Here is a 288,358-nt window from a genome sequence, read left to right as displayed (position 1 = left end):
ACAAAGATAAATATCAATTTACCATACAATCCATCAATCACATTCGTAGGTATTCACCCAAGTAAGTTGAAAACTTATATCCATGCAAAAACCTGTACTCAAAATTTTATAGCAGCTTTACTCATATTTTCCAAAAACTGGATGCAACTGAGATGTCTTTCAATAATTGAATGGATAAAATCTAAGATTCCTACATACATTAGTGTATTATTGAGCCATGAAAAGAAATAAGCTAACAAGCTATGAAATTACATAAAGGAAATCTGTATTCATTTACAAGTTGCCAGAATTCAATGTACTAGAACTGAAACAGCTTTTGAAAGGGGGAATTTAATAAGTTACAAGTTTACAGTTCTAAGGAAATGAAAGGGTCCAAATTAAGGCACTAGCTAGAGTTTATCTTTCCTCAAGAAAGGCCGATTGGTCAGGAACACCTCTGTCAGCTAGGAAGTAATGTGGCTGGCATCTGCTGGTTCCTTGCTCCTTGGCCCTGTTGCTTTCAGCCTCTGTCCCTGTGGAGGTTCCTCACTTTGCTTCTCCAGAGCCTGCTTTCATTTCTTGGCTTCCTTTGACTGTCTCCAGGTTCTGGCTTGCTTAGCATCTCATGGCGACATATGCTGGGCTCTAAGCATCTCCAAACATCCCTGTCTCTTTTCTCCAAGTGCGAGCATCTGTGTCACCTCTGCTCTAAAGTTTCTATCAGCTCTCTCTCTATTGGCTCTGTTGCTTCTGAGGTTTCTCCAAAGTGTTTCCCCTTTTAAAGACTTCAGTAACCTAATCAAGATCCACCTAGAATGGGTGGAGTCACATTTTCATCTGATCAAAAGGTTATACCCGTAACTAGGTGTATCATGTCTCCACGGAGATAATCTAATAAAAATTTTCCACTTCGCAGTATTGAATTAGGATTAGAAGAAATGTCTGCCTCCACAAGATTGAAACAGGATGAAAACATGGCTTTTCTAGGGTATGTAATATTTCCTAACTAGCACAATGTATATTGTTAAGTTTGAAAGAAGCCATTCTGAAAAGAGCTACACACAATATGATTCTAAGTATGTGACATTCTGGGAAATACAAAAATATATTGAGTAAAAAAGATCAGTGGTTGTCAGGAGAAGTAGAACTGAATAGGTGGAGCACAGATTATTTTTAGGGCACTGAAACTATTCTATATAATAGTATAATGGTGGATACATGACATTACTTATTTGTCAAAACCAATAGAACTGAACAATACAAAGAATGAGTCCTCATGTAAACTATGAATTTAATTAATAATATATTAATATTTAAGTATCAGTTGTAACAAATGATCTACAGTAATGTAAGATGTATGTAGCCGTGGAGTGGAGAGAGACGAGGCATATGGGAACTCTGTATTTTCTGCACAATTTTTCCAAACATTTAAAACTGTTAAAAAATAAAATCTATTAAAATAAATTAAAAAGAAAAATTTGATTGGTTTCTTTGTCTATTTGTTTTTATTGAAATTCAAAGTCTACAACTCAATGCTAAAGATCGTCCCCACTTATTTTCCTTGAATCCAATTGTATTAGTTAGGGTTCTCTAGAGAAACAGAATCAACAGGGAACACTTGCAAATATAAAATTTATGAAAGTGTCTCACGTGATCGTAGGAATGCAGAGTCCAAAATCCACAGGGCAGGCTGCGAAGCTGATGACTCCAATGGATGGCCTGGATGAACTCCACAGGAGAGGCTCACCAGCCAAAGCAGGAATGCAACCTGTATCCTCTGAGTCCTCCTTAAAAGGCTTCCCATGATTGCATTTAGCATCACTAATTGCAGAAGACACTCCCCTTTGGCTGATTACAAATGGAATCAGCTATGGATGTAGCTGACGTGATCATGACCTAATCCTATGAAATGTCCTCATTGCAACAGACAGGCCAGCGCTTGCCCAATCAGATGAACAGGTACCACAACTTGGCCAAGTTGACACCTGTCCCTAACCATGACACCAATTAATTGCCTAAAAAATTCTTTCTGTAATCAACAACCTCTGTGCCCTATTTATCCCCACAGGATTCAGTTTATGGTTTGCATTTTGAACTCTGGCTTCTTCTTGACCTCTTCATTTATATGAAACTCTGGCTTTAGAAATTCAAAGTAACAGCTTGATGGGGTATGAGGAAGCACAGCTAATCTGTTAGGTTAATTTAGCCTGCATCCCTACTACAAAGTTAAGCAAAAGTCTTATGAGGGGAGTTGTGTTAAACCTGAAAAACTCCATCTTCTTTCATATCATGATTATGACTTGCCTTTTAGTAAAATTAGCTTATTTCCCAGAAGTTGTCTCCTCTAACCCTGCCAGTTCCAATTTAGCTGGATTAAAACCATTGTGGATTTCAGGAACTGAGAAGAAATGGCCTCTTCTTGTTTTATCTTCTTATACTTTCTGAAACATATTTTCTTTAGCCTGATCTTCCAGGAAAAAGGAAAAGAGAAGTGAAATCAAGGAAGACACACCACTTCTCCAACTTCCCCCACTATTTTATGTGAACTCTATTTCATTCTTATATCAGAATCTTTCAAAATCCAAAGTCTTCCTAAAATCAACTTACAGAAAATTATTTTTATATATGTAGTTGTTTTATTTTAATTTATATTTATTATATTATGAGTATTTCCTTAAAGTCTGTATTTAATCCATCACTGTTTTTAATGGTTTGATGACAAGGAGAAAATATGCTTTTTTTAGAAAGCGTATTTTAATACTAAGCTACCAAAAATATGGGGTCTGGAATATGTTCTGGAGTGTTCTTTTATTTCATTCTCAACTTGCTTATCATTAGACGGTCTTCTGTCTCTCTCTTCCACTGCCTTACAATTTTGTAGGTCTTTTACTCCTCTCCTTTCTTCTGTTGCTTGGGGAAGCTGCAAAATTTTGAGTTCATATTTTTTCAATTTATCATAGCCTCAAACCAAAACTCTAAGACAAACAATTTTTATATTTGAAAATACTCTCTCTTACAGCATACATCCTCTGTGATATTATGTTTATGGATCTTTATCTCATTTGATATACCAAGACTCTTTTGATTACTTGTTTATATTTTTCTGGCTTTTGGGAATGTCATTGCAATAGATTAGGTTCTACATAATTGTTGCTTTTTTAGTGTTTTAGTGACAGTATAGATGGAAATGAGTTCAAAGAATTAAGACATTTAAATGATGGAACTAGTTAACAAAGCAGATAGGTGAGAGGAATAAAGAAATTATTAGCTTATTCTTAGAAAATGGCAGTTTGTGCAATTTACACGTAGACATACATGCAGGCACGTACACAAGGATCTGTTCCCTCATTCCAACTCTTACTTTGAACAAATGCGAGTTTAATTATTATAGCTTTGAGTAATTTTTATATCCACTAATTTTATTCTACAATATCACTCTAATTTATTATCTTCAAATTTATTAAAACTTGATCATTATTGTAAATGTTTCTTAGAAATGACATTATTAAATTTGAAAAAATCATATTCAGATATTTTCAGAGATGATATTAAATGTTTAATTTAATATCTATAAGCAAGATTATATAATTATCTTCTCTAATATTTAAAAAGATTTTTTAAAATTTCAATATTTAAAAAATCTGCATAAGGTATGTATATTATTTATTGCTTTTTTTTGCAATTGATTTCCCAAAATATTTTTTAAAGTTCACTATTGCTCTGATAACAAAAGATGCTGCTTTATATGCTTATAATTGTATAAGTTTGGTGTACCTTTGTTTCTTCCTCTCCAATAGATCTTCCTCTATTTGGATAATCACTTATTTGACTTTCCATAAGTTCTATAAATATTATTAATTGATAAAAAGAGCAGTGTCAGGCATTGTAACCTCTATGTTTAATGTTGAATGAGAATATTTCAAGTCTTTCTCAGTTATACGTTTGAAAGAGTAAAACTATTAATTTATTATTAAAAGAATTTTCCTTTTAAAAACACTTTTGTAACAGATTGTATTTTCCAAATCTGTGGCTGCAAAGTGTCTCCTGTAACACTTCTATTTTTACAATGTGACCTTGACCCTTTCAATCAAAGAGTCCTAAGTCTACATCTCATGAATCTGGGTGGCTCCTGGGGCTGCTTTAACTACTGTGCAGCAGAATTAATGTTTTGTGATTTTATGAGGCTTGGTTATGAGAAGCTGTTGCTTTTGTTTTGGTCTTTTGGAATGTTTGCTCTTGCGCCATTCTTCTTTTAATCTAACCAACAGTGTAGAAGGCTCAATCCATACAGAGAAAACAAGAATAAGTGCTAAGGACCATGGATGACTCCAGCTGAGCTCCTAGCTGACAGCAAGCATCAACCACCAGTTATTTGAGTTTGCTATGTAGGATATCCAGCCCAGTGTAACTTCAGATGGCTGCAACTACATTTGCTTGCAATCACAGGAAAGAAACTGAGAATTGCCCAGATGAGCTCAGCAGCCTAAAATGGGGGAGAAAATAATACATTTCAATTTTAAGCAGGCTGTTGTGTTGAGTTTTTGTGCAACAATTTTACAAAATAACTTAGTGTTTCATGGATTTTTATAAAATACTGCCACAAAATCCTTAGAGAACATTAGCATATTTCTTTACTGAACTTAACAGTGGTTTATTGTGTCAGAAATTCAGAAAATTAAATTATGCTTACAGTTATGAAATCAAAGATATTTGACAATGATGGGAGATACTCTTAATGTATGCTCTTGTAGCTGGATTTCTCTTGTGAATTTATGTTAATTTCTTAACAAAAACCAAACATTATTTTTAAGGAATTTCTTTGACAAGATTTGAGTGTACTACTTTATTTTTGTCAGGCCCAATTGCCATTAACAGATGCTTTACACAAACTATTTATTCATTTTTTTTTAAGTCAAGCATAATTTATATTTTATCCTACCTTTCAGAGAATTTTTAACCCAGTCATTTTTAAAAAACAGCATTTTATTTTCTGATTATTGAAGTAATATATGCTTATTGTAGACAACGTGGTAAATGCAGAAAGTCCTGAGGAAGGAAATAAAATTAAATCATAATTCTGCCATTGTTAATGTTTGGTAAATATCCCCTAGTAGTATTTTTTTCCTAACTTCCACACACTGCGTAGATTTTTTATTTTCAATCTACTCAATTTATTTTGCCCCTTGTCCTCCCTATTATTTATTTATTTTTTTATTCCCCCCCCCCCTTTTTTTACTTATCTGTCCATACCCTGGATAAAAGCAGCATCAGACACAAGGGTTTCACAATCACACAGTCACACTGTAAAAGTCATATCATCATACAATCATCCTCAAGAATCAAGTCAATTGGAACACAGTCCAACAGTTTCAGGAACTTCCCTCCAGCCATCCTAATATACCATAAACTAAAAGGGGATGTCTGTATAATGTGTAAGAATAACATCCAGGATAACCTCAAAACTCTGGTCGAAATCTCTCAGCCCCTGAAACTTTATTTTGTCTCATTTTTCTCTTCCTCCTTTTGGTCAAGAAGGCTTTCTCAATCCCATGATGCTGGGAACTGACTCATCCTGGGAGCTGTGCCCCATATTGCCAGGGAGATCTACATCCCTGGAAAGCAGGTCCCATGTGGTGGGGAAGGGCAGTGAGTTTGCCTGTAGAGTTGGACTTGGAGAGAGCAGCCACATCTGAGCAACGAAAGAGGTTCCTGTGGGTGACACTTAGGTCCAGTTTTAAGTAGGCTTAGCCTATCCTTTGCAGGAATAAGTTTCATAAAGGTGAACCCCAAGATTTATGGCTTGGACCATTGATTTGGTTGGCCCACTACTTGCGAGAATATGAGGAATTCCCCAAATGAGGAAGTTGAATATTTCCTCCTTTCTCCACAGTCCACCTAGGATATTTTGGAAATACTTCTATATTTACTGGCCAAATTACTCTGGTATATATCAGGGCATCACACTAACCTAGACAATCCAACAAGATACCACGCCCTATTCAAGATCCCATGTACTTATGGTATCCAACTAAACTGACTATACAAGTTAAATTTGGTAATGAACTACCCATATATAAATTTTGTTTCAAATAAACATCTTTCCCTTTGGTCTCATGCAGAAGTTGAAGTGTTCTTTTTCTTTTTTTTTTTCAAAAACAACAAGTTTAATACCAATGCTTTAAAATATTATGTATTAAACAAAGCCAACTCTCATGCTGCAAGTTGGTCGATGTTCTCTTTATTTCTTTTTGCCAGATGATCTTCAATTATTTCTGCAAACAGATTCCTCTTCAACAGATTATATGCAAGAAGCAAAAGCTGGACAGCAACTTTATGCAAATAATGTGAACCATAGCCAAAGAGGTCCATTTCTAACTCCAGTCCCATACCATAATCACCTTCATCATTAGCAAACTGTACAAAAGCCATTATTTCCTGAAAGTGAGAAAAAGCTTTCAATTTCTCCCCATCTACTGAAGGCTCAACAATTGTTTTGCAAATTCTCTTCAGGTCAGCATCTGTCTGAGAGAGCTCTCTGTACCCAACGTCATTTTTGTCTACTGGGACAACCAAGCCTGCACCATGAAAGGTCTTTGTCACCACTTTCTTATGTCTCTGTTTCATCTTCACAATTCATTGTTCCAGTGAGTACCCCAGCTCTCAGGCTGCTTCTGTGAGTCTTTCATCTGTGTTTTTCAAGAGACTAGTTTTATTTTCATCTGTTCCTTCTTCAAGTTTTTTCATCAAAAATAATTTGACTGCAGCAAACGCGTTATCTCCACTTTGCAAATTGTGCAATTTTTCTTAACTTCCTTTGCACCAACAAAAACAGGAGGTTCATCAGGAGAAACTCTGAAATTACCCACATGGTACTGAGTTTTATTATTTCCGATAATAATGGTCTGGAACTCAGAAAAATCATAGTAAAACCTCCAGTGAAGGTTAAAATTCAGGTCTGAAGAATTTTTCCTCATTTTATGTTTTCCCGCAAGGATATCATAAGGACCCACTAATTGAAGTTCAAGGCTTGTGGAAAGTGAATCAGCTAGTTTTTCATGACCAAGTTGGTCACAGAACTTCCAGAAGTGATAGAAATCTTCAGGCAGAGACAATTTATAATGATTTTCTACTTCTTTTTGAAGGTCAGCAGAGTCATCAGCTTCACAGGACTTACTTTTCTTCACATCAACTGTTTAGTCACACTACTGCCCCGCCCCATGGGGCCTGCCCCTCCCACTGCTGTGGCCTGAAGTTTTAAAATATGGACTATATCACCCTTTACACTGTATTCCGATCTACCTTAGTCCTATCCAGATCAGCTTCGTTCATGTCTCTAGTTGAAGTTAGATCACTTTTTCAACTTTTTAAACAGTTCCTGTATGGGGTAGTGCTGACTTTTGTAGCTTCAGAGCTCTAACGCTGAGTCTCAGGTGTCAAATAAATATCCAAAGTTTTTGGGAACAACCAGGTTATATTTAAGCAGCTCAGTATCTCAGAATTTAAAAACAACAGTTTCAACTACTGAATATATGTGACTGCTATAAGAGCTTACAATCTAGGACCCTTTACAACAGGGCCCAACTTGATAACCCATGCTCTCAACTTCAATTCACTGAGTTTTTATATTATAGTTAGTTCATATGAGTGAAGCATGATAATATTTGTCTTTTTGTGTCTGACATTTCATTCAACATGCAGTCCTTAAGGTTCATTCACCTAGTTGCATACCTCATAACCTCATTCCTCCTGTGGTTGCCCAGTAGTCCATTCTGTGTATACACCACAGTTCCCTCTTCTTTCCCTCAGTTGTTGTACGCTTAGGCTACCTCCATCCATTATGAGTCACAAACACTGTCACCATAAAAACCAGCGTGCAAATGTCCATTCGTGTCCCCACACTCATTCCTCCAGATATATATATATATATATATATATACTGAGCAATGGGGTTGCAGGATTATATGGCAACTCTACCCCTAGCCTCACGTGGAACCACCACACTGCTCTCTCTGCACCTCTCAGTTTCCCTACGGGCAGTGAATACGTACATCTCTTTCCTCATACTTTCTCTAGAATTTGTTTCTTTCTGTTCATTTATGAACAGTTTATTCACACATTATATAATCCGACCTAAGTAAATAGATATGCCTTCACCATCGTAATTTAAATAATGACATTTCCTTTTATTTCACAAAGAATCCATACCCCTCCCCCATGCTCCCCACTTGTTAACATTTAGTTTTGGCACCATGCCTTTATTACATTCAGTGGAATCATATCACAAGGTTACTGTTGGCTATAGACCCTAGCTTGTATTGATTGTACTTTTTCCCAGTATATTATCCATTTTCAACACTATGCAATGTTGACATTCATTTGTTTTCCCTCATGCAAAAATGTTCTTTATATTTGTACATTTAAACACCATCATTGTCCACTCTAGGCATTCCCAAGTTAAACACTCTCAGTCTTTATCCTCTATCTTTCATTCTGTTTTCGTATGTGTCCCCAGCCTTTCTCTCTCAATCATACTAACATTCAGCTACATTCACTGTACTTATATAGTTGTGCTACAATCGGGTAGTAATATGCTATTAATTCCTGAATTTTTACAATCAGTCCCATTGCATAATCTGTATTCCCTGAACACCAAATGCCCCATCACTACCTTGTTTCTATCTCCTGATAACCTGTATTCTTAACTTCAAATCTCAATATTCGCTCATTAATATTAGTTCATGCTAGTGATACCATATCATTTTTGCCCTTTTGTTTCTGGATACTGTACTTAGCATAGTGTCCTTAAGGTTCATCCACATTGTTACATGCTTCATGACTTTATTATGTCTTACAGCTGTGTAATATTCCATTGTATGTATATACCACAGCTTGTTTAGCCACTCGTCCATTGATGGACGTTTGGGCTGTTTCCTTCTCTTGGCAATCACAATTAATGCTGCTACAAATATTGGTGTGCAAATGTCTGTTTGTTTCATTGCCTTCAGTTCCTCTGAATTATAATGAGATTGTAGATTATATGGCAATTCTATACTTAGCTTCCTGAGGAACCACCAAACTGCCTTCCAGGGTAGTTGTACCATCTTACATTCCCACCAAGAGTAGATAAATGTGCTTCTTTCTCCATATCCAGTCCCACAACTGTTTTCTGTTTTTTTGACAATGACCATTCTAATGGATGTCAAATAATATTGCATTGTGATTTTGATTTGCATTCCTCTACTAGCCAGTGAAGTTGAGCATCTTTTCATGTGCCTTTTAGCCATTTGTATTTCCTCTTCTGAGGAGTATCTGTTCATGTCTTTTGCCCATTTTTCAATTGGGTTGTTTATCTTTTTGTTGTTGAGTTGAAGAATCTCCTTATATAATCTGAATACTGAATCTTTATCTGATATCCAGTTTCCAAATATTGTCTTCTATTGCATAGGCTGTCTTTTTCCTTTCCTGTCAAAGTTCTTTGATGCAAAAAAAAGTACTTAATTTTGAGAAGATCCCATTTATCTATTTCTTTTTTCCATATTTGTGCTTTGGATGTAAGGTCTAGGATTCCACTTTCTATTACAAGATTTATAAGATATTTCCTTGCATTTCCTTCTAAAAATTTTATGGTCTTAGCCCTAATGTCAATGTCTTCGATTCATTTTGAGTTAAATTTTTTGTGGGGTGTGAGATATGGGTCCTCTTTCATTCTTTTGCATATGGATATTCAGTTCTCCAAACACCATTTATTGAAGAGGGTGCTCTGTCACAGGTGGGTTGGCTTCACCGCCTTATCAAATATCTATTGTCTATAGATGAGAGATTACATTTCTGAACATTAAGTTCAATTCCATTGGTCAGTGTATCCATCTTTGTGCCAGTAACATGCTGTTTTAAACACTGTAGTTTGGTAATATGTTTTAAAGTCAGGACATGTGAGACATTCCACTTCATTTTTCTTTCTCAAGATATTTTTAGCTATTTGGGGCACTCTGCTCTTCCAAATAAATTTGGTTATTGGTTTTTCTATTTCTCCAAAGTAAGTTTTGAGATTTTAATTGATATTGCATTGAATCTATAAATCAATTTGGGCCGAACTGATGTCTTAACTGTATTTATTCTGTCCATCCATGAACATGGTTTTCCCTTCTATTTATTTAGGTCTTTCATGATTTCTGTTAGCAATTTCTTGTAGTTTTCTGTATATTGGTCTTCTGTACCTTTAAATTTATTCCTAAATATTTGATTCCTTTGGTTGTTCCCATAAATGGAATTTTTTTCTTGATTTCATTCTCAGATTGCTCATCACTATTGTATAGAAACACTACAGATTTGGGGGTATTGATGTACCCTACCATTTTGCTGTACTCATTTATTAGCTCTAGTAAATTCGCTATAGATATTTCAAGATTTTTGACAAATAGTATCATGTTATCTGCAAACAGTGAGAGTTTTATCTCTTCCTTTCCAATTTAGATATCTTTTCCTTTTTCTCGTATGATAGTTCTGGCTAGAACTTCCTGAACAATGTTGAATAATAACAGTGACAGCCAGCATCCTTATTGTGTTCCTGATCTTAGAGGGAAAGCTTTCAGTCTTTCCCCATTGAGGATGATGTTAGCTTTGGACTTTTCATATATTCCTTTTATTATGTTGAGGAAATTCCCTTCTATTCCTATTCTTTGAAGTATTTTCATCAAGAAAGGATGTTGAATTTTTTCAAATGTCTTTTCTCCATCAATCAAGATGATCATGTGGTTTTCCACTTTGATTTGTTGATATGATGTATTACATTAATTGATCTTATGTTGAACCAGCCTTGAAATACCTGGGATAGATCCTACCATGGAATATAATTGTTTTAATGTGCTACTGGACCCAATTTTCAAGTATTTTGTTGAAGATTTTTGCATCCATATTCATTAAAGAGATTGGTCTGTAATTTTCTTTTCTTAAAGTATCTTTGTCTGGCTTTGGTATTAAGGCTATAATGGCCTTGTAGAATGAGTTAAGTAGCTTTCTTTGCTCTTCAAATTTTTTGAAGAGTTGGAGTAGGACTGGTAGTAATTTTTTTTGAATACTTGGTAGAATTCACATGTGAAGCCATCTGGCCCTAGACTTTTCTTTTTTGGGAACTTCTTCAGGACTGATTCAATCTCTTTACTTGTGATTGGCCCATTGAGGTCATCTATTTCTTCTTAAGTCAATTTTGGTTTTACATACCTTTGTAGGAAGTTGTCTATTTCATCTGTGTTGTCTAGTTTTTTAGCATATAGTTCCTCATAGTATCCTCTCATTACTTCCTTTATTTCTATAAAGTTAGTGGTTATGTCTCCTCTTCCATTTCTGATTTTGTTTATTTGCATCCTCTCTCTTATTTTTTTTGTCCACCTCACTAAGGGTCCATTGATTTTATTGATTTTTTTCAAAGAAACAATTTCTGGTTTTGTTGATTTTCTTGATTGTTTTCATATTTTCTATTTCATGTATTTTTGTCTAATGTTTATTTCTTTCCTTTTGTTTGCTTTGGGGTTAGTTGACTGTTCTGTAAGTAAACAGTACATTCCCTGATTTTTACTCTTCCTTCTTTTTTAATATAAGTATTTAAGGCAATATATTTCCTTCTCAACATTGCCTTGAGGCATCTCATTAATTTTAATGTGCTGTTTTTTCATTTTGCCTTGAGATATTTACTGATTTTTCTTGTAATTCTTCTTTGACCCATTTACTGTTTAAGACTGTGTTGTGTAGCCTCCATATTCGTGAATTTTATGGCCCTCTGCCTCATTGATTTCCAACTTTATTCCATTATGATTCGAGAAAATATTTTGTGTGATTTCAATCTTTTTAAATTTTTTGAGATCTGCTTTGTGACCCAACATGTGGACTATCCTTGAGAATGATCCATGAGCACTTGGGAAAAATATGTATTCTGCTGTTGTAGGGTTTAGTGTTTCCTAAATGTATGTTAAGTCTAGTTCATTTATTGTATTATTCAAAATTTCTGTTTCCTTGTTGATTCTCCATCTAGATGTTCTATCCATTGGTGAGAGTGGTGAATTGAAGTCTCCAACTATTAGGCTAGAGATGTCTACTTCTTCTTTCAATGTTGTCAGTGTTTGCCTCATGAATTTTGGAGCATTCTAGCTAGGTGCAAACTATGCATAATTGTTAAGTTATCTTAGTGAATTGTTCCTTTTATTAATACATAGTGTCCTTCTTTATCTTTTTTCATTGTTTTACCTTTACTGATAGTCTTCATTTCTACACTCTTCTCCAGATCTCTTTCTCCTGCCTTTCCTTATCTGTCTGTAGCACTCCCTTTAGTATTTCTTGCAAACCTGGTCTCTTAATCACAAATTCTCTCAGTGATTGTCTTTCTGAAAATATTTTAATATCCCCTTCATTTTTGAAGGTCAGTTTTACTTGGTATAGAATTCTCAGTGGGTAGTTTTTCTGTTTTAGAATCTTAAATATATCATACCACTGCCTTCTTGCCTACATGGTTTCTGCAGAGAAATCCACAGTCTTATTGAGTGTCCCTTGTATGTGATGGATTGCTTTTCTCTTGCTGCTTTCAAAATTCCCTCATTGTCTTTGACATTTCATAATCCAATTAGTAAGTGTCTTGGAGTATATCTGTTTGGATCTTTTCTGTTTGGGGTAGACTGTACTTTTTGGATCTGTAATTTTATGTCTTTCATAAGAGATGGAAAATTTTCTGTGATCATTTCTTTCACTAATATGTCTCCCCCTTTACCCTTCTCTTCTCCTTCTGCGACACCCACAATGCATATATTCACATGCATCATGTTGTCATTCATGCTCATATTTTCCACTCTTTTCCCTGTATTTTCTTTTGAGTGTTGAATTAAAGATATCTAATCCTCTATTTCACTAATTCTTTCTTCTGCCTCTTCAAATCTTTTGTTGTAGGCTTGCATCGCATTTTTCATCTCCTCTATTGTGCCTTTCATTCCCATAAGTTCTGTGATTTATTTTTACAAACTTTCAAGTTCTTTTTTTTTGTCCATTCAATATTGTCTTTATATCCTCTCTCAACTCACTGATTTTATTTTTTTATGAGTTTTTTTTTATGTCTGTTCAAACATCCTGAATTAGTTGTTTTGGTTCCTGTATCTCATTTGAAGGGCTGGTTTGTTCCTTTGACTTGGCCATATCTTCCATTTTCCTAGTATGACTCTTTTTTTTTTTTTTTCTGATGTCTAAGCATTTGATTTCCTTACTTATTTCATTTTGGAGAGAGTTTTCACTTTTTTACCTAAAATTTTCTTGCTGGATAGCTTGTTCCCTATCTGTTCTTTGACATGCAGTTCAACTTATTCTAGGTCTCTAGCATAGGTTCTATTTAACTGATCTGAATATTTTCAGTTCTTGTTTTGCTGTGTCTTGCCCTAAATATATGGAGGTATTTTTTCCTGAGAGGAGCTTCTTAAGATATTACAGACCCCAGACAGATTTTCCCAGACCAGATAGGCCCATGTCTCAGGAGGAAATAGTAGCCAGCATCAGTTTTCCCTGAGTCTGAAACCTAGCAGGCTGAACTTTTCCTATCCTGCTCAGCAAATGGCCCTTGTATATCACCACTTCTGACCAACTTAAAGAAATGTGGTACCTTTAATTTCAGCAGACTGTCCCTGTCGAGCACATGGTTGAGACAGAGGTGAGGTAGTAGGATTGCTGTGATTACTTCTGTTTTTCAGTCCCTGGTCCTGAATTCCTTGAATGAAGGATTCCATTTGAGCTGGGCCCTGCTACTCTATTTTTGGGGGATGTACACTCTTTAGGGAATTAACCCCTTTCACCTGACTAGTTCTTTGTCTCTCAGACAAGCTTTAGCTCTGTCCTTCCTTTTGAAAGTGCTGGAGTCTGAGAGTGCCTCCAGCTCTATCTAATTAGCCATTAAGTAGTAAAAGAAAAAATAAAAGCAAAAAAGTCTTTCAGAGCTGGACCCCCATTCCTCAGGTTTGTCAATCATGAGCTTGAGTTATTGTGTGCCTCTATGTATCTCCAAGCTCTATGTGCCCCCTTTGGGGGGTTTAGACCTTTTCCAGTCTTTCGTGCTGTTCAACTGAAAAAGCCTTTGTGTGTGTGTGTTTCTTTTTTCCCATCAGCCCCACCCCCTCTCTGCTGGGGCAGAAACTCCTAGTTCCTGTTTTGCTTATTCCAGGTTTATCTATGCTGGGGACCTGTTTACAGTAGTCAGAACTTGTTAATTAATTCCACAATTGGAGCTTGGTTGAGGTAAGCATTTGCTACTAAAGTAAAGTCTATTTACTTTCCCCTCAGGGAATCAGCTTCTATGTCCTTGGGAGAGGGGTTCTGGCCTCTGCAGCTTAGGGGACTTGGAGTTCTGTTTGGGATCTCAGCTGTTTCACTGGTTCAGACTGGTTTGCACTGTATGTCTGGTCACCGATGTTCCCTTAGCAGTTGTTTTGTACTATTCCTGATTATTTACTAGCTGCTCTGGAGGATGAACGAACTTCCACACCTCACTATGGGGGCCACCATCTTGCCCCACCTCTATTTCTTCACTCTTAGGAGGATTAGGGAAAAAAAAAATTAACAAAGATATTTTTTTAAACACATTAACACTGGTAAATGATACATATATTCAGATTTTAATCAAACTGATTTATTCAGCGTTCACTGGTTAGATTTGTACTTTGTGTTTCAAAAACCCAAAGAATAGCATTTTCAGTTAGGAGACAGATGTTCATTCATGATCAAGTTCTACATCTATTATCTCCATGAAATTCTTTCTCTTCTGCTGCAAAGTCATCTGATTCATTTTGTTAGAGCCAAGATAATCAATATTAAAGATTCCCTTGAATTTCACAATTATGAATTTTAAAAGATACAGATTAGCATGATATTTAGTGCACCATATCTAATCCCTCAGCATGGGCACATATTAGGTAAACGTAAACAAGACTATTATGAAAGCAAAGTGAGAGAGGAATTTAAAAGTTGAAAATATATGCAAAAAATGCTTCATAATGATTGACCATATTTTTAAACCAGGTAAAGAAGAAAGTATGAGGGTTTGAAAAATAGTAAAATAGCAATAGAATCAATGAAAATAAATCCAGGTGGGAAGTCAAATGTATTGGGATTTGATAATATGAAGAGTAAACTAGAAAGACAGTATTTAATGGTCTGAAAGTCAAATTGGGATTTCACATGACTTGTGATCATTGGTAATGAGATATAGAAGGATATGATCATGAATGCAGGTAGTTAAGGTATAAGAGGAAAGGTCTTTGAAGGATACAAATACATTTATTAAAATTTGATTTGCTTATTCTTACTTTTCAAGAAAATAAAGTGGTGGATCTTCAAGTGTCTGTAAAGTACTTTATGTCAGTTGCGAAAATGGCTCTTTGGTGTTTATTTTTGAATAAAATATATTGTTTAGGAATCAGAATGTTTTTGCATTGAAATGTTCTCCTACTTTAAAGATGCTTAATCTGTCTCATCCAGACTAGGGTGGTAAAACATTTTATGCTTAGTTATTAAAAAGAAGAAGCACACTGGGGACTGGGGGAGTCTCAAGAAGAAAATTTCCTGTATAAAATGGATAACCTTAGTATGGGAAACAATCTAGGTGCTTTCTAAAAATTCAAGCTTTGTTTTCCAATGTGGAATATATATATATCAGCATTTTTAAAATAGGGAAGAGTTGTGATGTGGAATAAGTGACATAACAAAACATTCAAGTTTCTAATTTCATAAGGTGGGAGATGCCTGATAAATAAACGGCATGATGGTGCCAAATCTTAAGCACCTGAATCTGAGGATATACTGATGTATTTTGCAAGAGGGAAAGGAGAAAGGAGTATGCCAATCTCCACACTGATATGTCTACATGAACCAACACATATACAAATAAAAATGTACTCAATTAAATATTGATAAACTCTAAGAGTGTGGTCAAGTATTTTAACTTCAGAATCTGTTTATAAAATCTTGTGTGAAGGAGCTGCATAGTTACAGGTAATGAACATAACACTGCTCAGACTGATGCGTGGGTGAGGACTTAGAACCACTCCCCTTTCTCTAACCCTCCTTCATAATGGCTCTTAGGTTCACTTTGCATGAACCATGGGGCTCTCCAAAGCAAACAATACTATTTAGAATAGTATGATTCAAGTGAATTTAACTTCATTCATATGCAGGTATCTGAAATGATCCAAGTGATAATTTGCAAGAATAGTTCCAAGTGTTGTCAAATCTCAGCATCCAAGTATAATTTGGCCAATGTTTCCAAAGCATTTCACACAAAAAATCCCGTATCTGATGATTCCAGAACCGGAGAGTCATTTTAGAGGTCCAGACCATTCTGGGCCTTACGGATCTTTATGAATCCTGGCTTGAAATGAACGTAAGTAATAAAGGAGGAAGAAAGGAGACAATATAAACCACCCAAATGTGTTATTTTAGGTGGTGGAAAGAAATATGTTTACAAACTGACATGTGTTTTGAGATGTGTTAAAATAACATAGCTTGGCTGAGAGGGTTGAAAGAATAGCAAGAAGACAAAGGGGAATATTATGAGATCCCAGAAAGCTAGTGGTTGCTCATTTACAAAATCCAGTGACCTAAAACAAATAATACAGAATCTGAGAAACAATAATAGTGATGTTTTTGAAAAAAGATGAGAAATATTTAGTGAATTTGATGCACAAGAATATACATTTCAACTTTAAAAAACTGATCAGAAAACATTGAACTCAGTCATGAATAGTCCTTATGAAGGATTTGGTTTTTAACTGTAAAGGAACCAGATGAATAAAGGGGAGAATCCTGTGCTTAAAACATTATTTTTGTTAAAAAATTACATGATTAGTGCTTCATTTTAGATGTTTCTATGGGAATTTCAAAAAAGAGCTGAGGAACCACTTTTATCATTAATTTAATAGATTTGAAGATAGCCTTATTTTTACAAAACTAAGCAAAGGTCACTTTTTGTTTATATATAATAAAGATCCTGCATTCATTATCAGAGAACAAGATGTTTAAGAATAAATAGGCAACTTGTTCAAAGTGACAGAACAATAGTGTCATCTCCAAGGTCATAGAACAAGATGTACAGATAAGAGAAGATACCTTGAAAGTTTTCTGAAATTTGAAAGAGAGTGAAAAGAAACAAGGCCCCATTGAGTATGATAAAATTTTAATTGAGATAGGAAACTAGATGCAAACAACAACAACAACCAAAAAAACTATTTAGAATGACTGCACAGATAAAATTGCCTTCAAATTAATTTAAATAATTTATATGTTCCTTTCAGTGGTGAATTTATGTTCTGTGGGAGCTTAAACTTATATGAATTGTGGGACAACTTTGTTTAAGAAATTTACAACATTATGAAAAAATACATATTGTAAGGGATATTTGGTTAGAAGAAGCAGATCACAAAAATCTCAACTATCAAAAAAGTAAGGCATACTACAAACATAGTAAAATCCAGAAAAATAACACTCAGTAATAATTAATTATGACAAACTATATGATACTTTTTTACATTTTTTGCCCCCATATTCTCTGATCATTTTTTATATAACAGTATTTTATAATATTAGTTTTCATTGAGAAAATAGAAAGCCTATTCAGTCTGCCCTCCATTTGGTTAATCAAAATTTGTTTATTTATTATTAATATAGTTTTTAAAAATTCATTCGTTTTCACAGTGTATTATTATTATTATTGTACAAACTTCCACTTTTGGTCATGATGAAGTAATAGATTTACTCTCCCACCTTAACAACTGAAAAAAAATAATAGAATACAAAAAAAGCGTTTTCAGACACTGATAAACAAGTAGTACAGAACAACAATTCACAACAGAAGGAAAGCTAATGAGATTGGCCTTGTAGTAAACCCAGCATGTTTCCTGGATAGAATGGATAGTAAAGGAAGTCTCCTGAGTTGTGGCGACAGAGTTCAGAGTTTGGAAAGATCAATGTGATAAGAATTCACAAGGCAGAGTACTGAAGAGAAAATATCTACACAGTGCATTCAGCTTGAGTCTTTTACTGAGCAGTGAACACTTGAAGTAGCTACTAAAGAGCAAGGAAAGCACTCCCACAAACAGCAGGGAAAATATAACCAGAGCTAACCAGAGCCGGGAATAGCCAGAGCAGACAAACTTACTAACATACTACAAAGAAGTATGTTGTCTCAGGCACCGTGCTCAATTTAAACCTAGAATAAAGCTGTACTTGTCCCTAGGACTTTAAACATAGCAAAGCTTAAAAGCACACCTTGAGTGGTTCAGTGGTAGAATGCTCCTCTTCCATACTGGACACCTGGCCTCAATTCCCAGACCATGCACACACACATACACACACACACACAAAAGCACACTGAGGGTATCAAACTGTCTTTTTTAGTAAAGTAATTCATTACAGAAAATGCTAAAAAAAAAAAAAACAGAAAAGAAAAGAACGAAAGAAAAAACTCTCCTCCTCACAAAAACCGAATGGCCAACTACGTGAAGTTCAAAATGCATGGTATCCAATTTTGAAACATGCAAAGATGCAGAAAGATATCCATAATCTCATTATGAAAAAACAAATTGGCAAATAGAGCTAGACCTAAAAATGACACAGACGATGAAATTATACAAAGATTACAATATTAAAAAGACTCAAATATCTAAGAATGCAGAAGAAAACATGAGCATGATAAGGAAACACCTGGAAGATCTGAACAGAGATGTGTGCAAATTTAGAGAGGTAAAATTTAGAGTTAGAGAATAAAAAAGTTGAAAAATAAAAACATAACACTGAATGCTCTTAAAATCAATTTGGTTATTATACAGAAATTGAAATGATCCAAAATCAAATAAACAAAGAACTATGGTATAATATTAAGTTCCCTATTATGTGTGTAATTAAAGTCCAAAAACTGAAGTTCAGTAAGTGGAGGAGACTGAAAAAAATAGATTAAAAAATGACAATCAATCATTTTCAAAGTTTGATGAAAACTCAAACCCACAAGGCCAACAATAAACACCAGGCATAAGAAACATAAAATAAACTCCACAAAAACACAGTATAATCACACAGCTTAACACTGATGAGGAAGAGGTCTTAAAAGTAGCTAGAGAAGAAAGAGCGATCATGTCCAGAAGAACAAAGAATGATGATAGAGTGCCTTTTGGAAACGAGGTGAGCCATAATGGAGCGTGCAACATATTACCGATACTGGAAGAAAAACTGCCAACCTAGAATTCTATACCCAGTAAAATATTTCGAAAATAAAAAGCTGAACAAGGTCATGAGCAGCAGGCTGGGACTCTAAAAAACATTCCAGAAAGTTATGTGATTAGGAGGAAAATGCTACCAGAGGAAGATCTAATGCTACTAAAAGAATGAAAATCACTGAAAATGATGAATACCTGGGTAAATTTGAAAGACATGTTTCTAAGTTTTCAGAATCTCTTTAAAAGATAATTTCATGTCTTATGCAAAATTATGTTAAAATGTATTGAAGAGCTTCCCGGTGCCTGCCCATGCAAAAAAAAAGGAAAAATACTGATGAGTTTATAGCATTATGAAATAAAATGTATGACAATAATGAGATAATGATATGAAAACAAGGTGTAAGTATACTGTTGCAAGTTGTAAGGTGACACTGAAATGTAATAGTAAAATATTATAGTATAAACCATAAAATCATTAGTAAAAAACCAAAATGGAGTACTATATGCAAGAAGCCAAACCAGGAAATAAAATGGAATAATGTCAATACACAATCAAAACTACGTAAATAAAATAATGAAATAGAAAGCAACACAAAAATAAATAGAAAATAAATGCCAAAATGATAGATTTAAATGCAAATAAATAAAAAATCACATGAATTGTAAGTAATCTAACTTAACAATTAAAAGGCAGAGAATAATAGTTTGGATTTTTTTAAATAGCTGTATACTGCTTAGAAGAAACAATTTGTCCATATAAATACCCAAACTGTTTAAAAGTAAAAGAATGGAAAAATTATATTTCCTAAAACTAATTGGCTATTTTAACATGCAGCACAATTTCTAGACAAAGAAATAAAGAGGTCAGGGATAAAGAGGTTCATTTCATAATGACTTATAGGTCAATTCATCAAGAGAACAAAACATTAAAACAAAGCAAAACAAAAATCTCTGCAAATACCTGTGCTGGCAAAGATGTAAAACAATTGAAATTCTCATATACTATCAATGGGAAAGCAAACTGACAAATTCACTTTGGAAAATATTTTGGCAGCTTCTTATCAAGTTAAATATAAATTATTTTCAGGTCTAGAAATCCCACAGCTATTTACCCAAGGGTATTGAAAGCTATACAGTAACCGAAAAACAAGTATATGGATATTTATAGCATCTTTATATATAAATGCCATGTCCCAAATATCCTTCATAGCAAATGGTTAAGCCACACGTTACATGCAGACAATGAAATATTACTCGGCAATAAATACAAAATCCGGAAACATACAATGACATGGATTAATTGTAAATGTATTATGCATAGTAACAGATGAAAGGCTATTTTCTGTATGAGTATATAGGTGTGTTTCTGTGTACAATTTTTGAAAAGGCAAAACTATAGGAACCAGAGAGAAATCAATCGCCATGGATTAAGACTGAGGAAAGAATGGACTACAATGTGACATCAGGGAGTTTTTCATTTGATGAAAATGTTCTGCATCTTTATTTTAGTAGTGTATGTATCATTGTGTCTTCTTCTGAAAACTCATAGAACTGTACATTTCCATAGGTTAATTTAAAATGTGTAAATTAATAAGTGAATTAAAGTTATTTTTAAAAATTAAATTTGCAAGTCTCAGGCTAGGAGAAAATATTTTCCAAATTTACTTATATTCCCCAAAGCTCTGTAGTAAAATATATGTTAATATTGCTACACAACTCAATACTTAATGTAAATAGCACAATTACAAAAAGGCATATAATTTAAATGGGCACATCACCTAAAAGAAGACATACAGCTGGCAATAGCTACATGAAAACATGGTCAGCATTATTCAATAGGGAAATGTAAAACAAAAGAAAACCATGTTTATATGCTACTACACATTCACTAGAATGCTAAAATTAGAAACAACATCAGATACAATACCGAGCATTGACCATGCCTGGTTTTGATGAGATTACAGCTTTCATAAACTCCTGAATAGAATGTAAAACAGTTTAGTAACTTTGTAAATTAATTTGTCAGTTTCTTGAGAATTACACATAGGCCTACAATATCACTCACACAGGTCATTCCCTTACAACAGAAATGCAGCATATATCCATAGAGAGATAATGCATTAAAATATTCAAAGAAACCATTTGCTGCAGCCAGAAACTGGAAACAATGTAAAGGTCCATCATCAGGTGAATAGATAATTACATTATATTACACATATGCAATAGAATATTATTTAACAATAGAATGAATTAAACATTAGACCATAGCTGGAATGCATGAATCTCAAGACAATTATGCTGAATAAAATAATTAAATAATTAGAATATATAATGTATGATTCCATAGAAAATGTAAGGTAATTCAAAATTACAAAAACGGTAGAAAAGAAATTAGTGGTTACCTGGGATGGGTGAGGCACAGGAGAAAATGTAAAGAGATGATGAATATGCTCATAATTTCATAGTTTATATTTTATTTCAAAGAAAACACATTTTCAGATTCATGAAATTGTGAATTTAAACATATAGCTTATTGCATATCACTCATATATCAATGCAGTGTAGATTATTTTATTAATGTCAAGTAAAGAAAAAAGTGCAATTTGGAACTGATGGAATGAATAAAAAGCAGATAATAAGATTGCAGATATAAAACCAATTACATAAATAATTATATTGTAATGACAATAAATACTCCTAGAAAAATAAAATATTTTCCAAATAGATGAAAAAAATTCTGAACATACATTGCTTGAAAGAGACTTAATGTAAGGATTAAATCACAGAAAGGTTGAGAATAAAGTGTTTGGAAAAATATATACTCAATACTCAATGTAAATAGCACAATTACAAAAGGGCATATGATTTAAATGGGCATATCACCTAAAATGTTGCAGTCATATTCAGATGAGATAATGTAGGCATTAAAGTAAAAAGCTACATCAGATAAAAATGAGGGTATTTTTCCTAAACATAAAAGTTTTAAGTAACAGGAAAATATCACCACCCTGTATTACTGTACAAAAAGGACTGCAATGGAAACTTAAATAGATCAAGCCAAAATCATAGTTTGAAAATTTAATATATGAATATCAATATCTAACGGAAGAAGCAAATAAAATAAGTAAGTCAGGATATTAAAGATGTGAAGAACACACGAACCAAATCTGATATCTTTTAACATGTTGAGAAACGGCAAAATTCACATTAATTAAAAGGGTACTAAACTTTTATTAAAATCAGCTATATGCTACCTACAAAGTAGGACTCAACTAATGTAAAATATTTGAATCATGCAGGATTTGCACTCTCATTATAAAAAAATAATCAGTAATCAATTACAAAAAGGTAATAAAATTGTCGAATGCAGTTTAATTAAATAAATAATATCTAAATGATCCTGGGCTTCACTAAAAAGCAAATACACATATGACACTTTGAACTGAATGATAATGTGGATATGGCATGTCAAAACATGTACAACTTAACGATAGTAGGGTTTAGAGGGAAATTTGCAGCCTAAAGGGCATATATTAGAAGGAAAAAACTGTAGTCTAAAGCAGCCAGAAATAAGCAAGTACAACAGGTGTAAAGAAAATATAACAAAATGTTATAAAAATAAAAGCAGAACTACTTGAAATATAAAAACAATGCATATTAGAAAAAAAATTTTAAAAACTTCGATCTTCGCAAAGATTACTAAAATGTTATAGGTTAATTTTGCAAAAAATCAAATTACTAAAGGAGACAGAAAAATTAATAGAAAATCAGAATGTTCTGATATCTATTAAAAAATGCAAAGCCAAAGTATAACAAAAAAATCACCCACACTCTGATGTGATGTCAAATTTGTCAAAACATTTAATCAATAACGAAGAATAACATCTTAAGTAAATTCTAATGGAAAAATATAAAAGAGAACGTGATTATTTTCAAATATTTTGAAGAAGCCATCATAACATTGATTATAGACACTTACAAGAACAGTACTAGAATAGAAAATTACAGTATGCCATATATCATGATTTGAAAAGCAAAAATCCTGAGTAAAATCTCAACAAATTCAATACAACAATCTATTAAAATGATGGCACATCATTATCAAAAAGTGGTTTATTTCGGTTGAGCAAGTTTGTTTAATATTTTAAATTATCAATGTAACTGGCATTTTAATAGAAAATAAGGAAAAGAACCAAATGCTCTCAAAACTTACAGAAAAAAAGCACTCACAATATTCAATTAATTAGCAATTAGGTACATGAGAAATATCTGCAAAACATGAAAAAGAAGTCTGATATTAACTGCTGAAATAGAAAATATTCCCCATTATTGAAAACTGGAAAAGGATTCCTGTTATCATCCTACGATTTAACAATGTATTGAATGTCATAGCACACATAAATTGATAAGAAAACTAATAAAATCTACGCAGATTGCCAAAAAATGAAAAAGAAAAAAATAGTTATAATTTAAAGACAGCATACCTCTGTACAAGCTTATCTAAAATAATCCACACATAAAGTGTTAGAGACAATAGTGAATTTAGTACATTCACTATACTCAAGATTAGTATTAAAAGCACAATTGAATTTCTATAAAATGGCCAAAAACACAGAGAGCAAAGATACCATTTTCAATGTCACTAAAAAACAAAACAAACTTCAAATATCTATGGAATAAATGTAAGAAAAATAAATATATATATACAAGATTTCATCACAAATACTGATGAAGAAAATTAGAAAGAAAAAGTGGATGGATATGTCATGCTTATGGTTTGCACCAGTAATATAAACCTGTCAATTGTCATCAATTTAATCTATTTAACACATCTTAAAAAAATTCCTACAGGTTTGTGTTTCTTTTGTTGAAATTGACAAGGCACTTCTAAAATTCATATGGAAATACCAAGGGACAAGAACAGCTGAGTTGATTTTAAAGAAAGAAGAAAATTGGAGGAATTACATTACCAGGTATCAAGTCTAGAGCTGTAATAATATATTCATAAGAATATAACGGAATAGTCAGAAAACAAATATACACATTTAATATCATCTGATTCATGAAAAAAACAACACGTAAAAGCAGTTGAAAGAAGGGAGTCTTTTTCCTTTTTCAAAGAATCTTTTTAATTCCAGATTACATCAGAATAAATTTGCATACAGGGCAATTTTGAATGAAAAAATAATAGTAAAGAAGCAGCCTGAGAGTTATGTAGGCTAAGGTGGAATAGTATAACTCATTCAGGTTGAGGACACTGGGAGGTCTAGGAAGTAATTTAGTGTCTTGCAAAACTCCTTTTGATGTGTTTTGTGCTTCAAGATTCTCTCTGGCTTAACAGACTGGTTCTAGCAGGGTGAAGCCTCCTCAAAACCTAGAAAATCTAACTGAGCACACTGTTTCCAGTGTCTGGCAAATTCAAGAAAGGTCTTTTTTTTTTTTTTTAACTTTTTAAATGGTATAATATAACAAATATGCAAAGCAGAGAAGGGGAAAAAAGGCAATAGTTTTCAAAGCACTCTTCAACAAGTAATCACAGGACAGATTCCAAAGTTTGTCCTGGGCTACCATACTATCATCTCAGATTTTTCCTTCTATCTACTCCAGAATATAGGAGGCTAGAAGGAATGGATATTTTTTTAATCACCACAATCGACTTTTTCTTCTTTTTTGTGAAAAATAACATATATACAAGAAAGCAATAAATTTCAAAGCACAGCACAACAATTAGTTGTAGAACAGATTTCAGAGTTTGGTATAGGTTACAATTCCACAATTTCCAGTTTTCACTTCTAGTTGCTCTAAGATACTGGAGACTAAAAGAAATATCATTTTAATGGTTCAACAACCATATTCATTTATTAAACCCTACCTTCTCTGTATAATTCCACCATCACCTTTGACCTTTCTCCCAGTCATTAAGGATGTCTAGGTTATGCCCATTCTAACTTTTTTTATGTTGGAAGGGTCTGTCAGTGATATGGTGTAGGGAGATGGAACTAGCTGATGTTCTGGAAAGGCTGGCCTTCTAGATTGCAGGACTTACCTGGTCTGGTAACCCATCTGAAGGTTGTAGGTTTCTGAAAAGTTACCCTGGTGCACGGAACCTTTGTAGAATCTTATATATTGATCCTGGATATTATGTCCCACATGGGGGGGTGGGGAGGACAATGATTTCACTTACAGAATTGGGCTTAGAGAGAGTGAGGCCATATCTGTGCAACAAAAGAGTTCCTCCAGAAGTAACTCTTAGGCATACCTATAGGTAATAGCTAAGCTTCTCAGCTACCTACATAAGCTTCACAAGAGTAAGCCTCAAGATCAAGAGCTTGGCCTATTGATTTGGGTGTCCCTAATGCTTGACACAGTATCAGGGGATTCCCTGATGGTAAAGTTTAATAGCTGTATATTTAAGAAAGGTTTTTTATAAGGATCTGGGTCAATTGGATAAACTGATAGGATAAAAATGAATCTTGAGCTCTCTACTATTCACCCTAGATACCATTTTTACTCTATAAAAAGAAACATATTTTAAAAATAATCTAAAAGTGAATCTTGGCTTATATTATTCACATTATTTTTACTCAAAGTTCATGAAAAATACATGCTAGATAAAGGTCAGATCTAAATATAAAATGTAAAATAATACAACATTGACAAAGAAACCAAGGACTCTTTCTTCATGACCTTGAAGAATGGTGGATGTCTTACAAAGGATGTAAACAGAGCTAAGCATAATGAATGCATTGAAGTAAATTAACATTAAAAATCTTTGTTGCTCACATAATAGCTCTGAGAGTGAAATGTAAGTCCCAGTGTGAAAGAAGATATTTTTATAATATATCCAATATAAGATCAGTATCCATAATATGCTTTTAAAACTACCTCAAATCTATAAATCAGAAAGAAATTTCAATAGAAAAATGGGCAAAAATGTTGTATTTAAAAAGCTTTTCACAAAAGAAGATATCAACATGGCCAAATGATATGAAAAGATGATCAGTTTTATATAGTAATCAAAAATGCCAATGAAAATGCAATGGTGATACCACTACACACCCATCAGGATGGCTTAAGTGGAAAAATTAAATTCCAGATATTGCTGATGAAATAAGACAACCCAAATTCTCGTTGACTAATGGTGGAAGTATAAATATTTTAGATGATTGTTGGTCAGTTTCTATGAAAGTTGAACACAGGCATGCTCTTACTTAGAAATTCCACCCCAGGTGTATGCAGAATGGAAGTATCAACATAAAAATAGAATCTTGTAAAATATCAAAACCATCATAGCAGCACTACCTGCAACAATCAAAATGGCTATCAAGAACAGAACAGAAAATTAAATTGTGCCATATTCACAAAACAGAATATATAGAACAAATGGAATGAAAGATTCACTCACTATGTGCAGCAATATAGTTGAGTCTATGAACATAATTCAGAGTGAAAGAAGACAGTCAAATAGTATATATTATTCCATTTGAACGAAGAGCAAAAGTCAGGCAAAACTAGTCTATACTGTTAGAAGTCAGCATGGTGATCATTCTTGTTTATTTTAGTGGTGAATGGAGGCTTCCAGAAAGTCGGGCTTCTTGAGTGATAGTAATGTACTGTTTCTTAATGCATAGGCTGATTACATGGGTGTGTAAGCTGTGCTGTGCGAATTCATCTCTTTTTCCTTCTCCTAAAATACAATGTGTGCACTAAAGAAGAAAATTTAAAAAATTTAGATTTTTATAGAGCTTTTGGTTCTGAGGTATATCTAGCATTAATTAGTTGTATTGGGGTTGGACTATTTGCCAATGCCTTGAGATATCAGCTCTGATTGTCTTCTGATGTAATTCAGTTCTTTCTTGGGATCACTACTTTGATTAGTGGCTTGACATTCACAGTTGAATATCAGGGACAGATTTAAAGCTCTCAGTCAATTATGAAAATTCTTCAAATATCTAAAAATAAATTTCCTTCTCCCTTAAAAGAGTTGCTTCCAGAAAATACATCGAAATATAGTTGCATCATAAACAAAACAAAATTAAAACAGTCTATGTATGTGGATATGAAGTACTGCACTTGGGATTGACCACTTACCAGTCAGTTATGTCATCATTATATGTGAAATTATTACATTTTTGAACAAACTATCATCCTATGTAATTAAAAAAGCAATTACATATATACAGATAAGAAAGGTTAAAGAAAGGACTATAGCATATATCACATGAAAAGACCTTCTATTTCATACTAGTTTATGCAGTATATGCAGGGAAAAACACATTCCAGTGTCATCCTTTATTATTTTCTGAAGTGCTCCTAGAAATTGATCAGTTTGGGGCATCCAATGAATTTTATAAATAAATAAATAATTGAGAGACATAACTGCTGTAATAAGGAAACTTCCTATCTACAGATCTATTAACTTGAGTTATGGAGTAATGGACTTTATTTAGGTTCAAAGACAATCAATGTCATGCAGAATAGGGTAATAAAATTGCACCCCATGAAACTCTCCTTGAATATCAGCCCAATCATGGATTATTTGGCAGATTTCCTGAAGTTTTCTTGGATAATTTAATTTTAGAATTAATTACTAAAATTCTTATAAGCACATTTAATGTACATGTTGCCAATAAACTAGGAAACTGTAATAACTTTTTATTATCCTGATATTCGGAAGCCAGTTGCTACATGCTCCAGTAGCTCAACATTTTAAGCAGAAATGAGTTGAATTTCTTAGAAACCTAAATTATTCACATCAAGAAGATTTACGCATCACTTATATTAATATTGTATAGTATAATATAGAGAGAATCAGAATCTCTGGATTAGGAAGTAAAATGGGGAGTAAAATATACTGAAAAGAGTCAATGTTTGGGGCTGGAAAATTTCTGAATATTTCACCTGGGAGAAAGTCCAGTGTAGTTTTAATGGTATGGTCTGAGAAGTTTGAGTCAGATATGGTGTTACTAAAGGCAGTGAGTGGTCTGAAACTGTGAGGCATGATTTGTGGAAAGCTGAATGGGTTGAAGTTGTTAATCTAAAGCAGATGATTAAACTGAAATGAAATCTCAGATTGTGCGAGGAGTATATTTATAGCTTGAATCTAATTCCAAAATATAGGGGACAGGAAAATGCACATTCATTAAGAAATATCAAATAGCAGTAGATAAAGGACATCATGCAAAACTTTAAAGAATTTTGGAGAGGCCTAGAACAGATATTTCTTCACTATAATTGAGTTTTTTTACTCTTAAGCCTTTGATAAGAAATTTAATATCAGAAATATATACTGCTTATTTTTACTATGTTTAGTAAATTATCTTATATCTCAACAAACCAGTCGTATAAGATCAGCAACAATCACCAAAAAAATTTTGTCTTCATGAAATGCTAAAGATAAGTTTTCTGATGGAAGGCACCAACCTCATTATAGGGATGGTTCCAATGTCCAGAGCTAACACACAGCCAAGCAACATAGCCTTCGGCTCTGTAAGAACAGTGCTTACAAAATTTACAATACAGGATATCTAAAGCATTACTATAACTACCCTAGAAAATGTTATATAGGTGAACAATAGATGAAATATTTTTCAGTTTCTCCTGGTGGAAAAGCATCTCATTTTTCACAAACTATCAGTTTCTTTTGAGGGAAAATATATTACTTTTAATGAAATGATGTGGAAATTCTTCAGCAAAGAGGATGCAAAGGTGTATCAATATGGAAGCTCGAGAAATAGATTAAGCTTCTTTAGAAAAGTCTTAATTATTCCTGTAACTCTAAAATTATAACCCACTTTTGCCATAAAAATGGGCAGAGATGGAACACTCTTAAGAGTTCAAAAGGAAATGCATGCTTGGAAAGGAAGAATAAGAAAGTCTGCTTTTGACCCTTACAGGAGTTGTTGAACTCTGGAAAACAGGCTCAGTGATGAACAAGATAATATTGCCAGTGGCTGAACTCAATACAAATTCCAGTTATGAGCAGTACCAAAAAAAGAAAAAAAAGAAAACTTCAATAATTGGTTAATGTCTTTTCCACAGTTAACCTTAAAGAAGAAGGAGACAGGGGTTGGGATTAGGCTAGAACCTCCTAGAAGAGTCAGATAAATTTCAAAAAGAAGAATGAGAAAAATACTTACAAGAGGATTATCTGACTCCAAATTCTTCTTCTAAATCAAATATATAGGGTAGCTTTTCAAATCCTTCTAAGCATCTGGATGCTGAGAAGGAAACATGGAATTATAGTATTAAAATTGAAGGGAAAATGAGACCAAGAGAATTACGGAACAGGGAAGATACTTGCCACAAGGGTATTTGTTCTAGATGGTGGGGTGGGGGTGGGGAAAATTGATCTTCTTTTCAATGGCTACCAAAAGCTAATTGGAGATGTATTCAAATTCCAAAGTGTGTTAGGACCTATCCTCACAATACACTGGAGACACAAAGAACTACACTCTTAGGATAAATTGAAAGTGGAACAAAGCAACTTGAAATTTAATCCAAGCTATAACTGCTAGACATCCAAGAGGACTTAAAGCTTTGAACAAAATTTAAAGTGGTTCTGGATTTGGCTTTCATTAACCATAATGAATTTAATTACTTGATAAATATCTCTGAATATAACTAATCTGTCATTGTTACCAGAGCACAGTCAACACTGGCTGGCACGGGGACCAAGCTCTGTTCCAGGTCCGGTCTCTTGTCATTTAAGAGAATTTAAAGAAGACAAAATCAGATAGTAACAAACAGAAAAGTTTCTTGAAAACAAAGGACACGGTGAAAGGGCACACTGCTGGCATCCTCTGAGATGAGGAGGAGTGCCCCGTGAATTTAGGGCTGGGTTTATATATGTGAATTGCTATTATCCTGGTAGACTTAACGCTATGTGTAGGAAGTTCCATGATAGCAGTGGAAATTTCCAATTCCCCCTCCTGGGTAAGACCCCGCCTCTCTGTGTTTTCTTTACTGTTTCTGAGAACCAGGGCAGAAAAATATTTTCATACCTTCTGCGCTGGCCTTGCAGTTAAGTAGTTTCCTACAGAACTTGTTTTACTTGCAGTCTGCAGTTCAGAATTTGACTTAATGCTGTGCTCCCTTGCAGGGTCAACAGACACCTTTGGCCTGGACTGAGCTGCTCGAGCCTGCCTTACCATCACTGATATCTCTTCAATTCCTGTGTAGATATCTGTTCAGAACACCATACATTGCTATCCTGTACTGCGGCCACTGTCCCACACTATGACCACTTCCTCTAACATAAAACCCCATAGAGGTTTGTACACTCTGCTGTACAAACCTGAGACTACTGTACACACTTAGACTACCTCTTCACCCTGCTAAGACTCAAACACACCATCCTAGGCAATTTCCTTACATAGATACCCTGCCTCAGGCCATGGTGGACACTCCTTAATTTGGAATAGTTTAATAAATCAAAATATATAAAACTATTATATCTGCATATACTTAGCACAGCTTCAAAAGATACTATAGCAAAATCAGGAGAATTTAAGAGGGATATAAAATTATCCAAGTGAAATGGGAGAATTCCACACATCTTTAAATAAATTATGAAAAAGTAAAAAATCCTTAAGTGACTGTGTGTGTGTGTCTCTATCTAGAAGGACATCATAACAATTTTTGTAGCATGAGTCAGTTTGCTGGTGAAGAGTCAGTTGCAGCTTTTATGTATCTGTAAAAATATGTAACTTTACTTCATTTTAAAAAGGCATGTTTTTCTGGGTGCCTTAGCTTTATTAGGTTGCTATCACAAATACTATCAGTTTTTCAACAAACTACTTTCTTAGCTCATTCATGAGAAGAAACTCCTCAGCTGTTCAAGTTTGATCATGGGATTACAGCAATTCGGTCACATCTTCAGGCTCCACTTCTAATTCTAGTTGTCTTGCCATTTCCACATCTGCATCCACCAAAGTTTTGAATGCTCAATGTCATCCATGAGGACTGGAATCAGCATCTTGCAAACCCCTGTTAGTGAAGATATTTTGACCTCTTTCCATGAATCACAATGTTCTTCATGGCATTTAGAATATTTTGTACTTTCTAGAATGTTTTCAATTTACTTTACCCAAATCCATTAGCGGAATCCATGGTGGGCTACAGCCTTGCTAAATGTATTTCTTAAATAAGTCTTGAAAGTGGAAATTATTCCATGATCCATGGGCTGCTGAAAAGATGTTGTATTAGCAGACATGAACACAATATTAATCTCATACATTTCCATGAACACAATGTTAATCTCACACATTTCCATCTGTGCTTTGTGGTGATCAGGTACATTTTCAGTAAGCATTAATATTTTGAAAGGAATCATTTATTTTTCTCAGCAGTAAGCCTCAACTATAGGCTTAAAATACTCAGTAAGCCATGCTGCAAACAGATGTGCTATCACTGAAGCTTTTTTGTTCCATTTATAGAACCCAGGCAAAGTAGATTTAGCATAATTCTTGAGGACCTTAGGAATTGTGAAATGATTAATGAGCATTGGCTTCAACTTAGCCACCAGCTTCATTAGCCCCTAACAAAAGAGTCAGCCTGTGCTTTGAAGCTTTGAAACCAAACACTGACTTCTCCTCTTTGAGATGACATCACCTTCTAATAGAAATCTATTTTGTCTATGCTGAAAATCTGTTGTTTAGCATAACTAGTTTCTTCAATAATGTCAGCTAGATCTTCTGGATAATTTCTACAACAGCATCTTCTGCATCTTCTACAGCAGCACTTGCTTTCCCACCTTGCACTTTTATTTCCGGAGATGGCTTCTTTCCTTAAACCTCAAGTACCAATCTCTGCTAGCTTCAAACTTTTCTTCTTCACCTCTTTAAGCCTTCATAGAATTGAAGAGAGTTAAGCCTTGCTCAGGATTAGGTTTTGGCTTAAGGGAAGGCTGTGGCTTGTTTGATGTTCTATCTAAATCATTAAAACTTTCTCTATATCAACAATAAGTCTTTTAGCTTTCTCATCAACCTTCTGTTCACTGAAATAGCACTCTTAATTTCTTTTGATAACTTTTTTTTTGCAGTCACAATTTAGCTAACTGTTTGACTCTATCTTTCAGTCCGTCTTGGCTTTCGACCTGTCTTCATCACTAAGTTTAATCATGTCTAACATTTGATTTAAGGTGAGAGATGTGTGACTTCCTTCTACCTGAGCACTTGAAGGCCATTTTAGGGTTATTAATAGGCCAAATTTAAATATTGCTGTGTATCAGGGAATAGGGAAACCCAAAGAGAAAGAGAAAGACAGGGAAATGGCCGGTCGGAGAGCAGTCAGGACACAGCAACTTTCATCAATTATGTTCCTCATCTTATGCAGATGTGGTTTGTGCTGTTCCGAACAATTTCAATAGTAATTCAAAGATCACAGATCACAGACCACCATAACAAAAATAATAATAATGAAAAAGTATGAATTATTGCAATAATTATCAAAATGTGACACAAAGACAGCATGAAAACATGCTGTTGGAAAAATGGTGCTGTTAGACTTGTTTGATGAGGGTTGCCAGAAACTTTCAACTTCTAAAAATCAAACTGTGAAGCACAATAAAGCAAAGTGCATCAAAACATGTATTGTTTTTTGGTATTTGAATAAGAGAATTCAATGGCTATATTTTGTGTACCTTTATTGCCATATTATGTAAAGGACTAGCACTAGAAATAGTGCCTGTAAATACAATCAAGCTAGAGAACCAATTCCAGAAATATGGAACCAATTCAGAAAAATCTTTAGCACTCTGTTCTTGTAAAGCAAATTTCAGTACCAAAATCTGTGTCAGTCAGAGCTCCACCAAAGAAACAGAATCAATAACAGATAAACATTAAGAGATTCATTTCAAGTAATGGAGTTCTGCCATTGTTGGTGTTGCCTAAGAAAGTCTGCAATTCATAGGACAAGCCATGAGGATAAGTAGGATAGAAGTTTTCAGCAGGAGCTGAGCTGCTATTAATAGGCAAGGCTGTTTTTCAAGAAATCTGATCTCTATCTCCATAGTTTTGCCTTTTTCAAAATGCTATATCAAGGGAATAATGCAGTATATAGCCTTTTCAGTCTGGATCTTTCACTCAGTTAACACATGTTTTTGTATGCCTTCATAGTTCATTTCTTTTAATTAGGAATAGCATTTTTCCAATTCATTTTTTTATTGAAGGATATCTTTATTGCTTTCAGTTTTGGGTAATTATGAATAAAGCTGGTATAAGCATTCATGTGCAGGTTTTTGTGTGGCCATAATTTTTCAAAAGAGTAGGAGTACAATTGCTGGATCATATTATAGAACAATGTTTAGCTTTGTAAAATCTGCTAATTTGTCTTCCAAAGTGGCTATAATATCTGGCATTCCTATCAGCAATAAATGAGAGTTTGTGTTGCTCTGCATCCTTGCCAGTAATTGATATTACAGCTTTTTGGATTTTAGCCATTCTAATAGGTATGTAGCCAAATTACTTTTGAGCACAGTAACTTTACTATATACCCTCCCCCCAAGGATAAAAACAAGCTATAATTAGATAATTTGCTTTTCACACTGATGTTTGAGCAACTACAGAAACTACTTTTTCTTCATTTTATAATTGATTGAATTGTGGATAATTGTGGATATATTGTGGATAATTGGACATATTCCCAGTGTTGGAATAGGAAGTTACACATACAGAAGAAAGAAAGACTAGAATGCACCTGGTTGGTTTGTAATATACAATTGGAAGTATATCCAAATTTATTGGTAGATATATAAATATATGCATATACATATATGTAAATATGTAGACACATTCAGAAATAAAAATTTTTAGTTTTGTCCATTCAGAGACAAGGAGTAGTAGCACCCTGGTAACAATAAGCACAACTGGTGGCCAGATCTTGTTTTCTAATATCATTCTGCACTGAAATGAACCAAGACTACAAATGGCTGATACCATGACTGGGGAAAGGAAAAAAGAAGAAAATCCTGGAACATCTTGTTATAGTAAAATGTAAGGCAATGACCAACGAATGGTGTGAACCTGAAAAGGACACAGGTGCCAGTTTGAAAGGATATCTATATCATATTCACTAGATATATCTATATATCCAGATTATCTAAATATCTATATATGTCGAGATATACAGGTAAATGTTAACATTTGGAAACTCTGCATAATGGGCCTATGGAAATTTTTGCACTAATTTTAGTATATTTCTTCTAAATTTATTTTTTTAAAAACTTAATATGATAAGTTCAAAATGTTTATTGAAGTATTTGGGGGGAAAAACTACATTTTTATCAGTTTCCAAAATATATACATTTATATACAAGACTTTAGAGCTCAATAATTTTGAATATATTTTAGATAGGATAGACATTATTTTATTTTTGTATTTTTAATTTCACTAAATTAATTTCAAATGACATTCAATGTGTTTACAATTTCTGATAGGGATTAAATGCTATACAATCTTTCTTTACTAAACAATTCTAAGAATACAAATAGGAAAAATGCATAGACATTTCTGGTTGTATTGTATATGTATGTTTATATGTTTACCTTAAAAGGCAGAAAATAATAAAAGAAATAAATAAAATCTTTTTGTACTAATTTCCTGTAAAATTAATTTTGAAAGCAGAAATATATACCCCCCATTCTTCTTTCTGTTTCTTTATATGTCGCAACTGAGAGTATATAAATATTTTATTCACTTGCTATTTTATATTGCATTAATATTTATCCCAAGCAAACTCGAGTTTCATATAAGTTTTTATTTGATTCCCAGGAATTTTTTTGTTTTGCATGTATTTTATATCTTGCTTTTTTCAAATAGCTCAGTAGAGAGCCAATAAAATAAATCCAAATAAATGTTGGTGACAAATGTTCAGAACTACAAAGGGAGTTCATAGTGTAATGAATTTAAATGCAACTAATTTGCTTATACACAATAATACCAGAATTAAATAAGCAGACCTGAAAGTTGTCAAGATTTATCAACAGTGCCATAAGTTAAGGACATTCTGACACAATGAATTTAAGTGATAACAAGAGGAAGTTTTCCTAACACTTGTATCAGTACAATGGGTTCAGTCTATATAAGAGATAAAAAGAGATGCTGTGGAATTGAACCATGTAAAGATATTAAGAGGAATATTTTGAGTTATTGATAGTGAGGGAACTTCACAGATTCCTACTAAGAAATCTTGGACTCAAGATATATATTACCATAGATAATTGAAAACACAAACACAAAATGTAGAGACCTTCACTGAGCATTCTAATTTTAAGCAATAGATGAAAATGAAACATTTATCTTTGTCATTTTGTAATAATACCAGCTAATGAAATTCTTCAATTTCATTCTGTGTTATATAATTTTTAAAGAGCAACAAACAAGCCTTACTCACTTTGAAATCATGGCATAGCATAACATTTAACATCACTATTTTCCAATAAATGAGGACTTGAAATGAATTGAACATCTATTACCAAGCACACATTAAAAAAATATTTTAGCAGCTTTCTTTTGTTTGTTTATAAATGTAATAGGGCAGTGGATAAGAACTTGTAATCAGGATCCATACTGCCTACCTGTATAATCCCTATCTGTATTATCTTGAACAAATAAACCTCTCTGTGTCTCGATTTGCTCAAATGTAAAATGGAAAGGATTAAGTAAATTAATGTATAAAAAACACATAGAACTTGATCTTACATGTGTTAACTGCTCTATAAGTATTTTATAGTTTATAAGTATAAACTCATGCTCAGAAGTAACTTTGAGCCTGGCAAGTCACTCTGAGTGCCTCACATGTTTTTATTTCATCTAATCCTCACAACAGGGGTATGACAGTTTAACAGTCATCTCCTTTTTTATAGGCAGATCAGTTGAGATAGGTAGATACTAAGAAACTTTCTCATCGCAGATTCTAAATGATAGAGCCAGGCATGCAACTTCAAAATGGTCACATTTATACACCATGATATTCATTTTACAGGTCTAAACCATGAATGTGGGATACAGAAACGGAATTTATTTTATTCTACTGGTAAACAACTTAGAAGATAAAGAAAATTGCAAAGAAGAGAATAAAAATCACTCTTAATTCCACCATTGTTAATATCTTAATAATACATTTTCTTCCAGATTTGGCATCAGTGTAGACGGTACATTGGTGTTTGATTGGGTAGGACTCTGTTAAGCTGATGGGTGATGTTTATCAAAACAAACCCCCTTTTAGAATGCATTCATTTGTCAGGAAGGCCAGACTACTCACTGCCACAGAACATTTAGAGACTTCTTTACTACTGAAGAAGAATCAGTTCAGACCTTAGTTTCTCTTTCATAGGATCCATGGGTTATATGTTTGAGAGCATGTGGCTTTTCCTTAAAAATGGAGTTGACACATGTACCAATCTGTCTGATGCTCTGGAATTCCCCCCCTAAAGTCCTATACAAAAGAAGAGAGAAAAGGGAAACTTAACAAGGAATTGAGAAGACTACAACCAGCTAATTAGCAGGGCCTGAGTGCCAGAAAGAGCAGTGATTCTGTTAAAGAGAACGACTGGATCTTTTCTCAGCCCAGCTTCCATACTCTTTCCTGAAGGATCTGAGTTCCCAGGAAGTTAAGGGTTGTACAAATAAGATGAGTGAATAATCATTAGGAGGTCAGTAGTATTTCTTTTTTTGTGAGGCCTCTTGCAAGAGTTGGTAAATGTTGTAAAATCAGCTTTCCGGGAACCAGATAGGGAAAGAACCAGCACTTTTATTTGGTACTTTTTTAGCTGCAGAGCCACAGGCACAGTCTATGGTCACCAGGTGACGGGAGCCAGAGAGTGCAAGAAGGGCTAAGAAGGAGAGCGTGGCATCCCATGGCAGAAAATCTACAGAGTGCCGACAGGATCGGGAACTATGCCTGGAGCTTCTGTCCTGGGGGCTCCTAGAGAGAATATATTGGGGAAAGTTCACCTGGAATAATGCCCTCCTTGCTAAACAAGCCAGTGGGGATTAAGTTTATTTGGATTTCACAATGCTACAGTAAATATGTCACATTTGTACTCGGGCTAGTGGAAATGCGAAACACAGATATATAAGACTTACGTATATCTAAAAGTGTGTTGTAATATAAAATCCTGTTTCAGTGCCTTAAGGTAATATTTCTAAAGATAGGAGTGTTTTCTCATATCATTAAATAGTCTTCAAAATATGTTTTCTGTAATTATAAAATATTTCATGATAGCACTAATTTAATCCATTTCATTGTAATGTAGTCGGTGTAGTCAGTGACAGTGTTGTTAGGAGGAACTAGATCAAATTGAATCAATAACTAATTTTGAGATCATATATAAACTAAATCAAACTATTAAAGAGATTCTCACAGCAATTCTTTCTTAGAGAGCAGAAACTATTTTTTTTTCAGTAGTATTCACTTGTTTTGTTGTCAGCCAATAAATATAAAATAACAGAACAAATGGATGATTTTGTGGGTTGAGGTACAGAAATAAAAGTATATATGTTTTTTTTATTTAAAACTAGCTATTAAAACAAACTAGATTTTTGTGTTTTTAAATTAATTCCGCTAACTTTTTCCCTTAAAAATAAAATAAATATAATTGAAAAATATAAACCTTAAGAAATATAGCTGAACAAGAAGAGAAGTACTGCAAAAAGGGGATTCTTAACAATAAATGTTTGTCCCCTTATTCTTGGCCACTTAGGAACAAGTTATGAGCTAGTTTCACACTTGAAACATCTAAGATAATTTTGTTGACTCAGTAGTGGGGAATAATTAAGTTGGATTGAGCACTGCTACAGCCCTGCCCCCAAATCTTAAAAGCAATAACCAGGAGGGTGCTGGTTTGAATCTGTTATGTGCCCAGGAAAGTCTCTGTTCTTTTAATCCATTTTTGTGGGTGCAGACCTGTTATGGGTGAGACCTTTTGCTTAGGTTGTTTCCATGGAGATGGGACCCAAAACATTCAAGGTGAGTCTTAATCCCCTTGCTGAAGTATTTTATGAGAGAGACATTTTGGGGAGGGAAGAGAGAAAGAGAATGCCCCAGGAGAAGCAGGAAGGACCCACAGGAGCTGAGAGCCATTTTGAAATCAGAATCCAAGAAAGAAAAGCAAACATCACCAAGTACCTTCCCATGTGATAAAGGAACCCCAGATTCCAGCAGCCTTTCCTCAGAGAAGTTATCTCCCTCTTGAAGCCTTAATTCACACATTTTCATGGCCTTGGAACTGTAAATTTGTAACCTAATAGCTCCCCTTTGTAAAAGCCAATCCATTTCTAGTATATTGCATTCTAGCAGCTTTAGCAAACCAAAACAAGGAGGATTAAATTGTTTACAAGTAACTTAACTGCATCCTAGAACTAAGCTCAAGAATATATTTAGGAATATAAAATATCCAGCATGTTACACTGTGAAATTTGCTGTAATAAAAATACTATAATTAAAAATATGGAAAAAGCAGTAAAATACAATCTATAGTGAAATGAATCAATCAATTGAAACAGATCCAGAACTGACATAGATGTTTTTAGCAGACGAGCACATTGAAAAGGTTATTTATATGCCTTCCACATGTTCAAAAGTTAGAGATTGGCAAGGAAGATATAAAAAAAAATTCTAGAAATGAAGACTAATGTGTGCAATGGAAAGCACAATGGATGGGATCAGATTTTGAAAGAAAAGATTAGTGAACTTTACTACGAAGCATAGAAACTATCTGAAAAAACACAGAGAGAAAAGAGAGGTGAGTGGAGAATAGGGCATTGCTGAGTTGTGAAATATTTCAAGCAGGTTCATATTCATGTATTAGAGAAAGGAGGCAATTACAAAAACTATATTGAATAGAGATAGTACCTAAGTATTTTTCAAAACTAAAGAAAATTATTAACTCACAGATCCAGGAATCCTAATGAATCCCAAGCACAGAAACCCCCCAAGTCAGAAAGAAAATATCCATTTTACAGAAAATAGCAAAGATAAATATATAAACAGAATTCTTGCAGGAAACAATGCAAGAGCAAAAACAATAGGTCTGATTATATAAATCATTTTAAGGAGAGAAAAAAAAAAAAACACTGCCAATTAAGAAGCCTAGTCTCAGCAGAAATACTTGTCAGAAAGGAAAAACAAAAAATATAAATTACTTTTTCAGACATACAAAAGTTGAAATAATTAATCACCATCTGAGTTGTACTATAATAAATGTTAATGGAAGTTCTTCAGGTAGAAATAAAACGTCAAATAGAAATATGCATCGTTGGGTCTGGTGTGCCAGCAGCTAACTGCTGGCTTAGAGGTTTCCTCCAATTCTAGATTCGTGTCAGCCATACAGCCAGCTCTGTCTCTCTTACCCTAAGTCTCATACTCATGGTTCCAACATGCAGGTAGATATCTTTGATGCCCAGCACCGCAAAATTAGTAACGTACATTAATTTGCTTGGTGGATTCTACAGCAACAATCTAAACATTCAACAAAATGTAGACTCAGGGTTATCTCTAGCAACTATTCTCCATTATCTTCATATTATTCTATTTCTGCTCATTTGGATTTAAGGTTTCCACCATCATTCAAATCTGTGTGTGTTGTCTTATACTCATATCTTATTTTTTTATACATCTTTCAGTTATTTGTAGGGATTTGGGCCAAGAGGAAGAGGCTATAGCTATATTTGTTACACTGATGCAATCTTCACCTTTTGTTTCTCTCTGTAGAAGTACAGCATACCCCATACTTCATTACCACCTGTTATGGCTAGGTTCTGATGTCAACTTGTCCAGGTGATGATGCCCAGTTGTTTGGTTAGGCTAACACTCCCCTAACTGTTGCTCAAGAATATTTCATGGCTTGTTAATGAATCAGAAGACTGGTTTATTAAATCATCAGTCACTTAATTGCAACTGTGGCTGATTACATCTATAATCAAATAAGGGAGGTTCTCCCGCATATGAGATAATCCAATCAGTTGATTTGATCTGATCAGTTGATGACTTTTAAGGGAGAAGAGAATTTTTCACTGCTTCTTCAGCCAGCAAACCTCCTCCCTTCATCATTGCTGCCAGCTTCACAGCCTGCTCTGTGGATTTTGGACTCTTGCATTCCCACAGTTGCATGAGACACCTTTATAAATCTCATATTCACAGATCTCTCCTGTTGTTTCTAGTTCTCTAGAGAACCCTGACTAATACACAGTCCCCTCCTTCAATATCCCAGCTATCTTATTCTTCTCTGAAAACAAAACAAAATAAAAACTGTGGTTTTCCTTTGAAGAGATGAGGCTTCTCTTTTCCAACACTTGATGGTAGGTACCTAGTCACTCATTGTAAAACATTATTTTTTTCATGATAGCGTTCAACATATTGTCTACTCTTAGCACATTTACTCTTTTAGATAGGTCTGCTTTATTTTGAAATAAGGCTTTTAGTGATATGGTAAGATAAAGTCATTTCCAGATGACATTTAAAATTGTAGTAAAGATTAATATTATTATTTGAATTAAATTGATATGCTTCTGAGTGTTCAAGGAGGTAGTCATTTTTATAAGGAAATGCATTTAGTTAAGTAAATATAATTAATTGAATTCCTTACTGTTTCAGATTAATTATTACTTAAATTATCTGTGTATTAACAGCCACAAATGCCACTAAAATAAATGCATTTAAACTGTTTCGGAAAGACAGAGAATGTACCACATTTAGTTATTTTTTAGTTGTTTCTCTCTATTCTTTCTGTGCTTGTTCATCTTTAGAATTCCAGAACAGCTTTCATATCTAGTATTGTGTTCCCACAGCAGGTGGAAGTTCAACCAACTCATAGATTGTATTTGTAAAGCATTTAAATCTCAGTTGGTATAATTTATAGTGCTCTACCTTGTAGTTTCTCTCTTTATCTATAGCATAGAAGAGAGTTACCAAACAAACTTAATAATCACATGATTTTTAAAAGCATGAGCAGCTAGTAATGGTATTACAAATTATATAATTAAACTGTGCCAGTTTGAAACTATTATGGGCCCCAGAAAAGCCATGTTTTTAACATTCAATCTTGTGGGAGCAGCCGTTTCTTTTAATCCGGATTCAATCTCAAAGGGTAGAAACTTTTGATTAGATTATATCCAGGGAGATGTGCATGCCCAATTGTGGATCTTTTGATTACATGGAGATGTGTCTCCACCCATTAATTAGTAAACCAACTAATTTTGCTGGAGACCTTTAAAAGAGGAAACATTTTGGAGACAGCAGAGAGCTGACACAGATGTAGATGCTTGGAGAACAGCGACTTCAGAGCTGACAGATGTTTGGAGATACTTGGAGTTCCCACAGAGAGAGCAGATGCCTAAATATAGGCAGAGCCCAGCAGACATCAACGTGTGCCTTTTTGTGAGATGCTAAGCCAGCCAAAACCCAGAGTTGTGTCCCAGAGTAGCTGAGTAAGGCTCACAGAGGCCAAGTGAGGAACCCCCACAAGAAACAGAAGCTGAGAGCAACAGAGTCCAGGAACAAGGGACCTGCAGATGCCAGCTATGTGCCTTTCTAACTGACAGAGGCGTTCCAGATGGCATCAGCCTTTATTGAGTGAAGGTAACCACTTAATGGTGACTTAATTTGGACATTTTCAGGGCCTTAAATCTGTAAACTTGCAATGTAATAAATTCTTTTTTTGGCTTGTGCATGCACTGTGAAATGAACCCAGGTCTCTGGCATGGTAGGTGAGAGGTGAGAACTCTACCTGCTGAGCCACCATGGCCTGCCTATAAATTCTTTTTTTTAAAAGCCATCCCATTTCTGGTATATTGCATTCTGGCAGCTTTAGCACACTAATACACATACACTAATCCATTTCTGTCAAATTATCAAACACCATAAATAAATAAATAACAAGTATATTGCACGATTACTAACAGAATTACTACTTCATGGATGACCTTAAATACATGATCACAACCTAAATATGTAACTATAATTTTTTTATTAAGACCATTAAAATCTTGGATAAAGTATTAATCGTTTGCCTTGCTGAAGATACTAGTTGAGTCAGCGTATGCACATTTTGGGAAGTGTCTTCTCCAAATCCCATGGGTAAAATAATTAGAATTTTAATGAATTAGAATTTTTATTCATTTCTCAAATCATGGGAGATTTCCAAGCAGAACATCCTCTGGGGTTTGTCCTGGTAGCTTATTTACTCATTATGACAGTTACTGAAGCATAGAAGTTTTGCTCTTCCATGAAGAAAATTGTTACTGGTATTTGATTTTTGTATAGGATTAAGTATGTCCAACTATCCTGGAACAGATGCATAGTTCTGCTATAAAAAGCACGTGGCAATCATAAGTGGCTTTTAATTGTTGTCTAACATTTTATTATTTAGGCCTTTAGAAAATCAATTATGTTTATAAATAAAAATAAGATTCAAAGGCAGTGATTTTGAGAGCTTATTGACACCAAATCCCCACGTGCCCCGTTGAAACAACCAAGCTATTATTTAGCTCAAGTACGGTTGAATAAGCTCAGCAGGGTGCTTGCTTGCACACTGAAATAACACTGTGTTTTCCATGCTGCTCTAGGAGAAGAGGACGCTTACAACATTTTAAAACTGAATCTGCAGATAAAGTGAATTTGAACACCAGCTTACATTCGTTAAGTATATACCTCTATCAAAATAAGTGAATTTGACTATGATAAAATTAAAAATTAAAACCACTCATTAAATTTTGCCTTTGTCATTTCAAATACATAATCAATATAAAATGTTAATAATATAATCAAATTGCTGTTTTAATTATGTCGGGACACAGCTAGTTTGAATAGCTTCCTTTGATTTTCTTCTTAAATTAACTATGTGTTTTTCAAAAAAGACAAGTTAACAGGAAACAGCACATTGACTTAAAGAGAAATATACTTTTTTCACAGAAAAGTTGAATGAAGGATAGGTTCCAAGGACATCACAAAACTGGAGAAAAATAAAATTTTGGGAAGCTTATTGGGAAAAAATACCAAGTCATATAAGTGAGTACTGCTGAAATATCACGAGAATACAAACAATTCATTTTGCTTGAAAAATATCTTAGAGTGGTAGTTGAAAATGTCTAAGACTCTAAGTCCTTCTGTGTATTTATTCATTTTGGTAAAAACATGTTATTCCCATAGAAACTAGTAGCAGTTCAAATACTTTTAGGAGAGAAAGAACTATCTGTTACCTTCTCAGCATGCTCTTGGAACTTTTTTGGTTGTTTTTTTTTTAAGCTAGTCAAGCATAGTTGTGGGGGAGACAATGCTAAACAGTTTAACAATAATCCACAACCCTCGGACCAACCTGCTCTCAGAACTTTTATCAAAGAGATGAAAAACATAATAATCTAACACCATTTAGATGAACTAAAATGTATTTCTTTGTTACTGGTTAAAGGAAGATAGAAAATAATAGCTGGGGAGAAATAGAATCCTTAACAGCTTTTTTGAAATGCTTGTCAACACTTCAGAATGAACTCTTCACAATAAACCATCTGCTTATAATTTACTTAAATGATATAACCAGGACTTATACCAAACTGGTGCAATAAGTGAAAGGATTTATGTGATCTGCTAGCTGAGATATTGTACCTAATTCATTAGACAAGTCACCTTTTAATAGTTCTACAGTTTATGTAATTGCAACTTTTTATTCAGAAAATAAATAGCACAACTGTATAAAGTCAAAACTTGCCAAATTATTGTGCATTGTTTTCCTCTTTTTACCATATGCTACCAAACACATCTGAGTTTTGGTCAGCTGGCCCATTCTGAATCAAGATGACAATCCAATGGTTAAATTATTATATTCAAATGTAACGGATTACTGGGTAATAAATTACCTTATCAGTTGATACTGATTTTGAAAAACAAAATACTATTTTGGTAACATGTTTTTAGCTTCTGACAGCAATGGAAATTTATTCCCTTTATCTTCTTGAGTCCATTATTTATACCATACAAATTGAGCACATGGAGAACTGACAGCCGCTATATAAAATTATTTAACTTTGTTAGTCTTGGATGATTAAGGATGGGATGGGTATTGCAGATGAGGCTAAGGAAGCAGAATTTAATTCAGTGCTAAGGCCCTAAAAAGATGCATGGTGGTCAGTTTAGACACAAATTCACACTCCATCACACACAAGCAGAAGTAGAACCTTTGAATGAAGCGTTTGAGACCTATTAGCCGAAGGGTCCCAGGTATGTTTATAACAACATCTGAAGAGGATTTTCTTTTTCTGTTTATTTTGTGTTTGTTTTATGTATTTATGAGGAGGGATCCTGGCATCCCACCCATAAACATCAGAGATTCCTGATCAGTATATAAATGTCAGGTTCTGAAAACCTATATTTTAAACTCGCCTCAGGTATTGTGACTATCTAGGTTTGGAACCAAAGTATTAGGCCCGCTGTTAACCAGTTAGGATATCTAGACGTTTTGGTTCATTTTATATAAGGATTCAATATTTAGATTATTTTAGGTTTCTTTTCTCATTTAACAAAAATTATCCTGTAGCATGAGTAGATCAATATCATTATAGTATGAAAGAGGAAGATGACTTATTAAAAAAAAAAAAGCATGTAAAGAAACACACACATGTGTATGGTTCCATTAAATCAGTGTGTACTTTCAAAGGCTCAGATGTGTTTGATTTGAAATTTGTGACTGAATAAAGGAATACAGAAAAATTTGGACTGTCTTGAATTGCTCATTACATTGGTAGATGTTAACTCTCACTTTTCCTATTAATTCGTGTTTGATTGATTGAGTTAACAAAAACTTTATATATTCACTGTTTACCAAACTCTTTTGGAGGCACTTTGCAAATAATAACTAAGTTAATCTTCAAAATAACCCTATAATTCTATAATTTAAGTACTATGTTTAGTCCTATTTTACAGATGAGGAAACTCAGAAACAAAGATATGTTAAGTGTATTTCTTTGATTATACAGCTTATAAATATTAAATCCAGGCAGTGAATATTAATTTATTTAATCTCTTGAAGGTCAAGAGATATTATATGCTTGTAAAACAAAAAGAAGGTACTCTAGGCCTATATTAGATGTAGACATGGGAAGTCCTATGAACCCAGGCCAGTAGTCTCCAGCTTCCTGCATGATGACAGAAAAGAGAAAATGTTTAAGAGATTGATAATGAACAGGATAATTAATATTTAACTTATATAGTATTCAACTAATGATTTTCTGCTGCTGCTTCTGTTATGCTGCATGCAAGCTTCCGTATTCCTGATTCTATCCACTCTTGAACTGCTGTATATGACATGCCATTGGCACAACACAACTCCCTGAAGGGGAAAGAGAAGCATTAACAACCTGGCCTCTTGATATTTCACTATATTTTAGGCAGGGATCAGTAAGTGGTTTGTGCCTTTCTTACAGAATTAGAATTTAATTCTTTTGTCTTTACAACAAAAGCTTTCATATATTTGTCAGGTAGACATCTGCAAGAACTGACACCAGCATGATATTTGCTTGTCATGTGCATATCTTCTCTCTAATCAAAATTATTGAATAATAAAAGATCAAGAAACGAGAGAGACATTGAGGAAATAAAAAAACGTGAAGGACATAATATAAGAAATAAAAGCATATATATATATATATATATACACACACATACCTTGCCTCTCAGAGTATGTCTTTCTTCTTTGATTTTGCTGTTCTTTTTCAGGATGAGACTACATGACTTTCTGGAGTAAATATTAAATTTCCTAACCCTAAATTTATGGACAATTTTTCTTCCTGTCCTCTAAGTTAGAATCTAAATGCTATTCTCTATAAATATTTGTGCATATGTTTTGGTATGTGAGGATGTCAAATATTTAATATTATTTTTCTTAGCATTCACTGTGGAAAACTGTCAACCCTAGGAAAAAGGATGAAGAGGGGTCTGCTGGCATCCCTAACCCAAAGTCTGGATAAGTAGAGTTTGTGGATCTCTTCAATTGTACTTTATCTGCTATTTCTGTGAACTCATACTGAGCACTTCTAGAAATTTAATATATTGGTAATGATAGCTACATTATTTGGGTAATAGAGAACAGTGGAGTCCTACTCACTCTAAAAGCTCTGGGATATATATATCAAACAGTAGGATGACCCTGGGTCAAAATTATATTATTACATCTTGTTTCAGACTTCTGGAGATAGAGTGTAGACTTCCAAATGGATAATCAATCCAAGGCAACTTGACATATAGGGATAAGCAGTTGAGCATGCTACTCCAAATTCAATTTCCTTCATGAAAGGAAACTAATTGAAGAGAAAGTGGCTTGCCCTCACCAAACTCACAAGCCACCTTTTCCCCACTGCTAATTCCTATCCAAATCCTTTCTTATCAAGGTCTCTGTAGTGGATGTTTCTGAAATGCAAGTGGGAGTCTATTATTTCTCTGCTAAACTTCCTTTACTTCTCCTCACAGCCTATTGATAAAGTCCCCATTCTTTGGCATATATTACTTTACTGGATTGGAGATGATTTTTTTAAAGAGCACTGTCATTGTGTTCTTCCCTTCAGCTGGTCCAAACAACTGCAAAGTTTCTGAAAGCTTAAAGTTATCTTTCTTTCCCATTTTTTTTGCACATGCTGATTTCTCTGACTTGACTAAACTGTCCTCACCACTGTCATTCCTCCTACCCAGTATAAACTGTTTAGTGGAGTAACAGCAATTTAAACTGAGAAAGAATATGGTAAGCCATTGTGGACTGGGCTTAGAAAATAGAATGCTGTAAAATATATTTTACATGATTCCTTTTAAGAAAGGAATCACATAGTTACAATTTATTTGAGTTTTCTGGCATCTGAAAGAGTTAATGAGGTTTTACTATTTTGGGAAGATTTCGTCAAAATTTGAGATAATTCCTACAAGTTGGACAAATTTACTAAAACAATAAAAAGTTAATTTTCATTTTGATAGATTTCTATTGCTTATTTTTTCCTTGCAATTATGTACTGTACACAATCATTAAATTATTATTAATTGGAACCATGGTTACTAGGAATAGGTGTGTATTTTATTAAGGCCAAGATAAAACATATTTATCTAATCTTATAAAGAAAAAGCATATATCTAAGCACAAAACAGAATATATTTGAAACACTTGTGTGTTCCCTAATGTGACTATATACAATAATATAGTAATTAAAAGTAATCTTAATTTTCATCAAGGTATGCCCAATAGGCCCTCTGACAGGCCTTACTTGGTTAGTGCTTAATCTGTAAAAAGAAAAATGTTGTTAAACATGCTATTAAAAGAAAAGTAACTTTATTTTCCTTAAATAATGACTAATTCATCATCCTCATGAATTGAAATGGACCTTCCTTTTTAGAGATGAAAAAAAATATTGTTTTCATATCACAATGATATGCTAAGGCACTGGGGGAAAGAGGAAATTGACCCATAAATGTTCAGGTATATTGTGCTGTTGAATATATAGACAGTTTCTGGGCACCATATATATTTGGGACTTAAAAAATTTTCAAAAAATTAGTCTCTCATGTACTGTCATAAGGAATAGATAGCCTATCTTGTCAGAAACCAACCCAGGAGAGAAAGATTATCACAAAAGTCAGTATTAAAAATTAAGAAGTGTGCAGTGAACTGTCCTGAGAACATGCATGGTCAAAACACTTTCATTTAGCATGCCCATTTATTTTGATCATAGCTTTGCTTTAATTATGTTGCAAGATAATATTGTACTTGACACACTCATTTAAAATGATGGTTTATGTCATGTTTTTAATAGAATGTTTTAATACTTGTATTTATGAAAGTTAATAACAAAAGATGCAAAATGATGAACAGTCTAAGAAAACATAAAGAAATAAATAGGAAAATAAAATGAGCTGGTGGACCCACAGTTCAACAATATAAATGGTGATTGCTTCTAATTACAATATCAACGTTTGTAGTATTAGTCAGTACCTATGATTGTGATGTTCTCGCTTTCTATAGAAGATTCTCATTTTTAGTCATGTTGTTATGTATGTTTGTTGAGTGTCAGTGATAATCACCATGAGAAGAGTGTCTGTCATTGTTTACATTTGTTGTGGTTAATTTAGTGAAAAAGAGCTCACCCCTTAGGGTGTGTCATGAATTATAACTATTAGCTATTTTCCAATGTTTGAAAAAATATGCAAGCAAAAATAATTTATAAATTGACAAATAGTGCCCAGATATATTCTCTGTAATAGTTTACTTTCTTATTTCTCTATGCTGTAAATTTTCATTTTTCCCTAGAACAGAAATTTCTAGATTTTTCCCTTGGGAAAAAAATAGAGCACTTTTTGAGATAATATACGCACTGACTATTAAAAATACAACAATTATTAATTAGGGACTTTTATTTTGTGTTCTAGCATCACATAATCAAAGGAAAAATAGAAAACAATACACTCTTAATCAACACAGGATTTAGAATGGTCAGAAAACACTAAGACTGAGGTTCCTGGAATTCTCCATTTTAGAGACAATTCTCCACAGCCTCATCCTGCTAGACCACGGCAAGTATATTCTATAATGAGGCACAAAGACCTTGAAAGGTCTTGCTTTCTGCCATGACAAACTTGAACTCCAGCGGCCCTTCAACGCAGCCAAAGAATCTTTGGGCTAATTAAAAATGAAAGAGTTTTATCTATGTTGAGGTAATAGAGGAAGTAGAGAGAAAAACCGGGGATTTCAGGAGGAAAACTGCAAGAAAATGTATCTTCTTGCTTTTCAGTTCATCTGAGTTCAATGAATCAATTAGTTATTCTGGGAGGAGCACTTGGTCACTTTGGAATATTGACTGGAAAGTGAGAAACAGACTGGAGGAATGTGCCATGAAAATCTATCTCATAGCAGTACAGTGCAAGCTATTAGCTACTTTATAACAATTGAAGAGGGAATATAAAGTAGACAATCCTTCGGGAGAAATAATTTGGAGTCAGAGATGTGGAGTTAAATGAGAGATGAGAGAAAATGCTCCTACATATGTGTCTATTAAAATTAGATAAAAATGTTTTTATAAACTAGAAGAACAAAAAAGTCATGATGGCTACATTAACTTCTAGGGAATATAACTTCTATTAGGTCCCAAACCTGAATTTGCCACTAACTAGGAGGGATATGATGACATTTATTTTCCTTAATTGCAATGCAGGACTATTGCAAATGTTAAACGACAAAAATAATGTAGAAACATTAGTCCCACCTTGACACATGGTAGGTATATAGATATCTGTTGAATCCAAATGTGCAAAACAAAGTTGTGGTGATGGTGGTGGGGTATGTAATTATCCAGGTGATTGTATCCAAAACAAAAAATTAACAGTGCTTGCATCAATTAAGGTATCTGCAAATGTCAGTTGAAAGCTATATTGCTGCTAAATTATTTAGCTAAGAATCAGAATGCCACACTTCCTTTTGTATACATTTTCATCATTAGGCTTATGCTCTGTGTGATTTATGAAAGATGAAGAAATTCAATATCACAAATTCATTGAACAATTGTTTAAACTGTGTAGAATGTGTCACTTTCTTACCTTTCACACACCAAGCCATACCTCCAATCATTTCTTTGCAATAATCCTTTCAGGACCTGACACCAAAGTAATATTAATAATATTGCTTTAGGAGACTATAAATAGAATGCAGCTTTATGTGTAGGAAAAAAGAGGACATTTTTGCAAAAAAAAATAATAAAGGATATTACGAGTAAACCAAATATGAATGAAATTGACTACTAACAAAATGGTGGGTGAGAATAGGGTGAATGGGCAATGAAAGGTATAAAGTTTCTCTGAGGATATGTTTTTATATTTCATTCCTTCTGAATTTTGTTAATTTATTTTACATTTAGAAAAGAAAATTAAGACATAAGGATGGAAAAAGCCCTAACATTGAATATACAAAGAAAGATAAAAATAAAAAAAACATATAATTGATAACCATATGGAGGGGAAAATTAATCCATGTATCTTTTAAATATGACACTGGAGAACTTCAGTCAGATATATTATAAGGACAATAAGAACTGAAAGAAAATATTGAGACTTATTTATTAGTTCTGCCTTTGGCATTAAAATTGGAGTAATACAAACAAAACTATTTTTTATTATACAATTGAGCAAATAGGTTAATAAATTTGCCTTTGAGAAAATACAATTTCTAGTTATTGGAAAAACAATAGCATATACTTTTGATGTGGTACAATAAAACAAAGCATCGTCTATGTAATATCCCTGTTAAAAACGTTTTAATCTAAATGTAATAATGACAAAACAATAATATTAGTCCTAATTGAGATTCATCTGCAAAGTAGCCAGCCTTGACTTTTCAAACATGTTAATGTTATGAAAGTATAATAACCGAGGAACTACCTGGAATAAATAAAGTAGACAAAAAAGACAGGGCTAATGCAATGCATGATCTTTGTTTGGATTTTGGTTTAATTTCTAGAAATTTGAATCTAAATAATATATTAAGTACTAATATTAGAACATGATAAAATTTCCAGAGTTATAACATACTGTGGTTTTGAGAATGTCTTTCTTTAGAGATAAACATGGAGGCATTTAAGGGGTGTGTTCTAGTGACTATTACTAATTGTCACATAGTTCGGCTTGAATGTATTGTGTGTGTTGTCTGTATGTGTGACAGAGAGAGAAGGTAATGTAAATAATTAGTGAATTAAGGCAAATGGTACATATATAATCACTATAAACACAAAATTGTGGTAATATTATTCTTTAGACTTGCATTGAATAAGTTTTTTCCCCCTAGCTTCATCAAAGAAGGAGCACTTAATTCTAAACAAAATTTACACAAAAATTTGAAATACCTCTTAAACATTCTAATGTGAATCATTGTATTAGTTAGGGTTCTCTAGAGAAACAGAATCAACAGGGGACACTTGCAAATATAAAATTTATAAAAGTGTCTCACGTGACCGCAGGAACGGTAGAGTCCAAAATCCACAGGGCAGGCTCTGAAGCCCACAACTGCGATGGATGAACTCCACAGGAGAGCCTCACCAGCTGAAGCAGGAATGGAAACTGTCTCCTCTGAATCCACCTTAAAAGGCTTCCCGTGATTAGATTTAGCATCACTAATTATAGAAGACACTCCCTGTTGGCTGATAACAAATGGAATCAGCTGTGCATGCAGCTGACATGATCATGGGCTAATAATCCTATGAAATGTCCTCATTGCAACAGACAGGCCAGCACTTGTCCAATCAGATAAATGGGTACCACAACTTGGCCAAGTTGACACATGTCCCTAACCATGACAATCATATAGGAAAGCTATTGAAACAGAGAGGTCTCTCTTGTCTTAGAATTGTCATAAAACTGTAAAAAAAAATAATTCCTCTGAAATATCTGTGACAGCATAAATGAACAACTGAAACATCATCTGAGAAATAGGTAAAAGAGAAGTTTAAAACCTTACTTTATGAAGAAAAAGATATGCAATTTTGTTTTTAATATTCAAGGGAAAAGATACAAAGAATATTCTGGAATTGTGCATTTCCAAAATTATATATGTTTTTGTCTCTAAATGGTCATGAAGGGGAGATTCAAGAACATCTTGAGGTGAAAATCCTATTTTTCTTGCGAGACAGAAATACACAAATAAGTCTGCTTTTTCTTTCTCTTATTCCCATGAATTTCTACTTCATTTTCCGGGCATTTTATAGTCATTTACTATTCCCGCAAGTGACAAAGAAAAACATAAAAGCAGAATCCGTTATAGTGCAATTTACATTTTGTAACAGATCAACCTTAACAGCTACAATAGCGATTGAAATGAGTAGATTCGAAAGTAGATGGAAATGACAGACAAAGGAAATTGATTTGTCATTTGGAAGAGAGGTGCTTCTTCACAATCCTTCACAAAATTCTTCATAAAATTGTTTCATAGCTTCTGGATGGAATCTAGAAAATCTGGTATAGACATTTTATCTCTTTAATTTATTATAGATAGCCTTCAGGAACGTAGCTCTGTGCGTCTTTCAGAAAGATATGGTACACAGGAAAACCCTTCTGCTAGATAGAGTGAGGCTTATGAGTTCTTACGCTGGGGAATATTACAAAAACATCACAACATATTAATATTATCAAAATAAGTAAACTCTGTTCTGAATAAAGGTGTGAAAACATCTTCATGAGATTTCTTAGCTGTTTTTGGGTGTGTATTTGAACCTAACCTTTATACATGCTTTATTTCAGCTCAGTTTCACGAAGTGAAAGGAGAGGTCTAACTCAAATAATAGAATATACAGTAAACATAAATATGTACTATGTGATTTCCTCAATCAATCCTCTTTAATGAAGATGAACGCAAACACCTAAAAAAGTGAATTAAATGTGTGCATCTACTAACGGATCTTTTTTCCTATAACAGCTTAATGGATGCTCACTATTCACTGAATATTCTGAGCTAATAGTGTGAACCTACCTCCAGGTGTGCCTGACACTGTCACACTTTATACCTGCTCCCAGTGTCCTATCCAATTAACATTCCTTTTCATTCTCAAAATTGTACAAGTTTGAACCATGGCTTTTAAGATCACCCTTATAGGGCAGGCAATGGTGGCTCAGCAGGGAGAGATCTCGCCTGCCATACTGGAGACCTGGGTTCGATTCCTGGTGCCTGCCCAGGCAAAAAAGTAAAAAATAAATAAAAATTAAAAATAAAAGATCACCCTTCTAATAGGTTACTCTCTTATATTCCCATGCATTTAGTAATATTTGGTTCATGCCCAACTCTATGCTAGTTACGCCTATTATAATCATGTATTTTAATTAAGGAATATATAAACTGACAAATGTGAGTACAAAATAAGGTTATTATTTCAATAAAAAGTAGGATGAATGATTTATTAGATTTTTTTAGAATAGTAACTTGCTAAAAAATACTATTTAATTAAGCATAGGTGAGAAAACTTTAAAATTTATTCTAAATTGAAAAAGTTGAAAAGGTATCTATATCTAATGAGATGGCTTTCCTGAGTGTTTATATTTTACATTCAAAATATTTAAGACATAGATATATATTAGTTGCTTCTTAAAGCAGAATTTTTAAGTTAGCTAACTGGTTTCTCACCAGAGGCAATTACTCTTTTCAGAATTTCTAACATGTTTAGCAAACTTTGAAATCTTTACATATGAACACTGGTTATATTAATACAAATGACATGGTATATTCTGGTCCCCTGTATTTCAGTTCCCATTCTTTGATAACAATATAATATTTCTGTTTTTCCCTCTTTTTCTAACAAAAGTGATTTTTAACACCTTTCTGCTTTATAAATCTGTAAGTATTGAAAGCCCCTGTATCTGTTGCACCCTTTCGTCTGCTAAGGATTTATTTCGGAGTCTTTTGATAGCATAACATTTTTATTCTGCACAGATGTGCTCTGTTCTTGCTAGCTATCCAGTGTCAATTTCTCAGCATGGGAGAAAAATTGGCTCCTAGTACCGCACATTTTGGCTTATAGGAGAAGAAAAAATACTGCCAGTCACACTTTATTTGCACCTCTTGTCATTTTTCAATGAGAAATGCTCTACTCCTAAGGTGAAAAAAATCTTTCCCCATTAAATATTTCTAATTAAGGGATAAATGGTTCACTTATAAAGTGAAGCCTATAATGGGCAGATTGCTGACACAAATTGTTTCTAGTGCAATTAAAATACCAAACTTTATTTTCCTGTATGAACTGTAAAATGTCTCAGAAAACAAACTGCTGTGTAGAAGAAAGTGAATCAGTGATTTCCCTACAATTGTGCAAATTGCACAAAATAGTTAAAAAGAACACATAAATAATGAAAGCTATACATAATTGTATCATGAAGCCATCAGGAAGGTACTTATTTGCAAGTAATAGAAAACCCAACCTTTATGACTTAAGTATATAGGATTTTATTTACTTCACTAACAAGGAGCTAGAGGAGGCAGTTGCTGGTTTTAGATCACTGTTCATGAAACTGTTAGAGACCAAGGCTCTTTACTGTCTTTAGTTGTTTCTGAAGACTGCTGTGACCTCATGCTCACAAAGTGTTCTTGTAGTTCCATTCCTTATATACCATTTCAAGGAAAGAAAAATGGAGAGTAAAAATGATAACCTCAGCTGCAGCTGTATGTTTTTGTTCGGAAATAAAACTTTCCTCAGAATTTTTCACAGATTTTCATTTATATATCTTTGGTCAAAAAGTGTGTCACATGTCCAAACTCAGATAAAAAGGGAAGCTGAGAAACAATATGCTTAACCTACCAGCTTCTACATAGATAAAAAATAACAAACAAACAAAACAACAAACCTAAGGAGAGAAAGGAGTTTGAAATTGGTGTTTTGTAAGCAAATCTGTAGTATATGACACCCAAGGGCTTGGCCTCCAAGTGGGAAGGATAAAAATAATAATCTATTCCAAACCATGAACATAGAATTCCCTGTCTCAGTGACACTCTTTAAAGGGCAGCACGGAAATGCTGTGACTAAGCTTGAAAGAATTCACATTGCAAATAAAGGGTCATACTTTATTGTTGTAACTACAAATGCCAACCGAACTGGCACAGAGCAGGCAACCAGTACATCTTTGATAAGTGAATGAATAAATATCCCTGGAAAAAAAGTCTACTAGAATGCAACTATTACAGAATACAGATGTTAACAGAGGATTCTTTCTTAACTGTAGAAATATTAACTACAGTTAATATTAATATAATATGTAGTAAAGAAATATTTCTTCACTTTTATTTATTCATTAATTCAGAAAAAATTATGGTAGCTAATATGTAAAAATAACTTTGGTAGAGTTTGCGAAAAAGGAACAAAAATATATTGAAACTAGTTTCAGCCCCAAAGTCATATTTTTCAAGGGCATTAAAAATAAAAGGACATATAAAATCTAAATCTTATTCAAATGATTTAAACAGAATCAAACTTTAAAACATGGACACAAGTTTATTCCCAACAAAAAGAAAAATGAGGATATGGGAAGTTGGGGAGAGATATTACTCATGAGGTAGGTGATCAGGAAAATCTGTATGGAAATGGTGACCCCAGATTGTTTCACAGCAGCTAACAGAGGGGTGCATCCTTTACTCTGTGATCAGGGGAAATTGTCAACTCTGTTCATTCTTAACAGTAGATACCATGATTGTGATTTTATATTGTTCTAGTTTCCAAAGACATGAAAGGAGGCTAAGGCAATCAGAATTTATGGAGTGAGATTGTAGAGAGCAAAAATGTGTCTGTTCACTTAAATGAATTGCCTCTCTCAAAGGAGCGTCCACCGCTAACAGTTTTAAGCATGAAAGAGTAAACACAATACATGGTTGTAAAGATGAAAAGCTATATGTAGTGATAATGGACTGCTAATTAGAACATAGAAGATAAGAGGTGAGATTTAGTACTTAGTACAGAATTATCAAAACTTTAGGACCTGTTTCAGGAGACTATTCTCCTAGCTTCAGTAGGCATGCCCTCCACACTGAGACAGAATGAGAAATTGAACTAGATCTGTATGAAAATGGATGCCAGAGGAAGTAAATCGCTGTTAAAATGAGAAATTTTCTGGTTTTCTAATATGGAGATTGGCCTTAGTTTTCTCTTTAAGCTCTAAAATCAATGATTCCATTTTTGTTCTTTCTAATGTGTTTTATCTTCATTGCACATCTTTCTTTAGTCCAATTGTTCCCAACCTTCTTTTTCTTTTATTCAATCACCAAATAGTTATTCAGCATCTGTTATGGGTAAGGCACAGTTTTAAGCATTGACTTCATGATTCTTTACCATCCTGTACATTTTATTTCTAATCAGTGACTATTTAGGATGATTCTGTAATGGCATACACAAAAGGTAGTAAAAGACATAAGTGTCAACTGTGGAAATGGAGAGAGTACAGAGAAAGATGCAAAGAGAATTTGGTATTTAATAAGACAGCAGGCTGAAGGAAAGTAGTTAGATGGAGGGACTAAAGACCCTTTTAATGTGGAGAGGTATATATTGGAATATTTATCTAGTTTATCTTTGTATTTCCCTATCCCTTTTTTTTCTACCACTTGCATACCATAGATTATTCTTTCCTCTAGCCTATACCACAGCAGAAAATGAATTATTCAAGAAACTATTTCATTATTGAAACATACTGCTCTTATACAAAACTGGCATCATTCAACTGTATATAAACTTCTTTTACTAATGGAGCCAAACATTAACTTTTTTTTTTCCTGCATATAAGAAAATGTGGAATAAAAAAGGAGTGAGATTGATTTAGAACAGCCATTTGATCTAAATGAAAAGTAATGCTTCACAGAGTGATAAGTAATTTAACCTTCTACAACTGCACATGGTAAATAGGTTTCTTAAAATAATAATGCTGAGGGTGATATCTTTAAAAAAGATTTGGGAGATCTGGTTCTCCTGAATAAATGATACCACCTATGTCTACAGAGAAATGGTAAACATCAATAAATGAAAACCATATGTTCATCATCAAACTTTTTGTATGTTTTTGAAATTAGTATTTAAATTCGCTTTAAATATGATTTTACTGCTTTTGAGGTAATTTCTGCAGAAAGGGATAATTGGAAAAGAGAAGTGTCTCAAAAAAAGCTAACTAAATTAACATTAGATTTACTGTACATAAAACATTACAAAAATCATTGTAGCAAGAACAATCAGGCAACTCTCAGTCTACTTCCTGCACATATTTCACATAAACCTAACCTCTAATTTACCATGTTTCTTACTGTCCATGTCAGCTGGCTGCATGGACAATTCAGTAGGCTCTCTGCGGCATGGCACAAGTGACTGGTAAACCAAGGGTCCAAAAGTAATAGCACCACCACGTAAGATTGGAAGCAATTAGCTCTCTCTAGATGTTTGGGTCAAAGAGAATTTACTCATGTGCTCAACATGCTGGGTGTTAAAAAGTAATTTTCAATATCCTATGCTTGAAGAGAATCAGAGAAAAAGAGACAGCAGATTGCTGGCCATATTACAGATTTGACCACATCGAACTTTTTAGTGCCTAGAACAGACTATGGCAGAGGAGATTAATTCAATGCATATATGAATAATGTTACTTAACAAAATCTTAAAAAAATGCTAAATTTGATGAGAAGTTGGAAGTTAACCTCTCTTAAAGAACTACAAAACGTGAAAAGACACTGTAAAACACTATTCAGACACTCATTATTACTATATTATAAAGCTCCAGCATATTAATTTAAGATCGCAGATCATATCTCATATGGGAATTTAAAATCTGATACTAATTTTTATCTTTAATTATTAGTTTTTTTTATTTTTAACTTTTTAAATTTGGACTCTAAGTCTGAATATGATCCTCAGAAGACACAATGCAAGATTGAAACTCTGGTAAATATAAATGTGCCTCCAACCCTTTACTTTTCAACATATTCATTGGTGCATGCTGTGTTTCTACTTTTTACAAGTACAATCAATCTTATGCTTTTCAATGTGTCTATTTCCCACGTTACTGACTCTGTAGCAGTAAACTCACACTTTATATCGATATAAAATTCACTTACACTGTAAACAAGGGGCTGTTGAGAAGAAAATCATACAAGCAGGTATCTGGCCTCTCAGCACAGATGGTGTTTGCATTTCATTGAATCAGCTCTTGTCATGCAACAGTTGCATTTTTAGTTATGGCATGGGAGGAATATGCTCATTTCATTAGAATGAAATAGGATTTTCCTTATTCTTTAATTAAATGAATAACACTGCACTTCAAAAGCCTAACTGCAACAAGCCACAAACATAGACTCTATCAACGTTAATGCACTGATATATTCCTATGGATAGAGGGCATATAGTGAAACTATTCATATACTGTTAATCAATAACAATTCTAGACTAAACATATTATTTTTGGTACAAATTCAGTAATTGTGAACACACTTTGAAGCTGTGTCCATCTTAGTTCTTCATCATTCATCAATAGACCCCTTCTCCTTATATTTTTTAGACCAATCATCTACAAGCTCAAATTTTATTAAATATTTTTAATAGGGGGACTGAAACAGCTGGGCGCACTCTACTTAAAGTAAGTGAATCCCTTACTTAAGAAGAGCTTTGTAAAAATGTCTAATTCTCACAGCAAATTGTGAGGCAGATCCTAATATGAGTTTTATTTCACAAAATTGGAATCTAGAAATCTCTCACAGTCCTGCAAGCATCTACTTATTCAATAATTCACTGGAAGGACTCAGAGGTGTCAGTATAAAATTATACTCACACCTAAAAGTTATTACAGCAAAGGATATAGTGCCTGAGAGTTAGGGTAGAGATACACATATGTAAAGCCTAGAGAGCTGAAAAGCAAGCTTTCTTGTCCTCCCTCTGTAGGGAAAACATGGACACTTCTTTCTGTCCAGCTGCAAAGCTGCAGGGACATGTGTGAAATGCTCTTGCCCAAGAAATTTAGCTTGAGTCATCCACGGTGCAAACACCAAACCAGTTCAAATAATGAACTTTCATGTTTTATTTTTTAAATGCTGACAGTAGCTCATATCAACTCACTGCTGTGAGTGTGCACAAAAACATCATTATGAAGCAACTATGTGAATATTCCAGTAGTTTAGTTTCCAGAGTGTGACAGTAGTCCATCACCATGGCTACTAAGATAAGCAAGAACTCAGTAAAACAGACCTACCATGTACACTGTTTCCTCTCAAGGGCACAAAGTGGCTGGGCAACTCACTTAAGGTCATACAGCAAGTAAAAGTCAGAGCCATGTTTCACATTCAAATAGCATGACTCCAAACTCATAATTATCAATAATGGCTCCTCTCTAATACCACATAGCAATAAATTAGGAAGCATAATTTCACAGGTAATTCAGATGCTCACTGATGCCATCAAATACAAAAATGCATTTTCCATTTTTCTATCCTGGCACATTCAGTGTGCCAGATTTACTTTTGTCATGTTCACAAGAAGATTGTAGCTGCCACAATATCAGGTCCTAACTCAATAACACCAAAAGCAGTAAGGGAAGGGCTGTACCTTTCTGAGAATTTGTCCCTCTTATTATCACTTTTTTTTTTTTTTAAGTTTTCCAATAAACTCACTGAGGTCACTTTAATAATGTAACATCCCTCCGCCCCCAGGGGAAAAAAATCTTAATCTTAATCTCATTCCTGTGAGTATGAACTCATTGTAAAAAGGACCTTGTGAAGATGTTATTTTTAATTAGCATGTGGCCAACAGAATTAAGATGGGTCTTAATTCCTTTTCTGGAGGCCTTATAGAAAAGAGCCACAGGAAGAAGCCAGAAGCTAGAAATCAGTAAAACCCAGCAGAGAACATCACCATGTGAGGAAGCAGCCTTCTAGCCTCCAAAACCATGAACCCAAAAATGCTTGTTATTAAGCCAACCCATTTGTAGCATTTGTCGGAAAAGTCAGATAACTAAGACCTCCACCAACGTATATTCCCCTACATTTCACTTTCAAAACTAGGGAAAAAATTTACAAATTCAGACAGCAAAGTTCTTAAATTCTAAATGTTAAACAGTAACTTAAATAGCATTTGATCAGCTGTCAGAACTGTTAATGTTCTCAAAATATCGAGTAGAAAGTTCTTATAAACATCTTCATTGCTATAGTAATGACCTGTGTTACTAAACACTTTCCTGATTTCAGGAAACTATGAAGACATTAGCCCTAACTTTAAATTGGTTTATGAAATTTACTGCACAAACACAGGTTTTACAATGATTATATGGATTCTTTACTTAAATGTGCCTATAGTTACACTGAGATTTCCATTTTTGGTGGCTCTAAATGTATTACTTGTTTTTTTTTAATAAAAATATTTTAAATATTAAAAAAACTAGATCACTTTAATCACTGGAAACGGAGTGGGGCGGGGAGAAGAATCCAATGATCAGTTTGGAGGAAACACAATTCACCTGTGTCTGGGTTAACTTTAATGAACATGCTTCACATCTGAGCTAAATCACAATTCTGAAAATGAAGTTAGTAGCAGAATGGGGGAATTGGAAAGGAAATGACTCTTGACTGAGGCCCTATTGTGGCTACATAAAACTCTTACCTGATTATCTTCGCAAAATCATATTTAGAATTTAGGATATTCAACAACTTAAATAAATTGAACTTAATGCCAGGAATTGAATCAAGTCACATGCAAAGGATTTTTACGTGGCCTCGTTGGAGATTACCAAATACATTTTCCACTGCTTTCTTCCTTAAATTCACATCTCAATGACCATGTCATTTTCCATGGCCATGTCTTTGCATAACTATTTTGTCTTTCTTGGGGAAATGTGAAAGTTAAGTGTCAACAATATATACATTGGAAAATTCCAGTGAATAATCCCTCCTTTGTTAACCCATATAACTGTTTATCCTTCAAAATGCCATCTAAATGTCTTTCCCATTACACTATAGACAGATAGACAGACAGACAGACAGACAGACAGACAGATAGATAGAAAGATAGATAGATAGATAGGTTCATTTTAATCATGCATAGTTATGTTACAATTCTTTGTTTTATTTCCAATACTATAGGTATCTTTTTGGTGAGGTCTTGACTAAAATGAACTTTTCCCAAGTGCCCAGGAAAATTACAATATTTCATGGCGTGGTATTAGGTAGTTTCAATAACATGTTTCCAACATTATAAACACTAAGGGCTGCTTTTATTAATCTTTCCCTTCAAACTATTAAGTGAAATCCATGTTTTGAAAATGTTTGAAGCCTATTAATTCGGCTTTATTTACATATATTAGAATTAGTCACAAACCAAGTATTTTCATACAAGTAAATGTATACTGCTAAATATGTTAACCCACATTTAACATACACTGAGGATAGTTAATGGAACAAAGTTCTCAAGTTTGGAAGCATTCTTTGCTTCTTTAGGCTCTTTTTTACTTATTACATGTATGGCATTGGGAACGTCACTATATCTGTGTACATCTTGATTGCCTTGTATATAAAATGTGAATAAAAATACATTCCTGTACTGAAAGCTGGAGATAAAACAGAATGATTTTTTTATGATGACTGAGGACTTATTAAACTCAAATATAATTTTCAAATCTTATTTAATTTATATATTGGTTTGATCACATTCATTCCACTTGAATCTTCTTTTTGAGTTTTTCAATGGACATCTTTTACAAAAATGTCCTGGCATCTCTTTTGACACTCTCTCTCTATACCCATATACACTCATACATTATTTCAATTCATCCATCTATATATTTTAAAAACAATTCAATAGTTTTCAAATTTATATCTTCAGAGTCTAAACCTTTCTTCTGAACTCAGGAATTAAATATTTAACTATCTTCTTGAGCTCCATGATCACATGTCTAATAAGCATCTCAAACTTATGCTCAAAATAATACTTATAATCTTCTCCCATAAACAGGTTTTCAGGATTTCCCTCTCTCAATGAACGGAACAAACTACTGTTAGTTTAATAAATCAAAGTGCTAACAGTTCCCCTTAACATTTCTACTACAATCATCAGAAATATTCAAAAACTTATTTAGTGCAGAGAGACCAAACATAGGAAGAATTATCTAAAGATTATGAGGCTCTAATAATGAATGCTTCAGTTAGTGAAGTCTCCCTTAAATTTGAAAATAAATTTGTACCTGGGATCTTAAATACATAAAACAGCCTTTTATCGCTAAAAAGCAGGGTTTTCAAGGTTCCATACTCTTTTCTGTTGCCATATTTAAAACTAAATTTGAGGCTCATCACTCCCTATTCTTGGCCTTCTCATTAAATTGGAAGGTTAAGTTAATTAGGTTTCTCAAATTTATTCAAGACCAATAATCTGTTTATCTCAACTCATCTATATCATGTATAACTGAAATTAAAAGAAGTGTTATCCCCGTTACCTTCTTTTTTTGGCATAATGTTTTTATTCTTCAATAAAAGACAACCTATAAACTGAACTGAGTGCTAACATTTTTATACTTTTTTCAGATAAACCATTAGCTTAGAAATACATATTCTTAAAAGCAATATCAATCAATTGTTAGTAACGAAGAGATTTTGAATTATTCTAGGAAAAAGTTTTAATTTTCACAGCACAGTCTTCATTACTTAACTTTGCGATGTTACCAAAAATAACCATCTTATCTAAAGTAACTTCCCACTTACTATCTTTTGTTTGTACATATATCTATATATATATCATTATGATATTCTTATAGTGTCTTGGGAAAATGCAAAAGTTAGATGTCAACAATTTATACAATTGGCCAATTATAGTGAATCCCATTATGTAATATGTTTAATTATTTAATCGTCTAATTCTTATGTTAACAAGGAAGAGTTTTTAATGAATTTTGAGGTGTCATAATTTTGAAATACTCATAATTCCATTGCAATTAATAACTGGTGTGATTAAAGGAAATATAAAACCAACCATTTTCTTAGTAAAGAAACAGGTCTATAAAGCAGAAGAAATAATTGGGCTTCTACATGTCACCAAACCAAATCTCTGAGGACTTCAAATGTCTGACTTCTATTTGATTTCTTCAATTACTTTTTTCCTTAAGGATCTTAAATAAAGTCTTTTGTAAACATTGCTATTTAAGGGTCATTCAGTTCATATTTCTAAACAGAGACAGAATAAAGAAATTCTTAGAAAATGTTGAAAACAGAGAAAAAAGAAGAAGCAAAAATAGAGGAAAATATTTTCATATCATATTCCACATATGAAATAAGACAATAAGTTCCAGATGATTAAAATAAAATATAGAAGTAGGGCAGAATGTTAAAAAAATGTTCTTAATCCCATTCCTATAGGGATGAAACATTTTAATTAGGATCTTTTAAGGATGTTATTTTTAGAGTATGGCCAACTGAGTCAGGAGGGTCTTAATCCTATTACTGGATGATTTATAAAGAGTAAACCAAAGGGAGGAGTAAGAAGCTGCATATCAGTGGAACCCAGATGAGTGAGGAGAGGACATCTCTGTACGAAGGGAAAGCCAAAGAGTATAAGGATTGCCCAAAATCCAGAAGCCACTGACCATGGAAGAAAATCAGCCTTCAAGCCAATGCCTTCATTTGAACTTCTGGCCTCTGAAGACATGAACCAACAGATTCCTATTGTATAAGCCAACTAATTGTCTTTGTCATAGCAGCCAGGAAACTAAGTGAGAGTCCTTAAAAAAAATAAGATAAGATGAAAAAATTGAATTCATTATATTATTTTTTATATTAAATCATTGCCTACTGTCATGGTTAGGGACAGGTGTCAACTTGGCCAAGTTGTGGTACCTGTTCATCTGATTGGGCAAGCGCTGGCCTGTCTGTTGCAATGAGGACATTTCATAGGATTAGGTCATGATCACGTCAGCTACATCCATAGCTGATTCCATTTGTAATCAGCCAAGGGGGAGTGTCTTCTGCAATTAGTGATGCTAAATGCAATCATGGGAAGCCTTTTAAGGAGGACTCAGAGGAGACAGATTCCATTCCTGCTTTGGCTGGTGAGCCTCTCCTGTGGAGTTCATTCAGGCCATCCATCGGAGTCGTCGGCTTCGCAGCCTGCCCTGTGGATTTTGGACTCTGCGTTCCTGCGGTCACGTGAGACGCTTTTATAAATTTTATATTTGCAAGTGTTCCCTGTTGATTCTGTTTCTCTAGAGAACCCTAACTAATACACCTATCATAATATTAGCCATTTGAAGCAACTGTCTTAGAAAAAACAATGGACAACACATCTGAACTTAAAATTATGAACCAATGGCTTATCTTATATTTGGCCACATACTGGAAAGAACAGAAATGTAATATTAGATGAGAATCATTTGCTAATTTCAGGAGTTTACAAAATTCCTTAAAAATAAAAGCAAGAGTTTGGAACCATCTTTGACAAGGGACAGTAAAGGTATTGTTGACCCTCAGCTACACCTATCAAATCCCTTAAGCAACAAGAACTGGCAAATCTATCAATATCTATCTGTGAGGTGATTCTTATTGTTTTTTTCTCTTCAATTCATTTCAAAGGGATTTTTAATTCCAATTGCCAATGTATGTATTTTATCTAATTACTTGGGTATCATTTAAACCCAAGTTTTAGGCTTATCTATATTGTTTTCTGTTTTGCTATTCATATAGGCTTTTATAATTTACTAAATGCCAAATAGTTCTACATGTTGCACTTACAGAAAGCATAGCAGTTCCTAGTTTTAAGTCCAAGCCTAATGGATGAGAAGGGGAAGCAGACTAATGATGGTGATATGATGCTTAAGTGCTAAACTGAAAAAACAGCCTCGGAGAAAGTATAGATTATTCCTGCCAGAGGCATTTAACAAAGGTTTCACTTAAACTGAATCTAAGTCAGAAACAAGAACACAGGTTGTCAGAGGCTGGGGAGGGGTACAGAATAGAGAGTTAATAATAAGTACGGAGTTTCTGTTTGGGGTAATAGAAAAGTTTTGGTAATGGATGATGGTGATGATAGCACCACATGGTAAGTGTGATGAACAGTGCTGAATTATTTCTTTTAATTCAATTAAGAGGGAAAGTTGTATATATATTATTAGAATAAAAATTTTTCTAAGAAAGCAAAAACTGTACTACACAAACAGTGAGCCCTAATGTAATCTATGGGGTATATTTAATAGTATAATTATAATAATTTTGCTTCATCAATTGTAATGAATTCACCACACTAGGGCAAAGTATTAATACTAGGTAGTACTGGGGAGAAGGGGAATATATGGAAACTCTGTATTTTTCTGCATGGTGTTTCTGTAAACCTGCAAGTTGTATAATAAAAAAAAATAAATCAATTTTAAAAGAAGAATTGAGATTTCACATCAGAGGAGAGTACGCTTGTGTGAGGGCAGTATGTGTGGGGGGTGGGTCATTGGTAGGGCTGGGAATTAAGGGGCAGGTCAGAGAAATAGAAAAATATTCCTGAAAGAGAGAATAATACTCTTACCTGGCATGTCTGGGGAGCAAAAATTTGTTTGGCCTGGATGGAAAGCAGGACACCTGTTTGATAGCTTGAGGTTAAGGCTGGAAGGAAGAGAGGAGACAAGTCTTTATGGACCTTGGGAGTTTTTTGGCTACAAATCTTGGCATTACCCAATTGCGAAAGAACACAGAAAGAGATTAAACCATGATGTTTCCACATCAAAGCTTATTTTGTTTCTTTAAGATTCTTACAGGATTAAAGAACACATGAATCAAGGGAAGAGTAAAAATATTTTTTCTCAAAGTTTCCCAATTTATTTCTGGTATATTTTAAGAATTTAATTAATGTATTGATTGCAACTGCCATTCTGTTCCTACATTTTTGTTCTTTAACAAACACCATTTCATCAAAACTACAGATTCTAGATGTTTGTAAATTAAAGACTTAAATGCAAAACAAAATAGTTATAAAACCAGTTTTAAACACCAAACTAAAACTTACATCATGGAATTTTCTTTTACTCAAATATTATTGTTCCTGTTGATCTGGAATTTCCTAGTCAATTGGGTTTCCTTCTAGATCTCCAAATACCTAATACCAATACATTTGTTAGAACATGTGCGAAGTCTGTTTGACGTAGATATTATAATTGTCTGTAGTTCCGAAAAATGTCTCCCAAAAGTTCTATATTAAGTAGTAAGAATTCATTCAACAAACTTTTGTTGAACGAATTTCATGTTACCAGGCGCTAAGAACACAAAAACTAGGAGTGCTGCCTTCTAGCGGCAGTGTGGAGTCCGCTGGGTAAGATGGACACACACACTGTTATTTTAGTATAATCAAGTAAGTCCATAAAGAACCTGTTCAATCATATTATTTTATGAATCATAAATATTACTTTATTTCTATCTTGTACCTTTTCTTCTGCTGTCATGACCTCTACGTTTGCATTCTTGTTTACTTTTGTTCGTCCAGTAAAACAGATCTGGGAAGTTATGCAGCATATTTAAAAACTGGGAGAGTGTCATCTCCGTATAATGAAAAAGCACACTGGAAAAGGAAGATTACAGCAAATAATTCCTTAAGTCTGAAATACATGTTACAGACCTGGAGGGGAATCATCCTTAGCTACTACACATGCGCTTTTTATTTGGTCCCACCTTTTTCTCAGTGACCATCACCTGTATTACTAGGAAACAAACAAAAAAAGGCACAGTAATATATTAATACAGTAAAAAAGCACATATATTGGAAAAGGTGGCCATTTAATTGAAAACTTTGTACAAAGATATTGACAAAGTAATTCAATATCTATTCTAGATAGTTCCATAAGGAAGCAATCCTCATGACATATCGTATATAATTTATAAACTGACCAAACATCAGCAGCCAAGTATATGGACACATAATGCATTAACATACATGGAAGCTTAAAGTACCATTGTTCCATGCTCTTTCAATTCTAAACCTAGACACACACCTAGGTTTCTTTCTATATTTGCTAACATAACTACCTCATTCATTTTATTAGCTTCATAGTGTTCCAGTTTGTGACTGTAATAACAAGTTTTAACTAACACCCTTTTGATGGGCAGCTAGAACATTTTAGTCATTTAATATTGCTACATGAAACTTGAGTGCCCGATTCTCAACTGGCAAATATACATAAAGAACTCACAAATCACCTTTTCTATAAAGCCAATTTCGTTCTTAAATTAATCGATGCTCTTCATACTCCTATATCTCAAAGAACCTGCCTAGAAATTGTCATAAAACCAAAATATAAGCATACAATGCTTTCAGATAAATAATCTTCGTTGTACAAACAACTTTTTTTGGTTAAATTAAAAGCAAATTAGCTCCATTTTCTGTACAAGGTAACCAACAATTATCTGGTTAAATTACATTCTGAAGCTCAAAAATCTATTAGCGCAGAATGAGGCAGGAATAAAGATTACTTGATTCAAAACCATTGTTCTTTCTGTTAGGTAACATTTATCTTACTGAAAGAATATAGAAAGATTACTGTATTAATGGGTGGTAGGTCATTCAAAGTCCTTGCAACATGGGACAGCTCTCTTGGCACTAGAAATGAACATGCTGAGTCCTTACAGGGACAGATGGGTTTGATGACAGCAATACTGCATAAAGGCTTTTATTAATAGCCCTTATTTTTAGCCCAGCATATGGTATTCTTGTATAAATGTTTAATTGTTTCGGAAATTTACTAAGTATTTTATCTCTTATAATATCCTGTTGGAAAAAATTCCAGTTTAATTATATATTGCTCTATGAAAGATCACAATGGTATAGTGATCTGTGTATGTCACAGATGAAAGAAGAATGGTAGTTTCTATGTCAGTCTTAGTTTTCCTAATCCTATTATAGAAATCATAGCTTATAATATTTCAGGAGGCAGTGGAAAGAAAATTAAATATCTAAATTTATCAAAACTTAAAGTTTGTTTATATGTTATCAATATGAACATAAAATATGTACTTTCAATACTAGGTACTTCATTTTATTTCAGTAAGCCCAATAAATTGTTAAAGTTACCTAAACTTTAGATATTATTTATCATCATGATTTTTATGAAATCTTAACAGGATATCCCTAACTGTTTTAAATTATCATTGCAGCTCATGAAGTAGAAACAAGACAAAACAATAACAACAAAAAAAACACAACAAATAAAAACTCCAGATCATGAAGAATATAATAATTATTAAATCTAAATTAAAATGAGATTTAAGCAATTACAGATAATCAACCAATCATTAGGAACTTTGTCTCTTGTTTCAACTTTTATTTATCCTCCATGGAATGACTTTTTATCCTCCATGGAATGATCCTCCAGCAAATTCACATACAGAATGACCCAGATGTTATTTTTAAATACATCAAAAGAGAATATTATACAGTGAGCTGGTTTCTAATTCTAGTTCTTCCACTAATTAGCTCTAAAATTTTTTATAAGTCCTTTTTGCTATTTTTTATATAACTTGGGATTTGAAATAAATGATTCTAGGGCTTTCCATCTTCACAATTTTCAAATACATGAATCTAAATGCAATTGCATCTATTAATATCCAGAAATAAAAGCTTTACATTTCAAACAGTTTACATTTAAAATGATGTTTAGCAACATTATTTACAAATGTCAAAATTCATACAAACCAAAGTTTTCATTATATAAATCACAAATCATCCCAAAACTCTTTTTAGTAAACTTCTGTTGAAGATTAACATGTATGCATAAAATGCACAAATCTTTATTGTATGACTTGCTGGATTTTTATAAATGTTTTAAGAATATCCCCTATTAACAATCACCCAGAAAAAACAACAGGACATTACCAGCATGAGATAATCCTTCCTTGCACTGACTTAGAGTAACTAATCTCCAGGGATACCCTGTAATAAGTTGAAAACAAATTTCCATTAAATATATTTAAAAATTCAAAGGGAGGAATGAAAACATGAAACCCCTTTCTACTAAGATACTATGTATCAGAATAGATTAACAATACATTTAAGAAGATGGAAAGTCATGATGTCAAATGTTTTAGATATGCATGGTTTATGTTAATTTAAAGTTATAAAATGAACTCAGCAACTGATATTAGGATTCTTTATATTTAAAATACATTAAAATAAAAACAAGAGTTAACAAAGACAAAAAATATTGGAAGCATAACTAAAAATACAAAAATAAATAAAAAATTAAAAACTTGTTGCAGTAATGAGGAGTTGACCAAAAGGTGGCTATGCTTTGTGATCTTGGATGCAAAAGAAAAAAAATGATTGTGCATTGAAAATTAAAAATAAGGAAATGTGGGGCAGACAATGGTGGCTGAGCAGGCAGAGTTCTTGCCTGCCATTCTGGAGACCTGGGTTCAATTCCCGGTGCCTGCCCATGCCAAAAAAATAACAGAAATATGCCTTACAGAATTTAAATAATTTCTAAGCTAAGGTTATACCTACCTGAAGAATTTAAAAATGCACAATTGTATGTTTGGGGTCAGGGAGGGAGAGCTTGCATGTAAATGTTTATAAAGTTGCATTTAATTTGTCTTTCATATAATTATAATAATGTAAGTCAAAGTAAACCAAGCAAAACTCTGATCTAGTTTCACATATATCCCATGTGAATATCTATATGTCCATAAAGCAAAAAGATGTTGGGCTAGTCAGTGGCCCAGTCTACCTGATTATATTTCTCACTATAAATTAACATTTTTTTTCTGGAATTTTATACATATTTAAGGAAGCTTGCACTCCTCACCATCAACAACTTCAGGACAATTAAAAATGGTTTGTAACCCCCGGCCCACATTGCTATCACAATGTAAATGCCATCTTTTTGGACAATTCTGTCTTCCTATCCAGTTTTTCAAAATCCTCTGTAAAGTGCCTCAAATGTGCATTCAAATCTCTGATTCTATAAATTGGAGCATCCAGAGGAAGAAAAATAAAGACTTTAAAAGCAAGGAATCATTACAAAGGGCTTTTTAAAAACAAAGACATATATCAAATACCATGTTGATACTTTTGGTATGAATGATATTTTAAATTAAAATGAGGGTTAAGTTAAAAAAAAAGGGTAAGGAAAAAAGTCATAAGGAAATGAATGTCTCATCTGGGGCACAATATTTAAATTGAGAAATCAATCTAAGATTAAGATGCTGGTACACTATGATAGTGAAAGTAAAAATAATTTAATTGGACATGAAAGAAAGAAGAAAACTAGTTAAGGAACTGAAAAAAGGTTGTTGTGTTATATTGGAAAATTTACTATTCTTAATCATCAATCCTTTAAGCTAATTATTTAGTGTAGTAACTGTTAATAAAAATCTTCTGAGTTTTTGAAATAACCAATACCTGGAAAAGTGGAATATAAAGCAAAGAGATCTGTTTTTACCTTAAATCAGTAAGTTTGTTTTTTTGCCTCTACACCACCCTTCCTTCTAAGTTCTGAGATCTTTGCCTTATTCCTCTACATCTTCAATCCTTAAAGAATATGTATTAATAACTTTATAGTTGCAGAGTATTTATTTATAGAATAAATCAGAAATAGCTTATTAGCGCTTTTATTGTGGTATACATTTGAGCTCAGCTGTTTAAAGGAAGTTTTAGTTAATTATGAAAATAATCAATAATTCCTTTCAACGAACAAGAATTGAGAGCTTGCTATTAATTACAAAATATTAAACTAGTAACAGTGGTGAGGTGAGGTGTTGAAGGAGTAGCTTCTTCAAAAATAAAAATACTGCATTTAAGGAGTTACAATCTATGAGATTGTGACATGTAAACACATACACACACACACACAAGCACCCATACTTCATATAAATAATCATAATATAATTAATTTAAAAGAATCATATAATGCAATGCGCTATAACTATATGGAATCAAATATCACATGAAGAAAATTACCTTTTTTTATAGCTTCATATTTAGTGCATTTAACTTGATTTGCAGGAATTCTGATAAAATGATTATCTTATACAATTATCTTGTTCTATTCCATGGGTTTTCCTTTACACCTTCTGATTACATTTAAATTTTTGAAGTAAATTCTAAAAATTGGATCTTTTAGTTAATTTATCTGATTAAGTAGATATTCAACTGTCATACACATCTATAGAAAATACAGATTTGAAATGTCACTTTAAACAATCATTGGCTTAAAAATGTAAAATTGTGGAATTGTAACCCATACCAAACTAAAATCTGTTCTACAACTAATTGATGCAATATGCTTTGAAATGTATTGCTCTTTTTTATAAATGTTATTTTCACAAAAAATTTTAAAAAGTTAATTATGATGATAAATGCACAGCTATATGATGAAAAAAATTAATGTAATCATCCACTGCACTGAAGAATAAAAAGTTTAAAATCTTTTTTAAAAATGAGCTACTGATACACAGAAACATGGACAAATCTCCAAAATATTACACTGAGCAAAAGAAACCAGATAAAAGAAGACACACTGTATTTCACTCAGTTGAACACCTCACCTCACCGCTGTTACTGGTTTAATATTTTGTATGTAATAGCAAGCTCTCAATTCTTGTTTGTTGAAAGGAATTACTGATTATTTTCATTATTAACTAAAGCTTCCTTTAAACAACTGAGCTCAAATGTATGCCAAAATAAAAGCGCTAATAAGCTATTTCTGATTTATTCTAAAAAATTACAGCACCCACTACTCTCTTTAAAAACTGTTTTTAATGACAGAAAACAGAATGGTGGTTACCTGGAATGTATGGATATCCCATTGGAAGGACCGTGAGGGAACTTTTCTTGGAAAATGCTCTACAGCTTGATCTGGGTAGGGGTTACATATGTAAACAGGTGATATTTGCATATATAAAAATGTAATGAAGTGTGTATTTGAGATATGTGTGATTTACACATATAAATAGTGTATACACTATATAATTTATATCTCAATAAAATATGAAAAAAGCAAAAAAAAAATCATTGGCTTTATAGAGCTACGCTGTGTATTGGATATCACTATTCATGTTAACAAAAGTTCATTTAAGAGAAGTAATAGTGATATTATTTTACATTTTTGTGTGAATTGTATGTAGGAGATTTATTTCTTTATTAGACAAAATTGAACTACCTGAATTATTGATAACTAAGAAAAATAAACACAATAAGTAGAATATTTCAGTAATTACTAAATACAATATATAAAGAAATCATACATACATTTATATATATGTTTATAAATTACATATACACATTTATATACATATATAAATTCCAATGTATTCCTGAAGCTAGTTGAATATATTCATTGTGCTATTAATTTAATTCCAATGTGGTCAGAGAACACATTTACTGTGATCTGAATCTCCAAACTCTCTGAGATTTGTTTTATGGCTCAGAATATGGTCTTTCATAGTAAATGTTCCATGTGCACTTGAAACTATTATGTATTCTAGGGGTGCAAGGGTAGTTCACTGGCAGAATTATCACCTGCCATGTGGGAAACCTGGGTTCGATTCCTGGCCCATGCACTTCCCCCAAAACAAACAAACTTGCAAAATGAAACAAACAAATAAAAATTCAAGAAATGGTGCTGCAATAATGGGATACTTACATGGAAAAATAATGAAATGTAACCTCACCTTACAGCATACAAAAAAAATTCACTGGACAGTAGGCTGTTGTCTTAGTTAGGGTTCTTAAGAGAAACAGAATCAACAGGAAATATTCATAAATGTAAAATTTATAAAAGTGTCTCACATAAGCATGGCAATGTAGAGTCCAAAATCTGTAGGGCAGGCTGTGAAGCTGATGACTCTGATGGCGGGTCTGGACAAACTCGAAAGGAGAGGCTCACCAGCTGAAGCAGGAAGAGAACATGTCTCTTCTGAATCCTCACAAAAGGCTTCCAGTGATTAGATTAAGCATCACTTATTAAAGAAGACACTTCCCTTGGCTGGTTACAAATGGAATCAGCTGTGGATGTAGCTGGCATGATCATGATTTAACTCTATGAAATGTCCTCATAGCAAAAAACAGATCAGCACTTGCCCAACCAGACGAACAGGTACCACTACCTGGCCAGGTTGTCACATGAAAGTGAGCATGACAGTCCACCCCTTGTCAACTTGGCAGCTATATTCATCACCTTAAACCATACCTAATTTCTAAATAGAAAACAATAAAAAACACATTTTTTTACACCTAACAATACTTAACTGTCCTGCATATTACCGGAAATGCATTAAATCTCTCCAAAATAGGGTACAAGACCTTGGGTAATATTCATTTTTAAACTTGATATCTTACAATTTAAATAGTATAACATGGACAAAACAGCATTATAGTCCTCGTTTCTGCGACTGATCACGTGATCATAGTAAATATTTATCACTACCTTCTTCCACTACCGATTTCATATTCCCTTTACCCTCAGCAAGCACTTCAGCTGGCTGTGTTTTTTTCCCTGGTGGGGTGACCCAAACCTTCATTCTTGAAGTTTCAGAGCCATTGGTAGTCCTGCCTGGATTAGGTTGCTGCAGTTTTCCATTGATTTTAATCACAGGGCATGGTAGTACTAAAAGATGCCCTAGGAGCTCTCCTATAGTTCAGTAAAACTCTTCTTTACCTCCACTGTATAGTTGCAGTCTTATTTTTGCTGATAGTCAGGGTCAGTCACCCCAGCCAGTAGTATAATCCCCTCCTTGGCTTGTTGATCCAGGGGCATGAGCAGCCCAAAGTGACCAAGTGGCAGTCTTAGATTTCAGTTCAATGGAATCATTGTTGTTTCTCCTGGTGGAAGCACTCTCCGTTTGGGAACTAAAACCTACAGATGAGCAGAGCTCAGAGTTGAAGGACAGGAAGCAAAAACTTTCCCAGTGGATCACTAGGAGCAATAGTGAGTGGTACCACTCCCATTTCCACCCCTTGGTTCCTGGACCCATGGACCCTGGCTATGGGAGAAACAGCGCCATACAGCGGATGCTGATTCAGAGCATACACAGGTTCCTAGAGAACATCACTCCAGCCCTTCAAGGTATTGCCACATAGTTGGCACTGTAATTGAGTTTTCAAAAGGCTATTCCACCATTCTATCAATCCAGCTGCTTCCGGATGATGGAGAATATAGTAAGACCAGAGAATTCCATGAGCATGTGTCCATTCCCACACTTCATTTGCTGTGAAGTATGTTTTCCCTGATCAGAAACAGTGCTGTGTGGAATACCATGATGATGATGGATAAGGCATTCTGTAAGCCCACAGATGGCAGTTTTGGCAGAAGCATTGTGTGCAAGGAAAGCAAACCCATATCCAGAGTAAGTGTCTATTCTAGTTAGAACAAATAGTTGCCCCTTCCATGAAGAGAGTGGTCCAGTGTAATCAACCTGTCACCATGTAGCCAGCTGGTCACCTTGGAGAATGGTGCCATATCAGGGGCTGAGTGTGGGTCTTTGCTGCTCGCAGACAGGGCACTGAGTAGTGACTATAGCCAGGTCAGCCTTGGTGAGTGGAAGTCCATGTGGCTGAGCCCATGCATAACCTCCATCCCTACTACCATGACCACTTTGTTCATGAACCCATTGGGCAATGACAGGAGTTGCTGGGGAAAGAGGCTGACTGGTATCCACAGAACTGGTCATCTTATCCACTTGATTATAAAAACTTTCCTCTGCTGAAGTTACCCTCTTGTGTGCATTTATACGGGACACAAATATCTTAAAGTTTTTAGTCCACTCAGAAAGGTCTGTCCATATACCTCTTCTCCAGACCTCTTTGTCACAATTTTTTCCAATTATGTTCTTCCCAAGTCCCTGACCATCCAGCCAAACCATTAGCAATGGCCCATGAGTTAGTATACAAACACACCTCTGGCCAGTCCTCCTTCCAAGGAAAATGAACAACCAGGTACACTGCTTGAAGTTCTGCCCACTGGTAGGATTTACCCTCACAACTGTCCTTTAAGGACACCCCAGAAAGGGGTTGTAGTGCTGCAGCTGTCCACTTTTGGGTGGTATCTGCATATCGTGCTGAAGCATCTGTAAACCAGGCCTGAGTTTTCTCTTCCTCAGTCAACTCACTGTAAAGAACTCCTGAAGAGGCCACAGCTCTGGTCTGGGAAAGAGAAGGTAATGTGGCAGGAGTGGAGACCATGGGCATTTGGGCCACTTCCTCATGTAACTTATTTAAATGCCTTCAGGAACTTCTTTGGCCCTATCTTGTATATACCATTTCCATTTTATGATGGATGCTGCTACATATGCCCAACTTTATGGCTTGGTGGGTCAGACAACACACAGCTCATGATAGGCAACTCAGGTCTCATGGTAACTTGGTGGCCCAAGGTTAAGCATTCAGTCTCTACTAAGGCCCAATAACAGGCCAAAAGCTGCTTCTCAAAAGGAGAGTAGTTATCTGCAGCGGAGGTAAGACTTTGCTCCATAATCTAAGGATCTGCACTGTGATTCTCCTATAGGGGCCTGCCAAAGGCTCCAAACAGCGTCTCTATTTGCCACTGACACTTCCAGCACCATTGGATCTGTTGGATCACATGGTCCAAGTGGCAGAGCAGCTTGTACAGCAACCTGGACCTGTCTCAGAGCCTCCTCTTGTTCAGGTCCCCACTCAAAATTAGCAGTTTTTTTTTGTCACTCAATAAATATACTGAAGTAGCACACCCAAATGAGCACTATGTTATTGCCAAAATCCAAAGAGACCAACTAGGCATTGTGCCTCTTTTTTGGTTATAGGAGGGTCCAGATGCAGCAACTTATCATTCACATTCAAAGGGATATCTAGACATGCCCAACACCACTGGACACCTAGAAATTTCACTGAGGTGGAAGGCTCCTGTTTTTTTGTTGGACTTATCTCCCATCCTCTGACTCACAAATGTCTTACCAGTAAGTCTAGAGTAGTGGCTACTTCTTGCTCACTAGGTTCAATCAATATGATATTATCAATATAATGGACCAGTATGATGTCTTGTGGGAGGGAAAGATGATCAAGTTCCCCGTGGACAAGATTATGACATAGGGCTGGACAGTTGATATATCCCTGAGGTAGGACAGTGAAAGTATAATGCTGACCTTGCCAACTGAAAGCAAACTGTTTTGGTGGTCCTTACTAACAGCTTTTGAGAACAAAAGCATTTGGAAGATCAATAGCTCCATACCAGGCACCAGGGGATGTACTGATTTGCTCAAGCAATGATATCACATCTGGAACAGCAGCTGCAATTGGAATTACCACCTTGTTGAGCTTACAATAATCCACTGTCATCCTCCAAGACTCATCTATTTTCTGCACGGGTCAAATAGGATAGATGAATGTGGATGTGGTGGGAATTACCACCCCTGCATCCTTCAAGTCCTTAAGAGTGGCAGTAATCTCTGCAATCCCTCCAGGAATCTGGTATTGCTTCTGATTTACAATTTTGCTAGGTAGGGTCAGTTCTAGTGGCTTCCACTTGGCCTTTCCCACCATAATAGCTCTCACTACACAAGTTAGAGAGCCAATGTGGGGATTCTGCCAGTTGTTCCATATGTCTATACCAATTATACATTCTGGACCTGTGGAAATGACTACAGAGTGGGTCCATACACCCCCACTCTGACTGGTGGACCAGAATGATGTTTTGGGTAGCCTGGAATTAATGTCACTTCTGAACCAGTGTCTAATAATCTCTGAAATATCTGATCATTTCCTTTTCCCCAATGCACAGTTACCCTGATAAAAGGCCATTGGTCTCCTTGGGGAAGGCTTAGAGGAAGATTAACAGTATAGATTTGTGGCAGTATAACAGGGTTCTCTTCCAAAGGGACCTGGCCTTCCCTTTATTCAAGGGGCATGGGTCTGTAAACTGCCTCAAGTCTGGAAATTGATTAAGGGGCCATGACTCTGTTTTTGTAATTCAGGTTAGACTTCTGTTCACTTGACTTAGAATTCCTTTGTTTATAACAGCTCAAACAAGAATTTAATAGACTGCCCATCTATTGTATTTCTAGGTACCCCATGATTTACTAACTAATGCCACAAATCTCTGTGAGTCAGATTATTTTGACTCCTACTTTGAGTTTGCTCTCTATTATAATAGCCTGTCTTTGGTGATTAAGTGCTGCCACCTGGCTTCTGCCAACTCAGTATCTGGTTATCCCCATTGTATTTAAGGATTCCAACTCAGCTCAAAAATCCATTGCCACACATATTCTCCTGATTTTTGTCTATATAAATTAAAAACTCACACAGTTCTTTTGGAGTATGATGTACTTCCTCATGTGTGATACTTTGTACCTCACCTTTAGGGGCCTGTTGGGACTTTAGTATTGTTATAGGTCTGGAAGAAATGAGGGGTGGTGGGGTGGGTCATGAAAAGAATTAGAGATGTCTTCCAAACCATTTGCTTCAGGGCATCCATTTGCATTTCATCTGGTGAAACAGGATTAATCACTCTAGGGCTAATCCCTTCAGATGGAGGTTGGGTGGCCAATTCCTCAAGGCAGACTGAAGGTGGGGCAGCTATGTCCTCAGGGCAGACTATTACAGGGTTATCTAGAGAAGACTCAGCATGACCTAAGGTTTCAACCTCTCCACCAAAATCATTATCAATCCATATGTCACCATCCCATTTTTCAGGGTCCCACTCCTCCCCAATCAATGCTCTCACTTTAATGGCAGACACCATGCAAGAGTGAGATTTCAGCTTATGTTGCAAAGTTGCTACACTAACAACAAGATTCTGAGTCTGATTTTCAGAGATCTCAATTCTACAGCTACAGGAAATAAGATTTTCCTTCAAGACACTCATAGAAATGTCTACATCTGTCAGACAGTGCTTAAGCTTCTCATTTGAAGCCTTAAGCCCATCCTTTCCACTCATTAATGTATACAGTGTATCTAACAACAATCAGTCAATGTCTCTATTACTATCTCCACAAAACTCTGTAAAAAGGTCAAAAACATTATCCTCTAGAGCCTGGCTTCATACAAATGAAGCATTGGAAGAATCGAATGGTGATATTTTGACTATCCTTTTTGCCAGCTCACTCCATTCATTGGCAATGTCATTCTGATTATGAGACTCAGAGTTCTTAGTGACTTTGTGTCCAGTCAGAGTAGAAAACCATTCATAAAAATCCATTTTTTAGATTTTGCTTCTTAAGAACCACTCCTGGTACCAAGTTGTATTGTGCAGGGTTCTATAGAGAAACAGACTCAATAGGAAATATTCATAAATATAAAATTTATAAAAGTGTCTCACATAACCATGGGAATGTAGAATAAAAATCTGTATGGCAGGCTATGAAGTTGACTATTCCAGTGGAGGGTCTGGACGAACTCCACCGGCAAGGCTTGCTGGCCGAAGCAGGAAGAGCGCATGTCTCCTCTGAATCCTCCTTAAAAGGCTTCCAGTGATTAGATTGAGCATCACTCATTGCAGAAGACACGCCCCTTGGCTGATGACAAATGGAATCAGCTGTGGATGTAACCTGCGTGCTCATGATTTAATTCTATGAAATATCCTCATAGCAAAAGACAGGCCAGCACTTGCCCAACCAGACAAACAGGTACCACCACCTGGCCAAGTTGACACATGAACCTGACCATGACAGCTGTAATAATTTAAAGATATATGCTATAAACCTTTAAGCAACAAATTGATGTGGGAAAACTTTTGGAGATAGGATGGCTTCAAAGGTATTTATATATATATATATAAATGTATCAGTTGTACAGCTTAATTATGTTCAGTTTATTACATGTTGTAATACTTTAGTAAAGTTATTTTTTTAAGTGTCTACTTCCTAGAGGCTTTTTATAGGAATATTTCTTATTGTTATAAAGTTGGTTTAGCCAGAGATTCCACTTCTACTCTTTGGAATGAAGAAATTGTCTGACTTGAAGACGTGTCGACTGAGTAGATTATAGATATTTTCTCTTCAAATAAGATAATTTTCTATACTGCATCCCAAAGGCCTTTAGAAAGTCTTTCATTGCTGTGACTGCATTCTGAATTTACAAACTATCAAGCATTAAACTAAAAGAAAATGGAGTGCCAAAAGTTTATTTTACTTTCCGAAGTAAAATCATCAGAAAAATAAATTTGAAAGTTTGTTCTGCAGAATCTCCTTTAGAAAGTGAGATTTACTTGCCAGGAGAATTATTTACATTATTTCTTCAAAGAGAAATATGTCAATTAGTTACTACCACCAAATCACTATACAATCACACGTCACCCAATCAATAAACGTATATACTTAGATATGCATAAATACTTATATTTAATTTATGCATGTAATGTGAATATGTAGATATGTATTTGTGTGTGAATATATTTTGTTTACATTCTTATCCATCTACATATGTATCTATTTAGTAGATTAAAGAGATGAGTCCTGAGAGGAAAATTCTAGACCTATCCCATTTCTTCTCTCAATAGACTAAGATGGAATGGGCTCCAAAGCCATAATGGCTGCTGTGATGCTCTAAAAGTTTCCAATTCAGAAATGAGACACTTATTCCTCCTTTACCAGAGTATTACCATCCACAGATGCCTTATAGCTGATGGCCTTCCTAAGAATTACTCTCAGCCTAAGAAACCACTTTGCCCAAGGTTAAATCACCTGGGAAGCTCTTATCAGATGACCTGGTAAGGTGACAATACTGGACACCTTCACTCAATTAGGAGTTCCTTAGGGAGGCATCTCAGCTTCAGACTGTATATATATATATGTATATATATATACATATATATATATATATACATATATATATTTCTCTAGAGAAATATATATATGTCAGGGTTCTCTAGAGAAACAGAACCAACAAGAGATATCTGTAAATATGAGATTTATAAAAGTGTTTCACATGACCATGGAATGCAAGAGTCCAAAATCCATAGGACAGGCTGTGAAGCTGGCAACTTCAATGAAGGGTCTTGATGATTTCCACAGCATAGGCTGGCTGAACAAATGAAAATTCTCTCTTCTCCCTTAAAATTCTTCAACCGATCGGATCAAATTCATCTGGACAATCTTGTTTGCCCTTAGTTGGCTGTAGGTGTAATCAACCACAACTGCAATCAACTGACTGATGATTTAATAACAAGTCTTCTGGTTTATCAACCAGCCATGAAATATCTTTGTAGTAATGGATAAGCCAGTGCTTGCCTGACCAGACAACTTGGCACCATCACCTGGCCAAGTTCTCACTTGAACCTAGCCATCACACCTTATTATGGGATCCTGTAAATCTGCTATTGCAATTATATTGCAGCTCAACCTCTTCATCTAGTCCATGGTGCTTCCCTCCCCTCACCTGAACAGGTATTGATTGATCTGAGATTATTCCACTGTAATCCTCCTGCACATGAATCTCCACTCACAGTATGAAAAATGCTCTGATTCATTTTCATCAGTTGTGTCTAGTATGCTTTAAATGAATATGCTTTAAACTTACCATTAGTCATTTAATATCAATTTTAATTAATAAAATATATTTTTAATCTACCTTATTATTTCTCATCATTACTTATTTTTTCCTAAATTTTCAATTTCCACTTGTATTTGACAACATTTAGATTTCTGGGACATGCAAGAATTCAAAATTATACCAAGAATCAGATGGGGGCCAGACTGCAAAGTTTCACTCTTTTACCTTTTCTTTTTATTCTCCCTGAAAGTAAGCAAATCCTGTAAGAGAGATTTTTTTTTTCCTCTTAATCTATCACTTCAATGTGATTTGGGCTGTTTTACTGTTTCTGGTTTTGTATGGTTGTCTCAGTCACCACACTCCAAATAGTGATTTTGCAGGACCTTGTACTGGCTGTTTAAAATAGGCTTCTATGTGCCTGTTTCCTGATGCGTCAAGTAAACCTGTGGTTCCAAGACTCCGTGACACGCTGCATAATATCTTTCTATCTACTGACTCCATCCCCACCCTCCAGGTTTCCTTACTTTTTTGGGACCACAGCTAAGCATGTAAAATTAATGATTACCACATTGTATTCAGTTTCTTTACAGTGTTTGCCACAAAAGAGTTCTGAGATATTGCAATAAAGCCAAAATCTTTAACAAAGAGCAACCATTTTTTAAGATGAAAATGACAAAAGATGTTTAATGGCCACAGTGTTAAAGAGATTGATAACAACACATTTTTACTCATGAATGTACATTTACAAGAACAATATTACTTGAATAAAATATGTGTCCTTCAGTAAATATAGTGTATTCACAAATTTTCTTATTTTGATGTTTTCTTGCTACTTTTCAAAGATAATTATGCCGGTTGTTTTTTTCACTTTCAAATTTTTAATAATAGCTTCTAATAACTACTAAGTTGTATTTATCTGTTTCAGTTGTTTTGTTATCTTTCATTCACTGTTTCAGATTTATTGTTAGAATTGTCATTACTTAGTCAAGGCGTAGGAACTGGAAAGACATGCTGGAATAACCAGTGTTGGTAGCTGTGGTTTTGGAACAGTGACTGACCTGAATTTGAATCCAAGCTTCGTCAACAGCTGTGTGGACTTAGACTTTACTATTCTTCAGCTTGATAATTTATAAAATCTAAATATTAACAGAATCTATGTAACAGAATTGTTGTAGAAATTATTTGATATAATTTAAGTAAATATTTAGTAGGGTTATATTTTATCATTATTTTTTCAATTGGTTCTCTTCATGAATTGAAGCAGGATTGGTAGTGGTGAGCTTTTAATATAATTTTATAGTGACCATTTTTAAGACGTGCATTTTTGGGTGGGCCAAAGTGGCTCAGCAAGTAAAGTTCTCACCTGCCATGCTGGAGACCCGGGTTCAATTCCTGGTTCCTGCCCCTGCACAAAAAAAAAAAAAAAAAGATGTGCATTTTCAAACTTGTTTAGAGGAACTTAATTAGTTATTTCCGTGTACACCAATAAATTATTTCCCCGGAATTCTGCCATGAATTTTAAAGATTTCAATTTTACCTTTTATCGATTTTGAGTTATACTTGAATACTTTATCTATTCTCCTTTGTGTTATGGATGTCACTTTTAATCAACTTTATTTTCTTTTATTAAATCTGCATTCATCAATTTTAAAGAAGAATAGCAAATACATAGAATATTTGAAGTAGTAGCATTCAATCACTTTCTGATAATCATCCTAGAAAATCAGATTTTTAATTCCAATAGGATGCAGTGATTTGAAAACTTTCCCTAATCCAGCAGCCAGAAATACAGACTTTGTTAAATCTTTTACCAAGTCACAGACTGTCCTCAGAATAATCAAGTCTCGTTGATTCCTTGAAAATATTCGAGTTGTTTGCCACTTCATGCATTTATAAGACAGATTTATTATCTTAATTTTTCTTGTTGAAAAAAATTAGGCTGCATATATAAAAAATAAAACAACTCCATTTAATAATGCCAAGAGGGTTATGCATATGAAACAGTGGCAGAGGTTCATAGGAAGATTTTTGAGTGATGGGGGCAGTATGTTACTAATTATACCAGTGGCACAGGGGAAATAAATTAGCTAGGGTTAGCCAAAGGAGCTGATTAACAGATATGAATTAATAGACACGAATAATGCCTTTGATACCTGAGAGGTTTAAAGGATGTCATTATATAAATGACTGACGTGATATCTACCATAAGCATTAATGGTCTCCAACTGGTGAGTAAAGTTCAAAAAGCACCATTTAGTTTGATTTATTTTATTAATCAAAAGGATTTGTGTAAAGGAGACCTTTACACAAGGTCTCCCCATCTGATATTATTCTTGTGAAATTTGATACAAATATAATACACATGGAAATTAACAGCCTTTCTGTATGCTTCTTCCACAGGAAACAGGTCTAATTTTTTACCTTAAGATCCCCTAAAAATTCTGAAATTAAACAAAATGATAAATCACAACACTGTGGCAAAAGACCTACTAAAGAAAGATTCATAATTTGAGAGTAGATGTCCATTTTCTCCAGCATCCAAGAATTTTCCAAATACAGATGAAATGTTATGTTTGGAAGTTTTTATTAGCTTTGTGATGATTGGGTTCATGTGTCAACCTGCCCAAGTGGTGGTGTCAACTTGTTTGGTTAAACAAGCACTGACCAGATTGTTGCTGTAAGGACATATCATGAACTGTGCATCTATGGCTGATTACCTCTACAATCAATTAAGGAGACTATCTTCAACAATGAGATGAATCTCATCCAATCAGTTGAAGCTTTAAATGGAGAAGTGATGATTTCAGGATTAGAAGAGAGAGTTTCCATCTCTACTTCATCAGTCCAGTTTCTCCCAGGGAAACTTCCATCAGAGTTCACAGCTTGAAGTCTGCCCTATGGAATTTGAACTTCTGCATTCACATAGAGGTATGAGACATTTTTAAGAAAAAAATCAGATTATTTACAGATATCTCCTACTGGTTCTGTTTCCTAGAGACCCTTAATCTGCAGTCTACATAGCTAGCAATCTATGTAACTAAAAAATGCTGCAGAAGCAAACATTGCACAGATGCAATTATGTAGGAGACAAATTTATTAGTAGAGAAATCTCTGATCATCAGGGAGTTCTCTCATTATTTACAGAAGTACATTCCAAGAAACTATGCTTTTAACAAATAGCCGACAGTTATCATGGGATGACCTTTCAAGATACAGGAAGTATACAGTACAATTACCATGTGCTGATAACAGAAAAAGAAAGTTTTCAGAGAAAGGACTAGAAGCAGAAACTCAGAGCAGAGCAAAAGTGAAACCTATTCCTGGTGGTTCTTTAACTACAGAACTTCATGAAGACAATCTGCATTCCAGATTCTATGAATATCTGCACATACAAGAAAGTCTTTACCAGCTTCTTCTCTCCTTTCCTTCAATCCACTTTTCCTCCCTGTTCTAGTTTACTAGCTGCTAGAAAGAAATATACTGGGCATGGAATGGCTTTTTAAAAGCGGAATTTAATAAGTTGCTAGTTTACAGTTCTAAGGCTGAGAAAATTTCCCAATTAAAACAATCTATAGATATGTCCAATCAAAGACATCCTGGGAAAGATGCCTTGGTTCAAGAAGGCCGATGACATTCAGGGTTTCTCTCTCAAGTGAGAAGGCACATGGTGAACACAGGGTTTCTCTCTCGACTGGAAGGGCACATGGCAAAAAAGGCATCATCTGCTAGCTTTCTCTCTTGGCTTTCTGTTTCAAGAAGCTCCCTGGGAGGTATTTTCCTTCTTCATCTCCAAAGGTCTCTGGCTGATGGACTCTCTGTGTCTTTTGGCTATGTTGTTCTTCTCTGCTCTCCCCGAATCTCTCTTTTATAGGACTCCAGTAAAGTAATCAAGACCCATCTGAAATGGGTGGACACATGTCTCTGCCTAACACAGTTTACCAACCACTCCTCATTGAATCACATCTCCAGTGAGATGATCTAATTAAAGTTTCAAACATACAGTACTGAATAGGGATTAGAAGAAACAGCTGCCTTTACAAAATTGGATTAGGATTAAAACATAGCTTTTCTTGGGTACATACATCCTTTCCAACCAGCATACTCCTTTCCTTCCTCTTTTCATTAAATTAACTTGAGTTGGTTACAACTTGAAATAAAATAACCTTTGATTAAAACCATGTTTTATACAAATATTATATGTATCTTGCATTTTCACATATCAATAATTTACAAATATAGAACAGATTAATTTATATATAAATAGTAACTGGAGATGTATATTTCTATGTTTTGATTGGAATGCTATGTTATATACTGCACGTGGATTCTCGATGAATTGCAGCAACTTGAGAATTTTAGAGTAAAGTAATAAGCAAGAATAGTAATAAAACATTCCAAAATATGAAAGGTAGTGGGAATCTATTGTGTACTAAATAATTGCTATATGCCAGACACTACTCTAGGCACTTTAATTTTTTAAAAGTTCTTATTAGCATTATTTGTAAATATCATTCTCTGCATTTCTAAAAGGATTAATGTGGTTAAGTACATTAAGATAGGAACTTACATTCATTAATAGACACCTCACATAAATTGAAAAGATAAGACTCAAATTTTGAGAAGATATTTTAAAATATATTGAGATAAACTCAAGGAAAACTCTTGCATGTGTGCATAAAGAAGCATCTACAGCTTAACAATACATTTTTATATTTGCTACTGCATGTCATAAAACAATGTATTAAAGACAAAGCAAATGCATGATCAATATAAAATACAGAATAGTTTGGTCGATAGAGTCAGTTGGAGAGATGGAGAGGGAGCCACAGCACAGAGGTAAACGTAAGTTTCTAATGAGATTGCTATTTTTGTTTTTGGTGTTGAATTTCTTGGCATTTATTGTCTAGTTAAGAAAAATGATGGATTGGGTGAATGAATGAGAAATGAAAACATGCAAAGAAATAGAAATATATAGCAATAAAGACCCCACCCACATATAAAAGGAGAAATTTACCTATTCTTTTCATTGCACACTCTTTTCAAGACAGAAATAAGTGAAGATGAATAAAATAGTATACTTTTTAGCAGTAAATGAAGTCATTTCATACGATTGCAAGTAGAATTCTAGATAGTACATATAAGAACTAAGGTTTTATTTCCAGAGACAGTAGAGATGCACTGTGTCTTAGCAGTGGCCATGACCCTTTTTTGAGTTGCTGGACTAATGCTCCATATTATGATTTTTTGTTTAATCGTTCTCCCTTACAATGTTTTGGTAGTATTATATTCCTCTCATTATTTAAGAGAGATGAATGTCCATTGAGCATATCTGCTTAAAATGGGGCAAAACAGCTTGTATTTCAGGTTATTCAAAGTCAAAATCCTTACACTATTTATTTATGTTCAATAAACTTCCCTAAGATGGGGCAAAACAGCTTGTGTTTCAGGCTATTCAAGGTCAAAATCCTTATGCAATTTATTTATGTTTAATAAACTTCCACTGTAAAATGAGGCTATAAAATATATTTTGTAGAGTCTCTGAGGCAAAAGTGCTCACAAACCTGTCATGGAAATAGACATGTAACTCCAAAATATAACTGGTCATTGAAAATATTTTAAAAATCATTGTTTAAACACATGTAGCCTAGTGCTTTGTTTAATGAAATCTGAGGTATAAAAAAAAAGCAAAAGCAGAATAATAAGGACCAGAAAAAATGATAAAGTAGTTATAAAAGAAGGCATAAATATAAACATCCAGTCAACGTATGTGGTGCATTATCATCCCATTAAATGTAAAAACATTTTAAAGTTGCAAAATTGTTATGATTTTTTTTTCGGTTTAACTCACTTAAGCAATGTGCAATCTGAAGAGGGTGTAAAGAAAACGATTCCATTTACAATATCAATAATAATAATATAATATCAAGGAATATGTTTAAGTAAGGATGTAAAAGATTTGCACATGTAAAACTACAAATCCTTGCTGAAATAAAGGAAAGAATGCTTAAATAAATGGAATGATATTCCATACTCAAGAATGCCAATACTACCAAAAACCTTTTAGAGATTCAGTGTGATCCTCATCAAAATCCCACTGGCCTTCTTTTGCATGAATGAAAGAGCTAATCATCAAATTCATATAGAAGGGCAAAAAGGCCACAGGTAACCAAAGCAATTTTGAAAAAGGAGAGCAAAATTTAGTACTCACACTTTTAGATTTTAAAACTTATCACAAATCTACAGCAATCAAAACAGCATCATACCGAAAATGGCAGCACAGAAAGGTGGTGAATTTAGTTTGTCCTCCAGTACATCTAGTAAATAGCCAGAAACTGTCTGGAACAAATGTTTGGGTACTTCTGCGACCAGACATACATTGTATACCAGTCTGGAATGGGTGGAAGGGCTGAGATCATGGCACAGAACTCTAAGTAAAGCTGATATTTGCTAGGTCTCAACCACAGAGAAACTTGATACTGAATGCACCACCTTCCTGAGACACGTGCCTGCTCTGTCTGGGAAAATCTGATTTGGGTCGCTCATATCTGGGGAGACCCTTCTCAAAATAAGACACCTTATAGGCAGGGCAAGAACCAGAAAAATAAGAACTGAATAATGCAGAATACTTTGGCCATATCGTCCCTCAACTCGTCGATTTTATTTTTGAATTGATTTAGCATGCTTGTTTGAACATCTTCAATTAGTTGCAGGCAGCCCCTTGAAGCTGGAAACGATTGAAAAAAAAACAAAACAGATTTGCCCTTAGAGCCTATGGAAGGCTTACAGTTCTTCCAAGACATTGATGTTTAGCCCAGGCTTTTCAGTTTCAAACTATAAAATAATATATTTGCATTGTTTTTATCTGCCAGTATATGGTAATTTTTTATAACAGTAATAGGAAACTAATACACAGCTCTTAGAAGCTCTTTTTCCCCTTTTTCATTCTTTTTCTGATTCCTTTTCAGTGAATTGGATTGCCACAATCTTTCTTCTAGTCTCCATCTCTCTGCTTAATTCTACATGTAATAATTCATTTTGTCCATCTTTTCTGCTACGACCTTGCCCTTTATTAATTATAGTTATTTCAAATTTTCTGCATGGTTATTTCAACAATCAGTTCTTCTGTTTTGTCTGGTCAATGTATTGGCTTGTCCCTTAACACTTTTTCCCTCATTTTTAAAAATTTAATGCCAGAAATTGTGTGTACAGTAGGAAAGAACTGAGGTAATAATATTTGTTAAATAATATTTATGCCTGGAAATGGCACATCTCCTCTTCTGTGAGATTACACGTAAAGTGCACTCAATCTGGTCATAAGTTGAGATTGTTTTGTTTTTGTTGTTGTGATAATAGCTTTTGGTTTACCACTTGCTTCAAATTGCTCTTAAATTACCTTTTGCCTCGGTGGGGATTTTTTAGTGATCCTGATCCTCATTACCACAGCAGTTAAACTCTGCTTTGTGTGTTTGATGTCTATAGTTTGAGAGAATTTTCTGCTTTTCTCTCAATGGTAGGAAACCTTTAATGGTTGTGTGATCCTGGGGCTAAGACATTTTCTTGTTTAGTCACTCAATGTAAAATATATATATATTTAATTTTCTTCTACCCTTTGTTGGGAAGTCAAGGACAACTCAGCAGCCATCTCCAAGCCCATGCCTACATCTGTCCAGGTATTTGTTATGTTTCCATTCTTGTTTGTTTGCCTACAGATATGTGTTGTGCTTCTATTTTGCAAAAGACTGCAAGCAGCCAGGGGAGACATTAAATCTTAACTGCTCTACCTGCTTGACAGGGCATGGAGTTTGCTCATTGCAGAGTTCCCTCTCTTGGAATATATAAAAGCTCAGCATTCAGTGCAGGTAACCCTCATCTCTGACTTGAAAAGAGGCATATTTAGAGCTGTGGAGTTGTTGGCTTCCCTGGGGGACCCAGCCAAAGCACAATCTTTTCCCATTTTTTGGGGGGACTCTTTGCACTGTGCAAACAATAAAGCAGTTAGGCGCTGGAAGCCTCTGTTGTATCTGAGCCTGGGTGTCCCAGTACACACTATGTAACACCCTTCTCCAATATGCAATGATTCTTGATCACTTTCTTGGGGCATTGTTGTTTGTAATCATTCTCTCGGTGTCTTGATACTGTTGTATCTTAGGGGTGAACCATGATTAGCAGTTTCTAATTCTGGATGGAAAACTGTTAAGATTTTTAGCTCTACAGTTGTAGACCTCTATTTAATTGTCCATTAGGTATTCAAAACTTGTTGAATGTTTATTCAAAATGCTTTTCTTTTCCTTTCCTTCATGACTGATAAAGGTTTATAACTTTCAATATAAAAAACAGTATGCTATTTATTAAGGATCGTTTCCATGTTTGATTATAACATAAATAAAATTAAATTGAGCATTTCCTTATGCTTAATTTTAACATAAATTATGTATATTTAAAAGAGTCACTTAAATTAACACATTTAAATGGATTATCTTCAAATACAGTATCTGTGCTAGTTTGCAAGTGCCAGTATGCAATATACCAGAACTGCAATGCCTTTTATAAAGGGGAATTTAATAAGCTATAAGTTTACAGTTATATGGATGTGAAAGTGTTCACATTAAGGCACCAGTAAGATGTTACTTCCACTCAAGAAAGGTCGATGGGTCGGGAACATCTCTGACAGCTGGGTAGTCACATGCTGGCATCTGCTGATTGCTTGCTCCTGGATTCCGTTGTTTTCAGCCTCTGTTCCTGTCGGGGTTCCTAACTTTATTTCTTCAGGGCTGGCTTTCATCTCTTGACTTTCCTTAGCTTTCTCCAGGTACTGGTTTGTTTTACATCTGATGTCAACATTTGTGGGACTTAAATAACTGTATCTTTGTTCTTCATGGGTCTGCATCTATGTCAGCTCTGCTGTGAAGTTTCTGTCAGCTCTGAGACTTCTGTAGTTTCTCTAGGTTCTGTCATTTCTGAAGGTTCTCCAAAATGTTCCCTCTTCTACAAGATTCCAGTAAACTAATCAAGACCCACCTGGAATGGGTGGTGTCACATCTCCATCTAATCAAAAGTTAACACCCACAATTGGGAGTGTCACATTTCCATGGAGATAATCTAATTAAAAGATTTCAACCTATATTATTAAATTAGGATTAAAAGAAATGGCTGCCTCCACAAGATCGAATCAGGATTAAAACATGGATTTTCTGGGGTATATAGCACTTTCAAACCAGCACAGTGTCAGAAAACAATTGAGAAAGTTCTGCAATGGACTGAGAAGTTAGGATATAATTCAGTATTCTTTATTAAGAATTTTTTATAGATTTATTTTATGTAAATATTTTAATCTTATAATTTGTTAGTATTGATAAAAACAATGCTAGTTAGTAAACATATTTGTGCAAAAAGCCATAAAGGAATGAATATAGAAATGAGCAAATAAAAAAGTTGCCACTTGAAGTATCTTGTACATATGTGTCAATGTGAAGACACCTACTAGTAAAATGTAAAACAGTATAAGCTCTAACCATGAACACAATCCTCTTAATGTATCTTTAATACATTAATCTACAGGAACCCTAAAATGTAGCAGCTTCTCATTACCACTCTCCTGATAGAGTGACTATGTTAGTAGATTCAGTGATTTGCCAAATTTGCCCATTTCATTTATGCTAATAGTATCTTTGGACACTCAAATATTACTACCTACCTCTGAAATTTCCTAAAATACACCAATAAAAATTAAATTTTAGTTAGTAATCTAGAACACAATCTTATAAACTGAAAATTTATTCTTGTAGGATAGTTGTTTATATTTTTTCCTTTCTGACATGCATTTATCTGAGATTTGAAACTTAGGGATGTAGCAGCTGACCCTCAAAACTCTCAAGCAGATCATTTGACAGAGACAGAGACTGTGTGTGTGTGTGTGTGTGTGTGTGTGTGTGTGTTTATTTTCGTTGAGCATCAGAGAGAAGAAGACTGAAACAAAGTTTTGCATATGCTCTAAGGTTGGATGAAGTTTTCTTTGGTTAAATCAAAATGAAATAGAAATTCATGTAAAGGCTAAGTTCCCTGCTCTCTGACTTTTAAAAAGGGAAATTTAATAAGTTGCTAATTTATAGTTCTAAGGTTGAGAAAATGCCCCAGTTAAAACAAGTCTATAGAAATGCCCAGTCTAAGGCATCTAGGGAAACATACTTTGGTTCAAGAAGGCTAATGATGCTCAAGGTTTCTCTCTCAGCTGGAAGGGCATGTGGTGAAGTCTCCTAGCTTTCTCTTCCAGTTTCTTGTTTCATGAAGCTCCCTGGGAGGCATTTTCCCTCTTCATCTCCAAAGGTCTCTGGCTGTGTGGGTTCTTCTTGTGGCTTTTGTCATTCTGTCATCCTTCTCTGCTCTCTCAGAATCTCTAAAGGTCACTGACTGGTGGACTCTGTGGTTTTCTCAGCCTCATGGCTCTGCTCAGCTCTGCTGTGGCTTTTTCATCATTCTCAAAAGATATTCACTGCAAAAACGTCTCCTCTGTTATAGAATCCCGGTAAACTAGTCAAGACTCACGTAGAATGAGTAGAGACACATCTCCATCTGATCAAGTTAAATACCTACAACTGATCCAGTTGCATCTCTGTGGAGATAACCTAATCAAGTTTCCAACTTATAGTACTGAATAGGGATTAGAAAAAGCCATTGCTCCCACAAGATTGATTAAGATTAACACATGGCTTTTCTAGGGTACATAAATCCTTTTAAACTGGCACACATCCTAAAAGTTAAATTAATTGAGTAATAGGCTAAGCCAATAGTGTTTTCTGTAGCTTTTCTTCCTGACTTTTCTGAGCAAGTTTGTGCTAAATTAAATGAATTACACTGAGAAGAATTTTATTGCTATATTTTCATGATTTGTAAGATCTGAAGGAATTTTCAAAAGAAACTAATATGAAATTCTAAATATATCATTGGTATGAAGGCTCCTAAATTTAATTACTTTGCTAGCTGCCAGAATGCAATACACCAGAAACAGAATGGCTTTCAAAAGGGGGAATTTATTAAGTTGCAAGTCCACAGTTCTAAGGATCTGAAAATGCCCCAACTAAAGAAAAGCTATAGAAATGTCCAATCTAAAGTATCCACGGAAAGATACCCTGGTTCAAGAAGGCAGCTAGCAAACTACAACAGATTTTGGTACCGAAGAAGTGGGGTGCTGCTGGGTTTGCAAATATCAAAAATGTTGGAACAACTTTTTAAATGGATAAGGGAAAGATTTTTGAGGAGTTTGATAAAAATTGCCTAGAATTCTTTGAAGAGACTATTGGTAGAAATATGGACTCTAAAGATACCTCTGAAGAGGCTCTAGACAGAATGAGGTATGTTACTGCAAACTGGCAGGAAGGCAATCCTTGTTTTAAAATGGCAGATAATCTGGGAAAATTGACTAGTGACTTTTGCTGAAAGGCAAATTTTAAAAGCCGTGAGCTTGGATATTTAGTAGAAGAGATTTCCAAATTAAATGTGGAAAGTTCAGCCTGGTTCTCCTTGTGGTTTATAGTGAAATGCGACAGGAAAGAGATAAACTGAGAACTGAATTCCTGGGTACAAAGAAATAGGACATTGATGTTCTGAAAATTCTGGGCTTCCAGAAAGGGACACCCCAGAGAATCGTGCCCTCCATGAGAATTTAACCAAAAGTGGGTCTGGTCAGCCATTTCAGACAAAGCCAGGATTGGATATGGAGTTATCCAGGAAGGATTTGTGGAAACCCTTCTGTCTGATGGGCACGACCCTTGCTTAACACATAGAAAGCCAACAGGAGTTCTGTGGGACCTGTTTAAATGGAACTGGTGCCAGTCTTAACTGGGGGGCTCAGAAAAGGGAAAGAAAAGTGAAGATAAAATGTTTTCAGAGGCAGAACCATGGAGGCTAGGGTCTAAAGTCAAGAAGCCTCTGGCCAGGAGAGCAGTCCCACCTAAGCACATGGAGAGGGTGAATTTACCCCAAAGGCAGAGGATGGGACATCCACCTTATTGCAGTGGAAGAGTTGTACTGCCTCAGGCCTTGGAGAGGATGGAACACATTCCTTGGGGATTAGGGAGAGCCTGGCTGCCACCATATGGGGGAGTTGAGCTTGTGCCCTGGAGATGGCAGAGAGCCCAGGTGCAGCCCCGATGTTTGGAGAGGGTGGAGCTGAGAAAAAGGTGGTCTTCTCAATGTCCCCCAAGGTTGCATTCAGAGAGAGGTGAGCCAATGCATAGGCCCTTGGAAAGGGTGGGACTGCTGGTTTCTAACTCTCTGAAGAAGAATGATTCGCCAACTTTGAAATCTAATGGAGGTTTCCCTGCAGGTTTTTGAGGCTGCTCAGGTTCCTTCCAATTTCTCCCTATGGAAATGGGGGTTTTTATGCTATGACTGCCCCTCTTTGTATGTTGGCAGCAAATAACCTGTTCTGAGTTTTGCAGGTCTAGAACCAGAGGAGAATTGTGGCTTAGACAGACCATGTTTGTAGCTGCCTTTGGTGAGACTTTGTATTGGTTTTAACCTTGTATTATATTTGTAATGTCAATGAAATGGTTTAAGCCTTTCTGATATTGTCATGTAAGGGATTATTGTGTATATGGAAAAAAATGTCTTTTTTTAGGTCCATAGGGTGGAATGTGCCAGTTTAAAAGCATTATGTGCCCTAGAAAAGTCATTATTTAATCCTGATCCATCTCATGCAGGCAGCCATTTCTTTTAATCCTTATTCACTACTATAGATTGGTGGCATGATTAGATTATCTCCAGGGATATGTGACACCCAATTGTGGGTATTAGCCTTTGACTAGAAGGAGATGTGACTCTACCCATTCCATGTGGGCTATGATTAGTTGACTGGAAACCTTTAATAAATGAAACATTGTGGAGTGAGACAGCCATGAGAACCATGAGAGCTCATGCAACTAGAGACTTTTAGAGAGGAAGAAGGAAAACTTTCCTCTTCCGGGAAGCTTCATGAAGCAAGAAGCCAGGAGAGAAAGCTAGCAGACTTTGCCACGTTTACTACATGTCTTTCCAGTTGAGAAAGAAACCCTGAATATCATCGGCCTTTCTTGAGTGAAGGTAATCCCTTATTACTGCTAATTTGGACATTTATATGGACTTGCTTTAATTGGGACATTTTCATGGCCTGAGAACTGTAAACTTGCAACTTAATAAATCTCCCCTTTTTAAAAGCCATTCTGTTTCTGGTATATTGTATTCCAGAAGCTTGTAAGCAAGAATACGGCATAATAAAAAATTCATGAAAATATCAAGAATTTTAAAAGAAAATATTTCACTTAAACTGTTATGTAATTCTCATTGACTTCTCTGATCTCTTTGGAACACTAGAAATTGACTGTAAAGGTCAATGCATTTTATGCATTATGCATTACATAGGCAGTACTTTTTAAAATAATTGATATTCCAGCACCTTTGTATTATATGTCAAATGACAACTTATTTTTCCAACAATTCTATATGGACTCAAATTATATTTCTTAATTGATACATGCTTTGAAGTATGCAGGTTACTTTAAAACATTTTAGCATAGGTAGTATGATAAAATATACTTGTTAAATTTATACCCTTGAATTATTCAGTTTCTCTAATCAGAAATGCATATCTAAGAAGTGATTAGCTAGCATTCTAATGAGATTTCTTATACTCCTAAAGTGCTTCATTTATCTTTATATCTGATCAACATCAAAGAATTTTTATCAGAATAAAATAGCTGTTAGAATTTTGTTTGCTTTCTTTGTTAAATAGGGATTTCGAGGAGGTAGATTTTCTAATATACCTTTGAGACAGTGCTTGCCTTTGTAAAAATAGAGTATAACATCTTAAACCATATAGCTTGTACTCTTAGACTTAGCACACCAAGCTTGTATCTTAAAAGGTCCTGAGTTATCTTTAATGGAAGATTCTGGTTGCCTGAAGCCAAGGATAAGGTTAACTAAACCTGTCTCCAACATATAGTCTTTTTTATTTCACTTAAATTATTCATGAAAAAATGTGGTCAGAACTGTTAAACAGGCAGTTAGAACACCATTCAACTTACAGAACAATTTGAATAATTGATTTTTATGATAATCAATGTTTAGACATCTGTTAAATTTAATATAATTAGGCCTGCTTTTATTTCAACCTGGTAGCTAGATTTTTGGGTGACGGCTGACCTTTGCTAAAAATTGAAAATTAACTTATCTACCCCAAATTATTTACTAGTTGTTCAAGAAAAATCAATATAGGTCACTTTGCAACAATATGAATTGTTGTATGTAATATTTGAAATATCAGATTGGTCATTTTTGGGTCCCCTGTATTTCTGTGGTATATTTTGCTCTGAAAGATGCTTAATCATATTTTAAGTTATATTTTTATTGCTTAAAATATGCTATGTAGTCAATGATATTTTCTCTCTCATAGGAAACAAACAAATTTAAAATATTGTGATTAGGCGAGCCACCAAGTTATACAAGCCTTTTCCTAGACATTATTGCAACAAATACAATTAATAAAATGTATTATTCCTATGAGAAATCTGACCCAAAATTGTACCACACTGCTCTATTTTTCATTAAAAATGATCCATCCATTGTACCCTGCTCAAATGATTTAATAACATTATGAAGACATGAATCTAATTGCAAGATAGTTAGTCATTTCTTTAAGAAAAGATATGACAAAAGGGACATATACCCCCCACAGCTCAATTTCAAGAAGGTCTGAGACTTTACCACATATACCTAAATAAAATTTTGAATATTTGAAGAAGCAATATGGAAAATATTTCAAGGCTGATAATTTTATGACTAGAGAAGAGAGAGATTTTTTAAAAATGCCAATATTTCTTGTTATTCTGAAATGTATATTACATTATTTTAAGGAAACAAAAGTTAGCCTGCCTTAAGAGGGTCATTCTTGTTTTTATCAAATGCCCAAGAGTATATTTTATCTAACTATTTTTAAGTGCATGCTATATTAGTAATTCATTATAAAAAGTCCAGAGAATATATATGGTGGTGCGGGGGGGTGCTACTTAGTGTATTTCACATTTCCAAAGTTTCCAAAAGACAAATTAGTGCATTTCAACATTGAAGACAGATGAGGTTTAGGATGACTCTACAAGGTTTGTTGTTTTGTACAATTAAAATCTTAAAATGAAAAGATAACAGAAGTACTCATACATTACAGAACACTACTGATAATGTACTTTGAAAGTACAAGAACTTGGTGTGAAAAGGTAATACAATCTGAATTGCTATAATCCTGTTACTTTTAACCCTAGTAGCAAATGATGAGAGAAATTCACTTTAATTGGCTAGACTCATCTCGCACTATGTGTAATTCATCTTTCTTTCAGTAGGAATGTGGTTGGTCAAGGCAAGGTTTTGGGCCACCAGTATCCCCTATATATAATATATAATCACACACATATATGTGTATATGTGTCTATATATATAATGCAGATGTATATATATAATGCTAATATATATATTAAATAATATCTAAATTTATGTATTATATAATATAAATAAATGTAATGCCCATATGCTAAATAATATTTAATATTATTGTTAAATATCCATGATACTATTCTAATATCTTAAACTAGGACAAATACTGAAGAACACCAGAGGAGAATGGACAAACAATTGTATTGTAATCATATGTTGAAATATCAGTATTCAATGATAAAGAATAAACCACTGTTAAACAATTAGGATAAATGGTGAAAATCTATTGTTGAGAAAAAAATCTATATTTTAAAGGGTACATATAAAATGATTCCATTTATATTGAGTTTGGAGTATAAGCATGATATCTAGGGGTCAGGAGAGAACTTTTTATATTCATGGAACTATTCTATAGCTTGATAAAGGTGCTGTTACATGTTTCTCAATTGTTGAATTGTATATTCTGTGCATTTTACATATATAAATTTATGTCAATTCAAATTAGTGATTACTTGAAAGCTTACCCTCCAAATATCTGAAGTGTGGAAGAGTTTACTGATTCTAATATTTCATTCAACATAGCTATTTTCCAAGGATGCTCCAGCCATACATTCATCCTTTCAGCTTACATGTGGAATATCAATGGTGCTATGACTGATCTAGGACTCATGAAGATAGTTGTCACAGAGTTTGCTCCAATTGGAGATGAGTGACTGATCCCTCACTTGGAACCCTGACTAGAAAGTACAGTCATTTCAGAAAGAGATAAAGGGAGACTTGCTCAGGAAAAGCATTATTGCTTTACTTAAATGGCTCATCTTTCTGATTCAAAGGCAGGAGTTGACTGAAAGCAAGTATCCTGGACCACCTATTATCTTGCTCCCTCTCATCCCTCTGCTCCTAGGTTGTCTCCTAGAAGAGCTGAGTCCTTTCGTAGATGACTGTGATATTGCTGTTGCATGAAAGCAATAACCTGGCTGAACTTGAGTGTATATTTCAAGAACATACTCACTGTAACAGAACAGGTAGAGTGATTTTTCTTTACATATGAATTCATAGAAGACTTTTAGAATTTCTGGGACTTTAAGAATGTTAGATATAGTTTTTTTTGTAATGTTGATATGGGATTAATTTTTGAAGGTAATTCACAATGGGATATAATTTATCTTCAAAAGCTAAGTATCTCTGCAATTTTTTTTAAAATTTTGAGGTATCCTAATATTTTCATTGCTCAATTGCTGAGGATGAAATATTCATTGAAAACAGAATCAAGTGTAAGCCTTTAACCTATGGACTTTTGGGGGCAAAGTCAACACTGTTCACCAATAGTCTATGGAGGTTCCACATAGAAGTGGTGGTTGGTATTAATGTGTAGTCCCAAGAAGGAAGAGCATAGATTTGATATTTATTTGAAATTTTAAGAGTTCAATGAACACATATCCAAAGGGAATTTTTTACTCCCCCATTTTCTTGCTTTCTCAAAGAAAGACATTTCCATTAATACTTGTGGTATCCTGTCCCTTTGTTCTTATGTCCTCTACTGGAAATAGATGAGTTACCTAACTGGGTGACAGTCTGCAGTGGAGTGTCCTAAAGACAAGTAGTTATCTATTGTTTTAGTTTTCCCAGGCTGCTTGAAGCATATACCATGAAATGGGTTTGTTTTAAACAATGAGAATGTATTAACTTAGAGTTTGAGGATTTGAGATTGTTCAGATCAAGACATCATCAAGGCAATACTTTCTTTTCAAAGACTGGCTGCTGTTGATCATTGGTCTCTCAGCCACATGACAAGGCACATAGTGGCTTCTGTTGCTCTCTCTCTTCTCTTCAAGGTTTCATTGCTTTCAGCTTCTTACTCCCATGAATTCCTCTTTCTCTCAATATATTCATTCTATTTATAAAGGATTCCAATAAGTGGATTAAGACCTATCCAGAATGAGGTGGGTCACGTCTTAACTGAAGCAGGTTCACCAAAAGATCTCACTTACAATGGGTTCTTACCAACAGGAATGGATTAGCTTTAAGAGCAGGATTTTCTGGAGTACATACAATTCCAAACTACCACATCTATCTTGGCATTTTTCTACCTTGTACTGGAATGAAGCATTAGTCTAGGTAAGAGTGTTGCTATGGAGACTCAAACTTTCCCCCAAGGATGGGGCTTATCAGATTCATTTGCTACATTAAATCAGGTTTCCAATGCCAGCATTATCAGAAATAACATTGAGGGTTTTATTTCCATTTGCTTATGGTTCTTACATTGGAAAGGGTCAAGCAGATTTTTCTCATTTGTTCTGTCAGGCTATACAGACAAAAAATATTAGCATTAAATATCTATCTTAAATGAAGGTTTAGACTCTGTGTTTACTTTTTCAGAGCTACAATATTACATCTAATTCATTTTCTGTTCTTCTCCAATCAGTCGTTTGAAGTTCTCTCTTCTAGTAAACTCAGTTTTTCGAAGAAAGAGTTAAATATTGGTCTTGTCTACTATGTCCTTTTCAACTGGCACAAGACTATGTATGTATCATAAAAAGCCACTAAATATTTGAATGGACTTGTATATCATTTCATCTGAATTGAGTTGCTCAATTTTAGTAATAAGAGAGATGATAATTTCTTGGTATTTTATTTGGTAGATTTTTTATTCAAACTAAATAATTTGATAGTGTCCTTTTGGTCATGAATTGTTTGTTTTACTTTAAGTATAAAACTATTTAAAATTCTTGAAAAATGGGCTATAAGCAGGATGCAAATGGTTATATTCAATTTTAAAAAAAAAAAAACTTTCTAAGGCACATTGTGTTGAATAAGGCCAGAGAAACACCACTTTAATTTTTTTTTCCCTATCAGTCTGTTCGCATGTGAGAGGGATCTGAGGAGAATATTATTTTTTGTTTATGTACTTGTTTTTCTATTTGTATTTTCTCAATAACCTGATATTCCTGTAATAACTGAGATACATTTTTTTCTCTCTTCCTGTAGGAAAATCGGGTGGAAGATATTTGAGTTTGTAGAGCACAGTCCATAGTATTTCTGAGGTTTTCTTTCTTATTTTGTTTCAGCTACTCTTAGCAATGCTTCCATAACTTTCCAAGGCTCAGAAGTTAAGGGAAATGTTTAGTCTGTTCTTTTCCAAAGGAATGATTTTTGAACAGAGAGACAAAAATATCTCTCGCTTATCCCCTTCTCCAAGTAATATCTATTTGCAAAACAAGAAGTTTTATGAATATCCATCAACCAATTAAAATGGATAGCATTCTGAATTCCAAATAAAACCTTTTAGGTAAATTCCAAGTACATAGATCCTGCTTTCAATAAGATAAAACAATACAGTTTCTGTTTTGTGTATTTTGTATTCTTCTTGATAACTACAGCTTGTGAGTTTGCACTTCAAATAACAAACAGACTGAAAAGTGCAACTGTGCTCTTTTCTGCTTACTTCCAATGTGAGATGAATAGTAATATTTCACTCCCTTCAAACAGCGTGAAAAATTGGTCATTGAAAACTAAGTACATTGGTGTTGCACTTGCTGGGTCCAATGCTTCATTCATCCTTCCTTTGCTTTAAATTGAATTTCAACTCACAGGGGAAAAAATGGGAAAAAAGATCCAAGGAAAAGCAATAAAAAGTGTACAGAACATAAATATAAATCTGCCTTCTTTCATTCTGACACAAGATATCAGAAATCAGCTTGTTTTTTTTGAAGTTAAATATTTGTGGGTAAGTTCAAAAATAAAACTGTGCTGTTTGTTTACAACCTAGAATGTCTTGTCAATTAAAATATATGTAAGTAAATTTGGGTTTAATGTCTCAGAATTGTTTTTAAGCAATTTTCAAAATACTGAGAAAATAAAATATACTAAGTGATTAAAAGTTTATTTTCTTCAAGTATGTGCATGAAAATTTGGATGTTATATGATTATATGACCTCTTAGCTGCACATTTTTCACAATTCATACATTCCAAAGCACTTTATTCATGTGGTTTCCATACAGCTATACTCTCTAGGGTTTTTTTTACACTTCACTGGCTTCTAATTTTTTGTGAACCTTACCTATTGCATGTCCTTGGCCTAAAAAATAGATGGTGATATTACCTGGTTTCTACCCTATGTCTTCAAAGAGTCTTACACTTTATACTTTTGAGGCATCTCAAACAGTTCACCGGCTTTACTTTCCACCTGTGTCCAAGGACTCCCACATTGAGTAGGCCTGTCTCCATAAATATAAAGGCTATTGGACATTTCCTCTTGAATGTCTCAGATCAAATTTATCCAAACTTAAATGCATCAATTTCCTTCTGTGCGCCTTCTCAGTGAATGTACTAGGTACCCACTCAAAAGTCCTAGATACAATCTTTTAATTTCTCCCTCTTCATTGTCCTTAATCAAAACACAGATCCTGCTGATTCTATTTCCTTGGTCTGTTGTTCTCAAGCCTCTTTTCTCTTCATAATTCTCACCCTAATTATCACTATCAATTTTATGACAGATCTCTCCACCTCCACTTTGCCTATGGTATTCATCCACTGTCCACTCTATAAAGTGGTATTTCTAAAGTACAAAGGTGGTTATGTAACTCCTCTTCTTAATATTCTAAGGTGGTTATGTAACTCCTCTTCTTAATATTCTAGTCTTCCCATTGCTACTGGCCAAAATTTCACACACCCACATGATCCCTGTTACCTCTCCAGTCTCTTTTCTCAATCCTCTTATAGCACAAACTGTACTCTGACTACACTCAATGTACCTGCTTCTTTTTCTTGAAAATTCATCTTAACATGATATTACCATCAGTATTCAAACATTTCCTATCCATCCTTCATATCTCAAATTAGGCACTAACATCTCCAAAATGCTCCTCATGATCTCTCCCTCTAGAGTAGACTTATTATCTCTCCTGTGTGCTCTCAGGCTACGTTTCTATGGCATCATTTACCACATAATAATTGACTGTCTTCCTTACATAATTAGAATTTTCATTGCATAAGGAGCTAGTTTATCTTGTTTACTGTTGTGTCTATATTAAGTGAATGAATAGAATTTTTTTCCAAAATGTAATATGTCAGAGGAGGGCAACTATTTTATTTGGTAGCATGAGCATGAAAGAGATGAGCACACATTCCCCTGAACTTACTAGTAAGGTTCAGAAGGCACTGGGAATCTTCATCTTCCTCCTAAGAGGCATAGTAAGAAGAAGCAAAAGCCTGGATGAAGTAGGCTTCAGCCTTATTGAAGAATACTATATCTTAAGCATGATAAGAATAGTCCAGAGCTGTCAAATACAATGTACCATGCAGCCTGGGAAAAAGAGTTTTGCTGATATACACCAGGGGATGATAAATGAGTGTGTCCCCAATGTTTGGATATTAGTTAAACTCCAAATGACTGAGGGTGTTATTAGGGGGCAGGGAGGAACTGAGTTGAAATCTAGAGACTTTTGATTCAAAGCTGCTAAATATCTACAAAAAGAAAACCCTCTTCCTCTAAGCATACTATTTATTCAAGAATATTTGTGAATGTCTGATGTGTGCCAGGTAACACCAGATGCTGAAGATCTAAAGATAAATAATATGTATTCATTCCTTAAAGAACCTATAATGTGGCAGAGCAGACAAGCATATGAACAAGTAATAATATAATCTAATATATCACAACCTAATTACAATAATATCAGTATATACAATATACAAAGTATGGCAATAGAATAAGAAAAACCCTGAGGCATTAGAGGGAGATTTGTAAAGAGGAAACTGGTTTTGGATTTTAAATGAGAAGATCGCAAAATGTGAACGATGAGAATGGGTCTTATAAGCAAAAGGAACAGACGTACAGTTTTAAAACAGAATGATGACTTCAGGGAGTGGTAAAGCACTTGTATTGCCTATTTTCCCTGACTTAAAAACAAGAGTGTTTTTTGAGTAAGCATTCACATGGCTGTTTGTAGTTTAAGGATTAGGGAAAAAAATCTCTGTTTTCTCCCTAGTACAACTGTAGAACTTTGTGACTATTTCTGACAAGCCACTATTCACACTCTTACAGAATATTAGAGGAGTTTTATTCCAGTGACACAATATTCCTCCATATTTTCCAATTAATGACTGTGCTGGTTTGAAAGGAACAGGATTAAAGCCACGTTTTAATCCTAATCTATTTGTGAAGGCAAATCGATTTTTTCCTTTAATCCCTGTTCAATACCATATGTTGGAAACTTGATTAGGTTACTGCCACAGAGATGTGACTAACCCAATTGTGGGTATTAACCTTTCATTAGAGGGAGATGTGACTCCACCCATTCCAAGTGGGTCTTGATTAGTTTAATGGAATCCTTTAAAAGAGGAAACATTTTGGAGATAGTCCCTTTAGAATGATGAGATTCCAAGAGAGCACAACATGGTGACAAGAATGATGAGAGTCAGAGAGCCCATGCTGCCAGAGACCTCTGGAGATGAAGCAGGAAAACACCCCCAGGGAGCTTCATGAAATAAGAAGCCAGGAGAGAAAACCAGCAGACACTGCCATGTTTGAAATGTTCTTTCCAGTTGAGAGAGAAACCCTGCATGTCATCAGCCTTCTTGAATCAAGATATCTTTCCCTGGATACCTTAGATTGGGCATGTCCTAGCCGTGCTTTAGTGGGGACATTTTCAAAGCCTTAAAACTGTGGACTTACAACTGAATAAATTCCCCCTTTTAAAATCATTCTGCTTCTGTTTATTGCATTCTGGCACCTAGCAAACTAGAACAATGACTGTAAAGTAATAGCATATTAGATCTAGAAGAAATTATAGGTCATTAAATTATAGAAAAAATTAAATTTCCTTTCATTTACTAAGTCTATTTATTGACTTCCTAGAGCCATGGGTTTTTGTGGCCAAGATACTGTCCAGTCTCAGAGGAAATCAATTATAAATCATGCAACCTCTCATTTAACAATATATTAGGTTTTAGCTTTTATGGTAGTTGCTTACCTGGATGTTATGATACATCCATTAGGTGTGGGGATGTAGGCAAAAATCTGTCATTTTGAAGTTATTTTAGTGGAAATAATTGCATAAAAGATACCAAACAAAATCATTTTGTGACTTCATCTACATAAAATTCTAGAAAACACAAACCAATATAGAGTGTTGAATAACATGTCACTGGTTGTGTGACTAAAATGGATAAACATTGACTTAAATGTGCACATCAGCTCCATGGGAACTGTCATGGTCAGGCTCATGTGTCAACTTGGTCAGGTGTTGGTGCCCAGTTGTCTGGTTGGGCAAGTGCTGTCCTGTCTGTTGCTATGAGGACACTTCATGGACTTAAGTCATGATCGCATTGGCTGCATCCACAGCTGATTGCATTTCTAATCAGCTAAAGAAAGCATCTTCTGCAATGAGTGATGCTTAATCTAATCACTAGAAGGCTTCTAAGGAGGATTCAGAAGAGACAGTCACTCATCCTGCTTCAACCACCCAACCTCTTCTTAGAGTTCAATAAGGACATTCATCAGAGCCAGCTTGAACACTGCCCTACATATCTTGGATCCTTATATCCTCATAGTTGCCCAGCCAGCCTCTTCTGAGAGTTCATTGAGGAATTTCATCAGAGCTGCCAGCTTGTGGCCTGCCCTACAGACTCTATATCCCCATGGTTACATGAAACACTTTTATAAATTTTATATTTATGGATATCTCCAACTGTTCTCTGTTTTTCTAGAGAACCCTAGCTAATGCAGTAACCTAACAAGAATCAGGCTGCTCTTTGAAGATTTGAGGCCAAGAATTGACTTCTCTCGGGCTATGAAAGGCCTAGGTGGAAGCGTCTTCAAAAGGAAGTTTGTTTCATCTACATTGAAAATCTATTGTTTAGTATAACCACCTTTAATTATAATCTTAGCTAGATCTTCTGGATAACTTACTGTATCATCTCCATGGGCACTTGCTGCTTCACCTTGCACTCTTATGTGATAGAGATGGCATCTTTCCTTAAACCTCATGAACCAACCTCTGCTATCTTCAAACTTTTCTTTGGCTTCCTCCCTCTCTCTCAGCCTTCATAGAATTGACGGGAGTTAGGGTTTTCTTCTGAGTTATCTTTTGGCTTAAGGGAATGTTATGACTGCTTTGATCTTCTATTCAGACCTATAAAACTTTCTCCACATCAGCAAGAAGAGTGTTGTGCTTTATCATTTTTGTGTTCACTGGAGTAACAATTTTAATTTCCTTCTAGAATATTTCCTTTGCATTCACAATTTGGCCCATTATTTGGTGAAAGATACCCAGAAATCTAGCTTTTGGTCTTTCTTGGCTTTCAACATGTCTTCTTCACTAAACTTAATCATTTCTAGTTTTTGATTTTAATGTGAGAGACCTGTTGCTCTTTCACTTGAACAGTTAGAGGCCATTGTACAGTTATTGAATGACCTAATTTCAATATCATTGTGTCTCAGGGAAGAAAAGAAGGAAAAAGATGGGGGAATAGCTGGTCAGTGAAGCAGTCAGGCCATTTGTGTTTGCAAACTGCAAGAATGTGATATACCAGAAATGGAGCAGCTTTTATAAAGGAGAATTTAATAAGTTATAAATTTACAGTTTTATGCCTATGGAAACGTCCAAATCAAGGCACCAACAGTGAAAAACTGATGGGTCTGGAACAGCTTTGTCAGCTGGGTTGTCACGTGGCTGGCATCTGCTAGTCCCTTGCTCCTGGGCTCCATTGCTTTCAGCTTCTCTTCCTGTGGTGGTTCCTCACCTCACTTCTCAAGGGCTGGCTTTTATCTCCTGGTTTCCCTTGATGCTCTCTACGTTCTGGCTTGCTTAACATCTCATGGCAACGTCTACTGGGCTCTAAGCATTTCCAAATATCCTTGTCTCTGTTCTCCATGTGTCCATATTTGCGTCAGCTCTGCTGTGAAGTTTTTGTCAGCTCTGTACAACTGAACACGGACATCAATAATTTCCTTTGGAAATAGATATTACCAAGATTGTTGACTCCATTACAGTTAGAAAACCTAAACAGACTGTCTTAGTTTGGTTTCCCCAGAGAAATGAAACCAGCAGGAGATATGTATATTTTTATTAAAAGAAGTGGCTTCTGTGATATGGGGACTGAGAAGTCTAGACTCTTTAGGGCAGATCACAAGCTGGAAACTGATAAAATGAAGCTAAAACCCTTAGTCAAATTTTTCAATGAAAGTTGACCGTCTTAAATTCTGGCAAGAACCAGTGCTGAAGATGAGTCTGAATTCCTTTTCTGACCTTAAAATTCTCAATTCTAGACTTAAGACATCCAATTGACTGGATAAGGTAATTAAACACATTGCTGAGGACAAAGTCTTTGGTTAGGCACTGACAGACTCAATTGATTATAGATACAAATCTCATTTCAAATTACCTTCATGCTAATAAGCAGGCCAGGGCTCAACCAAACAACTGAACAACATATCTGTTCTAGTTTGCTAGCTGCCAGAATGCAATATACCAGAAATGGAATGTTTTTTTAAAAGGGGAATGTAATGAGTTGCTACTTTACAGTTCTAAGGCTGAGAAAAATGACCCAATTAAAACAAGTCTATAGAAATGTCCAATCTAAGGCATCTAGGGAAACATACCTTGATTCAAGAAGGCCAAAGAAGTTCAGAGTCTCTCTCTCTCAAGTGAGAAGGCACATAGGAAACATAGTCAGGGCTTCTCTTTCAGCTGGAAGGGCACATGGTGAGCATGGCATCATATGCTAACTTTTTCTCCTGACTTCTGGTTTTATGAAGCTCCCTGAGAGACATTTTCCTTCTTCATCTCCAAAGGTCACTGGATTGTGGACTCTACTTCATGGTGCTACAGCATTCTCTGCTCTCTCTGAATCCCTTTCATTCTCCAAAATGTTTCCTCTTTGTGTTAGATTCAGTTGTCAACTTGGCCAAGTGAAGGCACCTAGTTCTGTTGCTGCGGACACAAGCCAATGGTACCTGAATCTCATCTGTTGCTAATTACATCTGCAGTCGGCTAGGAGGCGTGTCTGCTGCAATGAGTGACATTTGACTTAATTGGCTGGTGCTTAAATGAGAGAACGCAATGTAGCACAGCCTAGCAGCTTGGCGTTCCTCATCTCAGCACTCGCAGCTCAGCCCAGGCCTTTGGAGATGCAGAAAGAAGTCACCCTGGGGAAAGTTGTTGGAACCCAGGGGCCTGGAGAGAAGAGCAGCAGAGACCATCCTGTGCCTTCCACGTAAGAAAGAACCTCAGTGGAAAGTTAGCTGCTTCTCCTCTGAAGAACCAACAAAATAAATCCCCTTTTATTAAAAGCCAATCTGTCTCTGGTGTGTTGCATTCTGGAAGCTGGCAAACTAGAACACTCTTTTATAGAACTCCGGAAACTTATCAAGACCCAACCAAATGGGTGGAGACATGTTGTCAGCTAATCCATCTTAACAACCACACTTGATTGAATCACATCTCCAGGGTGATGATCTGATTACAGTTTAAAACATATAGTATTGAATAGGGATTATTCTGCCTTTATGAAATGGAATTTAGATTAAAACATGGATTTTCTAGGGGACATATATCCTTTCAAACTAGCACAATAACCCAGTTCACACATGAAATTAACTATCACACATATGAATTCTATTGAAGAAATGTAGAAATTTATTAAGGAATTATCCCATGCTAAAAAGCATCAGGCCTAGATGGTGTTACACAGGACCACACTACAAAATTTTCTATGACCAGACAGTCCAAATTTTTAATAAATTATTCAAGACAATACATAGAAAAATACTAATGAATGTAGCCTGTAAAATGCTAAACAATATTTTAGTTCCCTAATACCATATAAGAAAATAATACATCATGAACAAGTGGGGTTTATTACAGGAATGCAAAGTTGGTTCAATATTAGAAAATAAATCAATCATAATAAATCTAAGGAAAAATACACAGCTCTCTCCATAGTTGCTGAAATCCTCTGACAAAATTCATCTATTCATGAAAAAAAAAAGATATGAATTGAAGGATATCTTCATACAATGAATCCCAAAGTCAATCTCTCAGTTAATGGGGAAACACTAACTATATTCCAACTAAGATTTGGAACAAGGTAAAGATGCTGTTTATTAAATTGACATACGAAATCAATACACACAAACAAAATAGAAGACATTAAGTTAGATGAAAACCTCACAGTACCAAAAAGGAAGATCAAATTTTTGTGAATGCAATGGAAGCACTAAATTATATATTTACATGCAGTTAAAAGGAGAAAATCTTAGATTTTATGTTAGTAGAATAAAAACAGAAACATAGGACAATAGCTAATTTATGAATTCTAACAAATGTACCTCACTAATTCAAGATGTCAATAAAAAGGCTGTATAAGCCTCTTCCAACATGAAAAAGTTAGAATGGGCATAGCCTAATACCCCTTAAGAGTGGGATAGAAAGATCAAGGGTGATGGTGGAGTTGTACAGAGAAGGTAGGTGTGCTGACTTGAAAGGATGTGTGTCCCCTAGAAAAAACATGTTTTAATCTAAATCCCACTTCAGAAAGGCAGAATAATCCCTATTCAATACTGCACATTTGAAACTGTAACCAGATCACCTCCCTGGAGATGTGATTTAATCAAGAGTGGTACTTAAGCTGGATTAGGTGACTACATGTTTCCACCCATTTGGGTGGATCTTGATAACTTTCTGAAGTCCTATAAAATAGGAAACATTTTAGAAAATGAAAGAGGTTCAGAGAGAGCAGAATGACATAGCCATAGGAAGCAGAGTCTACCAGCCAGTGTCCTTTGGAGATGAAGAAAGCAAATGCCTCCCAGAGTGTTTCATAAAACAGGAAACCAGGAGAAGAAGCTAGCAGATGATGCCATGCTCACCATGTGCCCTTCCAGATGAGAGAGAAACTGTGACTGTATTCACTCTGTGCCCTTCTACTTGAGAGAAAAACCCTGAACTTCATTGGCCTTCTTGAACCAAGGTATCGTTCCCTGGATGCCTTAGACTGGACATTTCTATAGAATTGTTGTAATTGGGACATTTTCTCAGCCTTAGAACTGTAAACTAGCAACTTATTAAATTCCCTTTTGTATTAGTTAGGGTTATCTAGAGAAACAGAATCAACAGGGAACACTCGCAAATGTAAAATTTATAAAAGTGTCTCACGTGACCGCAGGAACACATAGTCCAAAATCTGCAGGGCAGACTGAAGCTGAAGATTCTGATGGAAGGTCTGGAGGAACTCCACAGGAAAGGCTCACCAGCGGAAGCAGGAAGAAGGGCTGTCTCTTCTGAACCCTTCTTAAAAGGCTTCCCATGATTAGACTAAGCATCACTCATTGCAGAAGACACTCCCCTTTGACTGATTACAAATGGAATCAGCTGTGGATGTGGCTGACATGATCGTGATCTAATTCTATGAAATGACCTCATTGCAACAGACAGGCCAGCACTTGCCCAACCAGACAAACAGGTAACTTGTTTGGCCAAGTTGACACATGAACCTGACCATGACAGTCCACCCTTTGTCAACTTGGCAGCTATATATACATCATCTTAAACCATTCCCAATTTCCAAATAAAAAACAATAAAACACACATTTTTTCTTTTAACTAACAATGCTCAACTGTCCTGCATCTAACTGGAAACACATTAAATCTCTCCAGAATAGGGTGCAAATCCTTGTGCAACATTCATTCTTAAACTTGATATCTTACAACTTAAATAGCATAACATGAACAAAACAGTATTATAGTCTTCATTTCTGTAGCTGATCATGGAGCTGCACTTCATTTATCACTACCTTCTTCCATTACCCATTCCATGCTCCCTTTACCCTCAGTAAGCACTTTAGCTGGCCGTGGTCCTTTGCCTGGTGGAGTGACCCAAATCTTCATTCCTGAACTTTCAGAGCCATTGGTAGTCCTGCCTGGATTGGATTGTTGCAGTTTTCCATTGATTTTAATCATAAGGCATGGTAGTACTAAAAGACGCCCTAGGGGATCACCTATATTCCAAGAAAACTCTTCTTTACCGCCCCCCACCCATTATGTAGTTGCAGTTCTACTTTCCCCTGATGGTCAGGGTCAATCACCCCAGACAATAATGTAATCCCCTTCTTGGCTAGTTGATCCAGTGGCATAAGTAGCCCAAAGTGACCAGGTGGCATTCTTAACTTTCAGTTCAGTGGAATCATTGTTGTTTCTCCTGGAGGAAGCACTCCTCATTTGGAACTAAAACCTGTAGACCAGCAGAGCTCAGGGTAGCAGGGACAGGAAGAAAAATTTTCCTAGTGGATCACTAGGGATAATAGTGAGTGGCACCATTCCCATTTCCACCCCTTGGTTCCTGGACCCATGGATCCTGGCTATGGGAGAAACAGCACCATACAGGGGATGCTGATTCAGAGCATACACAGTTCCTGGAGAACATTACTCCAGCTCTTCAAGGTATTGCCACATGGTTGGCACCATAATTGTGTTTTCAAAAGGCCATTCCACCGTTCTATCAATACAGCTGCTTCTGGATGATGGGGAATATGGTAAGACCAGAGAATTCCATGAGCATGTGTCCATTCCCACACTTCATTTGCTGTGAAATGTGTGTTCTCTGATCAGAAACAGTGCTTTGTTGAATACCATGATGATGATGGATAAGGCATTCTGTAAGCCCACAGATGGCAGTTTTGGCAGAAGCATTGTGTGCAGGGAAAGCAAACCCATATCCACAGTATGTGTCTATTCTAGTTAGAACAAATTGCTGCCCCTTCCATGAAGGGAGTGGTCCAGTGTAATCAACCTGTCACCATGTGAATGGCTGGTCACCTCGGGGAATGGTGCCATATCGGGGTCTGAGTGTAGGTCTCTGCTGCTGGCAGATTGTGCACCCAAAAATGGCTGTAGTCAAGTCAACTTTGGTGAGTGGAAGTCTGTGTTGCTGAGCCCATGAATAACTTCCATCCCTACCACCATGACCACTTTGTTCATGAACCCCTTGGGCAATGACAGGAGTTGCTGGAGAAAGAGGCTGACTGGTATCCACAGAATGGGTCATCTTATCCACTTGATTATTAAAACCTTCCTCTGCTGAAGTCACCTTCTGGTGTGCATTCACATGGAACACAAATATGTGCATGTTTTTAGCCCACTCAGAAAAGTATATCCATATACATCTTCCCCAGACCTCTTTGTCACCAATTTTCCAATTATGATATTTCCAAGTCCCTGACCATATCACCAAACCATTAGCAATGGCCCATGAATCATTGTACAAACACACCTCTCGCCAGTTCTCCTTCCAAGCAAAATGAGCAACCAGGTGCACTGCTCGAAGTTCTGCCCACTGGGAGGATTTACTCCTACCATTTTTCTTCAAGGACACCCCAGAAAGGGGTTGTAGTGCTGTAGCTGTCCACTTTCGGGTCGTATCTGCATATCATGCTGAAGCATCTGTAAACCAGGCCCGAGTTTCTCTTCCTCAGTCAATTCACTGTAAAAAACTCCCCAAGAGGCTAAAGCTCTGGTCTGGGAAAGAGAAGGTAACGTGGCAGGAGTGGAGACCATGGACATTTGGGCCACTTCTTCATGTAACTTACTTGTGCCTTCAGGACCTGCTCTGGCCCTATCTCATATATAACATTTCCATTTTACAATAGAGTGCTGCTGCACATGCCCAACTTTATGGCTTGGTGGGTCAGACAACACCAAGCTCATGATAGGCAATTCAGGCCTCATGGTAACTTAGTGGCCCATGGTTAAGTGTTCAGTCTCTACTAAGGCCCAGTAGGAGGAAAAAGCTGTTTCTCAAAAGGAGAGTAGTTATCTGCAGCAGAGGTAAGACTTTGCTCCCAAATCCTAAGGGTCTGCATTGTGATTCTACTATAGAGGCCTGCCAAAGGCTCCAGACAGCATCTGTATTTGCCACCGACACTTTCAGCACCATTGGATCTGTTGGATCACACGGCCCAAGTGGGAGAACAGTTTGTACAGCAGCCTGGACCTATCATAGAGCCTCCTCTTGTTCAGGTCCCCACTCAAAATTAGCAGCTTTTCTGGTCACTCAATAAATGGGCCAGAGTAGCACACTCAAATGAGGAATATGTTTTCACCAAAATCCAAAAAATCAACCTGGTGTTGTGCCTCTTTTTTGGTCATAGGAGGAGCCAGATGCAGCAAATTATCCTTCACCTTAGAAGGGATATCTCGACATGCCCCACATCACTGGACACCTAGAATTTCACCGAGGTGGAAGGCCCCTGCTTTTTTGTTGAATTTATCTCCCATCCTATGACATGCAAATGGCTTACTAGTAAATCTAGAGTAGTTTCTACTTCTTGCTCACTAGGTCCAATCAACATTGTATCATCAATATAATGGACCAGTGTGATGTCTTGTGGGAGGGAGAAACAATCAAGGTCCCTGAGGACAAGATTATGAAATAGGGTTGGAGAGTTGATATATCCCTGAGGTAGGACAGTGAAAGTATATTGCTGACCTTGCCAGCTGAAAGCAAACTGTTTCCAGTGGTCCTTACTAATAGCTATCGAGAAAAAAGCATTTGCCAGATCAATAGCTCCATACCAGGTACCAGGGGATGCATTGATTTGCTCAAGCAATGATACCACATCTGTAACAGCAGCTGCAATTGGAATTACCACCTGGTTGAGCTTACGATAATCCACTGTCATCCTCTAAGACCCATCTGTTTTCTGCACAGGCCAAATAGGAGAGTTGAATGGGGATGTGGTGGGAATTACCACCCCTGCATCTTTCAAGTCCTTAAGAGTGGCAGTAATTTCTGCAATCCCTCCAGGAATCTGGTATTGCTTCTGAATAAATATTTTGCTCAGTAGGGTCAGTTCTATTCGATTGGCCTTTCCCACCATAATAGCCCCCATTGCATGAGTTAGAGAGCCAAGGTGGGGATTCTGCCAGTTACTTAGTATGTCTATACCAATTATACATTGTGGAACTGGGAAAACAACTACTGAATGTGTCCGGGGACCCACTGGGCCCACTGTGATACGAACTTGAGCTAAAACTCCATAGATCACCTCACCTCCATTAGCCCCCACTCTGACTGGTGGACCAGAGTGACGTTTCGGATCCCCTGGAATTAATGTCACTTCTGAATCAGTGTCTAATAATTCCTGAAATATCTGATCATTTCCTTTTCCCCAATGCACAGTTACCCTGGTAAAAGGCCATCAGTCTCCTTGGGGAAGGCTTGAACAAAGATTAACAGTATAAATTTGTGGCAGTGTAACAGGGTTCTCCCCCAAAGGGCCCTGACCTCCCCTTCATTCACGGGGCTCTGGGTCTTTAATCTGTCTCAAGTCTGGAAATTGATTAAGTGACCATGACTCTGTGTTTTTATAATTCAGGTTAGACTTCTGTTCACTTGACCTAGAACTTTTTTGTTTATATTCAGCTCAAACAAGAATTTAGTAGATTGCCCTTCTATTGCATTTCCAGGTTCCCCATGATTTACTAGCCAATGCCACAAATCCTTGTGAGTCATATAATTTTGACACTTGATTTGAGTTTGCTGTCTATTATAATAGCCATATCTACCCTGTCTTTGGCAATTAAGTGCTGCCACCTGGCATCTGCCAACCTGGGATCCTGACATCCCCATTATGTTTAAGGATTCCAGCTCAGTGACAGCTGTTCCTATCATAATATCTGGCCTACAGAGAAGTGCAACCATAGAGATCTTTAGGGATGATGGTGCTAGTCTCAGAAATTTATTTCTCACTGTTTTGGTAAAAGGTGTATCCTCCGGACATTCCTGGGGTCTAAGAGCAGGCTTTGCATGATAAATCCATTCTAACATTCCAATCTCTCTCTAAGCCTCTGGATCCTCATCTACATTATACCAGGACAGTTCTGGCATTTCAAGATCAGGTAATGTTGGCCACCTTTTGATCCATGTTTCAACCAACCATTAAACAAACTGTTAATACCTTTTCTAACCACTTGAGCTATAACATTGAATGCAGAATCTCTGCTTAGTGGGCCCATATCAATAAAGTCAGCCTGGTCCAGCCTTATATTCCTCCCACCATGATCCCACACTCTTAAAATCCATTGCCACACATATTCCCCTGATTTCTGTCTATATAAATTAGAAAACTCACACAGTTCTTTTGAAGTATAATGTATATCTTCTTGTGTGGTACTTTGTACCTCACCTCTCGGGGCCTGTTGGGACTTTAGTCTAGTTATAGGTCTGGAAAAAATGAGGGGTAGTGGAGGTGAGTCATGAAAAAAATTAGAAATATCTTCTAAGCCATTTGCTTCAGGGCCTTCATTTGCAGTTTCGTCTGGTGAAACAGGATTAATCACTCTAGGGCTAATCCCTTCAGGAGGAGGTTGGGTGGTCAACTTCTCAAGGCAGGCTGGAGGTGGGGTGGTTATAACCTCAGGGAAAACTATTACAGGGTTATCTCAAGAAGACTCAGCATGAGCTAGGGTTTCAACCTCACCCCTGACATCATTATCAATACATATGTCACCATCCCATTTTTCAGATTCCCACTCCTTTCCAATCAATGCCCTCACTTTAATGACAGACATCAGCAAGATTGAGATTTCAGTTTGCGTTGTAAAGTTGCTACTCTAACAATAAGATTCTGAGTCTGATTTTCAGAGATCTCAAGTCTACGGCTACAGGAAATAAGATTTTCCTTCAGGATACTCATAGAAACACCTACATCTGTCAGATGGCGCTTAAACTACTCGTTTGAAGCCTTAAGCCCATCCCTTTCATTCCTTAATGTAACCAGTGTATCTAACAACAACCAATCAACATCTCTATACCTCTTATTTTTGCAAAACTTTGTAAAGGTGTCAAAAGCATTATTCTCCAGAGCCTGGCTTCATACAAGTGAAGCATTAGGAGAATGGAGTAGTGATATTTTGACTATTTATTTTGCCAACTCACTCCATGGATTGGGAGTGTCATTCTGATTTTGGGAATCAGAGTCCTTAGTGTCTTTGAGTCCAGTCAGAGTAGAAAACTATTCATAAAAATTCATTTTTAAGATTCTGTTTCTTAAGAACCACTCCTGGTGCCAAGATGTATTAGTTAGGGTTCTCTACAGAAACATAATCAACAGGGAACTCGCAAATGTAAAATTTATAAAAGTGTCTCATGTGACCACGGGAACGCAGAGTCCAAAATTCACAGGGTAGGCTGTGAAGTCAAGGATTCCGATGGAAGTTCTGGGCGAACTCCACAGGAGAGGCTCACCAGCCGAAGCAGAAAGAAGGCCTGTCTCTTCTGAATCCTCCTTAAAAGGCTTCCCATGATTAGATTAAGCATCACTCATTGCAGAACACACTCCTCTTTGGCTGATTACAAATGGAATCAGCTGTGCATGCAGCTGATGTGATCATGATCTAATTCTATGAAATGTCCTCATTGCAACAGACAGGCCAGCACTTGCCCAACCAGACAAACAGGTAACTTGTTTGGCCAAGTTGATACATGACCCTGACCATGACACTGTTTTAAAAGCCATTCTGTTTCTGGTATATTGCATTCTGGCAGCTAGCAAACTAGAACAGTAGGATTTAATGAACGAGTATGATTGCTGAATCTTTTTATTGATATTTCTTTTGGTCTCCAGTATCTTAGAGCTGCTAGTAGTAAAGACCTAACATTGAATGGTAACCCATAGCAAACTCTGAAAAACTGTATTACAGAACTGATTGTTGCACTGTGCTTTGAAATTTATTGCTTTTTTGAATATATGTTATTTTTCACAAAAACAAAATGAAAAAAAAATATTGTGATGATAAAAAAATGTTTCTCCTTCCAGTCTCCAATGTTCTGGAGCAGCCAGAAGGAAAAATCTGAGATGATGGTATGGTAGCCCATGACAGTCTTTGGGATCATCCTGTAATTACTTGTTTAAGAGTGCTTTAAAAATATTGCTTTTTTCTTTCTTATCTTTGTATATGTGTTATATTATACAATAAAAAAAAAATTTAAAGGGCTGTGTATGGGAATGTGGTATTTTCTTCCTGATTTTTCTGTAGACCTACAACTTCCCCAATAAAAACTAATAATAAGAACTTTAAGGATTAAATTAATAAGAAATGCATATAATCTAACAGAAATTTAAAAACGCTCTTAAAAGGCCATAAAATAATAGGCTTGAACAAATGGAAAGACACTACTGTTGTTGTATGAGGACACTCAACATAAGAAAGATAATAATTAACCCTAAATTATTTTTTAAATTCAATCTCATGCCAATACAGTACCAATTGGCTATTATAGTACCGACTCTAGAATCAACTTACCTAACTCCACAAAACAGGCAATTGGTATCTATACTATAAGTCCAAGTCTTCAAGAACAGGTAGATGTGCTGGCTTGAAAGGATTATGCACCCTAGAAAAGCCATTTTTAATCCTGATGCAATCTCGTGGGAGCAAAGTTTTCTTTTTAATCCCTATTTAATGATGTATGTTGGAGCCTCGTGATTAGATTCTCTCCGTGGAGATGTGACTCACCCAATTGTGGGTATTAACCTTGAATTAGAAGGAGATGTGACTTCACCCATTCCAGGTGGGTCTTGATTACTTTAATCCTTTAAAAGAGGAAGCATTTTGGAGATAGTCACTTTTAGAGAACTGCAAGAACCATGAGAGTCTACACAGCTAGAGAACTTTGGAGACAAAGAAGGAAAACACCCCTGAAGGAGCTTCACGAGTCCTGGGGAGAAAGCTAGTAGACTTTGTCATGTTTGCCATGTGCCTTTCCATATTTGTCATTGGCCTTTCTTGAGTGAAGGAAACGTCTTGTTGCTGCCCTAATTTGGACATTTTATAGACTTGCTTAAATGGGACATTTTCATGACCTTAGAACCGTAAACTTGCAACTTATTAAAAGTCATTCTGTTTCTGTATATCACATTCTGGCAGCTAGACAGAACAGTAGGGAAACACTGAAAAGAAACGATAGGCAGTAGACATCAAAATACACAATCATCTCTATATTGAAAGCAGTGTGATCCTAGATCTTAAAAAACAAACAAGTGTGTGAATAGAGCCAACTATATATGAAACTTAGTATGTGAGAAAGATTGCATCTTAAATCATTGAATTAAGATGGATGTTTTAAAAAAATGGTCGTGAGACAGCTGATAGTCCTTTGGAAACAGATAAAACGGCCACACCATACACAGAAATAATCTCCAAATGAATTAGGGATCTAAAAGTAAAATAAAAACTGTGATTGTACCACAAGAACATATGAGTTAATTCCTCTTTAACCTAGCTGTTGGGATAGCTCTCTAAATGATTCAAAATCCTGATGCCATAAAATAAGATTTACGTTGGCTACATAAACACTAAAAACAGTGCATGAGAAAAAGTCAATGTAAACAAAATGACAACAGATAAATATTGAAAACATAACACAGACCAAAAACTAACATACATATATACACACACACATATATATATATATAGAGAGAGAGAGGCGGAGAAAATAATTCTTAAAAAATGATGGCACAAGGGCTCAAAATCCAATAAGAAAGTACATATTTTTAACCCTGCACTTTAATTATCTTGGCCTCAGTCTTTTGGTGGGGAAAGAAAGTGAAAACTGGTGAAGCTTTTGGTCACATAAGTCCATGTTTCAAATGTGAATCAAAATGGGAAATGAACTTGGCAAGAATCTCTTTTTTTTGGAAATAAGGGCAACTAACTACAGCAATATTAATCATAAATTATATTCATTTAAGGAAAAAGCTAGTGGTGATTTTAAAGGACAGAAAGCAACTAGATGCATTGCTTGAGAACACCGGTGTAAATTTAACATAGTCAACAAAAATGTATGTGTGTGGGAGTTAGGGTGAAAGTGGGGGATAAAATTTAAATGTTTATGTCAAATAAGCTTTCATAGGTATGCATCAAACTTATCTTCTAATACTAGCTATGTCAATGATGAATGTTTTGTCTGGTTAATAGGGCTTCAATGATTCAGACTAGGACCAGTTTTAGGTACAACTTAGGATACAGAGTGACTTTTGGATTTCCTCAATATTTCGTCAATTCTGCACATGGAATCTCACACTTTCTTCCCTACTGCTTAATGCCTATTATAATAGCTCTTCACACACACTAAGTATTACCTAATTTGCATCAGCCCTTTGATGAATATTAGCATTTTTTAAGATATTTCAAATGTGAATGGCATGGATCAGATGTCAGATGGTTAAAATAAAGGCATTATATTAACATTATATATACATTACTTTGAGTATAGTTGCTGGTATACATTCAGTTTAAACTAAAGCATTGGCATATATATATATCAATATATATCTTGATTGCCTTATCTCCCAATCTACATGAAGTGATCAGTTTCTAAGCCATTTATCTTTCCCTCTACCACCTTTACTCTAATTTATTTCAAAAATTCTAATTTTCTCTGCTTGTATGCTATTGACTTATTCTACAAAATAGCCACTTACCCTTCTCTAATGAAAATGAATTTTGACAAATTTGACAAATTTCTAAAATCCCACTTCATTATTGAAATATATTGGCATAGAAGGTTGAAGAATATAATTTGCTTTCCAATGGCCCATCCATGTAAATTGCCCCAATCATTATGTCTGGCTAATTTTGTCAGCTGCAAGGAAGATCATCTCTAAAATCACACTATAACAATCATGCTTAAAGCAAGAATTTATCAAATGATAAAATAAAGAAAATACTATCATTTTCCCTTCTTTATTTCATATGTAATTTTGTTATTGAAATTAAGTAGGAATGATAAGTTTTATTTAAAAGGAACCACACCCCTACTTTTCATTTTATAAAGCTTGTTTAAATTACCATAATTGAAAATAAATGAAGACATATTAGTTTCACAGAAGTGGTTTATATTTTTTTCCTGACAAGCTTATATTCACTTAACCACTTATTCTCAGAATGAAGATAAACATAAACAAGTTTGAAAGTCCTCCAGATATCAGTACCATTTTGAGGTTACTCCTGGAAATGGCATATAAAAGTAATGTAAGTTCATTTTGCTTTATGATTAAGAACAAAGTTTTAGTAGTTTTTTTCCCCTCCAGTTCATTAGGATAAACAACTGATATTTTTAAATTTAGTTAGATAGAGGAAAATCTTGTGGGAGATTCCATTGTTTCGTGTATGAATGTATGTGTGTATACAAAGAGACAAAGGAAACTAACTTTTGTAATAGTATAGCATACTGGCAAGAGCAGTGAGATTTATTTTATTATTCCTGAGTTTGAATCTGAATGTTGTTACTTAATGTTCCAACCCAGCTCTTTGGAGGGTTTGGGTTGGTTGGGGCAGCTGGAAGACCAAAATACACATCAGGCATGGAGTTAGATGTGAATTTAATTCAGACTTACAGACAGGAGAGGATCTTCCACGGCAGTGTTGGCAGTGGGAAATGAAGGTAGCAGCCTACAAAAAGGGTGGGGGGAGTGCAAAGACCTATAAGTGTTTAGGTCAAGGGTGTGAGAACAGAGTGTCAGTAGGATCTTCTGACATAGGGTTTTGGAGATTTGTTACCAACAGTGCTCAAGGGAGGGGAGTTTCAATGCCTTGTTTAGGACAACAGCTGTACATTCTTTCTCCCATTAGGATGTCTGATGCCCTTTAATGTCTGTCCTGGACATGCAGGTAACTATGAAAAATTATCTACTCTCAATATGGAGGGTAATCCTGGTACCTGGATTCCCTCATTTAATAACTATATGATTTTGAGATTCTTTTCTTTAGCTATTAAACAGTCATAATACCATCCACTTCACAAAATTATTGTAAGAAGAAAGTAAAGAGTGAATTCTGCTACTGGTCAGTGGGTTCACTGCCTGAAGTGCACAGAAGTCAATACCATGACAACAGGATTCTGTTAGAAGAAGGAGGCTTATTGTAAGGTCAACTGGCAAGGAGACAGGAGGTAAACTAATCTGTCTCCTTGATCTGAGAAATAAGAGAGTTTTATGGGGTGACAGTAAAGGGAGAATTAAAATTATGAATCTTAAAGGCATACTGACTATCAGGTTATGGAAAATATACTACAATTGTTCAATGTGTTACAAGCATAATCCAGGAAAACTTTTTCATTGCTCTCAAGGACATTTGTTTTTAAATCTACTGAACCTTTTGGAATTTGGCAACTGGATTTAATTCAATTACACTTATCCTAAGGCTACGAATATGTTTTAATAATGATTTATTTTCTGCAACTACCATTACACAAGTGTATTAGAAAAAATAATTCCAAATGAAGGAATTCTCTCAGAACTCCATGGCAACCAAGGAATCCAGCAGGATAAACCACCCAAAACACAGCGTATTCCACAATATTTTGCTTGTGTTTATCATCACCCCAATATCCAGGCACAGCAGAAAGAACTCACTCTACACTAAACGTATACCTCTCTGATCTTCCTGCATCTAGCCCTTCCCCCCTAGATAGCTGCTTACCTGGTTCATCTATTCTAAATAACTCAAGTTGTTTAGCTTTAAGCAAGTCATATAAAGGTTGAGCCATCAAAGATAAATTAGGAATCTAATTTCTACAATATCTTGCAAGGCCAAATTTTTTTCAGTTGATGGCTTTGGTCTTGGGAGGAAGGAAAGTTCTATTGCCTTGAATTTGGCCAAGGTTTAAGAGGAGGCTCTGGGCAACAGAGATAGGTGAGGCAGGAAGAGCACAGCTAAATGGGTTGGGATAGTATTCAAAAGAGGTTGGAGAATTTAAGTCAGATAAGATGATTCATAATTATTAGAGCCCTTATGTCCTCATTTATAATTTTCTAATTAACTGATTGATTTCACCTAATGATGGACCTTGGACAATCGGAAAAGTCTTTGACATTTCCAGGGGAAGCCGTAGCAGTTATACTGAAAGGCACTTTGCTTTCTTAGAGGGCAAAGAACATAAGGATTTGCTGCTGTTTTGGGGAAGTTTTAGAAAGTTTCTTTATCATTCTATAAACTAAGATATAGAAGAGGAAGAAAGGAGTTGAAAGAATATTAGACATCTGGCTTTAATTTCTGAGACTGAAGTGTGTATGAGTATGTGTGTATACATATATACATAAATGTGTATATGTTTACTTATCTTTAAGCAATTTTAACAGAACTCTGTTAAGAATTTTTATTTGTTAATTTGGTATTAACATCCAGGGATAGAAAAAATATATATTTTTTAGTCAGACACAAAATCTAAGAAACACAAACTTACTAGTTTAAACCATGATTATGTACTTTTTCTGTAAGTTCTTATTCTGATAAAAAGACATAAAAGTTTGAAAATATGGGATTTTGTCCCATATCTCTTCCTTTTTACAATATAAATTTAATTGTGGGACAATATTATAATTTAAAGATTCATTTTCAGGCAAGCTTTCCTTGGTTCTAATGTATCTTAGGGCCAGGCTGTGTTACAAAATATCTTTTTTTTTCTCTCTCTTTTCATCGGTTCATACCTGAGCATTGACTAATTTTCTAAAATACATTCTAAAAGACTACAGTCAGGTGTACCATTGACGTCGTTACCATTTCTTACAAACATATTTCAACAGAGGTACTTTACAGATTTTCATCCATATCATCAAGACCCTAAACAAACTAGTCTCAGTGGCTTGTGCCCTGCTGGGGCCACAGTATCTCAGGCAGTTTTCCTGAGACCAGAATGTTCCATTTGGGTTGCCAGATTTTTTTCTGAGTAATGGACTCACTGCATAATGTGCACAGAAGCCAATACCATGACACAAGGATTATGAGAAAAGAGTTTTATTGCAAGATCCACCAACAAGGAAATAGGAGGTAAACTCAAATCTCTCTCCTGATCTGGGTATTCAGGGAATTTCATGGGATAGAAACAAAGAGAGGTAAGGACAGTGATGGGGATTCAAGTTGGCATATTATGATTGGTTGTTTAGGGACTGTTTGTATATAGTAGAAATATGCCAGTGGGCTGCATCTTGATCTTCCTTTTGAGGGACTTCTCACATTTTGTTTGCTTTCAATACTCTTCACTTCCATAATCTTTGGCTCAGGTTATATGACTTGATGTTAAGCAAACTCAGAAGAAAAGGTTAATGAACAGAAGATATTTCCACAAACTGTTTTCTCCTGTCCATGTTTTCAATGTTTTGTTTTGTTTTAACTGTAGAATATTGTATTATATACAAAAAGGTATGGCGATCTGGACCATATCTGATGTTTTTACTCATGTATAATATTCTTTAAAATAGTCTACTAGAAAAGTAAATGACACTAAATTGCTGCTGATATTATAATAGCAATGTTGCTTGAGGGAATAAAGAGGAATTATATATGGTGAAGATTCAGACTAGTTTAAAAAGCAATACCTGTTTACATGAACTTTCACAGATTATACTTTATACCACGTGGCAAGTTTTAAGTCTCAGTTCTGTTATTAATTAACATCTCATCAGGGCTTAGTCTTCTTTAAATGTAAAATATCTTGAAAAGGTAATAGTTTTACCTTCTACCATTTACAAACGGTCCCTACACAACCAATCAAAATATGCCAACTTGAGCAAGATAGTGGCCAATGGAATGTCAAGAAAATCCCAAATCAAACTAAGAATTTAGATTTGGGGGACCCTACTTACTATCATTTCATCATTTCAGTCTACTTTTATCTTCCTTGGTGTCATGAAAAATTTCCCATACAAAAACATTTCAAAACATTAAAACATAAGGATCCCTGTAACTTTATTCACTTGAGATTAGAAATTCTTTATAAAGCTCTGGTGTGGAAAACTGAACACCCACACGTAAGTTTCACAAAGACAAATACAGTGATAGTATTACTTTCAATCAAAAGGATATAAAACATAAATTCAGTGACTTACTCCCATGGATCCTTGAGTATATTCACACAAGTGATGTCATGCATACATCTCCTCAAATGCCATATTTTTATAACAATAACAGTGGGGCACAGTGGACTAGAAAGGATATGGCATAATCTGCCAGCAAGGTAATCAAGAAGAGCAGACAGGAACTGAAAATTTAATTTCCTGTCCCAGAATATTATTCTTTTCTGGTAGAGTTAGAAAAGCTTGATGGTGTACACCTTGCTAATTAGGAAAAATGCTGTTTCACACATAGAGTTTTTTTTCCCTAGTGATTTCTCCAGAATCTAACAGTAAAATTTATATAAGACTCAACACTAAATTTTAATGTGTCTTGTCTGTGCTAATTATAGCTGTTTCTTATCCCTAATAATGTTGTGGCAGTAAAGAAGCCTGTTAGGAGATCAGTGATTTGGGAATCATTGATGCCCAGAATGGCATGCAGTTTGAAAATGAGGGGAGGACACAATCTTTATGGATGTGATTAGAATTTGTCTTTCTTTACTCAGCAGCAGACCAGTAAAAATATATATATATTTATATGCATAGACATGTGAGAATATATGTGTATATATTATTTATATACTTATACCATATATCAATAATACAAATTATATAGCATGCTATATATTTATTATATAATACTCATATTATTAAGCATATATTATCATATATTCTATTTTATATTATATTTTGGTTTATATATATACCATGTTTTATATATATATTTAATTTTTATATATAATTATTTTTATATGTTATGCAATAAAAACATGTAATAGACGTAATATGTGATCATGTATTACATATATTGCATCTTGAACATCACACATACCATATCTTATATTTCACCTATCATATATGATATATTAAATACCATATATTATGAATTAGTGTCAACCTGGAAATAACAAAATAGGCTCCAAGGCAATAAAGACATTTATTTGGAGTAATAAAATTTCAATTCAACAAGCAACCCAAATCTTATCTTGGCATTTCCAGGCAAAAGTTTTTCAAAGAAAAGAAGATAGTTATACATGTTGTGGCTGGTGGATATTTGGGGTACTACAATTATCTTTCAGGTTAGATAGTTAACTGAGTTATTTTATGGTTTGCTAATGGTATTAGGATGTCTTTAGGGTATTCAGAAACACTATTGCTTGAGGCCTTGTATACCTTAGCAGTTTTTGATATTTCCATAAGAGTAACATACAGAATGACCTCCATTTGAAATCTTTAGCCATATAAACTCTATTCTGTTACCTTTTTAATATCATTTATCATATATCATTTTTATTTTATTCCTTTGCCCTCTCAGATTTGAGATTAGGATACTTCAGTTAAGTTTACTTCCTTAATTTATGACTTTTTTAGAAGTGAAAGTAGGTATATTATTAATTCTTAGCTTCTTAATTTGTAATGTATGTGAAGATAAGATTCAGCAATTTTTTTTTTTTTTAACATGAATGGGCAGGCACCGGGAATCGAACCCAGGTCCTCTGGCATGTCAGGTGAGCATTCTTGCCTGTGGAGCCACCATGGCCCGCCCAGATTTAGCAACTTCTTGCAATCAGATTAAGAACAGTTTTTAAAGGTATTCACAATTCAACTACATAACAAAAAACAAACAAATAAAAAACTTGGCTGGTCTTTGTCCTCAGTTCCTGGGGAAGCAACCTCTTTATCTCTGGAATTTCCCTAGATAGGAATCATTTTTGTTCTTCATGGTGGATCCAGGACCACCTCTGATAGTTCATAAACCTAAGAAGGTACAGGGAGCATCCAGCCTCAACTACATTATTATGGTGGGGATTGCCCCACCAGAAAGATCCACCATGTGATCAAAGGGTTGGGGTTCAAACCACAGTTCATCACACCACCTTTGTAATGTCTGGGAGGGTGGTGAGGAGGTGCAGATTGAGTTCAATCAGGTGGACATTGATTCTTTCAATCAGCCTAAGTAATGAAGATGCATATAAATTTGTGATGCTTCGAAATCCAGAGGGCTTCCATAATTGAGAAAATACATCGCTGCTGTGCTTGGAGGGTGATGCATTCTGACTCCATGTGGAGAGGCATGAAGTTTTTTGCTTGCCTTGTCTCTCTTCATTTGGCTGCTGCTTATTTGTGCTTTTATTATTAAAAATAAATAAATAAATAACCACAATCATAAGTGTAGCACTTTCAGTGAGTTCTCTGAGTTGTTACAGTGAATCATCAAACCCCCAAATTTATAGGCAATTTGTCAGAAGAACAAGTGGCATGGACCTCTTCATTTGCAACTGAAGGAAAATTTGCCTGAAGGAAGCTTTTGTGAAGGATTACCCTTAACCTGTGGGATCTAGATAGTAAGAGTAAGAGTTAGAATTTAACTGAGTTACTGCATATTTGTAGTTGGTGTCAGAAGCTGTGCTATAGGAAGTTGCAGTAGAAGATTTTTATATCATCTAGCCTATATTCTAAGGTTTTATGAAATCATAGAAGATGTAACAACCCTCTGTGAGGCAAAAAATGACCCTTGCCTCTTTTTTTTTTTTAACTTTTTTATTGTATAGTATAACATCTATACAAAGCAAAGAAATTTAAAAAAGCAATCATTTTCAAAGCACTCTACAACAAATAATTATAGGACAGGCCCAGAGTTTGTCATTGGCTACCATATGATCTTGTCAGATTTTTCCTTTTTGCTGCTCCAGAATATAAGACACTAGAAGGCATAACTTTCTTATCACCACAATTGACCTTTTTCCCTTCTTTTTTGTGAAAAATAACATATACACAAAAAAGCAATACATTTCAAAGCACAGCACTACAATTAATTGTAGAACATATTTCAGAGTTTGACATGGGTTACAATTCGACAGTTTTAGGTTTTCACTTCTAGCTGCAGTAAGATACTGGAGACTAAAAGAGATACCATTTAATGATTCAGCAATCATATTCATTTGTTAGATCCTATCTTTTCTGTATTGTTAGGTCTCAGAAAATGAACTCTACATATAAAAGGGACTTTTTGACACAGGGGCCCCTCAGTTTCTTTTGGCAGAACCAAATATGGCAGCAAGATGAATGATCACCAGACATGCTGGTGCTGCACCTACCAGAAGGTGAATGAAGCAATACCAAATACGTCTATAAGATAGACAACCACAGGCAGGCGGTCAAGGCCTGTCTCTGCTTAATAACCCTTGATGGTACATGCAGCTGCATACCAAAGGAGAGGAGTTTGTCAGAACTCCAGCAACCAACCAGATCATAAGTCAACAAACCCCCATCCAATCAAGGGACAGAACATCACCTAGTGGGCACCCACCCCTCCCAGTGCAGTTTTCCTTTAAAAAATTCAGAAAGAGAGCAGGAGCCATTTTCTTTCCTCCCACTGGCTCCTACCTGCTTTCTCTCTGCCAAAGCCACTTTCTTTCCTTTCACTGGCTTCCACCTGCTTTCTTTCCTTTTACTGGTTCCCATCTGCTTTTCCCCTTCAATAAATCTGTTAAGCTTTGACTCTCTGTCCTGTATGGATTCCTTGACAACTCTGACCCAACATCTGGTGCCAAAACCCAGGAATGGAAGTTAGACTGAGGCTTGAGTTCTCCAGCCTCTTGGGGCAACAGGACAGTCTTCTTGTTGCCAATAGAGTGGCCCCAATAGAGTGGACTCTATTCTCTGAACCACATAGTTGTTCAAGTTACCATGCACTGAATGGCTTGAGTCCATCGACTCAGACCATCTTGACACAATGCCAGCTCACATCCATGGCTCTCAAACATCTATTATTAATTTGACCCTAGGTAAGTGACGTCTTTCTGCCCAGATCCTCCCCTTAAGAGTTTTGTTTGGAGTCCTGGGAACACCTCAGCCCACCCCAACACAGCACCCCAGCCTGCTTTAATGTGGTGCCCTGGCCTCCTGGCCTAAAATTTGAGTGCTCAGTCAAAACTCTCAAATGCTCCAGGAGCATTTTACCCCACTGTAGCAGTCAAAAGTAGTTTGGGGGATGCCCTGAGTGAAAGACTTCACACAATTTTCCTCGTCCCAATGACAAACCAGGGATGCCTGCCTTGTCACTGCAAAGGATCTTGGGTCTGAATCGTTTGAATCACTTGAGTTACATCTTGAGTAGCCCCATAAGCTTTCCTTCTTGTTGTCCTGGAGACACTTTGGCCCACCCCAGGGCAGCACTCCAGCCTGCTTTAGAGTGGTGCCCCTGCCTCCTGGCCTAAAATCCTCACATAATCATGGGTAATGACCAATCACTTCACAATAACTCTAAAACTACTCTTCCTCCTAAATCTACTCCTCTCAGATTTTTACTCCATAATCTCAATAAACTCCAATTAGAAGGGGAAATAAAACCAAAGAAACTTATTTTTATTCTACAATATGATTTGGCTGCAATACCCTTTAGAACAACAAAAATGTTGACTGGAAAATGACACTTTCAATTGGTAAATTCTCACCGAACTTGGTAATTTTATTTGGCACAATGGCAAATGGTCTGAATCTCCTACTCTCAAGCTTTCTGGACACTCAGCCCTTGAACTTCTCTGTGCCACTCTGTCACTTCATACCAAATTCTCCTCCTTCATGAAAAACCTTCTAAGCCTTCCTCATTTCCTTCCTCTATGGAGGTTGCAGACCTCCTTAATGATGAGGAGTCCTCCAATCACTTCTCTTCCTTTGACTCCACTAAACTTCCCCCTCCTGAATATACTCCCCCCATCCACAGTTTTCCCCAAACCCCTCCACTCTCCTTCCCTTTTCCTTCACTCCTTCCCCTCCCAACCTTTCCCCTACCTCCAATAAGCCCTCTCTTAGTTTAGCACCCACTTTTTATCCCCCTCTCCCTGATTCTACCCAAACTCCCCAAGTTTTATCACCTTCTTTCACTCAATATCATGGTCTCATAGCCTATAATAGTAGATCCCCCATCAGAAGGTCTGTTTCCCCTATGAGAGGTATCAGGATGCAAAGGCATAATGAAAATTCGTGTTCCCTTTCCTCTTTAAAACCTAAGCCAAATTGAAACAAAGATCGGGTCTTTCTCAGCAAATCCAACCAAATTTACAGAAGAATTTAAATATTTAACCCAATCTTATGACTTAACTTACCAGAATGTTTATGTTATTGTAACTTCTACTACAGTCCCAAAAGAAAAAGACTGCATTTGGGCTTCAGCTAAAGCTCATGCTGATAAACTTTTTGCAGAAAACTCCATTGCTCTCCATGGCATGCAAGGAACAAATGCAGTCCCCACTGCAGACTCAAATTGGAACTATCATGACCCATCCCCAGATAAAAAGAAATGAAATATTTTCTCACTTGCATTATTGAAGGAATAAGGAATGCAGGTTTCAAGGCTAACAATTATGATAAATTTCAAAAATCACTCAGAAATAAAGAAAACCCAGCCTCCTTCCTAGATCATTTAACTAAGGCTATTTAAAAATATACAAATATTAACTCTTCCTCCAAAGAAAGAGAGATTTTCCTTCATACCCATTTTATCACCCAATAAGCCCCAGACATTCAAAAGAAACTTCAAAAAATAGAACAAGATCCTCAGGCACCCCAAAAATAACTTATTAAAGTAGCTTTCAAAGTGTTTAACAATAGATAGGAATAAAGAGAACAGGCAGAAAAACAAACAAACAGACAAAAAACAGGAAAAAAGAGGTAAAAAAAAAATAGAAAAAGAAAGGGAAGAAAAGGAGGCAGCCCAAAAAAGGGTCAGACAGGAGAGTGATGAGGCCCATTATTTGCTCCTTGCCAATTCCTTGAGACAACCCAGGATAATCTGTGGTAATAAAAAACAAAATTTTGGGGGCAAAAAATTGCCATCCCACCCATGCTTACATTGCAGTAAAACAGGCCACTGGGCCAAACAAAGCACCCAGCAACCACAGGGCTCACTGCTGGGCCCCTGCCTGCAGTGTCGCCAAATAGGTCACTGGAGAGCTGACTGTGCCATGGCCTCTAACTGTGGGTTCAGGCAACCTTCCCCCTCCTGAACAGGTGTCATCTGCCGCAGAACTGGGTGACCTCCTCAAACTAGCTGCAGATGACAGACAAGGCCCATGCTCTGGTGTGTCCCTGACTATGACCATCACTGCCATGGAACCCAGGGTAACCTTAAAGGTGGCAAGTAAGCCCATTTCTTTCATTTTTAGACATGGGTACTGCATACTCTGTCCTGCCTGAGCATTCAGGGCAGCTCATTCCCTCCTCGATTTCAGTCATAGGTATCACAGGTCAATGCTCAATTCTCCTTAAAACATTACTCCTGGCCTGTCGTATAAAAATTTATAACTTTTCTTATAGTTTTAAAATAATTCCTAGCTGTCCCACACCTTTATTGGGGTGAAATGGTTTTTATAAAGTTTAAAACAACCCTTCAATTAACAGAAATAAAATATGCCAATAAATTGCCTCAAACCATCCTGTTCCCATTCATTGAAGAAACACTCTTTTCCCCTAATGAAATGGTTCCACCCCCATAGTTAGAAAAGGCAGATTCCTGGGTATGGAACAACTCTACCCCTTTCATTGCTAAACATCATGCTTCTGTTCAAGTTTTTCTAAAAAAAAAACCCAGAGACTTCCCAAACAAGCCTCAATATCCTCCCACTCTACAAGCTCTCACAGGCTTAAAATCCACAATCGAGAGGCTATTGACCTCCAAACTCCTCAGAGAAGCATCCTCCCCAGCCAATACACCTATCTTAGCAGTAAATAAACCGAATGGCACTTACCAGCTAGTCCAAAATCTTAAGGCAATTAACCAAGCCACCATCCCCATTATTGCTATAGTTTCCAATCCATATTGTATACTCTCCCAAATCCCCCTATTAGGAGCCTCTATCTTAAATATATCCCAAATGATGCTGCAAACATGGGATGCTACCACAGAAGCTTTAGAAAAGCAAGAACAATCTTTAAATAGCTTAGCTGAAATAGTCATACAAAATAGAAAAGGCCTGGATGTCCTAACCACAACAGCAGGAAGGACCTGTGCAATGTTGAATGAAATCTACTGTTCTTATATCAACAATACAGTTTGAGCAGAACAGAACTTAAAAATATTAAAAGAAAATGTGGCCATAATAAAAAATAACTTAGTAAATGTAAGCTCATCTTTGTTAAAAAACTTTATCTCAAATTTTCTCTCATTCTTCTCAACTCTGCCAAAACTATGGCCTTACTCAGCCAGAAGTAGCTAAAGAAAGAACACAATACCCTTACTACTTCTAAAAATTGCTTCAAGCTAAGTTAAGGCATTAACCCAAACCCAACCCCAGTTTCACTCAATTTTATTAAAAGGAAAAGGCAGGAATGTCAGGTCTCAGAAAAACAACTTTACATATAAAAAGGGACTTTTTGACACAGGGGCCCCTCTGCTTCTTTTGGCAGAATCCCAGATGTGGCAGCAAGATGAACAATCACCAGACATGCCAACCTCATACCCATCAGAAGGCAAATGAAGCAAGACCAGACATGCTTATAAGAAAAAACTATAGTCAGGAGGTCAAGGCCTGTTTCTACTTGATAACCCTTGATGGTACATACAGCTGCACATCAAAGGAGAGCAGTGCATCAGAACCCTAGCAACCAACCAGACCATAAATCAACAAGCCCCCATCCAGTTAAGGGACAGGACACCACCTAGTGGGCACCCTCCCCTCCTAGTGTGGTTTTCCTTTAAAAAATACAGCTCTCAGAAAGAAAAACATAGCCATTTTCTTCCTTTCACTAGCTCCCACCTGCTTTCTCACTTCAATAAATCTGTTAAGCTTTGACTCGCTATCCTACATGGATTCCTTAATGACTCGACCCAACATGTGTAACTCCACCATCACCTTTGATCTTTCTGTCCCTCCCTTTAGGGATGTTCGGTCTATGGTCATTCTAACTTTTCCATGTTGGAAGCATCTGTCACTAATATGGGGTAGGAATATAGAACTATCTGATATTCTGGAGACCTTGCCTCTTCTTACATATGGTTTTAATGTGGTACTATTGTATTTCAGATGGTATCTTAAATATGATTATGAATGAACCTACAGAAACCATTTAAATTAATAATCTAATGTATCTGGAAGTCTGTCATTAGGATTTCTCATGAGTGGTAATATTAACTAGCACACCATCCTTGGGAAGAATATGAAGTTCATTTCTATCAGTAAAAAACATGAAATGAAACTTGCTGGACTTCATTGTGTTTTTTTTTAGGGGGCGGGAGGAACTGCATGGGCCAGGAATTGAAACAGGACCTCCTGCACGGCAGATGAGCATTTTATCACTGAACCACCCTGTACCCCATACATTGTGTTTAGGATCAGTATTCTTGACCTTATTAACATAGAATAGTGAAGCAGCTTATCCTGAACATAGAAAGCAAGTATACGTGACAGACATGTATATATTTTTCTCTCCCATTTAATTTTACTACATATAAGGCTTTAATATATGTTGAACTAAATGAAAATGCATTAAATTTTGGAAGAAATGTCAATAATAACTCAAGTTTCAATCACATCATCTGACATATGGTCAGACTTCTGTTTTTGCTTTAGTTTTTAGGTTTTTTCCTGCTAGATTTAATCAGCTTTCAAAATAGTAATTTGAACACAGTTGTAATTTTGAATTATTTTACTTAATGTCATGCCATTGCTTCTTTCCCTTTAGTTATAACCTTCATAGTAATCATAATAACCATAATAATATTTGCATTAAAATGGAATATTAATGCATACATATCTTCAATTTAATGAACCAATTTAATTAACCATTTTATGCATTATTCCTTTAAATTTTATGTATTATTTATAATATGGCAATGAACATTTTAAATATATCACTTTATCATCCATTGAATAATTTATTTTGAATAAACTCCTGACAATTTAGAGTCATATGGTATGGCCATTTCTATGGCTTTGAAATACATTACCAAATTGATTTTCAAATGAGTTTCGATTGATGCTATCACTGTCAATGTATGGATTTACCAATTCAGCTGTGAATTTGACAACGTTAGTGCCATAACTTTTAATAATAAATTAATATGCACCAAATGTTCACGTTTTAGAGTTCAAATCATATTGAGGTGTAAATCGCTTATTTAACTATCTTTTGTATTTATTTTGTGAGAATTATATATCAATAAACTATCCATATTTCTACAAAGAAAATGTAAAACAGGAAGCAATAAATGAAGTACCTTTAAAAGGTAAAAGCCATTGAGTTAGGAGGGTGAAGAAGGGGTGGAAAGTAGAGAACAAATTATCATGGCATAATTTTAACGTGGCTTGGAGAGGGCTGAATTTAATCCTTTAGAACATTGAAAAGAACACAAAAGAGAGCATTATTGGTGGCAGTTTGAGACACATTTGTTCCTTCCTTATAATTTCTTGCCATGGACATACAGCATACTTTTGAGCAAGAAGGATTCATGATAATTTGATGTCAAGAAAGTTTACCCAAATTGATAAGTTCCAAATAACTACTAAACATCATAGTTTTGCAGTTGGAATAGTAAATGCCTTTACTAATATTTGAATTACCATTTTATTCAGGAAACTACAAAGAAGAAACAAAAAGCAACTGAGGCAGGCTAATGTGCCAAAGACCCTTGCTGAGCTAATTAAGACCCCTTCCTCTATGGGAAAGGAGGGATTGTGATCAGCAAATTATGCTGACAACAGCAAGTTTGCTTATTTCACCAGAAAGGCCCATTCCTATGCATATATTCTGCCTGGGCAGCTTTTGCATATTTATGGTACCCAAGTGTGCCCTGCCCCAGAAAACTCACATAAGTTATGTTTTCCTTGCCTTCCCCCCTCATCACCACCCACCCCCACCTTAGCTTTCTTTCTTCTAAGCAGATATATAAACTGCATCCCACCACTTTGCTTTGAACAGCAATTTTCTTTAATTCTGCCTTGCAAGTATGTCACTTAGATCAATAAACTTATTCGGCATTTTTGTTTTCAGACTTTATGCATTACTTTCTGAATTTAACAGAGTCAATATTTGAACCCAGATTAGAATTCTTTTTTCTACATCTTACTGTTCCCCCAATTGGCTATGGTGCTGGTTTGAAATTATTATGTACCCCAGAAAAGCCATGTTTTATTCTTGTTTCAATCTTTTGGGGACAGTTGTTTCTTTTAATCCCAATTCAACACTGTAGGTTGGAAATTTGGATTAGATTGTGTCCATGAAGACATGGCACACCCAGTTGTGGGTATGGTCTTTGATTACATGGTGATGTGACTTTACCCACTGAAGGAGGGTCTTCATTAGTTTACAAGAGTCCTTTAAAAGGGGAAAATTTTGAAGAAACCTCAGATACAGACACTTGGAGAACAGTTGCTTCAGAGCTGGCAGAGATATAGATATTTGGAGATGCTTAGTGTGTTGACAGAGAGAGAGCACATGCCTAGGCACCAGTAGAGCACAGCAGATGTCAACATGTGCCTTTCCATGAGATGCTAAGAAAGCCAGAACCCAGAATTGTGTCTCAGAGGAGCTAGGTGAGTGCCCAAAGATGCTTAGAGAGGAAATCACTAGCATCAGAAGCTGGAAACAATCAACCAGGAGCAAGGACCAGCTTTCAACAGTCAAGTGCCTTCCCAGCTGGCAGAGGTGCTCTGGAAGACAACAGATTTTCTTGAGTGAAGGTAACCTCTTGCTGGTGCCTTAATTTGGACATTTTCTAAGCCTCAGAACTGTAAACTTGTAATTTATTAAATTCCTTTTTTAAATGCTGTTCTATTGCATTCTGGCAGCTTAACAAATTAACGCAGCTATTATGTGTGTTTCACACTTAAAGAGTTTTAGAAATGGCTAATTGTAAGGTATAATTTGAGAGTGTATATAGCCCAAACTGGATCACCATTACATTATCTGAAGTCTTATAAGTTAATTAGTCTTTTGGCTATAGCATATAAAGTCATAGTTAGAAGAAAATGATTCAGGTTAGTCAGGTCAAACATAAAGCCATTATCATCTTAGCACATAAAATTTTTCATTTCATTTAGTCTTTTGTAGTTTTGGATGCAATAAATGACTAGAATTAAGATATTTTTCAGAGGGCAACTTTGATAGAATGCCTTGATGAGTTTCTGGGAACCCAACTGTAATAAGGAGACACTGGATTCTTCTAGAAAGATGACAGGATGCTATTGAATCTAAAATGAGAAAATCTAAAAGGCTTTTACACTGGCACATCAATAACCTTACATATATTAAAAGGTTGCTTTTAGGTGAATCAAATGGCCAAAAGACGTTGCCATGAATTGAATCACATGTTTCACAAAGGTATGTTCAAATCTGGACTTCTGGTCCTGAGTACATGAACCCATTTAAAAAAAGCAAATTAGTTAAAGTGAGGTCAAATTGAAGCAGTCAAATATGACTCTAGTCAAATGTGACTGGAGTTCTTATAAAAAGAGGCAATTTAGACATAGTAGTAGGAAACAGGCAAGTAAAAAACAGGCAGAAAATGAGTTACGGATTGCTCAGAAACCACAACCAGAATGTTACAGGTTTTTGAGAAATTATGATCTGTAGATACCTTTGTTTTGGACTTCTGGCATCCAAAACTGTTTTTAAGGCACCAGTCTGTGGTATTTGTTAAAGAAGTCCCAGAAAACTAAAAAATACATATTCAATATTTCTACCTAACAATACAATTATGTTTAAAAATAATCTGAACAAAACAAAGCAAAAACCTATATATCATGTGTGAGATACCATACTGTTTTTCTTCTTCAGATTTCCTGTTTGACTTTATACATTTAAGGTCAGGTAAGTTGGTTCCTTTGCTAATTATCATAACCCTGTACAGGCTTCTAAGATAGCATTTGCCATTTTTTAGCTATTATTTATTTATGTCGCACTTTCTCCCTGGGACTTCTGATTCTAGCAGGCAAAGAATATTACCTATTTGGTTTTACATATTTTGCTTATATCTTAATTCCTGACCAACAGCAGGAAATAAATGATTTTTGAGTATGATTAAAAAAAAAGTCTATGAACAGTAATACCGGCTTTCATGAAAATACAGACATTTTACTTTTCAATAGGTAAGGACAGTTTGTTAAGCATTATATTTAAAGAACTCTACCACATTTTGTTCAATTAAGTACTAGATTATTTTATTCTGTGTCTTATGCTACAGCTTGTTGCTTGACATTGATGATTAGTGGACACAGATAGCAACCTGAAAAGAAAAATCTATGCCATTAATATCTACTAGAGATTCTATAGCTCCTCTGAGAAGTAAATCTTATGATCTGTAAGACTAATTCCAAGGAGCACTTATCACATCATAAGGGGTGATACTTGCTCTTAGAGAAATACGTGCAATATCTAGAATTGATACAGTGTTTTTGAAAAATATTTAAGGAATTTCTAGAGTAGGAACAGTGCTATAAATCAATAAAGTCAGAAATGCACTGTACTTAGTTTTTGATGGGCCTGAGATAGGAGTAACAAGCTGAGAAGATGAAATAGAGGCAGCATTTGAAAGCTTTCCTAGAGACCACATTCCAGTGTGCTGCTCCAGCCAAAATGGCTGACAAAATGGAAGGATTAATCAAAAATAGCTTTACAAACTAAAAAACTTGTTTTTTTTCCTATAAGCCATGTGCCTGTGCTATTAGAACCCAGTGTGCAACGAAGTATTTTGAAGTTGATTTAAATGTTTAATTTTAAATTTCAGATTAAAATGCAATAAGAGAAGAATTATTCTAGCCAGGGCAAAGAGAAACCTCTTTATGTAAATGTGGTAGCAATGTCTCCTTTTAGTGTGCCAATACAAACTGGAATAAACAATCATTTAGCAAAAACATAACTAGACTCCAAAGAAAACCATTAATTTTATTTAAACCAAACATAATTTGACTCATGGATATGTATTTTTGTATAGTTTCTGGGTGTCAGTGTGTGTATATGTGTTTGTGTGTGTATGCATTTCAGCTGAAGCAGTCAGATGAAAGGAGGAAAAGTATATCACTGAGGAGCTTATTCCTTGGGTAGACAGTAATCTATTTTTCACTAACTGAAAGCTGGGAAGGGTGAAGAAATGTTGGACTAAATTTAAGGATAAACACATGCAATAATTCTGTTTAAATTAACAGTGCTAATAATTTTTTAAAGTATTTTCCAGTTTTGAAAAAAATGAAGATAATTACAAGCACAGCATGTGATGGAATACTGTGAGCTCTAGAAATACAAAATTAAATGAACAGCCCATATGTCAACATTTTCTGTATGCTAGCAGCTCTTTATAAAAGAGCTACCTGATGTAGTCATTTTCATCATGAGTGTCACAAACCATCTAGTCTATACAGCTAAACATTTTTTCTTATCAGTTCTATGTAACTTTTAGATGAGACAGAGATGTTACTCTATTTGGGAGACTCTACTCTGAAGTATATTACAGAATATGATGGGAAACACACACACACACATATGTGTATATATATATATATATATATACACACACACACACAGAAGGTTATAAAAAAAGTCAGGCACAATGGTGGTACAAAATTGTAATATACTGTAGTAGATAAAAAGACTGAATGATTGCTCTCCTATCATGTGGGAATGTTTCAGGAAATGAGTTACCTTTCATTTGAGACTGTCAGCATGGAGAAAGTTTGAACATAAGATGGGACAGAAGTAGATATATTTGAGAATCTGAATGTTCAAAGAGAAATAAATCACATGGCACATTTTTGAAGCAAGGATATACTTGTGTGTGGAAGAATGATCTAATAGTAAATTTGGGCACACAAAAAGATTCATAAGAACAGTGGGAAATAAGATTTAAACGTAAGAAGATTTAGTAAAGAAATTGTAAATGATGAATAAATGGACATGAGCCAAACTTTGTGATTTGTGTAATCTCATGCATAATTAATTCATAAAGCCATGAAGCAAGTGTACCCTAAACAAAAGGAAGTGGGGAATGTAATGAATTGGCCAAACCTGAGACATTGTCTTCTAGGAAAAAAATGTTTCTCTTGGGGGATGACAATTATACAGTTTTGCTATTTTGTATTATAGAATAGGAAGAAAATACTTTCAATATATTTTAAATGGGAATTTAATTATGAGCAGTTTTTCCCAGAGGATTTACATATCTTAAGGAACCTTTCTGAGACCTGTAGTAACTCTGAAATATTTGTGACTGGGAGCTCATCCAATTTCCTGGTCAATAATGTACAAAGAACCTGAATAGTACTGAAGATAGAGTAGGATCCATAAACGCGTTTGAACCACAGTTATTCAGTGTAGATTTTACAATAAGTAAGATAAAATCTACTTCAGTTACAGGTAAAATATGGAAAAAGAAAAATGAAGGCTACAGAACCTCTAGTCCTGTTGTCTCTCTGAGTAAGGATTATTGTATTTTACCAAGTATATGGAATTTGACATTTATGTATCTCAGAAACAATAGTTAATTTTTATATGAGGATGTCAAATCACTTGAAGCTCTTGGAAATAAATATTAATGGCTTAATATGAAAAAGTCAATACATATCCACTAATTTAAAATATTGCATTTGCTATCAATTAAAATACATATATAAAATAAGCAAGCAACTGCAAACCATGCATACTTTTAATTAGCAAATCAAAATAACCTAAGGATGGCCCATATATGACTGATGAAAGAAGTTTTTACAAAGCAATTCTGAATGTTACCATTGAAAATATTTAACCCATGCTGGATATTTTAAATGGTATATCAAAATTGATTATAAATCACCAGTGTTATTCAGATTTGTTGCTATGTTTTATGTTTTGTTTGCTTGCTTTTTTAAATCTGTTACAAAGATATTTCTCTTGTGCCAAGAACTCTGTAAGTTGTAGCCATCTCTAACGCTGACTTCAGAAAAAGATGAATTTTCTTCACTTCAGTGAGATAATAGGCAATCAGTTCCCCATAATCCAGCATTTCTATTTAAATGTCATTATTTCTAACTTGACTTATCATACATGGCTAAAACAATAGAATAAGGCCATAAAATCTATAATGATTATAATGTTATAATGGAATTTAGTAAATTATAAAAAAGATATAAAACAGGCTACAAATAGCACCAAAGTTAATCATGATGGAAATAAATAAGCTAAAAAATGGGATAATTTAAAAACCTACAGCTAACATCAGATTTAATGTGGATACTGTTACTATTCCCCTTTATCAGTCAGCATTCTACCCCAGAAACAGAATGGTATGGATATGTGTGTGTGTGTAGAGAAAGAGATTTATTGCAAGAAATTATCAATTGCTTTAAGTGATTGTGGGGGCTGGCAAGAAAAATCCAAAGTCCCTAGATTGTAAAGTCTCGGGCAGAAGCAAATGCTGCAGTCTGCAGTAGGCAGGTTTTCTTCAGGCCAGCCTCCATCTGCTGTGATGGGCTTTCAATGGATTAGTTGAGGACCAAACATATTACCAAGAACACTCTCTTTTACTTAAAGTCAGCTGATTGTAGCTGTTAATCCTATGTACACATACCTTCACAGCAACATCTAGATCACAGTGTCATTGAAAAAGTGAAAGTAAATGTTGCCAAATTGACACAAAAGGCTGACCATTATACTCTCTAATATCAGGAAGAAAGCAAGGATATCTTCTCTTGCCACACTTATTCAACATTATATTGGAACTCCTAGGTAGTGCAGTAGGTAAAGAAAAAGAAATAAAAGTCCTATACATTGAAAAGGAAAAAATGCAACTCTTTATATTCAGATTTGACATGATTATGCAGAAATCTTCAAAGAATCAAATAAAAAAACTTTCTTAGAAGGAATAAATTCAAAATTACAAGACACAAGATCAATCATGATGCTTTACACTAGCAATGCACATATGGAATTTGAAATTAAAAATCAGTATCATGGGTGCACAAGTGGTTCAGCGGTAAAATGCTCACCTTCCATGTAGGAGACCCAGGTTTGATTCCCAGACCACATACCTCCCTCCAAAAAAATCTGTATCATGTATAATAGCACCCAAAAAGTGAAGTATTTAGGTACAAATCTAACAAAATATGTGCAAGGTCTCTATTTATAGAACACTGATAAAAGAAATAAAAAATCCAAATAAATGGAGAGATGACCCATGTTCCTGAAATAGAAGTATCAATATTGCTGAGGTATTTTTTCCCAATTAGATCTATAGAATTAATACAACTTTATCAACCTTCCAGCAAGGATTTAATGGGGGTTGATCATAAAATTTATATGGGAAGGAAAAGGAAACAGAATGGCCAAAACTATTCTAAAAGAGAGGAACAAATTCAGATGACTCATACTATACAACTTTAAAATAGACTGTAAAGCTGTTTTATTGTAATGGTGAAAAGACAGATACATAGATCAATGGAATAGAAGGAATAGGCTAGAAATAAATCTGTGATAGAAGGCAAATGATGCTGAGAGAATAAAAAAAATATTGCAAATTTCTTACATAACTTGACTGAACAAAGTTGGTTGGGGAGAAGGTATTGATCTAGTAACTTTGGAAATTGATGTTTTGACTAGAAATTGTCAAGACAAAAGACAAAAGTAACTAACCAAATATATTGTACTTGGCAACATATGTCATGGGGGTTTAGATTAATGATTCTAAAATAAATATACATGCAAACTGGTATGGAGCAAATAAGTAAACAGATGGTAGATGGTGAGATTCCTTACTGTTGCTGTGGAAGGTTACGAAAGCAAGCTAAAATGAACCATGTGTGACTAGATAAGTGTCAGAGACATTAGTATGAACTCACATTTAGCTTAACCTACAGGTGGATAAATGCAGAAATAATTATAGACAGATGTGTATACTTCTGTTTTTATGCACACATTTATTTCCAAGCTATCTCTGTAGAGAGGACATATTATTACCCATTTCTTGGTTTCTAATTCTACAAGAAAAGGAATTGGTGCTCTATGAGGAAATAATCATCTCAAAGAATCTGTCTGGAAACATACAAAATAAACCTGGAGCATCTTACAGTGCCAGAAAGTAAGAAATTACTCAAAAAGGAAAAAAAAACACAACACAAGGAACAATGATAAGAGTATGTAAAAGGAACACAAGAGCTAAACTGAAAGAAGCTCCCAATGACCAAACCTGGGACAATTAGAGCAAATACATTAAAAATGGTATTGGATTATGCTACAAAGTATAAAATATCCATGACTCTATATTTATAGAAATAAATAATTAAATATATAAATAAATGGGGTAGAATAGACAAATGTACAGTCCAGAAGACTTGCAAATATGTAGATACTATGCCTTAAAGTGGAAAATGAATAACTCTTACCTCCACCTCTGTGAGCTGCAATTAGTGACTTGTGCATAGGGAATACAAATAGAGAAGAGGGAACACATTTACTGTAGAGAAGCCTGGTGTGCCAGTTTGAATCTGTTGTGTACCCTAGAAAAACCATGTCCTTTTATCGTCATTCAGTATTGCTGGGTGGAGTCTTTTTTATTGTTTCCGTTGAGATATGACCCACCCAATTGTGGATGGTAACTTTTCATTAGGTGGTCTTTACCGAGATGGGTCTCCACCCATTCAAGGTGGAGTTGCTTACTGGAGCTCTTTAAACCAGAACCATTTTGTAAAACGCTTCAGAGCCCATCATACAGCCAGAGACCTTTGGAGATGAAGAAGGAAAACACCCTTGGGGGAACTTCATGAAACAAAAATGTGGAGAGAAAGCTAGAAGAGGTTGCCATGTCACCATGTGCCCTTCAAGCTGAGAGAAAGTCATTGAACTTCACTGGCTTTTTTTAGTGGAGGTAACTTCTTGTTGGTGCCTTGATTTGTACATTTTCATAGCCTTGCCTTAATTTGGACATTTTCACAGTCTTAGAGCTGTAAACTCGCAACTTAATAAATTCCCCTTTATAAAAGCCACTTTGTTTCTGGTATATCACATTTCAGGAACTTGCAAACTAGAACACCTGGTAATCATAATCTTAGCCAGGTGAACAAGATTAACATTAACAGGGTACTCACAGCAATACCAAGTGCCATTTGATGTGATGAAAATGGCACTTCACCCCTGAGGTCTTCCTCCTAAAAACCCGTAACACTACCCCAACCAAGAAAAATTAAAACACCAGACAAGCCCAAATTGAAATACAGTCTACAAAATACCTGACCAATGTGCCTCAAAACAATCAAGTCATCAAAACCAAGAAAAATATGAGAGACTGTCACAGCTAAGAGGAATCTAAGGAGACATGATGACAAAATGCAATGTGGGATCCTGGGAGAGAAAACAAACATTATGGAAGAACATTACTGAAATATGAGTAGTGTGGGCTTTAGGTCCTTTAGCTGTGACAAACATACCATAGTAATTTAATAAATTTTTTACAACAGGGGAAGTGGAGTAACAAGCACAAATGAAACTATCCTATCTTTGCAACTTTTTTGTAAATCCCAAATTATTCTAAAATTAAAAGTTTACTTGCAAAAAAAAAAAGACTCTGGATTCCACATCTTCTTTCAGCTATTGATCTATTTATGTTCTTTACAAAGAATCACAAGAAGGTTTATGCCCATACTTGCTCTCCTCTCTGCCTTTCTTGAACCTAATCTAATAACTGCCACTCCCAGTAGTCCTCTAAACCATTTTCTAGTGAGTCACTCATGGCTTCAAAGTTCCTGAATCCCAAGTTCAGTTTCAGTCCTTGTCCTACTTTAACTCTCAGAAGAATTGGACATACGATAATATGCTGCCTTATATGACATTTTTATGTGACATTTAGCATATCAGGTTAACTGTTCTCAGTCTTTTCCTTGATTTCTCTTCATTTACCCAGCTTCTAAATGTTGAAAATTCTTGAGCCTCAATTGTAAGTCTATTCTCTAGCTCTTGGTACTCTCATACATTTTAAAGGCATTAAGGATTTTTTTTTTTTAATCTAAGGTGGCAAGTCTCACATTCATAGCTCCAATCTGTATTGCATATTTAATGCATAGAGATCCAATGGGTGTTTAAATGTTAGGTGTTTTTTTTTTCCTTTCCATAGCCATACTCCACCCCAAACCTGCTATTTCTTCAGGCTTCCAATCTTATTAAATGACAATGTTATAGTTACTAAAAACATGAACTTTAGAGTCATTCTTGTATCTTCTCTTCTTCTCATGCTTCACATACAACAATAAATCCTATTTTCCTATTATCAAAATACATCAGGAATTTGACCACTTTACACCACTACCATACCCATCCTGATGCTATTAGTTTTCTCCTTGATTATTACAATATCCTCTGAACTGACTTTAAAGTCTCATTTTATCAATTTATAATCTAACTTCAACATAGCAACCAATGTAATCCTTTTAAAATATACATTACATTTTATCCAATGGCTCCTCAAAACTTCCCCAATGGTTTCCTATCTCTCTCAAAACAGAACCCAAATATTTTATAGAAGCAAAAATAAGTAATATTATCTGGTCACAGCTATCCCTCTCACCTCATATTATTCTATTTTTATTACATTTTTTTTCTTTTTTGGGCATGGGCAGGCACTGGGAATCGAACCCGGGTTTCCAGCATGGCAGGGAAGAATTCTGCCACTGACCCACTATCGCACCACCTTTATATTTATTACATTTTAAAGCCTTATTTTGAAATAATTTCAAACTTACCAGCATTTCCCTATCTCCACTCAGATACTCAGCACCACACATTTAAACATTTTTCCACCTTTGAGTTGTTGGTCCATCTATCCAGCCATCTTCTGAACATTTGAGAGCAGGTTGCAAACATCATGATCTTTGATCACATCATGCTTCCATGTACATTTCCTAAGAACAAGGATATCCACTTACATAATCACTTTAAATGCAGTTATCAAGTTCAAGAAATCTAACCAAGAATTCTATATCTGGCAAAACTGTCTTTCAAAAATGAGATGAGGACTAAAACATGCCCAGATAAGCAAAAGGTGAGGGAGTACATCACCTCTAGATTGGCCCAACAAGAAATAATAAAGAGCTCTGCAAGTTGATAGCAAGGACACCAGGCAATTCACTGAAACCTCCTGAATAAACAAAGATCTCCAGTAAAGATCATGGCATGGGAAAATATAAATAACACTACTGCTTATATATTTTTATTTGTAACTCCACTTTTTACCTCCTACAAAATGTAAAAGCCAAAAATATAAAATTAAATGATAAATTAATGGCTTTGAACATATATTTTGGACACAATGTCTAATCATATAATTTGCAACAAGAACCTCATAAAGATAGGGGGAAAGAGGAGTATCGGAACATAATTTATATATTCTATTAAAGGTAAGTTAGTATCGAATCATGTGAGATTATTGTAGGTTTAAGATGTTACATTTACATTCCATGGAGACCTGGGTTCGATTTCAGGGTGCCTGCTTATGTAAAAAAAAAAAAAAAAAAAAAGAACTTAAATCCCATGGTAACCAGAAAGAAAAGTCAGAGAATATGCAAATTCATATAGATGGAAAGTAGAGGGCAGGTTACTGGGGTGGCAGTAAGGGAATTGTGGAGTTAATACAAAATCAGTGCAGCATTTTGGTTTGGGCTGAAAGGAAAACTCTAGTAATGGATGGTGGCAAGGATACTGCAACATCGTGAATGTCATTAATTCCACTGCAGGGTTTGCTTGAAAGGTGTTGGAATAGGAAGATTTCTATTGTATATGTATTTTGACAATTTAAAAAAGAAAGAAAGAAAAGAGATAGTGACAACTGTAATACGTGATACTGGATGGGATCCAAGAATGGAGGTGAAAGGCTGAAACGATATTATAAGAAAAATTTGAATATAGAATGTATTCTGTATTCTAAAAAATGGCACATTTTTGCTTCCCACTGTCTTCTTGCCTCCATGATTTCCAATAAGAAATGAGCATTAACCTTATATTTATATATAAACTTCCTTTATATATGACACATTACTTTTCTCTTGCGCTTTTCAGAATTTTCTCTTGATAGTTTGATTATAATATGGTGTTTTATTGTAGGGTAGGTCTATTTGGGTTTATCCTGTTTGGAGTTCCTTGGAAACCTTGAAGGCGTATGTTCATAGCTACTACTAAATTTGGGAAGTTTTCTGCCATTATTTCTTTGAATATTCTTTCTCGCTTTCTCTCTCTCTTCTCCCTCTGAAACATCCATAATGCATACATTGTTATGCTCAATGGTGTCCCACAGGTTCCTCTGGCTCTTTGCCATTTTCTTCATCCTCTTTCTGCTTCTCCTAATGGATTATTTTAGTTATCTTATCTTCAGGTTCAATGTGGGACATGACTCCTAGGGATAAGCTTGGCCCTGCCACCATGGGATGGAGAATATTTCTTAATGAAAAGGGGGAAAGAAGTGGATAAAGATAAAGTTGCAGTGGCTAAGAGATTTCACATACAGTTGAGAGGTCATTCTGGAAATCATTCTTATACAAGCTTTAGCCAGATATTGTGAACTACCACAATATTCCAAACCCTAAAAAAACTGCATTCCTGAAAATCCTAAGGGGTACTCTACCCTCTAAGTCTCTATAAAAGCTTTTTTTTGTTGTTGTTGTTGTTGTTTATTTTCTTTTTCATTTTGAATGCATGGTCTGAAACATGAACCCGGGTCTCCCACATGGAAGGCGAGCATTCTACCACTGAACCACCCATGCAACCCCAAGTTTTTTTTTTTTTTTAATTTTTGTGTATTTATTAATTTATTTATTTTTACATGGGCAGGCACTGGGAAACAAACAAGTTTTGTTTTTAAAAAATTATTTTTCCCTAAATATTGAGAGGAAGATCAAATTAGAGGGAGGAGGTAATAAGTGAGAAATTAGGATGCAGCAAATGACTGTGACTACTGACTCATTATATAGATACTTCTTTTTAGTGTCTACTGTTTTAGAATACTCAAAAGGAAATACCTGAAGTTGTTGAATGGTAATCCCATAGCACTGGTCTTTGATAATGATTGTAAAACTATATTGCAAAAGAAAAAAAAAATCAGTTGCCTGTGTTTGTGTAGATCTATGCCAGGATGTTTTTTACCTGTTCTTCTGATACATACATACATACATATGTGTGTGTGTGGGGGGGGGGCATGTGTGTATGTAATTTCTAATGGTACTACACAGTCTTAGTTAACTAACCTCTCCTGTAAGTCTTAAAACTGGGTAGAGTCCAAAATTAGTGGTCAAAAGAGGGTGGGGAAAGGGTATGGTATGTTTGGGATTTTCTTTTTTTCTACTTATTTCTGTTTTTTTGGAGTAATGCAAATGTTCTAAATGTGATCATGGTGATGAATGCACAACTATGTGTTAAAAACTGTGAATCATTGATTATATTCTTTGAATGGACTGTATAGTGTTTGAATATATCTCAATACAATTACTCTTAAAAAAATTCTTAACAAAAAAAGCATAAAACAAAAGTGTTAAAGGAGAACCTAAACGTAAAAAAAAAAAGACATTTGCTTTGAAAAATATTGTGACGTATTTATTGTGTATACAACTTAGGTATCCCAAAACCTGTAAACACATTTTGTTTTTTAAATATCAATATTATATTTGCATATTTTATTGTAGAAAGAAAAATTACATGGCACTTTAAAAATGAAAACTAATATTACCAGTTTGTTTTTCCTCTCAGAAAGTTTTACCTGATCTATATTTCAGTATATGTGGTGTTTAAAAAATAAACTTATCTGAGCCTCTATAGATCAAATTCACTTTCTAATTCTTTACACAACATGTCAATGATACCAGCATAAATTATGGATCTTGTCAGGGCTTGGTGGAAATGCAGATTTACTAATAGAAACTGAAATATTAAAATGATTTGTTACAAATATCAGAAGAAGTAATTCTCTCCTATCAAACTAAATAAATAAAAATGGAGTCATACTGCTAACAGGATGTTGGAATTTGCTACACCAGAATATAGAATTGTGAATACTTAAAACTTCTTGAGAGAAACAAAGACGAGGGAAAGGAAAAAAAGCTTCCTGATTTCTTAACACAAATGAAAATTGTATACATTGCAATTCTGCAGCTCACATTCACAACATCAAATGCTCCTTTTTACATACAATCAAACATTTTTTCTATTGTCAATCAATACTGCACCTGCCACTTTATCTAAAAAAGAAAGTTTCTAAAGTGGAAGGAAAATAATACAATATACAAATGTGATTTGTATGAAAATGAGACATTTTAACTATGCTAAGACTCATCCAGAAAAATAATCTCTGAAATATATCTGAATGATGATATTTATGCTAAGGTTCTTGTGTGTCTGTGCACACATCATGGTGTTGGTACAATATTACTAGGGGTTGATGTTTTTAGTGTCTTACTTTCTATTACAATTGAAAGGCATACATGGATTCACATTTTTAAATTAAAACTATAAAGATGGTGGCCTAGTAAAGTATGGAATTTAGTTCATTCTCTAGAACAGCTAATAAACAGCCAGGAGCAGAACAGAACAACTGCTGCGGCTACATCAGTGACAGGACACACAGCGTATACCAGTCTGGACCAGATGGAATGGCTGAGATTCCCCACAGAGCTGTAAGTCCCCCAACCTCCAGAGGCTGGTGCCCCTCCCCAACAGACACAGCAGGTTGGTTTCCTGAGGGGAAAAGAAACAGACTTTAACAAATTCTCACTACTAAAACAGGCCCTCATCACAGATAAACCTGGAATAAACACTAAAGGAACTAGGAGTTTTTGCCCCCACAGAGAAGGAGGCAGGGCTGAGGGGTGAAAAACAAAAAAGAAACAAACAGAGGCTTTTTCAACTGGACAGCACAAAATACTGGAAAAGGGCGGGCCTCAAGAAAAGGTGGCACATAGAGCCTGGAGATACATAGAAGCGCATATCAAGTTCTTGACTGACAAACCCAAGGAGCAGGGGCTTGTCTGTTCTGAAAAGGCTTTTTTTTTGCTTTTGCTTTTTTTTTTTTTAAACTCCTTAACAGCTCATTAGATAGAACTGGAAGCACTCTCAGGCTCCAGCACTGCCAGGGCAGAATTAAGTTTATCTGAGCAACAAAGTAACTAGTCAGATGATTGACAGGGATTAATACCCTGAATGGTGTATCTTCCCCAAGAAAAGGGGGTCAGGGCCCAGCTCAATTAGAATCCCTCCTTAAGGGAATTCAGGCCTCCAGAATTGCAAAAGGGAAGCAATTAAAGCCATAATATTACATTACCTCTGTCTCAACCATGCCCTTGGCAGGGGGAGAGCTTGCTGAAATTAAAGGCACCACATCATTTTAAGCTGGTCAGAAGCAGCAAGCAGACAAGTGCCACATGCTAGGAAAAGTAGAAAAAGCACATACTCTATAGGCTTCATAGGAAAATCTGTCAATCTTCCGGGTCTCACCCTCAGGGAAAACTGATGCAGGCTGCTCTTTTCTCCTGAAACATGGGCCTGTCTGATCTAAGAAAATCTGACTGGGGTCTAGAATATGTGAGGAGACCATCCTAAAAAAATAAAACAGCATATTCAGGGCAAGAAACAGAAAACAAGAGCTGAAAAATTTTGATCTGTTACGCAGAACCCTATGCCAGAGGTCTAGAATAAGTTGAACTGAAAGCCAAAGAACAGATAGAGAACAAAGCCATCCAGAAAGAAAATCCCAGCTAAAAGAGTGAAAACAACATCAGAATAAACTAATTAAGGAAATGAAATGCCTAGATGTCAGCAAAAAATAATGAGTCATACTAGGAAAATCAAAAATATGGCCCAGTCAAAGGAACAAATAAACACTGCAAATGAGATACAGGAGTTGAAACAACCAATTCAGGATGTTTGAACAGATATGGAAAATCTCATCAAAATCAAATCAATGAGTTAAGGGAGGATATAAAGAAGACATTGGGTACACAAAAAAGAAGAACAAGAAAGTTTGTAAAAACTAATCACAGGAACTTATGGAAATGAAAGGCATAATAGAAGAGATGAAAAATACACTGCAAAATACAATGATAGATTTGAAGAGGCAGAAAAATGGATTAGTGAACTAGAGGACTGAACATTTGAAATCTGACACAAAAGAAAATATAGGGAAAAGAATGGAAAAAATGTCAGGGAATTGAATGACAACATGAAGTGCATGAATATATGTGTTGTGGTTGTCTCAGAAAGAGAAGAGAAGGGAAAAGGCAGAGAAAGACTAATGAAGGAAATAATCATTGAAAATTCCCCATCTCTTATGAAAGACATAAAATTACAGATCCAAGAAGTTCAGTATCCCCCAAACAGATTAGATCCAAACAGACATACTCCAACACACTTACTGATCAGATTGTCAAATGTCAAAGACAGAGAGGTTTGAAAGCAGCAAGAGAAAATCTATCCATCACATACGAGGGAAGCCCAATAATTATATATGTGTATTTCTCAGCTGAAACCATGGAGGTGAGAATGCAGTGGTATTATATATTTAAGACTCTATAAGAGAAAAACTGCCAACCAAGAATTGTACATACTCAACAAAATTGTCCTTCAAAAAAGAGGGGAGATTAAACTATTTTCAGACAAACAATCACTGAAAGAATTTGTGACTAAGAAATGGGGTCTGCAAGAAATACTAAAGAAGCACTATAGGCATATAGGAAAAGACAGGAGAGATGTGTCTGGACAAGAGTGTAGAAATGAAGACTGTCAATAAAGATAAAGAGAGAAAAAATTAGATGTGACATGTTCTAGATTCAAGCCACTGGATTGCAATATACCAGAAACAATGCTTTTAAAAAGTGAAATTTATTAAGTTGCAGGTTTACAGTTCTAAGGCTATGAACATGTCCAAGTTAAGAAAAGTCCATGAAAATGTGCAGATTAAGGCACCAACAATAGGTTACCTTCACCCAAGAAAGACCAAGGAAGTTCTGGGTTTCTCTAAGTTGGAAGGGTGCATGGCAAAGTCTGCTAGCTATCTTTCCAGGCTTCTTGTTTCATGAAGCTCCCGTGGGGGCATTCCTGTCTTCATCTCCAAAGGTTTCTGGCTGCATGAGCTCTAAAGCTTTTTCCAAAATGACTCCCTCTTAAGGGCCCCAGTAAGCAACCCCACTTGAATGGGTAAAGACATATCTCTATGGAAACCATCTAATCAGAACTTACCACCCACAACTGGGTGGGTCACATCACCATGGATAGTCAAAAAACTCCCACCCAGCAGTATTGAATGAGGATTAAAGGACATGGCTTTTCTGTGCTACACCACAGATTCAAACTGGCACATTCCACCCTATGGACCCCCAAAGGACATGTTATTTCCAAAAGCAAAATGCATTCATTTCATAACAATATTAGAAGGCCTTAAACCATTTAAGTAATAATACAAATTCAATACAAAGTCAGAAAAAGTATGAAATCTCATCAAAGTTAGTTACAGGGATGGTCTGCTGAAATGAAGTAGGCAAAACCTCTGAACACCACACAAGAAAGCACTGAAGCCTCTGAGAATCGGACAAGCCTTTTTATTGCCAGCTGTATCAGAGGACTTCTGTCCAAAGTCTGAGCCCCAAATATCCTTTGTTTCCAGATTATATAGGCTAGCAAGCAGGAAGTAGAGAAGCAAAACTTGCAGGGCGGGAGTTACATGGGAATGGAAAGGGGCAGTGCTATAAACTCTGGCTCAGGGCTGATTTCTCTTATCTGGAAAGTAGACATTTCATCTCGCTCTGTAGGTGGGCCTGGACATGGCTGGGCATGATGAGGCAGACACAGAGACATTTTGTTTCACTACCTCTTTTAGAAAGCATTTTTTATACAATCTTGAGAGTACACATATTTATAAAGTCATTTTAGAAGGAACTACAGCAATAATACTGGGGCCACTCTTATGAACTACCTCATTCCCCCTTTTGATGATATTATTCATCACATTTTATTTCATAGATGTAAAATCATTTTTGCCTGTGGGGTCTAATTCATATTTTTGACAGTTCGAGGGATGCAGGCCTCTGAGATTAAAGCAGGTGGGAGGCAGTTTTTCTGTCTACTAAGGCTTCTACAGTTTGACTTACACTTTTTAGTAGGCAAGGGAGAAGGCAGCAGAGGATAAGATATAAGCAGCACTAAAACACTTCCAATCAGAGTTTTGAACCCTCCAAATATTGAGAACCACCCCCCGAATTGGTTCTTGGGGTCCCAGTCATTCCAGGTCTGAAGTGGGATATGGGATAGGGTTCCCTTGCAATTGGTAATTTCCTCTAATACTTTTCCTTGGTCATGTAACTGTAGGGAACAGTTGGAAAGGTTAAATTTTCCACATACTCCTTCCTTTGCTAAGTAGTAGTCAAGAGCCAATCGGTTTTGATAGATGGCTGTTCTAAATTTGGTTTGGTGCTATGCCAAGAGATTTAAGGCATGGGCAGTTTTGTTTGTGATTAGTTCTACTACTACCTGGAGCCAAATAATGCAGCTTAATATGTAAATTGGGGTCCCATATATCCATGACCCAACTTCTGCCCATGTTGCCAGACCATAATGCTGGGTGATATGCTCAGGAGGCCACTCATTGTCTTTCCAGTTCCCTTTTTGTATGCCTCTCCTTTGCACATGGCTATTTTCTGATTCACAGACTGAGTATCCCTGTACTTCCCCTTGCTTTAGAGGGACCAGGAAGAAGGAAGCGTGGATAATTCCTAACACATAGCCTCCTGCCCACCTTGCAGGTAATTCACAATAGGTTGCCCTGCTACAGATCCAGGACAACCCTCTGGGGGCTTTCCAGACACTTGAGGCTGAAATGTCTTTCCAGAAATGCTTTAGGGAGGGGAAAGAAGCTAATGGTGATAGGTCAGGAGCTGTGTGATTTTCACTGGATCCCCACTATAACGTGGCATTTTACTCTGATTATAATACTGTTGTCCCCAGCAGACGAGGTTCCTAACTGGGACCAGGAAGTTGTTTCCCCATCTAGCTATGCAGTTTTTTTCCCAATTATGGAAGTCATCAGGTCCCATCTGTGAGGTCCAGGCTGGGAGGCAGTTACACTCACATTTTCTGTTGACATTAGTTCTCTTGCTTCCCATGGCTATTGATCCCCCATATTTGTCCCTCCACAGACATAACAGGAGGAAACATTTAGGGAAGAGGCTACCTATTCTGCTAGTTGAAAGAACAGATTTTGAGTGCTTATGGGAATGGCTGGGGTTTCCTATAGAAAGAATGGAATACCTGGAATTTTCAATTGTAAGAGTATATGATTCTTTTTACATAAAGAGTGGGGCCAATGATGGCTTTTGGGGACCATTTTATTCTGAAAAGTACCTGGACTTCTTTTCCCTCCTGAGTATCATGAATATTTACAATGGTAAGACTGGTGAGATTACAGTACCCTGTCCTGCAACTGAGGGTGCTTGGTGTTACGTGTAGGAGGATATCTCAGGGAATTTCTTTTTGGTATCACACACGCAACTGGTGGCATTTAGTGCTCCTTGTAGGAGGGCACCTTGGGAGCCTCCTATTCATTGTAACACACTGCATGCAGCCAGGCCTATGGCAGGACAAGCATGAGAAGTATTAAAGAGTAGAGACACTGCTTGTTGGATTTTTGGAGCAGTGGCTCTGCTTACTACTGTTTCTTTTCTGCCTTCTTGGAATTTTAATTCTACCATAGTTTCATGTTTGGTCTTGTTAGGGTCATGGCAGATATAGTAATGGTTTTCTTCAGGGTCACAGATTGAGTATGTGGTCTGATTGTAGGTACAGAAGCCTTTGGGGATACCTTGACAAGTGTAATGGGTGAAGAATACCAGGTGGAAATGGCTGTGCCTCCGATCTGGGTAGTGTGGATACGTTCATGGCAGGAGTCTGGGGTGGTGATCCTGAAGGGACAAAGGGAAAAGGCAAGAAAGATTAGGGACAAAAAACAGCATTCTTCAACTTATGTAGGAAAGGAGAAGTTACCTGGATATGAATAATGCCACCAAATTAAAGTAAAATTAGTTTTTGGGAAATAGTGAAGATGGATTTCTTCTGCAAGTGCTAAAATTGCTAGATGCATGACAATCATGGACACAAAGATAAAGCATGCTAAACCACAGGCATGATAAATTATATCACTCATTTCATGAATGACTAAGCTAGTACATGACTATTAAAGCAGCTCCTCAAGCTTCAGCTGTGCATAGATCAGCTGGCCATGGAGTGACTGAAGCCAGGCTTGGAGTCAGAAGATTTCCTCAGGCTTTAGCTGTGCATAGACCAGCCAGCTCCGGAATGGTTGGGGTAGGGCAGGTGGATTCTTTATACAGAGTCAGATACAGTGGATTTTCTGGGTTAGTCTGGCACTTCCAAAATGGTGGTTGAGCTGATCTCAAGTTTTGACCAGAAGTGTTGGATAATCTGGCAACCTTGACCGCTATAGGGGTAAAGAGAAAGACTGTATAGGGCCCTAACCAGGTGGGTATTAATGCCCCACTTTTCTAATCTTTAACCTGGACTAATGATCCTGGTGTAAAAGACTGCACAGGGGGTTATTATAGTGGGACTCTTTCATTTACCCAGCTGTGCAGCTGAGACAGGGTGGAGCTTAGGCCCTGTAGTTGCTTTATTAAGGTTAATTCTCCAAATTGTGTAATATTTCCTTGGAGTTCTTTTACCAGTGGTGGAGGCTGTCCAAACAAAACCTCAAAAGGGGAAAATTCAGTTTGCTTTGTGGGACAGCATCTTATTCTTAACAAGGCTATAGGGAGAACATCAATCTGTTTTAGATTGGTTTCCTGACAGCGTTTCTTCAGATGTGATTTTAGGGTGCAGTTCATTCACTTCACTTCTGAACTCTGTGGCCTGTATGCTGCATGGAGATTCCACTGTATATGGGGGGTTTTGCTGAGATTTTGTGTAATTTGGGCCACAAGTGCCAGTCCATTGTCAGAGCCCAGGGAACTTGGCAGGCCATACAGTGGAATGATTTCTTTGCAGAAGAACTGAACTATTTCCTGGGCTTTTTCCAAGTGAGTCAAAACGGATTCCACTGATACTGAGAAGGTACAGACTCCTACTAGTAAGTAGTGGCGTCCCCTTGTCCAGGGAAGCTCTGTGAAGTCTACCTGGATGTTATCAAATGGTATTTTTCCCATGGCTTGAATTCCCAGGGGGTGGAGTTTAACCCTTGTTGGGGTTGTTTGAGCACAAATTACACATTTAGCACAAACTGTTCAGGCGAGTTGATGTAGCCAAGGAATGTAAAAGTACTGTTGAAGAAACTGCTCCAGGGCTGTTTTTTACAATAACTATTTTCTTGAACTTGTGAGACCACTGCTGGGCCAAGTGCTTCTGGAATTGCTAATTGATCATCTTTGAATCTCCACCATCCATTTGGTAGGAGGGCACCATTTCTTTGGCTCAGCCAGGTACGTTCAACCTCAGAATATTTTGGCTGTAGACCACTTATCGGTTTCAGTAGAAGTGCTGCTGTTAAGGAAGAGTGGATTTCCCTTAAGATTCCTGCCTTGGCTTCTTTATAAGCCAGATGGTTCCCTCAGACTACTGTTGTGTTTCCTGACTGAGGGCCAGGGCAGTGGATGATGGCGACCTTTGATCTTCACGGGGGCCCATACTGCTTACAGGAGGGCCAGGATCTCTGGGCTATGCTTTATTTCTTTTCCCCTGGCATTGACCAGTCCTCTTTCTTTGTATAGGGCCCATGCACCTTAGTAGTGTTGAAGGCATACCTTGAGTCAGTGTAGGTGTTGATGATGGAATTTGATCCTAATAGCAGGGCTCTGGTGACTACTATAAGTTTGGCTTTTTGAGCCAAGGTGCCTACCAGGAGGGGCCCAGATTCTACAGTTGAGTCCAGTGTCACTGCTGCATATCCTGCTTTTTTATTACATTGTGGACAAAACTGCTGCTGCCCATTTAGTGTTCTACATCAGGTTGGGAGAGTAACTGGTCTTTAAGGTCTGGTCTGCTGGAGAACACTTCTAAGGTTTCTCCTGTTGGTAGGAGGGTAACTGGGTTTAGATTGCTTAAAGTCTCCACTTGAATGTTTTGATCGTTACATAAGAGGGCCTGATACTTCAGCAGCCAGGAAGTGAAGAGCCAATGATGTACTTTTTGTTAGAGAACTGCCTTGATTTGGTGTGGGATGAGAAGGGTCAGTTGTTGGCCAAAGGTTAACATTTCAGCATTGTGGGTTAGGATGACAGTGATGGCTATTGCCCACAGACAGAGAAGCCATCCTTTGGCTACCAAATCTAACTGTTTTGACAAGTAAGCTACCAATCACAAGAACCTAATTTTTGGATGAGGACCCTTGAGGCTTTTCCCTGTTGTTCATGGACATAGTGGGTGAAAGGTTTGTCAATGTCTGAGAAACCCAAGGCTGGGGCTTGAGTGAGTTCCTCCTTTAGAGTTTTAAAGGCTTTCTGTTATTTGGTTCCCTAGGACAATGATTGAATTTTCAGCTCCCTCAAGTATTGAATAGAGTGGTAATCATTGGTGCCAGGTTTTTGTACTGGTAGCAGAGGAGTGTTCCACAGGGACTGACATTACTGTGGTATACCATGAACAAGTAAGCAGTTAATGTGTGCCTGAATTCCCACCTGGTCTTCTCAGGGGAGTGGATATCATTTAAGGTGCACTGGGGCAACTCTCAGGTGGAGTTGCACGAGGACCAGAGGGGCATTCATTGCTAGCCCCGTGGACTGTTTTCTGCCCAAACAGAAGGATCAACTCCTGGCACCTGTGGATGGTCAGGCTGGTTTCAGTCTTCTTTGTCAAGAAAGAGGTCCATCTGGGGGACTGTTAGTGTCCCCATGATCTTTCCTATTGGGTCCTCTAGTGTCAGGAGACATTCCTCTTCAGCACTGAAGTTTATTTGAGCCTGGAGCTTTGTCAGGAGATCTCAGCCTGGTAGGGGTACTGGGCAGTCAGGAGGACAAGGGAATCGATGGAAAATTTCACAGGATCCTAGCAGACACTTATGGGCTGTTAAGAAGGGATGATGAGCTGAGACAACAGTGGCTCCAATAATGGTGGCGTGCCTTTTAGTTTTTGGTCCAATTTGTTATGTGACAACAGAATGTCCTGCACCTGTGTCTACCATGCAGTTCATCTTTTGCCCCCTACTGTCATTGTGACCATGGGATCTCCAGGGCTGAGTGTGAAGGGCCCTGGTCTGTCTCAGTCTGAGTTTTCAAGGACTGCTAGACCTATGAAATCAATAGTTCTGGGTTCTCCATGGCTAGTGGGGTTTTTGTTACCTTCTTCCTGTCATTTGTTGGGGCATTTGCTTTCCAGTGTCTCTCTTCCTTAAAATAAGTACACTGCTTCTTCCCAGTGGTGCTGCTCTCCTATGTTCTCTGGATGGTCCACAATAAGTGGACGCCTTATTTCCTGGCTCTGGTCACTTGAAGGTTCATGTGAAAAGTTTTTAGTATGGGGGCTTCCTAGTGCCCTAAGTGAGCATCACAGCAAGTAGGTCTGCCTTTTTCTTTAGTCAGCTGTCTGCTTCTCTCTGTGCTTCCTGGTCTCACTTCATGTAGACTTTGGTAACTACTTCAAGGAGCTGGGATATATTCATTCCAGAAAACCCTTCTAATTTTTGCAGCCTTATCTGGATGTTAGGATGGGGCTTGCCCAACAAATGCATTGTTAACAAATCCTCGGTTTTCTGACACTTCGGAGTCAAAAAGAGCGTACAGTCTAAAGGCTTCACAGAGGTGCTCGTGGAACTGGCTAGGGGTTTCATCTGATGCTTGCAGGACTTCAGTGGTTTTTGACATATTGATTGTTCTTCTGGCCCCCTTTTGCATGCCTTGAATGAGCGCAGCTTGGTAGAGGTTTAAACTGTTTCTGCTAGTTTTGGTGTTCAGGTCCCACCTTGGATTAGCATCTTGGAAGGAGTTTTGTGCATATTGGGATGCATTCATTATCCTTGCAGGAGCATTTTCTTCTAACCACTTCAGGGAGGCTTGTGAAATCCATCTCCACTCTTCATTGTTGAAGAGGGTGATGCAGAGCTGACAACAATCTTGTCACATTGGCTGAAGGGTCTATAAAATTGACTGGAGTAATTTTAATCATAGCCTGGGGCTTCTCGGTGTAGGAGGGAGTGTGGTTTTTCCAGCTTATGAGGTCAGTGGTCGAAAAAGGCTGGGTTGATGAACATTGGTCGACCTCCTTTCAACTATGCTGTATGATAGTAAACTGGTCTGTGGGTTTCTCACATGGGCAGTTGCAGAGTTTGTGAGCTACCGCAGCTCAAGAAAGAAGGTTCTGGGTTTTTGGGATTTCTGGAGGTGGTTCAGGTGGACTGGGACCAGGAGAGATGGGAAGTGATAGCAGAGAGCTGGCTGGAGTTCCTGGTGAGGTAGAGTTTTCAGTAGATGGTGTTGGGGGAGCTTATGGTGCTTCTAGAACCACAGCTGGTGCTTGAGGCCAAGGTCAGGAAGCTGGAGCTGAGTAAAACTAGAGCGAGGGTGACAGGTCTTCATTGGCAATGGAGAGGACTGGTAGTTTTTCCAGGGTTGAGGATTTAGGAAGGGGAGGATAAAGTCTCTGTCAACAGCAGGGAGTGTGGCCCCTCTCTCCCTTCATCTTGGTGGCCTGAGGGAGGGAAGAAGATTTTCTTTGTGGTGATGGGGAGTTCTCTGGGGTGAGAAGTTTAGTGGTAGCTCAGGCTAATTGCTTTGTGACAAACACTCTGGGGGTTGGAATGCCCAGGTCAGTGCAGGATACTAGGACTTTTATATGAGTTTTAATGCAAGCTTTTAGACATGGTGGTGAATTCTGAACAAGTTGGAGCCAGGAGTCAGGGTGGCCAGACTGTCCTGTGACAACTTGCCAGACAGCTAGGATCAGTTGGGGGTTGAACTACCGCTTGGGTGGTCATCCAACTCCAAAATGGGCCAATCCAATTGGCAAAATTTGTACAACTCTTGGGGGTTAATTTTCACTACACAGTCCCCAGTAAATTTCCCAGTAAATTCTTAGGGAGACATGCTTGGGGGTTTTGCTCTCATTACTACCCATAGTGACCCTCCTGGGCATGAGATAGCAAAAGAATGAACAAGATGACAATCGCTTCCTCCGTCTCTGACTGCTTCCCTCATGGGAATTTAGGGTCCTCTTGGCATGAGACAAGTTGGTATAAATCTGCAACTTAAACTCTCGGTTGAGAGGGCTGCCTTATGAGCCATATGAAGACCCACTGAATTGCAGATGGTCCCAATTTGCTTCATGGGTGATACAGTGCAGAAGGCTCAGGACAGAGCCAAATCTTATTCATACACTTTCACACACCAAGTGCTCGACATTATGATAAGTTATGTTTCCTCCAAAAACCAGAGTGTATCTAACTACGGGGGTTTCTCCTTCAGCCTATCCTCTGTCCGAAGGGTACTTGGCCTGTTTAGGAGGTGATCAGTCTCTTCTTCTACCTGAAAGGCAGAACTTGTCGGTCCCTATATCTGATTGAACAGACCTTCTTACCACTCCAATGGGTGGGACTCTGGTCCAGTTCTCAGGGCTGCTGAGGTCCCTCCTTAGTCTGGGGAAGCTGGTGTCCCATTCCAACTAGATGATCCCAAACCAGAAAAAGAGGATCTGGGTGCGCCAGGGGTTGATCAAGATCAATCCATGTCTTTGGCTTCACTGGAGATGGGGATGGGACACAAGGGTGTCTCTCTCTTGGAGTGCAGAGTTTCCTGGCCAGTGTACCAGAAATGAAGGAAAGAACAACTCTGAACACCACGTAAGAAAGCACTGAAGCTTCTAAGACATGAATAAGTTTTTTTAAGGCTGGCAGGCTCAGAGGACTTCTGTCCAAAGTCTGAGGCCCAAATATCCTTTGTCTCCAAATTAAATAGGCTATCAAGCAGGAAGTAGAGAAGCAGAATTTGCAAGGTGGGAGTTACCATCGGAATAGACAGGGGCAGTGTGATAAATTCTGGCTCGGGGCTGATTTCTCTTATCTGGAGAGTAGACATTTCATCTTGCTATGTAGGTGGGCCTAGGCATACCTGGGCATGACTAGGCAGATGCAGCAGACATTTTATTGCACTAACTCTTTCAGAAAGCATGTTTTTACACATTCTTGAGAGTACACATATTCATAAAGTCATTTTAGTAAGGAAATGCAGCAATAATCCTGGGGCAACTCTTATTAACCACCTGATTAAGGCAAAATTCTTCTCTGGCTCTGGACCTGTAAAACTCAGAACAAGTTACTGCTGCCAACATCCAAAGGAGGAAAAGTCACAGGATAAATACTCCCATTTCCTTATGGAGAAATTGGAAGGAACACAGGGGTCATGAAATCCAAGCAGTTTCAAAAAGGGAGAAGAGAGAAATGACACAAAAATAAAATTTCAGTAGCTGAGAGATTTCAAACAGAGTCAAGAGGTTATCTTGGATGTTCTTCTTATCCCTTACATAGATATCTCTTTGTAGTTTATGGTATATTGGAGTGGTTGAAGGCAAATACTTGAAACTGTTGAGCTGTGTTCCAGTAGCCTTGGTTCTTGAAGATGATTGCTTAAAATACAACATTTACAATATGACTGTGTGATGGTGAAAACCTTTTTTCTGACACTCCTTTTATCCAGGGTATGGCAGATGAGTAAAAAAATATGGATAAAAAATACATAAATAATAGGGGGATAAGGGGCAAAATAAATTGGATAGATGGAAATACTAGTGGTCAATGAGAGGGAGGGGTAAGGGATATGGAATGTATCAATTTTTTTTAAATTTCTTTTTCTAGAGTGATGCAAATGTCTTTAAAAATGATTCATTTGAATTATCTAATCAACATCCCTGTAGTTACACTTTATTTCTGTTTCCACTTTTAATAAGCTTTATTTTAAAAACATTTTTTAGATGTACAGAAAAGCTTTGAAGATATTAGAGTTCCCGTAATTCCTATACCATTTCCCATATTATTAAGATCTTATATTAGTATCATACATTTGTTATAACAATATTGGCTCATTGATCATATAATTACTACCTTAACATCAATACTTGATTTAGATCCCATCTGGAATACTGCATTACATTTAGTTTACAAGTCTTCTTGGGCTCTTCTTTGATGAGAAAGTTCCTCATACTTTCCTTGCTTTTGATGACCTTGACTATCTTGAGGGGTACCAGCTAAGTATCTTGTAGGATGTCCAGCTATTGAAATTTATCTGATGTCTTTCTCATGACTATCTCAGGGTTATGAGTTTGGGAGTAGGAAGAACACAGATGTAAAGCACCATTTTCATCACGTGTTAACTGCATACACTATCCACATGAACAATCGCTGCTGCTGTTGACCTTAATCACCTGGGTGACGTACTGTTTACCAGGTTTCTCAACTATAAAGATATTCTTTCCCCCTTTTCTGTATTCTTTTGAAGTAAGTCATCGTTTGCAGCTAATACATTTAGAGTGGGGGTTTATGTATGGCAGAGTACCGACATAAAGTATTTGCAATTTTCCTACACAGATTACTTTTGCCTTTAGTCTTACACACTGCTCATTTCCAAAGTAACTTAAGTAAAAAAAAAAAAAAAGCACTTTTTCACTCAACCTCTCCAGTGAGGATGTTTCACACATTTGTAGTATAGTTAGGCTATTTTGTCATAGTCTGCAGTCCATCCTGTTTCAATTTGCATACATTGAAGTTCACTCTTTGTGCTGAACATTCTATGGGTTGCATGGAGCATTCTAGAAATGTCAATTAGATCCAGTTGATTCATAGAGCTGTTCAAGTCAGCTGTATCCTAACTGAGTTTCTGCCTGCATGCTATCTCAATTACAGAAAGAGAGATGGCGAAGTCTCCAACCATAATAATGGGTATGTCTAATTGCCCTTGCAGTTCTATTTTTCATGCCTCACATATTTCAAATCTCCATTCTTAGGTACACAAACATTTAGGATTTTTTTTAATTGTCCTCTTTATCATTATGTAATACCCTTCATTGTTCCTAATAACTTTACATTTTCTGAAATCTGTATCTGAATTACTCCAGCTGCTCCAGATTTTTTTTTTTTTTGGTTAGTGTTAGCATGGTATACATTTTTCCATCCCTTTAAATTAATCTATCTGATTATATATATATATAATATATATATGATTATATCTGATTATGTATATATAATATATAAACTGTTGAGCTGTGTTTACATATATATATATGTAAAACTAAGTGTGTTATATATACACACACTTAGTTTTACATAGGCAATGTATTGTTGGGTCTATTTTTTTTCTTTCACCTCTGACCATTCTTTCCTCTTAGTAGTGTATTTAGATGACTTATGTTCTTATTATTGACCATATTGCAACTGATTTTCATTTGTTGCACTTTGTGTTTGTATTTATACTTTTAACATTTATAGAGGTCATTGATTGAAATAATAGCCATCATGTTTGTAACTGTTAGCATTTCACTAGGTTTGTTCTTTTTTCTCCTCTTTTCTGCTTTCTCTTTTTTTTAAGTTTACATTTGTATTTGATTACTATGTTTTGCCACTTTTTAAACAGCTTTATTCATACATCATACAAGCTTACCTAAGTGTACAACCAATGGTTCCTGGTATAATCACATATGTGTGCACTCAACATCACAGTCTATATGAGAGTATTCCCATTTCTTCTAAAAAAGAAAGAAAAAAGTCCCATAGCCCCCTTATTATTGACATTTAGATTTGGTATAGTGCCTTTGTAGAATTAATGAAAGAATATCACAATGTTACTATTAACTATAGATTTAGTTTGCATTAATTGCATTTTTCCATATACCATCCCATTTTAACACCTTGTAATAGTGATATACATTTCTTCTAGTTCATGTAAAAACTTTCCTATATTTGTATAATTAACCATCATTGTCATCCACTCTAGCTTTCACTAAATTATACAGTTCCAGTTTCTATCCTCTAGCTTTCCTTCTGGTGACATACATGACGCTAGGCTTTTTCTTCCTACCACACTCACATTCAGCTTTGTTCATTATAATACCATGCCAATCTCACAGAGTACTGTGCTATCCATTTCTGAGCCTTTACAATCAATGATATTAAACATTCTTTACTCCTTAAGCATCAATTATCCATTTTTTTTCTGGTTTTGACTGAACATTTTATGCAGCTCCATTTTATCTTCTCTCCTGGTATTTTAACTTTACTTCTTTTCTGAAAAATTAACAGTTGCCTTAGAATTGATAACACATTTTAGACTTATCTAGTATACCTTTAAGTAATATTATAGTGGTTCATGTTCACTGCAAGTATCTTACATATTCCCAGTTTTTAACTCCCTTCTTTTACAATATTGCTGTAATTCATGTCAGTTTTTCATATGTTGTAATAGCCCAATATGTTGTTACTATTATTACTTTCAACAAACTGTATTTTTAGATAAATTTAGAATAGGAGTCAAATGATTTTACCTTTATTCCTTCTTTGAAGCATTTTATATAGATTTGAGTTTTTGACATAAGTATTTTTTTCTTCTCAAGTAATTTTTTAACATTCCTTACAGGTTAGTTCTGCTACTGAACATTCACTCTTCCTTCTCCCTTCCTTCCTTTCTTCCTTCCTCCCTCCCCCCTCCTTCTTTCCTTCCTTCCTTCCCCCCTTTTGTGTGTGTCTGAGAAGTTCTCTATTTATTCTTTATATTTGAAGGAAAAATAATGTGGATATAGAATTCTAAATGGACAGATATTCTTTCTTTTTAAAAATGTTTTTGAACACTTTAAATATTCTTCTCCACTCTCATCCCTTCTTCGTTTTCTGATAAGTAGCCTATTCTAACTGATAAGCAGCCTATTCTAATTTTTAATCTTTCTCTTTCAATAAGCAAGGTAGTTTTCGGATTTTACCTTCCTATGACTTCTTTTATGACTTCCTTTTTGTTTCTAGTTTTATACAGTTTAAATATTAATTGCCTGTGTGAAGAATTTCGCTATTTATCCTGCTTAATTTTCTCTGAGCTTCCTGGATGTATGGCTTATTGACTATCGTTACATTTGGAAAAATTTTGAACATTATCATCTAAATATCTATTCTGTTAATTCCTCTCTTATTCATTAGTTCCTCCAATTATATGTAGGCCACACCTTTGAAGTTATTCCATAGTTCTGGGCTACTCTGTTATTTTTATTATTCCATTTTTGTCTCTTTGTGTTTAGTTTGAGAAGGAAAAGGGAGGCAAGAAAAGATATGACATATAAAAAACAAAGGACCAAATGGCTGAATTAAGTCTGCCTTACTGTAGTAACACTGAATGTTAAAGGATTAAATTCCCCAATTAAAAGATTTATTGGGACAATATATGTTGTCTCCAAAAGACTCACCTTAGACTTCAAGTGAAAGGGTGAAAAAAGACATTCCATGTAAATAGTAACCAAAAAATGAACTGGGATACTGTCATGGTCAGATTCATGTGTCAACTTGGCCAAGTGGTAGTACCTGTTTGTCTGGTTGGGCGAGTGCTGGCTTGTCTGTTGCAATGAGGATATTTCATAGAATTAGATCATGATCACATCAGCTACATCCACAGCTGATTCCATTTGTCATCAGCCAAGGAGAGTGTCTTCTGCAATGAATCATGCTCAATCTAATCACTGGAAGTGTTTTCAGGAGGATTCAGAAGAGATAGGCTCTTCCTGCTTCAGCTGGCGAGCCTCTCCTGTGGAGTTTGTCCAGGCCCTCCATCGGAATCATCAGCTTCACAGGCTGCCCTGTGGATTTTGGACCCTGAGTTCCCATGGTCATGTGAGACACTTTTATAAATTTTATATTTTCAAGTGTTCCCTGTTGATTCTGTTTCTCTAGAGAACCCTAACTAGTACAGGTACTTATACTAATATTGAATAAAATAGGCTTTAAGTCAAAACTTGAATCAAGAGACAAAGAAGGATACTATCTATTAGTAAAAGAGGCAATCCGCCAAGAAGAAATAACATTTTAAATGCTTATACACCTAACCACAGTCTCCCAGAATATATAAGATAAATACTGACAAAACTGAAAGGACAAATGGACACCTCTACAACAATATCTGGGTGTTTCATTACTACTCTCATCAAAAGATAGGCTGCTTAGACAGAAGAGCAGTAAGGAAATAGAGAATTTGAATGATATGATTAATGAACTAGGTCTAAAAGGCATATACAGAACATTGCACCAACAAAGAGAAGGATGCATGTTCTTCACAAGTGCACATGGATTTTTCTTCAGGATAGATCAAATGTTGTTCTCAAAATAAGTCTCACTAAATCTGAAAGACTGAAATTATGCAAAGCATCTTCTCTGACCATAATAGAATGAAGCTAGAAATCAATAATAGGCAGAGAGCTGGAAAATTGACAATTATGTGGAAGTTAAATAGCCTACCCTTAAACAATCAGTGGCTTAAAGAAGAAATAACAAGGGGAATCAATAAATATCTTGAGATGAAAGAAAGCAAGAACAGAGCATATCATAACTTGTGGAATGCAGCAAAGGCAGTGCTGATTGGGAAATTTATGCTCTAAATGCTTATGTTAAAAAACGAGCTAAAATCAAAGGCCAAACTGCACACCTGGAGGAATTGGAAAAACAACAGAACATTAAATGTAAAGTAAACAGAAAGAAAGAACAAATGTTGAAACAGAAATAAGTGAAATTGAGAATAAAAAAAAACATCAAGAGGGTGGGCCACAGTGGTTCAGCAGACAGTGTTCTTGCCTGCTATTCAGGAGACCCGGATTCGATTCCTGGAGACTGCCCAGGCAAAATATATCAAGAACATTAGCAAAATCAAAAGTTGGTTCTTTGAAAAGAGCAATTAAATTGACAAAGAACAAGTGTTAAAGCAGAAATAAGTGAAATTGAGAATAAAAAAAAAAATCCAGGACGTTAGCAAAACCAAAAGTTGGTTCTTTGCAAAGAACAATTAAATTGGCAAAACATTAGTTAAAGTTACAAAGGAAAAAAGGAGAGAAGATGTAAATAAATAAAATCAGAAATGAGAGAAGGGATATTACCTCTGATACCACAGAAATATAAAGAATCATAAGAAGGTACTATGAGTAACCGTATTCCAACAAATTAGACCACCTAGATGAAATGGACATTCCTAGAGACATATGAACAATCTAACTGATTCTAGAAGAAATAGAAGATCTCAACAGACCAATTACAAGTAAAGAGATTGAATCAGTCATCAAAATCCTCTCAACAAGAAAAGCTCAGGACCAGATGGCTACACAGTTGAATTCTACCAATCATTCCAAGAAGAATTAATACCAATCTGCTCAAAATCTTTCAAAAAATTGAACTGGAGGGAACACTACCTAGCTCATTCTATGAAATTAATATCACCCTCGTACCAATGTCAGAGAAAGACGTAAGAATGGAAAATAGCAGACCAATTTTTCAGATAAATATAGATGCAAAATTCCTCAACAGAATACTTGCAAATCAAATCCAATAACACATAAAAGGAATTCTATATCAAGATAAAGAATTATATACCAGGATAAAGTAAGTTTTATCCCAAGTATGCAAGGTTGGGTCAACATAAGAAAATCAATTAATGTAATACATCACATTAGCACAATGAAAGGAAACAGAACACGACTATCTCAATTGATGCAAAAAAGTTATTTGACAAAATCCAGAAGCATTTCTTGATAAAAAAGACTTCAAAAGACAAGAATAGAAGGAAACCTTTTAAACATGATAAAGAGCATATACAAAACCCTGACAGCTAACATCATAATTTATGGTAAAAGATTGAAATATTTCCCTCTAAATCTGGAACAAGACAAGGTTACCCATTGTCACCACTGTTATGCAACACTGTGCTGAAAATTCTAGCCAGAGCAGTTAGGCAAGAAAAAGAAACAAAGGACATCCAAATTAGAAAGGAAGAAGTAAAATTTACTATTTGCAGAGGACATGATACTATATATAGAAAGTAGAAAAAATCTACAACAAATGCCCTAGAGCTAATAAACGAATTCAGCAAAGTGTGGGGTACAAGATTAACATGCAAAAATCAGCAGTGTTTCTATACACTAGTAATGAGCTATCTGAGGAGTAAAATTTTCATTTACATAGCATCTTAAAAATGATCAGTTATCTATGAATAAATTTAACCAAGGATGTAAAGAATTTGTACACAGAAAATGAGAAAACATTGCAAAAGCAATCAGAGAAGACCTGAATAAGTGAAAAGACATTCCGTGTTCATGGTTTGGATGATTAAATATCATTAAGATGTCAATTCTTCCCCAAATGATTTACAAATTCAATACATTCCCATGCAAAATTCCAACGGCCAATTTTTGTAAATTGAAATCCCAATCACCAACTTTATTTGGATGGATAAGGGGCTCCAAATAGCCAAAAAATTCTTGAAAAAGAAGAATGAAGTTGGAAGACTCATACTTCCTGACTTTAAAGCTTATTATGAAGCAACAGTGGTCAAAACAGTATGGCACGGGCACTAAGAGAGATACATAGACCAATACAATCAAATTCAGAGTTCAGAAATAGACGCTTGCATCTTTGACTAGGCTGCCAAGTCCACTCAATTAATAAAGAATAGTCTCTTCAAAAAACGGTTCTGGGAGAACAGGGTATGCATACGTAAAAGAATGCAAGGGGACCCCTATGGCACACCATATACAAAAATTAACTCAAAAGGAATCAAAGACCTAAATATAAGCACCAGGATTATAAAACTCCTGGAAGAAAATGTAGGGAAGCATCTTTAAGATTTTGTGTTAGGCAGTGGTTTCTTACACTCAAAGCATAAGCCACATATGAAAAAGGACATAAATGGGACCTCATAAAAATTAGAAAGTTTTACACATCAAAAGACTTTATCATGAAAGTAAAACACAACTTAAACAGTGGGAGAAAATATTTGGGAACCACATATTTGATAAAGTTTACTATTCAGAATATATAAAGAAATCCTATACCTCAGCAATAAAAAGACAAGTAACCCAAATAAAAAATGGGCAAAAGACTTGAATAGACATTTCTCCACAGAGGATGTACAAATGGCTGAAACCCACATGCAAATATACAAATCAAAACCACAATGGGATACCATTGTGAGACATCTCTGGTGATATCTAGAATGACCACTATTACAAAAACAAATAAATTGCAAGTGTTGGAAACGATATGGAGAAATAGGAACACTCATTCCTTGCTGGTGGTATGTACAGTGGTACAGCCACTGTAGAAAGCAGTTTGGTAGTTCCTCAGAAAGCTAACATAGAATTACCATATGACTCAGCAATCTCTCTACTAGGTATATACCCCAAGTTATTGAAAATAGAGACTTGAACAGGTATTTTCACACTGATGTTCAAAGAGTCATATTCATAATTGTCAAAACAACCCACATGTCCAACAACCAATGAATGGAAAAATAAAATGGGGTTTTATATATACAACAGAAAATTATTCAGCTGTAAAAAGGAATGAAATCTTCATACATGCCACACTATGGATAAACCTTGAAGACATTATGCAGAGTAAAATAAGCCAGACACAGACGGGCAAATATCATTTAATCTCAATGATATGAATTAATTATAATGACAAATGCACAGTTAGAATCTAAAATATAGGTTCCCAGGAGCTTTGTTGGGGATTGAGAATGTAATGCTAGCATTTAATTGTACAAAATTTTTATTTATGTTAATTGTGAAGTTTTGGAAATGAATGGTGGTGATGGTAGCACAATATTGTGAGTATAAGTAACAGCACTGAAGTATATAGGTGGATTTCATTAAAAGGGGAAACTTTAGGTTGTATGTATTTTAGTAGAATAAAAAGAGGCTAAAACATAAGAATGTATAACATAATAAACTTTATTATAAATGATGGACTATAGTTATAGTACAAGTATAAAAATGTTCTTCCATGAACTATAGGAAATATGCCACTCTAATGTAAAGTGCTAGTTAATAGAGTAGCATATAGGAAAAAATACACCTAAAGTGAACTATGGACTATAGAAAATAGTACGATTTTAATGTTCTTACATCAGTTGAAACAAAGGTACCACACTAATGCAAAGTGTCAACAATAGGGACTATATAGGGATACTGCATTTTTTACATGATTTTTCTATAAACCTACAACTCCTATAATTAAAAAACATTAAAATAATCAGAATAAAGGAGTAAAAAGAAACAGGTTAAACATTACTTTTGGTCCACTCAGTCTCAATTCTTTTCTAAGTCATAAATTATGAGAATTTGTATAAAATAATTAACTTTTCTACATTTTAATTTCCTTATTTGTAGATTGTTATATTTAAACTTACTATAGCACTTGCACAATTGTATGCATATCCAAGTACATTTTCATTTTCTTTATTAGCAGAATCTTAGATTTGAGTAGGGAGTCATTGCCTTCTAAGTCCAAATATTTTGTAAAGTTGACTCTCTACTCAGTTCCAGGAAGTTTAATCCTCTTTGGTCTAAAATTGTGGTTCTCAAATTGTAATCCTTTAACCACCAGAATCAGCAGCACCTAGGAAGTATTTAGAAATGCAGATTATTGGGCATTATCTATCCCTGACCTACTGATTCAGAAACTCTGGCATTGCTTAGAGCCCAGGCATCTTCTTGAAAAACCTGCCAATGTATTTTGATGCTCATTAAAGTGGAGAACCACTGGTTTAAACCAGTGGTAATTCTAGTTTCCTTATCAGAACGTGAGTTAGAAAGAACAAATGACTGGAATTCCGGACATTAAAATAAAAATGGGAATCTGGTTGTGGGAGCATTGGTTTCTAGGAAATGTTTCAAAGCTTCTGAAAATTGGTACTCTTGATCGGATGCCGGAAGCTGCAGGCACTGTCTTGTGACTAGGCAATAAACTAGCCGATATACTGAGAAAGGCAGAGATGAAAAAAAATAAATCGAGATTTTCTTTTTAATATTTAATAATAAATCTTCAAATTTATCACGTAGGTTGTCAGTTTTTGCAATTAGACATAATACATTCCCTACATTTCAAGCCAATTTGATTCATTATTCTTTTTTGTTTCTTGTATCCCAACCTCCTAAAATACATATTTCTCTGACTATATTTATTTTTAAAAATTGGCAAAAAAAAAAAAGATGTTGAAATGACTTACCATGCATCTAAGGGGAACTCAAAATTTTGCATACAGAAAGCAAAATTAAATTCTTACAAAAATTCCTAAAATGTCCCTGGACTTAATATTCAGAAGACTGAATAACTAAGACTTTTGCATTAGCAACTATACAAAGCCTGAATGAGCAGTGAGAACATTAATGCCTTGTCATTTGAATGGCAAACTGATGGATACATTTTGCAGCTAGGATGTATTCTAATGAATTCTATTATCCCATGATTTGAGTGGTTTAAGTGTTGCTTGCAAGCTGTTTTCTCAGAATCACAGAGGGTCTTCACATCTATCCATTAAAGATATTTTTTCCTTTAAATGCTACTTCATACACTAAATAAATTAGATTTAAAAAATCTATTAGCTAATAACTTCTAGATTTATATTTTTAGCTTTGACCTCCACATTGAGCACCAGAGTCATATATATTCCATTGCCTGCGTACTCCATATGCCTCCTAATAAACATGTTCAAAATTGCAACATTGATCTACCCTCCTTCCAAACCTGTGCCTCTCCTGCCTTTTCCATTTCAGATATTCAAACCCCAAACTCCCCCTAAAAAGCAGTAGGTGTCTTCTGGTGGCCATTTGACCAGTGTAAGCACAGCTCAGAAGTGTGTGTGTGTGTGTGTATGTGTGTGTGTGTGTGTGTGTGTGTGTGTGTGTCTGGTGGGAGACGTGGAGGTGATGAAGGCCCCGAGGTGCCACTGCCAATTCATGAGGGCAGCCGGTGGGTAACTTCTCCAGCACGTGTCCGTAATTTTTGGAGGCATTCTGTACACTCATCAGAGATCCCAAGAGAATTAAGACTCTGTTCCCTCGATAACACACCTTTATATTAGCTTGTTTTCCTTCCTTATCTCACTCTTCTCACTCCTTCAATCATGTTTAGTGAGACTCGTTCTCCTCAAAAATATCTGATATCCAAGTCCTTTTCTCAGACTCTGCTTTTTGGGGATTTGAACTCTATATTCAATTCTATCTTCAAAGTATATTTCAAATCCAACCGTTTCTTGCCACCTCAACTGCTATCCCAATAAACCATAAAATGTTAATTCCTTGTTTAGACTGCAGTAATAGGCTCCTAATTTCTTTGTTTCCACTCTTTTTCCATCAGTACCTCTTTTCATACAGCAGTCTGATTGAGCAGCAAAAGTTGTATATAAACAGGGTCTATTTTTTAAAGGATACCCTTTCTTTTTTTTTTACCTAACATGCCTTACTTCGTTTCAAAACATTCTCCCCTCTCTCATCATGCCCTGCCATTGCTGGTCTTTTCTTCTATTTCCTGAATATTTTAAGTTTATTCCTGCTGAGGACCCTTATATTTGCTCTAGTATATACTTCTTAAAGCTCTTCCCATCGTTTTTGCTTTGATATCTCCTTCTCGTAACTCTATTCACTGCTGCCATAAACCTCAGAAACTATCCCTGATCATCCAGTTTAAAATAGTGCACTCACATCCTTTCTCTAACTCTCTCCCTCCTTATCCTTTTTTATTGCATTCTTCATTGCGTAGAGTTCCATGATTATTAGTTTACCTTTCCCTTGTCAATTTCTTCCACTAGACGTAAGTTCCTTAAGGCATTGTCTCTGAACAGAACAAATAAAATTTCTGATATGAAATATGGGTAAAATAACAGACAAAATGAACTTTTTTCTTTCAACATATTTTTAATATAGCAAATAGAAAATAAAGTTGTATTACAAATATTTCTGAAAATTGATATAAAACATGACATTATAGTTACAATAAGATATTACTGAGAACATAGTATAATAATATTAAACATCAGAATTGAAGATACTAAAGATAGATATAACATATTAATATATACTTTGTTATTAGTCTAATTTTTAATTAAACCCTGGAGGAAATGTGAGAATACAGATCCCAGCCATTTACATTGAGATGATAAGTGTGGTAAAATCATGAAGTGAGTTAGTTGAGCTTAATGTGAAATCATTTATTGGAGAAAGTAGTACATAGATCAATAGTTGCTCTGGGAAAGAAATACACTCTGCTTAAAAGCATATAAACGTGTGGTGGTATTTTTACTGCGTGAACTTTTTAGTCACCTAGAATATATTTGATTTTATATTTTTGTTCTGTAGATCTAAAACATGCTCTAGGAAATTGTCATTTACATTAATCTTGTGTAGGATTGATAACTATGGGAAACACAAATGCTTACATAATTTAGACGGATGTACATTACATATTCTGTAACCTAAACCAATGAACAGGGAGAAAATCAATTTATCAATACTAACATTTGTGCAAAAGACCTCTTAAATTAATGTTACACAATTTTTTAAAAGCCACCAGTGTTATTTTTTAGAATAGCATGTATTCTGCTGTGTAGTCTATAAGCATTAGCAAAGAGTTATGTAGGAAATAGACCTTGTCTTAGTTTTCAAGAACTGCTATAATAAAGTACCATAATGTGGTAACTTCAAACGACAGAAATTTATTGTCTGACAACTAAAGGCTAGAATTCCAAAGCAAGGTATTGCCATGACCATGCTCTCTCTAAAGACTCTAGAGAAAAATCCTTTGCTTCTCTCCTGTCTTCTGGTGGATAGCCAGCAATCCGTGGTGTTGCTTGGTTTATGGTAGCATAACTAATTTCTGCCTCTGACACAAAGGTATTTCTCTCTCTGTCTCTGAATCTGTGCCCAAATTTCCTCTTCTTGTGAAGACAAAAGTTACATCAGATTAAGGCCCATCTTAACATGGATGGCCTCATTTTAACCAATAACATCTTCAAAGAGCCTATTTACAAATAAGTTCACATTCAGAGGGCCACAGGTTCGGATTTGAACACATATTTGGGGGGACATAATTTATTACATATCATGTGGTTTGAAGATGCCTCATTCCATTCTCTGCCTTCATATGGCATTTTTCTCTTATGTATGCCTATTCTTGTGTTCAAATCCAGACCCCATGTTATTTAGTTGATCTTAGAGTCTAAAAAAATTATTATTAGTTGACATGTATATAGGAGAGTAAGGTAACAAGAAATAATAATTTTAGTCTCTTTCTTTTGGTGGTGTTAATTCCATTCTGGATGCATTCATTTTTTATTGCCATTGTAACCAATTACTACACATCTAGCAGCTTAAAACATCATTTATTAGCTTACTATTCCAGCTCAGAAGTCTGGGCACGACATACCTGGGTTCCATTAGAGTCTGACAAGACTGTACTCAAGGTGCTACAGGCAGCATCCCATTTGGAGTTGTAGACATTTTCCAGTTTCATTAAGATTATTGGTAGAATTCATTTTCTCCTAAGACTGAGGTGTGGCTCCTTTTTTCAAAACCAACAAGAGAATTCTCCTTATGTTATCTAATCTCTCTCATACTTTGCATCTCTGACATTCCCTGTCTCTAACCTCAAGATGAAATTCAAAGAGTTCATTTATAGGTCAGGCCTGTCCAGATTATCTCTCTTTCTTAAATTCTACTACACCATATAACATAACTTCATCACAGCAGCGAAATCTATCATCCTCACAGTATCTGGGCTTAAGCAGAGGGCAGAGATCATGGAGGCTACGCTAGAATTCTACCTAGTAATGCTATTGATCCAAAACAATTTAATCTTTCTTCTATTTTTGAAAGAATAATTAACTCAATTACATTCAAGCCACATGTTTATTAAAAGCCTGTGCTATATTACAGACTTTATTCATATTTTTAAGCTAATATATATTAATTCTGCCCTTGAGGAGCTTTCATAGTTTGAGGGATTTGTGTGTTTTTATAAGCAAATAGAAAATGGGTACTGTGGGAAATATGATACAAATATGCCTCTGTAATATGAGTATAATTTCCTTTTAATGGACAATTTTAACATTAACTTTATTTCATTTGCTCACTTAAAATTGTTCTCATATATAATGACTCTGTTTTTCAACAATTAAGAATATAGGTAGAAGTTACAATGGCCTTGAGATAGGTTGTCATATACACAAAGACTGTACTTCATATTGTGGAGATGGTGTACCATTTATTTCTTCTTGATGCTCTAAAATTAGGCAGCTTTAATTTCCATGGAGGGACCATATAATTCATATTTTATTATCATGGTCTTTTTAGAATACCCTTCCACTGATCATTTCATTTTGCCTAATTTTTATCCATTTTATTTAAGATATGCTCAGGGGTCATCTTCAGAATTCTTTGTTTAGTAGATTAAAAATGATCATAGATTGTTTCCAGCTCTTCCTATTTAAGATGGATTTTCTTTTTCTATCCTTTGACTGTAGTCAGGAGTTGGGATTTGCTTTAACCAAAAGAATGGAGCAAAATGAGTCTTGTGTGAATTCTGAGCAAGAGCTCAGGAAGTCTTGCATCATCTGCTCTTACCCACTTGATGCTCTAACATTGCCATGTTGAAAAAAAGTCTGAATTAGTCAATTTGGGACGAAAGACCATAGGGAGAGGGTTCATCTGAGAGCCAGTTAAGGTCGGTCATGCAGCAATCAGCCAAATAATTTATCAAAGTTTACAACTGTGTTTAATTTAATTAAATAATTTTAATTAATTACATTAGTGTTAGAATATTTTGTTGGCTTGAGTTTAAGATCAGTGTTGTAATTTTGTGTTGTATTAGTAATAACCTTAAAAAACAGATATAAATCAACAAAAATAATTCTTAAACAAAATTTACTGTATGCATAAAGAAGGATTTGGACTCCAGGGTGGTAAATCTGTCGAATTTCCAGAAACAATATTTCAGCAAAGACACAGCAGGTGATTAAGGGTATGGACAATGAAAAAAGAAGACCATAGTTGGAATCTTGGCTACGATACTTACTTATGCTCTGAACTTGAATGAGTTACTTAACTTCTCTAAACATATAAATCTATCTTTAGATTTCTCATCTGTAAAATAAGAACTGCATTAGTAAATGATTTATAGACTTGTTTGGCATTAGTCAATTAACGTAAATCCCTGCATTAGTTTACTGTTGCTACATAACATATTACCACAATCTTAATGACTTAGAACAATACATTTATTATCTCATGGTTTCTGTAAGTCAGAGGAAGTCTGGGAATGCCTTAGCTAGATTCTCTGAAGCAGGTTCTCATCAGGTTGGAATTGAAATGTCCACCAGTGTCTCAAATGGAGAAATCACCTCTTGCAAGCTCCCTCTGTTTAGAAGAATTTATTGACTTTGAGCGGACTGAATGGTTCCACTTTCTTGCTGGTAGCCTCATTTGGCAACTAGAGACTGTCCAAAGTTCCTGCCATGTGGCTTCTCAAATTAATTTTTGTTTGGTACTAATTTCATGACAGTTTGTCTCTTCAAAGCCAGCATTAGGGAGTGAGTTTACTAGAAAGATGGAAGTTATATAACATATAATCAAAAAAAAGACATCCCATTGTCATCAGTATGAAGTCTGACCAAAAAAGTTGTTTAACATCTGTCTCTGCTTGATTTGTACTTATTTCCAGAAAAGTAAAGGAAGAAAACCTTCTGAAATAAAAGCTGTAAGAAACTGTTGAGAACTGCAGCACAGCTGATGTCCCATTGCTCCTCAGTAGGCCACAAAGTTCCCAGTCAATGAAATAGTATGAATTCATCTTGACCCTGGCCACAAGTTCCTGGTTGGCCACAGCTGGGTATGTCTTCTTTGTGGATCATGTGCTCTAAGTCCCTAACTCTGACCTTTCTTTATCTTTATTCATTATAATAGTAAATTCTCCACTTCTGGGTGGGATTTAGACACCATTTTCTGAACATGCAATGTATGTAAAAGTATGTTCTAGCATGACCATGGACTGTACCTGATCAGAATCTATGATGAAACTACAGTTCCTGCTCATATCAGCCAACCGCATGCATATTTCGTACTCCCCATAAAAGAATCATGCTTACCTCCCTTCAGGGAAAAGGTGATTTTTGGACACAAGCCCATGCTACTCTTTATTCTTTGGCCAAAGAATAAAATTTTGCTTTACTTCACGAAACCTGGTTTTGTTCTACTGGTGTGAGTGACACTGGACAGGAGACCAGTTTTGGGATTCTGGACCAAAGAATCAGTCTGGTCAGTTGGTAACACTGACCTTTGCCTTATTTTGTTAGTTTTGTTAGTTAGAAGACAAATGAAAAGTCCCACTTACACTCAAAGGGAGAGGATTATGAGAGGTCATGCATACCAGAAGGCAGGAATCATTGGGAGTCATCTTAGGATATGTCTACCAAAAGCCCTTACCAAAGTGGGTAGAATATAATAAATTCAGAATGTTAGCTGTTAATTGTTATAAAATCTCTACAGCATAACAAAAACAACAATTTGACCAAAATAATCCTGATTTATGTCTTCCTCTTGTGATTCTTATTGTACATACACATAAAGAAATAATCAACAATTAATTCAAACTATATAATTGACTTGAGCCTCTTGTCACTGAACCTATAATCAGCAGCTGATATACTTAAAAGCTGGGGACTTACTCATTCTGTGTAAGAAAGAATACAGAATTGGCAAGCAATGTACCCAAATTAATGGGTTAGTTTGGACTGAAATCCATTATTTGATCTGAAAGGGTTACCCTGTTCTATGGTTCAAATTGTTGTCTCTGAAATGAGTTCTTAAAATTTTATTTATTCAAAATGTCTGCTCCACGTGGCAAGATAACTGAGAACCTATTTACAATGAGCTTATATTTTTGTTTTGTTTTGCTTTTTTGCTTATTTCCCAGAATGTGTCCAGAGAGTTCCATCATGGTCAGGCTTGGGACACCTTATTTGAAAAAGATCTGCATTCCATTGCTCTTTCTGACAGGATTGAAAGGACATGCTTCTTTAGTTTTCAGCAAAAGAATATCTCTTCCCCATTGTGTATGAAAAGCCACTTTCTAACTCTTTTGTATCTAAATAAGCAGAATTTGGGTTATTGTTGCCTTAACTAACCTGTTAATTTATCATTAATCTCTTTTTTCATGAATTAAGTTCTAAAAGAGGAAAATATATTGAGGCACTCTTCTAGGAAATAAAAAAGCCAAAATTCTCCATGGAAGTTCATAGCAACAATACAATAGAAGAGTTAAGGTGATTAATGAAAATCTAAAAGGGGAACATTTTTCTTCCCAGTCATAGTTCCCAGTACTATAAACATTAGCAATGTATAAACATTTGATACTCTCTGGTTATTTCCTGTGGCATCAAATAAGAAGCCCTCAGTAGTACATCCGCAGTATCACTGGATGGCATAGAGCTCCCGTAATGACAGATGTGTGGGGAAGAGGGTGTCACCATTTCTAAATCAAAAGGAAAATTATCAGAAAGCACTATTATCTGTGTTATGAGTGCCATATTTATTGTAGAAGCATACTTTAACAACCTCTTATTAAACTCAATGATACTAATTTTAAAATTGTGCTCTTAAATATAAAATTATTAGAATATTGTTATATGGGCAATCAGATTATTGATGATTATCCGTGGGATGTTTTGGAGTGAACTTTAGGTATAACTTCAAGAGATACTGAAAAAGAATGCTAGGTAACCATATCATTCTGTGCTCTAACACAAATATTTTGCCATAGAGATAATATTGGATTCCATAAAACATAAACTTGGGAATATAATATGTACAGAAGGGACATTGACAACTTCAAAATCACATGGTAAGAATCTTATTAGAAGAATTTTAAAAGATGCTGTTTTCTGTAATACAATTAGCTTTATGAGAGGTTTATAACTTAGCACCTCTCAACTAATTTTTTACTCCAAGTAAACTGTCTTTCTGAGACTCTAGTAATTTGATATAAATAAACCTAATATGGTTTAGCAACTCAATTATGCTAATAGAGGAACAATATAATGAACACTTTCATAAAGGAAATGCAAAATATTCCTCTAAAAGGAGTCATGCAGATAGTCCCTCAATATTCATATTAATTAAATTTTTATGCAGTTCTGTGATGGCAGAGACTTAGTACAATATTTGGATGTAACAATGTTCTGTAAGAAATAACTTTAATCAGGCAACACCATTCCAAAAGTCAAGTAGCTAGAAAGTGATATCTATGCATGCTTGCTCACATGAAATCTCACAAAGCTTCTCTTTTTAATCAAATAGATCATGTCAAGTCAGTCACAAGTAAAAAGATTTCTATATAAAGTTAATTAGCACATTTGATTAAAATCCTTAATTTCATAATATGTAGAAAGTAGGTATGCCCTATGAAAAACACACTCCTAACTTTAAAATATTAGTTTATTCATACACATACTATACACACCTAGAGTATAAATTTCTATAGGTAATTTTCTATATAGCATCTCTACATTTTCTATTTTTGTGAACTAAGAATAAGGATGTGCATAGCTTGAACAGCAAATTTAAGCCTGTGCACGTGGGTAGAGTAGATACATTGTGAAATTTACCAAGGTACTCATAACCTGAAATACATGCCACAGTTTGGTGTTTGGATATTATTATAGATAGTCTGGATATTCAACTAAATAATTGTGAAAATAGTTGGAACAGACAGAAGGCAATTATGGAAAAACAAAAGCATAGACATGAAGCAAGATTTTAAGCATTGAACAGGAAAGCTTTCTAGAAAGGATAGAAACCAATGTAGAGCAATGCCTCATTTGGACTGGAGCTCAAGGCAATTGATAATACAATATTGTCAATTAGGTAATCATCCTGGACCCTCTGAATATTTCTCCCAATTGGGCTGTTAATGTGAATTAGCTCTTTGTATTTTTTTCTGCCTTTCCTTCCAGAATCAACAAAGTATCTCCTAATATCTCATTCAAATTCTCCAATATTTGAGTAGAGCTACTAGGCATGACAGTTTTATAGTCACAGGGAAGGTTATGGATTAGCTTACCTGTAGGTCACATTCCTACATTTTTTGAATTAGTCTATTTGGAAACTCCATTGCACATTATTGGTAATCCCTCAGTTTCTTAATAGTAGTTCCTATCATTGACTGGAACCACTTCTGAATTTTTAAACAATGCCAAGGCCCCATTCATTATTTAATATGTATTGTCTTAGTAAAAGGGGCCTATTTTGTGATTCCCCAAGCAACATAATCATCTAGTGAGTTTTTTGTTTTGTTTTATTTTGTTTTGTTTTTAGTAATCATTACTATTTTTTATATTTTACTTGTATTTAACTGAAGAAAAGGAAACTGTCAACTGAAGGGACTTGCTGAACTTCAGATCAGTGTTTCTTAAACTGAGATAGCAGTTCCCAAAGATTTCTCTAAAGTTTTTAAAAAGAAAATAGATTTATTTAAAAAAATTTTTTAAAAGATTAAGGCTACTGGGTTTTTTTGTTGTTCTTTGTTTGGTTTTGCATTTCTAGTTGGAAGAGACTTTAGTCATCATTTAATCACACAATGATTTTTTTATCATATAGCTACATAGTTATCATCACAATAAACTTTTTTCTTTTTTGTGAAAATAATACATATACAAAAAAACAAAAACTTTCAATATACATCGCAACAATTAGTTGTAGAACAGATTTCAGAGTTTGGTATGGGTTACGATTCCAAAATTTTAGACTTTTAATTCTAGCTGCTCTAAGATACTGGAGACTAAAACATGTATCAAAATAATGATTCAGCAATCAAACTCATTGGTTAAACCCTACCTTCTCCATATAACTCCACCATCACCTTTGATCTTTCTTCCATTCTTTAGGGGTATTTGGGTTATGCCCATGCTAACGCTTTGTATGTTTGAAAGGGCTGTTGAAAATATGGGATGGGGGATGAAACTAGTTGAGGTCCTAGAGAGGCTGGCCCCTCTGCATTTCAGGGATTATGTGACCCAGGGATGCATCTGGAGGTTGTAGGTTTGTGGAAAGTTACCCTAGTGCATGGAACCTTTGTAGAACTTTTTATAGCACCCTAGGTATTCTTTAGGATTGGCAGGAATGGTTTTGGTTGGGTTTGGCAAACTATGATAGGTAGCAATGTCTAACAGAAGTTTGCATAAGAGTGACCTCCAGAGTTGCCTCTTGACTCTGTTTGAACTCTCTCAGCCTCTGATACCATATTTGTTACGCTTCTTTTCCCCCTTTTGGCCAGGATGGAATTGTTGATCCCAGGGTACCAGGGCCAGGATGAGTCTGACCTCATCCCTGGGAGTCATCTCCCAGGCTGCCAGGGAGACTTTCACCCTTGGATGTCATGTCCCACGTAGCAGGGTAGGCAATGATTTCCCTTGCTGGTTTGGGTTTAGAGAGAGAGGTCACATCTGAGCAGCAAATGAGGTCTTCTGGAAGTAGCTCTTAGGCACACTTACAAGTAGGCTAAGCTTCTCCACTACGTATATAAGCTTCACAAGAGCAAGCCTCAAGATCAAGGCTTTGGCCTATTGATTTGGGTTTCCCTAATGTCTGACACAGTATAAGAAGGGTTTTCCCAAGTGGTAAAGTTTAATAGTTCCGTATTTTTTCTACTATCCTTCAAGAAACTTTGCCAATACTTTTTGATTATCTGCTTAATATACTCTGGGATATATCCAGGTATTGCATTAAGCTATAAAGAATAAAAGGCCCTCATTCTTATTCTGGGCTCCCTGTGCTTGAATTTTTTAAATGATCTATCCAGACAGGTTGAGTTAGTTTATGTGCTGCAGAAAATTTGGGTTCTGGACAAAATAAACTGTCTTCTTTTGGTCTCAAATTGGAAATGAGGTTCTAAAATACAGACAATGTCTTCCTTACCCCTGTATTCTGAATTACTTTAATCCCAAACTGACTGGCTTCATTTTTATCTCTAAATACTGGTTATACATATATAAAACAGCATCTCAAAATCCAGAAATAACAATTACCACTCTGGATTAAATGTGTCTGCTATTAAGAGCTTACAATCTAGCCCCCTGTTTTCTTATAAGCATTTTCTAAATGGGACCATACAATATTCGTTCTTTTGTTTCTGGCTTATTCTGGTGGGTTCTTGAGTCTTATATAATAGATTTATTTTAATATATATATTTGATTCCTTCCTCAACAGTGTGCGTAAGGTAGTTCTAAAATTTCTATGTAATACATGTGGGCCATGATATTTTTCCTTCTAGATTCTGTCCCAGTATTGTCAAGGCAGATTTCAGGGAGCATTAAATACAGAGCTAGTGATTATCTTCCTATAACAACAACAACAAAAAATGACCCTCTTCAGTCTTATAATTTACCCTCCTTAGTCCAGGACCAAGAAATGTTCTGTACGAACTTTTTGTGAATGATTCATTTCCTTCTTCAGCAGAACTTGCCCCCCCTCCCCCTTGAAGCACAGTGAAATTTAATGCTTTTTTACTGGCTAGTAACCAGGAGAGAGGCAAAGAAAGTCTTTAGCAGGACAAAGATGATTTTGCAAGGAATCTACAGACACTTCAGTTAAGGCCTAATATTTTCATTTGATAAGAAAGGGAATGAGGTGTTCAGTATTTTCAACTTTATCTATCCATATACCCCATCCCAAATCTCAGGGTCCAACTCCTCCTATCATGGCCTCAGTTTTGGTGTAGGAACTTGCTGGTGTATTGTGATTTCAGCCTTCTCTGAAATTCTGCTCGTCTTACAATCAAGTGATGTGTCATATCTTCACCTCCAGCTGCAGAAGATGAGGCACTCTTATATAAAAGTTTCCCTGGGAGCTTTTTCACTGTTACTCTATGCTTTAAATTGTTAATATGTTAACTTATAACTCAAATTCTGTCTTCAATCGATAGAGTTTAAAAGACAATCAATTTCTGTGTCCTTATAATTATTATTTCTTCATTCCTACAAATACCAGAGAATTACACAATCCATTGCTGATAGATTTTTTCTGGTTTCTGCTATTGGTATCAAATAAATATGTGGGATATAAGGTTGTCCATAAATAAAATGGACACCCTCACAATCTCCACCCTTTGTTGCTAGGATGGCGTTCTCCCTATATATCATTTCCATTTTGTCAGTCAGTACTGTTGAGGTATTATATCTTGAATAGAATTTCTCTCTGACATGAATCAATGACATATTAATTATTTTGTCTCTCAGAATTATAAGATTTTCCATGCTTTGGAGGTGTTTTCCTCAAAACCCATAGCAGACCAGTTATTTTATTTTGGAGGAAATATGTTTAGCTCCTGTGTCAGATAACTTACATCAAAGTTAGAGATCACTACCCAACATCTGAAACAGACAAAGAAGCTGATGTATTTCCTTGCCAAGCAAAGAACTGTACTTGTGAGGCAGTGATTGTCAGGCTCCACAAAAATCTTACGACAACTACAAAGTCTCCCACTGAATTCTGGAAGGAGTTAAGGCTGCCCTCAATTACTTCATCTACTCAATATTTACTTTAGCAGTAAAATAAGATGGAGAAAAAGTTTTTAAAAAGCATAAAAGAGAAATAAACCTGCCATTATTCATAGGTGGCATATATGTACGTAGAAAACTAAAAATAATTTTGCAGTCTATTTGAATAGTCCATGAAAAAGCATTTGAAACCTCAATATTGTAAAGATATAAACTGTCCTAAAGTCTGCCTATAGATTCAACAAAAAGCCAATTAATCTTCCAGTTTTTATGGGTGTGTGTGTATGTGTATAAATAAGCTTCTAATTTCTAAAGATGAATAAATAATTTCTAAGCTGCAGAAAAACTCATGATAGCTCAGAAGAATATTGAGAACTAAATGGCAAAAAATTCAGCACATCATGATCTGCGGATTATAACAAAAAGAATGACACCAAGTTGAAAATAAAACTAGTATGTCCATTAACACCATATATTTTCAAGTTTGTAAGGCAAATCCTTTCCAGCACAGTGAAAATTCTTATACATGGAAGTATAAGAATTAGAAAGGAAGAAATCAAATTTCATTACTGAAGATGACATGATTCACCCACATGGAAAACTAAAATCTGGAAATTGCTAGAATTACTAACAGAGCTTCACAAGTTGGCTAACAAGCCCTCATCTGTCTTCTTTCTCCATGCCTGTTTCTGAGATGTTGAATATTTGGGAAGAAAATTTCCCAGTGGGGTTATTTCCCCACCTGTTCAAATAAGAGTCGTCAGCCTAACGAAACTCTGTATATAGTAATGCTGCTATTTTTAGTCATTTAACTTTCCAAGTCTTTATATTAAGTACTAGTTAAAAACTTTACTATATATTTTTAAACTTAATGCCACATTCCTATCCCCTTACTAAACTTGAAGCAAATGTTCCTGCTTCCTAATTGACAGAAAAATAAAAAGAAAGCTATGATGTATAAACTACCTTAGCTTTCTGTCACTAAATCCCCATCTTTTTCTTTTAGCCTTATTAAAATTGTCATTAAAGTCTTGACTGTTATTTTCATCTTTGCTTGCTGTTTTAATTGACTACTTTGATACCTGACAGCTCAACTGAGCTCTTGCCAATCATATTGTATTCAGCTATTCCACTGTATGTGCCCTCCAGACCCACCCTGCCCTCCTTCCATTATTATAGGTGATGTTGTACTTTAGTTAAAAATTTTGAATGTGTTGTCTGAGAGGTGATTATCCCAATTGCACAATCATGTATTATAATATACTAAAAAATTAAAACTCCTCTGGCTCAGAAACATACTACTAATAACTGCCAGAATGTCTCACATCTGCCTCCATGCTCCAGATCCCCATGGAGGGAAGGGATAAGAGCAGATGTTAACTGCATGTACTGCAGCGTTTGACTCACAGAGTGGAACCCCCAAATTATGTAGTTGGGAACTTATGCAGGGTGGATGCTACATCCACCGCTTCTCCACTGTAGAGTTGGAGGCAGAGTGACATTTGTTATGGAATATAAATAAATCTCTCTCAGGAGAGGAGATGCTCTCTGGGTTTGCAACCCCTGGAATGTAACCAAATGGCTCTGGGGAAGATTGTCTATAAATCTCTTCGAAGGTCTTTATATTTAACCTCAAAGGCTTGTTTTTGTTTCAATCATCGTTTAACACAGGTTGTCTGTAATCATTGCTCAGTAAACTCTGAATGTAAAGAAATGTGAAAGCATTTATGGAGCAATGCTTCTTGACAACTGAAACAATTAGCTTACTAGTTTTTTTCCCTTATGAGCTGACTTTTTAAACTTCTAATTACACACAGATAAGAAAATATAGTATATTTTTAACAAATGAAAAATAAAGCTAGACATATATTTATTCCTTCAAAATGTCAATTACAAAGGAGATAATGGGAATTATCATCAGAGTTCTTGAGAGAAATATCATGACCCTAGAATGCTGTATGTTGCTAAGCAATCATTCTTGTGTAAAAAGTATGAGAAAATTCAGAGTTTTTAACATATGTTTGACCTCACTGTCATTTTAAAAAATGGTAGATCTAGTAATTATTATGAATAGATAACTTTTGTTTTTTCCAAGTTATACTCTGTATTAATTATTCTCACTTGTTGGCAGAGAAAGGTGAGGGTGGTATATGCTCCTTACATAGGCTTATGATAAATACAGAGGAGGGTAGTTTATGTAGCCTGAAAACTTATACAGCATTATAAAAATAATTTTATATTGGGTAAATGGAAAACAGAAATGGTGTGAGAATTAATTTTACTAACAGCACGAGTTAAAAATGAGTAACAGCTTTTATATGCATTCTTGAAAGAAAAAGTTGAGGTGATTCCTATTTTAACTTTCTTAAAGTCTTTACTGTTTAAAGTATATGGTTTGTTTAAATGTATTTATATCCTGAGAAGGAAACAAAATATTTTTTAGGAGTGTGCTATTATTCCAATAGTAGCTTGCTGTGTACTATATGATAAATTCCAGGACCATTAAAAGGAAATATTCAATGTTTAGAGGAATCAGAAGTCAGTCTTTATCTGATACTTGAAAACAGTAATCATTAACTCTTCATGGCTTGCATTTTTATTGTATCCTTTCTTCCTAATTGCACCCTTGCAGGTAAATATGTTTCTAAGGGTGTGAGGGTAGCTTCCTCATATACATTTCTGTATAAATGCACCGTTTCCCCATGGTGTATAAAGGCATGATGAGTAGGAACCAACACTTTTGCTGCAAATTAGATGGCAAAGACTTTCAAGGCTTACAGAGGTAAGAAGTGAAGTGAATCAGCTATGAGGGATTGTGCACAGCAAGATAAAAAGCGGATATATCGGCTATAAGTGTTCTTGTCCTTGTGGCCGTAGTATCCTTCCTCTCCCCTCAGGGTCAATGACATTCATCACCTAATGGGCACTTATTCATTCACCTCAGGAAAGAGGAGATGAAGGACCAAGAAAGAACAAAAAAGCCAATTGAGTTTCTAATCAGATATTCTAAACATTAATATAGATAAGAGTCTTGAAATCAAAAGGGTGATGATTTACAGAGAACCTGTGGTTTTGAGAGAGAAAAGATTTGCATTATTATTTTAGTTTGAAGAAAAAAATCTGGCTTTGATAAAACAAAATCTAATACTTGAACAAAGAGAACGTACAGTTCATTCTATCACCACCAGGGTGGGAGAAAGCCACATGGATGTGAAAGTTTTTCTAGTTTAAAAGGGAGCCTCAGGCGGGCCGCGGTGGCTCAGCAGGCAAGAATGCTTGCCTGCCATGCCAGAGGACCCGGGTTCAATTCTTGGTGCCTGCCCATGTTAAAAAAAAAAAAAAAAAAAAAAAAAAAAAAAAAAGGGGAGCCTCAGTATGTTTGTGCTGGGAGTTGGGTGGTAGCTTAATGGAGATCTCTCTTCATGTGCTTATCTGAAAAGGAACCTTGGATCTGCCCTTACCAGAAAATTTAAGGGATGAGAAATTCCCTAAATAAAGGGCACCTTTTGTGGATTCAGATGGAGCAGACAAAGGGGAAGCCTTCTTGTCAAAGCCCTACAACCAACAGGACAGCAGAACCTGGTGATCACCTGAGGGCAACATTCCAGAATTCTGAGCTCTCAACATGGCATAAGGAGACCAGCTAAATGTCATTGCACTCCTGAGTATAATAGATAAATGTCTGAGAGAGAATCAAAGAACCTATATGAGCCTTGAGTTCAGGGCAAGGAAAATATGGATGGTGAGAAATCACTGGGATCCAAGACAGAAGATACAGATGCTAAAGGCCATAAGGGATTGTTCTCCATAGAAGCCTAAATGGACAGATGCTAATATGTGAGGACTGGACAATTGCCCGTTGCCAGTCTTGTCCTTAGGGAGATGAAGGGGATATGGAGAGATAGGAAACCTGAATTCCCTTGTTTACAAAAAAAGAATAAATCAAAAACCAAAACAAACACACCCAGGCACAATGGGGAGACAAGTAAACAAACACAGACGTTAATGGGTATAGCTGGAAATGGATAGCGTATGTTCTCTTCTCTTTTATTAATCAGTATGAATTTTCCTGAGCAGATTTACATATACATGTATTTATATGTATGTGCAAGCATGTACATACATATGCATAGGTATACGTATATACACAAAATCCTGAGTTTTGAAATCCTAACTACTTTAGAGTACTTTTAAAATGCAGTGCTTTAGTACTTTTACATATATTTGATCTCATTTGATTTTGGCAGTTCATCATTGGATTCTGATGAGCAAGGGAGAGCAGATATAATTATACTCATCCTACAGCTGAAAATACTTAAGCTTTGAGAGGTTGAGAATGTTACTCAATATCCCACATCTAATAAATCAGAGACGTGACTAGCTACACTTCCTGCACTTTCTCTTCAGTGGCATAGAAAGATTAGGTTACATTAGCCATTCTATTCCACAGTCACATTTAATTCCACTTTTATCTTCTAAAAAAGAGACCGGATCTTCCTCCAAATATGGTGTATTTCTTTTCCTTTTCTTAATAACACTGTATCAGATTCAGTTCTAACAATATATACTTTTTCCACCTCCTTATTTAAAAAATGAAACCTTTTCACTTAAATCAAAATTGTGGGGAAACCATGGGAATTCTGTACATTCTTTGTCCATATTATTCATTTATACAGGTTGTTAACACTGATCTCGAAAGTTCTTTGTTAATGCAGTTTTTCCCCAAGGGATATATGACCAGCACACGTGGAGTTTCTATGTCAGTCAGCGCTAAGCGTTAGTCCTTTAGAGAGCAGACGTTTACCAAAACGCCAAATATTAGGTAAAGGGAAGGGCTAACTTGGTTCAGAGTGATATAAAATGAAATCAGTGGTCATATTTTATTCAATTTAGTTAACCAGTAAAAGAAACTTATCAGTGCAAGTCACTATGCCATTTTGCAATGGAGAAAAGATGAATAAATCATAGCTGATAATGATGATGATGATGATGACAGCAGCTAACTTGCAAGATGGAGAAAAATGCATCAAATATTAGGCCAAAACTGTACATGTACTGTTTAATTTAAATCTCACGATGGTCCTATCAGGTTTTTATGCTTATTTTTGTGTAGAATTTGAGTCTTGAAGCAGTTAATTAACCTGTTCATGTACCATGGGGCCTATTCATTCTTAAAAGCAGTATTTGAACTTTTGCTTAAATGAAGTCAGACCCCAAGCTCTTAACTATTCAAAGCAAAACAAAATAAGAAACCCTATTGTAAAAACAGTATCAAAAATTACACTTGAAATTATCCCTTTTTATTTCATTCCAAATGATCTGAACATATGACATTTATGTAATTCATGTCGCAAAAGTATATATTGGACTTGGTCCTTCGCTAAAATGATAGCTGCTCCCTAAAAGAAAAATAACAACAGAAACCTTATGTCTCTCAAGCCTGTGATGGCTGCAGAGATTTTCCTATTGCCCGAAGCATGAAGCAATCCTTGAGTTCATAAATAGGTTTCTTTTTTCATATCTCAATATATGAACATTATTCTGAGTACTTTCCTTGAACAAAAATGCTTTGTAAACTGAACATTATCAAAACAAGGAACTGATCTTATCATACGTCAATAATTAAAGTTTTGAACAGGAGAAAGTACAGAATCAAATATCATATATTTAATCTATTCTGCCTGGTAAACTTCCTCCAGTATCAACTTTATTCACGAAAAGGACCATTACAAACCAGAGACATTTGTTCCTTGGAGGATTAAGAAAGACCACTAAAAGTCAGACAACACTTAACAGAAGACAACCAATCCTAGACCTGAAAAGGGCAAATCAACATCCTGTCAGCACAAGTGATTCAGAACTTCTCAAGTCATGCCACTGTAAGGGAGCGAGCTGCTCTCTGGAGAATCCAAATCCTGAATTTATTTTTAGCTCAAAATCATCACCCAGAATTCTGCTCACATACTGATCGTAAGCCAGCCTGGCAGATGGAGCACAGGTAGGTTCTTTTCCTAGTGACTGGAGCAAATGACAGTGTGTGAATGTGTGTGGTGCCCGTGTGTCCTGAGACTCATCCATAACCTTAAAATATCTCAAAGACATTCACCTGAGTAGCTTGAGCTGTAGAGAAAGAATCTTACCTAATATTGATTTAAATATATAGTTTTCCAGTAAAAAAAACAGTTAATCCCAAGACTCCCTTAAAAACATTTTATCTGAACATGCCCATATCTTAAGAGAAAGAAATTGTCTTCCCTTTTAAAAACAGCATTTTTTGTTCTTTTTTATTCACTGGAGAAAAGTTTATCTCATTTGTATTGATTGAGAAATATACCTACTAAATGTATACCTGCATTAAAATATTAATAGGAAATAATACGCTTTTAACTATGTATGAATTGATTGAGAAGATGAATATATTTCCTGCTAATCTCAGTAATTTTGTGAGATCAGTGGGGGGTTACCCTATTTCTTGTGGCCATCTGTGCACTCCTGTGATGTGTTATAAACAGTAAATTGCATTCGTGTTGACACTGATATACCTTCATAAAGCTTCTTTCTTTCTATGGCTGGCACTGTAAGCAATTTGAAAGTTTTGGGTAACTGTCTGTTTTCTAAAATGTGTAGTCTTAAACATTTCAGACCATACAAAAACTTCCTTGGCTTCTGTTTTTCATATTGCAACAGATTCTTATTTTTGAACTTTTAGAGATTAGTAATTTTACTTGACTTATATTTAACTCTGAAGCTAATGAAAGAAAAGATAACTCAAGCATAATCACTGCATCCCTTAGATGAAATGGCAATTAATAATGTTACTTAAATTATTACACAATGGATGCTTATAAATAGCCTAAAAAAACAGAATTATTGTTGTAGAATTTCACATAAGATCTACTTATATGTCCTAATTAAAAAAATGGTTACCTCTAAATTTATCAGAACATGTTGATCTCCAGTTATTTTGTGCAAATTAGTGTTTACTAAAACTATTTAATTCTACAATGTATACATTTCCATAAACTGAATTTTTATGGTTAGAGACAGAATAGCATGAACAATCAAGCTTGTAGTAAATGCTTAATAACTTAGAAAATACCATCAGAAGATTTTGAAGAGATTAAATATTTGCATAATTTAGAAAGAAATTTATAAAATAAATTTTTATTTCACTTACAGGAATAACATCCCTTTCCCAATTCTTACAGATATTACTTGAAAATTTACATTTCTCTAAATAGTTGGCTATATGGTTGGTTTCTCTTGTATTAGAAACTGATTAATAATAAAACATTATATAAAAACCAGTCCTAGTGTGCACGGTGGTTCAGTGGTAGGATGCTCACCTTCCATGTGGGAGACCCAGGTTCAATTCTCGGACCATGTACCCTCCCCCACGTCAAAAAAAAAGTCCTTCTTTTATAATATTTTAGAAGAATATTTCTGAAGATTTAGAACTTATAAAGCCGTAGCAATATTTACTTAGGACATGATCTAACATAGTCTCATGCCAAGAGAACACAATATGTTCAGTTTTTCATATTATTTATTTGACATATTGAGTAAGAAATGTATAATGCAAAAAAACCTCTGTAATGTGTCCTATTCTGTTTTATTATATACACTAGATAATTCTTTTTGCTTTTGTTTGAAAGTAATTTTTTTTTCTTTTGTAGGACTTTACTGAGTTGAATTTTCCAGACAAAACAAAATTGGTACAATTCATCTTTTCCTTCAGCCAAATTGAATATTTCTGAATGCATTAGTACTTTATATTTTTTCTGAAAATAATTGTCAGACACTGATTTCTCTCCTTTTAAGTAACTGTCAGAGTACACTAAGAGGCTCCAGGGACTGTAGTAAACTAATCTGAAGGATGTCAGTAAGTCTAAATACCACAATAACAAAGAACCCCTCTCTTATTAACAAAATTATTTCTAAAATACCATCAGCGTTATTCCAAATAGATGTAATATTGGTATTTAATTATTGATGCTAATAATTCAGATTTTATCTAAAAATATTTATATAAAATATGGTATTGTTTTATAAATCAGCAGCATTTACTATACGAACTGAGACAATATCTCCACTCAAGCAAATTGGTTGAACCATCCTATGAGAGCACTTGAAAACTAAATATAAGCAACACATTGTCTCTTAGCCAATGTAAACAAGTACATTTAACATTAAGTTGTATTTATCTTAAAGATAAATTCTTAAAGAACTTAAGAACAAGTTCTTAAAGAACTTTTCTTTCATTTTTGATAATCATATTTAATGTTATATGTCATCATTTTATCACCCTGAATTTAATAAAGATATATATTTGAAAGCTTCATATATACAGGCTTAATACATAAAAATTACATAATTAAAATGCCTCTTTAATTAGAATATTTATTCATATATTCATATATTACTTAGCCCTTCATAGTGTAAAACTTTTAGTGATTATTTTTAAACAAAAATTCAATGATATGAACAAAGAGTAGAATCAAATATTCATTTATTAAAATAGAATTACATTTCTTTTGGTTTCTAGGAAACGTAGAATAAGTAGGTATTTGTAGCTAATGGTATATAAGCTTTCTGCTCCGAGAAGCTTACGCTCTGATTCATAGGACAAGAGGACTGAAACTGAGACCAGAGGTCCAGGAACTCCGAAAATGATGAGAAATAACCCAAGTAAGGAAAGTGTTCAGGTCACATATGTAACCTAACTTACACTAGATCACATATAATTTCTTCTGGACTTCCTTCTGGACTCATTCTATTCAAGTAAGTTTAAGTCACTCACACATAAGTTTTTATTGACATAACCATGAATGAATTGTTCACTTTTAAGAAAGACGAATTACCCAAAAGTCACAGTCAGCCTGCCAAAGACCTAGTAGGGACATAGTATATATTTGAATGTCAAGTAATTGGTATTATCTAAAATGTATGTTGCATATTATAACCATGGACTAACGTTTAAAAATTCCACAATATACTTCAATGTAAAATTAATATAAAATTACATAAAACATAAATAATAGAAATGTTGTATTATCTAAATATTTGATCATTTTAAACATCAACTGGTTTTGTAAAAAAGTAAATGAAATTTGTTTTTAGTATGGTAAGCTAATGTTTTTCAATGTTAATGGCCATGCAAGGGGCATGAACTTGGGCTTGCGGAAGTTGGAAAACCAGACTGGACAGCTACCCATAACACATGGACCCAGGGACACAAAGATCATCAATGAAAGCATGAATAAGAAGAAACAATCCACTCCACATAGCGAGATGGTAATTAAACTTTATGACACAAACCTTCAACCTAGGAGGATGAGAGTAAAACCAACCTTCGCTAAGAATTTGTAGTTAGAAGCAAGACTTCATGCTGAAATGTGTCTGAGGGTCTGAAGAATCCAGAAGGAAATTTGATTTTAAGAGGTCATAAATTTAAAAGTTCTTCCAGGCTTTGGAGTAATGACATATAAATCTTCTCTAGAAGACTCTTTCAACCTCTTTAAAAATCCTGGTAAAGAGGAGTCCATAATGAAACATCACAGAATAAAAGAAAATGAGATAACATGTCCAAGTGTCAGCAGAAATATTAAATAACAGAATTCGCTTCTTCTATTTGTGGCTCATGCTTTTGGGCTTCAAAGTCTTTATCACACGGCTAGCAGATAAAAGGACAATGCAGGGAAACTACTTCTTTAGGGCTTTGGCTGAAATGCTCCTTATCTCAATTCTAGTTATGCTCTACTGATGATGGGTGTAGTCATATGAGCCACCCATTTGCAAGGTGACGGTGGTGACAGATGGATTGGGCTGGTAAATATAACCTCTGGCTTGGCTGAGATTTCACCAAGACAAATAAATATTATAGAAATGACACTTCAAATTCTTGGAGTTTTGTCAATGTGGTATAACCACCTCTGCCACATTGACAAAAATCTTGGACAAGAAACAAGGAATAAATACTTAACTCTTTAACATTTACAAATACTATTTAAAATCATCATGAGAGTCAATATATCTGTCCTTTTGTTTCCTCATTCTCAAAATAAGAATAATGATAACTTATTCATAAGGATGTTATTAAAATTAAAGGAGCTAATCACATAAGAATTTCCAAGCAATGCTTTCACATAGTGGGAGCTGGATAATATTGTTCAGCAATTACTATTATTATTACTGACTATTGTTATTAATCTCAGCATCATTCTTGATACCCTCTGTGTTTTCCACGTCAGTCTTTAGAAGAGCAAAGGCATCACAGGATATGAAATGAAGGCCAAAACTACCTTAATGGGAATTTCCCCTCAATACTCCATGCTGAAGCAAGGACCCTCTGACTAGTTCCCACTTTTTTGATCTCGCCAGCATCTAAGCCACCAAAACAAAATAAAAAGAAGTCCAGGGCAGGTTGTGGTGGCTCAGTAGGAAGAGTTCTCGCCTGCCATACCAGAGACCTGGGTTCGATTCCGGGTACCTGTCCATGCAAAAAAGAAAAGAAAAAGTCTATTACACGGGGTGGTGCAATGGTGGCTCAGTGGCAGTATTCTTGCCTGCTGTGCTGGAGACTTGGGTTAGATACCCAGAGACCAACTATGCCAAAAAAAAAAAAAAAAAAAATCTATTACACATAAAGGATCCAGAAAAAGGTTGCTCTGAAAGAGGCTGGACACAGTTTCTCAAAGGGGCAAAAATGCAATTATTGCTTCAGTTGTCACAGGCAATGATGCGAAATCCCACAGATTTTCATTTTCAGCAAGAGATAGTTAGTCACTATTAACCCAAGAGAATTATTAAGATTACATAGATTTTGACATTCATTTCCTAAAAAATACTACATATTCAATTTAACCAAAGACTTTATTCAGCATTCTGTTTAAGACCAGCTGTCCCATAATGCCTGACAACATTGCAAACTGCTACTTTAATGCACGTTCATAGATATAAGATATGCTCCCATTTTTATAATGGATGCTGCATTTTTCCTGCAATATATAAAGTGCTGTGATGAGTTTATGACTTTTAATCCTTGAATTAATATATTTACAGAATTTTCTGATTTTTGCTTATCAATCATTTAGAGTGGAAGTTATTTAGCTTTACATTTTTATTACATTATTCTCATTATGACTTGATTTGCTGCTTATTTGGAAAATCCATGTTGCTTATTTTTATTATAGAAATATTTTTTTATAAATGAGTTTTTAATAACTAAATAAAGTATAAAAAATAAATTAATGTAAAGTTTTATAGCAATTATACATTTACGTCTGAGTGACATGCTTATAACTCAGCTGATACTTTTCCAATAATAATAGCTTATGATATTGTATTAGTTAGGGTTCTCTAAAGAAACAGAATCAACAGGGAACACTTGCAAATATAAAATTTATGAAAGTGTCTCACATGACCGTAGGAATGCAGAGTCCAAAATCCACAGGGCAGGCTGCGAAGCCGACGACTCCAATGGATGGCCTGGATGAACTCCACAGGAGAGGCTCACCAGCCAAAGCAGGAATGCAACCTGTCTCCTCTGAGTCCTCCTTAAAAGGCTTCCCATGATTGGATTTAGCATCACTAATTGCAGAAGACACTCCCCTTTGGCTGATTACAAATGGAATCAGCTGTGGATGTAGCTGACGTGATCATGACCTAATCCTATGAAATGTCCTCATTGCAACAGACAGGCCAGCACTTGCCCAATCAGATGAACAGGTACCACAACTTGGCCAAGTTGACACCTGTCCCTAACCATGACAGTCCACCCCTTGTCAACTTGGCATATATATTTATATATATATATCACCTTAGACCATACTTAATTTCCAAATGAAAACAAATAAGCACACATTTTTTCTTTTACCTGACAATACTCAACTGTCCAGCATATAACTGGAAACACATTAAATCTCTCCAGAATAGGGTGCAAATCCTTGGGCAAAATTCATTCTTAAACTTGATATCTTACAACTTAAATAGTATAACACAAACAAAACAGCATTACAGTCCTCGTTTCTGTAACTGATCACGTGGTTGAAGTTCATATTTATCACTACCTTCTTCCACTACCCATTCCATGTTCCCTTTCCCCTCAGCAAGCACTTCAGCTGGCCATGGTTCTTTCCCTGGTGGGGTGACCCAAATCTTCATTCCTGAAGTCTCAGAGCCATTAGTGGTCCTGCCTGGATTGTGTTGTTGCAGTTTTCCATTGATTTTAATCACAGGGCATGGCAGTACTAATAGACGCCCCAGGGGATCTCCTATATTCCAAGAAAACTCTTCTTTACCTCCATTATGTAGTTGCAGTCCTACTTCCTTCTGATAGTCAGGGTCAATTACCCCAGACAATAATGTAATCCCCTTCTTGGTGTGTTGATCCAGAGGCATAAGTAGCCCAAAGTGGCCAGGTGGAAATCTTAACTTCCAGTTCAGTGGTATCACTGTTGTTTCTCCTCGAGAAAGCACACCCTGTTTTGGAACTAAAACCTGTAGACCAGCAGAACTCAGGGTAGCAGGGACAGGAAGCAAAAATTTTCCTAGTGGATCACTAGGAGTAATAGTGAGTGGCACCACACCCATTTCCACCCCTTGGTTCCTGGACCCATGGATCCTGGCTATGGGAGAAACAGCACCATACAGCGGATGCTGATTAAGAGCATACACAGCTTCCTGGAGAACATTACCCCAGCCTTTCAAGTTTTTGCCACCTAGTTGGCACCGTAATTGAATTTTCAAAAGGCCATTCCACCGTTCTATCAATCCAGCTGCTTCTGGATGATGGGGAACATGGTAAGACCAGAGAATTCCATGAGCATGTGCCCATTCCCGCACTTCATTTGCTGTGAAGTGTGTTCCTTGATCCGAAGCAATGCTATGTGGAATACCATGACGATGGATAAGGCATTCTGTAAGCCCACGGATAGTAGTTTTGGCAGAAGCATTGCGTGCAGGGAAAGCAAACCCATATCCAGAGTATGTGTCTATTCCAGTTAGAACAAATCGCTGCCCCTTCCATGAAGGGAGTGGTCCAATGTAATCAACCTGCCACCATGTAGCTAGCTGGTCACCTCGGGGAATGGTGCCATATCGGGGGCTGAGTGTGGGTCTCTGCTGCTGGCAGATTGGGCACTCAGCAGTGGCTGTAGCCAGGTCAGCCTTGGTGAGTGGAAGCCCATGTTGCTGAGCCCATGCATAACCTCCATCCCTACCACCATGACCACTTTGTTCATGAGCCCATTGGGCAATAACAGGAGTTGCTGGGGAAAGAGGCTGACTGGTATCCATAGAACGGGTCATCTTATCCACTTGATTATTAAAATCTTCCTCTGCTGAAGTCACCCTCTGGTGTGCATTCACATGGGACACAAATATCTTCATGTTTTTAGCCCACTCAGAAAGGTCTATCCACATACTTCTTCCCCAGACCTCTTTGTCACCAATTTTCCAATTATGTTCTTTCCAAGTCCCTGACCATCCAGCCAAACCATTAGCAACAGCCCATGAGTCAGTATACAAATGCACCTCTGGCCATTTTTCCTTCCAAGCAAAATGAACAACCAGGTGCACTGCTCGAAGTTCTGCCCACTGGGAGGATTTTCCCTCACCACTGTCCTTCAAGGACACCCCAGAAAGGGGTTGTAATGCTGCAGCTGTCCACTTTCGGGTGGTACCTGCATATCGTGCTGAACCATCTGTAAACCAGGCCCGAGTTTTCTCTTCCTCAGTCAATTCACTGTAAGGAACTCCCCAAGAGGCCATAGCTCTGGTCTGGGAAAGAGAAGGTAATGTGGCAGCAGCAGTGGAAACCATGGGCATTTGTGCCACTTCTTCATGTAACTTACTTGTGCCTTCAGGACCTGCTCTGGCTCTATCTTGTATATACCATTTCCACTTTACAATAGAGTGCTGCTGTGCACGCCCAACTTTATGGCTTGGTGGGTCAGACAACACCCAACTCATGATAGGCAACTCAGGTCTCATGGTAACTTGGTGGCCCATGGTTAAGCGTTCAGTCTCTACTAAGGCCCAGTAGCAGGCCAAAAGCTGTTTCTCAAAAGGAGAGTAGTTATCTGCAGCAGATGGTAAGGCTTTGCTCCAAAATCCTAAGGGTCTGCGTTGTGATTCTCCTATAGGGGCCTGCCAAAGGCTCCAGACAGCATCTCTATTTGCCACTGACACTTCCAGCACCATTGGATCTGCTGGATCATATGGCCCAAGTGGCAGAGCAGCTTGCACAGCAGCCTGGACCTGTCGCAGAGCCTCCTCTTGTTCAGGTCCCCACTCAAAATTAGCAGCTTTTCTGGTCACTCGATAAATGGGCCAGAGTAGCACACCCAAATGAGGAATATGTTGTCGCCAAAATCCAAAAAGGCCAACTAGGCGTTGTGCCTCTTTTTTGGATGTGGGAGGGGCCAGATGCAGCAATTTATCCTTCACCTTAGAAGGGATATCTCGACATGCCCCACACCACTGGACACCTAAAAATTTTACTGAGGTGGAAGGCCCCTGTATTTTTGTTGGATTTATCTCCCATCCTCTGACACGCAAATGCCTTACCAGTAAATCTAGAGTAGTTGCTACTTCTTGCTCACTAGGTCCAATCAACATGATATCATCAATATAATGGACCAGTGTGATGTCTTCTGGGAGGGAGAAACGATCAAGGTCTCTGCGAACAAGATTGTGACATAGGGCTGGAGAGTTGATATACCCCTGAGGTAGGACAGTGAAAGTATATTGCTGACCTTGCCAGCTGAAAGCAAACTGCTTCTGGTGGTCCTTACTAATAGCTATTGAGAAAAAAGCATTTGCCAGTTCAATAGCTGCATACCAGGTACCAGGGGATGTATTGATTTGCTCAAGCAATGATACTACATCTGGAACAGCAGCTGCAATTGGAGTTACCACCTGGTTAAGTTTACGATAATCCACTGTCATTCTCCAAGACCCATCTGTTTTCTGCACAGGCCAAATAGGAGAGTTGAAAGGGGATGTGGTGGGAATCACCACCCCTGCATCTTTCAAGTCCTTAAGGGTGGCAGTAATCTCTGCAATCCCTCCAGGAATACGGTATTGCTTTTGATTTACTATTTTGCTTGGTAGGGGCAGTTCTAGTGGCTTCCACTTGGCTTTTCCCACCATAATAGCCCTCACTGCACGAGTTAGAGAACCAACGTGGGGATTCTGCCAGTTGCTCAGTATGTCTATGCCAATTATACATTCTGGAACTGGGGAAATAACTACAGGATGGGTCCGGGGGCCCACTGGACCCACTGTGAGACGGACCTGAGCTAAAACTCCATTGATCACCTGGCCTCCATAAGCCCCCACTCTGACTGGTGGTCCAGAGTGACGTTTTGGGTCCCCTGGAATTAATGTCACTTCTGAACCAGTGTCTAATAATCTGCAAAATATCTGATCATTTCCTTTTCCCCAATGCACAGTTACCCTGGTAAAAGGCCGTCGGTCTCCTTGGGGAAGACTTAGAGGAATGTTAACAGTATAAATTTGTGGCAGTGTAACAGGTTTCTCCCCCATAGGGATCTGGCCTCCCCTTCATTCAAGGGGCTCAGGGTCTGTAAACTGTTTCAAGTCTGGAAATTGGTTAAGGGGCCGTGACTCTGTGTTTTTGTAATTCAGGTTAGACTTCTGTTCCCTTGACCTAGAACTCTTTTGTTTATACAGCTCCAACAAGAATTTTGTAGACTGCCCTTCTATTGTATTTCTAGGCACCCCATGATTTACTAGCCAATGCCACAAATCTCTGCGTGTCATATAATTTTGATGCCTCCTTTGAGTTTGTTGTCTATTATAATACCCACGTCTACCCTGTCTTTGGTGATTAAGTGCTGCCACCTGGCTTCTGCCAACTCGGGATCCTGTCATCCCCATTGTGTTTAAGGATTCCAGCTCAGTGACAGCAGTTCCTACAGTAATATCTGACTTACAGAGAAGTGTAACCACAGAGCTCTTGAGGGATGATGGTGCTAGTCTCACAAACTTATTTCTCACTGTTCTGGTAAAAGGTGCATCCTCTGGACATTCCTGGGGTGTAAGAGCAGGCTTTGCATGATAAATCCACTCTAACATCCCAATCTCTCTAAGCCTCTGGATCCCCTCATCTACATTATACCAGGGCAGTTCTGGCATTTCAACCTCAGGTAATGTTGGCCACCTTTTGATCCATGTTTCAACCAACCACCCAAACAAGCTGTTAACACCTTTTCTAACTGCTCTAGCTATAACATTGAATGCAGAATCTCTGCTTAGTGGGCCCATATCAATAAATTCAGCCTGATCCAGCCTTATATTCCTCCCACCATTATCCCACACTCTTAAAATCCATTGCCACACATATTCCCCTGATTTCTGTCTATATAAATTGGAAAACTCACACAGTTCTTTTGGAGTATAACGTACCTCCTCATGTGTGATACTTTGTACCTCACCTTTAGGGGCCTGTTGGGACTTTAGTCTAGTTATAGGTCTAGAAGAAATGAGGGGTGGTGGGGGTGGGTCATGAAAAGAATTAGAAATATCTTCCAAGCCATTTGCTTCAGGGCTTTCATTTGCAGTTTCATCTGGTGAAACAGGATTAATAACTCTAGGGCTAATCCCTTCAGGAGGAGGTTGGGTGGCCAATTCCTCAAGGCAGGCTGGAGGTGGGGCGGCTATGTCCTCAGGGCAGACTATTACAGGGTTATCTAAAGAAGGCTCAGTATGGTCTAGGGTTTCAACCTCACCCCCAACATCATTATCAATCCATATGTCACCATCTCATTTTTCAGGGTCCCACTCCTTTCCAATCAATGCCCTCACTTTAACGGCAGACACCATGCAAGACTGAGATTTCAGTTTACGTTGTAAAGTTGCTACTCTAACAATAAGATTCTGAGTCTGATTTTCAGAGATCTCAAGTCTACGGCTACAGGAAATAAAATTTTCCTTCAGGATACTCATAGAAACCTCTACATCTTTCAGACGGCACTTAAGCTTCTTGTTTGAAGCCGTAAGCCCATCCCTTTCACCCTTTAATGTAGACAGTGTATCTAACAACAACCAACCAACATCTCTATAACTCTTATTTCTACAAAACTCTGTAAAGGTGTCAAAAACATTATCCCCCAGAGTCTGGCTTCATACAAGCGAGGCATTAGGAGAATCGAATGATGATATTTTGACTATCTCCTTTGCCAACTCAGTCCATGGATTGGGAGTGTCATTCCGATTACAGGAATCAGAGTCCTTAGTGTCTCTGAGCCCAGTCAGAGTAGAAAACCATTCATAAAAACCCATTTTTAAGATTCTATTCCTTAAGAACCACTCCTGGTACCAAGATGTATTAGTTAGGGTTCTCTAGAGAAACAGAATCAACAGGGAACACTTGCAAATATAAAATTTATGAAAGTGTCTCACGTGACCGTAGGAACGCAGAGTCCAAAATCCACAGGGCAGGCTGTGAAGCCGATGACTCCAATGGATGGCCTGGACGAACTCCACAGGAGAGGCTCACCAGCCAAAGCAGGAATGCAACCTGTCTCCTCTGAGTCCTCCTTAAAAGGCTTCCCATGATTGGATTTAGCATCACTAATTGCAGAAGACACTCCCCTTTGGCTGATTACAAATGGAATCAGCTGTGGATGTAGCTGACATGATCATGACCTAATCCTATGAAATGTCCTCGTTGCAACAGACAGGCCAGCACTTGCCCAATCAGATGAACAGGTACCACAACTTGGCCAAGTTGACACCTGTCCCTAACCATGACAATATAGAACACAAAATAATGTTGGCAAATTATATAAAATTCCAAAACAAATGTTAGAGGAGTAATTATTTTAAAACACCCAGATACAAATACTCATCTAATTTTTCAACTGCTGAAAAATCTGTACTCTGAAAAAAAAACTACACTCATTACCAGTGTAAAATATATTTTTTACTCTTTTGTTTGTTTCCTTTTTAATTTGCAAATAATTATAGATTATTAGGAAGTTGAAAAGGTAGTACAGAGAGTACCCTTGTACTTTCCACCCAGTTTCCCAGTGTTTACAACTGAAATAATCATAACACAATGTCAAAAACAGGAATTTGACATTGGTGCAATGATGTATATAACTCTAGGCTGTTTTATCATATATGTAGACTTCTGTGACCAACACTGCTACAGAAATTCAGAACTATTCCTTTGTCACCAAAACCTCCCTATCAGTACCCTTTGGTAGTTGTACATACCTTATTCCCCAGTCCATTATTTCTAACTACTGACAGCTACTAAAGTTTTTCTATCTCTATAATTTTGTCATTTCAAGAATGTTATATAAATGGAACCATATACTATGTAACTTTTTGAAGTTGGCCTTTTTCACTCAGCATAATGTCTGAGAGATCCATTAAATTATTCCATGCATCAACAGTTTAATAATTTCTGTTGCTGAGTAGTCTTCCATGGTATGGATGTACCACATTTCTTTAATCTTTTACCCATTTGGTGGATATTTTTGTTGTTTCCACATTTTAGCTATTGCAACTTAAGCTGCTGTGAGCAATTGTATATGACTATTTGTGTGGATAGAGGTTTTCGTTTCTCTAGGATAAAATTCCTAGAAGGTAATTTGCTTTTTTTAATGTGTTATTTTATTGAGATATATTTATATAGTCACATACCATATAATCATCTAAACTTTGCAATCTAGGGTCCACAGTATCATCATATAGAGTGCATTCATCATCACAATCAATTTTTAAACATTTTCATTATGCCAAAAAAAAGAATAAAAATAAGAATAAAAGTGAGAAAGAACACCAAAATGTCTCATAACCTCTATAACCCCCTATTATTTATTTATTTTTTATCTTTTTTTTTCTTACTCATCTGTCCATATGTTGGATAAAGGGAGTGTCAGCCACAAGGTTTTCACAATCACATGGTCACACCTTAGAAGTTCTGTAGTTATTCAGTCATCTTCAGGAACCAAGGATATTTGATTACAGTTGAAGCATTTCAGGTATTTCCCTGTAGTTACTTCAATACACCAAAAACTGAAATGGGATATCTATATACTGTGTAAGTAAAACCTCCAGAATGACCTCTTGGCTCTATTTGAAATCTCTCAGCCACTGAACCTTGGTTTTGTCACATTTCTCTTACCCCTTTTGGTAAAGGAGGCTTTCTCAATCCCACAAGGCCAGTGCCAGGTGTATCCCTGGGAGTCAGGTTCCACATTGCCAGGGAAATGTATACCCCTGGGAGTCATACCCCATGTACCCGGGAGGGCAGTGAGCTCACCTGCAGAGGTGACTTAGAGAGAGAAGCCACATCTCAGAAGCAAAAGAGGTTCTGTGGGGACAACTTAGGTATAATCATAAGTAAGTTTAGCTTCTCCTTTGCAGGAATAAGTGTCAAGATTGAGGGCCTGGTCCATCAAATTGGCTTAATGACTGCAAGAATATCAGGTCTTCCCCAGGTGGGGAATTTTAATATTTCCACTTTTTTCCCCAGACCTTCAAGGGGACTTTGCAAATACTTTTAATCTTCTGCTCAGATTACTCTGGCTGTATCAAGGCATCCCACCAACCTGCACAAACCAATAAGAGCTCAGAACTCCTTATTCAAGCTTCCATTTAACTATGGTGTTCAAACAAGCTGACCATACAAGTTAAATTAGATAGTGTGCTACCAAAAACAAAAACTTTACACCAAATAAACCTTTCTTCCTTTGGTCTCACACAGAAGTTGAAGTTTTAAAATATGGTCAATATCATCCTTTACCCTTTAGTTTGCTTTACCTCAGTCCTACCCAGATCAGCATCATTCATATCTCTAATTGAAGTCTGCTCACTTCTTCAGTATTTTTAACAATTGCTGTATGGGGTAATGATGACTTTCAAAGCTGCAGAACTCTAGGTCTGGGTCTCAGGTATTACACAAATACGTGAGGTTCCAGGGAAGGATCAAGTTATACACAAAGATCTCAGCATCTCAGAATTTAGAAATAACAGTTACAACTCAGGAAAAGATGTGACTGTTGTAAGAGCTTACAATTTAGGAACTTTTACAATAAGCCTTCCCCGAAAACATGCTCTCAAATTCAATTCCCAGAGTTTGCACATTATAGTTAGTCTATATTAGTAAGGTGTAATAATATTTTTCTTTTCATTTCTGGCTTATTTTATTCAACTTACTGTCCTCAAGTTTCATTCATCTAGTTGCACACCACACAACTTCATTCCTTCTTGCAGCTGCTTAATAGTCTATTGTGTATATATACACCACAGTTCCCCCTTGCATTCTCAGTCGATCTACCCTAGGTTGCCTCCATCCATTGCAATTCGTGAATGATGCCACCATAAATACCAGTGTGCAAATGTCCATTGGTGTCATCGCTCTCAGTTTCCTCCAAGTATATGTCTAATTGTGGGGTTGCAGGATCACATGGCAACAGCACCCCTACCCTCCTGTGGAGCCACCACTCTGCCCTCCTGTAGGGCTACACCTCTCTACTTCCCTACCAATAGCAACAGTGAATAGGTACAGCTCTCTCTCCTCATTTTCTCCAAGACTTGTTTTTTTTGTTCTTTTTTGGGGGGGAGGGGTACATGGTCGGGGAAACAAACTCTTTTTGTTCATTTTTAAACAATTTTATTCACATATCATATAATCAAACCTAAGTTAAAAATCAATGTTTCCTGGTAAAATCGCATGACCATGCTCCTTCACCACCACGATCTTCATAAGGACATTTCCATTTCTTCTGCAAAGAAGCCCATATCCCTCCCCTATATCCTCTTCCTGTTGACAGTTAGTTTAGGTTGTTGCTTTTGTTACATTCAATGGAAGCATGTTACAATGTTACTGCTCATTGTAAACCCTAGTAAGCATTGATTGTATCCCCTACCATACCATCCCATGTTCAACATCACGCAATGTTGACATTCATTTGTTCTACTTCATGCAAAAACATTCTTATATTAATACATTTGATCACCAACATTGTCTACTTCAGGTATCACTAAGTTATACCATTGCAGTCTTTATCCTCTGCTTCCTTCTGGTGTCATACATGCCCCCAGCCTTCCTCTCTCAACTATACTCACAAGTAACTTCATTCAGTGTACTTATAATATTGTGCTACCATCAGATAATATTGTGCTATACATTTCTAGGTCTTTACAATCAGTTCTCTTGAACATTCTGAACTCCTTCAGCATCAAATACCCAATCTCTACCTTTTTTCTATCTACTGATAACCTGTGTTCTCAACTTTAAGTCTCAAAGTTCGCTCATTAATGTTAGTCATGTCAGTGAGACCACACAGTATTTGTCCTTTTGTTTCAGCTGATTTTACTCTATATAATGTCCTCAAAGTTTATCCACATTATTGCATGATTCATGACTTTATTTTGTCTTACAACTGCATAATATTCCACTATATGTATATACCAAGCTTGTTTAGCCATTTGTCTATTGATGGACATTTGGATTGTTTCCATCTCTCAGCAATCATGAATAATGCTGCTATAAACATCAGCATGAAAATGTCCATTTGTGTCCTTGCCTTCAGTTCATCTGAATAAATAGCTAGTAATGGGATTGCTGGATCATATGGCAATTCTATACTTAGCGTGATATGAGTGAAACGTATGTGACTTGCAAGCATTTTTTTACTGATTTATAATTTGTCTTTTCATTTTTTTAACAAGGTCTTCAACTGAGCAAAATTTTTATTTCAGATTCCTATTTCTTACTTTTTTCATTTACTGGCATTTTTTAAAATGTTTTTCTTGTTAAATATAACATATATACAAAGAAAAGAAAGAAAAAGCAATGATTTTCAAAGTACACTTCAACAAGTAGTTGTAAACCTGATTTCAGTGTTTGTTATGGTTTACCATTCCACTATTTCAAACTTTTCCCTCTAGCTGCTCTAAACTACTGGAGGCTAGAAGAATTTTTTTTCCCTTTTTCGTGAAAGTCACATATATACAAATAAAGCATTACATTTCAAAGTATATCACAGCAATTAGTTGTAGAGCATATTTTAGAATTTGGTGTGGGTTACAATCCCACAATTTTAGATTTTTATTCTAGCTGCTCTGAGATACTGAAGACTAAAAGAAACATCAGCCAATAATTCAGCAACCATACTCGCTTGTTAACCCCTACCTTCTCTGTATAACTCTACCATCAACTTTGATCTCTCAAAGTTAGGGGCATTTAATCTATTCCAACTTTTTCATTTTGGAAGAAGCTGTCGATAATATGGAATGGGGGAATCTAACTAACTGATTTTCTTGAGAGGCTGGCCCCTCTACATTTCAGGACTTATCTGGTCCAGGGACATATCTGGAGATTGTAGATATGGAAAGTTATCCTAGTGCATGGAGCATTTGTTGAATCTTATGTAATGCCTTAGGTGTTCTTTAGGATTGGCAGGAATAGTTTTTGTTGGGATTTGGCAAGTTATGATAGAAAGCAATGCCTGACTGAAGCTTGCATAAGAGTGGCCTCCAGAGTAGCCTCTAGATTTTATTTGAACTCTCTCAGCCACTGATACCTTATTTGTTATACTTTTTTTCCCCCACCATTTGGACAGGATGGCATTGTTGATCCCATGATGCCAGGGCCAGACATTTCCCTGGGGGTTATCTATCATGCCACCAGGAAGAATTTCATCCCGGGTTGTCATATCCCACATATGGGGGAAAGCATTGCTATCACTTGGAGAGTTTGGCTTAGAGAGAAAGAGGCCACCTCTGAGCAATATAGTGGTCCTCTAGGAGTAATTCTTAGGTATACCTGTAAGTAGGGGAAACTTCTCTGCTACATACATAAGCTTCACAAGAGCAACCCTCAAGATCAAGATCAAGGCTTGGTCTGTTGGATTTGGGTGTCCCTAATGTTTGACACAGTATAAGCTGGTGGTAAAATTTAATAGTTCCATATTTTTTCTCACATCTCTCAATTCTTTTTGATTATCTTCTTAATATACTCTGGAATGTATCCAGCCATTACATTAAACTATGCAGAATTAAAGGTTCTCATTCTTATTCTGGGCTCTCTATGTTTGGATTTGTTAAATGATCTATCCAGACAGGTTCAGTTAGATTATGTGCTACTGAAAATTTAGGTTCTAGATAATATAAACATTTCTTCCTTTGGAATAAGAGTAGGTGAAATTCTAAAGTACAGGCAATGTCTTCCTTACCCCTGTATTCTGAATTACCTTAATCCTGACCTGATCAGTTTTGTATTATCTCTAAATACCAGGTTGTACATATATAAAATTTCAAAATCCAGAAATAATGATTACCACTCCAGACTAAATATGACTGCTATTAGAGCTTACAGTCTAGGTTTCTTATACATATTTCTAAATGAGACCATACAATATTTGCTTTTTTTTTTTCTGGTTTATTTTGCCTCACCAAATGTCCCACATGTTCATTCAAATACTTGCATGCTTCATAACCTTATCCCTTTTTACAGCAGCACAATGTTCAATCATATGTATACACCCTTGTTTGCCAATCTACTTCTCAGTTAGTGCATCTTTCAGCCACCTCCATTTGTTGGGTCTCATGTATAATGTCCAAAGTCAACTGCCATCAATTTTAGATAATTTCATTGTTCCCAAGAGAAAGACACCTTCACCAGATAGAAACTTCAAACCTCCCCCTAACTCTTGTCCTTCCCCCATCATGTATCCCTAGTATTGTTGCAGTGCTATTGATGTTTTCTTGTTAAACATAATGGAAGTATGAAATAACATTTTTCCCCTATAACCCCAAATTCTGCACTCTTTGGACAAGATTCATAACTTTCCAGTTTTTCATGCAAGAACTTCTTTGTGATATTATAGGAAGATGGTGGACCGAAGTGAAGTGAGTTCACTCCTGCTTCATGAAACAAGATAGAAGAAGGCGAGAAAATCTCCAGGACTGTAGGTCCTGGAGTGTGAGTGGCCTAGGAGGGTCTTTAGCAGTTTTGGGGGGTAGGAGAATCGGAGGAGAACAAGTAGGACAAGTGACCGAGATCCCCATCCGGTGGGTTGTGGTGCACCAGGGAGGTGCAATTGGAGGGAACTGACCATCCTCAACATCAGCCTGCACAGCTGCTGACTGGGAAATCTCTCCATGTGGTCATGGTGGGCAGCCTGCAGGAAGCCCGGAGGCCAATGATTGTCCACGGTGGGGCGGGCTTGGGTGGGGAAAGTGATCAGCTCTTTGGGTGCAGGAATAGCCAGCCCATAGTCAAGTGTCTGGTTTGTTGTGGTTCTTGTTTTTGCTTCTCATATTTTTATTATATTATTACTTTATTTCATTATTATTATTTTTGTTTGTGTGTGTGCATAGGCTAGGCATTCAAGTTGGGTCTCCTGTGTGGAGCTTGCCATTCTGTCACTAGAGTACCTGTGCATCCTGGCCTACCTTATAATAGATCCTTATGTTGAACTGTATCCCCTACATGAGATCCAGACCTTGATTTGGCAGAGAACAACCAACAAATAGAGTGTAAAAGGAAACATTCAGCAAAACTAAGTAAATACAAAACTTTATTTTTGTATGTTGGAGTGAAGGAAACCAACTTGTATAATAACCACATAAAGATAAACAAATACCTAGAACACAACAGGAAATCACAAAGCACACAAAGATCCAAGCAGAAATGACCCAGCCAAATGACCGAATAAAAATTCCAGCAAGAATGCAGAATATGGAACAACTACTCAAGGATATTTATAAAGAAATAAAGGATATCAGGAAACACTAGAAAAACATAAAGAAGAATTTGGGAGGTTAAATAGAAAAATGGCAAGTCTCACAAAAATGAAAGTTATAATAGACCAAATAAAAAATATACTGGAAACAAGCAATAGCAGATTCAAAAAAGCAAAAGAAAGAATATGTGAGCGGGAAGACAGAACAATAGAACTAGAGTGCACAAAAGAACATATGGCAAGAAAGATGGAAAAAAAATGCCACTGGATCTTAGGGAAATGATCAAATGTACAAGAGGTACAAACATGTAAGGATTATTGGTGTCCCAGAAGAAGAAGAGAAGAGTAAAGTCTTGGGAAAGTTAGTTGAAGATGTAATTGGAGAAAACTTCCCACCTCTTATAAAATACATGAATATGCACATCAAATAGGCCCAGTGAAGTCCAAATAGAATAAATTTGAACAAGACCACTCCAAGACACCCATCAGACTTTCAGGTGTTGAAGAGAAACAGAAAGTCCTGAAAGCAGCACCATAAAAGCAATCTACTACATACAAGGGGTGTTCTAGTTTGCTAGCTGAAGGAATGCAACACACCAGAGATGGATTGGCTTTTAATAAAAGGGGATTTATTTTGTTAGTTCTTCAGAGGAAAGGCAGCTAACTTTCCACTGAGGTTCTTTCTTATATGGAAGGCACAGAATTGTCTCTGCTGGTCTTCTCTCCAGGCCCCTGGGTTCCAACAACTCTCCCCGGGGTGACTGCTTTCTGCATCTCCAAAGGCCTGGGCTAATCTGTGAGTGCTGAGATGAGGAATGCCAAGCTGCTTAGGCTGTGCTGATTTGCCCTCTCTCATTTAAGCAGCAGCCAATTAAGTCAAACATCACTCATTGCAGCAGACATGCCTCCTAGCCCACTGCAGATGTAATTAGCAACAGATGAGGTTCACCTACCATTGGCTCATGTCCACAGCAACAGAACTAGGTGCCTTCACCTGGCCAAGTTGACAACTCAATCTAACTACCACAAGGGGGAACACATAAGACTGACTTCAGACTACTGAACAGACACCATGGAAGCAAGAAGGCAGTGACATGATATTTTTAAGATACTGAATCAGAAAGATTTTGAACAAAGAATTCTTTATCCAGCCAAGTTATTCTTCAAAATTGAGGGAACAATTAAAATCTTCAAAGATAAAGATTGCAAGAACTAGTCAACAAGAGACAAACCCTACAAGAAATACTAAAGGCCCTACTGTCAGCTGATAAAAAAAGCCAGGAGAGGGGGTAGTCCACAGTGGCTCAGCGATAGAGTTCTTGCCTGCCATGCCAGAGACCCAGGTTTGATTCCTGGTGCCTGTCCATGTGGGGGAAAAAAAAAAACAGGAAAGGGAGGTCTGGAGGAAGACACAGAATTGAAGAATATGAGTAAAGTTAATGTAAAGGAAAAGAGAGAAAGAAGAAAACTAATATACATATCTGACAAAAACTAAAGGACAAGATGGTAGAATCAAGAACTGCTCTTACTGAAAGTGAAAGGTTGTAAAAAATCTTCTATGCAAGTTATAACCAAAAGAAAACAAGAATAAAGCTATACTAATATCAGGCAAAATAGACTTTAAATGTAAAGACATCATATGAGACAAAGAAGGATACTACATATTGATAAAAGGGACAATTTACCAGGAAGAAATAATAATAAATGTGTATGTCCTTAATCAAGGAGCTCCAAAGCATGAGGCACATATTGGAAAAACTGAAAGGAGGTATAGACACAAACACATTCACAGTGTGAGACTTCAGTACACCACTATTTGCTATAGATAGAACAACCACACAGAGGATCAACAAGGAAACGGAAAACCTAAATAATTAGATAAATGATTTATATCTAAAAGCTATATCTAGATCATTACATCCCAAAACACCAGGATATACATTCTTCTCTAGTGCACATGGATTGTTCTCCAGAATAGATCATATACTGGGATATAAACTGAGTTTCTATAAATTTAATAAGATTAAAATTATCCAAAGCACTTTTTCTGATCATAACTAAAAAGTTGGCAATTAATAATCACCAAAAAAAAACAGCTTGCACAAATGTATAGAGATTTAAAAATACACTCTTAAATAATCAGTGAATCAAGAAGGAAATTGCTAGAGAAATCAGTAAATATCTGGAGATGAATGATAATGAGAATACAGCATATCAAAACTTAGGGGATGCAGCAAAGGCAGTGCTGAGAGGGAAATTTATTGCCCTAAATGCCTATATTAACAAACAAGAATGAACAAAACTTGACAATTTAACTGCTCACCTGGAGAATTTAGAGAAAAAGCAAAACAAAACAACAAACTAACCCCAAAGCAAATAGAACAAGAGAAATAATGAAGACTAAAGCAGAAATAAACAAACTGGAGAATAATAAAACAATAAAAGAATAAATAAAACTAAAAGTTGGTTCTTTGGGAAAATTAACAAAATTGATGATCCCCTAACTAGACTAACAAAGAAGAAAAGAAAAAGGACACAAGTAAATAAAATCAGAAATGAGAGAGGAGTTACTACAGATCATGAAAAAAATGAAAAATCATAAAAGAATATTGCCAACAAACTAGATAAATGGACAAATTCCTAGAAAGACACAAATTACCTATACTGACTCAAGAAGAAATAAAAGACCTCAACAAATCAATTAGAAGTAAAGAGATCCAATCAGTCATCAAAAATCTTCCCAAAAAAGAAAAAGCCCAGGACCTAACAGCTTCACAGGAGAATTTTATCAGACATTCCAAAAGAACTGACACCAATCCTGCTCAAACTCTTCCAAAAAATTGAAGAAAAAGAAATGCTACCTGACTCATTTTATGAAGCTACCACCACTCTAATACCAAAACTGGATAAAGATGATGCAAGAAAAAGAAAACTACAGGTAAATTGCCCTAATGAACATAGATGTGAAAATTCTTAACAAAATACTAGCCAATAATATCCAACACCACATTAAAAGAATTATACATCACAATCAAGTGGGAGGCATGCCAGAAATGCAAGTGTGATTCAAGATATGAAAATCAATCACCATAATACAGCACATTGACAAATCAAAAGGGAAAAATCACATGAACATATTGATTGATACTGAAAAAGCATTCGACAAAATCCAGCATTCTTTCCTTATAAAAATACTTCAAAAGTTAGGCATTAAAAGGAAACTTTCTCAACATCATGAAGGCCATATATGAAAAACCCATAGCAAGCATCATACTTAATAGTGAGAAATTGAAAGTATTCTCCTTGAGTTTGGGGACAAGACAAGGATGCCCATTTTCACCATCATTATTCAACACTGTATTAGAAGTACTAGCTGGAACAATTAGACAGGAGAGAGAAATAAAAGGCATCCAAATAGGAAAGGAAGAAGTAAGTCTTTCATTATTTGCAGATGACATGATCCTATACTTAGAAAACCCTGAGAAATCTATAGTAAAACTACTTGAGCTAAGAAACAAATTCAGCAAATTGGAAGGATACCATATTCCTGTATAAAAATCAGTAATGTTTCTTTACTCAAACAATGACCTATCTGAGGTGACAACTAGGAAAACAATTCCATTCAGAATAGCAACCAGAAGAATTAGGTATCTAAGAATAAGCCTACTCATGGATATCAAGGATTTATGCACAGGAAATTATAAAAAATTGTTAAAATATATTAAAAATGGCCTAAATAGATGGAAAGATATTCCATGCTAATGGATAGGAAGGTCGAATATCATCAAGATATCAATTCTACCCAAACTGATCTGCAGATTCAATGCAATATCAATAAAAATCCCAGCAACCTGCTTTGAAGACTTGGAAAAATTGGTTATCAAATTTATATGGAAGAGAAAGAGACTTCAAATAGTTAAAAATGAAGAACAAACTGGGAGGTCTATCACTTCCTGACTTTGAAACCTACTCTAAAGCTACAGTGGTCAAAACTGCATGGTACTGGCACAAAGACAGAAGGAATGATCAGTGGAATAGAATTGAGAGTGCAGAGATTGGCCATCAAATTTATAGACATTTAATCTTCAAGAAAGTCCCCAAATCTACTGAATTGGAACAGAATACTCTTCTCAATAAATGGGCATGGGAGAACTGGATTTCAATAGCCAAAAGAATTAAAGGGGACCCCTACCCTACACCCTATATAAAGATTAATTCAAAATGGATCAAAGACCTAAATGTAAGAGCCAGTAGTATAAAACTTCTTGAAAAAAATGTAGGGGAAACATCCTCATGGTCTAGTAATAGGATAGCTTCTTAAACTTTACACCTAAAGCACAAGCTGTGAAAGAAAAAAATAGGAAAATGGAAATTCCTTAAGATAAAGAGTTTTGTTAAAAAGGTGAAGCAGTGAACAACTCAATGGGGTAAAATATTTGGAAATGACTTATCAGATAAAGGCTTGATATCCTGTGTACAGAAATAAATTATACAGCTCACCAACAAAAGAACAAATAACCCAATTATAAAATGGGCAGAGGAAATGAATAGGCACTTTTCTGAAAAGCAAATACAGATGGCTAAAAAGTATATAAAGAGCTGCTCATTTTCATTGACCATAGGAGAAATGCAAATTAAGACAACAATGAGATATCACCTCACACCTGTAAAAATTGCTGCTATTAAACAAACAGGAAACTATAAATGTTGGAGAGGATGCAGAGATATTGGAACATTTATTCACTGTTGGGAATGTAAAATGTTTCAGCTACTGTGGAAAACAGTTTGGTAATTCCCCAGAAAAGTAAATATTGGGTTGCCCTATGACTAGCAATACCAATACTCAGTATATACCCAGAAGAGTTGAGGGCAGTGACACAGAGATATTTGCATACCAATGTTCATAGCAGCACTATTTACAGTTGCCAAGAGATGGAAACCATCCAGGTGCCCATGAACAGATGAGTGGGTAAACAAACTGTGGCATATACATATGATGGAATATTATGCAGCATTTAGATAAAATGATGTTCCAAAACATGACAAAATAGATGAATCTTCAGGACATAATGCTGAGTGAAATAAGTCAGACACAAAAGAACAGGTTTCATTATTCTGACTCTGATAAAGCCATCAGTGTTTTGGAGTAGCTAAAAGAAAATATCTGAGTTGAGGGCATGATAACCCAAGACAAACTCTGGGAACTGTCTTGTAGCTGCTTATCAAAGCGTGCTTTGAAAATTACTGTTTTTTTTTTCTTTCTTTGTAAATATATGTTATACTTTATAACTAAAAAATGGTTAAAACCTATAGGTAGTTATATTAATATTAGATAAGATAAATTCCTGAAATCAAAAATTTGAAATTTTTTAGTAACATAGCTCACTACTATAGCAAAATTGATATTTGTAATAACATTTTTTCTTTTCTGCATGGGCAGGCACTGGGAAATGAACAACAGGTCTTCAGCATGGAAGGTAAAATTCTGTCTACTGAGCCACTCTGGCCCACCCTGTAATAACTTTTACTTGATATTTTGAGAACACACATAGTTTTGATAGTTAATCAAACAGTATTTAAGATTCTGTTCAATATTTAGAATTCAAGTAACTCTGATATCTGTATTTATAGATTTTTTCTTTCCTTGCTTTAATTTTAAATTGGTTTATGAAACATATTGTACAAACAGGCTTTATGATGATTACTTAGATTTTTAAAATATGCCTATGGATAAGCTAAGTAAGATATCCATTCTAGTTGTTTAAGATTTCCATATGTTTATTATAAAAATATTTGTATCTTGATATTTTCCTGAAATATGGAAAATATTTAGTAACATAGGTCATTACTATACCAATGCAGATATTTGTAAGAACTTTCTACTTGATATTCTGAGCATTCACAGTTTTGACAGCTAATCAAATGATATCTAAGTTAGTTTTTAATACATTGAATTTAAGACCTTTGCTATCCAAATATGCCGATTTTTTCCTTGTTGCCTCATGGTTTGTGAAACTGGTTTATGAAACTTACTGTGCAAACGCAGGCTTTACAATGATTATATGGACACTTAAATTAAATATGCCTATGGTTAAGCTAACTAAGATATCCATTGTTGGTGGTTCTATGTGTATTGTTTGTTTTCTTAAATAAAAAAAATATGTAAAAAGAAAGACAAACAAAAGAGTTATATATAAAATGTTTTTATTGTCAATTTCTCCCAACCAAAATATAAGCTCAGTGAAAAACATTATGGTATTCTTCACTGAATGTGTCGCTTGGCACTAAATAAATGATAAACAATGAAAAAGAAGAATTTTTGTATTTATATAAAATATTATTTATACTTGTAGTGTTAATCAGTGGGACACATGAGTCTATACAACCCCTTTCAATCATTTTCACATTCAACATGGTAATATTACTTTTACAGACCCACTAGTGAATTGCCTTTACTTCTATGTATTCCCTTACAATTAAGTTCAACCTCATTAGCTAACTGTTCACCCATCTCAAGCTTCTGTATATCTCTAGGTCTTCTATATTCTGTATTATAAGTTTCTGATTTTACCTTTACCATGGTCATATAGTATGAATCATATAGTATGAAAAATGGAATCATATAGTATCTATCTTGTTGTGTCTGGGTTATCTCACTCATATGTGTTCTCAAGGTTCATCCATCTTGTCATGTGGTTCAGGATGCCATTTTGTCTTACTGCTGCATAATATTCCATTGTATATATATATATACCACGTTTTGTTAATCAACTCATCTGTTGATGGACACTTGGATTGCCTCCATCTTTTGGTGATTGTGACTAGTGCTGGTATGAACATCGGTGTGTAAATGTCTGTCTGTGTCACTGTGTTCAGCTCTTTGGGGTATATACCAAGTAGTGCTATTGCTGAGTCATAGGGCAACTTGATGTTTTAGTTTCCCAAGGAACTGTCAAACTGTCTTCCACAGTGGCTGCACAATTATAATTCCCACCAGCAGAACATAAATGCCCCAATTTGACCATGTCCTCTCTAAAATTTGTAGTTTCCTGTTTATTTAATAGCAGCCATTGTTATAGGGGTGAGGTAGTATCTCATTATTGCCTTGGTCTGCATTTCCCATGTAGCTAATAAGAATGATCATCTCTTCATGTACTTTGGAGCCATCTGTATTTTCTCTTCAGGAAAATGTCTATACATATCTTTAGCATACTTTAAAATTGGGTTGCTTGTTCTTTTGTTGTTGAGTTGTGTGATTTCTTTATGTATATAGGATATCAAACTTTTATCTGATATGTGATTTATAAATATTTTATCACTTGAGTTGGCTGCCTTTTCACCTTTCTGACAGTCTTTTGAGGTGCAAATGCATTTGATTTTGAGATGTTCCCATTTTTCTATTTTTTCTCTTGTTGCTTGTGTTTTGGGTGTAAAGTTTAGGAAGTTTTACCTCCTATTACTAGATCTTAAAGATATTTCCCTACATTTTCTTCTAGGGGCTTTATGGTACTGGTTTTTAAATTTAGGTGTTTGATCTACTTAGAGTTAATTTTTTTAAAGGGTGGAATGTAAGGATTCTCTTTCAATCTTTTGGCTATTGATATCCATTCTCCCATGTCCATTTATTGAAAAGACTATTCTGTCCCAATTCAGTGGATTTGGGATCTTGTTGAAGATCTGTTGACTAGAGAATTGGTGGTCTATTTCTGCGTTCTTGATTCAGTTCCATTGGTCAGCACTTCTATCTTTGTGCCAGTACCATGCTGTTTTGACTACTGTAGTTTTACAAGAAATTTTACAATCAATAAGTAAAAATTTACTTTGTTCTTTTTTAACGATGCTTTTAGCTACTCAAGGTCTCTTTCCCTTCCAGATAAATTTGGAAACTAGTTTTTCCAAGTCTTCAAAGTAGGTTGTTAGAATTTTGATTGGTATCTGCATTAAATCTATAGACCAATTTGGATAGAATTGACATCTAAACTATATTTAACCTCACTATCCATGAGCATGGAATGTTTTTCCACCTATTTAGATCTTCTGATCTTCTTTGATTTCTTTTAGCAATGTTATGTAGTTTCCTTCGTTCAAGTTCTTTATATCCCTAGCCAAGTTCATTCCTAGACACTTGATTATTTTAGTTGTTATTTTAAATGGAATTGTTTCCTTAATTGATTCCTCAGTTAGGTCATTGCTTGTACACAGAAACATTACTGATTTTTTGCATGTTAATTTTATATCCTGCCACCTTGCTGAATTTGTTTATTAGCTCAAGTAACTTTGTTGTAGATTTCTCAGGATTTTCCAAGTATAGTATCACGTCATCTGCAAATTAGTGAAAGTTTTACTTCTTCCTTTCCAATTTGGATCCCTCATTTCTTTTTCCTGACTGAGTGATCTAACTAGAACTTCTAGCACAATGTTGAGTAATAGTGATGACAGAGGGCATCCTTGTATTATTCCTGATCTTAGGGGAAAACTTTCAGTCTCTCTCCTTTGAGAATGATGCTGGCTATGGGTTTTTCATATATGCCCTTTATTATACTGAGGAAGCTACCTTTGATTCCTATCTTTTGAAATGCTTTTTATCAGAAAAGGATGCTGAATTTGTCAAATGCTTTTTCAGCACCAATCAAGATGAACATGTGCTTTTTTTTTCCCTTTCATTTTCATGCTTTATTACATTAACTGATTTTCTTCTGTTGAACCATCCTTGCATTCTGGTATAAATCACATTTGTTCGTGGTGTATAATTCTTTTAATGTGTTTTTGGATTCGATTTGCTAGTATTTTATTGAGAATGTTTGCATCTACGTTAATTAAGGAGATTGACATGTAGTTTTCCTTTCTTGTAGCATTTTTACCCAGTTTTGGTATTAAAGTGATGTTAGCTTCATACAATGAATTAGATAGTATCCCTTTTCCCTCAATTATCTGGAAAAGTTTGAGGAGATTGGCATTAGTTCTTTTTGAAATGTTTGATAAAATTCCCCTATGAAGCCATCTGACCCTGGGCTTTTCTTTGTACAGACATTTTCCTGACTGATTGAATCTCTTTACTTGTGATACATTTGTTGAGATCTTCTATTTCTTCTTGAGTCAGTGTAGCTTGTTCATGTGCTTCCAGAATTTGTCAGTTTAGTCTAAGTTGTCTAGTTATTGGTGTATAGTTATTCATTGTATCCTCCTATGATTAAAAAAAAAATCTTTAGGGTTTGTGGTAATGACCCCTGTCTCAATTCTGATTTTGTTTATTTGCATCTTCTCTTTTTTATTTTGTCAGCCTTGCAAGTGGTCCATCAATTTCAATGATTTTCTCAAATAATTAATTTTTGCTTTTATTGATTTTATTTATTATTCTTTTGTTCTCTCATTCATTTAACTCTGCTTTAATCCTTGCTATTTCTTTTCTTCTATTTGCTTTGGGATTAGTCTGCTGTTCTTTCACAAGTCCCTACAGGTAAGCAGTTAGGCCCTTGATTTTGGCTCTTTCTTCTTTTTTAATATAGACATTTGGGACAATAAATTTCCCACTCAGAACATCCTTTGCTGCATCCCATAAATTCTGATATGTGTGTATTAGCTAGGGTTCTCTGGAGAAATAGAATCAGCAGGAAATATCTGTGAATATAAAATTTATAAACATGTCTCAAGCAACAGTGGGGATGTAAGAGTCCAAAATCCACAGGTCAGGCCACAGGCTGGCAGCTCCAGTGAAGGTCCTCAATGAACTCTCAGAAAAGCCTGCTTGATTGAAGCAGTAAGAGTGGTTGTCTCTTCTGAATCCTCCTTAAAATCCTTTCAGAGGTTAGATTAAGTATCACTCATTGTGAAGACACTCCCGTTAAATGCAATCAGCTGTGGATGCAGCCAAAGTGGTAATGGTTTAAGTCCATGAAATGTCCTCACAGCCACAGACAGGTCAGTGCTTGCCCAACCAGACAACTGGGCACCACCACCTGGCCAAGTTGACACATGAACCTGACCATCACATGTTATATTCTTGTTTTCATTTGTCTCCAGATAGCACCAATTTCTCTAGCAATTACTTCTTTGGCCCAATGGTTTTTTAAGAGTGTGTTATTTAATCTCCATGTATTTATGAAAGTTCTCATTCTTTGGTGATTATTGATTTCCAGCGTCACTCCATTGTGATCAGAGAAAGTGTTTTGAATGGTTTCAATGTTTTTAAATTCATAAAGACCTGTTTTGTGTCCCAGCATATGATCTATCCTGAAAAATGTTCCATGAGTACTAAAAATAGAATGTATATCCTGTGTTTTGGGGTGTAATGACCTATATATGTCTGTTAGGTTTAATACATTTATCAAGTTGTTCAAGTTCTTTATTTCCTTGCTGATCCTCTGTCTTGTTTGATCTATAGAAGAGATTGGTATATTGAATTCTCCTATTATTATTGTTGAAACATCTATCACTCCTTTCAGTTTTTCCAATGTTTGTCTCATATACTTTGGAGCTCCTTGACTGGGAGCATAAACATTTATGTTTCTTATCTTTTCTTGAAGAATTGTCTCTTTTATTAATATATAGTTTCCTTCTTTGTCTCTTATGATGTCCTTACATTTAAAGTCTATTGTCTGTTATTAGTATAGCTACTCCTGTTTTCTTTCAGTTACAGTTTGTATGGAACATCTCTTTCTGTCCTTTCACTTTCAATCTGTTTGTATCCTTGTTTCTAAGATGAGTCTCTTGAAAATAGCATATAGCTGGGTTATATATTTTTAACTCATTCTACAAATTCCTATCTTTTAATTGGCAATTTTGGTCTGCTAACATTCAAGTTATTACTATAAAAGCATTTCTTGAATCCACCATCTTATCTTTTGGATTTTATTTGTCAGATCTATATATTCTCTTCCTTCTTTCTTTTTTTATCCTTTAAGTTTCCCTTACTGATACTCTTCAAAAAAACATCTGCTCTCCTTCAGACTTCCCTCTGTCCAGCAGAACTCCCTTTAGTATTTCTTATAGAGCTGGTCTCTTATTGAAAAATTCTTTCAGTATTTGTTTGCCTGTGAATTTTTTAATCTGTCCCTCAGTTTTGAAGGACTATTTGGCTGGATATAAAATTCTTGGCTGGAAGTTATTCTCTTTCAGGATATTAAATATGTCCTTCCACTGTCTTTTCACCTCTATAGTGCCAGTCCAAACTCAGTCTTATGTGGTTTCCCTTGTGTGTAGTAATTTGTTTTTCTGTTGCCACTTTCTGGATTTTCTGCTTCTCTTCAACATTTCTCAGACTGATTAATATGTGTCTTAGGGAAGACCTATTTGGATTTATTCTATTTGGAGTTTGCTGGGCTTTTTTTAATTTGCATATTATGTCCTTTATAAGGGTTGGGAATTTTCCCCCATTATTTAATCAACTAATCTTCCTAGTCCTTTACTCTTCTATTTTATTTGCATACTTTGCTTTGTCCATCAATTCCCTGAGATCCAATTTAAATTTTTCCATGTTTTTTTTTTTTTTTTTTTTTTTGCCATTTGGTCTTTTGTGTGTTAGAAATCAATTGTCCTGTCCTTTTGTTTGCTTATTCCTTCTTCTGCCTCTTCAGATCTGTTGCTGTTTGTCTCTAGTATACTTTTATTTGATCTACAGCATCTTTAATCTCTATGATATCTTCTATTTTTCCATTTTCCTTCAAAGTCCTCTTGATGCTCTTTAAGTGTCTTTTCGATCTCCTATATGTCATTAGCAATCCCATTGATTTCATTTATTATAGTTATATGAGCACCTTTGATGAGTTGTTCCAAAGTCTGTGTCTCCTATGGTTTTGTAATCTGGTCATTAGGCTGGCTATATCTGTCTGCATCTTGATATGCTTAATGATCTCCTGTTACCTTAGAGACATGTAAATATCTTGATAGCGTTACTTCAGAAGTTTATTTGCTTCAGTATTTCAAAGCATTGTATTTGTCCGATGGATGCAGTGCAGGATGTGGGGTATACAGCAGGACACAACAGTGTGGTGTCAGGTTTCAATGCAGGTATAGGCAGGGGTTGTGTCTGTGAGCATGGGATGTGGAGCACAGGGTTGTGGAGGTGCTGTGTGGGACTGTGGAGTTGGGGTGCAACTCAGACAGGCCTTGGAACACAGAAACAGGGTGATGGGGTTCTGGTGCATGGGTGTGATGTGTATCTCAAGTTGCAGGGAAGGGGTGTCACGTATGAGGGTAGCACATTCAAAAAATGTGTCTTGGCTTACTTCCTTGTCCCCATCTCCTGTCTGTTCACTCCTGAGGGCACTAGGCTCCCTGATCATTCTTTTGATATATCTAAAAACTCATTACTAAGCCTGAGATACTGAATATTTTTACTATTTAATCTTTTAAAAGTTTTATTATTTTACATTTTATATTTAACTACATATATTTTTAAATTTTTTATAAAGTGTGATAGATGAGCCTATTTTCCTTCCTTTCTTCCTTTCTTCCTTCCTTCTTTTCTCCCCCTCACCCCTTGAATATCTGATTGCCCCAGCACCATTTGTTGAAGAATCAATCCCTCCAACATTGAAGTATTGAAGAGCTTTTGCACATTGTCAATAATCAGTATGATATGATCATGTGATATTTCTTCTTTATCCTGTTTGTATGATGAATCATACTGAATGAATTTCAAATATTAACTAGCCTTACATTCTTATAATAAATCCAATTTGGTTATGGTATATGTGTATATATATTCACACACCTACATATAAATACATATATACATATGCACACACATAAAAATAATATTTAATATACATAACTGAATTCTATTTTCTAATATTTCATTAAGAATTTTTGTGTCTATACTCCTGAGGAATATTTGTCAGTAATTTTCTTATTGTGTACGTTTTAGTGTAATTTGGGTATCAGAGTAATACTTGTTTCTAGATGAAGTTGTATAGTATTGGTGTTTCTCTTTCTTTAAATACATGATAGGACTTTCCAGTGAATTATCAGGGCCAAGAAATTTCTTTTTTGAGAGTTTCAAAATTAAGAATTCAATGTCTTAGCACTTATAGAATTATACAATGTTTATTTCATGAATTGCATTAATTTGTACTTTTCAATGACTTTATCCATCTCACCTAAATTGTCAATATTTTTGTGGATTTGTTCATAATGTTTCCTTATTACCTTTTTGATGTCTGCAAGGTCTGTAGTGATATAACCTATTTCATTCCTGATATTAGTAATTGGCTTTCTCTTTCTTTGCCAGTCTTCCTGAAGTTATCAATTTTATTGATCTATTCCATAAGCCTTAATTTTGTTGACTAATAATTGGCCTTTATAAGATTTTCATACATATATCACTTGTGACTGAATATAGATCATATGTGTATAGACCACTCTATTATGCCATGCTGGGAACAATATTAGTCATTGAGACAGGGTGAAAATCTTTAACACCTTCAGCAATTACTATTTTGTATAATATATCCCAGCCAGATCCATTACAACCCATTCTATGTCATAATTATTTTTTTTAGTCTATATTTTTCTTTAGTCTGCCACATTTTTAAGTTACACTTAAAAAATATCAAATTATGGGCATTTTATTTTTTTCACACAGCAGAAATTATGATTTTTAGAAAATTCATGAGCAGCTCCCTCTATTTTTAACCATCACTTGGATTTTAAGTAGCCTTTTCTATAAAGATCTCAAGTGTTTCTGATAGACATTGTTTACCCAATGTCCTTTCAAGCACAACATTAGGAGCATAATAGTATACTATTGTGCAAAATAGTATTTTTAGAATTACTATCAATAAACATAGTAATTATGGCAATTTAAAATTTAATTATATAGAATTGCAATTAAAGTCTAAATTTAAGTCCACAAAATAGCCATATTTTAAAATTAACCTATTTTATCTTCTGTAAAAATAAAATATGCATCTTAAAAATGTGTATGTATGTATTCATTTATTTTTGTACTGTTTGTGCTAGCATATAACTTAACCTATTTAATTCCTTTTTGGAAAACAAGTTAATTACAGGCTGACAACTTTGTATGCTGTTTTCTTCTGTGAATTAAACCATTGAGTCATAAACTGCTGAAAAGCTGTGCCTCTAATAGAATGCTGCCAGAAGGGTCTGCTATAATTAAGCTTTAAATAATAACAATGACAAACTAAAGAATAGTTTTTTGTGCGCATCTTTTATGTTTAAATAACCCTTGAACTAGCAATGCTATATGATGAAATTTCCATTATATTCAGAGTAGGGTTAATAAGAAAAATATCTCACAGCAAACACATTGTAAACCTTTAGATTTTTGTCTGTTATAAGCTTTAATATTCACAATAAATTATTGTATCACCTGCTAATTAATGGTATCATTGGGCAATAATAGCCCATATTTTCTAAAAAAATAAAACCCTGTTTAATTTTCTCTCTGGAGAATCTGTCATTGTCAAATTACTAAGACAAGTTAAGACATCAGTTCATTTTGTAAATTTCAAACCAAAAACTAGAGCAGAAAATTAAAGCTGCTAGCTAGTTTTACTCAAAGATTTATCAATTGATATTTGTTCAAAGTTTTTAAAATTCATTTTGATCGAGTATGCGAAATTTTCCAGAACTATTTGCATTGCAATAGATTTCTAGATAAATACTCAGTTCTTTGCTTAGCTTGTCTTTGGAAAAGGAAGTTTTGTGATCCTAAATAAGCCCACTAATTAAAATCTAGTACCAGGTGTTACACAAGTATACTTGCCAGAGACCACACAACCATCTAAGCTGGAAGACTGGATTTGTAAAACAGTTACCCAGAGACAGTGAGAGCAATGTTCTGGTATTAGAGATACTGCAACTATGTTACTTTTGATTCTATGACCAAGCATTAAGATGAAAACAAAACAAAACTCAATAATAGACAATTATAAAAGAAGCACTACATATATTAGGTATCACTCTTCATAGATTAGTTTTATTCTAAATAGATTTATTTTTATTAGGAAGGACTGAATTTTATTTAAAAAATAAGATTGTTTTCATTTCCCTAATCTAAGACATTGGCTACACCAGAAAGTTCAAAGAATAAAATTAATGACTAAGTAAGAAATTGTATAGCCCTTGCTGAATGACCATGGCTACAGTTCTATACATTTAAGAAACAGAAAATTTTCAGAAAAGCAGAAGTATCTCTGTTCATGGTCTTAATTCCATTCTTTTTCCTCCACTATCTTAAATTTTACTTCACCATTTTCTTGGTTTTCTTTATAGATTCACTTTCCATGAATATATTGCTTATTTTACTGCTTTGAAATCACATTGTTCTGAGCAAGTTGCTGTATAGGATGTTGTGGGAGGATAGGTTCAAGTTCATTCAGAAATGTTCAGCAAATGACCTCTTTATCACTTATATAGGACAAAGCATCCAAAAGAGAGAAAGAGATGCCATTCTGGCTGGTCTCCTGGGGAGGTCAACTGCTTGGGATAGGATTGGTGGATGGCAGCTCTGCATGCCCCACTTGAATCAGAGAGGAGAAACAGATCTGTGCTACCTGTGGGTGCAGTATTTATATAACCCAGGGGGTGGGGACCCTACCACTGAGAGTTCCCAGCCTGATAGGCAGGTGGACTGCTTATTCTCTGTTTTAGATTCAAGGTAACTGAGGCTGTTTCATTAGACCTATTATCTCTTCCATACAGAAAGGAAATATATTGAAACAGCTGCACTCAAAGGAAAGGAAGGTTGTCTGATAAGCAAGGGCTGGGAGATGGCCACTGAGTGTCTATGAATTTTCTCAGCAGTTAACAAAAAAGTTCATCTCTATTTGCCATGGACTTAACGATAACTTTATTAAATGCAAAATGGCATCTGTTCTATTTTCTATCTATTTACATGCCCAAACCATACTGTTTGAATTAGTACATGGTATACCAAGTAGCCCTTCAATGCTCTTATTTCCTCAAATTTTTGAGTGTATAATTGCTTATATATATTCCCACAAATGTTACCATTGACTTATTTGACTTCCAAGACAAAAACTCCTGTTAGCATTTTAATTTTGGTATACTTGGATTTATTTATTACCATAGGGGTAATTCTTGTCTTCTATTTAATTTTTCTATCCAAGAGCACAGTGTGTTATTCAAATTGTTATTATAGGTTCAAATCAATAGTTTTGTCACAGGAATGTTTTAAAATTTTCCTCAAAAAAGCATATCATATTACCTTTGAAGTTTATACCTAGATGTCTAAAAATATATATCTATTATAAAATAGAGATACATTAAAAAAGGGACCCCCTATTTTATTATATTTTTAAAAAAATTTTGTTGTTTTTTAAAAAATCTTTCAATATTGATTTATATCCTGCTCCTTAGTATCATTTACAAGTTTGTTTAAACTGATTATTTTGGTTTTCCAGCCATATCATCCACAAATAGAAATGGAATCAATTCTTTCTTTCCAGTTATTTTATGTCTAATTGCATTCTCATGTATACTAGTGCTTGAATATGTCAAAAATAATTTTAGATAAGTCTGCTCATTATGGGAATCTAAGTCTTGTGCCTGATGTTAGCATGAAAACCTCCAGTGATTTTACATGAAATAAGATAATGTTTTTGAGTTAAGATAAATATTTTTATCAAGTTATGGAATTAACAATTATTATTTTAAAAAACTTCTTTGGTGTTTAATTTTACAGTATGCCTTAAGTGTTTATGGAGAAGATTATGTTTTTCTCTTAGATTTTTTAATATAAAATCATCATTCTTGCATTGTTGGAAGAATTCAAACTGTGTACTATCTACTCTACTTAAAATGTGCTGTTGGATTCTGGTAGGGTTTTTGCGTAAATGTTCAGAAATGGTATTACACTGCAGTTTTCTCTTTGGCCAATATTTTTCAAGATATGCCATTAGTTCTACAATTATTCCATAGGAACTATTGTTTTCATTGCTTTTCTAAATTCTTATACATTTTTAATAGCAATATTGCCTTCTACTCTTTTAACAGTTTGATAGAGTTCCCATGTGAAAACATCTGTACTTGGGGCTTTTAGGGAGACTAACATTTTTGTTACTAGTTTAATTTTCAACTGGAAGTTTATGTTTGTTTTGTGATTCTGTTATTAATTTCAACTTTTACAACAATTGTAATGGATTAAGACCTTTTAGCATTTTTACTTTAGATAATTATTGACCATGTTCTGTGGCCTGGTAGGTTGTAAAGGTACTTGAATATTTAAGGGGAGGTTGACTAAAAATTGTATGTCCTCTATAATCTGGTTATAGAATTTGTTATATATCCACAAAGACTATCAAGTACATTATTATCATTATTAATATTATTACAAAAGAATTAAATAAAATGTAATGGGATTGGAAAGAAGAAAATAAAACTTCCTACATTCACATACAACAAGAATGTCTTTGTAATAAATCCTCTAAAATCCACAATCTAGCTCTGAGCATGAACAAATGAGATTAGCAAATTTCCAGGATACAAGTGATTATTAGAAAAGGCCAATTTCCATGGAAACAACTTCTAACTCTACTCTTCTTCCTGTCCTCACTATTCTTTTTTTCCATCTCTTATACCTTACACTTTCATTGAATATGCTCTTGAATACCAAATTTCTGTGAATAAGGTTTCAACTCTTGTACAGTGGTTTCAGGAGAAAATCCTTGTTCCATTTAATTTACCTCATCAGTTTTAGTAATGCTTGTTACAGGGTTTCAGCTAAAGTTATTTTCATGTTTGTATGTCTTTTAAAAACATGACATATTTCCAAATTATCTTATAGTATTGTTAAGATTCAGTGGTATTGAGAATATATCACAAACAAACTTTAACAGGATGGCTATTGCAGTAAAATATGTTGTATTTCTGAAACAAAATAATAAAACAAGTCTCTTCAAATTCTCACAATCATTATATTGAAGTTTGTGATTTCATGCCTTTTATTTTGTTTCTTATTGCTCTAGGGTTCTCAGCACAATAAATGAATAATGATTTTAATTTATACTCACAGGTTGTATCTGTCCTCTCTAAGACAATCAATTCTTTTCTCTATTTAGACCAGGATTGATTTGAATTTTCTTCCTTGCCTTGAAGCATTTTGCAAGGATTTTTTTGAAAAGTAATAAAAATAAAATAAATGTTGAGAGTTTATGCTCTATTAGGCTCAATTCTACATTTTTATATACATTATATCATTTAATCACCACGGTGTTAACAAAGCTTTGCTGGCACCAGGGCCAAGCCCTGTTCTAGGTCCTGAGTCCCCTCACAGGAAAGAATTCAAGGACTAGAAAGTGGGTAGAAGTAAACAGTGAAGCTTATTGATGAGATAGTACACATTAAAGAAATTAAAAGGCTCATGCTCAAGGGAGAGATGTGTGTCAAAGTGGGTCAAAATTCTGCAACACCTGATGTTTGTTGCCTTGAGGTTAAGCCATTTCCTATGGTGCTCCAGTTTCTACTGTAGTCCCAAAGCTGAGTTAACCTTTCATTATGTATGTAAACTGCCCAATTCCCCTGGCCCCTGGGTGACCTATTCTAGCCTAGTTCAACTACCTACTGAAAGAGAATTGCAATTTTAATTTTAAGGGAAGGCTGAGGGTTGATGATTTGGTGTTTGGAGCTGCTTCCAGTTGGTTAGGGGCAGCAGCCCTTGCTTGCCAGGGTATAAAACTCTGTCCCCTTAAGTAGAGGCAGAGAGGGGTCAGTTTTGGACTGTGGAAGCAATATACTTGCAAATCATTATGAGTTTAGCTTGGAAAGCTTGCAGTCTGTTGGAAACAAATTTAACAAGAAGATTAAAAATGCCTTGGCCAAACATGAGGACAAGAAGTGGTATATGGGGACTTAAAATTGGTGAGATACAGGAGATGTGGCTAGGAACATGAGAGAAGAGATTTTAATCACTTCTTACATTATCATTATTATTATTATTATTTACTTTCTTGGCCTGCTCCCACAACTCCTTTATATTTTCTTAGATTTCTCTTGAGTAGTTTACATGAAAAGATAAGGTTCTTCTTGTAGAAATAAATAAGTTTGTCCCTACACAGCTGCAAGCGCATCTAGGGCTCATCTGTTTTGGAGAACTAGTGCCACTAGGGATTTAATTTGGGTTTTGAGACAGCTTAAGTTTTAGGGAGTGGATTCAACACTTTGGGTAAATTCCAAGGAGAGACTGTGATGGCGTGAATAAGAAACTACTATTCCTCTGATTCCAAGTGTGGTGCTCATAAGCATGGTTGCTAGCAAGAGGGGTATTAAGAGGAGAAAAGTTCACTGTATGCTAGACAATGCTCTGAATGAAGGGATGGGAATGGAGCTAGAGTCAGGCAATAAAACAATTTGGGATTGGTATAGGGTAAGGAACACCATCTTTTCCAGAAGGGAGGCAAAGTTAGGTAAATTTTATTTACTCTCTGGTCAAACAAAGGTGAAAATGGAGTTCTTGGTGCAAAGCCAACAGTTAGGAAGATTAAGTCAATAAATGGTGTATAGGTGAGCAGATTTTTTTAGGGGTGTTTGGCTGGGGCTCAGGGCATCCGCAATGTCATGAGCTCTCAAAAGAGGAGTTGGTAGCATATTCAGCTTTGCTTTTAAACAAGAGTATTAGTTCTTTTAAGGACTGGCACTAATATGCTTTTTCTTCACATGAAGTTTGAGCTGATTTCTGACTCAGAACAGGGGGATTTAGCTGTAAACTTCATTAACCTCAACTGCTGTAAGAATAACTAGAATTGTAGAGTAAATTCCTTTCCATTTAGGCTCCAGCTGGGAGCTGGGCTTACTTTCTTGCCTGATTTTGATTAAGACTGAGTTTCCTAGTCCCACTTGTGTAAGGGTATGTGTGGGCCTAGGGCTGGAAGAAATTGCACCCTAGGTTTTCTGTGGGCTTCTGAATGACTTCTAGGGAAATGAAGTATTTGGTTTCTTACTTAACTAAAGTTAAGTAAAAGATTTAGCTTTTTTAAAAGTGAGAAGACTTGACATTTTTCAATAAGCAAGAACATGTTAACGTTAACCTAAAGTACAAGAAGTTATTTTGATAAAATACAGACTTTTTACCTGTGCCATTTTAGCTATAGAAGGTGAAACTTGGAACCCTTATTTGACTAAAAAATTAAGGGTGCAATGGTGTGTGTGACGGAGTCTTCTTTAGTAGGACTGCAGATTAACAAATCATCTATACACTGAAGAATGGAGCTAGAATTTAATGTAGAATGTCTAGGTTCTGTACTAGTGCATTTCTAAGGAGGGTTGTCTTTAAGCCTTTGAGGCATAACTATATAAGTGAGCTGGGTTGGGATAGTGTCCCCTGGCCCCTGCAACGTATACAGAAATAGAAACTGGGAATGAGAGTGAAAAGGTATACAGATTCCTTCCTAGAAGCAGGGTGAGACATTTTGATATTATTAAAAACCAGTGACTTAGAAGAATACTAATTCAGCAGGAGAGAGATGGATTGAAGGCTTGAACCCAAGACCTCCTACCTATGCTTACTATGGGATGGGTTTTTAAAGATAGAACCGGAGTGAGCAGTCAAGACCCAATATAAAGCGCTCATATCAATTAAAAATTTAACGGCTTTACTCATCACATACAGGGTCTCTTGGGGTTCGTCGAGTTTGATGTGCTTTGGCAAGGTCTGGGAAGCCACTGGATCTGGGCCCTTTAGTCCAATTCAGGGATGGTCAACAGGACCTTTGGAGAGGACTCACTACCCTTTGTGGGCTTGATGTACTCTTAGATCCAGTGTCCAGCTTTCCCACAACTAGGCCAGGGCCCAGGGGCTCACTCCATCCTCAGGGCTACTTCCATCCTTGGAGACAGTCTCACCACCAGTGTGCCAACTCTCCACGCCAAAGGTAGGTTATAAGCAGTTTTTGCCCAGGGTAGCCATGAGATGGCTGTTGAGCTTTTACAGCTAGAGTTATGAGCCTTGCCTTATTCTGGTCTGTCTTTGCTCTCTCCTTCTCTATTGTCCCCCCATCCAGCTTGTGAAAAGCAGAAAACGCAGTGTTCATAAGGGCATTCACAGGCACTTGGGACCCTGAGGACGTGTTCTGTGACCAGTGGCAAACTTAACAAGTTCCAAAAAATTTAATTGGAGAATGGTGTTAAAACCAGGAGTGTCTTTTTGAGGCCACTGCTCCCTGTATTTTAACTCATACTGAGGCCAAGCAACATTACAATAGAAGATAAGCTTTTCTTTTCAACTCGATGGGTGGTAGGTCATTCTACTTCTTCAAGAGACATCTGAGAGAGCTGTTAACTGGGATGCTAGATTCACTGTCCACACTCTGGAAGAAGAGAGCTATAGGGACACTTATGCACTGAAGCCCTGTGTCTCATGTGCCCTCCAGCTGAGAGGATCTCTATCAACTCCTTCTGCCCCTAGGTGTCCTCAGGGATAAAAACCTGAGACTCAGGGGTAGTCTGGGGCACCCACTAACTCCTGAGCCTGACTCAAAGGGCTGGTGAGCCAGACTTCTCAGCCTGGCATCTCTGAGCTAAACTTCTATCATCTTTCAAATATGGGGAGAGGGTGTTTTTGGATAACTGTTGTCCGTGACCTGATCTAGAAACCACAAGTGGAGAGCCTGAAGGGTTGGAGGTCTCATTGGCTGGTCCCTGCTATTCCCTTGGAGAGAAGGAGTCCTATTTCAAAGAGGTGGCCAAGGGGTCTTTTCTAGAATGGTTGTAAGGCCAAGTGCAGAGGAGCAAGTAACAAAAAGCATCCTACAGTATCTTCTCTGAGGAGAACAGAGGGGCAGAAATAAGATAAAATAGGCTTAAAGTGCAGAAGGACTTAGGTGAGAAATTTTTGGTGACCTGCCCACCAAAATGGGAGGAAAATAGAGTAATTATAATGAGGACAGTGATGGCCAGGGAATGGTAGATAAGGAGAAAGGGCCAAACGATGTGGCAGGAATCAGAGGTGTGACTTAGGAAGTGCAGTTTCCATGAACCAGTGCCTTACATGAGAAATGATGTTCCTGGCTAGCTCACTCAAAAAAGGTGTTACCAGAACTCTCCTGGCACCAGAGCCAAGTCCCACTTTAGTTCCTGAGACCCTTCACAGGAAAGAATACAAAAACAAGAAAGGGAGAGATGCATGCCTGATTAAGCTATGTTTTGGCTTTTATATGCTGTTGTCTTTTTTTTTATGCTTTTAGGTTAAAACTAGGTGCAAAAAATTCTAATTCTTCTTTCTTGTTCAACCTCTCCTTTCTTCTTTTTGTTTGTGTTAGCCACTTCTGAGAAATGGGGCAAAATTCTCCAACACCTGATATGTGATGCCTTGCTGTTAAAGCCATTTCCTATAGTGCTCTAGTGTCTACTGCAGTTCCAAAGCTGACAAACTGACTTAACCCTTTTGCTCTACACTTAGGTGGACTAATGCCCCTGGCCCCTAGTTGACCTCTTCTAGCTTGCCTCAATAGCAAACACACTAGATGTGTACTAACATTGCTCCATCCCCAAATCGGTAAAATTGAAGCATAGATTGTTCCAGGAACTGCCAATGGTCACATCATTTGAAAACGGCTGATTAAGAACTCAAATCACATCATTTGAACAGTAAGATTTGATCTTAAGCACTTCATGGCTGTGCTCTTCCTTACAATAAACTCCTATATCCTTGATGGTACACATCCATCAGGAAGAGTAGCTTTCTATTTAATTATTTCAGTTACATATTTAAAGAAAAATAGTTATTCTGTATTTACATGCAAAGGCTCTCTTCGAAAATAAAGGTTAAATTATTCCATTCTTACTGAAACTTAAAATTCCTTCCTTGGATGTCCATCAAACCTAAAATTCTTAAAATTAAAAAAAAAGAGTCTTTGCTGAAAACTTGCCTTGTTTAGAAGCATAAGAATTTACTCTATCTGAGTATGTTATCATAGATGACACTATTTAGTCTTGTATATTTATCCATCATACTTTCCTAGCCATAGATGATTAAATTGAACTATTACCTTTTCAAACACTTTTCCCTGTCCTTTAACAATTCTTTTTTACTCCTATTTACTTTTTTTCTGCTTTAATTCAATGGCAATGACCTCTGTTGGCATTTTTGTTGGCTCGACATTCTGTACATCAAATTTAATTTATCAGACAGTGTAGAGTTGGGAAACTTTAAACTGAAAAAAAAACACAAAATTAGCTTAAAGTGAGTAGTGTACTCTAATAAGGGATCTAAAAGTGAATCAGCCAAGGTGAGCTAACTGTAAAGCTCATACTTTCATTTCTTTCAACTTGGGAAAAATTAGTTTTTTATCTTCTGCCATAGTTATTAAGTTCTAATCATGGAAGTTCGTATTTACAATGGAGTAAATATTTATAATACTTTCTAGTTATCATTCTAATTCATAGGTCGTCTGTATATTACTGACACAGAGTTTAAGTGACAACAAAATAAAAAGTATATATTAGGACCAGAAACAAAGAAATGGCCACTCATTTATTCATTCATTTTACAAAAGGAAAATTGAACTTCTACTATATAGCATTCTAGGTAAAAAAGATTTCAGAATAGATCAAGAAAGGACCTTGCTCCCATTATGATTGCATTAAGATATTTGAGATAAAAATTAAACAAAGAATACAAGAGAATAAATGCCAGGAAGAAGTAAATAAAGTGAATATGATGAACTGAATTATGTATCCCCAGCAAAGACATATTCTTAGTCTGCATTCCTATGTGTGTGAACTCATTTATAAATAGGAGCTTTTAAAGGTATTATTTCAGTTAAGGTATGGCCCACCTGAAAAAAGGTAGGTCTTAGTCCATACTCTTGAAATTATTTATAAGCAGAATGAATAAAATGCAGTCAGTCAAAGAAGGCCACATAGGAATAAACTGGAAAAGAAGAAACCGGAAGAGTAGACACAAAGAGGAAGAAATTGCCATGTGATGGGAGGTAGATATCAAACCAAGGAATTCGAAGGTCTGTGATAAGCCAGTAGTAGAATGCTATAGTTTTCAGAGAGAAATGGTTTTGATGGTGCTTTGATTTGTGACTCCTGGGCTCTTAAAACATGTGTTCTAGTTTGTAAGCTGCTGTAATGCAATATACCAAAACCGAATGGCTTTTAAAAGGGAGAATTAATTAAGTTGTTCACAGTTCTAAGGCCATGAAAATGTCTAAATTAAAGCGAGTCTATAAAAATGTGCAAATTAAGGCACCAACAAGGGGTTACCTTCACTCAAGAAAGGCTAATGATATTAGGGTTTCTCTCTCAACTGAAAAGGCACATGGCAAACATGGCAATGTCTGCTAGCTTTCTCTCCAGATTTCTTGTTTTATGAAGCTCCCCTGGTGACGTTTCCCTTCTTCAGGTTCAAAGGCTCTGGCTGTCTGGGCTCTATGGTGCTCCTGACTCTCAAGCTTTTTCCAAAATGTTTTTGTCTTTTGAAGGATTCCAGTAAACTAATCAAGACCCATAACTGGGCATGTCATATCTCTGTGGGGATAATCTCATCAGTTTCCCAGCCTAAAATGCTGAATAGGGATTAAAATGAATGGCTGCCTCCACAAAATGGATTAGGATTAAAACATGGCTTTTCTAGGCACATAATCCTTTCAAATAAGCACACCATGAAACAATAAATTTCTGTTGTTTAAGTCAGCTCACTGTAGTATTTGTCACAGTAGTTTAGCAAACCAAGACAGTGAGGCAATAGAATGTCTCAACAACTGGGCATCTATCCTTGATATTCCACATCAAAATTATACTGTTGTTTTATCTGAGTAATGTTTGTTGTTTGCTATTTAAAGTTATAGTATCTACTATGGGTGTAGATTTTCTTTTAATATTTTCCTGTGGTCCTTATAAAGATAGAAGTTAAAAGTGCCCCTTTGGGTATTTGTAATGAAGCTTTCCTGAGACAAAATGAGTTCATCAAATTTATTGAAGAGTCTTGTATTCCAATTAAGTTTTAAAAGGGTGGCCCTTGAAATAAATGGTGTCTTAGCATATACAATTAGTACTCAATATAATATTCATATCACCTTTGACATTTTTCATTATCTTATGCAGGGGATTGAGGTCATGCATCTAGTTCTTCCCAGTGGAGTGTGAACAGAAATGACATGGGTCACTTGTTGGTTATGATAATTAAAACCCAATGTTATCTTCCCCAGCTTTCACTCTTCTGACTGTGAGAGGAAGTATTAGGATGATGTCTCAATAGTGAGATAATGGTATCACAGGATGGAGAGAGCATGCTTCTCCAAGCCACCAAATAAAAGAAAGTTATGGCTAATTTGTATTGGGCTTTGCATAATAAGAGATAAATTTCTTTATTGCTAAACGATTAGAATTTATAGATCTTACATATTTAATTTGTTACCGCAGCATGTCTTGACAACTGAATGCCACAGTTGTCAAGAGCTGAGCTGAGCTGAGCTGAGCTGCCTGGTGTCAAAAGTAGGTGATTAAGACAACATGTCAAAATGAAAACAATCGTCCAGCTTTAGTTACTTACTGTGATAGTATTAACAAACCTAACCTGGAGAAAACACCAACTCCCACTGTGTTTCAATTTTTCTTCTGTAATGGTACTGAAAAAAGGTTGGATGAATCAGCACAGAGTTTCACTGATAAAGAAGCCCTAACCAAAATGCCCCTGCCATTTTGTGGATGGACCCTAAGTTAGGAGGAAGGAAGAGGGGAAGGACTAGAGTGGAAAAGTATTGAGTACTGAGTCAGAGTGGATGAAAATGTCTTTAAAGCTTCCCACTTTTACCCTGAAAACAAGGTCTTAGCAGAGGTGTCTGAGGAAAGTTCTAGTTTTAAACCCCTAAATAGAAAGCTTCCAAATTGAGGTGTCTGGGCTAGGAATACATATATTAAAAAAAAAATGTGATTGGCCAAGGGAGCCTGATACCTTGATAGAAATTTCTTTTAAAAACTGCAATTCATTGGCTTTGTACCAAGTCCATATGGAGAGGGCAGCTTTCTTGCATGAGGCCCTGCCAGGAGAAGGCTTTGGAATTGACTGTGACCCAGCAGAAACATCACATATAGGCTGTTGGCCAGGAGTCAGACTCTTCAGCAATAGGCTGTACTTTTGTTATTTCTGGCTAGAATTTTTAAAGTGACCAACTATCCTCATTTGCCTAGGATTTTCCATGTAAAAACTGAAATTCCTGAACTCTGCTTAATCTTCCTCAGTCCTAGGAAATCCAGGACATTTGGTGTCCTTAGGCATTTTGGCTTCATAGCCACAGCATCAATGCACAGCATGGTGTAGAAGTCCAGGTAAATACGTTTCTATAAATGCCCTTGGAACATCGATACTTTAGACATTCTTTATTCTTCAGTGTGAGCAGAAGGGGTGATTTCAAACACTTAGGAAATAAAGCATAAGAGCCAGGGTCCAGTTGGAGAATTTGGGTGAGAAGTTATGTTATTTTAATATAGGAAACTTGAAATCAGATTTTTAAGTTTTGGGACAACACTCCATTCATTGAACTATAATCACCTCCCACTGAGTTTAATCTCTCACACACAATCCATGCAGAGACTCTACTCTAAAGGTGTCAGGAGTCTCTTCTGTCACCTTCTACAGAATGCTCATTTTCCTCTCAATGACTTTACTCAAATTCTCATTTTCTTGCTTCTTGCCTATAATATAAATCCCTGAACATCAAAGTTATGGCTCACTTCAAAGAAATATTTCATAACTAATACCAGGTTCTCTTATCGAAAAATCTCCTAGAGTGGGTACTAAAGGATTGTAATTTCATCTTAAAGCTTGAAACACTTGATTGCATGTAAATGTACAATTGTCTACATATACATTTTTTAAATGTTTGTATTCCATATTTAACATGCAAACTATATTTTTGTTCTTCCTACTTATATATGGCTTCTGATTATCACATATATACATACACCCATGGTTTATTTCATCATGGACAGAATCGTTTGGAAAAACAATAGAAAATTAATGGTCTTTACTAATTGATTAACTAATTGAAAAATAGGAAATTACTGTTGGATACGGACAAGTCTAGTAATAATTGCTTTTTAATTTCACATGCATTTACTTTTTAAAGATATCTATTTAACATCCATTTATCATAATTTAAACTTCTTAATTTTTTAAGGATAAAGAGAGAGAGGAAGAAAGAGAGTGAAGAACATAGGGGGGAATTAAGAACTTTGACATACCTAACAAAAAAAGATGTGCTAGCATATTTAGCTTATGAGATTTTCTGGTAGATTCTAGCTATTAATTTAGATACGTATGTCTGTAGTTAATTGTGCATCTAGTTCTTGAAGAGTAAACATTTAAACGTAGTTTACTAGTCTTACTAATTGCTCCAAAGCTGTTAAGCAATCTTGTCTTTATGGCAAAGTTAATATAGAAACTCACCAGTTTGACTTCCTACATTTTCTTACATAAATATACAGTTATGTTATACATGGTTTCAAATTGGAACTCAGTAAGATCTTGAACCGATTGGCTATGTTATGTTACATCATAGATTAACAATTATAATTCAGCAGCACCTGGCTTCTTTTTTTTTTTTTTTTTTTATTAATTAAAAAAAGAATTAACAAAACAATTAGAAATCATTTCAATCTACATGTACAATCAGTAATTCTTAATAACATCACATAGTTGCATATTCATCATTTCTTAGTACATTTGCATCGATTTAGAAAAAGAAATAAAAAGACAACAGAATAAGAATTAAAACAATAATAGAAAGAAAAAAAAACAAAAAAAACAAAAACAAAAAACCTATACCTCACATGCAGCTTCATTCAGTGTTTTAACATAATTGCATTACAATTGGGTAGTATTGTGCTGTCCATTTCTGAGTTTTTATATCCAGTCCCGTTGTACAGTCTGTATCCCTTCAGCTCCAATTATCCCTTCTCTTTTTTTTTTTTTTTTAATTAACAGAAAAAAAGAAATTAACCCAACATTTAGAGATCATACCATTCTACACATGCAATCATTAATTCTTAACATCATCACATAGCTGCATGATCATCATTTCTTAGTACATTTGCATTGGTTTAGAAGAACTAGCAACATAACCGAAAAAGATATAGAATGTTAATATAGAGAAAAAAATAAAAGTAATAATAGTAAAATCAAAACAAAACAACACAAAACAAAACAAAAACCTATAACTCAGATGCAGCTTCATTCAGTGTTTTAACATGATTACTTTACAATTAGGTATTATTGTGCTGTCCATTTTTGAGTTTTTGTATCTAGTCCTGTTGCACAGTCTGTATAGCACCTGGCTTCTTAATAGAGTTTTAAATTCACTTTTCAGTAATCAGATTTCATCACTTGGCTTTCAATTTAAAAATAAATGATACTCTTTCATGAATTTTAAAACTCACCATTTGTTGCTGATTAACCAATGTAGTCTTTCTGTGATATATTATCCCACTGAATGTATAAAATTATGTTTTCTTTTGTTCCCTTTCTGTGCTTCTGGATAATTCATATTAATATAACCATAAGCAACCAAGGAAATGATGTGACATTAATATGCTTTAGAAATCAGTATCAGTTGGGCGTGGCCCATAAATCATAGTTCTACAGGGATGGGCACTTAAAAGTGGGAACTAAGTCTATGAAAGTAGAAATGGGAAAATGACAAATTATTCAAGTTTTATACTCTATCCCATATGAATGTTCAGAATTATTAATGAAAATGTATTACCCACAATATCATACCTTCAGAGTCAAATGCCAAAATAATGTACCCATTGCTAGTTCTGGATCCTTTTTAATTTGTGTTAATATCACTTTTCAGAACCTATATAAACAAACATACTGAAACCATTTCATGTATATTAACAAGTAGTCATCCTGCCATTACTATCAGTCATACTTCTTTTTTTGTAAGGACACTATAATTGAAAGGAGACTCTAACACTAATATTTAATCTTTGTCCCAGAAGTAAAATATTAAAGCCAATCCAAAAGATGATATCCCAAAGGGCATGAATCGGCTAGTGGAACAGTCATTCATATATTAGTTCATCTCTGATTTCATGTAAAGTGAACTTTTCCATCCTTTTCTTTTGACTGCTCACCTATATCTTCTGAGCTCCAAAATCTGCATGAATAAGACATCTAATTCTATTAGTGATTACTTCAAACAGAAAAGGGGAATTTTATTTGTCAAATATATCCTAGTTGCCAACTTTGTCTACATCACTGCTCTGCAATTCTTTGCCGGTACCTCTTACTAGCTCCTAACCATTTCTGCAAGATGCTAGCCTTTCCTATTTCACTGCACACATGTGTATACAGAAGCCAATCCATTTTACCAAAACACTGTCAATATCAATCTTTAGGATTTAACAAAATTTTTACTTTAATTATCTAGTAATACGTGTGAGGATAGGAAGTGCAATATTACACATGTCCTTCTTCAGCTGCTCCTCCTCAAGCCAACTGTCACCCTAAAAGTCAGCTAGACCCTTTGCTTTAGGGACTACCTTATCTTTATCATAGAAACACTTCATCAACGAATCTCCCCACTCCTGGGATCCAGTTTCTTCACACCATGTTCTATAAAGAACATGAATGTTCCTCCTGGATAAAGACCAGGAGAAACATTCATCCCTACACAATTGATGACACAGTGATACTATAACTGTGCCAATACAGGTGATCCTCATTATATACAGATTCCATATGTGAATCCAGCTACTTGCTAAAATTTATTTATAATACTACAGTCATACTCATGGTGCTTTTGTAGTCATTCATGGATATGGTTAAAGCAGCAAAAAAAATTGATTTTCCCAATGAGCTTTTCCTAGTTGAAGTTGAATATAGCAATCATTTGGCATCTTAATTCATTTCTCATATTGTACGTGTCCTTTCAAGATATATTTAGTGACACATTTTTCACATCTTTGTACTGTTTCTTAGTTTTTGTTCACAATGACTCCCAACTGTAGTCTAGTGTTCCTAAGTGCAAGAAAGCTATGATGTGTCTCACAGAGAGAATATATTAGATAAAGTTCATTCAGCATGATATAAGTGTTGTTGGCCATGACTTCCCTGTTAATGAATCAAGAGTGTATATGAAATAAAGAATCTTTAAACAGAAACACACATGAAATAAGTTTATGTATTAATCAGTTGTGCTGGTTTGAATCTGTTGTGTACCCCAGAAAAGCCAAGTACTTTAATCCTCATTCAATACTGCTGGGTGGGAGCTTTTCTATTATTTCCATGGAGATGTGACCCACTCAATTGCGGGCCATAACTTTTGATTAGATGGTCTCCATGGAGATGTGTCTCCATCCATTCAAAGTGGGACTATTTACTGGCGTCCTTTAAGAGGAACTATTTTGGAAAAAGTTTTAGAGCCACAAGAGCCACCAGAACCAACAGAGTCAGCAAATGGACAGAGCCCTGGAGAAGCTGTTGAAGAGAAAGCTAGCAGATCTCGCTATGTGTCTTTCCAGCTGAGAGAGAAACCCTGAACTTCATCGGTTTTCTTGAACCAAGGTATCTTTCCCTGGATGCCTAATGCATCCTGGATCCCTGGATGGACATTTTCATAGTCTTGTCTTAATTTGGACATATTCACAGACTTAGAACCGTAAATTTGCAACATAATAAATTCCTCTTTTTAAATGCCCTTCCGTCTCTGGTATATCACATTCTGGTAGCTAGCAAACTAGAACATCAGCTAATGAAAATGTTGCAACCACAGGCCAGCTGAAACTAATTTCTTTTTCTCCTAGGAACAGTGGTTTAGCATTCACTAATTCAAAGTTCATGGTGGCAACTTGATAGAACATAACACCCTGAATAATGAGAATCAGCTGTATCACTGTATAACAAAGCATTACACTGTTATACAGGGTACTTAGCATCTCTTTGTCTAAAACATTCCATTGGAAAACTTGATTTCATCTTTACATTGAAAACTGCTACGTTGGTTAGTTTCTCTCTTACATTATTGATGGTTTCCCTGGCTCATATTATTTGTTTATATCTTTGGTTTATAAATTGGTAAGAGACAAAAAAATACTAGAAAAATTATAGACTGGAGTTTTCAAGAAAAGGAGTAGAGTGCTGCAAGATAGAAAACGTGCATGTTGGTTAGGGGCCTTTCTTTAGAGAAGGAAGAAGAAAGGCATCTCTAAGGGGAGGCCCACTTTAGCTGAAACTTGAAAGGTAGGTAGGAGCATATCCTGTAATAAGCCAGAGGCATTCTCCATGCAAGAAAAAAACATATATGTAATAGTATGTGTGAGCATTAAGTGTTAGACATGTTTACTAATATTATCCTGAATGAACCCATGAGGTTTCTGTACTTATGCAAAATAGTGCTCACTTACAGTCAATAACCACACCTGTTACCTTTTCCCCTAACTTTTAAACCTTGGGGAATACAATGAGAAGCAGATGCCATTCTACACATAATGGAGACTACCATGGAAAGGCAACCAAATATTAATCTGGGTGATTATATGGGAAAGGTAGAGCTATTCACCTCTACACTCTTAAAAATAGGAAGAGAAGCTCTGCTCTTTAGGATGATTTTGAGTTTCCTACTCAGCCCTTTTGGAATGTAGGAAAAATGTTGTCTTTAGGAAGAAGATGAGACTAGTGTCTCCAGTACAAATAGGGATTTCTCCATTGTGATACACTTATCACTTCCTGACCTTGAAATATAAAAACATACCTCCACTGAATAAACCTTTCCAGATAATCTCCCACCATAAAATCAGTCATAAATTAACTCTCAGTATTGCCATTTACTCAGGACTAAAATTTCAGTAAAATTTTCTCAGAAAGCCCTAACTGTGAAGAAACCTAATATATATATATATATATACATATTTATAATGCCACAGTAAGTAGCTTAAAGGGGAAAGGAACTTAAAGACCAATGGAAAGGAGAATAATGAGTGAGGAAGAAAATGGCAAAATGTGAGGTTTCAGAAATTGAATAGGGGTTGATGACACAGGTCCTTATAAATCAAGGAATTTTATTCTAATTTTATCCTAAAGACCAGAAGTGTCATTGAAGGATTTTATTCAGAGGTCATATGCTGCAAAATCTTACTCTATGTTATGTGTAGGGACTGGATTGGAGGAGTCGAGAGTACAGTAGAAAGGCCAAGTGAGAAGCTAGTGCAGTATATTTGGTGGGATAGTGATGGTTATATTATCTAGGATATTGACGATGGAGATGACGAAGAGTGAATACATTTGAGATCTAATATATAGATAAGATAGATAAAAGAGGAAATAATCAAAAAACATAATGCACCTAACCAAATGGCTTCAAAATGTTATTAAATAATGTATACAATTTATACAATTTCAGGAATAAATAAGTAAATTTTAGTTCTGAAATTTTAGTAAAATATTTTAGCACACCTCTTTTAGAAATTGATGGTACAGGAAGAAATATAAGCAGGGAATGTAAGTACTAAAGATCTAAGAAAATAGTAAATTTACATATGGGCACTTATACATACAAACACAAACTGCACGCACACACATGGAGTATACTAATTATTTTGGATGCAAATGAATCAGTTATATGGTCAAGAAATAGGTCATTTAAAAAGGCTTAATAAATTCAAAGGATTAATAACATACATTCTATATATTTAAATACGATGCAGCAAAAACAAATTAATAACAAAATGTGAGTCATTAAAATCCACAAATCAAAACATTAAATACTGCTACATAGTAATTTTGATTTTAAAAATAAAAATTAAAACTGAGTAATAATGAAAACTACGTATCTAAATTTGTATGAAGCATGAATATCAGTAATAATTACATGTATACCAGATAGAGAGAAATGTTAAATAAAAATGAGCTAGTAATTCAACTCCAAAAATAAGCAAAAATAGCAACAGGTCAAGCTCAAAGAACAAAAGGAAGAAAATAATAAGTATTATGGCACAAACTGAGAGATCAAGCAAGAATAGCAGCAGTAAAACTAAAATCATCATCAGAGCCAAAATATATTTCTTTGAAACTATTAGTATGCTATTCACACCTCCAACAATTCCAGACCTCCACAAATTCAGTATCTAACTAGACTTTCAAAAATTCAGCTACCCAAACCTCAAAACACTAAATAGAGAGTGAAGTTTGCAAATAATTCATACTCAAGAAAGGCGCTACAATAAAAACATTAAAAATAATAACTAAATACTAAAATTCATATATAATATGTCTAAATAATGGATATAAATGCAAATGAAATTTAGATGAATTAAGAAGATTATAAAGAAAGTGTAAGTTAGTAAAATAACACAGGAGGAATTATGATATTTGAATTTAGAAATAAATCCTAAAGAAATTAAAATGGTAGTCAAAAAGTCCCTTTGACTTCCTGGGCCAACAAACCCTAGGCCCATGGAGTTTTATGGGTCAATTCTAAAAACTTTCAGTTAACAGAAAATTTCAATGTCATACAAGATTTTCTGACATATATGTGTGTGTGTGTACGCATGCGTGTGCATACATGGGAATATATGTAGAGCATGTCTAGGGCATTTTATAAAGCCTGAATAAATCTCTTGGATCTAAAACCAGTTAAGGATTATCAAAGAAAATAGCATTACAAATTCATTTTACTCATGAATGTAAATGAAATATCAGCAACCCAATCTTAACCATTTAAAAATATAACAAAATCACATATGTTTTAGCAAGGAATGCAACAATGAATGCAGTTTGTTTGTGGTTTATTGTATGCTGTATGGCGGGGTGACATTTCATTGTTTTTCCATATGATTATCCCATTATTGCTGAACCATTTGTTGAATTTTTATTTGTTTGTTTGTTTTTGGGGAAGTGCATGGACCAGGAATTGAACCTGGTTACCCCGAAGTTTTAAAAATATATTCATTCGATTCCCGGTGCCTGCCCATGTTAAAAAAAAAAAAAAATATATATATATATATATATATATATATATATATATATATATATATATATATATATATATTCAAATAAATTACCACATTAATAAAATAGAAAACTATAAATGAAAGGAAGAAAAGCTTTAGAAAATTTGTGACATATATAATATGTATAAACATTAGAAACCTAGAAATAAAAGGTGTTTCTTTAATTTGTTAAATATATATTCATATACCAAAAATTTGTAGCAAATATATCCTTCATGGATAAACATTAAAATAATGCCCTTAATTTTTTTTTTTTTTTGCATGGACAGGCACCAGGAATCGAACGTGGGTCTCCAGCATGGCGGGTGAGAACTCTGCGACTGAGCCACCATCACTCCACCCAAAAGGTGGCAGCAATGCCCTTAATTTGGGGAACTGGAAAGGGTATACTTTCGTCCTTGCTACTGGTTAATACAAGAGTGGAAATCTTAACCAAAATTAAAAAAAAAGACGTGAGCTCCAAGTATCAGAAGAGAAAATATAAAACCTTCTGTTATTGACAGAAGATATCAACTACTTTGACAAGCCAACAGAATCACCAAATTGGTAGACAAATAAGAAAACTCAACAAGCTTTTCAGATACCAGATCAAATTATAAATTTCAATAGCATTTCTCCAAAAGTAATCAAATGTACATCATAGGGTGAAGATTATCAAGTAATAGCAAGTCTATGAAAAAAAAGCTTTAGAAACATTCACAACAGTAATGGAAGTTTAACATTTCTAGAAATTAATCTAAACGAGATCTATATGATGTTTACATAGAAAATATAAGCAATATAGAAAATATTATGATAAATACATAGATAACTCAGGCTCTTGGAATGGAATGAGTTAATATTATTTGCGTGCTTATTCCCTTCAAATTAATTTTAAATATGAAAATGAATAAAAACTCTGGTTGCATTCTCTATGGATAGGCATAAACTATTCTAACATTCATTTTAAAGGAAAAAGTTCCATTAAGAACATAGTCCACTCAGTTCAATGAAAGCCGCAACACAAATTCTTTTCAAAATGCACTTCTTTACTTTTTGGGTGCTTTAGACAAACACATAGAAGATTCTTAGAAACCTCTTATTTAGGTAAAAGGGTGTACTAGGTACCAGTTAAAATCTTTTAAATGTCTTAAAGGTTCTTATAAACACATGCTTAATGTTAACTTTGGACCCAGGCCTTATTTTATTTGGGGATTTTTTTTTTTCTGCCATTAGGTCATATTCATAACTGTTGAAATTTCTGATGAACTGGTAATTTCTGCCCCATACACAACCTCTCTACCAGCAGTGTTAAGGATATGTTTAATGAGTAATTGCCTTTTTAATAAATTTAAATTTAAATTTAATTTTCTTTTTACAAACACTCTCCCTCCCACCTCTATCAAGACTCACCTTTTCCAGTAACTTCTAATTCTTGCTATCATTGCAAATTGGCTATTTCTAGTCATTTAAGTGATACACATAGTTTTTTTCCATGTGTCATTTATTTAACTAAGCATAATATTTCAAGATTCTTCAGTGTTGAGCATGTCTCATAATTTCATTTCTTCTGATGGCTGAATAATTGCCCCTTCTGTGTGTGCACTACTTTTTGTTTATTTATTTGTTATGGACATTTGGGTTGTTTCCAGCCTTTGGCTATTGATGTCTAGAAGTTGGATTGCCAGGTCAAATTTTAACTTTTTGAGGAACTGCCATATTGCTTTCACTAGCAGCTGTGCCATTTTACAATCCTACCAAGCAAGCACTAGAGTTCCGGGTTTCTTCGCATCCTCTCCAACACTTGTTAATTTTCCATTTCTTTAGTAATAATCATTGTGGCTGTGAAATGGTGTCCTGTGATTTTACTTTGCATTTCCCTGTGGTTAACAGCACTGAGCATCTTTTCATGTGTTTACTGGCCATTTGGAGAAAAACCTATTCAAGTCTGTTTTGGTTTGCTTAAGTTTCCGGAACACAGTATACCAGAAATGGGTTGGTTTTTCAATGGGGATTTATTAGTTTACAAATTTACAGTTTAAGGGCCATGGAAATGTCCAAATTTAGGCATAAAGAGGAAAATACCTTCTCTAAAGAAAGGCTGCTGTCATCCAGGGTTCTTCTCTCACATGGGAAGGTACATAGCCCAAGTCTGCTCATCCTTTTTCTGTCACTGAGCTCTCTCCAGAAGTTTCTCTCTCTAAGAGCTCTCTTTTTATCCTCATAAATTACTCCAGTAAAGGATTAAGATTCACCTTGAATGGACTGGGGCACCTCTCAATTGAAATAACCAAATCAAAAGGTCCCACCCACAATAAGTCTGCACCTATAGGAATGGATTAAAAGAACATGGTCTTTTCCACAGTACATAGCTTCAAACCAGCACAGAATCCTTTGCCCATTTTTAATTGAATTGCTTGTCTTTTTTGTAATTGAGTTGTAGGAGTTTAATATGTACATATAACTAATTCTGGGTATTAAACCCTTTTCTGATATATTATGTGGAAATATTATTCCCGTTCTGTAGGTCATTTCACTTTTTAAATAATTTCCTTTGCACAAAACATTTTAATTTTGATGAAATAAAATGCATGTATTGTTTCTTTTGTTGTTCATGCTGTTGCCAAATCCTAAGTCATAAAGATTTGATCCTATGTTGTCTTCTAAGTATTTTATTGTTTCAGCTCTTATATTTAGATCCCTGTCCATTTTGAGTTGATTTTTGCATATGGCATGATGTAGGAGTATACATGCTTCTGCATGTGGATTTACAGTTTTCCCAACACTATTTGTTGAAAAGACTGTTCTTTCATATTTTGGGAATCTTTTACTGGCTGGGAACACTGGGAAAAAAAGTAAATACTTATTTTCCAATCCTGTAAGTCTTGGTCCTTCTAAACTCTCCTTACAAACTGAATGTTTCTTTATTTAGCTCAATGCTTCTCAAGCACAGATGATTTTGTCCCCCAGGGGACACTTTTTAATTGTCACAAATTGGGGCCAGGGGCTACTGATAATCTAGCTAAACATCCTAAAATGCACTAGACAGTCACCCTGCAAGGAAGAGTTATTTGGTGCACAAGGTTGATAGCACTGAGTTTGAGAAACCCTGATTTTACTCATCTTTACCTCTCTACACTTTAATAGAGGCAGAAGAAAGAAACCAAATTACATTTCAACATTCTGCACAGAACTCACCTTGGCAAGTTCCACAAGTTCATTCAGTATGTTTTCTATTTTCTAAGTTATTGAAGATGCTCATTTGATCAGTTTCTCTGCTATAGATTATGGATTGTCTCATTTCCAGCCTACTTTAGCAATTACTTCACCACTTTTTCAGCTTCTGTCCATCTTTTAGGCTTTTCTAAGAGTAGCATTCCACTTTCAGGTACCTATTAAATATGTTATCCATCATCACTGTGGTAAAAAATAAAATAATTTAAAAATATGCATAACAGTTGGATCAAAATGTCAATTATTGTTTAGCTTATAATTTTCCAGGTAGGCAATTTGAACTGGATTAGGTAGGGTATTTCCTTTGGTAATTTCAGCTGGGCTCACTCATGTATTTTTAGTCACTTGTGGGTCAGTGAGTCTGCTCTGCTTCTAAGAGTTGAGATGCTGTTAGCTGGACAGCAACTAGACTAAACTTGTGTATTTCATAATCCATATGACTATTCTAGGCTTGTTCAGATATGGCAAAGTATCTAAAGCATCAATAGAGCAACCCCGATGCACAATTGCTTTAAAAGTTTCAGTCTGTGTCACCTTTGCTACTACCCCATTGGTCAAGGCAAGTCAAGAGGCCAGCACAGGGTTAGAGAACAACTAGAATTCTCCACAAGGTATGGAAAAAGGAGAAGAATGTGTTTCCATATTTGAAATTTATTACATTCTATTATCAGCAATGTATTTTGTTCATATACATGCTAAAGAAATATTTCACATATATCCTTGAGGAGATGTATATGTGAATATTTGCTGACTCATAAATATGGTAATGGGAAGTCAAAGGACATTAAATAGTCATCTTTGAGGAAGTGGTTAGATAATGTTTGGAATGCACATTATGGACAAGTCCAGTGTAATAGCTAGAAGTAGTGCATGCACTGGGAACACAGAAATACTTTTTGGTCATTTACATAACTTAAAATAGGCACACATTTTACAAGAATATATACTAACAAGGCACTCATTACCTTCTCTCTCTCATTAGTTCCAAAGAGAGAGGACAATTTTTGAGCAGCTCATTTGTAAGGCCCTGAATAGTGCAAGATTTGTCCCTTTGGCTTCATTACACATCCATTTCCTCCTGTACTTGCACTTTCATCACACAGAATTTCTTTTGATTCCTCAAAAATGCCATTCCCCTTAGACCTCTGGACCTTTGTACTTGATGGCCTCTTGTATTGAAAGCTATCTGCTTTTTTGCTTAGTTAACTCCTGCTCATTCTCCTGATTTCAACTCAATTGTCACCTTCTCAGGGAAGCTTCCCTAACCTCTCAGAATGTGTCTGATCCTACTCGCAGAACCATAAATATTTCTTTTAGAGCACATAGTATTATTTTATCTTTAAATCATTATCTCTCCACCTCTTCCTCCTAGCACTGCAAATTTCATTAGAATAAGAACTATACTTTTGTTATATTTTTATACTTATTTAAATATATTTTAATATTTTGTTGCCACCTTATTCCTCTCATAGTACATTGCCTGGGCAATGTAGGGACCTTAAAATATTTACCAAATTAAAGAAAGAATAAGAACTTCAAAGTCTCCTGACATTGAATGTGTATGCACATGTCTGCTTGTTTGTGTGCATACATAGGAACATAGATACATACACACATATATACATATTTATGACATCTGATGTAAAACCAGATTGATATTTATGCAAATATATCAAGTTGAGCATTCACAAGTAGAAACCTCTCCACTTTCCCTAACAAAACCGTTATTCATGTCTTCTCTTGCTGCTCAGCTTAAATGTCACTCAAGAAAGACTGAGTTATGTCTTCAGATGCTCAGTTGTATACTATTTTTCTTCCTTTTATCACACATCACAACTGCAATTAAATGCATATTGATGTATGCATAAAATAGATTTGATTTATGCTATATATGAACTATGTATAACACCATGTGTTACGTGTGCATGAGTGTGTGTGTGCATGCACATGAGCGTGTGTGTGTGTGTGTATATATACACTGACATTTGGAAGGGGACTGACTTCTGGAAGGACACTGTTATTTGCGTTTGGTTATTGTGTCTTTCATTCATCCAAGAGTTATTTACAGCGTGACTATAATGTTCCAGATTCTGTATGAGGTGAGGGTTTTGGAAAATTCACAGTGAAAGGATCTTTTATTTTTATTTTTTTCCACATGGAATTTGCCAGGAGTTGCCTATGCTGGCTAGAAGAGCTTTTAAATGTCATCTTTATTGCTTTTTAAATTAAACATACATGCTCATAAAAACTTCAACAGACTAGGGATGCATGAAGTGGAAGTGAAAGTTCCCCCTTTAACATCCCCAAATCTACCACCCTCTGGAGGTTTTTCTAGATTTATGCACATACATACACACATACATTTTAACAGGAAATGGACTCGTACCATACAAATTATTCTATAACTTATTTTTTTTGCAGTTCATATTTCGTGGACATCTTTCTACAGTGAAAGGCTCTTTTATACAATTTAAGTCTCACTTATTGCTTTTTAAAGGAAAATAAATTCCTTTTAAACTGAATAGAAATACATGACAATTAAATTAAGTATACTCTTTAATAGTATTAATTAGCTCTACTTTGACCCTATATGAGATCTGTAATGAGAAGGATACGTGATTCTCCCAGAAAGAGACTGAGACAAATTACTTGTGCAATGATGGATTATCTGAGAAATGTACTGATCTTTATTTATTTTTCATCTGGACACATTACTTACCTTTTGCTGTGTTTTGAGGATATTAGAAAAGATAAGTTCATCAAAACTTGAAGAAAATTGCTAGGCCAAGCAAACTCTGACAGTGTTTAGAGAGTATGAAAATGTTTTCCTAAGGAACTCCTGTGGGATTGTGACAATGACTGGAGCCCACCTGGTGACTCCATCTGGTAAGAACTCTGGAGATCCAGGCCTTGGCACAGAGCACCCAGGCTTCAAGTGGGTACTGAGCAGACCTGAGACCCAGGGTCTCAGGAGTATCTATGACTTGGACCCATAAAGAAGACTGGAATCTTGAAATTTGTGGAGAGAAGGATCACAGATAGAATAACTTGAATAGTAAAGCAGATGTGAGCAGATGAAGTATGCACTGACATTTATCTGCTTAACATATGACTGACTGGCTAGATTTCAAATTCCCTTAGGGAGGCTCTATATATATATACACCTAGTTCAGGACTGCATCCCAAGAATGACACCAGATCTCAAAATGTAGCCTTAGTATGGATAGAGTTACAGTGTATACTATGATATTTGTCTGATAGAATAAATGGATATAACAAGACCAGCCATGTTTTATGCCATATGTACACCAGAGGATGGCTGGCACGCCTAGAGCAGGTTGACATATACCAGAAGCATGGTTTCTGATTTGAATTTGTATCTCCATACATAAAGTCATAAACTAGTATTTTGATATAAGATTTGTTAAATGTCCATTTCCTGGCCACATAAACCATTTCCTAGCCTAAATGGCTTATTCAATATTGTTTCAAAACTTTACCTGAGATGGAGTTTTATCCTTATGGACACCTAGGCATTTAAGGCACAGACATATATAAAAAAAAATCTTTCCATGTTTGAATGTGTATTGGAAATAGCAAATGATATAGAACATGTGTTACTATAATTCTCTATCTAAAGCATAAAGTTCTTAAAATTTCTTTCTCAGCATAAGCTTTCAACACTTCTATTCAATTTTAAGACAGTTTTCTTCTAAGATTAGGGGAATTGTATTCAGCTGCTTTAAAGCTAAATGAATGTAAAAATTATATATATAATTTCACCATCATAGGAAAGGTAACCTATTATAATCACTTTCTCAACAAATCTCAGAAAGGTCTCTTCTGAAAAGTTCAATCCAAACACAAAGGATACCAGGTACCTTAAATATTATATTTCCTGGATTTAAGGGAGAATAATTTTTCTCATATTACTATAGGAATAGAAATACCATTGTCTGGAAAAATTTGGACACTTAGGATTATAAATCAAATAGCGAATTTTAAAAATACATCCTTTGAGGATGCATGGGTGGTTCAGTGGTAAAATGCTCACCTTCCATGCAGGAGACCCAGGACCACGCATACCCCCACTCCCCCAAAATAATACACCCTTTGGTAGAGGCATTTGTTCTGGTTTGAAAGGAAGTATGCCCCCTAAGAAAAGCCATGTTTTAATATAAATCTCATTTCTTAAAGGTAGAATAATCCTTATTCAATACTGTGTATTTGAAACTGTAATGAGATCATATCCCTGGTTGATGTGATTTAGTCAAGAATGGTTGTTAAACTGCATTAGGGGATGACATGTCTCCACTCATTTGAGTGGGTCTTCATTGGTTTACTGGAGTCCTATAAAAGAGGAAACATTTTGGAGAAAGAGATTCAGAGAGAGCAGAACGATGTAGCCATGAGATGCAGAAAGTCCATGAGCCAGCAACCTTTGGAGATGAAGAAGGAAAACGTCTCCTGGGGAGCTTCATGAAACAGGAAGCCAGGAGAGTAAACTAGCAGATGACGCCGTGTTCACCATGTGCCCTTCCAGCTGAGAGAGAAGCCCTGATTGTGTTTGCCATGTACCTTTACACTTGAGAGAGAAACCCTGAACTTCATCGGCCTTCTTGAACCAAGGTATCTTTCCCTGGATGCCTTTGATTGGATATTTCTATAGACTTGTTTTAATTGGGACATTTTCTTGGCCTTAGAACTGTAAACCAGCAACTCATTAAATTCTCCCTTTTAAAAGCCATTCCACTTCTGATATATTGCATTCCAGCAGCTAGCAAACTAGAACAGCATTATTTTCCCCAAAAATGAATATTTACAGGAGCCTTCAGCTATTATGTTAGGGAGACTGACAATATTAGTAGGTGATATGAGAAAATGCGAAAAGTGGCAATAAATGACATTATACTTATTAAAATTTAAAGCTTGAAATGACCTTGGTGACCATAGGTTTCAGTAATCTTCAAAATTGTTCATGAGATGAAGAACCTGGAATATACAGTGTTCTTTACAGAACACCATGATTGCTCATATAATTTATGTATATGATAATTATTAATATAACTTCTGCTGAATCAGGTAACGTGAGATCTAATGACCTAACACAGACAAGCAAACAGAAGGCTAATGTTTTTGAGAATATTTACCCATTAGCTTAATTTTCTGGTTAGTAAACAAAAAGTGCATTATTTGAATCATATCAGACTATCTTATTTCAACTCAAGGAATGCACATTTTCACTAAAATCATAGTTTAGAAACCATTAGTATTATCCAAGTCTTTCATTTTCTGCATGACAGAACTGAAACCCAGTAAGAATAAGAAAATTTACGGAATCATATTTCAGGTTTCATGACTCCTTTGTGACACAATCGTCAAATACTTTAAACATGCAGAAGTGTACTCTTCCTAGACATTTTTGCTTCAGCCCTTGTAGCTCCTGAAAAAAAAAAACAGATAAATTATAACAGATGTGATATTCAACTAGTAGACACTTTGCCAATAGATCCATTTTTATCCTAAAGTTATGGATGAAAAACTCAAATTCCCAGAATAGGTCTAATTTTGTATGATGAGAAATATTGTCATTTTTACTTCTTCCCTTGGTTTCTGGACCCATATATACTAGCTACTGGGGACATAGCACTCCATAATGAGCATTAGGTTAAGGGTTATACAACACTTGAAGAATTATGCTCCCTCATTTCAGAGTGTCATCCCCAAAAATGGCATATAATTTTCACCTTTTAAATCAAATTCATCACCATCAGCTGGCAGTTTCCAGGTATGGTAGGATCAGTGCATACCATGGTAGGTGCCCACTTGTGTACCTGCTTCTCTGAACATGTGGCCAGGGAAGTTACAGGGTTTCCATTTGTCCTTTCCTACTTCAATAGCTGTTACCTTAGAATCAAGGGACCAAGGTGGATGCTATGCCAGCTGCTAAGTATGTCTAGTCCAATCATATCTGTGAAAATTGGAAAATTTCAAATAGTATTTCTATGGAGTCTAAAGAGCTTAATTCTATAGTAATATCTCATAATCTCAGCCCTGACCTTTAGAGAACAATCGCAATTGAACTCAAAATTATGATGCCCTATGGTCATCTGCTTTGCTTTTTGTTTGTTTTTGGGCTGGTTTTAGATTTTTTTATTTTCTCCTGAGCCCTTATATCTTATTTTTACTTTTTATACATTTTAGAGGAGCTCTGGATGTTTGTCTTTAGAATCTAATATAGCCTTTTGCAAGTCACATTTTATCTATCCTCCTTAATTTTATCAACTAATACAACCCCTTAAAATAGATATTCTTCTCCTTAGAAAATTTTGGGAAAATAAAGATTTAGGTACACATTCCTTTTCTTGGGATGTAGAAATAGAATAATGCAATAGATAGGACACTTAACATAAATATTTTGAAAATTAACTAAACTAAAATATTTTTATAATCACTTAAAAAGTGGATACTATTATTTATTTATTTATTTTTACTTGGGCAGGCACTGGGAATTGAACCCAGGTCTCTGGCATGGCAGGGGAGAACTCTGCCACCATGGCCCTCCTGATACTTAATCAGATAAATGTCAACAACCTGAGATAAATGAGATAATGTCAACAACCTGAGTTAGCAAGATGTTGCATAGTCGTCATCACCATTCTCTCTCTCATTTTCATCAGCTTGTTAATATATTTTATAAACAATAAATAAACCAATTTAAATGCACAATTCAATGTAGTTTGAACTGTATGCAACAGTAGAAACACCAACACAAACACGATATAGAACATTTCCATTAACCACCTAATTTCTTTGTGCTCCTGTGCAGTCAAAGCCCACCTCCAATCCCTGGCCCATGGTAAGCACTTGTCTGCTTTATAGTATTATGTAGTTGACCTTTCCGGAATTTGATTTAGAATAATGATTATGTAGAGTTATCACCTGGCTTCTTTAAGATGGGCATTCAGATTGTTTTTAATTTTTATCTGTGGTGAACCAATCAGCAATGAGCACTTTTAAATATGACCATTTTTGTATATGTGTATTTTATTTTTTAGGGTACACATTCAGAGAGAGATTTCCAAGTAGATCAATTGTTTTAATATTAATATATTGCCAAGTTTGTCCTGTCTATTTATAGTTCTTTCTGGCTGCCCAAGAATCAAATTGACTAAAATAAGTAGATCTATAATAGCCCCCAGAGAATTGTTTCCTTACACCTTTAGGGAGGTGTGATATTATCTGTCTTAGTCAGGGTCTTCCAAAAGGTTGAGCCTGATATTTTATTTAGAAGGGTCAAGTCCTAGGAGGTTAGGAAAAATGTGCATGGTTGTGGTGGGAACTGAAGAAAGAAAAGAGAAAATGCAAGACAATGCCAATCATTATCATCCTGACCGTTCTCCACAAGAAGCCTCAGAAAAAAAGAACATGGCATTCAGCTGATATGCTAATTAGTAACCTAGAAAATTCTCAGAAAGGAGCTGCACCTTCAGATAATGCCCAGAGCAGAGTAAGGACGCATTTCTCTTTTATTTGCATGGCTCCATTCCACCTCCTATTTTCCTTCCTCCTCCCATTTCTACACTTGCTGAGGTTCATCCACAAGAAGCTAATTCCCATGAAGTTATAGTTTGGGTTATCTGGTACATTAGAGGCGTCTCAGAAAGCAAATGCAATAACTTACTGTGGAGCAGTTCTAGGCCTGGAAACCAAAGGACAATCAGCAGCCATAGTATGAAGAAAGGCTTTGGAATGTTGCTTAGTTTGGGATCCAGTGCCTGGAAATAAAAGTGTCCCTGTGAGTTCTCAATAGCCATTGCTTCTCCAGACAGATGCAATGTGGTAGAGGAGGGAAACTGAAAAGGTGCAAAAGATGCAGGCCCAAGGCATTATTAGATGAGTGAAGAATCATAACCCACTGTTGATTTAAATTGATTATTAGGGAGATTAATATCTTTTCACATGTCTAACTCTGTCTTCTATAAATTTCCAGTCATCTATTTTCTCTTCCAATCATCTATTTTCTCTTGGAATTTCATCTTCTTAATTTACTGGTTTCCTCAGATAAAATTATGCTACATATTATTTTTGTCTATGTATTGTAATATTTATTACAAATTTTTTGTTTAATTTGCTTAAATTTAAAATATTTATGGTGCCTTTTATTGCATAGAAATTGCAAATGTTAATTTAGGCAAATAATCAATCATTTTGTTTAATCATTTATTTGCGGTTAGAAATCTATTAAAATGTATTCTTGCCATATGTGTAAAATTCTCCATCTTAATCAATTTAAGTATACAATCTAGTTGCATTAATTACATTCACAATGTTGTGCAAGACTCACTACTAACTCCAATTTTTTTCACCCCAAACACAAATTCAGTACCCTATAAGTAATAACCCCTTCTTTTCCACATCCCTATGTACTGTTGAATAATGTGTATTATGCGTTATTGGGTGAAGTATACTATATATGATTGCTAGGTTTAGTTGGTGTATAGTGTTGTTCAAATCCTCTACTTCATTATTGATCTCCTGTCTATAAATTATATCCATCATAGATATTGATATATGTAAATCTTCCACTATTATTGTAGAACTATCAATTTTACCCTTCAATTATGTATCTGTTTGCTTCATATATTTTGGGTCTCTATCATTAGGTGCATATATGTTTACAATTGCTATATCTTCTTGATACATTTTCCATTTTTCAAGATATAGTATCCTACTTTGTTTCTTGTAACAGTTTTTTACTTTGTCTCTTTTGTCTGATATTAGTGTAGCCACTCAGCTCTCTTTTGATTAGCATTTGCATGGAATATTTTTGCATGTCATTTTATTTTCAATCTGTATGGTTCTTGAATCTATTGTTGTATATGTATATAGCCATTGACCCATTTACATTTAAATTAGTTATTTATAAGAAAGGCCTTATTTCTTCAATTTTGCGTTTATCCTCTAGTTGTCTGAAACATTTTTTGCCCTTCATTTCCTCTATTATGCCTTGTGTTGTGTGAGTTGATTATTGTAGTGAAACAGTTGATGCCATTTCTCATTTGTGTATTTTTTAAGATATTTTCTTTGTGGTCACCATGGGGTTTGCATTTAGCATCCTAATCAATAACAATATAGTTTGAATTTATAACAACTTACATTCAATAGCATACCAAAATTATGCTTCTATACACTTCCTCCCTCTCAGGTATGTTCTTGTCACAATTTACAACTTTATACCGTAAATACCCAATAACATAAATTCATAATTTTCATGCATTTTTATTTTAAATTATGTAGTAAATAAAAAAGTGAAGTTATGAAATAAAATATAAAATAATTGTGGCTTTTGTCTTTGCGCATATTCTCACCTTTACTGGGGAATCTTTATTTCTTCACACTGTTTTGAGTTGCTGCCTAGTGTCCTTTCACTTCAACCTGAAGAATTTTCTTTAGCATTTTTTGTAGGACAGACCTAACAGTAAGAAACTCTTCCAGCATTTGTTTATCTGGGAACGTCTTAACTTCTCCTTCACTAATGATGGACTATTTTTTCAGGTATCGAATTCTTTATTGAAAAATTTTTTTTTTCAAGCACTTTGAATATATCATCCTACTCTCTTCTGGCTCCTGTGGCTTTTAACAAAAAATTAGCTGTTAGCATTATTGAGGATTCCTTGTGCATAATGATTCACTTTCCTTTTGCTGCCTTCTAGATTCTCTCTTTCTTTGTCTTTGACTTTTGGCAATTTGACCATAAGGAATCTTGGTATACATCTCTTTGATTTTATCCTATTTGGAGTTTGTTGAGATACTTAGATGAGTAGATTCATGCTTATCATTAAATTTGATAAGATTCATGCTTATCATTAAATTCAGGTTAATTTCTTCTTCTTTCTCTCTCTTTAACTCTTTGAATCCCATAATGCATATGTTGGTATAATGCACATATCCCTTAGGTTCTTTTCACATTTCTTCTTTTTTTTTTTTTTTTTTGCCACTCCACACTGAATAATTTCATTGATCCTATATTTAACTTCACTAGTACTTTCTTCTGCCTGCTCAACTCAAGTCTACCATTGATTCACTTTAGTGAATATTCATTTCAGTTATTGTATTTTTAATTCCCAGAATGTGTTTGGAACCTATTCTAATTTTGATTTCTTTTCTGAAGTCTCATTTTGTTCTTATATTGTTTCCCTGATCCATTAGTTCTTTAAACATGCTTTCCTTTAGTTCTTTGATCTTATTTAAGACATTTTTTTCTAGATTTTATATAGAAGCAATCTTGCTAAATTCAAAGTCTAAGCTACTTCAGTGATCATTTAGCTCACTTTTACTTGTCCCTTTGAATGTAACAACCTATGTTTCTTTGTATGACTTGTGATTTTTCAAATTGCTGACATCTGGACTTCATCTGGAGAAAATCAGATTCTCCCTCTTCCTTAAGATTTGCTGTTTTGTTTGCTTGTCTGTTTTATTGCCAGAGATTGTGGTATTCCGTTTTTTTTGTAATCCACATTTTTCCAACATATTTTTGCAAATATGTAGTCCTTGATGGTAATGGCCACTGAAGCCTCATTTTCTGTCACTTGCCTTCAGCAAGTAATTTAACAGAAATTTCCTTGAATGACAGTATCTGAAAAGAAACAAATATAAACACCTCACCTAGCCCTTAAAGATTGACTCTACATGGACACTCTTTTAACACTTAGCCAAGCTGCCCTGACCTTGGATATAAGACCAAAATGAAAACTCAGGGTCTTTTTGAGTCTTGCTGAGCATGTGTCTTGCCCTGAGTACAGACATGACTTTCTAAATTTATCCATATATGTGGATGCTTCTTAATGACAAAATTTTGGAAAAAATCTCTCCCCAGCTTTTTTTCCCTAAACATTAAACATTCTATCATATGTCTACTTAATAACCTTTTCTCCAAACAACTATGGGTGATTGCATTACAGTATTTTTCAGGAATGCCCAACTTTTGACCCTGAATGACTTCTGAATTAGATGAAAGAGAGTAAAGCACTGTGCCTCAGTCCTCTAGGTGGTCATCAGAAAGCTTAGAATAAACAAACACTATAATTAGTAAATTAGGAATTTTCTTTACCCTTCAGAGAAAGCGGATGTCTTCTTTAAGACCACCATGAGTCTATTAGGGTTTGGCAAGGGCAAGTAAAACTGACACAAATATTTCCTACCATTTTAAGTTGCCTTTTCCTTGATTCAACATTTAACAAGTTGTTATAACATTTGACTGTTTTCCATAGTTCAGACAAGCCTGACAATTTCCTCTGGTTATTTGATGTTTCTGTGGGGGAATGAAATCTGTCCACTCTGTGATCTTGCTTATGTTACTCAATGTTTTGTTTTTATTTTTGTGTTCTTTTTACAATATTATAAACTTGACATCTTTACATTTATTCAAATGGAATACTAGATGATCCCAACATCATTTATTATTAGATGGTCCTTTTCTCAACTATTTTAGATTGTGTATTTATCATCTACTGAAACTAATTGTGAATCCCTATTTTATTGCTTTGATCTATTTGAGTATTTCACATCACTATTAAGCAATATCCATGACAAAAATTATTAAATGTATCTTGATATTTAGTAGCTCAATTACCTTCTCATTATTATTTTTTAAAAATGTCTTGGTAGACTTTTCTTCAAGAATTATAGATTCTGCTTCTACTGTTCCTTGAAAATTTGTTGAGATTTTCATTAGAAATATATTAAATATATAAATTAATTTGAGGGAAATTAAAATACTTATAAACATGTTTTTTTGTTTTCTTTGGATCCTATTATAAAAAAGCAGGCTAAAGGTGATACATATTAATTGAAGGCCCAGGGCAAATGATCAGTGGGGAACATGTGGAATACAACTCCAAAGCTACTTTTAAAATTCTTTTTATAAATTCTTTTTAAAATTCTTTTTATAAAAGAATTTGGCACAATTCATAAATTTTTTTCAGTCTTGGTAACAGCAATTGTTAGGGTGATAGTTTAAGGGAGTAAGAGTTGTGGAAATTTCAAATCAGATGGCATGAAGAGATGACTCACTTTTTAAGGACTTGGCTCAACTCTGAGATAGAAGGCTGGTCATATGCTGAGCGAATGTCAAAATCTTTGTTTCAGTAGTGTCCAAATACCTGCTGTCTGCATTTCTGTCAAGGACACGCTCTATGATAGACATGACAGATTAGGTTTTATAAAAATCCAATTTGAAAAAAAAAATCTTAGAGGATATAATTATTGAAGGTCATTGACATATTTTTAATTCATTTCAATTATATGTATTTTAATCACTTTGAGAAGTATTGGGAAACCATAGTGCTTAGATTTCAGAACACTACAATGAACCTCATCTGTTTCTCTTTCATAGGCTGCTAGGCCAAAGTTTGAGATTCTTCTTGGAGGATAAAGGAAAAATGGTAAAATATTGCAGAAATTCTACCACATTTGGTCAGAACTTTTGAATAAATGGAAAATTTGACCTTAATGTTGATATTGAGGAATAAAACAAATGGAAACACTATAACCAATTAGGGCAAAGAAATAAAAACTAGGATTTAGAAATATAATACAGAGAAAAGAATTGAAGGGGCAGTAATAATCCCTCCTTCTATGGGGCCAACATTACCCTCATACCAAAGCAGAATAAAGATACAAGAAAAGAAAACTACAGATCAATATCTCTTATGAATATACATGTAAAAATCCTCAACAAAATTACTAGCAAACTGAATCTAAAAATTAAAATATGTTATTATCAATTGTAACAAATATTTCACACCAATGCAAGATGGTGATAGTGGGGTGATACATGTAAATCCTGTATTTTATGCATTATTGTTCTGTAAACCCACAACTTCTCTAATGAAGAAATATATATTGTAGAATAGTTGCCTAATTTTCATTTTTTATTTGACTTCCACAAGTCATACTTCCATCTTACTCTTGGTTTAATTGCTTATCAACACCTCCCCCAAATACAAATAAAATACAAAATGGTTAGGTTTTTATATTAATGGTAAACCAGAAATGGGGAAGATTATTCAGCATTAATGTCTTTAAAATTAATTCTAAGGGGCAATGCTATATAAAATTATAGCTAGGAGTTTACAAACATATTTTATTTTCTTAAACTACTCATTTGATACACTGAATCTGATATTACATGGCAGGATAAATCATGAAAAGCATGCCACATATACTTCAGTTGCATAAAGTAGTAGTTTCAAACATGTTTTATTATGTGGACACGTTATGGGGGAAGTGTTTAATAAACTTGCACAAGATAATTTTACTATTAGCAACTTTAGGTTTAGAAAATAAATTACAAAACAATGCATCTGTTGCATGGACATTTTAATTAATGTGTATATTATCAATTAGTACATCTACATACTTTGAATACCTCATGTACACTTATGAGATGTTATCCAAACAATCAGCAAACAATGCTTTATGAATGTGTGGATGTACAGATTACTTGCAATTTGCTTATGGCTCCCCACCCATAAGTAACCCATAGAGTAGGAACAACTGGCAGAAGGAGTTTTATTTCCTCTTGTTCTTTTTGTTTCTCACCATTCAAATTCTTATTTTTCTACTTCTCCCATTTAATTGTCAACAAATCTGTTTTGGCCACATTTCAGTACATCTAGAATCGAGGCTATGTTTTTTGTCAAAACAAGTTTAATAAAAATTTATGAAGACACTGAAACAAAACACAAAATCTGAGCAGCCCTCCCACAAAAATCACACCTGGTGAAGTAGTTAACAAAGGTCAATTGACAACATCTGTTTCCTAAAGAAGACCTAGGAATTAAAGCACCATAAATGTTTACCAGTAATTTGTGAAAACAAAGTCATTCATAAAAAAAGCTTCTCTTCTAAAATAAGTATGTGATAGCCATGGATAAACTGAGAACTTGACAGCTGGATAATTTTAATTTCTGAGTAGTTGATAACCTTAGGGAAAACAGAATAAAACATTTAAGAAGTTTTAATTAGCCACCAGTTTCCTATGTTTGTATTCTTCTTCTGAAAGTTAATTGTCTAGTTGTATTGTAATGATTGAACCAAGCTATATAACACCTATACGTATGTCATATACAATATACATGTGAACATTACAGTAATTCAAAAAGTTATTTTGAATATAGATGATATGCATTATTCAAGTGCTAATAAAATAGTAGGGGACATCAACCACAGTTTGAAACAACCATAATAAAGTATATAAAACAGTGAATTCCCCAAGGAATGTACATGTAAATCATTACCTCCAAAGAAGGAGAAATTAGCACCGTATTCAGCAATTATAAATAAATTCTGAAAACTAGCTTGAGTTACACAGTTAAATGTAGTTCAGGCCTGAATCAATGATTGAAAAATGGCTGTCGAGTATTGTGCTATATATTCATGGAGCAAATTAGAAATGAACTTTGCCCATAGAGAAGATGTAGTGTTGTTGAATCAGCTATATAGTCAAATGCTAATGTCCACTTGTTTGCTGATATTAATAGAAATAGAAGCAAATTACAAATGCTAAATTATAAATGGAATTTAGATAATACAATGTATCATGATATCGATGTTCAGATGTTTAGAAAACTTCACAGAAGTGGCCTATCAAATCCATGTTTTGAAGGATATGTGGGAATTCACCAACTAGGTAGGAGTGAGAACAGCACTGTCAGCATTGCAGGTGGATGGAAGCACATGAACAGAGTCACAAAAGCAACTGCAGTAAGTCAACACAGGATGAGAGTCGGGCCTGAAGTTGGGAAGTAAGTAAAGTTAAGGTTGCAGAGGACCCGTAAAACATCTTTATCAGACATGTCTCAGTTAGGAAAGCAGAAACAGGATGAGTATTATAGTAATAGACCTTATTAAATTGTGGAAAACATGAAAAGAATCAAGAAGCAGAATGTGAGGATTCATTCTAAAGTGAGAAACTAGTCCTCCAGGAGCACTTCCATGTATGTTAAAGTAGGAGTTTGCAGGGGAACCTGGGAAGACAGGCAAATAGACCCATGAAGGGAAGCTGGTGGAGAGGTCTATAGAGGTTTGATGTATATGCATGTGTGTTTGTGTTTGTGTGAGTGTGTGTGGCTGATGTTATTCAGCAGGACTGGCAATTGAAAGGAGAGCTGGTGCTGGTGTGGGGGGGGGGGGGGCGGGGAAGGAGGACAGGTTGGAACCCAGCAATAATTCTATGCTTTCCTGATGACGTGCCAGTTTGAAGCTATTACGTACCCCAGAAAAGCCACGTTCTTTAATGCTCGTTCAATGTTTTTAGGTGGGATCTTTTTTATTGTTTCCATGGAGCTATGATCCATCCAAATGTGGGTGGTAACTTTTGATTAGATGGTTTCCATGGAGATGTGTCTCCATCCATTCAAGGTAGAGTTGCTTACTGGAGACCTTTAAAAGGAATCATATTGGAAAAAGCTTTAGAGTCACCAGAGCCCATGCAGCCTGAGACTTTCGGAGATGCAAAAGGAAAATGCCTCCGGGGAAAGCAATTGAAGAAGCTGGGAGAGAAAGCTAACAGACGTCACCATGTGCCGTCCCAGCTGACAGAGGTGTCCAGAAGCCAAAGACCCCAGCAGATGCCAGGTGGGTGCTTTCCCAGCTGACAGAGGGATTCTGGATGGCATCAACTTTTCCTGAGTGAAGGTAACCTCTGGTCGGTGCCTTGGACATTTTTATGGCCTTAGACCTGTAAACATACAACTTAATAAATTCCCTTTTTAAAAGCCATTCCATTTATAATTGCCTTCTTACAGTTAGCAAACCAGAATGACCTTCAGAGTGGACTGCCTGTTTCTTTACTTTCTGGCTGCTGCTATACTTTTGCCTTTCAAATTTTGCTCAAAATCAACATTTGGCCATCTATAACAGAGAGTCATACAACAAAAAGGGATTCTAGAAAATATAGTTCAATATGACCGAGTGACACAGGACAAATCACCACACTATACTTACATTTCTTAACTTTGCACACTATGCAGTGGAGAGCCAAAAAATATTGAGAAAGGGGAGTGACAAGATCTTGTTTTAGGAAAACACTTGTTGTACCAGTGTATAGAATTGATTGTGTGAGAGAGAATAGAATTAGGGGAAAATTTAAAAATATTTTTCAGGTCTCTAGACAAGAAGTGGTACAATACTCAACCATGACAGCAGGGACGGAGAGGAGAGGACAGATAGAGATATGCAAGAGACTAAATAATTAGATAAGTGTGTTTGGATATTGGAGATAGAGGAGAGGAAGAACAAATGAATCCTACACAGTATTTACCTTGGGTGTTTGCAAGTATGGTACGAAATTGAATGTATTTTTGCCTGTTTTGCAGGTAAAAATATGTTAATTTTATTAATATATATGTTAATTTTATTGAATTAGAATTTCTTTAAGAGCTTGATCTTAGAGTTTACAATAGATTATAGATAAACTGAATCTAGAGGTTGAATGGTGACCTTCCAAATGACATGCCCATGTCCTAATCCTCAGAGCCTGTGAATATGACCTTATTTGGGAATAAGTTTTTGCAGATGTAAAATATTTAAGGCTCTTGAGATGAGAACACCTGTCTTACTTGGGGTGGGCCCTAAATCCAAGGACACAAAGGAGAGACACACAAAGAAGTAAAGAAGGCCATGTGAAGATGGAGTCAGATCTAGCAATAAGCCCAAGAATGCCAATAGCTTCCAGAAGCTGGAGGAAACAAAGAATGGAACCTCTACCAAAGCTCCTGAGGAATGCAACCCTGCTGGTACCTTGCTTACAGATTTTATGACTCCAGAACTTTACAAGAATAATTTTCTGTTGTTCTAATACACCTAGTTAGTGGTAATTTGTTAAAGCAGTTTAGGAAACTGAAACACTGACAAAATAAATATTCTGAAATGTTCCATGTGGTTTAATGAAAAGTATACCAATAAAATAAATTCACCCTTTCGATTGGAGATATGTATCTAGGGCATTAAAATATAAATTTATATCTAAAGCATTATGTTGAAATTCTGGCCAATTCATAGGCAATGATATGGCTATGAATAGAGCCATATTAACAGAAACTCATTTCGTAAAAGAAGAGAAAATGTAACAGAGAGTTTTATGGCTTATTTTCCTCTACAAGAGTTATCAATGTTCTTACACTTGAAACCTTTCTTAATTGTAAGTAGTCAAGAAGATAAAAAGTGCTCAGATTTTCACATACAACTTGTGATGGTTTATTTACTTTTGGTTTCCACTCTTTGACAATATCTTTTTATAAATATTCAGGGTCATGAGAATTTCATTGGTTCTCTGTTGCACAAATCCAAATAATTTCATTTAAAAGTTTTTAATTTAAATAAACATAAATGATCTATACCTTTTGGTAAATATTTTCTGGTATAATGCTTATGATGATTAAGTTCATGTGTCAATTTGGCCAGGTTCTGGAGTTCAGTTCCTTTGGTCAAGCAAGTGCTGGGCTGACTGATGTTATGAGGACATTTCATGGATTTAAATCCTCAGTAAATTGAATGCATCTATGGCTGATTATTTCTGCAATCAACTGAAGAAATTGTCTTCAACAATGAGAGAAGTCTCATCAATCAATTAAAGTTTCTAAAAAGAAGAAGCGGTGATTTCAGCAGTAGAAGACAGAATGCCCATTTCTACTTCAGTCACCCAGCTTCTCCTGGAAAAATCATTAAAAACCATCAGAGTCCCCAGCTTGCATTCTGCCCTACAGAATTCGGAACTTGTCTATTCCCACAGTCTTGTAAGACCATTCATATAAAAATCTCATATTTATAGATATCTCCTATCGGTTCTGTTTCCCTAAAGAACCATGATCAAGACAATACTTTTGATAAAAGTTTAGGAGATGTAATTAAGAACTTAAGGAGATGTACTTAAAACAAAGTAATAATTAGAATTAGAACAGCGTTCTTTACTATTGTGAATATTATATATATATTACACATTGTTAATCCCAAGAGCTACATAGAAGAATGTTGTAAATGAGTTGGGAAATGCATAAAGGAATTTGAGGTTTATGTAGTGTGGGGTGAGAGGAAGCTACTATAAGGCATATAGTAATGGCTTGAGAGACAATATAGTTAAGCATTAGTGTGTGTATTTGTGTGTGTGTGTAGATAAAACTGCATGCTTGAAATGGATTGCTGGGTATTTTATAGCCTACTTTGATCAGATATAATTATTTCAACTTGGCAAGCAGCACCTATATTTTTTAACCCATATACACTCTAGGTAGACAGAGGACATCTGTATTATATCCTATCACTCAACTGACTACATTTAGTGAGCGGGGAAAACCTTCATAATTATTTTAGATAAAATTAAACTAAATTTCAAGGTAAAGCCATTGAGGCTTATTATCAACATTTAAAATATGTTTATCAGAAAAGAAGAAAGTAAAAGTCAGCTTTCCTCTCTTGATGTATACCAACGATGTACAGGAAAATTAGAAGAATAAAATAATCTTACAAACACTATATCCCTATTTTTATACAGATTTGTTGGAGTTAAGCAATTGATGAACTGATCATCTTCTTGGTTTCTCTCTATATAGAATAATGATATTGTAATATGTGACAAAAATAGCTAGAGAAGCAGGCCAAATACAATTAAAATAATTTTAATACATTCATACCACTTTTTCATCATTGAAAAACAGCTAGGATATTAATTAATAATACTCAGGTCATTTTATTTCATGAGATAAACTATGTTTAATGTTTTCATTGCTATCATTAAAGCCAAACTCAAATTAATCCATCTAGCACTGCCATAACAACTGGCAAATGTTAAGCGTGCAGTGTTGACTTGTGTTGTTCTTTTAAAATGTTATTGAAATAACGTCAAGAGGTTTTCATGAATATATTCTATCTTCATGTGATAATGCAACATTTAACATTCTGTTTTGTATGTCTGCATAGTATCAAATTATATAAATTACCTGTACCTAGCTGGGTTACTGTAAAGCTAGTTACTGACACAGAGAGAGAAAACTGAGTGATTAAACCTTTATTAATCTGTTATCTTGAAATGGCTCTCATGCCTTGAATGTAATCGGAGATCTGTGATTGAATGACAGAATTGTCAAACCTATTATCAAACCTGCTAAGGAAAACAAATGGAAAATATTGCATTTATGTATATATTTTCCGTATACACAAATATATATGAACTTCATTCATTTGTCAATTAGTACATACATTTAAAATTTTTAATCCCATTTGTTGCCTCATTTATTTTCTCAAAGAGAAATATTGCTCACTAAATTATCCCAGATTAGTAAGATACCACATTTCAAACTATTCGCAATATGGGAGAAACAAAGGGTTATGATGGAAGAATGTGGAAAATGCAATGAAAACCAGATGACGTCGTGCTCAGTCCTAAATGGAGCTGGAGAGTTTGAGGAAAAGTTGTGAAGGACTTCTGAGGAAAGATTTTCAACTGCATATTGAATTTTGAGTAGGATCACCAGAAAGGCAGGTGAACAAAAGACCTCCTAGGAAGCATATCACTTATAAGAAGAAAGTAATCAGGTTGAAATGAAGCCTAAATCTTTTTTATTGATGTATATTGTACATTCACATACCATGTAATCACCCAAAGTGTACAATTAATGGCTCACAATATTATCATTAGTTGTGTATTTATTATCACAATCAATTATTTTCACTGTTTTGTGAAAAATAATATACACAAAAAAACAATCAATACATTTAAAAGCACATTATAACAATTAGGTTGTAGAACAGATTTCAGAGTTTGGTATGGGTTACAGTTCCACAATTTTAGGGTTTTACTTCTAGCTGCTCCAAGATACTGGAGACTAAAAAAAATTAAATAGAATGATTTCAGCACTTGTACTTATTTGTTAAACCCTACCTTCTCTGTATAAATTCACCATCAGCTTTGATCTTTCTCCCACTCTTTAAGGATATTTGGGCTATGCCCATTCTAACTTTTTCAGGTTAGAAGGGGCTATCAATAATATGCAATAGGGGGATGGAACTAGCTGATATTCTGGAGAGGCTAGCCCTTCTGCACTTCAGGACTTATTTGGCCCAGGGCCCCATCTAGAGGTTGTAAGTTTCTAGAAAATTACTCTAGTGCATGGAGCTTTTGTAGAATCTTATGTGATGCCATTGGTGTTCTTTAGGTTTGACAAGAACGGTTTTGGTTGGGGTTTGGCAAGCTATAACAGGTAGCCATGTCTAACTGAAGCTTGTTTAAGAGTGTCCTGCAGAGTAACCTCTCAACCATATTTGAACTCTCTCAGCCACTGATACCTTATTTCAATTTTGGTCAGGATGGTATTGTTGATCTTATGGTGCCAGGGCCAGGCTGTCATATGCAGGGAGTCATATCCCATGCCGCCAGGGAGACTTTCATCCCTGGATGTCATGTCCCACATGGCAGGCAAGGCAATGATTTCACTTGCAGAGTTAGGCTTAGAGAGAGAGAGCCCACATCTGAGCAACAAAACAGGTCCTTCAGAAGTAATTCTTAGGCATACCTATAGATGGAATGAGCTTCTCCACTAACTACATAAACTTCACAAGAGCAAGCCTTAACATCAAGGGCTTGGCCTATTGATTTGGAGTCCCTAATATTTGACACACTCTCAGGGAACCTAAGTCTTATAAATAATTGCAACCACCATCACAACTGCCAACAAGAGGACTGGGAAAAACATCCCTGGAGGAAGATACCACAATCTACAGCCTCACACTCAACCCCAAGTACTATTTATTGACTGCTATCCCCAGCAGCTCAGCAATCTCAAATCAGATTCATGGATGGAATGCAATTAGAGGATCAACAGTTCCCTGGTATAGGTGAGGAAACTTTGGAAACAATTGGTGGCATGGAAAGGCATCATCTGTGTTATCCATATTGATGCACATGGCAAAGGCCTGCATCACAACAAACATCACTGGAATGACCTAGCCAATAAAGAATGCATTGAGGTGCTTTCTCCCCTGAAAGAGGCCAGAGATCCTCCTGGGAAAAGGCAAAGAATGAGCCCTGCCCAAAAGGTAAAGACAAAAATAACCACACAGCTAGCTGTGCACTCTTCTTAGCCACATTCCTGGACAAACTGTCAAGGCACAAATCAAGTCAAACTGTCAGCCACCTTGTTTAACATTTCTGAGTTCACAGCATGAGACTTTCAGGCTCAGTAAAAATCATTAGACTATTTTGCCAAAGTAGTACTTGATCACTCTGTTGCCTTAGACTTCTTCCTAGTCCAACGAGGAAGCAAATGGGCTACTGTTAACACCTCCTTCTGTATGCGTATTAGTATCTCAGGAAGGGTTGAACAGAGATACAAAAGCAAGGCCACTGGCAGGAAAGTGTAAAAACAGAGCCAACGTGGGATCTCTTTACCTGTCTCCCAGAGGGCTGGGTAGCGTGGATGCAACCATTACTCCAGACTGATACGAGCACCCTACTTGGAGTAATGGTACACATAGGAATCATCAAAGTCCTCTCAGTGTGCTGCATACTTTTACTCTCATCATTGTTGGCAGCTACAGGCCAATAGGTCTGAAGCATCTTCACCTTTATGTCTGAGGTGAGAGGATGATACATGTTGCAGAAGCTAATGCAAAGGAGTAGTCTAGACCTGGTCAAGGGCTGAGGGTTGGACTGCTGAGGAAGTCACACTCATGCTCAGCAGCCATCCTCCAGCCCTCACCTACCCTACCTTTTTTCCTCTCTGGCTTGCTTGGGTGCAGAAGTTTCAATATGCTTACATTTCACAGCCTGTGGGAGAAGTTAGGTCTAATGAAATGATCTGACCATATTTTGAACCTGAAACTGGGAATAAGCAGTGCTGGCTTCCTGCCAGGGTAGTAATTCTGCACAAAGTTTACTTGATATAAACTTTTTGCTCAGTGGCAGGACCCTCTACTCTAGGATGCATAAGTACTCATTCCTTGGGCAGCAGAGGGTACCTCATCTCTGATGCAAAGTGGGGTGTGTGGAGCCACCATCTACTAACCGTGACTGAGCAGTGGCCTCCGCCAGGAACCGGCCATAGTGGGACCTCTTCCCCTGCTCTTTTGGACCCTTAGTTCTATAGAAGAAATAAAGTGGTCATTGGCTGAGTCTCTGTTGTGCCTGAGCCTATGTTCCCATGGTGCACCTTTTAACAACTTGCTCTACAAACTGCCAGCATGCTATTGGATATCTCCAACATTGGCTTTCAAATTCGATGTAAGTAAATTTAACTCTAGACAATAAAACAGAGGTCATACATAGCCATTTTTTTGAGCAAAATACATAAAAAGGCAGTTCTTCAGACCTAAGGAAAACTACTCCAGATGAGGATATGGGATTTCAAACAGGAAGAAAGGTAAATGGAGAACTTTAAAATATGAATAATATCAATAAATATTGATATACAAAAGGAATAATAGGTATATCTTTTAGGGCTACAATTACATATATGGCAAAAATACATGATAACAAAGAAAGAAGGATGGTAGAAAGAATCAAAGATCCTAGGATCATATGTAAAGCGGTAAAAGTACTATTGCATATCAGGTGGCTAAAATATAAAAGATTAACGTTCCATTCTTTAGCATAATGACTTAATGATTAGAAAGAATAATTTACAATCTAATAGAGGAAAATATTGATAATACATATCTGATTACTCCAAAGGAAGAAAGGAATGAGATAAAAAGAAAAAAAAATACAATAAGAAGAGAAAATAAATGGTAACATGGTAGATTTAAACCTTAATACCATAGTAATTATATTAAATGTAAATAAGCTAAATAACTAATCTAATGGGCAAATAACAGACTTCTTATAGGTGGATATTCCCTAATTTTAATTTTCTTACAAATCTTAGTCTTGGGAGTCCCTTCACATATCCAATGACTTTTTTCCTTTCAACTCTGAGTTGACTCTGTATATGCTTATAAATTTTTTACTTTTCATGTTTTATAATGGTTTTTAAAATTTAGGTCTTTTCCACTAATTATAATACAGATACATAGCTTAGAATAGCAGGATATGTATTTGATTCTTGCATATTGCATTATCAGTGCTTCATAGATACAATGATTTGTTTAGTGAATGAATGGGTTCCCACACCACATTTAACATCAGTATTTTAAAATCTGAATAAAATAAAATAGAATCAACAATACTGCAATAATTAATGTTAATCAGAATTTGAGGAGACACATGAATTTTTTTGGTGTTTAGAGACATTTTAATGTTATTCATGTAAATTTTCATTCCATAGGAGATAATTTAACTGATTTATGGTTGTTATAAAGCTCCACAATACATTTTATACTGTATGTACTTATTTGTAATATTGTTTGTTATTGGTATATTCCTTTATAGACCCCAGAGACCTTGCAGGTACATCTCATATGGTGCTCACAAAACCCCTCAAGAAAGGAAAGCATATTAAACTTTCTCCACTTTGGGAGAAAAAAATTGCAAGTAAAAGAGGTTTAGGGACTTATCAAAGGGCTAATTATGATGTAATTGGCTCAAGAATATTGATCACCTGATTCTTAATGTATTCTTTCCTCCTTTTTCTCTAATCAGCTTCAGAGCTGGAAAGAAGCCTTAAAGTTGAAATGATCAGAAGTGAAAGTTATATACTCCATGTGATTTTTTTTCCATTAGAATATTTGACTTTGCCAATAAATTATACTAAGATTCTTTCTCTCTCCCAGAAAATTTTCTGCTTTCTAACAGGGCATTTCCCTGATTTAATCTGTTGGACTTTCAATTAATTCCGCTATGCTTGTGTTAAATGAAGTCTTCAAGTATTATTTGTGGTTATCATTTTTATAAAAGAAAATTAGATAAGCACAAATGCTTAATGCAGCTATATGGCCTTTGATTACCTGCCAAAATGACAATAATAAATATATTAGTTTATTACTATCCCAATAGATGATTGTTTAATGACACAACAAATCCTAAATTATTTTTAAAATGCCATTAGTGAACATGTAATAAAACCACACTCATATCTCCATGATAATAAAATATTATAAAATAAATTATCACTATGCTCTTTTTAACAATTCAAAAAAAAGAACAAAAACACAACCTCCTGCTTAAAATGAAAGTGACTTAACTGCTTCTAAATGCAGAGTCATTTGTGATGCTTCATTAAGTATTCATTTCTATACAACCCTTACATACACCCTTTCTTTGACAGCCAACACAAGGTTCCTTGAATACTTTATTAAGGCTTTAACATAGACCATTGGAAAAAAAACCACAGCATAGAGGAGGAAAAAATATGATATTCCCTTATGCCTCAGATGGGCTGGGCTGTTTCCTTCAGTCACATCCTCTCTGAGGCTCTACATTTAGAGAACTTTGTCCACTATCTGTTGATTATTTTGGTGATTACTTTATAAATCATTTTTAGTCACACATCTGTTCACATATATCTCTCATTGAAATGAGTTCAAGTATTTTAAAAACTTAACTTTTTTTCAGGTTCTAACATTGTGAAATAGCTAATTAATTTTACAGACAATTACAGTGATTCTGTGGAATTTGGGGGGCAAATTAATAGACAATGTCTGTTAAAATTCTTAAACAACCAGTTTCGGGTGAGGAAAAATGATAAAATTTTAACTTAAATTTTAAAGAAATATAACAAATGTTACCTTCATTACTATAGTATTTTTGTCACTGTCAAAGATACTACTATTTCAGCTTGTTTTAAAATTTCCTCAGTAATTATACTTTAAGAAATGGGAAGTCCAGGAAATTTGAAGAATTATATACTCTCTTTTTATATAACATATTTCTTTTTTTTTTATAACATAGTCTTCTGTTCAGTATTCTGAAGGTAAGCATGTAATATTGCTAACATCTTAAGCAGTGAAAGAAAGCAGCTCATAACAGAGGCTATTCCAGAAATCAACTTGGTCAGGAGAAGGATTAAAGTCTGTGTTTTGAAATATGCCCAGAGAGAAGAAAATGATATAGATCAGAAATTCAGAACCACAAAAGAAAAGAAGAGCATTCAGTAGGAAATAAATGAAGACAAAAATGAAATCTTTAAATTTTCTTTTTAATTTATCTGATAAATAACTTATTAGTCCAAGTACTAACAACAAGAATATATTGAGTGTTTATATGATATGGATCAGTGAAATGAATGACAGCATTGCTATAAGGGCAAGAGGAAGAAATTAGAAATACTATATTATAAGATACCTGCATTACCTATACAGCAATGAATTCTTATCTGAGAGTGGACTTCAATTAATGTACATTCTAAACTGTGGGACACCACAAAGACAATTTTTAAAAGAAATATGATTGTCATGATAGAGAAGAGAGTAAGTTGAATCACATAAAAATCCGTTAAAACCAGAAAAGGCAGAAAAAGAGGCAAAGAAAAAAAGAAAGGAAAAGTTAAATGAAAAGAAATATCTTACAAATGTCATAAATTTAAGCTAATTATCAATTCATATATGAATGACCTAAATACCCAATTAAATGAGACTATAGAGTTGATTAAAAGAAAGACCCAACTATATGCTGTCTACAACAGATCAACTTTAAATGTAAAGTTGCAGACAAATTAAAATTAAAGGGATGGAAAAAAGATATGTCGTGGTAAGACTAATCAATAGAAAGATTGAGTGGCTTTATTTATTAATCTTAGTCAAGGCATTCTTCATAACAAAGAAATTATCAAGGATAAAGAGGGTCATTCCATAATAATAAAGGGGTCGGTTCTCCAATACATCTTCATAACAATCCTTAACATGTATGTATCTAACAACACAGTGTCAAAATACATGAGACAAAAACTGATCGAACAGTAATGAGAAATAAATGCCCATTAATGTAGTTGTGCACTGTATCAGAAATCCATAGGTCCCACAAACAGAAAATCAATAAGGATACAGTTGAACTGAAGGGCGCCATCAATCAACTGGGTTTAATTGACCTTTATAGAATAGTTCATCTAACAACATTAGGACGCACATTTTTCTCAAACTCATAGGGAATTTTCACTGATATAGATCATTTCTGGGCAATAAAACACACTTTCAAAATTTGAAAGGAATAGAAATCTTACGAAGTGTGCTCTCATACCACGATAGAATTAAGCTAGAAATCATTAAGGGAAAGATGCCTGTAAAACCCAAAATAAATGGTGATGAAACAAAACTATTGTAAATAACACATGGGTCATATAAGAAATGTCAAGAGAAGTTAAAAACTATTGGGGCTAAATAAAAATAAAGATACAACTCGATATTTGTGAGTTGGAGTAAAATAGTACTTAGAATTTCATAGCATTGAATTTGTATAGGAGAAAAGAAGCAATAATATAAGCATCTGCCTTAGGATATACTATATAGAAAGGAGAAATGTAAGTCAGAAACAAGCAGAAGTAAACAAATAATAAAATCTAGAGAAAAAAATCAGTGAAATGGAAAACAAGATATCTATAGAGAAAATCAACAAAACTAAAGTTAGACTTTGAAAAGATCAATAAAATTGACAAAACTCTACACAGGCTAATTAGAAAAAAAAAAAGAGTGCACAAATTACTTATGGAAATAAAAGAAGAATTATCACTACTAACCCCATGGAGAATAAACAGATAATAAAGGAATATTGTGAATAAATCCATGCCTTCGATTTGAGACCTTGATTAAAGGAACAATTCCTTGAAAATTATAAGCCACCAAAACTCATACAAGAGAAATATATCATCTGAAAGACCCATATCTATTAAAGGAATTGATAAAATAATGAATAACTTTTCTAAACAGCATGTTCTAACCCCAGATGCTTTCACTGACAGATTCTATCAAACATTTAGTGGAGAAATTATACAAATTCTCTACCATCTTTTCCAGGAAATAGAAGCAGAGGGAATATACCTTCAATATTTTTTTCAAAACAAGATAAATCATTACAAGAAAAGGCCACTATCTCTCAGGAACATAGATAAAAAATTCTCAATCAAAATTTTAGCAATTCAAATTTCATATTGAAAGAATCATATATCATAAGAATGTGGGGTTTATTCTATATATGCAGGGTGGTTCAACACTTGAAATTCAATTAATATAATCCATGACATGAACATGCTAAAGCAGAAAAATCATAAAATCATAGCAATAGGTACTGAAAAACATTTGACATATTCTCACAAATACTCATGATAAAATCTTTCAAAAAACCATGACTAGAAGGGAGCTTCCTCAACTTGTTGAGAAATATCTACAAAAAGTATGCAGCTCGTGACAAGATGGATGAGCCTTGAGGGCATGATGCTGAGTGAAATAAGCCAGGCACAAAAGGATAGATACTGTATGATTCCACTTTTATGACCATGGTAAAGGTAAAGTCAGAGGCTTATAATACAGAATATAGGGGACTTAGAGATACATGGAAGCTGGAGATGGGTGAATGGTTAGTTAATGAGGCTAAACTCCAATGTAAGGGAATAGATGAAAGTGAAGGCAGTTCTCTAGTGGGTCTATAAATAATATTACCTTATTGAAGATGAACAAGATTGAAAGGGGTTGTATAGACCTACATGTCCCACTAATCAACACTAGAAATAAAAATTAGTTCTTACAAGAACTACTTCAAAGGTGTGATTTGTGTACAAACAGTGTTTAAGTCCAGGGTACAGGGGAAAACTGCTATTGCATCTGTGGGCTATGTTTAAAAGGAAACCATCAGCACTACCACAGCAACAGCAGAGGTAAATAATGGGGGGGAGGGACAAGAGTTAAGAAGAGGTTTAGATTTGCTTTGGTGAGGGTGTGTTCATGGATTTTTTTTTCTCTTGTGAACAATGAAATTATCTAAAATTAAGAGAGTTGATGGACTGTGGACTTTGGGCACTATACGTGATTCCTGATCAATGCAGGTGGCTGAAGGATGCACTGACTGAGAAGAAGACTGGTGAATGATGGTGTACACTTATGAATGAATGTTGTGCTGCTACAAAAAAGCAATAAAGTCATGAGGCAAGCAATGTTGTGAATAAAAGTGTGGGACACTTGGTGAGGCAAAATAAGCCAGAAACAAAAAAACAACAATAGTATGGTCTCCTTTAGAAAATGCTTACAAGAAAAAGGGGCCTAGATTGTAAGCATTTATAGGGGACACATTTACCCTGGAGTGGTAATATGGTAATTATTATTTCTGGATTTTGAGAGGCTGTTATCTATCTATCTATCTATCTATCTATCTATCTATCTATCTATCTATCTATCTACCTATCTATCTATATGTAACCTGATATTTAGAGATGAGAATGAGGCCGATCAGGCTCAGGCTTAAAGTAATTCAGAACACAGGGATAAGAAGGTCAATATCCATATTTAAGAACCACACATACTTTCTGAGACCAAAGGAAGAAAGATTTATTTGGTTTGGAACCGAAATTTTCTGTAGCACATAATCTAACTCAACCTATCTGTATAGCTCATTTGAACAATTGAAGTACAGGGAGCCCAGAATAAGAAAGAGGTCCTTTAATCCTGTATAGCTTAATGTAATGCCTGGATACATCTTAGAGTATTTTAAGCAGATAATCAAAAAGTATTGGCGGAGTACATAGGTGATTCATTGGCAAAATGCTCATCTTCCATGTGGGAGACCTAGGTTTGATTCCCAGATCATGCACCTAAAAAAAAAAAAAAAAAAAAAAAAAAAATTTGCAAAGTCCCTTGGAGAAATGGGAGAAAATAAATGGAACTATTAAACTTTAACATCAGGGAATCTCCTAATACTGTGTCAAACTTTAGGGACACCCAAATATATAGGGAAAGCCTTTGATCTTGAAGTTTACTCTTGTGAAATTTATGTAGGTAGTAGAGAAGCTTAGCCTACTTATAGGTATGCTTAAGAGTTACTTCTGGAAGAACTCTTTTGTTGCTCAGATGTGGCCTCACTCTCTCTAAGCCCAACTCTGCAGGTGAAATCATTGCCCTCCCCACTACATGGAACATGACATCCAGGGATGAAAATCTCCCTTGCAATGTGGGAGATGATTCCTAGGGATGAATCTGGCCCTGGCACCATGGGATCAACAATTCCATCCTTACAAAAAGGTGGACAAAAGTGTAACTAATAAAGTATCAGTGGCAGAGAGAGTTCAAATAGAGTTGAGAGGCTACTCTGGAGGTTGCTCTTATGCAAGCTTCAACTAGCTAAATATTGCTACCTATCATAACCTGCCAAACCCCAACCAGGACCATTCCAGCCAGTCCTAAAGAACACCTAGAACAATATATAAGATTCCACAAGAGTTCCATGCACTAGTGTAATTTTCCAGAAATCTACACCCTCCAGATGGGTCCCTGGACCAGATAAGTCTTGCAACATAGAGTGTCCAGCCTCTCCAGAACATCAGATAGTTCCATCTCCCTACCCCATATTAGTTATCAACCCTTCTGACACGAAAAAGTTGCAATGGCCATAGCACAAACACCCCTAAAGAGAGGGATAGAAAGTTCAAAGGTGATGGTGGAGTTGATAAATAAATATCATTGTTGAATCATTAAATTGATATCTCTTTTAGTCTTCAGTATCATAGAGCAGCTAGAATTAAAAAACTAAAATTGAGGAATCATAACCCATCTTGAACTTTGAAATATGTTCTACAACTAATTGTGGTGCTGTATTTTGAAATATATTGTTTATATATATATTATTTTTCACAAAAGAGAAAGAAAAAAAGTTGATTGTGGTGATAAAAAACATTTAAGCCTTCAAGCCTCCTATACTCTGGAGCAGCTAGAAGGATAAATCTGAAAGGATCGTATAGTAGTCCAAGACAAACTCTGGGATTTGTCCTTTAACTACTTATTGAAGAATGCTTTGAAAACTATTGCTTTTGTATTTCTTTGTTTTGTATATATGTTATAGTATACAATAAAAAAGTTTTTTTTTTAAGTGTGCAGCTTAGACTTCTAAGATTGGGAATAAGGCAAGAATGATTCCTCTCACCACTTCTTTTGAACATCATAGGAAAAGAAAAGGAAATAAAAGGAATGATAATTGTAAAGGAAAAAAACAAAACTGCCCTTTTTTCACAAATAATGTGATTATTCCTGTAGAAAATGTGAAGTAATCAAATGAAAAATTCCTGGAACCACAAAGTGATTTTAGCAAGATTGCAGAAAATGAGGTTAATATACAAATGTCTATTGCTTTTCTATATACCAGCATTGGACAATTGAAATTTGAAATTGAAAACATGACACAATTTATTAGAACACATCCAAAAAATCAAATACTTTGATATAAATCTAAATAAATAGCTATGGCATCCGAGAAAATGTGGAAGACTTAAAAAAGATTTTTTTAAAGCCTTCTGATGAAATAAATTGAAGATATAAAAAGGAGAATTGTTCCACATTTATGGATAGGATCGTCAATATTGTTATGATTCCAATTTTTCTCTATTTCATCTGTAGATAACACAAATGAAAATGTCAGCAAATTCTTTATGAATTCTGATGGCCTGAATCTAAATTTTATATGGAAAGATAAAAAGCCATAATAGCCAATACAACACTATATTCAAGAAACCAACAAAGTTGAAAGACTGACAATACCTGAATTCAAGACTTACTATAAATCTACAGTAGTCAAGACAGATTGGCAAAAGAATAGACACATAGAACAATTAACAAGATAGAGAGCTCATATATACTTTGATGATGAGTTTTAGATACAATACTAAAACAATGACCCATGAAATTTTTAAAAATGATGTTACTTTCTGTTAAAATTATAACCTTCTGCTCAGCAAAAATCACTATTAAGACAATGAAAAGACAAGTCATAGAGATAGAGACAATATTTCAAAAAAGCCATGTCTGATAAAGGACCTGTATCCAAAACATACAAATAAAACTTAAACCTAAATGATAAGAAATAATCCAATTAAAAAGTGGACAAAAGATCTCTGGACACCTCACCATAGAAGGCATAAAGATGGCAAATAACTTTATGAAAAATTCTTCAGCATCCCATGTCTTTAGGGAATTAAAAGTTAAAACATAAGGATACTAAATACTGGTGATAATATGGAGCAAAAGGAACTCTCACTTATTGCTGGTGGGAAGCATCTTTGGAATATAGTTTAAGAGTTTTTGTAAAGCCACATTTGCCAAAAACTGAAAGCAGTCAAGATGCCCTTCAATAGGTGAATGGAGAAACAAACTGTGGGACATCCATACGATAGACTATTATTCAGCGATAATGAGAAATGACCTAACAAGACACAAAAAGTAAATGTCTGAAAGGCCATGAACAGTATAATTCCAACTGTATGACTATCTGGAAAAGTCAAAACTATAGAGGCAGGAAAATTCTGTAGTTTCCAGGGGTCTGGGGAAATTAAGAGAGCAAAAAGAGGACACACAGGGCATATTTGGGATGGTGAAATTACTTTGTATGATATTGAAATGATGAATATATGACATTATGCATTTGTCAAAACTAATAGAACGCTACAACCCAAAGAGTGGATCCTAAAGTAAACTAACGAATAATTAGGTATCAATTCTGGTTCATTAACTGTAACAAATGCAAGGTGTTAATCTGTGTGTAGGGAGAAGCTATACGAGAACGTTCGATACTATCAACTCAATTTCTCTGTCAATCAGCTCAATCCAAATCGAAAACTATTCTAAAATTAAATTGTAACAAGTAAAATGCATGAATTAATCTTCAATTGCTTTGTTTTGACAGTTTTTATAATATATAATTTATTTGTTTTTATACTACATATGTATATGTTTGTGTAAGCACACAAATAAACATGTGCTTGGGACTAGATATGTCAGCCTGCTTCCTGAGATGGTATGTTAAATGTGGGCTACCTTCCTTCTCAGGAGAGCCCATAGATAATATACCACAGCAGACAAAGGTGTACTGGCATATTCCTTCCCCTTTTGCCCCAAGTACATGTAACATGCATTGGAAACTTCATGGCTAGGTATCTGTATTTTATGGCATGTGACTTACCCTCACTGCTAGATTTGTTTCTGGTAATGAGAGAGTGGGTTCCTTCACCTGCAGCAGAAGAGGAGTGCATGTAGACCTTCTCGCTGTGTAGCTGCAGATAAGGATTTGCTGGCCATGGGGAAACAAAGCCCACTATTGAAACTGACTGTTGCTCTGTCTCTTCTTTATGTATGTATGTATGTATGTATGTATGTTTGGGGAATGTGTGTATAGTTTTTAAACCAGCAGAATGCTATAATGTATCAAGCAATTCATTTCTTATTAGAAAACAAGCTATAAATGTATGCATGTCCTTATTAAATAGTAAAATTATATAAATTATCTTAATAAATAGAATAAAATAAATTAGTATGAAAATATGTTTATGGAGATAAAATAATTCTAATTTTCTGCAATGCTTAACAAATATATTTTAAAATAAGATAATATTCCAGAAGTTTATCTTTAACAACCTAAAATGAGCAAGATGTCATAAGGAAATTAATTAGTATCAAATATAAAAGAAAATTTAATTGAGAAATTAAGAAAATATACTTTGTAAGCTAACTAAATAATTGATGCTATTTCCCAAACCCAAAATATAACAAGAAAAAAGCTATGCTTATGTGCAAACAATCTTTTTTTTAATGTATCCAGGCTTTTTAAGAATCAATTATGTTGCTGCCTAAAGAAATATAGTTTATAATTCTCTGCAGAATAATAGTGTCAGTTAATTTAATACAAGCTACAGAGGTCTGTAACACTATTTTAATAGTTCATTCCCAGCATGGCATTTACACTATTTTACTGTTGCTACACCCCAATTTCTTACACCTATAAATACATTTTTAATCCAAATACATACAGTGACTGCTTTTTATTTTTATTTATTTTTGTGCTAAGCTTCTTCTTTTTTAAAAATATTTTTATTGCGAAATCTTCAAACATATACATTCCATATATGGTGTACAATTAATGACTCACAATGTCATCACAAACTTGTGTATTCATCAAGATGATCATTTTTTACAACATTTGCGTCACTCTAGAAAAAGAAATAAAAAGAAAAATCTCATACATACCATACAGCTTACCCTTCCTTCTCATTGACCACTAGTATTTCCATCTACACAATTTATTTACCTTTAGTCCTCCCTATTATTTATTTATATTTTAACCATATTTCTTTACTCATCTGTCCATACCTTAGATAAAAAGAGTACCAGACATAAGGTTTTCATAATCAAACAGTCACATATACCATAAACTACAAAAGGATATCTATATGATGCATAAGAATAAATTTCAGGATAACCTCTCGACTCTGAGATCTCTCAGTCACTGAAACTTTACCTTTATCTCATTTCTCTCTTCTTCCTTTTCATCAATATGGCTTTCTCAATCCTATGATGCCAAGTCCCGGCTCATCTCGGGAATTCTATCCTATGTCCCAGGGAGATTCACACCCTGGGAGTCATGTCCCACGTAGGGGAAAGTACAGTGAGTTCACCTGCTGAGTTGGCTTAGAGAGAGAGAGGTCATTACACTAACCTGGACAAACGAACAAAATCTCATGCCGTATTCAAGATTCCATGTACTTATGGTGTTTAACTAAACTGATGGCACAAGTTAAATTAGGTATTGTGCTACATAAAATACAAATTTTGCATCAAGTAAACACCTCTCTCTTTGGTCCCACACAGAAGTTGAAGCTTTAAAGTATGGACGATATCATGCTTTACCCTATATTCTGGTCTACCCGAGTCCTATCCAGACCAGCTTCTTTCATATCACTAGCCTAAGTCTGATCCCTATTTCAACCTTTTAAATAGTTCCTGTATGGGGTACTGCTGACTTCCCTAGCTTCAGAGCTCTAATTCTGAGTCTCAGGTATCACACAAATATCCGAAGTTTCTAGGATTGACCAGGTTATATGCAAACAGCTCTTTATCTCAGAATTTAGAAATAACAGTTACAACTCCTGAATATATATAATTGCTATAAGAGCTTATAATCTACAACCCTTTACAATAGGCCCTGACCTGATAACCCATGCTCTCGACTTTAGCTCACAAAGTTTTTATATTATAGTTAGTCCATATGAGTGAGTCATAATAATATTTGTCTTTTTGTTTCTGTCATTTCATTCAACATACAATCCTTAAGGTTCATTCACCTAGATGCATGCCATACAACTTCTTTCTTTCCTGCAGCCACCTGAGTAGTCCATTGTAGGTGTACACTAGAGTTCCCCCTTCCATTCCTCAGTTGTACCCTTAGGCCACTTCCATCCATTGTGAATCATGAACACTGCCACCATAAACACCAGTGTGCAAATGTCCCTTTGGATCCCCACACTCAGTTCCTCCAGATACATACTGAGCAATGGGGTTTCAAGATCATATGGCAACCCAATCCCTAGCCTCCTGTGGAACCATCACACTGCCCTCCAAGGGTCTCTACTTCTCAATTTCCGTTCTGACCATGAATAGGTATATCTCTTTCTTTGCCTTTTCTCTAGCACTTGTTTTTCTCTGTTTGTTTTTAAACAGTTTGATTCACATATCATGCAATCCAACCTAAATATATAGGTATGACTTTACCACTGTAATCTATATGAAGACATTTCCTTTCTTCCATAAAGAATCCATACTCCTCCCCCATGCCTTCCACCAGTTGACATTTAGTTTTGTTATAACGCTTTGCTGCATTCAGTGGAAGCATGTTACAGTGTTACTGTTGACTGTTGACCCTAGCATATATTGATTGTAGTTTTCCTATATACCATCCATTTCTGCAGGATCAGTGGTTATGTCTCATTTTCCATTTCTGATTTTATTTACCTGCATCCTTTCTCTCTCTCTTTTTTTTCTGTCATCCTAGCTAAGGGTCTATGATTTTATTGATTTTCCCAAAGAATCAACTTCTGGGTTTGTTGATTTTCTCAATTGTTTTCATGTTCTAAATTTCATTTATTTCCACCCTAATCTTTATTATTACTTTCATTTTATTTGATTTGGTGTTAGTTTGCTGTTCTTTCGCTAGTTCTTCCAAGTGAACAATTAATTCCTTGATTTTTGCTCCCCTGTTTTAACATAGACATCTTAGGCAGTAAATTTCCGTCTGAGTATTATTTTTGCTGCATCCCATAAATTTTGATATGTTGTGTTTTCATTTTCATTTGCCTTGAGGTAGTTACTGATTTCTCTTGCATTTTTTCCTTGACCCACTGGTTTTTTAAGAGTGTGTTGTTTAGCCTCCATATATTCATGAATTTTCTAGACCTTTGCCTGTTATTGATTTCCAATTTTATTCCATTATGATCTGAGAAAGGGTTTTGTATGATTTCAATCTTTTAAAATGTTGAGACTTACTTTTGACTCCCCTATGGTCTATCTTTGAGAATGATCCATGGGCATTGAAAAATGTGTATACTGCTTTTGTGGGGTGCAATGCTCTGTAAATGTTTATTAAGTCTATTTAATTTATTGCATTATTCAAATTCTCTGTTTCTTTATTGATCCTCTGTCTAGATATTCTATCCATTGATAAGAGTGGTGAATTGAAATCTCCAGCTATTATGGTAGATGTGTCTATTTCTCCCTTCAGTGTTGTCCGTGTTTGCCTCATGTATTTTGGAGCACTCTGGCTTGATACATAAATACTGTTGAATTCTTCCTTTATTAATACATAATAAATGTAGTATGTATTCTTTGTCTCTTCTAATTGTTTTATATTTGAAGTTTAATTTGTTGGATATTAGGATAGCTATAATTGCTCTTTTCTGATTGCTGTTTGCATGATGTATCTTTTCCCAACCTTTCTCTTTCAACCTGTTTTTCTCCTTGAGTCTAAGAGTCTCCTGTAGACAGCATATAGATGGATCCTGTTTTTTAATCCATTCTGACAGTTTATGTCTTTTGACTGGGGAGTTTAATCCATTGACATTTAATGTTATTACTGTACAGGCAGTACTTCTACCATTTTGCCTTTTGGATTTTATATGCCATATCTAGTTTTTGTTCTCTTTTTGTCTTTATTGATAGTCTTCATTTCTACACTCTTCTCCAGACCTCTGTCTCCTGCCTTTTCTTATCTGCTGTACTGCTTCCTTTAATATATTTTGCAGAGCAAGTCTCTTAGTCACAAATTCTCTCATTGAATATTTGTCTGAATAAGTTTAATCTTCCCCTCATTTTTGAAGGACAATTTTGCTGGGTATAGTGGTTTTGATTGGTAGTTTTTCTCTTCTAGAAACTTAAATATATCATACCCCTGCCTTCTCGCCTCCATGGTTTCTGCTAAGAAACCCTCACATAGTCTTATTGGGCTTCCCTTGCGTGTGATGGATTGCTTTTCTCTTGCTGCTTTCAAAATTCTCTCTTTCTCTTTGACACCTGACAATCGGATTAGTAAGTTTCATGGAGGGTATCTATTTGGATCTATTCTATCTGGGGTATGCTGAACTTCTTGGGTGTGTAATTTTATGTTTTTCATAAGAGATGGGAAATTTTCAGTGATTATTTCCTCCATTAGTCTTTCTCTTCCTTTTCTTTCTCTTCTCCTTCTGGGACACCCATAACACAGATACTTGTGTACTTCATGTTGTTATTCAATTCCCTGAGACCCTGCCCATATTTTTCCACTCTTTTCCCTGTATTTTCTTTTGCGTTTTGGGTTTCAGATGTTCATTCCTCTAGTTCACTAATCTTTTCTTCTGTCTATTCAAATCTATTGTTGCAGGTTCCATTTTGTTTTTATCTCTTCTATTGTGCTTTCATTCCTATATGTTCTGTGATTTGTTTTTTCAGACTTTTGATTTCTTCTTCCTGTAAACCCAATACCTTTTTTATATCTTTGCTTAATTGTTGATTTGATTTTTAATGAGATTTTCCATGTCTGTTCGAACATCCTGAAATAGTTGTTTCAACTTCTATATCTCATTTGAATTGTTGGTTTGTTCCTTTGACTGGATCATAGCTTCAATTTTTCTAGAATGACTCATTATTATTTTTTGCTGACATCTAGGCATTTGATTTCTTTAATTAGTTTATTCTGGAAGTTGTTTTCTCTCTTTTATCTAGGTTTTTCTTTCTGGATGACTTTGTTCTCTATCTGTTCTTTGACACCAAGTTCAACTTATTCTAGACCTCTAGTGTAGGCTCTGTTTAACTGATTGGAATTTTCAGTTCTTGCTTCTCTGTTTCATCCCCTATCTATATGGAGCATTTTTTTTTCCTTGAGAAATGTGTCCTTAGATATTATAGATCCCAGTCAGATTTTCCCGGACATGACTGGATTTCTCTCAGGGGGAAAAAATTTTCCTGAAGGTGAGACCCAGCAGGTTGTCAGACTTTTCTATAAAGCCTCTAGACTGTGTGCATTGCCTACCTTGCCCAGCATGTGGCACTTGTCTGCCTGTGGCCTCCTACCAGTGTAAAATGATGTGACGCTTTTAATTTTAGCAGACTTTCCCTGTCTGGGTGTGGTTGAGATAGAGGTGAGCTTGTAGGTTGGCATTAATTGCTTCAGTTTTCCAGTCTGTGAGGCCTGAATTTCTTGCAAGAGGAATTACACTTGAGCTGGACCCCCCCCTCTTTCTCTTGGGGAAGATACAGCCTTTAGGAAATTAACTTCTTTCACCTAATTAGTTCCTCTCTCTTTCAGACAAGCTTAATTCTGTCCTTGCCTGGGGCAGTGCTGGAGTCTGAGAAGGCTTCCAGTTCTATCTAATGAACTGTTAAGGAGTAGAAGAAAAGCAAAATAAAAAAAAAAAAAATTAAAAAGCCTTTTCAGAGTAGGATCCCTGCACCTCAGGTTTGTCAGTCAAGAGCTTAAGTTGTTATGTTAATTTGTGTATCTCCAGGCTCTATGTGTCCCCTTTTGTTGGGGTCCTACCTTTTTCCAGCATTTAGTGCTGACCAACTCAAAAAATCTGTTTTTTGTTTGTTTGTTTTTTCACTAGCCCTGCTCTCTCTTTGCCAGGGCAAAAACTTTTAGTACCTTTAATGCTTATTTCAGGTTTATCTGTGCTGGGGGCCTGTTTTCAGTAGTCCAAATTTGTTAATTAATTCTGCAATTAGAGCTTGGTTGAGCTAAACTCTTGTTGCTAGTAAAGTCTGTTTCCTTTACCCTGGGGGAATCAGACTGCCATGCCTGTGGGGGGGGGGGAGGGGCACTGGTCTCCACTGCTTAGGGGATTTACAGTACTGTGTGAGGTCTTAGCCAGTCCACCTGGTCCAGACTGGTGTACACTGTGTGTCCAGTCACTGATGTAGCCCCAGCTGTTGTTCTTTACCATTCCTAGATATTTACTAGCTTCTCTAGAGGAAAAACTAAATTCTACACCTCCTAAACCACCACCTTGCACCACCTGGACTGCTTTTTCTTTGTTTGTGGTTTGTTTGTGTTTCATGCTTTTATAAAAAAAATATGCCTGGGAAGTTATTATTATTTTTTTTTTAGATCTTAGCATGGATTCATGGAAATAATGTAAACATAGCATGGTTTCTTTCATTTCAAAGCCTTTATACACTTCCTAAAAGGGGCAAGCTTCAATTTATATCAATAAAATCATCAACACTATACTAAAATGATTCCAGTAGGGATTGCAAAACAATTGTACAGAAAGTAAACAAACATTAGAGTATCTATACACACAGCTCACTTGGCTGTTATTTAAAAAGCTGATTCAACCTTATCAATTAATTAGCCAGGTAAGCAAATCTGAAGATAGAGTTAGATTACAGAGGACTTCCAATAATGCTTATGATGGCATTTGTTGTCATTTAAAAAGCTGATTCCACCTTATTAGTTAATTATTCAGGTAAACAAATTCACAGATATTGTTATACTACTGAGAACTTCAAATAATGCTTATGATGACATTTGCTGTTCTCAAGTTAACTCTACCCCTGAAAACAACTATAAACATTGAATAAAATAAAAATTTAAAACATGCAAACAAAAAATAATTGTTTAAGTCATTGGCAGTAGAGCAAAGGCATAAGGTACAAGGCTTTGAATGCTTTCAACAAACTTGGGATTATATAAACTAAGATCAGATTTCTTGTTTTAAATGTAAAACATTCTTCAACTCCCTGAAATATTTAGCACAAGGGGATGCAAGGGTAGTTCAGTGATAGAATTCTTGTCTATCATGAGGGAGACCTGGTTCAATTCCTGGTCCACGCACTTCCCAAGAAAAAAATAAGCAAAAAAACCCAAAAACAACAATAACAACAACAACAAAAAAAAAGACAAAAAATTCAACAAATCGTGCTGCAACAACCGAATACTCACAGGGAAAAGTAATGAAATGTGACGTGCCATACAGCATGCCAAAAAAAAAAATATTTAGCACAATTTTTGTGGTATTTGACAAGTTTATTTTAAAATTCTATGACATGCAAAGAACCAAGGGCAGAGAAGGCAATCCTGCTGAAGGACAAAATAGGAAGAACTTTATTACAAGATATTAATATTTGAACTATTTTAATTAAAACATCTTGATAAGAAGGAAATTTTTGTGCTTATGGATGTGTTCTATATATTGAATGCGATTGAATGACTGCATGCATTGGTCACAAATCATGAACTTCACACATCAAGCAGGTAAATTTTATTGTATTTGAATTATACATAAATAAACATAACCAAAAGATTAGTATTTCTGCATATAACTTCCCACATAAAGGAAATCATGCTATAACACCATCTTAATATTTAATTGTAGAGAGATGCTTTCAATTTTTATGAAGTTGAATTATTCTATTTTTGATCTGAAAGAATTATCAATATTTCCCATGTCTTAATTGCCAATAAATTTAGCACATCAGTTAGTCATGATTCCTGACAATGCTATTCTATCTTTGCTCTGTATCACCATTCTATGGACCAAAGATTAATGGATTTTGTTAAGAATGATTTTGTCTGTTCTTTGTTTTTTTTTTTAAGTGTATATATTTATTCCCATGTGATATCTCCTTTCCAGAATTTCTCAGTCAATTTATATATTTCTGAACCCCCAGTCCAGAGTAAAATCTTTAGGAAAAACAGAAAATGGTATAATTGTCCTGCAAGAATTAAATATAGAAATGTTCTATTAAACATAGAAATGTTCATGGAAGACACTGACATCATGTCAAAGCCAAGAGTAGGAAATGCTAACAAAGAGTTGAGGGTGAAGGTGGCACTTCCAGAAATTAGCCCAGGAAAATGTAAGAGAGAGGTGGTTCAGATCAAATCCATAACTCTTGCTTGTAGTTGTTACAGTATTATAAGTTGTGTTCCTGGCCTTGCCTGCTGCTAAATGGTAAGTCATTCTCGCTTATATATTAACTACTGGTAAATTTATGCATGCAGTATGATTTATGCAAAGTCTATGAGTAGATTTCCAGGAAATAAGTTTTAGAAATCAAATAAGTTTTTAAATTAACAATTTAAACATGTGATTTGTTGTAGTGCTGTTAATCTTGTGAGATGATTTAAATGGTACATTATTTGAATACTACCTGAAAATGTCCAGTGTTTGAATATAATTCACTATAGGGCACAGTATTTTGCATACATTTTAATTAAAGAAATGTCAAAAAATAAGATGTTGATGCTGTCTGGAATGTTCAAAATAAAATATATAATCACCTAAAATCTGATCAGTATAAACAATATAAATTTCAACAGCAAAGCCGAAATCAAGGAAAAAGAGAAAACAGTTGCTTTGTTAACAAAGGAAATTAATTAGTTTATGTGAAGCAATCTATGCCCTCATTTCCAATTTCAAGATTTTTTTTTGGAGGCTCTCTTTAATAGTCAACAAACAACAATGCAAAATTAAATGCTTGGAATATTTATTACGAAACAAGGACCAAGGGTATCAGTTAAGACAATATTTTTTCATTAAGATTTCTTTTTCAAAATAGCTTTTATACATTAAATATATTTGGTGTTTCATTTCCATTTTTAAAAAGATTTTACATGGTATTTATTCTTCATTCATGTTTGCTTCCTTTGATGTTTTCTATTATCAAATGTCTATATCCAGGAGAAACCATTTTTATCTGATTTACTTTATACTAAAACACACTCAGCACACAAACACACGCACGTTAACCCTAGACACATCAAACTGTTAAAAATTATGTTCAAATTCCAATAATAATAAAGAAAAAATCTTGAAGCTGAGGAGATAAAAAAGACACATTAGATGCAGAGGGAAACAGACAAAAGAAATTAGAAGATAACTCATCAGAAACAATGTAAGAGTGTTGTCAATAGAATGCCATAATAAAACTACTGATAGGGAGGGAGGTGGGGGAAATGCTGTCAAACCAGTATTCTATAAAACACAGAAAATAATCTTTCAAAAATGGAAGGATAAATTCAGAGTTTTTTCCAGACGAACAAAAATGGAAGGATTGATTCTTTACTAGAAAATCCATAGTTAAAATGTTCTTTAAAAACAAACAAATTGGGCGGGCCGCGGTGGCTCAGCGGGCAAAGTGCTTGCCTGCCATGCCGGAGGACCTCGGTTCGATTCCCGGCCCCAGCCCATGTAAAAAACAAACAAACAAACAAAATACAATAAAACAAGAAAATGTTTAAAGATGTTTCCCTTTCTTCCTCCCTTCCTTCCTTCCATCCTTCCTTCCTTCTCTCTGTCTTTCCTTCCCTTCCTCCCTCTCTCTCTAAAAAAAAAAAAAAAAAAAAAAACAAACAAATTTTAAGCTCTTCAGGCAGAATAAATATGATGCCAGGCAGGAACTTGGATCTAAACAAAGGAATGGCAATCTCTAGACATGCTTAAAATAATAGTAAATGTAAATTTTGAAAACTACAAATACTGAAGTAATAAATTCTAAAAAGACTTGAGTGTATTTATATATATATATATATATATATATATATATAAATTTCCATGTATTGGGAGACTTAGTATTGTTAAGATGTCAGTTCTCATGAAGATTCATGTGGCTGAAATCAAAATCCTACCAGGATATTTTATTATTTTTAGAAATCAACAAATTAATTCTAAAATTTATATGGAAAGGCAATTGAAAGGCAATTTTGAAGAAGAGAACAAAATTTGAGGGCAAACTAATTTCAAGTGTTATTATAAAACTAGAGAAATCAACATATTGTGCTTTTCAAAAATGAATTATGTTTCTTATAATAGCAATGAGCAATCTTAATTGGAATTAAGAAAACAATTCCAATTATCATAAAATCTGAAAGAATAAAATATCTAGGAGTAAATTTATCCAAAGAGATGAAGTACTTCTAAAAAACTACAAATACTGCTAAAAGAAATTAAAGAAGACCTAAATAAATACAAAGCAGCGCCAAGTTCATGGATTGGAAAACTTAATATTATTAAGATATCAGTATTATCTAGGGTGATCTACAATCCAATGCACTTGCTATCAAAATTCCAGAATCTGTTTTTAGAGAAAAAGAAAGGCCAATCCTCAAATTGCAAAGGGCAAATTGCAAGGGACTTAAAATAGCCAAAACAGTTTTGAAAATGAAGAAAAATCTGGAAGGCTCACATTCTCTAATTTCAAAACTCACTACACAGCTGTAGTAGTCAAAGTAATGTCATACTGGCATAAGGATATACACATAGAATCAGAGAATAGAATTGAAAGTTCATGCATAGACTTACCTAACTATGGCCATTTGATTTTCCACGAGGGTGCCAAGTACATGCAACAGGGAATGAATAGTCTTTTCAGCAAATGTTGATGGGAAAACTTATCTACATGCAAAAGAATAAAGTTGGATGCTTGTCTCACACCATATAAAAAATTACTCCAAAATCTATCAATGACTAAATATAAGTTATAATCATAAAACCCTTTGATGATAACATAGGAGGAAATATCATGATCTTGTTTTGGCAATGGATTCTTAAATAGGATACCAAAAGCATGAGCAATGATAGAAAAAATAGATAAATCTGACTCTTTTAAAATTAAAAATGTTTGTGCATCAAAGAATGTTAACAAGAAAGTGAAACGATAACTTACAGAATAGGAGAAAATAACACAACTAATATTAATATGATACATAAATTACACTTAAAATGCAACAGTAAAATGACAACCCAATTAAACATTGATATACTCATGGTCACAGTCTGTTTCAGTGAAATGATGCAGATTAGAATTGGCAAAGGGAGACAGCACACTGGGCAAAGTCCAGGACATATCAAGCATGCACATTCAGGTGACTCCTCCCTGCAGGTTCACATCGTGACATGCTTAAATCTCCCATCAAGAATGTGTGAGGACACATGCAAAGTGTTGTCAACCATGGATGCTCACTTGAGCCTTGGTGTCCAGGGTTTTTATTGGTAGTTAGTCATGTAGACATGTACTACCTGTGTGACCAACTCCCCAGAGCATAATCAGGTGTTCACCACGAATCACATGTGTTAGCATAACATATCTGATCAAACCGGTGCCAAATGGCCCAGGTCTCAGGCATCCAAGTCCACAGATCATATTGTTAGCAGAAGTTACCTGGCCTTACTGGTACAGCGTGGTCCAAGGCCTCAGACATACAAAAACATTTGTATCATCATGTGGAATAGTCTAAGGGCTCAGAACTCATATCGCAGGAGCCAACCAAGGGTCAGTCTTAAAGATACACCTTTATTGGAAAGTTGCAGGATTTGAGCAGTCTTAACTTCTGGAGGTAACTCTTTCCTGAATAAGTGGTTAGGTCACTTTCTTGCCAAGAAGTTACTATTGTAACCACTTTGCCTTTTAACATGAAACACTTACTCTGCTTGGATAGTTAGGCAGTCTCATTTGTAAGATTATCCACTAAAATTCCTAGAGGCAAAATGTGCGCCAAAAAGACATTCCAAAACATTTCTTGTGGTTATGAATGTGTCACAGACGGTGTTTTAAGATGTTGCACATTTCAGAACATTCTCTTGTAATACGAGTCACAGACATTGGATTTAAGAACCTGTTCTTTGTAGCTCTGTGAATTATAAGTAGAACTTGGCATAGGAAGGTTTTACTCTTCAGTGGAGTTCAATTGTTAGTTTCCAGAATTTGTGAATAGAAAGTATTGATACCCTTCATTAAACCTGGCAATAATGCAGAAATATATATATAATGCATGATGCCTTGCACATGGGTGGCCATTGGAAGTAAAGAAGGAAGCCTCATTGATCTATTAATATTTCACATTTGGCTTTTTTTCTGTGAGCAATTCGTTTTCACATTCATATGATACAATCTCTGAGCTCATGGATCAGATGAGCCATTTCAGTCTGGGTTCTGCTCAAATATTGGCCAATTAATGTTTGAAAATTCCATTTTGGAATTGTACTTCCCCAGTTCATTCTAGGTGCTGTAGAATGAGCATGTCACATTTATAAGGTTTTACAGACTATTTTATACTCTGACTAGCAAAGAGGAACCCATCAACATTAACGGATAACAGTATCTTAAAACAAGTCCAATATGTATCTAATATTATTTGTCAGACTTTGGACTTGACTAGCCATCTGTGTTATCTTGAAAACATGATACATGTACTAAAATATGCTCAAATTAATAGTGTACTATCATCTGGCTAAAATCAACTTTAAAGTGACCACCACCATGGTATTTTACTTTTCTTTTTAATTTAATTTATAATAAAATGTTCAGTTCTGTGGATTTTGAAAATTGAATGTACCTGTGAAACCACTTCACAATGCATTTCATACCCACAAGAAATCAATCTTTTACAATATATTTCTTCCTATCTACCTCCTCCTCCTATAACTACTGTTAGATTTTAATTACAAAAGATCAGTTTTCTCTGCATTTGGGTTTCATTTGAATGGAAACTTACAGTATGTACTTTGTTGTGCCTGGCTTACTTTGATGATTAAAATAGTGTTTTTGAGATTAATTGGTTTTGCTGTGTCTATTAGTATTTGCTCCTTTGCCAAAAACTGCCTCAGAAAATGTAGATGAGTAATTTAGTATCTTTGCTATCTGTCCTCTTGTACTTATAAGGAAGCAGAGCTAGGTGTCTTTTCAACACCAACTTTCTAGATAAAATTTTAGCCTTCTAAATTCATTCCCACTATCCATCTTCCTTCCCTTTGTCTTTTGATAACATCAAGCTTGAGTAACTTGACACTCTTGGATATAGTATGTCAGATACACTAAGGTAACAACCTAAGGATTTTAATAAAAATATATTCTTCATCAGTATTTATAACTATGCCTGATAAATATCTAAAACATGAGGGGGGAAAGATAGTGACTGAAAAAGTACAAATGTAGATTAGGTAGAGAATTTAGATTTATGAAATAGTCATATTAGTTTTTGTTACATTTAAACATGTCCTTTTCATTTAGATTCAATATTTTAACACAGTATGTTTTCGCACATAGTTACAGATATTACTTATTTTCATAGTTAAACCATTGTTAAATCCAGATTTTATATTGATAAATTGTATTTTTCTAAAAGAAATCTTCACTAATAAATTAATAAAAATATACAATAAAAATTATCCCGTATACTTGTCACATTAACATTTTCCCATATGAGTACGTCTTTGTTCTTTAATATAATCCAGAAATCCTGCATATGGAAGGTGATAATTCCCAGAATGACATTTCAAAGCAGGGGAAATAAAGGTGCTAATTGCAGGAATCTAACTTCAAGAAGTACAGTTATCACCATTCATTTAGAAATAAAACATCACATAAAGAGAGAAATATCACTAGATTTTCATTTAGAAGTAAAAGCATTCCAGAATTTTTTTTCTTTTGCCTATTTGTTTTCTTTTTCTGAAACCCTATGAAGCAGAGGATATTCTGTTATTAAGAAGATATTATTAAGAAGACCACAATGGAAGACAAGAGGAATGCAGTGTGAAAGGACAGAAAGTATTTGAATTCCTTGTTGAACTAACCATAAGTAAGTGTATATGATAATTTGAACTGAAGCCACCATGCCCCACTAAGCTTCATAAACTACTCATCAGGACATCCTGCAAGAAGAAAAATGTATTCATCTGCTTCTTTCTTCCATTGTTATAAGCTTTGTCCATAGGTTCATCTCTTCTGCATTTCTGTGTTGCACACATGGGTGCTGATATTTTATTGCAGCAGTCAGCAGGGAAGGCTCTCTCAAGTTGTACCTCTGTGAGGCTGGATATGATCAACACAGAGGTGGATGCTGCCATGGCTGCTGGACTAAGTAGATCTGAAGTGAAACAAATGAAGTGTCTGATACACTAAAGTTTGCTTTGATTTGTTTTAGCTAGTACTGTTCCTTCAAGGTATAATGGGAGTTTTATATAGTCATGGACTTCATAGAAAGGATTTGGATCAAATTAAATTTTAGTGGCAAAAAGGGTAGTATAAAAATGTTTATAGAACACTAAAATGAAATATTATATTAATTTTATCTGTTTTTATTTTTATGGTTAAAAGATCACCAAAAATTCATTTGATGTAAAACAACTCTGCAATCACATAATTCCATCATACCTCAGTATTGAAAATCTTAATTACATAACAGAAGTCACAATGTCAACCCTGGTTTGCAGAGGTGAGCTATTACTGAGCTTCTCAAAGATGTTGGTGTCCCACAGCCAGTCCATTTCTTATTGCTTAGGGAAAGGAATGTCTTCTAGGCATGGCCAGAGAACAATATCAGGTGATGGTTCCTATGTTTTGCCAGTAAATCAGTTCTTCATTCCCACCTTGCTAAATCTACAATCCAATCAACAATTCATTTTTCCCATACTATCTACCTAATTAGTAAACGAATAATTTCAGCAAACTCTTAGGGCAATTTCTGGGTATAGTTCTAAGAGCATTGAATCTGATATCATGGGTGAAATGAATAAAATATTATAATAATGACTCCAGTGAAATCATCTCCATGTATTCATATGTCTTTGTCTTTTCTCTAATATTAATTCTATGGTTGGCTATGTATCTTGTTTGGCTAATGGGCTATCAGTAAATGTGACAGAACCATATATTTGAAAGCACTCACTGCAGTTGATATTATATAGATTCCAACTTAAATCCCAGACTCCCTTTATTTCCTGAGTCAACCATAAAAGTCTCAAAGCAGAAGTGGAAAATGTTCAACAGATTTGGAATCCTGACTAAGGCACAGAAGTCATGAAGTCCCACATCATATGTCCAAGGTTCACATGCAGGAGAGCATAGCAAGTGTCATAAACATCTTTCTTGATCTCTCTCCTTTACATATATATCTTCCCATAGCCACTTATTTGTTTCTTTTTTTTTTTCTAACTTCCCCTCTTTTGATGACTCCATTGGATTAAACTGAGCATTTCATATAAATACTTTGCTCTCTTCTTTAAGATACCAATTATGATTCCTTTTTTAAAATTCTTAACCTGTTTGCTTCGGAGTTTGAAATATACATATTATAAGTAATTTGAGTACACCTTCAAATATACAGAAGAACATGTTT

The 288,358-nt window shown here is 35.3% G+C and overlaps 1 pseudogene; it reads right to left on the bottom strand.

Annotated features, from left to right (window-relative positions):
• Positions 1–6,189: 6,189 nt before the first annotated feature.
• Positions 6,190–7,308, bottom strand: LOC143679391 (histone PARylation factor 1 pseudogene; annotated as a pseudogene).
• Between the last annotated feature and the right edge of the window lie 281,050 nt (positions 7,309–288,358).

The sequence above is a fragment of the Tamandua tetradactyla genome, chromosome 1 (genome assembly GCF_023851605.1).
Source record: "Tamandua tetradactyla isolate mTamTet1 chromosome 1, mTamTet1.pri, whole genome shotgun sequence".
NCBI classification, from domain to species: domain Eukaryota; kingdom Metazoa; phylum Chordata; class Mammalia; order Pilosa; family Myrmecophagidae; genus Tamandua; species Tamandua tetradactyla.
This window is presented reverse-complemented; position numbering and strand designations above follow the sequence as displayed.